This window comes from Arvicanthis niloticus, chromosome 9, assembly GCF_011762505.2.
Source record: "Arvicanthis niloticus isolate mArvNil1 chromosome 9, mArvNil1.pat.X, whole genome shotgun sequence".
Lineage (NCBI taxonomy): Eukaryota > Metazoa > Chordata > Mammalia > Rodentia > Muridae > Arvicanthis > Arvicanthis niloticus.
In genome coordinates, this window is record NC_047666.1 from 68,392,811 (window position 1) to 68,649,058 (window position 256,248).

Genomic DNA, 256,248 nt, shown 5'->3' on the forward strand with positions numbered 1-256,248 from the left:
AAAAGTGAAGGAGGATCAGCAAGTCAAATCCATCCTCTTCTGTTGAGTGAGTTGGAAACTAGTTTGGCCTATGGAATCCTGATCACACAAAGGCAAAAACAAACAAACCAAATGTGAGCTCCAAACAGTAAGTAAATAAACACTGTTCTTTTTTAATTCACAAAGTGTATGCTTCATTAGAACATCTCTAAGAAAATAACAAACTATTAGAAAAATAACAGAAATATAAGAATATAACAAAGGCATGAATATATTAAAGGACAAATGTACCCAAGTTAACAGATACAAACATCTAAATTGCATTAAGTCTAGTAAATAAAATCCTAATGAGTAAATGCCTTCCCACAAAGCCATCTTCAAGCCACAATATTAGTTGATGACTAAAATTTAAGAAAGTAATTAGAAATTCTTCCAAAAACCTAAACATTCAAAAATATAAAAATGTCTCTAAAAACTTCCATATAATAACTATATACAAGTGTTTTTCCCATGTCATCAACACAAAAGGCTTCCATATGACAGTACACACTGTTAATCAAAGCATTTGGGAAGCAGAGGCAAGCAGACATTTATGACCTTGATATTAGTCTGGTTACCACAGTGAATTCAATACCAGCCAAGGCTATAAAGGAAGACCTTGTCTCAAGAAAATAAACAAACAAGCAAGAAAATAAATTATAAATAAATAAAATGTTTCAAAGAGAATTATATGGATCATAATCCATAATTATAGCATGTGAGTGAGTTTATAGGCAGTCTCAGCTACATAGTGGGTTCCAGGGCAGTTAAAGGACCAGTGTAAGATCTTGTCTCACAAAACAATTAAGAACAATTGAAATGTGGGAAGGAGAAGGAGTGAAAATATAGGCCTATGTGATTCAAATATAAATATAAACATCATTTACATATATTTACCCAAAGCAATAGGCAGAGGGAAGTAATGTCACAATCACTTGCAGTGATGTCATGTAGATGGCCCGGTGACTTTACAGCATTTTTGGTTGTTTGCTTAGAGAGTGTAAAGACTGATCCTATAGACTCATTCATAGATAGGAGCCGCTTATGAGGCTGCAAAGGAAGTCCTGCAAAAGAAGCTTCTGCCTTTCTGTGGCTTCTCAAGGAGAAGTCACTGTCTTCAATGATGTGGCCTTTCAGTGATGTGGTCACACAGTGATGTGACACCAGAATAACTTTGATGTCAGAGTTATTCTGACACCAGTGGACCCTCTACACCATGGATCTGTGAGTGACCAAGGTTAAATCCAGTGGGTCACAAACAAAAACAAAATCACAAAAAAGACACGAAAGAGGGATGAGGACTTTACAGGCAATGGGTTGATGGGGTAGGCAGAGATCAGAGGTGGTAGAATAAGTATGACCAGAATATATTAAATACATATAGGAAACTGCCAAAACAAAATCAATTTCATATAAACACATACTATGAGTATAGAAATCTATATAAAATGAATAATAAATATAAAAAGAATAAACTATACAGCCACTTGTAGAAGTTTATTTAACACTCAAACAGCAGTGAATGCAAGCTTCTATGGAGATAGATATAAATATTGAAAAGTTAGGTTGAAACAATTTCAATTTTTCTAAACAATAGTATCCTGTTCCCCACTCTAGAACATAACTTGTCAATACCTAGGTTTTGATCAGATTCATAATAACAGACATGAAAACTCTTCTCTATAGTAGGCCTCATGGCAATAAAAAATTCTATTTTACTTCCTTAAATGTCATATTATTATTGCACGAAGGGGCACATCTTGACTGGGATGATGAATTTTAGCCTTCGTGGTATATAGCTGTATAATAATGTTGGTAGATGTCTTCTTTTATCTCTTTTTACACAAAAAGCCACAAGAAAGCATCGAGGTGTGTTCCAAATTGATTTCTCTATATGCTGTAACCAGGTGTTCAGCAATAGACTCTTAAAAATTGTTGTGTTATCAAAACAAAAGGCAAAAGCAATATCTTATATTGCTTTGAGGACTGCTGGAATCTTTTTGATAAACATTGGTCCTGGGACTTTTCTTTGATGGCTTGAGGCTTCTGGAACTGTCATTATCAACCATCAAAAAGTACCTCTGTTTACCTACAAATGTCAATACTGAGACTGCACAAGTTTCATTTTACCAGTGCTCAGTCTTGTGCAGGGAAAAGTTTCATGGAATATTAGCCCCTGCTTGGAAACTATTGGGTATTAGTTAGTCTTCCTATGTGGTTGCCCTCCTCCTTAGCTTCTTCTAGCTTTTTTTAATTCAACAACAGGGGCCCCCAGCTTTTGTCCATTGGTAGAGTGTAAGTATCTGACACTTTCAGCTGCTTGAGTTTCTCAGAGGGCAGCCACTCCAGGGTCCTGTCTCTAAATGCACAACAGCATCAGTAATGGTGTCAGGCCTTGGAGCCTGCCATTGAGATATATTCCAGTTTGGGCCTATGACTGGACCTCTTTTCTCTCAGGCTATTTTCCATTTTTGTCCCTGCAGTTCCTTCAGACACAAACAATTCTGGGTCAGAGTGTTTGGCTGTGAGATGGCAACCCCATCATTCAATGGGATGTCCTGTCTTTCTACTAGAGATAGACTCTACCAGTTCCCCAGTATAGGGCATTTCATCCAAAGTCCCTCCCTTTGACTCCTGAGAGTCTCTCATCTCCAAGGTCTTTGTTACATTCTAGAGATCCCCCCCTTCTACCTCCTGAGTTTGCCTGTTTCCTTTCTTTTTGCTGTCCCTCAGGGCTTCAGTATTTCTCCCTCCTCCCCCGGCCCAGGCCCTGGCCCTGGCCCCAGTAACTGATCATGTTCCCATTTTCCTCTCCATGCTCCCTCTTCCCATCCAGGTCCCTCCCTCCCTCTAACCCCCATGATTGCTTTCTTCTCCATCACAACTGAGATTGAGGAATCCTCATTTGGTCTCTTCAGCTTGTTAACCTTCTTAAGTTCTGAGGATTTTTTCCTGGGTATTCTGTACTTTTTGGCTATTATCCACTTATTAGTATATACTGTTCATGTTTTTTTGCATCTGAATGACATCACTCAGGATGATATTTTCTAATTCCATCATTTCCTTGTAAAACTCAGGATGTCCTTTTCTGTTAGTCAAAACTGCAATGAGAACTCTGCCAGTCTCCAAACTGTCACCAGTATATTGCACTTAAATCGTAACCAGACTTTCTCCTACACAGAGCACATTCCAAGAAGTTATAAAATAATTAACCAAAGGTCATAAAAATGGAATTAGTGATTTATCATAGGTGCTAGTACAGAAGATAAAATATTGACTGGGTTTATCTATACAAAACTTCACTAATAGTTATGGCTTTAAACTTACAATGAACCTGTGAAGCTGTGACAGGTGATGGATGTTTAGCCAGATAATTACTCCTAATGGATATGCATGTAAATGCTCTCTGTTGTAAATTGTAAACATATATTTCAATTTATGATTTGATTTGTGTATGAAGTTTTGATGAACTTTTTGACATGTGATTATATATTCTGAAAGATGTTTAAGCGCTGAAGACCAAGAGAACAATTAGAACTGAGAAAAAACCAAGCTGAGAGAGCAACTGAGCTAAGCAGATGTTTTTAGACAAAACACTTTTTAGACAGAACTGAACTCAAGAAGAATATAGAAGTATAGGTATAGCATTGAGAGACATGGCATTGAGAATAAGAGCATTATTGTGATAATAGAGCAAGAGAAGAGCTCAAGAGTAGAAGGAGAATGCAGAGTGGAATATCTTAGATACTATAGGTAACATAAAAAAAAAAAACAAAGAAAGCAATGTGCAGAACGGAGAGGGAAAGAAAATAGGAAGAAGCTGCAGAGAGCAGAAGAAGCAGGCAGGCTTCTCCTTACCATGGGACAGAACAGGTCCTTTCTTAATAATGAGGCAGGCTTAGCCTTATTAAAAGGAACAAAACCTTTTTCTTATAAACTTGGGTTTAATTCATTTAGCATTAAAAGGGTAGAAGTTTTTTTCTTTTTTATGCAATAAAAATTGGAACTCATTTTTCATCCAGAATGAGTAATTTCTTTTTTCACAAGCACTTGGTCTTTTTTTTTTTCCATATGAGTATGCTACAAAGAATGTGTTTGTTTAAGTACATAATTGTGAGAATGTATGCATGTGTGTGTTTAAGTATGTAATTGTGAGAATGTATGAAAGCTGGGACCAACTGTTTTGAATGAAGTTGCATAAATGCCCATGTGTGAATCTATATATGGACTTATGTTTATGCATAATTGCCTATGTAAAAGCTTTTCCTTCTGTAAGTGTTATTCTCTTTTTCTGGTTTAATAGAAATTTATTGCTCCAAACTTCCCCCTAGCCCAACAAGCAAGAGGCATCTGGAGAAAAGAGAAAAGTCTCTCACAATTAATCCTTTACTTAATTTCCTGCTGTTTGAGGATGAGGTGCTATGTGCCAGAGACTGCAGTTTCTGGTCTCATAGGAACACAGAAAACAGGTCAGCAATAGTAGCATAGTAACTTAGACTTAGATAAGTAAACTTTTTATTATTGTAAGGCAACCCTAAATATCTCATAAGATAAAGTCTTATGCCATTATCTCATAAGACAAAGATTTACCTTCTGCTTACCTTGTTCCCACTCCACTGCTTCAAAAAGAACTGACGAGAAAGAAGACCCTGGCTAGGCTGGCTTCCAGCATAAATCTACAGAACTCAGATGCCAAATGGGAAATCTTCAATAGAAGATCACTTTTATTGAGCCCTAGATATAAGTCTGGAAAAACAGACTATTTAGATTTACCAGAGGGGAGAAAGAAAGACAAATGGGCAAATGGCCCATGAATCTTAGAACAGGTAAAATACAGTAGCAATGGGTATACAAATTACCTAGCTATGAGATATGATGATGAATACAGTCAATAAAACATTGTGATAAACACTATAAGAAGTGTCTAAGCTACTGCATCTTCACATTGGAGAAAAAACTTGTAGAAGCCACAGGAACCTTCAGACCACCAAGCTTCCTTACTGAAGACTCAGGAATGGGCCTAGTTACAAGGTGACCACCAGGGAACAGTTCTGTAGCATAGTCAAGGTCTATGAGGATCTCATAACATGGATGAAGATATGCTATAAGATTCTGGTGCCTCACACCAAATGCTATGGGGTGCCCATATCTGACTCTATATGATGCTCTAAACTATGGACAATTTTAGTATCTATGTGTCCAGTCATTGTGGCAAGCACTGGGAACCCTATCCATTGTAAGGTTTAAGCAGGAGAAAATAGAGTAGCTTCTTTGAAATGATACTTCATATAGAAACTTATATACTTTTCTAATTTTATATAGAAAAACCATAACAATAATAATTATTTGTATGATATGAATATATCAATATACTTGATAAGGTATAATCTGTTCCTTGACCACCCCTATGACTGCCTAATTGAGAATATTTTTGGAGTAGAGAGAAATTTACTGTCTTTTTTATTTAAAATGTAGCTGTCCATTCTGACAGGACCATATTTAGAATAGAAGTGAACCAGATTTGCCATGTTCTAGGCACTGAATGAAAAAAAAAAAAGATTCTTTAGAAAGTTACCACTGGCTGGGCGGTGGTGGCGCACGCCTTTAATCCCAGCACTTGGGAGGCAGAGGCAGGCAGATTTCTGAGTTCGAGGCCAGCCTGGTCTACAGAGTGAGTTCCAGGACAGCCAGGGCTACACAGAGAAACCCTGTCTCGAAAAACCAAAAAAAAAAAAAAAAAAAAGAAAGAAAGAAAAAAAGAAAGTTACCACTGTGGATGCTGTGCCTCAGATAGAGTCTGCACCAGGAAAAAAAAACTCAGTGAGTGCAATTAAGAAAATTGCACCATGAGCAAAGTCCAGCAAATACAGTACATTCAACCAGTAAGGGTTCAGACACCAGAATTACTAAATGACACATTTAAAGTAAGTATATGTGGTATCATTAATAAAAAATAAAAAAGGACAAGGCAGGCACACATGACTGTTGTCCAAGTTTTTGAGAAATGGAGACATGAGAATAAGAATTTCAAGGCTAGCTTTGCTGACATGAATCCCTTTCTCAAAACAACAACAAAAAAAATGAAACTTTAAAATATTTTTAAAGATATAAAGGACAACTCAGAATATAACTATGAACACTAATTTAAGACAAACACAGAGTTATTTGGGAGAAAAATCAGTATCTATTGTCTCTAAACCCATAAATAAGCCTGAGGAATGAAAAATGTATGATATGAAAACAGAGGGGCTGATTCTGAGCATTAAAATGTCAAATGGAGATGAGAAATGAAAGATAAGGTACAAGAGAGAAGAAAGATAAATAAAAATAAAATAAAAGATGTATGAATAAAACAAAATAAAAGATGTATGAAAAGGCCTTATGGCAACTTTCTAGCTAGTAAGGTCATAGCTGAAAACACAAAATGCACTCCATGTTTCTTGGGTACAGTGAGTTTTTTGTTTGTTTGCTATATGTTTTCCATATTTTTGTTTTGTTTTGTTGTTTCATTATTTGATTTCACATTTTGTGTTATTTGGGTTCATCAAGAAAGAAAAAGAACATGGAATTTTTGTGGGTAAGAAAGTTGGGGAGGATCTGGGAAAATATGGGGTTGGAAAACCTGATCACAATATGTTCTATGAAAAAATTATAACCAGAACATCAAAGAAGAGATAGTTGTAGGGTGGTGCATGACTTTTATCCTTGCACTCAGGGTTAGTGGCAGGCATATTTCTGAAATTGAGGTCAACACTCTGCAGAGAGTAGGTTCCAACACTGAGGACTACACTGTATTCAAAATCTAAGAATAAAATATATAAATATATAAAATCCAAATATTACTGTTAAGATCGAATTATTAAAAAACATGAGTTATTAAACAAAAATCAAAGTGCAAGGCAGAATCCACAGAGGTCTCCAACACAGCACAGGCTATTGCCTCTAATAACTTGCTTATTCAGCATAACTACATGGTAACACCCTATTGCTGAAGACACAACACACTGTTACACCAGGACATAGAGATTTAAGCTCAAATCAATCAGGAAATCATTTGTCCTTTGACTATCTTTCAAACAGTCATTAGGTACAGTGAAGTCTGCTAGGAGGAGAAAAGGTATTAAGGACTTTATTGCTACCATGTCTAGCTACATACATACTAAGGAAGGTTTGCCCAGTGGTACCATTGCTAGAGGATAACTAATTGATTTCTACACTGATTTGAAACATTTACCACAATGGGGAATGATATGTTTAAACTCTAATCAAATCAACAGCCCATGACTGGAAGAGATCATGGACTTTAAGACAGAATTTTCTATAATCCTGTTACAGTAGTCTGGCAGAAAAATTACACTATTAGTAATTTATGTGTATTACCTAGACCTACTTAGGGTTTCATTGCTAAAAAGACCTCATGATCAAGTACTTCTTATATAGGACAACATTAGGGAACTTCCTTACAGGTTCATAGGTTCAGTCCCTTATCAAGACATCCAGGCAGATGGGGCCCTAGAAACCTAGGGAAAGGTAATACATCTTGATCCATAGGTAGACAGGAGAATATTGACTTTCAGATGGCTAGGAGAAGGGACTCAAAGTCTACCTTCACTGGACTATATTTTCTTGTCCAGTTAATTAGTGTTCTACAGGCTCTTAGATGTTTATAGGTATCTCTTCTTTAGGTTGGGAAATTTTTTTTTTCTAGGATTTTGTTGAAAATAATTTTCTGGGCTTTGAAGCTGGGACTCTTAACCTTCGTGTATTCTATTATTCTTAGGTTAATACTTTCCATGGTACTCCAGATTTTCTAGGATTTTTTAGAATTAACTTTTTTTAACTGATGCATCATCTTTCATCTATTATATTTTCTAAACCTTATAGTCTTTCTTCAATCTACTGAACATTTTGATGATGCTGGTATCTGCTGTTCTTATTCTCATCCCTCAGTTTTCTATCTCCAGGATTCCCTAATTTATATTTTGTTTATTGCTTCTACTTCAATCTCTCTTTTTTATTGGATATTTTATTTATTTACATTTTAGATGGAAATCTTTTTCCCCATTTCCCCTCCCTAGAAAACTCCTACCTCATCCCCACTCCTCCTTTTTGCTTTTATATCCATTTTAATCATATGCAAGTATTAAGGTCGGTTCTGGGTTGAGGAACTATCAATACAATAGATGCAAATAGTCAAGGAACAAGCAAGGCAATAAGAAAAATTCCATGATCACTGTTTCTAAGGACTTACCAGAATGACCAAGATATCTGAGCCAAATTCCCTGACCTAGCCCAAACTCATTTTCATGTCTGAAGCCTACATTCTTGTTCTAGCTTAAAATTTAGACTCCTGCTGGAAATGACTTCCTTATTCCAGCCTAATGTCAGATTCCCGCCAAGCAGCCCATTTCTTTGTCCTTGGCCCATGTCAGATTTTTGCCAAGCAGCTTCTATCTCTCTTTATTGCTTCTGTTCCATCTGGAAAAAAATATTTCTGGTGAGGCAAGCTTCTAATGGGTATCCTTGGGATGTATGGTTCTGGACCTAGATGTCTGTAGAGTTCAGGATCTGTAGATCTCTTCAGCCACCACAGAACTGATTAAGGTGGTCAGAGAGGTGGGTAGAGAATGGAGGTCCTACTGTTATAGCAGGGTGTCTGAGGCAGCTCAGCTTGCTTCAGAGGACTGAACAATCAGAGAACATGCATGTATGAAGAGCAAAATTCTAGCTCTTAACTGTGCTTTCAATTAAAATGATTTAATTTACTCATAATAAAATACTCAGTGCTGTTTATTAGGGTTCTTTATTTAGTTTTATGGAAGTTTAAGCAAATAGAAAAGATTCCTCCAGGCTTTGGAGCAAAGCCTGTCCATGCACCAGAGATCTGTCTTGTCTCCACCAGGAAAGATGATGTCCTCTGCTCTGTCAAGTCAGAATCCAGAGAATATTCCAAAAATCATCCAGATTGTCTCTCTGTTTGCACAGCAGACTAAGTCCTAATGATCAAAATATTTGTTTGTATGAAGTCATGAATTATTACAGGAAACAAATGAGAACCAGAATATTTCATTTTTTACCTTTAACAATCTTTGGAGCATCAATCAGGGAATTTATCCAGTCTCTTCCCACAAATACAACAGTGTATAAATTAACACAGTTAGTATTCTCTAGTCTTGTTTTAGATAAGAATACACATCTTCCATCATTTAATTTGAACTTCTTTATGTTCAAGTCACTGAAGAACAAAAACAACAATGGGCAACTGGTGATTTTAAACATTTCCCTGAAATGAGATGATTTTAAAAACTCTGTTCACCAAAGTAAACAAAATATGAAAATAATAATCATGCATTCATCACGAAAATACATTCTTTACTCTAAGCCTATTAAAAATAATGGAATCTTTGTCACAACAAAACCTCATTTTTTTTCATACTAGAAAATTATGGACAGCAGAAAAATGGATTTTCAAAATTTCCAAGGAATTATTTTATGCAGAACATGCCCTTCCACTTATATCTTGTCGATAAAAACGCTAGGATAAAAGTAAAAACAGATGTGTGTGACTCAAGACACTGTCTCATATGCTTGTGTTTCAAGGAGAAATAGAAGATTTGAAATACAATCACAGATGAAGACATGTAACTAAGGTTTTGGATTGTTCTCTCCTTTTAACTACACCACATCCTAGCTAATGGGCCTTCACAGAAATATGGTAATCTGCAGGATTGTATATTACAGGCCTTAAATACACTTCTTTAGAAAAGAAAGTTAAGTGCTACAAAATAAAAATAAATAAATAAACTTAGAAACAAAACCAAATTAGCACATAGGTTGAAATAGAAGGATTGTGTGTTCTAGGCAAGCCTGGGCTATGTAATAAAAACAGAAGTCAAATCTTCTTAATTATAGTGTAAACCAGCACAAATAAGATTTCTACTCAGGCTGAGATATTAGCAAGGGTTGGATCAAACCTCAGGTTCTCACAGGAACACTGTAGCCAGTTTTATCTCCAAAAAGGAAATATGACTAAGGAATGACTTGTAATAAAGATCCTCAATATTAAATCCATCCAGGCCTAATGGGATACAATAGTAGTACAAGGATTTAGGAAGTGAAGGTCTGAGGATTCAAAGTTTAAGGCTAAAACTACACAGGGAATTTGAGGCTACTTTCACTTAATAAGACTCTGGCAAAGAAAGAATGTGATTGAAATATACCCTAACTACATGGAACTGAGACTTCAAAGAAATAAGTCATATCAAAATATGTTACTGTCTTTGATCTTAGAGTTTAAGATGAGAAAAAATAGAATATTCATATTTAATGTATTTAGGAATATAAAAGAAACAAGGAAGATAAATTAAACCAAGCGGTTTTTGAATACTGAAATAGTTAGGAATGGATATGCATATTAGACAGCCATAAGATATTCTCATAGTTACAGTTAAAACGTCATGTGTATATCTTAGATGTGGGCAAAATGTAAAAAGAACCCAGCAGACAGCTGTTAACAAAATAATTGGTAAACAAGAAATAAAATGTCAGTTCACATAGTTACTTGCACATGAATTGATGCAGCAACTTTTATAATTGTCAAAAATTCATATTGTCAAAATTTAAAAACATACACGTTCATATGTGAATGAAGAAACATTTTGGCATATTTGTGCATGCAAAAGTGCTTTGTCAGAAGAGTGAAACAGCGAGCTAATAAAAAGATCTCGAAGTTACTTAAAACAACATAGTGACAACAATAATTGGAAAGATGAAGGGAAATACAGAGCCAATCACAAATCTGTACATAGCACATGGCAGTCTGCACTAGGCTATAGTCATTTATAGTACAAGAAAGCATATGTCTGCCTTTTTCAGGGCCAGTTGTGCATAAAGGAACATTAAAGGGTAACAAAAATGATGTTTTAGTTTAATGGATTCTATTGGTGTGATAAAAAACCATGGCCAAAGCAATGTTGGAAAGGACAGGATTTGTTTTGCTTAAACTTTCCACAACACCATCCTTAATTGAAGGTAGCCAGGGCAAGAGCCAGTTTAGACAGAAGCTGGAAAGCACAATCTGAGGCAGATGTCAGAAAAGAGTGAAGCTTACTGTCTTGCTCCCCAAACATGCTCAGCCTTTCTTAGCATAACCAACACCAACATCTCAGGGGTGATACCCACAATAGGCTGTGCATCTTTTACATCAGTCACTATTTAAGGAAATGATCTACAGATGTCCTTACAGTCATAATTTATTGAGATACTTTCTTAATTAAGATTCCATCTTCCCAGATGACTGTAGCTTCTGTCAGTTGACATAAAACTATTTTATATGATGGTATTTGAATTGGTATATGTATTTGTTAAGAATCATTTATCTCATAAAAGAGAGTACATAGAGTTTATAGACGCAGACCCCATTTTCAAGACTTAATTTTTTTAAAATAACAAATACTATCTAACCAAATCGAAACCACTAACAAGCAGAAACCTACAACTGCATTCTACTTTTTTCATATTGTTATTCATTATTTGGTAATTTCATCAGATAAGCTGTACACACACTCACTTCCCATTCCTCCCATAAGTCGCCACTCTTATGACTATCCACACAAACATTAAAAAAGATGATGGAAAGAATAAAATATCAAAACAAACAAATAAAAAAGACAAAAAACAGGACCAATTTATGTTGTCCACATAATAACTGAAGCATTGCCAAATTCCCTCTGACCAGCTCCTTAAAGAAAAATGAGTCCTTCTACACCTACACCCCTGCCAGAATTCACCAGTTATAGAGAGCTACATTAATTAATCTTTATCACAATTTTTAAGAGTTCTCTTTGGTTGCTTTCTATTTATTAAAAGAAGGCATTATAACAGATTGGCAAGCTTCTGTGCCTTCCCATAGGGAAAAAAAAACTTGTGGTGGCACAAAATCAATCTAGATACTGGAATCATTATTCAAACTAGAAGTCTGGCCTTAGTAACAATACCATCATCAGGGAATGGTTCTATAGTATAGACAAGGTCCACAAAGATCTGTTATTCCTGGATATAGGCATCTTCTCTCTCTGATATCTCACTCTAAATATTACCACTTGCCCATCTCTTACTCTATATGATGCTAGAGGATATAAAGAAATTCATTAACTCTGTGGCCAATCCTAATGTAAAATATCATATATTCCAGTAGCTTAGAAGAGGGAGTCAGGAAAACTCAAGCTAGTCTGCGTGAAATGATAATTCATAAACAAAAACGAAATTAATAATAGTACAAATAATCTGTGATTAGAACAGTATTAGTACATCTTGTAAGGATGTCTGTCCTATAGCCACTTCTGTGACAGTCTGCTTAAGAATGTCCTTTAAGATAAGAGAGAAAGATATTTTCATGAAGGTTTGGACCATAGCTGTCCACTCTAACAGGGCCACATTCAGAATAGAAGTGAGCTAGACCCGCCATGTTCCCAGGCGCTGAATGAAAGATTCCTGAGAAAGTTATCACTGTGGGGACCATGCCTCAGATAGTTTCTATAGCTGCTGAAGGAGAAACCTTGTTGATGCCAAAAGAAAATGACATCATTAAAAAAAGACAACAGAAACAGTACATTAAACCCACAGAAGTACACACAATACTATTACCAACTAGCATATGCAAAATGAGTATAACTGACATCTTTCAAGAGATATCAGACTGTCTAGACATACTTACCCATAGTCCCAACACCTGATGTAAATAGAAATGAGGATCATGAGTTCAATGACAGCCTGGATGAGATGAATCCCTATCTCAAACTATCAACAAATAATAAAATTTAAACTTATTTTTAAATTATATAAAAAGTAAGTTATTGAAAGACAAACACAGAATTATTGGGTAATTTCTTCAAATTTGTATTTCTAAAGCAACCAACATCATAAAAATGATAAGTACATGGTGCAAAAGCAGACAAGTGATTCTGAGGATTCAAGGACAGTGTGGATGAGTAGTGTAGAATAAGAGACAAGAATGAATAAAGGATGAGTTATCCAAAACTAAAGATGTATAAAAGGCCTTATAGAAACCCACTGGTCAGTAAATTTATAATTTACCAACACAAAACACATTCCATATTTTCTTTGTGGTTTGGAGGTTTTTAATGTATGGTTTTGTTTGTGTGTTTGTTTGAGATGGATGTTTAGTGTCTTATTGGGTTTTATAGTTTTTTTGCTTGCTTGATTTTACTTTCCCTGTTTTGTTGTCATTGGGTTTTTTTGGAGAGAGAAATGACATGACATTGAGTGTGTAGGAAAGTGTGGAACAACAAGTATTCAGTGGGGAGACAACCTGATCAAAATATATTTTATGAAAACACATTAATTAAAACATAAAAATTTAACTTTAGAAAAAAGTTACAATTACAGAAGATATGATTTTTTTTTAAAAGAAAACCAAATTTAAAGGCAAGGGATATCTCCAGAGGAATTACTGATCAGGGAGATGACAGAGGTCTCTCACGTAGCACAAGATAGTGCTCCTGCCCTTGTGTTAACTACATGGTGAAGCTCTATTGCTGAAGATGCTCGATACTCTGACACCAACACATAAAGAAGTCAATCTCAAACCAAGATGAAAATGTCTTAGCCTGGGTTGGTTTTCAAAGACTTAGTAGGTGTTTTGCAGGTTGCAGGGTAGAAAAGATATGAGTAGTTCTATCCTGTACTGGAGCCTGCAGGCTACAATGCTGACCTGCTGGGCAGAATATGTTATAGGATAAATAAGTGATTTCTTATTGGAAGAGGGGTGTTTACCATAGGAGGCAATCATGTTTGGTGTTGTAATCCAAATCAAAAGCCCAAGATTGGGGAAGTCACAGGCCCCATGTTGGAACTTGCTACAATTGCTCTGCTATGTGGTCAGTGGTTAAAATGTATTCTTAATATTCATAGTTATACACTAGGCCAATGGTGCTTTCAACCTTCATCAGAACCTTCTTTATACAGTGGGCCATAGTCCATGCAGAGAAGCAGAACTGGTCAAAGAGCTTATGAGAAGTGTTTATGTTCTGAGCCCTTAAGGAGAATCTACATCAACTTCTTCCTCTTCATTCCACCAGCAAGCCTCACAGAACAGCAGGGCAAAGAGGACATAGAAAAATGTAAGAACCAGAGAAGGGGAAAAGCTCTATGAAGTGCAGCCTTCTAGAACAGATGAAATTTCTGGAACACATATTTCTTATTAAGAAATCACTATTTTTAGGTGAAAGCTGCTGGAGAAGGTAGATTCAATTCTATATTGAGGGTGTGGCCACTGCTGGGTTTTCTTGTTCCAGTAGATGGCCTAAAACTATGTACATATGGACAGTTAGTTTCAAATCAATGAGTTAGTGGGGCATAGATTTAGTGGGACTAGGGGATGATACTCAAGAAAAGTATGTATTATTAATAATTCTACAAGATTATGAATAAACAAAAAACTTCAGATTTATATAACAAAATACCTTGAAATGGATGATGGCCATACATATGTATGTGTATATAAACATGTCCTTATATTTGTAAATAACCAATAATTGTATAAGCTAACAACAGTACAAAATGTCACATAAATGTCTGAGAGACTCTCACTCATTGTATCTGTCATGATAATTCAGTCACTTAACACTATCACAAGTTGTTGATTTCCTAGTGCCCTCCACATCTTAGAAGACACAATCCTGAGATGTATTAAGCATCTCAAATATTGAGAGTGGCAGTATTAAGCCACTTTGGGTCAGTTCCTTGACCATACATCTTCTCTCTGTAAAACTTACTCAGACACTGGCTTATGCACATGTCCTTACCAGTAAGCTCCATAGAAAATGAGGAAAGCCATGTGAAATGAAAGGAAAACCTTTGCACACAATCGTCCCAATTCCCACACCAGTGTTAGAATAGGAAGGGTTTGGTAACTCACAGTTTAGATGGGACTTTATTAATCCATGACCATTCTTTTTTTTCCTTATCATATGACAATCCAATCCAGTAATTGTCAGGAGTAACCTGGGTCTGAAGGAAATTCTGTAAAGGAAACAACAAACATTATACTAAAATTTCTGTTTGCTGAGAGAAAAAGTAGGAACAGTTCCCAGCATTCCTGTGTTGATCTCTGCTGTCATGTCCTCCCTCAAGTCAGACCAAACAAGTTCATTTTCCAAAGTAAAACATTTAAATCAAAACTGTGTCAGTTCAATAAGCTATTTAAAATAAAAACTTCAAATGTCTTGAGATGTTTGGAATTATGACATGATGTATGACTATGCGTCTTAGATCAAGTCTCACTATATTACCAAGGCTGTCCTTAAACTCACAATCTTCCTATTTAAGGCAGGAAATTTTTACAGTAAGCATTTTCTTTGACTAATGTATCAATTTCTTCTATTGCATCTTCTATGCCTAAGCTAAATAGAAAATTCTCAGTATAGGAATCTTGAATGGCCAAGAAGCACATAAATGAATGTTCAATGTCTTTAGCCATCAGGGAAGTGCAAATCAGAACAACTCTGAGATCCCACCTTACATCAATAAAAATGTCTAAGATTAAAAACTCAAATGATAGCACATGCTCCAAGGATGTGGGGCAAGGGGAACACTACTCCATTAATAGTGGGAGTGTAACTTGTACCACCACTTTGGAAATGAATTTGGAGTTTTCTCAGAATACTGGCAATAGTTCTACCAAAAAAGCAGCTATACCACTCCTGGAAATATACCCAAAAATGCTCTATTATGCCACAAAGAAACTTCCTCAACTATATTAACAGCAGTTTTATTCATAATTTTCAGAAAATAGAAAATTCTTAGATGCCCCTCAATTGAATAGATAAGAAGTGTGGTACTTCTACACAATGGAATACTATTCAGCTGTGAAAGACCGAAGATATCATGAATTTTGCCAGCAAATTGATGGAACTTGAGAATATTATCCTGAATGAGGTATCCAAGACCCAAAAGAAAATTCTTGCTATGTATTCACTTATAGGTGGACATTAGCTATAAAATACAGGATGCCCATGCTACACTCCACAGACTTAAGGAGAGTAGACAGGAAGAAGGGCACAAGCATGGATGCTTGAGTAACACTTGGAACTGGGAATGGAATGGTCATAGAAGGCAGAAGAAGAGAGAAAACTCAGTGGGACAGGAGATCAGGAAGGGAGTGGGGTATCAGATTCAGGTATGGGGAATGGTGTAGGGATGGCTTGACAGCCATGCAAATGAATAAAAATCTGCACCTGATGGGGAGGTTGGTAAGGGACATCTGCTGGAAGATGTGGAGACTAGTGATAGGGGAGGCACACAGCAATCAATAAGGGTGCTATTAGGTGTGCCACTATGTTGCCTGGGGAGACTCCCTTCTGTGGCCAAGAAAGAACCCCAGGGGAGCAATAGCAATATCAACAAACCCACAAAACAATGTTTGACCCAAAACTCATCCTGTCTGTAAGAAATGCAGAGATTAAGACTGCTGCAAAGGCTGAGAAAACAGCCAATGGATAACCAGCTCAAATTGAGACCCATCCCATAAAAAAGCATCAATCCTTGACCTTATTAATGATACTCAGTTATGCTTGCAGACAGGAATACAGCATGGCTGTCCTCTGTGAGGCTCCACTCAACAAATGGCTCATACATACCCAGACACCCACAACCAGACAATGGATGGAGCTTGGGGACTCTTATGTAAGAATGGGAGGACAGATTGTAGGCACTGAAGGGGGTAGGAACTCCACAGGAAGACCAAGAAAATGAACTAACCTGGACTCTCGGGGATCTCGGAGATAAAGCCACAAAACAAAGAACATACATAGGGCTGGACATTGGCTTCCCAGCATACATGCATCTTTGTCATTATGTGATATATGAACAACTGGAGCAGGCAAAAGCTGTTGCCTGTACATGAGTTATGTTATAACTAAGCTGCCCTGTCTGGCCTCAGTAGAAGTAAATAAACCCAGCCTCATGGAGAACTGATGTGACAAGGGATGAGGATATTTGAGAGGCCCACTCTCTAACAGAGCAGATGGTAGGGGATGGGAGTGGATTATGGGAGAAGGTGAGCAGAAGAGGGGCAGTGAACAGCATGTAAAACTAATAGTTAAAATACTACTACTGCTGCTGCTGCTAACAATAATAAAAAATTTAAAATTGGTTATAGTTACTCTATCAAATGGAAAATTACACTATTATTTGACATTGATCATCCTTATATGTAGTTATTTAAATTGATGTATAAATATCATACCATATTATAATTATAAATAAATTCTTCAAGGTAGTCCTGCAATCATGTCTACAGAAAAATATAGTCTTCATCCTTGAATAAGACATTTCATTTATAATAATTAAAACTGAAAATGTCAGAATTCTAGAAACTTGGTTTTCATTTAAATAATCATTTCTAAAGATGAGTATCTTTTCACAGACCCTAAGAATTCTATGCAGTGCATATTATAGACAGCTTCAGTGAAAATCATGATGGGGCTAACTGGTCAAACCATTTAATTCCACATTTCTCATATCATCTCATTTGGCAGACAGGCCCACAGCTCAACTACTTTCCCTGTTGTCATCTGATTACTCATCTCAGGTAGCCTCACTTCCGGGTTCCAAAGAGCAAACCCTAGACAGCAGGAGATAATTTGGTATTCTATGGAGATCAATAACCTGCAGCCACAGGATGTGCTATATCAAAGGGTTAAACTTCATCAGGGAAAGACAGGCTTTCTCAGGGACTCTCCTGTAGATACCTGAGAGAGGGAGGACACTGAAAGATACAAGTCTCTCTGTAGTAATGAGTCTCCTCTTAGCAGACCTGTGTCCCACAGTTTCCTTAAAATTCCTGGAAAACCATATACAAATGAAAAAAAAAAAAAAAACCTGGATTTGCTATCTCTTTATTCAGGGTTAGAGACAGAGTCTAAGTCAATAAAGGGGCAATTTGTCCACAGTACCAGTTCATCCTCATCATCTATTGTCAGAAGAGATAAGCTGGAATTCTGGCAGGAATCTTTACATGCAGTCCATGTTTTTGTGTCCATGATGAAATGATAACATTTTATACCATAGCAGAACCAGTGTGTTTTAACACTTTTGCCTACAACAGAGAAGGTAAATCGTTAAATTTACTATTGACTTGTATTCTGTTATAAGAACACAATATAAATCAAGGCTGTGTTGGTGGGGGGAGGGGCGGATCTCACAGGTCTCAGAGAAAGAGATTGCATAATTCCCAGAGACCCCTAAAACACCCATGACACCCATGAGCCATGCAACATTGTTAATAACACTAGAGAAATAGAAACATTTCCTGTGTGAATCATGGATGAATCAATAGAGGAAATGTAGCACATACACACAAAAGAATACTATTTGTCCTTTAAAGGAAAATGAATCATCAGGGCTTGATGACTTATGCTTATAACCTGAAAACTCCAAAGAGAGAGACAGGAAGATAACTCCCAGTTTGGGGTCATCCTAAGCTAAGTAATGACTTCCAGGCCAGCCTTGGCTACACTTTGATAAATAAAGTGTGTCAGCTAATGATGACTACTCACAATAAATAGTAAGAAATGTTGCTTGTGACACTTGATATTTTCAGCTATCCAGTCTTATACCTGTGTCACAGACAGAGTAGCAATGTGTGTGCACCATGGAGAACCTCCTTTGTCTGATCCAGGGAGGATCTCTTTATTACGAACAGACCAAATTTCTCAAAACAAGTCAGATGGAAAAAAAAAAAAAAAAAAAAAAAAAAAAAAAAAAAAAAAAAAAAAAAAACGAATCAAGCACCCAAAACCACACTCATACATCACTGTTTTTATAACTGCATTTATATAAATGTTCTAAGTATTTTAACAAAAATAGTAGATAAATGATAAATACATTCTTACTAAAAACTTCCATGTTTAGTCAAAAAAAACGAAACAAAACAAAAAACACAACAAGTAGGACAGACAGAATTTCCTGTAGCCCCAAACAAATTCTCAGGAATACTGATTTGTAATTCCATCCCCAGGGAGCAGTAGGAGTGCCAAAAAGACACTGACTTCTGGAAACTCTAGGATTGTGCTAACCCAAACAGGGATTTCTGGGTTTCCAGGTCCCTGCAGGAAATAAGGAACCCCTAATGATTGACCCAGAGATCACCATCATCTTAAGCTGCTGCTTGGACTTCAAAGCTTCCATAAAAGAAAGAGTAGATGATAATGCAGTTCTGTGTTCATGGTCCTCCCCTGCTCCTTACCTGTGTGCTGAGACTAACCTGAAACACTCTTGGTTTCACTGTACCATCTGTTCTGTGCCCTGTTGAGGGATTCCAGAAGATCATTTCCTGGACCACAATCTATAGACTTATTTCTCAGCAGTTCTTCCTTTAATTCGATGTCACATTTCATGGTATTGCAGTTATAATGGCGGTTTAGAGTTTCCTGCAGCTCATGTTTTTCATGACGATACTGAAAAACTAAATTAGTCACAGATATAATATCAAAAATGCTTATAAGAAGTATATATTGAACTTTAAGAGTAGAGAAAAGGCTTCATGTTGACAGGTAACACATATCATTATCTTCATTGGTACTTAACTTTATAAATTAATACTTCAATTATCTCACTATGGAAACAGATACATAAGTTTTCTCTATGGGTAAGTTGATTGTAAAATAAATAATGTAGCTGAATAAAATTATGGTGGAAATGACTTACAGGTACTTTATTTTTACAGCATGAATTTACAAATAAATACCTAAGTAAAATATTCAGTCAATACATAATATAACATAGATATTTGAAATAAATTAAACTTTAAGAAATAAGAAAATATTTATTAGCATATGGAATAAGAAAGCTCCACATATGTAGTTATGTTTTTGCACATCTAGGAAAGAATCCAATAATGCTTAAACTTTAATGTCTGTACAGATGAAGTCTTTTTACTTAACCATGAACTCGATATACATTGAAGAACAATGAATAGAAGGTCATCAATTTTTGCACAACTCTTTATCACACAATGTGTACATGATATCTAAAATCACCTTTGCTCTGAAGGCAAACTATCACCAAGTCCACAGAAAGACCACGACCAAGAATGAGACAGAAAAGAGAAGCTCCCACAGCCCGAGAAGACAGAATAGGTATGTATGACAACAAGACACTCTACAGCATGTCAGAAAAAAATTATTAAAGTCTAGAAATTCTGTCTCAACCCCTGATGATAGGCAGGACAATGGAAAGAGTGTGCCACTGCATAGTTCATGTCTAAAGCTATTCTATAGGCAGTTGGTCAAAGAAGATGTATCTCAATTACTCACTGTTTGTCACAAACACTGCAAAAATTACCAGCCGAAGGGAACAAAGGATTCCGAGAGCTATCACAATGAGGTACCAGGACACTGAACACTCTTAAATCAACAAAACAAAGCACAAAGATCATCACCATGGAAAGAGCACATTTCAATACTAATAACAATTTTATGTAGCATAGAAACAAGGAGAAATTTTGCAAAACTGATGATAGAAACTTATGGAAAATGTGATGTAGATTTCTATGAAAATGCACACACTGTAATATTCTTATATGTGTGAACTTTCACAAAATTTCACAAAATTTTGAACTTATTTCGGTCCTGGCCTTGTATTGTAAATCCCTCTGACTCAGCCTACAAGGAAATGCATGACAGGTACGTGCCCTCACCAAGTTCTACAGAAACTGAAGTGCATTCTACAGAAATCACTGGGGGCATAGGTAAAATCCAAGTACAATATATCAAACTGGAGCATGCAGTCCAACAAGAGAGATAACTGAGGCTGGAGAGGAAGAAAAGTGCGATGGATGTTCATGAAAACTGGTAGGGAACCAAAACTGCTCTGGACTTGGTCTGTACAGATTCCCATTCTTAAAAGGACCTATAAGTCAACTATCTCTTCTTCCCTGTGATTTTGATTTTAATCTATATAATTGTAAACATTTTTTTGTATAAGGCATTTGGAATCTGAAACCCATGCCTCTGATTACCACTAAATCAAAGAAGAAAAAAATCTAAGCTTGGAGCACAGCTGAGACAGTATGTACAGAGTAACTATAAAAAGAGAATAAAAAGTGAGGTCAGGCAGTGGTGGCATATGCCTTTAATCCCAGCACTTGGGAGGCAGAGGCAGGCAGCTTTCTGAGTTCAAGGTCAGCCTGGTCTACAGAGTGAGTTACAGGACTGCCAGGGCTACTCAGAGAAACCCTGTCTCAAAAAACCAAAAAAAAAAGTGAGATTTCATTTTTTCATTAATAAACATTATTCTTTGACATTTTCTGGAACTTACAAAGGGGATTTACTTATTCCCACTCCCACTAAACTTTCAATCCCTCGTCCTTCCTCTGCATTTATATTCTCAGGAGGTGACATCCTCTTCTGATGAACAATTGTTGTTGCCTTCTTTATTTAGATTTGGGTCATATATATGAAAATTTAAACACTTTCTTCAAGAGTGAAAGTATTCTTTCTACTGAATAAATTTCTTTTCCATAAGATCTGGGTCTCTAGAATATTTTATATATTTTTAAGACCCTAGTTTGTTTGTCAGTTTTAAATTTTTCAGAATTCTTCTGGAGTAGACAAAATCATAAAAAATCTCGTAATGGTTTCATTTCTTCAAGAATTTTTTTCTTACAGATTCCCATTGTTCTAATCTCCCTATATGATTTCTTTTGTTACCAGATAGCAACTAAAAAGTAGAAGTAGTGCTATATTTTTTCTTTATATTTTTATTTCAAATTTGATTGCTTTATTTATTAAACCAATTTTGAACAATTTTGTACATGACTACTCTCCAATGAATGCATTTTTCTTCTTTCTCATCCCCGTTCATAAACGAGCCCAGAAGAAATGGAACATGATAATTTTACTAAAAGCAAGTAGGACATTTTTACATTGTTAAAAGATTAAAATGCATTAAACAATGTGATGTTTTTATACATGTAAAAGACGTACCTCTGTGACCAGCTTCTCTGGGACCTTGAGTCTCCTCAGACCTCACTTGGTTCTGCAACCCTGACCTCTTATGTAATTCCACAGTTGAGAAAGTGACCTGCTGCTCACTCATCCTGAGAGTATGTAGGGTATGTTCTGTGTTAAAATATGTCATCGAGTGATTTATAAAGAAAAAAGTAAAATGCCTACCTATAGGAAGGAACCTATATCTGATGATACAGGGGGTTAGGAAAGGGTAGGGTCTGACTAACTCACTTAATGATCCAAACGCCCTGACATGGACTGACATGTATTTCCATTACAGGTAAGAACACTTCCCTTATTTGTGTTAAAGTTGTTTATATTTCCAATGGTCAAAGCAATTATTTTTAGTAAATATGGAAAAATTTAAATATATACTAATAATTCATTATAATATACAACCGGTTTGTTCAAAATACTCAGCACATAAAAATGTTAAGTAAAATTGGTACCACTAAATATCATTGAAAAACTTTTAAACAATCTATTCAAATAAGAAAGAGTCAAAACTTTAGGAATAAAAAAATTTTTTAATTTATTTACACATTTTGATAAACACATGAATATTAAACGCCCTTTCAGTTTTTTATGTATACACGAATCTCAGTGTTTCCAAGACACTGCCTTCAAAAGTCTATTTAAAGGTTAGTACTGCAGGTAATCCAAGACACATAAATATCTCTCGTGTTGAAGCCCCAGTGAGCTGAGATGTCCAACCTCTCCACCCAGCCATAGTCTACACATTCTTCTCAGTGCCTGGACCTAAGAAGTGATTCAACCAGAAAAGATACTACTGAGTGCGATAAAACAGACCCAGAAAGACAGATGCTGAATATTCTCTCTTATCTGAGACTCCTGGCTCAAAGTGTTCACAAATAATATGTAATCTTTAGTAACTGCAGCAACCAGGAGAGTAGAAATGGGACATTGCCGGGTGGGGTGTAAAGCAACACAGATAGGCATAATGTATGCAACATGAATCTTAATCAGAAATTATTCCATATACACAGTCATATCACAGGTAATATACTCATGCATGATATTGGAAGGGGAGGTTATAGAAAATTAAATTTTGTCACTATGCAGTATACATGAGCTAATGCACATGAAAGTTTCAATCTGATAATAGATATCAATGTATTACTAAATAGTATGCATTTGTAACTGATCTTGCCCTTACTTTAATAACTAAGATGAGAGCCAGCAGATAATAAAGACAACAAACAGTACATTGATAACATTTTTATCTAGTTTTTTAATTTATGAAATTTTCTGAGGGGAAAAAAGTTGAAAAAATTCTTTTGTCTTATTTCTTAAAAAATGAATCCTTCCATTATGGAATACTTTTTATAATTTTTATTAATTATTATTGTTCTTGGGGTGGAGCTGGCTGAGGAAAGATACATTTGTCCAGTAGACAACTATACAAAGTGAGTTTGTTTACTCCACCTTCATGTGGGTTTCAGGGATCAAACTCAGGTTTGTGCAGCAAGTAGTTTAACACACTGTCCCATCTTACTTCGCTTCTATTATGACATCTTTCAGGGGGATAATATATAAACATTTAACCAAGTTAAAGAGTAATGAACTCTGTAGCTGCCTCTACATTAATGTCTTAGGACACAACACAAGACCCAGCATACTTTGGAAGACAATAACCAGTGCAGAATGACAGTTTTCACGTGCTGCCAGAGTTAACCTGATCTAACACAACCAACAGGGCTTCCCCATTAATTCTGCTCTCATATCACACCATATGAAGTTCTCTAGAGTATATTTAATCATTTGATAAAAAATAAAAATAAAAGCGCTATTGTTACCTGTGTCTCTGCTCAGAAGTGACTGTCTCAGAGAGAATTGATCCCTCAACTGCAGGAAAAGTTGGCCTTTTCTGGCCTGTGTCCCCTAAGAGGCTCCAAGAGGAAAGGCAGAACTGAATTTACTCTGAGTGATACACAACCTCATAATTTTCTGCCCCTCCTCTTGACCAAAGTGAAAAGAGGAAATTGCTTAATGAAAGATGAGTCTGAGAGCAAAGGAGAGAAACAACATATGGTTTCAGATGCTGCAAAAGAAATGTCCTTAATTGATATTTGAAGACTGATAAGATGAACATTCCTGCAGAGAGAGCAAAACCAGTATCCTTAGCAAATCAACTAGGAATAAGAAAGACAGAAACTGCTGTGTTCCTAGTTTTGAAATAACACTGTTGGAAATTTTGTCTTATCTTATTATTTTTAAGTTACTCCTTGATTTTGAATTATGCTAATAGCAGCTTAAAATATGTTTTAGGAAAGCCTTTAAAGCAATCACATTTCCACTGGCAAAGTCTTTATACTCTTCTAGCTTTTAAATCAAAGATAATATTTCCTGTAAACACTACTGTCATTCCAGATAAAGAAGTTTTACTACAATGTTTTCATGGTGCTGGAATGTTTAATCTCAGAAAAGGTGCATGCTCAACAAATACTGTTCCCCCGATCTACAGACTCATAACTCGATTTTCTTTTGCTCTGATGTTTTGTTTTTAGTTTATTTGTTGTTATTGTTTTGAGATACTTTTTGTACCTTACTATGTAGCAAGGACTAACCACACACTAACCGTCATCAGGCCTCACTCTTTTCAATCTTAAAATTAAAACTGTACACCACGACACCAATTTAAAACATAATTCTGATAGATATTTTCTGATTAATAATAAGCAGTTCTTTGTAAATGTTGATCTCAAGGTTTTTAACATATATATTTATTAATCACTTCTATATAGCACAAATTAATTAGATAATCCTCTGCTGCTGAAAATTCACTTGTTTTATTATATTTTGTTGTTGTTTGTTTAGAAATTACATGGATTATGCTTTAGAACATACTAAGAAAGACATTTTATGCATGAAGTTATGGGATTCAAGGAAATATACTTTTAAGAAACTCTAATATAGTTCATCACGTGACATCTAGTTCATTTACAGCCTATCAGTTGGCATGAAAATATTCAGAATTGATTTTTTTTTTTTTAGAGATGAGATGAAGTGATTTTTCTTGTACGAGTTTTGCTCATGTGTTTGTGATGAGAATTCCTTGAAAGAAGCCATTTCAGCAAAGACTGATTTAAACTACAGAGAAGTAGAGATGCTGTAATATTACCAGTCCAGCCTTCAGTCTCCAGAAGCTTCTCCAAGACAGAAATCAGGCTAGATAATCTATCTGATCATTTTCAAGTGTGCAGGTGTTTGGAAGGACAGGACAGGAAAGGTACTTGAGCAAAAGTGAAAAACTGACACATCAGCAGCCCTGAGCCATTGCTGCCTAGAAAACCCATATTCCTCCCTCATCTTAGGTTTATGCTACACTGACCACTGAATATTAATGGTGCTGAGACATTTTTGCATCCTTCTCTCTGATGAGAGGGTGTTAACCTTAACATGGAGGCTCACCATATGCACAGGGCATACATCTCTGTGCTTTCTGGATATTGTTTACCTCTTCTAACATCATGCAAAGGCTGTGGGAAAGAACCCAAGATCTTTATTATTATTATTATTATTATTACTATCATTATTATTGTTGTTGTTGTTATTGTTATTGTGACCATAGCATTCGCAGGAGATGAGGAGCATATCAGCACATATGATGAAGGGGGAAAATAGTTAACAGAAACTGAACAGAGAGTGGGTGTTTATTTGTTTGTTTGTTTGTTTGTTTGTTTGTATGGTCAGAGATAGGGGTATGCCCATAACTGTAAAGCCAAAATGCTGCAGCTTCTTCAAAGCTCTGTACAATTGAGCTTTGAATTTATAGAAAAAATGTAAACAGTTAAAGAGCACAATTAGCGTTGAAAGATACAGTGACTGCAAATGGAATGGAACTGATTGACTCTCTAGTCTCCAGGTTTGTTTCTTTGACAAAAGTGCAGCATAAAACAGGAAGTACCAAACTCACATGACCATGTGGTAAAACAGTAAAGTGAAAAACTTCAAGAAATTTTTGTTTTCTTAATTTTTGTCTTTAAATTCATTTTTGTGAAAAACTAAACAACACACACACATATTCATTTTCCTGACATCTTTCCTGTAAAAGCCTTTATTTGAGAACCCACAAGTGCCAACTCATTTATGTTGAGACAGACACAGTCATGTTCAAATCTTCCAGTCACATCCTCGGACTGCAGAGCCATCATTACACAGCTGACGGACACCTGGACTAGTCACCAGCCCACAGGAAAGGATGGGCTGATCACTTGCTTTACTGGGAGGACAAACTGGCCAGTGTTCTACCTCTGAGTGCTGTTGTGTTTAAAGGTGGATCTTTCACAACCATGATATATGGTAAATGTCACAGGTCTTAAGAAAAAAACAAACAGCTCTATTTTGAGATTTCCTGTGCTTGTATCCACCCTGGGCACTTATAATCACAGTTATTGTTACACTCTGCCTTATCTCACTGTTCACATAGTCCTTGATGGGCTCAAGAAGGGGGAGAGGAAATGAGAAAGATCTTCAGTTATGTAGTAACCATGGTAAAAGGAGCCCACAAGGGTGTTTCTGCATATACATGGGCTCTTAAATACCCAGGAATACCATTCACTTTTGAGAAGACAGTTAGACACCAGTCCATGATGAAGACCTCTGCCTCTTCAGTCCCTGTACTCTCTGTGTCATATTTCATAGCAGGGAATCTAATTGTACTCCACTGTGTCCTCTGTGGAGTCTTCAGATTCAGCTTATCTTTCTTAAAGCACTCTTTTGTTTCAGTGAATTTCTTTTTCCTAGTGCATGGTCTGATGTAGTTCAGGATGGCCCAGAATGACAATGTAGCTGAGCCATTACTTAAACATTTGATCATAACCTCTCTAACTTGAGATTTCTGGTATTACAAGATGATCTACCATATCCAGTCCATGTATATTTCTTTGACTGTGTATTTCTTTTGATTGTGTACTTATTTTTCTTATTTTGATGAGGAGTTTTATACTAGCTCATTATCCAATAAGCCTGCAGATTCCACTATTAAAACAGGCAAATATATCTGTTGTTCAACTTTAGCCTTTTGTAACAAACAATTTTCACTCATTTTAAATAAAGATATAGGAGTCCAATAACACAGTTTTCAAATAATCTCAGCTATCATTCATAGTCCTGAACATAATATGGAATAGACATATTCCCTATAACTACTATTCCATAGAAGCCAATTTTGATTCAATAACTCAACTTGAACATATCAGTGATTTTTTAGTATAAGGATATATGTTATGATTTGTTTTCATTTCAATTCACCACAACTTAAAAAATCACCTGATGCTAGAGCCAGCATTTCCAGACTTCCAACATGGCCTAAGAACCAGATAAAGAATCAGAATAAGAATTAAAGGCCATTCTGCTCACTAAGAATGCTGAAGGTTTTCCATACCACACTGGGACTACTGAGAGACCCAGCCATGTGAAACAAACAACCACTGGCTTTTGTCAGCTCCCTGACTGAGAGACAAACTGTGGAAATATTCCAAATGTTGAGACACAAGCCAGAAGGACCAAGGAAATAAGTCGGTCTTCCACTCTGCATTGATTTAGCTGTTGTTAAGTGTATAACTAGTATGAATAGAAATGGCCTACATAGGCCTCTTCTGGTATCCTCAATACAGTGAGTCATATCTAAGGTCACAGCCATTGATTCTTGGGTGCCTCCTTATCTCAGGTCTCTGTCTCTTCCTCATCACTGAACCAAATAAACTTAGGATGGAATGGTTTCTTTCATCTCACATGTTACTACTGAATGTTAAAGAAATATGGAATGAGAATTTAGGTGAAGGCTCAAAGCAGAAACCACAGAGGAACTCTTTCTGGCCTGTTCCAGAGATCAGGTTTAGCTATTTTCCTCTCTTAGTTTTCTTTTTTTTTTTACAATAATTTATTTATTAATCACAACTTTCTCCTCTACTCACACTGCCACCCTTAGAGGGCCCTCCTTCCCTTAACACCTACATTTTACTTGAGAAGGAGAAACCATTATGGGTAAAAACTTGCCCTGGCACCTCTAATTACAGAATGCACATCCTCTGCCACTAAGGCCAGACAAGGCAGTCCAGGTAGGAAAAAAAAATCCACAGGTAAGCAACAAAAATAGCAACAGCTCCACTCTACTTCTTAGGGCACCCATATGAAGACCAAGCTGCACAAGTGTTAAAAATGTGAGTGGGTCCTGGGTCTAACCCTGCATGTTCTTTGGTTGGTGGTTCAGTCTCTATGAGGCCCCATGTGTCCAGGTTAGTTGAATATGTAGGTCTTATTGTGGAGTCCTTGATACCCCAACCCCAGACTTCCTCATTTCTATCTGCTACTCTTCTAAAGACTCCCCGAGCTTTACCTAATAATTGACTATGGGGACTCTACATCTGTTTCCATCAGCTGCTGGATGAAGACTCTCAGGAAACAGGTATGCTATGCCCCAGTCTGAAAAAATAGAAAAGTAGCATTGATAGTGTCAGCGGTTGGCTCTTTCCCATGGGATGTGTCTCAATTTGGGGCAATCATTGGTTGGATTTTCCCACAATCTGTGCTTCACCTTTATTTTTGCCCAGCTTGTAGGCATGACAAACTTTGGATAGAAGGTTATGTGGGTAAGTTGGTGTCCATTTCCCTCAACTGCAAGTCCCACCTAGTTTCAGAAGGTGTCTATTTCAGTCTCCTTATCCCTATGTGGTAGGAGTCTCAACTAGGGTCAACCCCATATACACACAGGAGCTTTCCCAATCCCAGGTCTCAGGCTATTCCCAGGGATGCCACTCAATGGATTTACTTTTTCTCTCTCAGTCCTTTTATGCACAGCCCCTCTTAGCATACCAGGTTCCCATCCTCATTCCCGCTTCATGCAATTCTCAAGTAGTTTACTCCATTCATCCACCCCTGATGTATATTTTATTTCTTTTTGGAGTGAGATATAAGTATCTTCACTTGAGTCCTTCTTGTGACTTTGTTTCTTTGAATCTGTGGATGGTACCAAAGATAACCTGTATTTTATGGCTAGTATCCAGTAAACCAATATGTAGATGTACCACTTATTCTTTATCCATTTTTCAGCTAAAGGACATTTAAGTTGTTTCACATTTTGGCTATTATGAATAAAACCGATATGAACATAGTTCAGCAGATATCCTTGTGATGTGGTAGAGCATCTTTCAAGAATATGTCCAGGAATGGTACATCTGTGTCTTGTAGTAGAACTATTCCCAATTTCCTGAGAAATTGTCTAATTGATTTCCAGAGAGGTTGTGCAAATTGGCACTCCCACAACCTGGAAGAATGATCTTCATGCCCTTCATCCTTGCTAACATGTGATGTCTCTTACATTTTTGACCTCATACATTTCTGTGGGTGTAAGATGGTTTTATGTTGATCCACTTGAACTTGAGTTTTTGTGCAGGGTAATAAACATGGATCAATATTCTGTCTTCTATGTGTAGCCATCCTATTAGACCAACACCACTTTTTATTGAATTTTCTATCCCTCTTTCATTCTATGGTTTTGTCTTCTTTGTCAAAAATCAAGTGTCTGAAATTGTGTGGATTTACTTCTGTGTCTTTGATTTGATTGTATTGATTAGCCAATCTGTTTCTATACAAAATACTATGTAGATTTTATTTCTATTGCTCTGAAGTGCAGCTTTAAGTCGGGCTTAGTAATACCTCCATAAGTTCTTTTATTGTACAGGATTATTTTAGCTGTCCTGTACTTTATGGGGTTTTTTCTTATTGTTGTTGTTGTTTTGCCATATGAAGTTGAGAATTACTCTTTTAATGTCTATAAATAATTGTGTTGAAATTTTAATGAGAATTACGTTGAATTTTTACATTGATTTGAGTAAAATAGCCATTTTCTCTAGATTAATAATATTCATCTATGGGTGGCATACATTCCAACTTTTAAAAGTTAAAAGTTGTTAAAAAATATTTCCAATATTTTAACATTCCACGTTCTTTTAAGAAATTCAAAGTCCTTGGTATTGGCTGCTGCTTGATAAGAACTATATAACAGACCTTCTTAACTGAGAAAAGAAAGTGTATTACCTAAAAAAACTTATTTCTAAATGAAACCAAAATCCAGTTATGTCAATCCATATTCTGTAGTGGTGTGTCACTTTTGAAACTCACCCATGAGCTTCTGGACCCAAAGGAACCGTGTACTCACACTTCTCTGCACTTCAATTGATAGTGCAAACAGTGCTACACAGTGAGACTAGGTCTCCAAAAGCACAATATACAAATTGGGAAAAGCAAGTATATTTAAGCTGAATAAACAATCCAGAAAAAGCTGTAACACAGGCAACATATAGATGAGTATAACCCAAGAGTTTTCTCTGAACAATTTATTATTATTACTATTACTATTATTATTATTATTATTGTTACGTATTATTAGAGAGTAGTCAACAAAAGTTTTTGTCAAAAACCTTGCTTCCTATGAGTGTATTTGAGATTCCCTGCTCTCTATCCACAAGGAAAGCTAGAGGGAAAGATCTCATGAGAGTGTTCTGTGGGTGATCATAGCTTCTATGGTTTAAGTAATGACAATGGTCAAGTCCAAACCAGAGCTAATACCTATATATCCATCTTCACAGTAGAGCTTGGATGCATATCTTTAATCATTACACTCAAAAAGTGAAGGAGGATCAGCAAGTCAAATCCATCCTCTTCTGTTGAGTGAGTTGGAAACTAGTTTGGCCTATGGAATCCTGATCACACAAAGGCAAAAACAAACAAACCAAATGTGAGCTCCAAACAGTAAGTAAATAAACACTGTTCTTTTTTAATTCACAAAGTGTATGCTTCATTAGAACATCTCTAAGAAAATAACAAACCATTAGAAAAATAACAGAAATATAAGAATATAACAAAGGCATGAATATATTAAAGGACAAATGTACCCAAGTTAACAGATACAAACATCTAAATTGCATTAAGTCTAGTAAATAAAATCCTAATGAGTAAATGCCTTCCCACAAAGCCATCTTCAAGCCACAATATTAGTTGATGACTAAAATTTAAGAAAGTAAATTAGAAATTCTTCCAAAAACTAAACATTCAAAAATATAAAAATGTCTCCTAAAACTTCCATATAATAACTATATACAAGTGTTTTTCCCATGTCATCAACACAAAAGGCTTCCATATGACAGTACACACTGTTAATCAAAGCATTTGGGAAGCAGAGGCAAGCAGACATTTATGACCTTGATATTAGTCTGGTTACCACAGTGAATTCAATACCAGCCAAGGCTATAAAGGAAGACCTTGTCTCAAGAAAATAAACAAACAAGCAAGAAAATAAATTAATAAATAAATAAAATGTTTCAAAGAGAATTATATGGATCATATCCATAATTATAGCATGTGAGTGAGTTTATAGGCAGTCTCAGCTACATAGTGGGTTCCAGGGCAGTTAAAGGACCAGTGTAAGATCTTGTCTCACAAAACAATTAAGAACAATTGAAATGTGGGAAGGAGAAGGAGTGAAAATATAGGCCAATGTGATTCAAATATAAATATAAACATCATTTACATATATTTACCCAAAGCAATAGGCAGAGGGAAGTAATGTCACAATCACTTGCAGTGATGTCATGTAGATGGCCCGGTGACTTTACAGCATTTTTGGTTGTTTGCTTAGAGAGTGTAAAGACTGATCCTATAGACTCATTCATAGATAGGAGCCGCTTATGAGGCTGCAAAGGAAGTCCTGCAAAAGAAGCTTCTGCCTTTCTGTGGCTTCTCAAGGAGAAGTCACTGTCTTCAATGATGTGGCCTTTCAGTGATGTGGTCACACAGTGATGTGACACCAGAATAACTTTGATGTCAGAGTTATTCTGACACCAGTGGACCCTCTACACCATGGATCTGTGAGTGACCAAGGTTAAATCCAGTGGGTCACAAAACAAAAACAAAATCACAAAAAAGACACGAAAGAGGGATGAGGACTTTACAGGCAATGGGTTGATGGGGTAGGCAGAGATCAGAGGTGGTAGAATAAGTATGACCAGAATATATTAAATACATATAGGAAACTGCCAAAACAAAATCAATTTCATATAAACACATACTATGAGTATAGAAATCTATATAAAATGAATAATAAATATAAAAAGAATAAACTATACAGCCACTTGTAGAAGTTTATTTAACACTCAAACAGCAGTGAATGCAAGCGTCTATGGATATACATATAAATATTGAAAAGTTAGGTTGATACAATTTCAATTTTTCTAAACAATAGTATCCTGTTCCCCACTCTAGAACATAACTTGTCAATACCTAGGTTTTGATCAGATTCATAATAACAGACATGAAAACTCTTCATTATAATAGGCCTCATGGCAATAAAAAATTCTATTTTACTTCCTTAAATGTCATATTATTATTGCACAAGGGGGCACATCTTGACTGGGATGATGAATTTTAGCCTTCATGGTATATAGCTGTATAATAATGTTGGTAGATGTCTTCTTTTATCTCTTTTTACACAAAAAGCCACAAGAAAGCATCGAGGTGTGTTCCAAATTGATTTCTCTATATGCTGTAACCAGGTGTTCAGCAATAGACTCTTAAAAATTGTTGTGTTATCAAAACAAAAGGCAAAAGCAATATCTTATATTGCTTTGAGGACTGCTGGAATCTTTTTGATAAACATTGGTCCTGGGACTTTTCTTTGATGGCTTGAGGCTTCTGGAACTGTCATTATCAATCATCAAAAAGTACCTCTGTTTACCTACAAATGTCAATACTGAGACTGCACAAGTTTCATTTTACCAGTGCTCAGTCTTGTGCAGGGAAAAGTTTCATGGAATATTAGCCCCTGCTTGGAAACTATTGGGTATTAGTTAGTCTTCCTATGTGGTTGCCCTCCTCCTTAGCTTCTTCTAGCTTTTTTTAATTCAACAACAGGGGCCCCCAGCTTTTGTCCATTGGTAGAGTGTAAGTATCTGACACTTTCAGCTGCTTGAGTTTCTCAGAGGGCAGCCACTCCAGGGTCCTGTCTCTAAATGCACAACAGCATCAGTAATGGTGTCAGGCCTTGGAGCCTGCCATTGAGATATATTCCAGTTTGGGCCTATGACTGGACCTCTTTTCTCTCAGGCTATTTTCCATTTTTGTCCCTGCAGTTCCTTCAGACACAAACAATTCTGGGTCAGAGTGTTTGGCTGTGAGATGGCAACCCCATCATTCAATGGGATGTCCTGTCTTTCTACTAGAGATAGACTCTACCAGTTCCCCAGTATAGGGCATTTCATCCAAAGTCCCTCCCTTTGACTCCTGAGAGTCTCTCATCTCCAAGGTCTTTGTTACATTCTAGAGATCCCCCCCCTTCTACCTCCTGAGTTTGCCTGTTTCCTTTCTTTTTGCTGTCCCTCAGGGCTTCAGTATTTCTCCCTCCTCCCCCGGCCCAGGCCCTGGCCCTGGCCCCAGTAACTGATCATGTTCCCATTTTCCTCTCCATGCTCCCTCTTCCCATCCAGGTCCCTCCCTCCCTCTAACCCCCATGATTGCTTTCTTCTCCATCACAACTGAGATTGAGGAATCCTCATTTGGTCTCTTCAGCTTGTTAACCTTCTTAAGTTCTGAGGATTTTTTCCTGGGTATTCTGTACTTTTTGGCTATTATCCACTTATTAGTATATACTGTTCATGTTTTTTTGCATCTGAATGACATCACTCAGGATGATATTTTCTAATTCCATCATTTCCTTGTAAAACTCAGGATGTCCTTTTCTGTTAGTCAAAACTGCAATGAGAACTCTGCCAGTCTCCAAACTGTCACCAGTATATTGCACTTAAATAGTAACCAGACTTTCTCCTACACAGAGCACATTCCAAGAAGTTATAAAATAATTAACCAAAGGTCATAAAAATGGAATTAGTGATTTATCATAGGTGCTAGTACAGAAGATAAAATATTGACTGGGTTTATCTATACAAAACTTCACTAATAGTTATGGCTTTAAACTTACAATGAACCTGTGAAGCTGTGACAGGTGATGGATGTTTAGCCAGATAATTACTCCTAATGGATATGCATGTAAATGCTCTCTGTTGTAAATTGTAAACATATATTTCAATTTATGATTTGATTTGTGTATGAAGTTTTGATGAACTTTTTGACATGTGATTATATATTCTGAAAGATGTTTAAGTACTGAGGACCAAGAGAACAATCAGAACTGAGAAAAAAAAACCAAGCTGAGAGAGGAACTGAGCTAAGCAGATGTTTTTTGACAAAACACTTTTTAGACAGAACTGAACTCAAGAAGAACATAGAAGTATAGGTATAGCATTGAGAGACATGGCATTGAGAATAAGAGCATTATTGTGATAATAGAGCAAGAGAAGAGCTCAAGAGTAGAAGGAGAATGCAGAGTGGAATATCTTAGATACTATAGGTAACATAAAAAAAACAAAACAAAGAAAGCAATGTGCAGAACGGAGAGGGAAAGAAAATAGGAAGAAGCTGCAGAGAGCAGAAGAAGCAGGCAGGCTTCTCCTTACCATGGGACAGAACAGGTCCTTTCTTAATAATGAGGCAGGCTTAGCCTTATTAAAAGGAACAAAACCTTTTTTCTTATAAACTTGGGTTTAATTCATTTAGCATTAAAAGGGTAGAAGTTTTTTTCTTTTTTATGCAATAAAAATTGGAACTCATTTTTCATCCAGAATGAGTAATTTCTTTTTTCACAAGCACTTGGTCGTTTTTTTTTTTTTTCCATATGAGTATGCTACAAAGAATGTGTTTGTTTAAGTACATAATTGTGAGAATGTATGCATGTGTGTGTTTAAGTATGTAATTGTGAGAATGTATGAAAGCTGGGACCAACTGTTTTGAATGAAGTTGCATAAATGCCCATGTGTGAATCTATATATGGACTTATGTTTATGCATAATTGCCTATGTAAAAGCTTTTCCTTCTGTAAGTGTTATTCTCTTTTTCTGGTTTAATAGAAATTTATTGCTCCAAACTTCCCCCTAGCCCAACAAGCAAGAGGCATCTGGAGAAAAGAGAAAAGTCTCTCACAATTAATCCTTTACTTAATTTCCTGCTGTTTGAGGATGAGGTGCTATGTGCCAGAGACTGCAGTTTCTGGTCTCAGAGGAACACAGAAAACAGGTCAGCAATAGTAGCATAGTAACTTAGACTTAGATAAGTAAACTTTTTATTATTGTAAGGCAACCCTAAATATCTCATAAGATAAAGTCTTATGCCATTATCTCATAAGACAAAGATTTACCTTCTGCTTACCTTGTTCCCACTCCACTGCTTCAAAAAGAACTGACGAGAAAGAAGACCCTGGCTAGGCTGGCTTCCAGCATAAATCTACAGAACTCAGATGCCAAATGGGAAATCTTCAATAGAAGATCACTTTTATTGAGCCCTAGATATAAGTCTGGAAAAACAGACTATTTAGATTTACCAGAGGGGAGAAAGAAAGACAAATGGGCAAATGGCCCATGAATCTTAGAACAGGTAAAATACAGTAGCAATGGGTATACAAATTACCTAGCTATGAGATATGATGATGAATACAGTCAATAAAACATTGTGATAAACACTATAAGAAGTGTCTAAGCTACTGCATCTTCACATTGGAGAAAAAACTTGTAGAAGCCACAGGAACCTTCAGACCACCAAGCTTCCTTACTGAAGACTCAGGAATGGGCCTAGTTACAAGGTGACCACCAGGGAACAGTTCTGTAGCATAGTCAAGGTCTATGAGGATCTCATAACATGGATGAAGATATGCTATAAGATTCTGGTGCCTCACACCAAATGCTATGGGGTGCCCATATCTGACTCTATATGATGCTCTAAACTATGGACAATTTTAGTATCTATGTGTCCAGTCATTGTGGCAAGCACTGGGAACCCTATCCATTGTAAGGTTTAAGCAGGAGAAAATAGAGTAGCTTCTTTGAAATGATACTTCATATAGAAACTTATATACTTTTCTAATTTTATATAGAAAAACCATAACAATAATAATTATTTGTATGATATGAATATATCAATATACTTGATAAGGTATAATCTGTTCCTTGACCACCCCTATGACTGCCTAATTGAGAATATTTTTGGAGTAGAGAGAAATTTACTGTCTTTTTTATTTAAAATGTAGCTGTCCGTTCTGACAGGACCATATTTAGAATAGAAGTGAACCAGATTTGCCATGTTCTAGGCACTGAATGAAAAAAAAAAAAGATTCTTTAGAAAGTTACCACTGGCTGGGCAGTGGTGGTGCACGTCTTTAATCCCAGCACTTGGGAGGCAGAGGCAGGCAGATTTCTGAGTTCGAGGCCAGCCTGGTCTACAGAGTGAGTTCCAGGACAGCCAGGGCTACACAGAGAAACCCTGTCTCGAAAAACCAAAAAAAAAAAAAAGAAAGAAAAAAAGAAAGTTACCACTGTGGATGCTGTGCCTCAGATAGAGTCTGCACCAGGAAAAAAACCTCAGTGAGTGCAATTAAGAAAATTGCACCATGAGCAAAGTCCAGCAAATACAGTACATTCAACCAGTAAGGGTTCAGACACCAGAATTACTAAATGACACATTTAAAGTAAGTATATGTGGTATCATTAATAAAAAATAAAAAAGGACAAGGCAGGCACACATGACTGTTGTCCAAGTTTTTGAGAAATGGAGACATGAGAATAAGAATTTCAAGGCTAGCTTTGCTGACATGAATCCCTTTCTCAAAACAACAACAAAAAAAATGAAACTTTAAAATATTTTTAAAGATATAAAGGACAACTCAGAATATAACTATGAACACTAATTTAAGACAAACACAGAGTTATTTGGGAGAAAAATCAGTATCTATTGTCTCTAAACCCATAAATAAGCCTGAGGAATGAAAAATGTATGATATGAAAACAGAGGGGCTGATTCTGAGCATTAAAATGTCAAATGGAGATGAGAAATGAAAGATAAGGTACAAGAGAGAAGAAAAGATAAATAAAAATAAAATAAAAGATGTATGAAATAAAACAAAATAAAAGATGTATGAAAAGGCCTTATGGCAACTTTCTAGCTAGTAAGGTCATAGCTGAAAACACAAAATGCACTCCATGTTTCTTGGGTACAGTGAGTTTTTTGTTTGTTTGCTATATGTTTTCCATATTTTTGTTTTGTTTTGTTGTTTCATTATTTGATTTCACATTTTGTGTTATTTGGGTTCTCAAGAAAGAAAAAGAACATGGAATTTTTTTGGGTAAGAAAGTTGGGGAGGATCTGGGAAAATATGGGGTTGGAAAACCTGATCACAATATGTTCTATGAAAAAATTATAACCAGAACATCAAAGAAGAGATAGTTGTGGGGTGGTGCATGACTTTTATCCTTGCACTCAGGGTTAGTGGCAGGCATATTTCTGAAATTGAGGTCAACACTCTGCAGAGAGTAGGTTCCAACACTGAGGACTACACTGTATTCAAAATCTAAAAATAAAATATATAAATATATAAAATCCAAATATTACTGTTAAGACGAATTATTAAAAAACATGAGTTATTAAACAAAAATCAAAGTGCAAGGCAGAATCCACAGAGGTCTCCAACACAGCACAGGCTATTGCCTCTATAATTGCTTATTCAGCATAACTACATGGTAACACCCTATTGCTGAAGACACAACACACTGTTACACCAGGACATAGAGATTTAAGCTCAAATCAATCAGGAATCATTTGTCCTTTGACTATCTTTCAAACAGTCATTAGGTACAGTGAAGTCTGCTAGGAGGAGAAAAGGTATTAAGGACTTTATTGCTACCATGTCTAGCTACATACATACTAAGGAGGTTTGCCCAGTGGTACCATTGCTAGAGGATAACTAATTGATTTCTCACTGGATTTGAAACATTTACCACATGGGGGATGATATGTTTAAACTCTAATCAAATCAACAGCCCATGACTGGAGAGATCATGGACTTTAAGACAGAATTTTCTATAATCCTGTTACAGTGTCTGGCAGAAAATTACACTATTAGTAATTTATGTGTATTACCTAGACCTACTTAGGGTTTCATTGCTAAAAAGACCTCATGATCAAGTACTTCTTATATAGGACAACATTAGGGACTTCCTTACAGGTTCATAGGTTCAGTCCCTTATCAAGACATCCAGGCAGATGGGGCCCTAGAAACCTAGGGAAAGGTAATACATCTTGATCCATAGGTAGACAGGAGAATATTGACTTTCAGATGGCTAGGAGAAGGGACTCAAAGTCTACCTTCACTGGACTATATTTTCTTGTCCAGTTAATTAGTGTTCTACAGGCTCTTAGATGTTTATAGGTATCTCTTCTTTAGGTTGGAAAATTTTTTTCTAGGATTTTGTTGAAAACATTTTTCTGGGCTTTGAATCTGGGATTCTTAACCTTCGTGTATTCCATTATTCTTAGGTTAATACTTTCCATGGTACTCCAGATTTTCTAGTTTTCTTTCAGGATTTTTTAGAATTAACTTTTTTTTAACTGATGTATCTCTTTCATCTATTATATTTTCTAAACCTTATAGTCTTTCTTCAATCTACTGAACATTTTTGATGATGCTGGTATCTGCTGTTCTTATTCTCATCCCTCAGTTTTCTATCTCCAGGATTCCCTAATTTATATTTTGTTTATTGCTTCTATTTCAATCTCTCTTTTTTTATTGGATATTTTATTTATTTACATTTTAGATGGAAACTTTTTCCCCATTTCCCCTCCCTAGAAAACTCCTACCTCATCCCCACTCCTCCTTTTTGCTTTTATACCATTTTAATCATATGCAAGTATTAAGGTCGGTTCTGGGTTGAGGAACTATCAATACAATAGATGCAAATAGTCAAGGAACAAGCAAGGCAATAAGAAAAATTCCATGATCACTGTTTCTAAGGACTTACCAGAATGACCAAAATATCTGAGCCAAATTCCCTGACCTAGCCCAAACTCATTTTCATGTCTGAAGCCTACATTCTTGTTCTAGCTTAAAATTTAGACTCCTGCTGGAAATGACTTCCTTGTTCCAGCCTAATGTCAGATTCCCGCCAAGCAGCCCATTTCTTTGTCCTTGGCCCATGTCAGATTTTTGCCAAGCAGCTTCTATCTCTCTTTATTGCTTCTGTTCCATCTGGAAAAAAATATTTCTGGTGAGGCAAGCTTCTAATGGGTATCCTTGGGATGTATGGTTCTGGACCTAGATGTCTGTAGAGTTCAGGATCTGTAGATCTCTTCAGCCACCACAGAACTGATTAAGGTGGTCAGAGAGGTGGGTAGAGAATGGAGGTCCTACTGTTATAGCAGGGTGTCTGAGGCAGCTCAGCTTGCTTCAGAGGACTGAACAATCAGAGAACATGCATGTATGAAGAGCAAAATTCTAGCTCTTAACTGTGCTTTCAATTAAAATGATTTAATTTACTCATAATAAAATACTCAGGCTGTTTATTAGGGTTCTTTATTTAGTTTTATGGAAGTTTAAGCAAATAGAAAAGATTCCTCCAGGCTTTGGAGCAAAGCCTGTCCATGCACCAGAGATCTGTCTTGTCTCCACCAGGAAAGATGATGTCCTCTGCTCTTTCAAGTCAGAATCCAGAGAACATTCCAAAAATCATCCAGATTGTCTCTCTGTTTGCAAAGCAGACTAAGTCCTATGATCAAAATATTTGTTTGTATGAAGTCATGAATTATTACAGGAAACAAATGAGAACCAGAATATTTCATTTTTTACCTTTAACAATCTTTGGAGCATCAATCAGGGAATTTATCCAGTCTCTTCCCACAAATACAACTGTTTAAATTAACACAGTTAGTATTCTCTAGTCTTGTTTTAGATAAGAATACACATCTTCCATCATTTAATTTGAACTTCTTTATGTTCAAGTCACTAAAGAACAAAAACAACAATGGGCAACTGGTGATTTTAAACATTTCCTGAAATGAGATGATTTTAAAAACTCTGTTCACCAAAGTAAACAAAATATGAAAATAATAATCATGCATTCATCACGAAAATACATTCTTTACTCTAAGCCTATTAAAAATAATGGAATCTTTGTCACAACAAAACCTCATTTTTTTTCATACTAGAAAATTGTGGAAAGCAGAAAAATGGATTTTCAAAATTTCCAAGGAATTATTTTATGCAGAACATGCCCTTCCACTTATATCTTGTCGATAAAAACGCTAGGATAAAAGTAAAAACAGATGTGTGTGACTCAAGACACTGTCTCATATGCTTGTGTTTCAAGGAGAAATAGAAGATTTGAAATACAATCACAGATGAAGACATGTAACTAAGGTTTTGGATTGTTCTCTCCTTTTAACTACACCACGTCCTAGCTAATGGGCCTTCACAGAAATATGGTAATCTGCAGGATTGTATATTACAGGCCTTAAATACACTTCTTTAGAAAAGAAAGTTAAGTGCTACAAAATAAAAATAAATAAATAAACTAGAAAAAAACCAAATTAGCACATAGGTTGAAATAGAAGGATTGTGTGTTCTAGGCAAGCCTGGGCTATGTAACAAAAACAGAAGTCAAATCTTCTTAATTATAGTGTAAACCAGCACAAATAAGATTTCTACTCAGGCTGAGATATTAGCAAGGGTTGGATCAAACCTCAGGTTCTCACAGGAACACTGTAGCCAGTTTTATCTCCAAAAAGGAAATATGACTAAGGAATGACTTGTAATAAAGATCCTCAATATTAAATCCATCCAGGCCTAATGGGATACAATAGTAGTACAAGGATTTAGGAAGTGAAGGTCTGAGGATTCAAAGTTTAAGGCTAAAACTACACAGGGAATTTGAGGCTACTTTCAGTTAATAAGACTCTGGCAAAGAAAGAATGTGATTGAAATATACCCTAACTACATGGAACTGAGACTTCAAAGAAATAAGTCATATCAAAATATGTTACTGTCTTTGATCTTAGAGTTTAAGATGAGAAAAAATAGAATATTCATATTTAATGTATTTAGGAATATAAAAGAAACAAGGAAGATAAATTAAACCAAGCGGTTTTTTGAATATGAAATAGTTAGGAATGGATATGCATATTAGACAGCCATAAGATATTCTCATAGTTACAGTTAAAACGTCATGTGTATATCTTAGATGTGGGCAAAATGTAAAAAGAACCCAGCAGACAGCTGTTAACAAAATAATTGGTAAACAAGAAATAAAATGTCAGTTCACATAGTTACTTGCACATGAATTGATGCAGCAACTTTTATAATTGTCAAAAATTCATATTGTCAAAATTTAAAAACATACACGTTCATATGTGAATGAAGAAACATTTTGGCATATTTGTGCATGCAAAAGTGCTTTGTCAGAAGAGTGAAACAGCGAGCTAATAAAAAGATCTCAAGTTACTTAAAACAACATAGTGACAACAATAATTGGAAAGATGAAGGGAAATACAGAGCCAATCACAAATCTGTACATAGCACATGGCAGTCTGCACTAGGCCATAGTCATTTATAGTACAAGAAAGCATATGTCTGCCTTTTCAGGGCCAGTTGTGCATAAAAGAACATTAAAGGGTAACAAAAATGATGTTTTAGTTTAATGGATTCTATTGGTGTGATAAAAAACCATGGCCAAAGCAATTTGGAAAGGACAGGATTTGTTTTGCTTAAACTTTCACAACACCATCCTTAATTGAAGGTAGCCAGGGCAAGAGCCAATTTAGACAGAAGCTGGAAAGCACAATCTGAGGCAGATGTCAGAAAAGAGTGAAGCTTACTGTCTTGCTCCCCAAACATGCTCAGCCTTTCTTAGCATACCCAACACCAACATCTCAGGGGTGATACCCACAATAGGCTGTGCACTTTTACATCAGTCACTATTTAAGGAAATGATCTACAGATGTCCTTACAGTCATAATTTATTGAGATACTTTCTTAATTAAGATTCCATCTTCCCAGATGACTGTAGCTTCTGTCAGTTGACATAAAACTATTTTATATGATGGTATTTGAATTGGTATATGTATTTGTTAAGAATCATTTATCTCATAAAAGAGAGTACATAGAGTTTATAGACGCAGACCCCATTTTCAAGACTTAATTTTTTTAAAATAACAAATACTATCTAACCAAATCGAAACCACTAACAAGCAGAAACCTACAACTGCATTCTACTTTTTTCATATTGTTATTCATTATTTGGTAATTTCATCAGATAAGCTGTACACACACTCACTTCCCATTCCTCCCATAAGTCGCCACTCTTATGACTATCCACACAAACATAAAAAAGATGATGGAAAGAATAAAATATCAAAACAAACAAATAAAAAAGACAAAAAACAGGACCAATTTATGTTGTCCACATAATAACTGAAGCATTGCCAAATTCCCTCTGACCAGCTCCTTAAAGAAAAATGAGTCATTCTACACCTACACCCCTGCCAGAATTCACCAGTTATATAGAGCTACATTAATTAATCTTTATCACAATTTTTAAGAGTTCTCTTTGGTTGCTTTCTATTTATTAAAAGAAGGCATTATAACAGATTGGCAAGCTTCTGTGCCTTCCCATAGGAAAAAAAAACTTGTGGTGGCACAAAATCAATCTAGATACTGGAATCATTATTCAAACTAGAAGTCTGGCCTTAGTAACAATACCATCATCAGGGAATGGTTCTATAGTATAGACAAGGTCCACAAAGATCTGTTATTCTACATACAGGCATCTTCTCTCTCTGATATCTCACTCTAAATATTACCACTTGCCCATCTCTTACTCTATATGATGCTAGAGGATATAAAGAAATTCATTAACTCTGTGGCCAATCCTAATGTAAAATACCAGATATTCCAGTGCTTAGAAGAGGGAGTCAGGAAAACTCAAGCTAGTCTGCGTGAAATGATAATTCATAAACAAAAACGAAATTAATAATAGTACAAATAATCTGTGATAAGACCGTATTAGTACATCTTGTAAGGATGTCTGTCCTATAGCCACTTCTGTGACAGTCTGCTTAAGAATGTCCTTTAAGATAAGAGAGAAAGATATTTTCATGAAGGTTTGGACCATAGCTGTCCACTCTAACAGGGCCACATTCAGAATAGAAGTGAGCTAGACCCGCCATGTTCCCAGGCGCTGAATGAAAGATTCCTGAGAAAGTTATCACTGTGGGGACCATGCCTCAGATAGTTTCTATAGTTGCTGAAGGAGAAACCTTGTTGATGCCAAAAGAAAATGACATCATTAAAAAAAAGACAACAGAAACAGTACATTAAACCCACAAAAGTACACACAATACTATTACCAACTAGCATATGCAAAATGAGTATAACTAACATCTTTCAAGAGATATCAGACTGTCTAGACATACTTACCTATAGTCCCAACACCTGATGGAAATAGAAATGAGGATCATGAGTTCAATGACAGCCTGGATGAGATGAATCCCTATCTCAAACTATCAACAAATAATAAAATTTAAACTTATTTTTAAATTATATAAAAAGTAAGTTATTGAAAGACAAATACAGAATTATTGGGTAATTTCTTCAAATTTGTATTTCTAAAGCAACCAACATCATAAAAATGATAAGTACATGGTGCAAAAGCAGACAAGTGATTCTGAGGATTCAAGGACAATGTGGATGAGTAGTGTAGAATAAGAGACAGGAACGAATAAAGGATGAGTTATCCAAAACTAAAGATGTATAAAAGGCCTTATAGAAACCCAATAGTTAGTAAATTTATAATTTAACAACACAAAACACAGTCCATATTTTCTTTGTGGTTTGGAGGTTTTTAATGTATGGTTTTGTTTGTGTGTTTGTTTGCTTGTTTTTTGAGATGGATGTTTTGTGTCTTATTGGGTTTTATAGTTTTTTTGCTTGCTTGATTTTACTTTCCCTGTTTTGTTGTCATTGGGTTTTTTTGGAGAGAGAAATGACATGACATTGAGTGTGTAGGAAAGTGTGGAACAACAAGTATTCAGTGAGGAGGCAACCTGATCAAAATATATTTTATGAAAACACATTAATTAAAACATAAAAATTTAACTTTAGAAAAAAGTTACAATTACAGAAGATATGATTTTTTAAAAAGAAAACCAAATTTCAAGGCAAGGGATACCTCCAGAGAAATTACTGATCAGGGAGATGACAGAGGTCTCTCACATAGCACAAGATAATGCTCCTGCACCTGCGTTAACTACATGGTGAGGCTCAATTGCTGAAGATGCTCGATACTCTGACACCAACACATAAAGAAGTCAATCTCAAACCAAGATGAAAATATCTTAGCCTGGGTTGGTTTTCAAAGACTTAGTAGGTGTTTTGCAGGTTGCAGGGTAGAAAAGATATGAGTAGTCCTATCTTCTACTGGAGCCTACAGGCTACAATGCTGACCTGCTGGGCAAGATATGTTATAGGATAAATAAGTGATTTCTTATTGGAAGAGGGGTGTTTACCATAGGAGACAATCATGTTTGGTGTTGTAATCCAAATCAAAAGCCCAAGTTTGGGGAAGTCACAGGCCCCATGTTGGAACTTGCTACAATTGCTCTGCTATGTGGTCAGTGGTTAAAATGTATTCTTAATATTCATAGTTATAGACTAGGCCAATGGTGCTTTCAACCTTCATCAGAACCTTCTTTATACAGTGGTCCGTAGTCCATGCAGAGAAGCAGAACTGGTCAAAGAGCTTATGAGAAGTGTTTATGTTCTGAGCCCTTAAGGAGAATCTACATCAACTTCTTCCCCTTCATTCCACCAGCAAGCCTCACAGAACAGCAGGGCAAAGAGGACATAGAAAAATGTAAGAACCAGAGAAGGGGAAAAGCTCTATGAAGTGCAGGCTTCTAGAAGAGATGAAATTTCTGAAACAAATATTTCTTATTAAGAAATCACTATTTTTAGGTGAAAGCTGCTGGAAAAGGTGGATTCAATTCTATATTGAGGGTGTGGCCACTGCTGGGTTTTCTTGTTCCAGTAGATGGCCTAAAACTATGTACATATGGACAGTTAGTTTCAAATCAATGAGTTAGTGGGGCATAGATTTAGTGGGACTAGGGGATGATACTCAAGAAAAGTATGTATTATTAATAATTCTACAAGATTATGAATAAACAAAAAACTTCAGATTTATATAACAAAATACCTTGAAATGGATGATGGCCATACATATGTATGTTATATAAACATGTCCTTATATTTGTAAATAACCAATAATTATATAAGCTAACAACAGTATAAAATATCACAAAAAATGTATGAGAACTCTCACTCATTGTATCTGTCATGATAATTCAGTCACTTAACACTATCACAAGTTGTTGATATCCTAGTGCCCTCCACATCTTAGAAGACACAATCCTGAGATGTATTAAGCATCTCAAATATTGAGAGTGGCAGTATTAAGCCACTTTGGGTCAGTTCCTTGACCATACATCTTCCCTCTGTAAAACTTACTCAGACACTGGCTTATGCGCTTGTCCTTACCAGTAAGCTCCATAGAAAATGAGGAAAGCCATGTGAAATGAGAGAAACACCTTTGCACACAATCGTCCCAATTCCCACACCAGTGTTAGAATAGGAAGGGTTTGGTAACTCACAGTTTGGATGGGACTTTATTAATCCATGACCATTCTTTTTTTTCCTTATCATATGACAATCCAACCCAGTAATTGTCAGGAGTAACCTGAGGCTGAAGGAAATTCTGTAAAGGAAACAACAAACATTATACTAAAATTTCTGTTTGCTGAGAGAAAAAGTAGGAACAGTTCCCAGCATTCCTATGTTGATCTCTGCTGTCTTGTCCTCCCACAAGTCAGACCAAACATGTTCATTTTCCAAAGTAAAACATTTAAATCAAAACTGTGTCAGTTCAATAAGCTATTTAAAATAAAAACTTCAGATGTCTTGAGATGTTTGGAATTATGACATGATGTATGACTATGCATCTTAGATCAAGTCTCACTATATTACCAAGGCTGTCCTTAAACTCACAATCTTCCTATTTAAGGCAGGAAATTTTTACAGTAAGCATTTTCTTTGACTAATGTATCAATTTCTTCTATTGCATCTTCTATGCCTAAGCTAAATTGAAAATTCTCAGTATAGGAATCTTGAATGGCCAAGAAGCACATAAATGAATGTTCAATGTCTTTAGCCATCAGGGAAGTGCAAATCAGAACAACTCTGAGATCCCACCTTACATCAATAAAAATGTCTAAGATTAAAAACTCAAATGATAGCACAGGCTCCAAGAATGTGGGGCAAGGGGAACACTACTCCATTAATAGTGGGAGTGTAACTTGTACCACCACTTTGGAAATAAATTTGGAGTATTCTCAGAATACTGGCAATAGTTCTACCAAAATAACCAGCTATACCACTCCTGAAAATATACCCAAAAGATGCTCTATTATGCCACAAAGAAACTTCCTCAACTATATTAACAGCAGTTTTATTCATAATTTCCAGAAAATAGAAAATTCTTAGATGCCCCTCAATTGAATAGATAAGAAGTGTGGTACTTGTACACAATGGAATACTATTCAGCTGTGAAAGACCGAAGACATCATGAATTTTGCCAGCAAATTGATGGAACTTGAGAATATTATCCTGAATGAGGTATCCAAGACCCAAAAGAAAATTCTTGCTATGTATTCACTTATAGGTGGACATTAGCTATAAAATACAGGATGCCCATGCTACACTCCACAGACTTAAGGAGAGTAGACAGGAAGAAGGGCACAAGCATGGATGCTTGAGTAACACTTGGAACTGGGAATGGAATGGTCATAGAAGGCAGAAGAAGAGAGAAAACTCAGTGGGACAGGAGATCAGGAAGGGAGTGGGGTATCAGATTCAGGTATGGGGAATGGTGTAGGGATGGCTTGACAGCCATGCAAATGAATAAAAATCTGCACCTGATGGGGAGGTTGGTAAGGGACATCTGCTGGAAGATGTGGAGACTAGTGATAGGGGAGGCACACAGCAATCAATAAGGGTGCTATTAGGTGTGCCACTATGTAGCCTGGGGAGACTCCCGCCTGTGGCCAAGAAAGAACCTCAGGGGAGCAATAGCAACACCAACAAACCCACAAAACAATGTTTGACCCAAAACTCATCCTGTCTGTAAGAAATGCAGAGATTAAGACTGCTGCAAAGGCTGAGAAAACAGCCAATGGATAACCAGCTCAAATTGAGACCCATCCCATAAAAAAGCATCAATCCTTGACCTTATTAATGAGACTCAGTTATGCTTGCAGACAGGAATATAGCATGGCTGTCCTCTGTGAGGCTCCACTCAGCAAATGGCTCATACATACCCAGACACCCACAACCAGACAATGGATGGAGCTTGGGGACTCTTATGGAAGAATGAGAGGACAGAATGTAGGCACTGAAGGGGGTAGGAACTCCATAGGAAGACAAAGAAAATGAACTAACCTGGACTCTCGGGGCTCTTGGAGACAAAGCCACCAAACAAAGAACATACATAGGGCTGGACCTTGGTTTCCCAGCATACATGCATCTTTGTCATCATGTTATATATGAACAACTGGAGCAGGCAAAAGCTGTTGCCTGCACATGAGTTATGTTATAACTAAGCTGCCCTGTCTGGCCTCAGTAGAAGTAAATAAACCCAGCCTCATGGAGAACTGATATGACAAGTGATGAGGATAGTTGAGGGGCCTACTCTCTAACAGAGCAGATGGTAGGGGATGGGAGTGGATTACGGGAGAAGGTGAGCAGGAGAGAGGCAGTGAACAGGATGTAAAACTAATAGTTAAAATACTACTATTGCTGCTGCTGCTAACAATAATTTAAAATTTTTAAAATTGGTTATAGTTACTCTATCAAATGGAAAATTACACTATTATTTGACATTGATCATCCTTATATGTAGTTATTTAAATTGATGTATAAATATCATACCATATTATAATTATAAATAAAGTCTTCAAGGTAGACCTGCAATCATGTCTACAGAAAAATATAGTTTTCATCCTTGAATAAGACATTTCATTTGTAATAATCAAAACTGAAAATGTCAGAATTCTAGAAACTTTGTTTTCATTTAAATAATCATTTCTAAAGATGAGTATCTTTTCACAGACCCTAAGAATTCTATGCAGTGCATATTATAGACAATTTCAGTGAAAATCATGATGGGGCTAACTGGTCAAACCATTTAATTCCACATTTCCCATATCATCTCATTTGGCAGACAGGCCCACAGCTCAACTACTTTCCCTGTTGTCATCTGATTACTCATCTCAGGTAGCCTCACTTCCTTCCGGGTTCCAAAGAGCAAACCCTAGACAACAGGAGATAATTTGATATTCTATGGAGATCAATAACCTGCAGCCACAGGATGTGCTATATCAAAGGGTTAAACTTCATCAGGGAAAGACAGGCTTTCTCAGGGACTCTCCTGTAGATTCCTGAGAGAGGGAGGACACTGAAGGATACAAGTCTCTCTGTAGTAATGAGTCTCCTCTTAGTAGACCTGTGTCCCACAGTTTCCTTAAAATTCCTGGAAACCCACATACAAATGAAAAAAAAAAGAAAACCTGGATTTGTATCTCTTTATTCAGGGTTAGAGACAGAGTCTAAGTCAATAAAGGGGCAATTTGTCCACAGTACCAGTTCATCCTCATCATCTATTGTCAGAAGAGATAAGCTGAAATGCTGGCAGGAATCTTGACATTCAGTCCATGTTTTTCTGTCCATGATGAAATGATAACATTTTATACCATAGCAGAACCAGTGTGTTTTAACACTTTTGCCTACAACAGAGAAGGTAAATCGTTAAATTTACTATTTACTGCTATTCTGTTATAAGAACACAATATAAATAAAGGTTGTGTTAGCTTGGGGTGGTGGATCTCACAGGTCTAAGAAAATGAGATTGCATAATTCCCAGAGACCCCTAAAACACCCATGACACACATGAACCATGCAACATTGTTAATAACACTAGAGAAATAGAAACATTTCCTGTGTGAATCATGGATGAATCAATAGAGGAAATGTAGCACATATACACAAAAGAATACTATTTGTCCTTTAAAGGAAAATGAATCAGCAGGGCTTGATGACTTATGCTTATAACCTGAAAACTCCAAAGAGAGAGACAGGAAGATAACTACCAGTTTGGGGTCATCCTAAGCTAAGTAATGACTTCCAGGCCAGCCTTGGCTACACTTTGACAAATAAAATGTGTCAGCTAATGATGACTACTCACAATAAATAGTAAGAAATGTTGCTTGTGACACTTGATATTTTCAGCTATCCAGTCTTATGCCTGTGTCACAGAGTAGCAATGTGTGTGCACCATGGAGAACCTCCTTTGTCTGATCCAGGGAGGATCTCTTTATTACGAACAGACCAAATCTCTCAAAACAAGTCAGATGGAAAAAAAACACAAATCAAGCACCCAAAACCACACTCATACATCACTGTTTTTATAACTGCATTTATATAAATGTTCTAAGTATTTTAACAAAAATAGTAGATAAATGATAAATACATTCTTACTAAAAACTTCCATGTTTAGCCAAACAAAAACAAAAACAAAAACCAAGTTGGACAGACAGAATTTCCTGTAGACCCAATCAAATTCTCAGGAATACTGATTTGTAATTCCATCCCCAGGGAGCAGTAGGAGTCCCAAAAAGACACTGACTTCTGGAAACTCTAGGATTGTGCTAACCCAAACAGGGATTTCTGGGTTTCCAGGTCCCTGCAGGAAATAAGGAACCCCTAATGATTGACCCAGAGATCACCATCATCCTAAGCTGCTGCTTGGACTTGAAAGCTTCCATAAAAGAAACAGTAGAAGATGATGCAGTTCTGTGTTCATGGTCCTCCCCTGCTCCTTACCTGTGTGCTGAGAGGAACCTGAAACACTCTTGGTTTCATTGTACCATCTGTTCTGTGCCCTGTTGAGGGATTCCAGAAGATCATTTCCTGGACCACAATCTATAGACTTATTTCTCTGCAGTTCTTTCTTTAAGTCGATGTCACATTGCATGGTGCAGCAGTTATAATGGCGGTTTAGAGTTTCCTGCAGCTCATGTTTTTCATGACGATACTGAAAAACTAAATTAGTCAGATATAATATCAAAAATGCTTATAAGAAGTATATATTGAACTTTAAGAGTAGAGAAAAGGCTTCATGTTGACAGGTAACACATATCATTATCTTCATTGGTACTTAACTTTATAAATTAGTACTTTATCTCACTATAGAAACAAATACATCAATTTTTCTCTATGGGTAAGTTGATTGTAAACTATATAAGGCAGCTGAATAAAATTGTGATGGAGGTTACATACAGGTGCTTCATTTTCTACAGCACAAATCTATAAATAAATACTAAGTAAAATATTCAGCCAATACTTAGCACACCATGAAAATCTGAACTGAAAATTAAACTATAAGAAATGGGACAATTGTTATTGGAGCATATGAAATACAAAATATCCACATTATAGCTATGTTTTAGCACAAGTTGTATGTGATTTTCTCTCTAAATATGAAAGAATTCAACAAACTTTAGCCTTTAATGTCTCTGTTTAAATATAGTTTTGTTACTTAACCATGACCCCAGTATACATTAAAGAAAAAGGAAAAGAATGTCATAAGTTCTTTTAACAGCTGTTTCTTACAAAATTTTATATAAGTTTAACAATCACCTGAACTCAGAAGGTAAACTATACCACCAAGTCCTCAAACAGAACATGAATGACCAAGAATAAGAAAGAGCAGTGCAGCTCCCAACTGCCCCAGGGCTAACAGACTAGGTATGAAGAGAACAGAATGCTGCAGTTATGTCAGGAAAACTTATTAAAGTCCAGAGATTCTGACTCATCCCATGATTATAGGCAGGGTAATGGACAGAGTGTATAACTGTACAGTTCTTGTCTAAAGCTATTCTTACAAAGAAGGTTAAGTAAGATGTATTTCAATTACTCACTGTTTGCCACCAACACCACAACAGTTACCAGCAGAATGCAACAGAGGAGTTCAAGAACTACCACAATGAGCTGCCAGGGGACTGAACTCCCTTAAATCAACAAAAAAGCAAGAAAATCATTACCATGATAAGAGCACATCTCAATGCTAATTATAATTTAGTATAGCACATAAAACAAGGGGAAATTATGCTCAAGTCAATGAAGATACAGACTGATAATGTGCTGATAAAATTGTATTTTTCTACCTAAAACACAGCCACTGCTGTGTGAAGTTTCACAAAATTTTGAACTAACTTCTGCTTTAGCTTTATATTGTAAACCTTCACGACTCAGACCAGAAGTATCTGGATGATAGGCATGTGCCCTCACCCAGTTCTACATTCTAGAGAAGGCATTAGAGGCACAGATACAACCCAAGTACAAGACACCACACTGAAGCATGTAGTCCACCAAGACAGATAACTGAGGATGGAGAGGAAGATAAAAGGGAAAGATGTTGTTGAAAACTGTTAGGGAACCACAGCTGCTCTTGACCTGATCTGTAGACATCTCTATCCTTGAAAGGGCCCATAATTCAACTCTCTCCTTTTCCCTGTAAGTTTTATTTTGCTCTAAATAAGACTAAACATTGTGTTTTATCTAAGGCATTTGGAGTCTGAAACTCCATGCTTCTGATTATCATTATATCAACTAAGAAAACTATCTCATCTTGGAGTAGAGCCGAGACAGTGTGTATAGAGAAACTTTTATAAAAAATAAAAAGTGATGTTTCTGCTTTTTCATTAATAAATGAAATAATTCTTTAAGATTTTCAGGAATTCACACTAGGTTTAGTCATTCCCACACATACTAATCCTCTTATTCCCTCTTCATTTCATCTGCAGTTTTATTTCATGTTGGAGACATCCTCTTATGAACAACAGTTGTCGCCTGTTGCATGAGATGTGGGGCATATTTGACAATTAAAACAATTTCCTTGAGAATGAAAGTATTGGTCCTAATGCACAAGCTTCATTTCCTTGGAATTCCGTTTCTCTAGAAATTTGGTCCTTTTTCATACTCTAGTTTGTTAGTTTTAAAGTTTTCAGAAGTTTTCTTGACTAAACTAAATAAAAAACGAACCCCCCCAAAAAAACCCTCTTAATTGTTTCTCACTTCTTCATTTTCAAGAAACATTTTTCTACCAGATTCCCACTGTTCTACTTTCTTCATTGGACTTATCTTGTAACTGATTATCAATTAAATAGAAGTAGTGTTTTAATTCTTTCATTTTTTTTAATTTTAAAACTTGGTTGCTTTATTTTTTAAACATAACAATTTTTGAACAATTTTGTATGTGATTACTCTCCAACAAAAACTCTTTTTTCCCTCCTACCCTGTGCATAACCAAGCACAGATGAAATGGAATATTATAGATTTCAATAGACACCAGTAAGATATTTTTAAATTGTTAAACTTTTAAAATGCATAATAACATGTGATTTCAGATACTTAAAACACTTACCTCGGTGGCCAGCTTCTCTGGGCCCTTGAGTATCCCTAGGCCTCACTTTTTTCTCTGACACTGAAGACTTATGAAATCTCACACTTGTGTAGGTGACCTCCTGTGCACTCATCTTGGGAGTGATGTATGAAGTATCTTTTCAGTTAAAATGGGGCCTTGAGTGATTTCTTTAAAAAAAACAAGTTGATATGTTCACTTATAGGAGGTACATAGATATGATGATACAGAAGGTTGAGAAAGGGTGGGGTCTGACTAAATCATTTAATGATTCAAAAATACTCACATGGACTGATGCCAATTTTCATTACAGGTGAGAACACTTTGCACTTTGGTATTAACCTTGTTTATATTTCTAATGGTCCCAGCAATTATTGTTAAAAAAAAAAACATTGAAAGAATCAAAAATTTACTAATAAGTCATTATAAAATTGACACAGCCCATTTGTTCAAAATACACAGCACTTAAAAGGTTACGTAAAATTGGGAGCCCTGAAAATCATTGAAAAACTTTTAAACAATCTATCCAAATAACAAGGATTCAAAACTTTAGGAATAAATAAAAAGGTTGCTTTAAAATTATTTATACATTTTGATAAACACATGAATAGTAACTGTTCTTTCAGTCTTTTTATTTATACATGTCTTTCAGAGTTTCCCAGACACTATGTTCAAAAAAAATCTGAAAGTTGATACTGCAGGTGATCCATGTCACATAAACATCTCTTGGGTTGAAGCCACATTCGGCTGAGATGTACAATCCCTAGCAGGCAATAGTCTACATATTCCTCTCTATGCTTGAACCTGGTAAATGGATTCAACCAGATAAGATCCTACTGAGTAGGATAAACCAGACCCAGAAAGACAATACTGAATATTCTCTCTCATCTGAGGCTCCTGGCTCAAAGTCTTCAGAAAGGGTCTGTAACCTTTAATAACAACAGTAACAAGAAAAGTAGAAAGAGGCGATTGCTGCGTGGTTGTGGGAGCAACAGAGAGGCATAGAGTATACAATATGAAGTGTTAATTTCAAATCATTCCATATACACAACCACATCACATATCATATACTTGTACATGGTGTTGCAAGAGGAGGTTTTATGAAAATAAATTAAGTCACTATGCAGCAGCATACATGAGCTAATGCCCATGAGGGATACAATCTGATAATAGATATCAATGTATTAGTAAATAGTATTTGTAACTGATCTTACCCTTACCTTAATAATTGAAATGTAAGCCAGACGAAAATAAAGACAAGCTGCACATCTTACAGCATATTCTCTTGTTTTTAATTTATGAAGTTTTCCAAAGCGATTTAACTTTTCCCTATTTCTTGGCAAAAAAAGAATCCTGACATTAAATAATTCTGTTTCAAAATTGTTATTTATTATTATTGTTCTTAAGGTAGAGCTGGCTGAGCTGGGGTGCATGTGTCCAGAAGATAAATTCACAAAGTGTTTTCTTTCACTCCACCATCATGTGAGTTCCAGGGATCAAACTCAGATATTAATCAGGTTTGTGTAGCAAATACCTTTACAAACTGATCCATAATACCTGGATTCTATTGAGACATTTGTCAGATGGAGAATATGTAAATATTTGATGCAGTTAAAGAATAATGAACATCATAGTACTCTGAACCTTAATTTTTTAGCATACAACACAACTCACAGCAAACTGTGAAAGAAAATAACCAGGAAATAAAGACAGGTTTCACATACTGCCAGACTAACTCAATCTAATCAATCTAACACAACCAACAGGGCTTTCCCATTAATCCCGCTTTCATGTTACAACATGTAAAATTCTCTAGAAATTATTTGATCGTTTGATAGAAAAAAATAAAAGCAGCTATTGTTACCTGTGTCGCTACCCTGATGCGATTCTGTTGGAGGGAATTGATCTCCCAATTGGAAAAAAAAAGTTGGCTTTTTCTGACCTGTATCCCCTAAGAGGCTCCAAGATGAAACTAACTTTTCTCTGAGTGATACACAACCTCATGATTTTCTGCCCCTCCTCTTGACCAAATCGAAAAGAGGAAATTGCTGAAACAATGAAAGCTGACTCTGAGAGCAAAGAAAAGAAACAACATTTTGTGCCAGATGCTGTAAAAGTAATGTCCATAATTGATATTTGAAGACAGAGAAAATGAGCACTTCTGCAAAGAGAGCAAATCCAGTGTCCTTAGCAAAACCACTAGGATAAAGAGGGACTGACGCTGCTCTGCTCCTAGTTTTCAAACAGGCTGTTGGAAATGTTGTCTTAAGTTACTACATTTAAAGTTGCTTCTTGATTTTGAATCATGTTAATTGCAGCTTAAAGTATGTATTAGAAATGCCTTTAAAGCACTCACATTTCCAACGGTAAAGTCTTCCTTTACACTCTTCTAGATTTTAATTATAGATAATATTTACTGTGAACACTGATAAACCACATGGAGTAGTTTAACTGCTGATATGTTCATGGTGCTGGGGAATCAAATGGAAGAAAATAAGCATGCTCAGTGTATACATTTCCCCTGAGTTATGATTTGGTCTGATGTTTGGTTTTTTTGGTTTGTTTGTTATTGTTGTTTCGAGGTAGTTGTTGTATCTTACTATACAGCACATGCTGACCTCACACTCGGAAACCTCTGTGCTTACTCTTTTTACTCTTAAAATTACAGCTGTACACCACTACACAAATTTATACCACGTTTCCAATAGATATTTTCTAATAAATAATAAGCAGTTCTTTATTTTATAAATTTTGATCTCAAGATTTTTAAAGCCATATGTAATTACTAATCACTAATATATTGCATAAATTACATGGATAATCCTCTGCTGCTAACATCCTAATTGTTTTATAAAATTTTGTGGTTGGTACTTTAAGAACTATATGGGATATACTTTAGAACATACAAAGAAACTCATTCTATACCTGAAGTCATGGGATTCGAGGAGATATACATTTAAGGAATTCTAATATTGATCATTACTTGACATATAGTTAATTTATAGTCTATCAGTTGGTATGTACCTATTTACAATTGATTTTTTAGAGATGAGATGAGGTGATTTTTCCTTCTATGAGTTTTGCCTATTGGTTTGTGATGAGAAGCTGTCTCAACAAGGACTCGTTTAAATTACAGTGACATGGGTTCATTGCAATGTTTTGGGTCTAGACTTTAGCTTCCAGAAGCTTCTCTAAGACAGAAAACAGGCTATATTTTCTATGTGAACATTTCTAAGAGTGCAGGTGTTTGGAAGGTCAGGACAAGGAGAGTACGTGAGCTAAAGTGAGAAAGTAACTCATCTACAGCCCTGAGACATTGCTGCTCTAGAAAACCCACAATCTTCCCTCAAATCTGGGATGATTATGCCATACTGCCCACGAAAATATTAAGGGTTATTAGAATTTCGTACATCCTTATCTCTACTAGGAGAGTGTCATCCTTATCGTGGAGGCTAACCACAAACACAGGAAACACTTCTTTGTGTTCTCTGCATATTGTTGTCTCTTCTAACTTCATAGAAAGACTGTGAGCAAGAACTCCAGAGTTGTTTGGTCATTACTATGGCCATAACATTAGTGGGAGATGAGGGGCCTAACAGGCACTTGGTGAAGGAGAAGGAGGAGAAGGTAGTTGACAGAAACTGAACACCCTGAAGAAAGGGTGGTTTTTGGTTTTTGTTTGTTTGTCTATATGGACAGAGATATGAGCATGCCCGTAACTGAAATCCAAAGAGCAGCAGCTTCCTCTAAGCTCTGTAAAACTGAGTTATGAATTTATTGAAGAATGTAAACAGTTAAGGATCACAATTAGCATTGGAAGATACAGTGACTACAGATGGAATGGGACAGACTAACACTCCAATTTTTGTTTCTTTGACCAAAGTGCAGCATAAAACAGGAAGTACTGAACTTCACATGACCAGGTAATAAAACAGAGATGTGAAAAAAATGAAGAAAGTTTTGTTTTCTTTAGTTTTGTCTTCTCAATTCATTTTTGTGAAAAAAAAAAAACATGCAAACACACAGACAAATATATGCACACATATATAACACATATATATTTTTTCCTGGCCGTTTTGCTGTGAATGACTTCAGCTGTGAAACCACAACTGCCTACTCCTTTATGTTGAGGTAGACATAATCCTTGTCCCATATTCAAACTTTTCAATGAGAACCTCAGACCTCAGGGTCATCATTGTACAGCTGCAAGCTGCTCTTCCTATCCCAGGCTGAGGTGAGTGGCACCTGGAGTAGTCACCAGCCCACAACAAAGGATGGGCTAGTGTCTTGCTTCCCTGGGAGAACTAATTTATGCTGGCCAGTGTCCCATCTCTTGGTATTGTCTTTTAAGGTGGAACTTTTATCACCAGGAAATATGGTAAACTTCATAGGTCTCAAGAAAACCCCAGACAGCTCTATTTTGAGATTTTCTGTTTTCGTGTCCACACTGTGCACTTATACTCACAGCTCTTTAACACTCTCCGTTATCTGCCTGCTCTCATAGTCCTTGATGGGCTCAAGCACTGAGAGAGAGAAAATGAGGAATACGATTCAGAAATGAAGTAAGCATGAAAAAAGGAGCTTATAAAACATTTATTTTCATGTGGATGTCTGGGCTCTTCAATACCCAGGGATACAATTCATTCAGGAGAAGACATTTAGGCAACAACCCATAAGACCTGTTAACATCTCATCACACTCTCTGACCTGGAACTCCGAAATCTCTCCACCGACTCACAAAATACCCATGGCAGGTTCCACACTTCCAAATTCCCAAGGCCTTTTGGGGTGCACTTCTCACAAACACACACTTTGCACCATACATTTCTCTCTGGAACCCAGTTGAGCCATGGCGTGAAGGAAAACACCACACATCTTGGTTCAGAATTAACAGGTAACACAATCATTGAGCACAGCAACTTGCATCCTAATTTGTAAGCCATTCTCAGTTAAATCCTCCACTAGGGGATCCCAAGGGATCTGCCACCTGAACTGGTGGTCTCCTCTACCTACATCTTTACATCCGCCTATCTCCCATCCAAAACCCAGTACCCTTCTCCTGCCTCCTCAAATGGCAAAGGGGAAATCATCAAAAGAATACACTGGTATTCAGCCCTAGATGTAAGTCAGGGGAAACAGACTATTTAGATTTACCATAGGAGAGGAAAACAAGATAAATGGCCAAGTGTCCAATGAATCATAGATAGACACGTAAAATGCAGTAGGAATGAGTGTACACATTAGCCAGCCATGAAATATAATGAATATAGTCAATAAAGCATTGTGATAAACATGGGCACAGAGGAAAAGGATCTGGCAGACACTAACTATTCACAGATACACAGGAAGCACACAGTCTGAATCATGACCTCTTGACCTTACCTTACATAGTGAAGCCCACCTATACTTCTACCCAAGAAACACAAGTCAGGCTTACAGCTGCTTACAAGGTTCAGGTACAGAAGTTATTGCACCCTCTCATTTGAGAAAATGCTTGAGGAAGCCACAGAAATCTTTAGACCACCAGGCTTTCTTACTGAAGACTCAGGTCTGGCTCTAGTTACAAAACAACTACCCGGGAACAATTATGTAGCATAGTCAAGGTCTATGAAGATCTCTTAACCTGAATGAAGGTATGCTCTCAGCTTCTGATACTTCACTCCAAATGTTATATGCTGCCTATATCTGACTCTGTATGGTGTTGTAGACTATAAATAATTTTTAACTGTGTCTAGTCATTGTGGCAAGCACTGGCAACTCTAGCTATTGAAAGGTATAAGCAGGAGAAACAGGGATAGCCTTTTTACAATAACACTTCAGACAAAAACTTTGTATGATTTTAGAAAAATAAGCTAATAATAAGAACAACAATTTGTATGATATGAACATATTAATACATCTGATAAGGTATAATCTATTCCTTGACCACACTGTGACAGAATCCTTGAAAATACTATTTGAGAGGAGAGAAAGTTATTTTCATTCTGATTTGCAATCTAGCTGTCTACTCTGACAGGGCCAAATTTAGAGTAGAAGTGAGCCAGACATGTCATGTTCTAGGCACTGAATGGAAGAAAAATTCTCGAGAAAGTCACCACTGTGGATGCTGTGCCTCAGATAGATTAAGTACCAGTGGAAAGAAACTCAGTGAGTGCCACTAAGAAAATGGCACCATGAGCTAAATCCAGCAGATACAGTACATTCAACCAGAAAGGCTTTAGACACTAAAATTACCAAATGACACATTTAAAATAAGTATGTTTGGTAGCTCTTAAGAATAAAAGGACAAGGCAGGCACACATACCTATTGTCCCAGTTGTTGAGAGATGGAGACATGAGAATGAGAAGTTCAAGGCTAGACTGGCTTGTGGGGAGGAAATCTCGCGGGGGGTGGGGGGAGGGAGTCCAGCAGCGGGCTTCCCACACCACAGCGGATGGTCCCACATTCACGCAGCTGTGGGTGAGCGGGCCAGTGGCTGCATTGGCAAAGTTCCAGGGTTCCAAAAGCTGGGAATCTGGCGGTGAGACCAGGCGACACGTGGAGTCCGGTTTTCCAAAGCTTTATTGTTCATGGCATGTTGAGTGGGTATAGATGGTATGCATTTGGTCACCGCCAAAAGCCAGGGGAGCCTAATTTTTATATGGAGGGAAAAAGGGGGAGGGAATAACTTAATTAGCTATGCCCCTGGCCTTTTGATAATTCATTAATATTTAAATCTCTGGAGGTGGAGACTTGTTAATCACGCCCTCTACCTGTGTCCCATGTGACTGAAGGTGGCAGGTTAAATGGAGTTACCTCATCCAAGGCCCAACACTGGCTGACATAAATCTCTATCTCAAAACATCAACAAAAACTAAAAGTTTAAAATATCTTTAAAGATATAAAAGACAACTCAGAATATAACTATGAACACTAATTTAAGACAAACACAGAGGTATTTGGAAGAAAATCAGTATTTATTTTTTCTAAAACCATAAACCTGAGGAATGAAAAATGTGTGTTATGAAAGCAGAGCATTAAAGGATCAAATGGAGATGAGAAATTAAAGATAAGGGACACGAGAGAAGAAAAGATGGATTAACCAAAATAAAAGATCTATGGAAAAGCCTTATGGAAATACTAGTTAGTAAGGTCATAGCTGACAACACAAAACAGACTCCATGTTTCTTTGATACATTGTTTTATTGTTTGTCTGTTTGTTTGCTGTATATTTTCCCTATTTTTGTTTTGTTTGTTTACTTGTTTGATCTTCACACTTTGTGTTACTTGGGTCAATCAAGAGAGATAGAACATGAAACTCGGTGGGTAAGAAAGTTAGGGAGGATCTGGGAGGATATGGAGTTTGAAAACATGATCACAATCTGTTCTATGAAAAAAAAATTATACCCAGAACATCAAATAAGAGCTGGTTGTGGGATGGTGCAACATTTTTTTAATTCTTGCACTCAGGGTTAGTGGCAGGCATATTTCTAAAATTGAGGTCAACCTGGTCTACAGAGTAAGATCCAGCACACTCAGGACTACACAGAGAAACACTGTATTCAAAAATCTAAAAGTATAAAATTAGAATATGACTGTTAAGAAGAACTAAGCAACAGAAACATGACTTATTAAATAAAACTCAAAGTGCAAGGCACAATCCACAGAGGTCTCCACTACAGACAGCACAGGCTATTGCCTCTACACTTGCTTATTCAGCAATACTACTTGGCAACACCCTATTGCTGAAGACACAACACAGTGTAACACCAGGACATAGAGATTTAATCTCAATCAATCAGTAATCATTTGTCCTTTAACTAGATTTCCAAAGGTCAGAAGGTACAATGCATCTTGATGGGAGAAAATATATCTAGGACTTTATTCCTATGATGCCTAGCTACATACATACTAAGGAAGATATGCCCAGTGATATCATTGCTAGAGGATAACTATTTGATTTCTTACTGGATTTGAAACATTTACCACATGAGGGGTGACATGTTTAAATTCTAATCAAATCAAAAGCCCATGACTGGAGAGATCGTGGACCCTAGAGCAGAATCTTCTATAATCTTTCTGTTAGCGTCAGGCAGAAAGTTGCATTATTAATAATTTATGTTTGTTACCTAGACATAGTTTCCATTTCAATGCTGAGAAGATACCATGATGAAGTACATCTTATATGGAACCACATTTAATTGGGACTGCCTTACAGGTTCAGAGGTTCAATCCCTTATCAAGGTAGAAGCATAGCAGCAACCAGGCAGATGGGGGGCTAGAAGACTAGGCAAAAGTTCTACATCTTGATCCATAGACAGAAAGGGGAATATTGGCTTTCAGATAGCTAGGAGAAGGGTCTCAAAGTCCTCCCCTACAGGGACAAACTTTGTGCCACAAAGCCACAACTATTCCAACAAGGCCATAATTTTTAATAGTGCCATTCCCTAGGCCAGGGACGTTCAAACCACTATATTTGACTCCCTAGCCTCCATGGGCTAGTTCAATACATGAGTCTATGGTGGATATATCTAAACACTGCATAATACAAAGTGCATTTGGTCCAACTTCAAAAGTTCCTATAGTCTATAGCAGTCTCAGCAATGTTAAAAGTCCAAAGTTCAAAGTCCTTTCTAAAATTCAATCACTTAAATGTAATCTCCAATAAAATCAAAATCAAAGAGCAGATCACAAACCTACAACAACACAGAACATATAATAGCATTCCAAAATTCCACATAGAGAAATACTAGACTACAGCAAGACAGAAAAACAGCTAGACAACTCCAAACTCTGCATCTCCATGTCAGATATCAAAGCAGACTTCAGATTTCCTACTACATTTTCATTTTTGTTGACTGCAACAAACTTCTTTCTCCTCGGCTGGTGTCACCCATTGTTTTCAGCTTTCCTCATATCACAGCATATTCTTCACTATCTGGAATCCAAGAACGATCATCTGGTTTACTCCAAGTGCTTGCATAAGTTTTCAAGCTCTGCCATTTGTAGCATTCTAGGTTGTGGTTGACTCCACTTCACTGGTTGCTGCTATTCTTGGTGGTCATCTTATGATAATGGCATCTCCAAAGTCCTGGGATCTTCAACTGCAACTAGGCTTCACAAATAGCCTCTCATATGCTCTCTTTTGGAGTTAAACCTCAATGTCTTTGTATGACCCTCTCAGTTCTGGGCCATCAACTGCAACTGTGATTGAACCATTACCAACTATCTTCTATGGTCTCTCACAGTGCCAAGTCGCAGCTTCCTTTCATGACCTCTTCATATCTTCAAAACCAGTTCCACCTGTGTGATTCTTACTGAGAGGCCAAATCTTTTAAGTTCAGACTCCATTTAAAGAACCTGACCAAAGTTTGAACTAAGGTAAACTAACAGGCTGGTACCTAGCATTAGTTTCCAAGTTGCCCCCAAACAAAACCCAAGTCTAGCTTCAAACTCTAGGCTAATTCCCAACAAGACCAGTGTCTCCAAGTTACACCTTCAACAAGACCAGTGTCTCCAGGTTATTCCCCCTACAAACCTGCACCACCAGGTTACAAGCCCACCCCCTGCCTAACGACCAACATGTATCAAGGACACACATGCCACTATGTTTGTAACAGACTTTTTTATAATAGCCAGAAGCTGGAAACAACCCAGATGTCCCTCAACAGAAGAATGGACACAGAAAATGTGATACAATTACACAATGGAGTACTACTCAGCCATTTAAAAAATGACTTCATGAAATTTGCAAGCAAATGGATGGAACTAGAAAATATCATCCTGAGTGAGATATACTAGTCACAAAAGAACACATATGGTATGTATTCACTGATAAGCGAATATTAGGAAAAAGTTTTGGAATACCAATAATACAACTAACAGACCATATAAAGCTCAAGAAAAAGGAAAATCAAAGTGTGGATGCTTCGGTTCTACTTAGAAGGGGGAACAAAATAATCACAGGAATAAGAGGGTGGGAGGGACTTGAGAAGAAGAGAGGAGGAGGAGGAGAGGACAAAAGGGGGCAGGATCAGGTGTGATAAAAGACAATGGAGATGTACAATGTGTCAGGAAATTGAACAGAGGTGTGTAGTAATGGGGAGTAGGGAATTGGGGGTAGCCAACAGAAAGTCCCAGACATCAGGAAAGCAAGACGCTCCCAGACCCAATAGGGATGACATTAGCTGAAATACCTTACAAAGGGGGGAGAGAGCCAGTAAAGACCATATCCAGAGGTTAGGCACAGTTCAGTTGAGGGAGGGGGCCACCCATGTTTCTCAAAATTTTAACCCAGAATTGCTCCTATCTAAAGGAAATACAAGGACAAATACTGGAGCAGAGACTGAAAAAAGGCCATCCAGAGACTGTCCTATCTGGGGATCCATTCCATATGCAGCCACCAAACCCAGTCACTATTGCCAATGCCAAGAAGTGCTTGCTCACAGGAGCCTGATATAGATGTCTCTTGAGAGGATCTACCAGGGCCTTAGCTATCTATTAGCTTAGCTAGATGTCGACGCTTGCAGCCAATCATTGGACTGAGCACAGGGACTCCAATGGAGGATTTAGGTGAAGGACTTAAGGAGCTGAAAGGGTTTGCAACCCCTTAGGAAGAAGAACATTATCAACCAAACAGACTGCTCAGAGCTTCCAGGGACTAAACCACCAACCAACGAGTATACATGGAGGGATCCTTTGCTCTAGCTGCATATGTAGCAGAGGATGGCCTTATCTGGCATCAATGGGAGAAGAGGCCCTTGGTCATGTGAAGGCTCAATGCCCCAGCATAGAGGAATGCTATGAATGTGAGGCTAGAGAGATTGGGGGCTTCAGGGAGTACCCTCATAAAAGCAGGGGTAAGGGGGTGAGATAGAGGAGTTTTGGAGGAGAAACCCGGTAAGGGAATGATGTTTGAAATGTAAATAAACAAAATAACCATTAAAAATGTATAAAAAAGAATATGTACTCAACCCTATGAGACCATCTTCATAAATTTCTTTCCAAACATAACCACCAAGACTCAGAGAATAGCACATAAGCTGCAGTTGAAAGAACGATGCAGAAAAGCTCTGTGAGATACTGACATGTGGACATGACATACATATCTCACTTACAGACTCATAGCAATTGAGATGACCTATATGCAACTTACACAACATCAAGAAATTGTCCATTTCCTTAAGACTTTCCAATTTTGTTGAGTACATGCTTTTGGAGTAAGACCTAATGATTTTCTGAATTTCTTCACTGTCTCTTACTATGTCTCTGCTTTTGTTTCTGATTTTGTTTATTTAGATTCTATTTCTCTGTCTTTTGCTTAGGTTGGCTAAGGTTTTGTCTATTTTGTTGATTTTCTCAAATAATCAACTCTTGGTTTTGTTGATTCTTTATATTATTTTCTTTTTCTTACTCATTTCAGCTGTGATTTTTATTATTTCTTGACTTCTGCTCCTCTTTGGTGTGCTTTCTTCTTTATTTTCTAGGGCTTTTAGTTGTACTTTTAAGTACTTTTTAAGTACTTTTAAGTCCTTTTTTGCTGTTTAGAGAACATTCTAACTTCTTTCTGGGGGCTCCTAGTGCTATGAAATTTCCTCTAGCACTGCTGTCATGGTGTCCCATAATTGGCATAGTTTGTGGCTTCATTTTCATTGAGTTTTAGAAAGTCTAGTTTCCTTCTTCTTTTCTTTTCTGACACAGAGATCATTGGGAGAGAGTTGTTTAATTCCCACCAGTGTGTAGGATTTCCAGTGTTTCCACTGTTCAAGTTCAGCTTGAATTCACGGTGGCCTAATGAGACACATAGGGCGATTTCGATCTTTCTGTACCTGTTGAAGCTTGCTTTGACACTGACTATATGGTCAGTTTTGGAGAAGGATACATGAGGTACTGAGAAGAAGACATTTTGTTTTGTGTTTGGATTCAGTATTCTATAGATGTCTGTTAGGTACATTTCATTCATAATGCCTGTTAGTTATATTTTTTTTCTCTGTTTAGTTTTCTCTGCATGGCCTGTCAATTAGTCAAAGTCAAGTGTTGAAGTCTCCGAGTATTAATGTGTGGCATTTGTTGTGGTATTTAAACATTAGCAATTTTTTTTCAAATATGAGTGCCCTCATATTTGGGTATAGTTGTTTATAACTGAGATATCATCTTGGTAGAATTTTCCTTGAATGAGTATGATGTTTCATTCTCTGTCTCTTTAATTAATCGTGGCTGAAAGTCTATTTTATTAGATATTAGAATGACTACTAAAGTTTGATTTTTGGGTCTATTTGCTTAGAACACTTTTTCCAGCCCTTTACTCTGAGGCAATGTTTATGTTTATTTCTGAAGTGTGTTGCTTGTATGCAGCACAATGATGGATAATATTTTTGTATCCATTCTGTTAGCTTGTGTCTTTTTATTGAGGAATTGAGTCAGTTGTTTATTGAGAGATATTAATGACTAGTGATTGTTATTTCTTGTTATTTTGATGTTTGTGTGTGTGTGTGTGTGTGTGTGTGTGTGTGTGTGTGTGTGTTATGTCCTTCCCTTGTTTTTGCTCATATGGAGTTATTCATTTTCTACTTTTTTTGGTTGTAGTTATCCTCATTGGATTGGAGTTTTCTTTCTAGTATTTTCTGTAGGGCTGGATTTGTGAATTTGGATTTGTCTTGTTTCCTCCATCTATGATGATTGAGAGTATTGCTGGGAATTATATAGTCAAGATTGAGACCTGTGGATTTCTAGAGGTTGCAACATATCTGTCTAGGCCCTTCTAGCTTTTAGAGTCTTTGTTAAGAAGTCCAGTGTGATCCTAATAGTTCTGCCTTTATATGCTACTTGGCCTTTTCCCTTGCTTCTTTCAATATTTTCCTTGTTCTGTAGATTTTCTGTTTTAATTGTTATATCCCAGAAGGATTACATTTTTGTCCAGTTAATTGGTGTTCTATAGGCTCTTTTACGTTTATAGGTATCTCTTTAGGTTGGAGATTGGTTTTTTTTTTTATTTTGTTGAAAATATTTTCTGAGATTTGGACCTGGGACTCTTACCCTTCATGTATTCTATTATTCTTATGTTAGTTCTTTCCAAGGTATTCCAGATTTCCTAGATAATTTGTGTCAGTGAATTTTAGAGTTAACTTTTTCTTTGACTGGTGTATCTTTTTCTTTTATTATGTTTTCTACACCTGATATTCTCTCTTCCATCTCATCTCTTGCATATTTTTGATGATACTTGTATCTGTTGTTCTTGTTCTCTCCCTCAGTTTTCCATCTGCTGGAATGTTGAGAACCGCACTAGCCCCAGGTTCGGGCGGCCAAAAATTGTCGCGGCCAGAGCAAAATGTTGAGGCCCAGGCTGCCCCACATTTGGGGCAGCCACTCTATCCCGGCCAAAGCTGCCGCTCCACTCCACGGGTCAGGGTTCAGCAAGAGAGACAGTGTGGACAGACTCGAAGAATGGAGACCAGACAGACTGTTTTTCAACCCCGTTTATTCTTCAGTCTCTCTTCCTCTAAGTGTGTCAAGTTGTTGGGGGCCGACTTTTAGCAGAAAGAGGCTATCAGCTTTGCAGCCATCTGGAGCCATATACCCTGATATGAGATTTAAATTACAATAGCCTACAACAGCTGAGAACACTCTGATAATCTTGGTTTAGATACCTTGAGATTAAAGGTGTGTGAGATTAAAGGTGTGTGACTTAAGAAGTATAGAGATCAGGGTTAGAGACAAGACCTAAAGGCATGATTAAAGGTGTAACTTAGAGGCATGGCTTAGAAGTGAGACATATAAAAGGCAGAGACAGAACAGATCAGAATTCAGACATTTGAAAGACACAGCAGAGAGAAGACATTTGGGAGACACAGCAGAGAGAAGACATTTGGGAGACACAGCTGAGAGAAGACATTAGGGAGACACAGCAGAGAGAAAACATTAGGGAGACTATAGAGGGAAATCAGACAAGAGACACTTAGAGGAAGAGAGACTGAAGAATAAATGGGATTGAATTACACTCTGTCTGGTCTCCATTCTTCGCATCTGTCCTCAACCCTCGCTCTTGCTGAACCCCGACCTGAAGACCGGAGCGGCAGCTTGGGCCACGATACAGTGGCCGCCCAAACGTGGGTCGGGCCGGGCCTCAACGTTTTGCCTGGGCTGCAACATTTATTTTGGCCACCCCAACTTGGGGCTAGTGCGGTCCCCAACAAAGTCCTAAGTGCCTAGTCCCTAGTTCCTAGTCCCTAGTGCCTCCAAGTTCCAAGTTACTTCTTCCAAGTTCTGTTCCAAGTGCCTGCTTCTCTGTCTTCTCTCTGCTGTGTCTGATTCTCTCTCTCAAGTCTGTCTGATTCTCTGATCTTCTTTGATTTTCTGATCTCTTCTGTCTGGTTCTCTGATCTGTCTTCTGTCTGCCTCTCACCTTTATATGCCTCACTTCTAAGCCATGCCTTTGGTCACACCTTTAATCATGCTCTTAGGTCTTGTCTCTAAATCTGATCTCTACACTTCCAAGTAACACTATTAAATTACACACCTCTAATCTCACACACCTTTAATCTCACACACCCAAGGTATCTAAACCAAGATTAGCGGAGTGTGCTCAGTTGTTGTAGGCTATTGTAATCCAAGTCTCATGTCAGGGTATATGGCTCAAGATGGCTGCAAAGCTGATAGCCGCTTTCTGCTAAAAGTCAGCCCCCAACACTGGAATCCCTAATTTATGTTTTCTTTATTGCTTCTATTTATAACTCACTTTATTGCTTCTGTTACATCTGGAAAGAATATTCCTGGTGAGGCAGGCTTCTGATGGGTATCCTTGGGTTGTATGATTCTGCATCTAGGGGTCTGTACAGATCAGGATCTCCAGATCTCTTCAGCAGCCACAGATATGATAAAGGTGTTCTAGCTCTTAAGTGTGCTTTCAATTAAGATAGTTTATTCCACTCATAATGAAATACTCAGGCTGTTTATTAGGGTTCTTTGTTTAGTTCTATTGGAGTTTAAGCAAACAGAACAGATTCTTTCAGGCTTTGAGGCAAAGACTATCCATGCACCAGAGAAGATCTGTCTTGTCTGCACCAGGAAAGAAGATGTCCTCTGTTCTGTCATGTCAGATTCCAGAGAACATTCCCCAAATCATCCAGATTGTCTCTCTCTTTGCACTGCAGACTAAGTCCTATGATCAAAATATTTGTTTGTATGAAGTCATGAATTGTTACAGGAAACAAATGAGAACCAGAATATTCTATTTTTTTACCTTTGACAATCTTTGGAGTATCAAACAGGGAATTTATGCAGTCTCTTCCCACAAATACAGCTGTATGATTTATCACAGTTAGTATTCTCTACTCTTATTTTAGATAAGAATGTACATCCTCCATCATTTAAGTTGAACTTCTTTATTTTCAAGTCACTGAAGAACAAAAAACAACAATGGGCAACTACTCAATTTTGAACATTCACTGAAATAAGTCATAATTTTAAAAATTCTGTTTTCCAAAATAGTCAGAACATATAAGTATTAATCATCACTAAAGTTCACAAGTTCATCACGAAAATATGTTCTTTACTCTAAGCCCATTAAAAAATAATGGTCTCTTTGTTACAACAAAATCCCCATCTTTTTCACACTTGCAATTTGTGGTCAGCAGGGAAAACTGATTTTCAATATTTCTAAGGAATTATTTTATGCTGAACATGCTCTCCCACTTACATATTGTCGATAAAAATCCTAGGATAAAAGTAAAACAGATGTGTGTGACACATGATACAATCTCATATGCTTTTGTTTCAAGGAGAAAAAGAAGATTTGAAATGCAATCTCAGATGAAGGCATGTAACTAATATTTTAGATTGTTCTCTCCTTTTTCCTATACCACACCCTAGTTAATGAGCCTTCACAGAAACATGGAAATCTGCAGGATTTTATATTACAGGCCATTGATACCCTACTTTTTAAAAGATAAATGCTGTAAAATAAAAAAAATAACATAAATTAGAATACAGAACACATTAGCACATAGTTTGAATCATAAGTATTGTGAGTTCTGGGACAGCGTTATCTACATAGTAAAAGCAGAAGTCAAAAGATAATTTATTTAATAATTAAGATACTCTTGTGTAAACAGGAATAAATCAGATTTCTACTAAGGCTGAGATATTAACAGGGTTTGGATCAAACCTCAGATTATCAGAGAAGCACTGCAGCCAATTTTATCACAATAGAGAAGTCTGACTAAAGAATGAATTCATAATGGAGATCCTCAATATTAAATCCATCCAGGCCTATTGGGACATATATGTAGTCCCAGAATTTAGGAGGAGAAGGCTTGAGGAGTCAAGGTTCATGGCTAACAATTCACAGGGAGTTTGAGGCTGGTCTCATTTAATGAGACTTTGTCAAAAAGGACAAAGAATGAAATCCACCCTAACTGCATGGGACTGAGACGTCAAAGGAATCAGTCTTTAGCAAAATATGTCACTATATTTGAACGTTGGGTTGATGAGAAATGGAATATTCATATTTAACATATTTAGGGGTGTAAATGAAACAAGGAAGATAAATTAAACCAAGACTTTTCTACACTAGAACAGTTAGGAATGGATATGTACATTAGAGATAGAGCCATAAAACATTTTCAACGGTACAGTTAAAACAACATGTATGTGTTTTGAATGTAGGCAAGAGGTAGAAAGAACCCAGGAGACCACAGTTAACAAAAGACAATTATTAAAAAGAAATTAAATATATGTTCACACAGTGACTTGCCCATGAATTGATGTGACAACTTTAATAATTGTCAAAAATTCATAATTGTCAAAATTTATAAAAACATATTATCATATGTGAATGGGGAAATATTTTGGAATATTTTTGCGATACAAAAGTGTTACTTAAGAAGAAGAATGAAACACTGGTCTAAGAAAAAAATCTTGAGTTACTTAAAACATCATAGTGACAACAATAACAGGGAAAGATGAAGGGAAATACAGAACTAATCATAAATCTGTACATAGTACATGGCAGTCTGCACTAGGCCATATTAATTTATAGTACAAGAAAATTCATGTCTGCTTATTCAGGGCCAGGTGTGGAGCGAGGTACATAAAAGAACTTTAAAAAATAACAAAATCCTGTTTGAGTTTAAAGGTTTCTATTGCTCTAATAAAACCATGGCCAAAGCAACTTGGATTTATTTTGCTTAAACTTCGACATCACCATCCATAAGTGAAAGAAGACAGGGCAAGAGCCAATCTGAGCAGAACCTGGAAAGCACAATCTGACGCAGATGTCAGGAAGGAACACAGCTTACTGTCTTGCTCCTGAAAAAATATCCTACGTACTTTCTTACCATATTCAACACCACCATCCCAGGGGTGATACTGACAATTATCTGGGCTCTTCTACATCAGTCACTAATTAAGGAAATGCCCCATAGGCATCCTTACAGTCATATTTTATTGAGGTGCTTTCCCAATTAAGATTCCATCCTCCCAAATAACTGTAGCTTCTGTCAGTTGACATAAAACTAGTTTGTACTTGATGCTTGAAATGGTGTATTTTTTGTTAAGATTCATTTACCTCACAACATAGAATAAGTACATATTTTTCAAACAGACCCAAAATTCAAACTTGATTTTTAAAAATGTAACTGTCAAACAAATAAACAAACAAACAATGAGTCAACTTATTTCAGAATTAAAGGACATGCCAAGTGAATGCACTGCATGATCCTGAACATTATCCAGAAAACTGACAATTATGAATATGTTTTATGGATTATAACATATTACTAGATGGATGCATACTTAGTTTTTTTAGCTTTACCATTTTAGTGTGATGATATAAAGGAAATTGCTCAACCATAGAAAATATTTATGAACAGCATAATATGTCACATTACCATTATTATTATTATGGTTCATGAGACAGAGTCTCAATCTGTAGCATAGAATAACTTCAACCATATGATGAAGCTATCACATAGAGCTTGCCTTGTTGAATATCACTGTATCTGTGGGATTTCAACTTATTATTAAATAAATCAAAGAGAGATAGAGAGTTAAACAAGAAATGTAGTGATTACAGAAGTGCATTTCATTTCCTTGAACTAGTCCAAAAAATATTCATCAACTCTAAATTTACATTTTACAAAAGATAAATGCATTCTAAATGATAAATTCTTTTATATGAAAAAAGTGACAAATACTAGCCAACCAAACAGAAACAACAACAAACATACAGAATCTACAACTGCATTCTACTTCCTTTTTTCATATTTTTATTCAGTTTTTGATAATTTCACTGAATAAACTACAAACACACTTACTACCTATTTCTCCCATATGTCCTTACTCTTGTGACTACACACATACACACACACACACAAACACACACAAAGATGGTGGAAAGGATAAAAATGTCCAACAAATAAACAAAAACAAACAAGACCAATTTGTGTAGTCAATATAGTCACTGGAGCATTGTCAAATTCCCTGTGGCCAGCCCCTTAAAGAACACTTAGTCCTTCCGCACCTGCACCTTTGCCAGAAGCCACCAATTATAGAGAGCTACACTGAAGAATACTTATCACAAGTTTTAAGTGTTTTCTTTTGTTGCTTTCTGTTTGTTAGAGGGGCATGGGATAGGGGTTTGCTAGGGAGGGGAAATGGGGAAAGGCGATGGCATCTGAAATGTAAATAAATTATCCAATAAAAAAAGAAAGAAAGAAAAAGACATCATAACAGATTGGCAAGCTTCTGTGCCTTCTCATAGGAGAAAATGCTGGTAGTAGCCAAGAAACAATGTGGCCCTTAGAATCCTGTACTCAAACTGCAGGTCTGGCCTTAGTAACATCATCATAATGGAACATTCCTGTAGCATAAACAAAATCCACAAAGATCTCTTATGCTGGATACAGGCATCTTCTCTCTCTCTCTCTGGCACCTCACACTAAATGTTACCACATGCCCATCTCTGACACTGTATGCTTCTATAGGCTATAAAGAAATTTGCCAACTCTGTGGCCAATAATAATGTCAAATACTAGAAATTCCAGTGCTTAGAAGAAGGAGACAGAAAGACTCAGGCTACTCTGTGTAAAATGATGCTTGTATGAAAAAACTAAATAACAGTACTAATAATCGCTGTGATTAGAACAAATTAGTATATCTTGTAAGGATGTCTCTGTCCTGTGGCCACTCCTGTGACAGCCTGCTTAAGAATGTCCTTCAAGGAAAGAGAAGAAGATATTTTCAGGAAGATATTTTGGAACCTAGGTGTACACATAGACTGGGCCACAATTAGAATAGAAGTGAGCTAGACCTGCCATGTTCCCAGGCAGTGAATGAAAGACTCCTGAGAAAGTTATCACTGTGTGTTCCATGCCTCAGATATTTTCAGTAGCTGCTTAAGAAGAAATCCAGTAAATGCCACAAAGAAAATGACATCATGAACAGAAGTCAACAGAAACATTAAATTAACACACAAGAGTACAGACAATAGGATTACCAACTAACACTTGTAAAATAAGTATAACAGACATCTTTCAAGAGATAATACACAGGCCAGGCATGCCTACCTGTATTCCCCACACCTGACTGATGGAGGCATGAGGATCATGAGTTCAAAGAGAGCCTGGTTGAGATGAATCCCTGTCTCAAAATATCACCAAAATAATAAAAATTCAATTCTTAAGAAAATTATATAAAAAGCAACTTAAAATGTCACTACCTCACAAATTTATTTAAGACCAAAGAATTATAATGGATATTTCTTAAATTTTGTATTACTAAAGAAAAATCAACAATGAAAAAAAATGATAAATATGCAATTTGTAGGCAGAGCAGGATTCTGAGGATTCAAAGGCTGACAGATGAGTACTAGAAAATAGGGGACATGAGAGAATAAAAGATGGGTTAATCAGAACTAAGGATGTATAAAAAGCCTTATGGAAACCTACTAGTTAGTAAGCTTATAGTTGACCAACAGAAAACAGACTCCAAATTTCCTTGGTGGTTTGGAGTTTTGTGTGTGTGTGTGGATTGGTGGTGTGTTTGCTTGTTTGTTTTGGGGGTGGCCTTTTTTGTCTCATTGAGTTTTGCTTTGTTTGCTTACTTGCTTGATTTTATTGTAGGGAGCCGCAGCGAGCGGTGACAACATTCGCCATTACAAGATGGTGCTGGCATCCAGTGCTCCCACAAGTAAACAACTAAACTGCACAGGTGCAAGAGGCGAAAGCACGCCAAGTCACTGCCCATCCCGGGGTGTAATATGGGGTGATTAGTGAACAGCCAATCAGAAGTGAACAAAGCCACTCTAGGGTGCATATAAGCAGTGCCTTTTCTGGGCTTGAGGTCTTCAGCTTCAGCAGATACAAGAATAAAGCCTTGCTGTAGTAACTACCCAAACACTGCCTCCTGTGTCTCTCTTGCAGGCGAGGGGATTCGGAAGGGGCGAGGAACATCTGGTGCCGAAACGCTGGAACTACAAGGTGCCGCGGAGACCCCCAGCGACTCGGGGCAGGTTAAAAGACTACAGGATTGAGGAATGTCTCTGAGAGGTATGTTTGGGGTGGAAGCCTTGGTTGCGAGCGGATTTTCACCCATTGCCGCCGCTGCACTAGTTGTCCTCTTGCTTGTGTTGCTTTTGCTTTTAGCTTATTTGTGTTGTGAAGATCCAGCTTGCAGCACAGCTATTAATGCAAGTCAAGAGGTTTTAGAAGAGGTCCACTCCAGTGTATCAGAAACAGAGCATGTTATCCAGCATCAGGCCAAGGAGCCTGTGGAAAAAGATAAGGCCAAGGAGCCTGGGAAAGGGAAGCACGCAAGAAGGCCTGGACAAAAGAAGCAGACCCAGGAGTCTGGTAAAAAGGGAGAGTACTCAAAAGAAACAGAAGCCACTGCAGGGCCTGTTAAGAATAAGGCCCCTACACCGGCTCGTGAAGAGAGAGTGGAGGTCAAAAGGACCCCCTTTACCCCATTAAGGAGCTTGCCGCCATAGACCTTAGCAGCTCCGAAGAAGATCTAATGAAAGGAGAGGAAGAAAGCCTAGAGGGAGAGGCAGCCACCTATGAACAAAACAGATATGGACCAAAAAATAACCATCCTGAGATAAGACTAAGAAAGACCTTGAGTCCCTCGGCCCCGCCCTTGCCTCCGACCTACGCCCAAGGCAGCATCTCTAATTCATTTCTCAGCCCAGGAGATCGGAGACAGCTACAGCTGGCATTTCCGGTCTTTGAAGGGGCAGAGGGAGCCCGTGTTTATGCCCCAGTAGAGTATAGGCAGGTCAAAGAATTAGCTGAGGCAGTACGTGCATATGGAATTGGGGCTAATTTTACCGTATCCCAAGTGGAGAGATTAAGTGCAGCTGCTCTCACGCCAGAAGACTGGCAGGACACAGTGAAGGCGGTACTTACCAATATGGGCCAATATTTGGAATGGAAAGCACTCTGGCATGAGCAGTTACAAGCACAAGCCAGAGCTAATGCAAGCATTGAGGGTCAACAATTATGGACTTTTGACATGCTGGCTGGAGTTGGCGTACACGAGAATGGCCAGACCACTCATCCCTGGCAGGACTAAGCACAGATAGCATCAGCTGTAATAAAGGCATGGAAGTCTCTCCCTAGGAAGGAAGGCAGTAACCTTTATTTGTCCAAGATAATTCAGACATCTAATGAGTCTTTTTCTGATTTTGTGGCCCGAATGACCGAGGCAGCGGGTAGGTTTTTTCGTGACCCGGAACAGGTGATGCCATTGATAGAACAAATGGACTTTGAAAATGCTACAGTGGAATGCCACACAGTCATAGCCCCTTGTAGCAACAGAGGGTTACAAGACTGGTTGAGAACCTGTCGCGCCCTGGGGGGCCCCCTTACTAATGCAGGACTCACGGCAGCTAATTTAGAGATGGCTGCTGTCCTTCTACAAGGTCAGCGACGCAATAGACCCTTGCCACGGCCTGCAATTAAGTGCTTTCCCTGTGGGTAATGATAAGGTTACATCCAAACAATACCATGAAACCTCACCTCAAATTGTGGAATGCCTAATGGTGTCAGAGGTTCTGGAAATCTTTCCAGGTCCCTTAAATATTGTTTCAGATTCCTTCTATGTGGTTAATGCAGTAAAAGCATTAGAAGTTGCTGGGTTAATTAAGACATCTAGCAGACTTGTAGAAGTTTTTCAAAAGATTCAGCTTACCCTGGCTAAGCGAAGATTCCCTGTCTTTATAACTCAAATTAGGGCTCACTCAGGCTTACTGGGACCTATGTCCCGTGGAAATGACCTGGCAGATCAAGCCACAAAGTTGATTGTAATTGCCCTTTCGCCAAAATTGGATTTGGCTAAAGCCTTTCATAAAAGGTTTCATGTGACAGCTGAGACACTACGATGTCGATTTAACATCACTAGAAAGGAGGCTAGAGATATTGTGACTCAATGCAAAAACTGCTGTCAATTCCTACCTGTTCCCCATACTGGAATTAACCCTCGGGGAATTAGGCCATTACAGATCTGGCAAATGGATGTTACCCACATCCTATCCTTTGGCAAATTACAATATTTGCCAAATTACAATATTTGCATGTCTCCATTGATACCTGTTCTGGAGTTATGTTCGCCTCTCCATTGACTGAAGAAAAGGTGGCCCATGTTATTCAACATTGTCTCGAGGCTTGAGTGCCTGGGGAAAGCCTAAAATCCTTAAAACTGACAATGGACCAGCCTACACTTCTCAAAAGTTTGGACAATTTTGTTGCCAAATGGAGGTGACACACCTGACGGGTCTTCCTTACAACCCTCAGGGACAGGGCATCATTGAGCGTGCTCATTGTACCCTTAAAACTTATTTGATAAAACAAAAAGGAGAAGTTGAGTAAGCTCTGCCCATGGTGCTATGGGTTATTGTCTCTCTGGCACTTTTTAGTCTTAATTTTTTGAATTTGGACAGTCAGGGCAACATGGCGGCTGATCACCATTGCCTGGAACCAACTAGGCCAAAAGAAATGATAAAATGGAAAGATGTTTTGACTGGTCAATGGAAAGGCCCAGATCCTATTTTAATAAGATCCAGGGGAGTGGTTTGTGTTTTTCCACAGGAAGAAGACAACCCGTTTTGGTTGCCGGAATGCCTGATGCGACGCCTCACAGTTGTGGACAAGGATTCCTCAGCGGGTTCCCCTACAAATGCTTTTGATCGCTACATGGATTCTCCAAGCTTGGGTTCCTAGTATATATAGTGAATTTAGATGGGCTATCCTATCTGCTTTTCCAAAACCTATGCCCTTGCCTTCTTAAAAGGCACCACTTCTGCTAAACAGAATTTCTCCTATACCTTTAACTATACCGAGCGAATTAATGCCTCACTCCAGTTTGTGTGTATCCTCCATTTCTTTTCATCTTATCCAACCACTCCTTTAATACTTGTACCAATGTAACTTGCTTTATGTCCCAGTGCTGGTCTGCTCTTGTCTATAAGCAAGCCCTAATAGCCAGAATACCACAATGGATCCCTATCACCATTCAGACATCTGGGACCTTGACTTTATTTCGACAGAAGAGAGATTTTGATATAACGGCAGCCATTGTCACAGCTATTATGCTCAGAGCAGACGGTGCTACCGTTGGAGCTATTGCCATGTTTCACCAAGTACAAACCACTGAATTTGTCAATATTTGGCAGAAAGAGTTAGCCAGGCAATGGCTACCCACTCTTCCTCCACAGCAGAATTGAAAGGAGGTATTATGATACTCAATCAGAGATTAGATTTGGTTGAGGAAAGACTGGATATCTTATTTCAGCTGACATAAATTGGCTGTGAAAGGAAATTCGGAGCTTTGTGTATTACCAAAATTCAATACGAAAACTTTACAAAAGCAGCCAATCTCTCACGTAAATTGTCCTTATATCTTTCAGGAAATTGGTCTGAAAATTTTGGTAATCTTCTTGAACAACTTCACAGAGAAATTATTCTTGTCAATTCCACCCGCCTGGATCCCTCCATCGTTAAAGGACTTTCTTCTTGAATTTCTTCTGCCTTTTCTTTCTTTAAGGAAAGGGTGGGGATAGGCCTCTTTGGTGCAGCCCTATGTTGTGGATTAGTGTTCATGTTATGGTTGGTCTACAAGCTCAGAGCCCAACAAAAACGTGATAAGGTCACTATCGCCCAAGCAGTTGTAGCCTTGGAACAAGGATCTTCCCCTGAAATTTGGCTATCTATGCTAAGAAAGTAACTGATGACTGAGACCCTCAGTCGATGCACCCCAAGGGTTCAGCCCATTGCACTGGGTCGATGAGAGGTCGAAGTCTAGCCAGCCCTTGCCTGAATAACTGTGGTACCTGAATATTTAGAGGTGTTTGCGAGTGGGTACTCGACAGGGAATATTCCACGAGTGTGGATAGATTTCCCGAAAGTATGCCTGATTGCACAAAGGTTTGATGCCAAGAAACCTCCTCCCCTGGTGGCGCCCCAGGGTGGAGGCTCCCTTTCCCTGACAAAAGGCATCGAGATGGGTATGGGAAGTATTACTCATTGCACAACAGCAAGAGAAGAAACCCATTACAATATCTCATTTTGCACAGGGTATCAGGCCTCTGCTTTCCCTCACTGAGTTGGTGCTGCGCTTGATAGGCAAAAGGCTGTTCCATCTTTATAAAATAGAAAGGGGGAGATGTAGGGAGCAGCGACGAGCGGTGACAACATTCGCCATTACAAGATGGCGCTGGCATCCGGTGCTCCCACAAGTAAACAACTAAACTGGGCAGGTGCAAGAGGCGAAAGCACGCCAAGTCACTGCCTATCCCGGGTCGTAATATGGGATGATGAGTGAACAGCCAATCAGAAGTGAACACGCCACTCTAGGGTGCATATAAGCAGTGCCTTTTCTGGGCTTGGGGTCTTCCGCTTCAGCTGATACAAGAATAAAGCCTCTTTGTAGTAACTACCCAAACACTGCCTCCTGTGTCTCTCTTGTGTGCGAGGGAATTCGGAAGGGGCACGGAACATTTTATTTTCCCTATTTTGTTGTTGTTGTTTTGGGGAGGGAGAAATAACATGATGTTGAGTGTGTGGGAAGGGAGGGAGGCACAAGGAATATCAGCAAGGCAGGAACCTGATCAAAATATATTCTATGAGAAAAGTTAATTAAACATAAAAATTTAACTTTAGAAAAGAGTTACAATTACAGGAGATATGAGCTTTTAAAAGAAAACCAAACTACATGACAAAGGATACCTCTGGAGGAATTACTTACTGGTCAGGGAGATGACAGAGGTCTCCCACATAGAACAGGCTATTGCTCCTGCTCTTGGTTACCATAACTACATGATAAGCTGATAAGCCTTATTGCTGATGGTACTCCACACTTTGACATAGAGAAGTCAATCTCAAACCAATATGGAAGTATCTTCCCTAGGGCTGGCATTCAAAAGGTTAGTGGGTGTTTATGCAGGTTGCAGCAGAGAAAAGGTATGAGTAGTCCTATCCTGCAGTAGATGCTGCATGCTACAATGCTGAGCTGCAGGCAAGATATTTTATAGCATAAACAGATGCTTTGTAATTGGAACTGAGGATTTTACCAGGCCAGCAAATAAGGTTAAATTGTGTAATCCAAATCAAGTGTCCAAGATTGGGGAGGTCAGAAGCCTTAATCTGGAACTTGATATAATTGCTCTGCTAAGTGGTCAGGGGTTAAAATGCATTGTTACCACTTATAATTATAGCCTAAACCTGGGCTGTTCTCAGCTTCCATCAGAGAAGTTTCTTTATATAGTGGACCATAGTCCATGCAGAGAGGCAGAATTGGTCCATGTGTTTAGGAGAAGAACTTGCATGCTCAGCCCTAATGGTGACATCTACATCAACGTCTCCCCTGAAATACCACTGGAAAGACTCAGGAAACAGCAGGGAAAGATGACATATCAAGGATGTAAGAACCAGAGAAGGGAAGGAGCTGTGAAATGCAGCATTCAGGACAAGATAAAATCTCTGCAAAGATTACTTCTTCTGAAGAAATCACTATTCTTAGGTGACAGTTGCTGGAGGATTCAGTTCTTTATTGAGAGCGTGGCCACTGCTGGGTTTCCTTGTCCCAGTAGATGGCCTACAACTATGCACATATGGACAGTTATTTACAAAGACATGAGTTAATGAGACACATGTTACAGCTTTTAGTGGGACTAAGGGATGATATGTTCATACATTTTTTATAGATGTGAGATACTCAAAAATACATATATTAAATACATGTTATTAATAAAGAGAATCAGTTAACAGTTTTCTACCAAATTATAAGTAAACAAAAAATCTTGGATTTACACAACAAAACACCTTGAAATAGACAGTAGTCATACATATGTGAAATGGGCGGTATTAGAATGGAAGCATCTGGCTAGCTCTTGCTTAGCAGCCATGTTCCTGTACTAATGCTGGTTACCAGCAGGCCACCTGTCCACAGCTGGGTGTACTTATCTCAGCAGGCTCTCCTGCAGGCTGGAGCTCTGGAGATGGTTCTGATGGGCTACTCTCTCTAGTTTGCCCCAGTAGCAACCAGTCACTGAGCTTCCTGCTCTGGTTCTCATGTCCCTGCAGCTGCTAGTTCCTTCACAGCCATAACCATCATAACTTTAAAGCTTAAGATAAACCAAACAGATTTATATATTTGGAAATTAACAAGATTCCGACATAATTAGAATTGTAATCCAATAGCTAACCTTTGGATATAAATTGCTACTCAGGATTGTTTTCCATCCATTTGTCTTCCTCCATCATTGCTAGCCCCTTCCCTCTCCTCTCTTCATCTCTCCTCCTCTTCCTTCTCCTTCCCACTCTTCACTCCACTCACTCTTAGCTTCTGAACAATTACCAAGCTTTATTGCAAATATAATGTAGCAGGAAATTATCCTGCAACACATATGTATGTGTACATAAATATATTCTTATATTTATAAATAACCAACAAGTATATAAGGTAGCAACAATAAAAAGTATCTAGTGAATATCTGAGAGACTCAGGCTCAATGTATTTGTCATGATAATTCAGTCACTTAACACCATCTTAAGTTGTTGACTTTCCAGTGCCCTTTACATCTTAGAAGACACAATCCTGAGATGTATACAGTATTAAAACATCTTTGGTCAGTTCCTGAACCATACATCTTCCTTCTGTAACACTTGCTCAGACACTCCCTTATGCACTTGTCCTTAATAGTGAGCTCCATAGAAAATGAAGAAAGCCATGTGAAATGAGAGGAAAACCTTTGCACACAATCCTCCCAATTCCCACACCAGTGTGAGAGTCTGAAGGGTTCTGGAAACTCACAGTTTAGATGGGCCTTTGTCAATCCATGACCATTCCTGTTTTTCCTTATCATATGACAATCCCATCCAGTAATTGTCTGGAGTCACCTGTTGCTGAAGGAACTTCTGTAAAGGAAACAACAGACCTTAAGATGAATTTCTGTCTGACTAGAGAAAGACAAGAAGGAAAATTTCCCAGCATTCCTATTCCATTCTCTGTGGTCTTGTCTTCCCAACTGCTCAGTCCTACAATGTTCATTTTCCAAAGTGACGTCCTACTAGTAGCACATTTAAATCAAAACTGATGTCATTTAAATAATTCATTTAAGATTAAATTTTCAGGTGCCTTGTGATACTGAGATCATGTCATGATTTGTGACTGTGTTTCTTAGACCAACTCTCACTGTGCAACCCAGCCTGTCCTTGAACTCACAATCTTACTACTCAAGGAAGGAGGCTTTTTTTTAGCATTTTATTTTACTGATGTATTAATTTCTTCTATTGCATCATCGATGCCTGAGCAAAACAGAGAATTCTCAACAGAGGAATCTCAAATGTTCAACAAGTACATTAATAAATGTTCAAAGTATTTAAACACCAGTGAAATGCAAATCAGAACAACTCTGGATCTCATCTTACAGGAATAGGAATGGCTAAGATTAAAAAGTCAAGTGTTCTGCTGGCAAGAATGTGGAGCAGGAGGAACACTACCCCACTGCTGGTGGGAGGGCACACTTGTACAACCACTTTGGAAATCAGTTTGGTGACTTTTTAGAAAATTGGCAATGTGTCTGCCACAAGAATCAGCTATACCACTATTGGGCATATATCTAAAAGATGCTCTGCCATTCCACAAAGACACTTGCACAACTATGTTCATAGCAGTTTTATTTGTAATAGCCAGAAACTGGAAACATCTTAGAAGTTGCTCCAGTGAAGAATGGATAAAGAAAATGTGGTATATCTTCACAATGGAATACTATTCGACTGTGAGAAACAAAGACATCATGAATTTTGCAGGCAAGTGGATCTCTTGGAAGAGGTGGAAACTAGTAATGGGGGAGACAAACAACAATCAATAGGGGAATCCTTAGCTGTGCCACTATGTAGCCTAAGGAGGCTGACTCCTATGGCCAGTAAAGAACCCCAGAGGAGCAATAGCAACATCAAAAAACCAACAAAACTTTTGACCCAAAATCCATTCTGTCTATAGGAAATGCAGGGACTGGAGATGGAGCAAAGACTGAGGGAGCAGACAACCAATACGCTGCTCCAATCGACAAATATCCCATAGAAAAACATCAATCCCTGACCCTATTATTGATATTCATTAATGCTTGCAGACAGCAGTCTAGCATGGCTGTCTTCTGTGAGGCTCTGCCGAGCAGCTGACTCATACATACACAGACACCCACAGTCAAGCAATGAATGGAGCTTGGGGACTCTCATGTCGTTGTATTAATGAGTCTCCTCTTAACAAACCTGTATCCCACAGTTTCCTTCACATTACAGGAAAACCATATACAAATGAAAAAAATAAATAGCTGGATTCAGCATCTTGTTATTCAGGGTTAGAGGCAGAGTCTAAGAGAATAAAGGGGCAAGTGTCTACATTACCAATTCATCCTCATCATCTATCGTCAGAAGAGATAAGCTCAAATGATGGCAGGTCTGGTTACATCCACTCCATGCTTTTTTGTCCATGATAAAATAATAACATTTTATACCATAGCAGAACCAGTGCATTTTAACACGTTTGCCTACAACAGAGAAGGTAAATGGTTAAATTTATTATTTACTGGTATTCTATTATCAGAATATAATATTAATTTAATTAAGGCTACTGTGAAAGAGAGAGAAACAGAAAGAGAGAACGGGAGAGGGAGAGGAAAAGGAAGGGAGAGGGAGAGGTAAAATCTCACAGGTCTCAGAAAAAGAGATCCTATAATGCCCAGAGATCACAGCAAACCCATGAGCTATGCAACATTTTTAATAACACTGGAGATATAGAAACATTTCCTGTGTGAATCATGGATGAATCTGTAGAGAAAATGTAGCACATACACACACAAAAGAATACTTTTTGTCCTTTAAACAGACATGAATCAGCTGGTCATGATGACTTATGCCTATAACCTGAGAACTCCAAAGAGAGACATGAAGTACATCACCAGTTTGGGGTCATCCTAGGCTAATTAATGACTTCCAGGACAGCTTTGGCTACACTTTAAGTTGCAAGTCACCCAGGGCTACACGTGATATCATGTCTCACATGAAACCCAAAAAGAGATCCTGACCTATGTGCCAAACATGGATGAAATTGAGAAGATTGTGCAAAGTGAAACAAACCAGGCCTAGGACCATATTTTATGATTTCATCCAGATTAGGTTTCTAAATCAGCCCAGTTCTATGAAGCAGAGGCTTGTGAAATACCAGGGGCTGGAGGTCAGGCAATGAGCACTTGCTACTCAGAGGAAGTTAAACTGCTGACCTAATTCTAGATCTGCAGTAATGCATTGTGCTCACACTGGTCCACACACTACTGTCCATTTAGCATTGTGCCTTGGTCTGTGTTACATGCTCTACATTAAGAGAAATCAGAGAGGTATGAGGGAGGTTTGATGTTGATAAACTGTTCTCCTGAATATGTTGATGCCTTAAATGTTATCCCCATATGCCAAATAATTCAAGTTGAATACATTAAAATATGTGCAGTTGGTGTATCAAGATCACCTCAGTATGAATAGTTTGTTTAGTGAGGGTCTGGGAATGGCCATTCTCTATTAACAAATTTTACCTCCAACTTTATTTTTTTGTGTGAAAAGATATCAATGTGTTGCCCGGGCTGGCCTGGAATTTGTTTGGATGTCCATATTGTACTGCAAGTTATCATCCTCCTCCCTCAGCTTCATAATCATAGGGATTGCATCATTAGGCTACCCTTTACAATTAATTAAGTTATTTTAAAGTAATGACATAAAACCTTTATCATGGGTCTGGAATACTTCAAAGATTTCTTTGGAGCTTTTTTTTTTCCTGTCACAAATTTGATAATGTAGCAGTTTTAAAGCTAATAGTCCTTACATAATGAGAATCATCACATCATAATATCACAGTGTGGTGAGATTATATATAGGAGGTCTTTGTAAGCTCTAAATTTTGAAAAAAAATATTTAAGGATGATTGATACACTGTATCAGTCAAAGACGATCAGTCAAAATGAAGGATAAGAAAGGTTCTTTGGGACACTTGATATTTTCCTCTTTCCAGCGTCATTCACTATGTCACTAACAGAGTTGCAATATGTGTTCATCATATTGAAACTGCCTTGTCTGCTCCAGGGAGAATCCTTTTGTCAAAAACATGCCAACTCTCTCAAAAAAGGGTATTGAAACACACACACACACACACACACACAAACACACACAATTGTTTTTATAACTGCATCCATGTAAATGTTCTATGTCCATTTTAGCATAAATAGTTAATAAATACACTCTTACTAAAAACTTCCATGTTCTGCTAAGCAACAAAGTTGGAGACACAGATTTTCTGATAGACCAAAACAATTGAAACTCTCAGGGGTACTAATTTGTAATTCAATCCCCAGGGATCAGTAGGAGTGTCAAACAGACAGTAACTTCTAGAAACTATAAGATTCTCCCAATTCAAAGAGAATTTTCTGGGATTCCAGAAACTCCCTAAAGGATTAACACAGAGATCACCAGAATCTTACTCTGCTGGTTTGACTTCAAAGCTTCTAAGGAAACAATAGATAATAATGCAATTCTGTGTTCATGATCCTCCCCTGTTCTGTACCTTTATACTCTGAGAAACCCGAAACAGTCTTGATTCTACTCTATCCTCTGTTCTGTTCTCTCTTGAGGAATTCCAGAATATTATTGTATACACTACACTCTACAGACATATTTCTTGTCATTTCTTCCTTTAAGTCAATGTCATTTTGCATAGTGCTGTAGTTATGGTGGCAGTTTAGGGCTTCCTTCAGTTCATGTTTTCCTTGACTATACCGAAAATCTAAATTAGTAACAGATAATATATCAAAAATATTCATAAGGAATAAATATTGAACTTTAATATCACAGAAAATTCTTTATGTTGACAGCCAACATATATCATTATTTCTTTGGAACCTTAGCATTTGTAAAATAGCACTTCAATTAACTCACTATAGAAATAGATACATCACTTTTTCTCTATAGGTAAGATGACTGTAAAGTAAATAATATGGTTGAATAAAATTATGGTGGAAGTAACTTCCAATTACTTTATTTTTAGAGCATAAATTTACAAATAAATACTTAACTAAAATATTCAGTGAATAAATAACACCATGACAATTTGAACTAAAAATAAAAAGATCAAGAAATGGCACAATTCTTATTAGAGCACATGGAATGCAAAACATCCACATACATAGCTATATTTTAGTACAACCAGGAAGTGATTATCTCTGTAAATATAAAGGAACCCAATAAAGTTTAACCGTTAATGATTCTGTACAGATGAAGATGTTTTACTTAACCCTGACTTCAATGTACATTGAAGAAAAATGAAAAGGTCATAGATTCTTTGCACAACTATTTCTCAAAACATGTTTACATAAAATTAACAATCACCTGAACTTAGTAGGTAGACTATCTCCAAGTCCTCAGAAGAAACATGATCAAGAATGAGAAAGAACGTGGCAACTCCCAATAACCCCAGAGCTAAAAGATTAGGTATGTAAGAGAACAGGACACTGCAGTGTGTCAGAAAAAAAAATTTTAAAGTCGAGAGATACTGAAAAACTAAATTAGTCACAGATATAATATCAAAAATTCATATATGAAGTACATATTGGATTTGGGAGTAGGAAAATGCTTCATGATGACAGCTAACCCATATCATTATCTTCATTGGTACTTAACTTTATAAATTAGTACTTCAATTATCTTACTATGGAAACAGATACATAAGTTTTCTCTATGGGTAAGTTGATTGTAAAATAAATAATGTAGCTGAATAAAATTATGGTGGAAATTACTTACAGGTACTTTATTTTTACAGCATGAATTTACAAATAAATACCTAAGTAAAATATTCTGTCAATACTTAATATACCATAGATATTTGAAATAAATTAAACTTTAAGAAACAAGAAAATATTTATTAGCATATGGAATAAGAAAGCTCCACATATGTAGTTATGTTTTAGCACATGTAGGAAATGATTTTCTCGTAAATGTGAAAGAATCCAATAATGCTTAAACTTTAATGTCTCTACAGATGAAGTCTTTTTACTTAACCATGAACTCAATATACATTGAAGAACAATGAATAGAAGGTCATCAATTTTTACACAGCTCTTTACCACACAATGTTTACATGATATCTAAAATCACCTTAGCTCTGAAGGCAAACTATCACCAAGTCCACAGAAAGAACACGACCAAGAATGAGACAGAAAAATGAAGCTCCCACAGCCTGAGAAGACAGAATAGGTATGTAAGACAACAAGACACTACAGCATGTCAGAAAAAAAATTATTAAAGTCTAGAAATTCTGTCTCATCCCTTGATGATAGGCAGGACAATGGAAAGAGTGTGCCACTGCATAGTTCATGTCTAAAGCTATTCTATAGGCAGTTGGTCAAAGAAGATGTATCTAAATTACTCACTGTTTGTCACAAACACTGCAAAAATTACCAGCCGAAGAGAAGAAAGGATTCCAAACGCTATCACAATGAGGTACCAGGACACTGAACACTCTTAAATCAACAAAACAAAGCACAAAGATCCTCACCATGGAAAGAGCACATCTCAATACTAATAACAATTTTATGTAGCATAGAAACAAGGAGAAATTTTGCAAAACTGATGATAGAAACTTATGGAAAACGTGATGTAGATTTCTATGAAAATGCACACACTATAATATTCTTATATGTGTGAACTTTCACAAAATTTCACAAAATTTTGAACTTATTTCAGTCTTGGCCCTTTATTGTAAATCCTCCTGACTCAGCCTAGAAGGAGCTGCATGACAGGTACGTGCCCTCACCAAGTTCTACAGAAACTGAAGTGCATTCTACAGAAATCACTGGAGGCACAGGTAAACTCCAAGTACAATATATCAAACTGGAGCATGCAGTCCAACAAGAGAGATAACTGAGGCTGGAGAGGAAGAAAAGTGCGATGGATGTTCATGAGAACTGGTAGGGAACCAAAACTGCTCTGGACTTGGTCTGTACGGATTCCCATTCTTAAAAGGACCTATAAGTCAACTATCTCTTCTTCCCTGTGATTTTGATTTTGCTCTATATAATTGTAAACATTCTTAAGGCATTTGGAATCTGAAACCCATGCTTCTGATTTGCACTAAATCAAAGAAGAAAAAGATCTAAGCTTGGAGCACAGCTGAGACAGTATATACAGAGCAAGTATAAAAAGAGAATAAAAAGTAAGGTCCGGCAGTGGTGGCATATGCCTTTAATCCCAGCACTTGGGAGGCAGAGGCAGGCAGCTTTCTGAGTTCAAGGTCAGCCTGGTCTACAGAGTGAGTTACAGGACTGCTAGGGCTACTCAGAGAAACCCTGTCTCAAAAAACCAAAAAAAAAAAAAAAAAGTGAGATTTCATTTTTTCATTAATAAACGTTATTCTTTGACATTTTCTAGAACTCACAAAGGGGATTTACTTATTCTCACTCCCACTAAACTTTCAACCCCTCTTCCTTCCTCTGCAACTATACTCTCAGGAGGTGACATGCTCTTTTGATGAACAATTGTTGTTGCCTTGTTTATTTAGATTTGGGTCATGTATATGAAAATTAAACACTTTCTTCAAGAGTGAAACTATTCTTTCTACTGAATAAACTTCTTTTCCGTAAGATCTGGGTCTCTAGAATATTTTATGTATTTTTCAGACCCTAGTTTGTTTGTCACTTTTAAATTTTTCAGAATTCTTCTGGAGTAGACAAAATCATAAAAAATCTCATAATGGTCTCATTTCTTCAAGAATTTTTTTCTTACAGATCCCCATTGTTCTAATCTCCCTATATGATTTCTTTTGTTACCAGATAGCAACTAAAAAGTAGAAGTAGTGCTATATATTTTCTTTATAATTTTAATTTCAAAATTTGATTGCTTTATTTATTAAACCAATTTTGAACAATTTTGTACATGACTACTCTCCAATGAATGCATTTTTCTTTTCTCTCATCCTCGTGCATAAATGAGCCCAGAAGAAATGGAACATGATAATTTTACTAAAAGCAAGTAGGACATTTTTACATTGTTAAAAGGTCAAAATGCATTAAACAATGTGATTTTTTCAGACATGTAAAAGACGTACCTCTGTGACCAGCTTCTCTGGGACCTTGAGTCTCCTCAGACCTCATTTAGTTCTGCAACCCTGACCTCTTACGTAATTCCACAGTTGAGAAAGTGACCTGCTGCTCACTCATCCTGAGAGTATGTAGGGTATATTCTGTGTTAAAATATGTCATCGAGTGATTCATAAAGAAAAAAGTAAAATGCCTACCTATAGGAAGGTACCTATATCTGATGATACAGAGTGTTAGGAAAGGGTAGGGTCTAACTAACTCACTTAATGATCCAAACGCCCTGGCATGGACTGACATGGATTTCCATTACAAGTAAGAACACTTCTCTTATTTGTGTTAAAGTTGTTTATATTTCCAATGGTCAAAGCAAATATTTTTAGTAAATATGGAAAAATTTAAATATATACTAATAATTCATTATAATATCATACAACCTGTTTGTTCAAAAATCTCAGCACATAAAAGTGTTAAGTAAAATTGGTACCACTAAATATCATTGAAAAACTTTTAAACAATCTATTCAAATAACAAAGAGTCAAAGCTTTAGGAATAAAAAAGTGTTTTAATTTATTTAAACATTTTGATAAACACATGAATATTAAATGCCCTTTCAATTTTTTATGTATGCATGAATCTCAGTGTTTCCAAGACACTGCCTTCAAAAGTCTATTTAAAGGTTAGTACTACAGGTAATCCAAGACACATAAATATCTCTCGTGTTGAAGCCCCAGTGAGATGAGATGTCCAACCTCTCCACCCAGCCATAGTCTACACATTCTTCTCAGTGCCTGGACCTAAGAAGTGATTCAACCAGAAAAGATACTACTGAGTGCAATAAAACAAACCCAGAAAGACAGATGCTGAATATTCTCTCTTATCTGAGGCTCCTGGCTCAAAGTGTTCACAAATAATATGTAATCTTTAGTAACTGCAGCAACCAGGAAAATAGAAATGGGACATTGCCGGGTGGGGTGTAAAGCAACACAGATAGGCATAATATATGCAACATGAATCTTAATCAGAAATTATTCCATATACACAGTCATATCACATGTAATATACTCATGCATGATATTGGAAGGGGAGGTTATAGAAAATTAAATTTTGTCACTATGCAGTATACATGAGCTAATTCACATGAAGGTTTCAATCTGATAATCGATATCAATGCATTACTAAATAGTATGCATTTGTAACTGATCTTGCCCTTACTTTAATAACTAAGATGAGAGTCAGCAGATAATAAAGACTTCAAACAGTACATTGATAACATTTTTAACTAGTTTTTTAATTTATGAAATTTTCTGAGGTGAAAAAAGATGAAAAAATTCTTTTGCCTTATTTCTTAAAAAATGAATCCTTCCATTATGGAATACTTTTTATAATTTTTATTAATTATTATTGCTCTTGGGGTGGAGCTGGCTGAGGAAAGATGCATTTGTCCAACAGACAACTATACAAAGTGAGTTTGTTTACTCCACCTTCATGTGGGTTCCAGGGATCAAACTCAGGTTTGTGCAGCAAGTAGTTTAACACACTGTCCCATCTTACTTGGCTTCTATTATGACATCTTTCAGGGGGATAATATATAAACATTTAACCAAGTTAAAGAGTAATGAACTCTGTAGCTGCCTCTACATTAATGTGTTAGGACACAACACAAGACCTAGCATACTTTGGAAGAAAATAACCAGTGCAGAATGACAATTTTCACATGCTGCCAGAGTTAACCTGATCTAACACAACCAACAGGGCTTCCCCATTAATTCTGCTCTCATCTCACACCATATGAAGTTCTCTAGAGTATATTTAATCATTTGATAAAAAATAAAAATAAAAGCAGCTATTGTTACCTGTGTCTCTGCTCAGAAGTGACTGTCTCAGAGAGAATTGATCCCCCAACTGCAGGAAAAGTTGGCCTTTTCTGCTCTGTGTCCCCTAAGAGGCTTCAAGAGGAAAGGCAGAACTGAATTTACTCTGAGTGATACTCAACCTCATAATTTTCTGCCCCTCCTCTTGACCAAAGTGAAAAGAGGAAATTGCTTAATGAAAGATGAGTCTGAGAGCAAAGGAGAGAAGCAACATATGGTTTCAGATGCTGCAAAAGAAATGTCCTTAATTGATATTTGAAGACTGATAAGATGAACATTCCTGCAGAGAGAGCAAAACCAGTATCCTTAGCAAATCAACTAGGAATAAGAATGACAGAAACTGCTGTGTTCCTAGTTTTGAAATAACACTGTTGGAAATTTTGTCTTATCTTATTATTTTAAGTTACTCCTTGATTTTGAATTATGCTAATAGCAGCTTAAAATATGCTTTAGGAAAGCCTTTACAGCAATCACATTTCCACTAGCAAAGTCTTTATACTCTTCTAGCTTTTAAATCAAAGATAATATTTCCTGTAAACACTACTGTCATTCCAGATAAAGAAGTTTTACTGCAATGTTTTCATGGTGCTGGGAAGTTTAATCTCAGAAAAGGTGCATGCTCAAAAAATACTGTTCCCCTGATCTACAGACTCATAACTCGATTTTCTTTTGCTCTGATGTTTTGTTTTTAGTTTATTTGTTGTTGTTGTTTGGAGATACTTTTTGTACCTTACTATGTAGCAAGGACTAACCACACACTCACTGTCATCAGGCCTCACTCTTTTCAATCTTAGAATTAAAACTGTACACCACAACACCAACTTACAACATGGTTCTGATAGATATTTTCTAACTAATAATAAGCAGTTCTTTGTAAATATTGATCTCAAGGTTTTTAACATATATATTTATTAATCACTTCTATATAGCACAAATTAATTAGATAATCCTCTGCTGCTGAAAATTCACTAGTTTTATTATATTTTGTTGTTGTTAGTTTAGAAATTACGTGGATTATGCTTTAGAACATACTAAGAAAGATATTTTATGCATGAAGTTATGGGATTTAAGGAAATATACTTTTAAGAAACTCTAATATAGTTCATCACATGACATCTAGTTCATTTACAGCCTATCAGTTGGCATGAAAATATTCAGAATTGATTTTTTTTTAGAGTTGAGATGAGGTGATTTTTCTTCTATGAGTTTTGCTCATGGGTTTGTGATGAGAATTCCTTGAAAGAAGCCGTTTCAGCAAAGACTGATTTAAACTACAGACAAGTAGAGATGCTGTAATATTACCAGTCTGGCCTTCAGCCTCCAGAACCTTCTCCAAGACAGAAATCAGGCTAGATAATCTATCTGATCATTTTCAAGTGTGCAGGTGTTTGGAAGGACAGGACAGGGAAAGTACTTTAGCAAAAGTGAAAAACTGACACATCAGCAGCCCTGAGCCATTGCTGCCTAGAAAACCCATATTCCTCCCTCATCTTAGGTTTATGCTACACTGACCACTGAATGTTAATGGTGCTGAGACATTTTTGCATTCTTATCTCCGATGAGAGGCTGTTAACCTTAACATGGAGGCTAACCACATGCACAGGGCACACATCTCTGTGCTTTCTGGATACTGTTTGCCTCTCTAACATCATTCAAAGGCTGTGGGAAAGAACCCAAGATCTTTATTATTATTATTATTATTATTATTATTATTATTATTATTATTATTATTATTTTACCATGGCATTAGCAGGAGATGAGGAGCATATCAGCACATATGATGAAGGGGAATAGTAGTTAACAGAAACTGAACAGAGAGTGGGTGTTTGTTTGTTTGTTTGTTTGTTTGTATGGTCAGAGATAGGGGTATGCCCATAACTGTAAAGCCAAAATGCTGCAGCTTCTTCTAAGCTCTGTACAATTGAGCTCTGAATTTATAGAAAAATGTAAACAGTTAAAGAGCACAATTACCGTTGAAAGATACAGTGACTGCAGATAGAATGGAACTGATTGACTCTCTAGTCTCCAGGTTTGTTTCTTTGACCAAAGTACAGCATAAAAAAGTAAGTACCAAACTCACATGACCATGTGGTAAAATAGTAAAGTGAAAAACTTCAAGAAATTTTTGTTTTCTTAATTTTTGTCTTTAAATTCATTTTTGTGAAAAACTATACAACACACACACATATTCATTTTCCTGACATCTTTTCTGTAAAAGCCTTTATTTGAGAACCCACAAGTGCCAACTCATTTATGTTGAGACAGACACAATCATGTTCAAATCTTCCAGTCACTTCCTCGGACTGCAGAGCCATCATTGCACAGCTGACGGACACCTGGACTAGTCACCAGCCCACAGGAAAGGATGGGCTGATCACTTGCTTTACTGGGAGGACAAACTGGCCAGTGTTCTACCTCTGAGTGCTTGTGTTTAAAGGTGGATTTTTCACAACCATGATATATGGTAAATGTCACAGGTCTTAAGAAAAAACGAAACAGCTCTACTTTGAGATTTCCTGTGCTTGTATCCACCCTGGGCATTTATAATCACAGTTATTGTTACACTCTGCCTTATCTCACTATCCACATAGTTCTTGATGGGCTCAAGAAGGGGGAGAGGAAATGAGAAAGATGATTCAGTTATGTAGTAACCATGGTAAAAGGAGCCCACGAGTGTGTTTCTGCATATACCTGGGCTCTTAAATACCCAGGGATATCATTCACTTTTGAGAAGACAGTTAGACACCAGTCCATAATGAAGACCTCTGTCTCTTCAGTCCCTGCACCCTCTGTGTCATATTTCATAGCAGGGAATCTAATTGAACTCCACTGGGTCCTCTGTGGAGTCTGCAGGTTCAGCTTATCTTTCTAAAAGCACTCTTTTGCTTCAGTGAATTTCTTTTTCCTGGTGCATGGTCTGATGTAGTTCAGGATGGCCCAGAATGACTATGTAGCTGAGCCATGACTTAAACATTTGATCATACCTTCTCTAACTTGAGACTTCTGGTATTACAAGATGATCGACAATATCCAGTCCATGTATATTTCTTTGACTGTGTATTTCTTTTAATTGTGTACTTATTTTTCTTATTTTGATGAGGAGTTTTATACTAGCTCATTATCCAATAAGCCTGCAGATTCCACTATTAAAACAGGCAAATATCTGTTGTTCAACTTTAGCCTTTTGTAGCAAACAATTTTCACTCATTTTAAATAAAGATATAGGAGTCCAATAACACAATTTTCAAATAATATCAACTATCATTCATAGTCCTGAACATAATATGGAATAGACATATTCCCTATAACTACTATTCCATAGAAGCCAATTTTGATTCAATAACTCAACTTGAACATGTCAGTGATTTTTTAGTTTAAGGATATATGTTATGATTTGTTTTCATTTCAATTCACCACAACTTAAAAAAATCACCTGATGCTAGAGCCAGCATTTCAAGACTTCCAACACGGCCTAAGAATCAGATAAAGAATCAGAATAAGAATTAAAGGTCATTCTGCTCACTAAGAATGCTGAAGGTTTTCCATACCACACTGGGACTACTGAGAGACCCAGCCATGTGAAACAAAAAACCACTGGCTTTTGTCAGCTCCCTGACTGAGAGACAAACTGTGGAAATATTCCAAATGTTGAGACACAAGCCAGAAGGACCAAGGAAATCAGTCGGTCTTCCACTCTGCATTGATTTAGCTATTGCTAAATGTATAACTAGTTTGAATAGAAATGGCCTTCATAGGCCTCTTCTGGTATTCTCAATACAGTGAGTCATATCTAAGGTCACAGCCATTGATTCTTGGGTGCCTCCTTATCTCAAGTCGCTGTCTCTTCCTGATCACGCAACCAAATAAACTTAGGATGGAATGGTTTCTTTCATCTCACATGTTACTACTGAATGTTAAAGGAATATGGAATGAGAATTTAGGTGAAGGCTCAAAGCAGAAACCACAGAGGAACTCTTTCTGGCCTGTTCCAGAGCTCAGGTTTAGCTGTTTTCCTTTCTTAGTTTTCTTTCTTTTTTTTTTTTTACAATAATTTATTAATTAATCAAACTTTCTCCTCTACTCACAGTGCCACCCTTAGAGGGCCCTCCTTCCCTTAACACCTACACTTTTCTTGAGAAGGAGAAACCTTTATGGGTAAAAACTTGCCCTAGCACCTCTAATTACAGAATGCACATCCTCTGCCACTAAGGCCAGACAAGGCAGTCCAGGTTGGAAAAAAAATCCACAGGTAAGCAACAAAAATAGCAACAGCCTCCTCTCTAATTCTGAGAGCACCCATATGAAGATTAAGCTGCACATGTGTTAAAAATGTGCGTGGGTCCTGGGTCTAACCCTGCATGTTCTTTGGTTGGTGGTTCAGTCTCTGTGAGGCCCCATGTGTCCAGGTTAGTTGAATATGAAGGTCTTATTGTGGAGTCCTTAATACCCCAACCCCAGACTCCCTCATTTCTATCTGCCACTCTTCTAAAGACTCCCTGAGCTTTACCTAATAATTGACTATGGGGACTCTACATCTGTTTCCATCAGCTGCTGGATGAAGACTCTCAGGAAACAGGTATGCTACGCCCCAGTCTGCAAAAATAGAAAAGTAGCATTGACAGTGTCAGTGGTTGGCTCTTTCCCATGAGATGTGTCTCAATTTGGGGCAGTCATTGGTTGGATATTCCCACAATCTGTGCTTCACCTTTATTTTTGCCCAGCTTGTAGGCATGACAAACTTTGGATAGAAGGTTATGTGGGTAAGTTGGTGTCCATTTCCCTCAACTGCAAGTCCCACCTAGTTTCAGAAGGTGTCCGTTTCAGTCTCCTTATCCCTAGCTGGTAGGAGTCTCAACTAGGGTCAACCCCATATACACACAGGAGCTTGCCCAATCCCAGGTCTCAGGCTATTCCCAGGGATGCCACTCAATGGATTTACTTTCTCTCTCTCAGTCCTTTTATGCACAGCCCCTCTTAACATACCTGGTCCACATCCTCATTCCCACTTCATGCACTTCTCAAGTAGTTTACTCCATTCATCCACCTCTGATGTATATTTTATTTCTTTTTGGAGTGAGATATAAGTATCTTCACTTGAGTCCTTCTTTGTTTCTTTGTGACTTTGTTTCTTTGAATCTGTGGATTGTACTAAAGATAACCCGTATTTTATGGCTAGTATCCAGTAAACCAATGTGTAGATGTACCACATATTCTTTATCCATTCTTCAGCTAAGGGACATCTAAGTTGTTTCACATTTTGGCTATTATGAATAAAGTTGATATGAACATAGTTCAGCAGATGTCCTTGTGATGTGGTAGAACATCTTTCAAGAATATGTCCAGCAATGGTACATCTGTGTCTTGTAGTAGAACTATTCCCAATTTCCTGAGAAATTGTCTAATTGATTTCCAGAGAGGTTGTGCAAATTGGCACTCCCACAACCTGGAAGAATGATCCTCATGCCCTTCATCCTTGCTAACATGTGGTGTCTCTTATATTTTTGACCTTATACATTTCTATGGGTGTAAGATGGTTTTATGTTGATTCACTTGAACTTGAGTTTTTGTACAGGGTAATAAACATGGATCAATATTCTGTCTTCTACATGTAGCCATCCTATTAAACCAACACCACTTTTTATTGAATTTTCTATCCCTCTTTCATTCTATGGTTTTGTCTTCTTTGTCAAAAATCAACTGTCTGAAATTGTGTGGATTTACTTCTGTGTCTTTGATTTGATTCCATTGATTAGCCAATCTGTTTCTATATGAAATACTATCAAGATTTTATTTCTATTGCTCTGAAGTGCAGCTTTAAGTCGGGCTTGGTAATACCTCCAGAAGTTCTTTTATTGTACAGGATTATTTTAGCTGTCCTGTACTTTATGGGGTTTATCTTGTTGTTGTTTTGCCATATGAAGTTGAGAATTACTTTTTTAATGTCTATAAATAATTGTGTTGAAATTTTAATGAGAATTACATTGAATTTTTACATTGATTTGAGTAAAATAGCCATTTTCACTAGGTTAATAATATTCATCTATGGGTGGCATACATTCCAACTTTTAATAGTTAAAAGTTGTTAAAAACTATTTCCAATATTTTAACATTCCACATTGTTTTAAGAAATTCAAAGTCCTTGATATTGGCTGCTGCTTGATAAGAACTATATAACAGACCTTCTTAACTGAGAAAAGAAAGTGCATTACCTAAAAAACTTATTTCTAAATGAAACCAAAATCCAGTTATGTCAATCTATATTCTGCAGTAGTGTGTCACTTTTGAAACTCACCCATGAGCTTCTGGACCCAAAGGAACTGTGTACTCACACTTCTCTGCACTTCAATTAATAATGCAAACAGTGCTACACAGTGAGACTAGGTCTCCAAAAGCACAATATACAAATTGGCAAAAGCAAGTATATTTAAGCTGAATAAACAATCCAGAAAAAGCTGTAACACAGGCAACATATAGATGAGTATAACCCAAGAGTTTTCTCTGAAAAATTTATTATTATTATTACCATTATTATTATTATTATTATTATTATTATTAATACTTATTATTAGAGAGTGGTCAACAAAAGTTTTTGGCAAAACCCTTGCTTCCTATGAGTGTATTTGAGATTCCCTACTCTCTACCCACAAGGAAAGCTAGAGGGAAAGATCTCATGACAATGTCCTGTGGTTGATCATAGCTTCTATGTTTAATTAATGACAATGGTCAAGTCCAAACTAAAGCTAATACCTATATATCAATCTTCACAGTGGAGCTTGGATGCATATCTTTAATCATTACACTCAAAAAGTGAAGGAGGATCAGCAAGTCAAATCCATCCTCTTCTGTTGAGTGAGTTGGAAACTAGTTTGGCCTATGGAATCCTGATCACGCAAAGGCAAAAACAAACAAACCAAATGTGAGATCCAAACAGTAAGTAAATAAACACTGTCCTTTTTTAATTCACAAAATGTATGCTTCATTAGAACATCTCTAAGAAACTAACAAACCATTAGAAAAATAACAGAAATATAAGAATATAGCAGAGGCATGCATATATTAAAGGATAAATGTACCCAAGTTAACAGATACAAACATCTAAATTGCATTAAGTCTAGTAAATAAAATCCTAATGAGTAAAAGCCTTCCCCCAAAGCCATCTTCAAGCCACATTATTAGTTTATGACTAAAATTTAAGAAAGTAAAATGGAAATTCTTCCAAAAACTAAATGTTCAAAAATATAAAAATGTCTTCTAAAACTTCCATATAATAATTATGTACCAGTATTTTTCCCATGCCATCAACACAAAAGGCTTGGATATGACAGCACATAATGTTAATCAAAGCATTTGGGAAGCAGAGGCAGGCAGACATTTGTGACCTTGATATCAGTCTGGTTAACATAGTGAATTCAAGGCCAGCCAAGGAAGGCTTTGCCTCAAGAAAATAAACAAACAAACAAGAAAATAAATTAATAAATATCTAACATGTTTTCAAAGAGAATTATATGAATCATATCCATAATTATAACATGTGAGTGAGTTTATAGGTAGTCTCAGCTACATAGTGAGTTCCAGGGCAGTTAAAGGACCAGTGTAAGATCTTGTCTCACAAAACAATTAAGAACAATTGAAATGTGGGAAGGAGAAGGAGAAGAAGGAGTGAAAATATAGGCCAATGTGATTCAAATATAAATATAAACATCATTTACATATATTTACCCAAAGCAGTAGACAGAGGGAAGAAATGTCACAATCACTTGCAGGGATGTCATGTAGATGGCCCCAGTGACTTTACAGCATTTTTGGTTGTTTGCTTAGAGAGTGTAAAGACTGATCCTATAGACTCATTCATAAATAGGAGCTGCTTATGAGCCTGCAAAGGAAGTCCTGCAAAAGAAGCTTCTGCCTTTCTGTGGCTTCTCAAGGAGAAGTCATTGTCTTCAGTGATGTGGCCTTTCAGTGATGTGGTCACACAGTGATGTGACACCAGAATAACTCTGATGTCAGAGTTATTCTGACACCAGTGGACCCTCTACACCATGGATCTGTGAGTGACCAAGGTTAAATCCAGTGAGTCACAAAACAAAAACCTGACCATCCAAGGTTAGCCTTCATATGCCTCATAATTAAAGAAGACCTAACTCCTTACAAGTGTCCACTGATTATTTGTGTGACATGACCTGTGCATGCACATGCACATTACATAATCATGGTAAAAACAAAACTAGAAATTGTCTCTGATAATAATTCAATGAATTATGATTTTGGTACCACTAACGTTGAGCAACCAGAGCCCTGAGATGCCTCATAATTAAAGGAGAGACCTAACTCTTTTCACCTGTCCACTAATTGCTCTTGTCCTGTGACCTCGCATGTACATGTACACTAATCCACACAAAAATACATATATAGTACAAAACAAAAGTAGAAATTGTCTCTGATAACAACTCAACACTTTATCATTTGAAACTACCAACTTTGTTAAGCAAGCAGAATTTTTTTTCCTCATTGCTGAAATAATGAGATAATTTTATACTGCAGTTGTTTTTCTATGATGCTTTGTGCAAAGACAACAGAATAATAAGAAGAAATAAATATATGAGGTACCCAGTACACATTCTCACATGCCTTGTTTTTATAAAGAAAAAGGAGATGTGTAATAAAATTACAAATGATGGTTTGTGAATACAATTTGATTGCTTCCCTGGGACTTTCGCACCTAGAGGAAACAGGTATTCATTGAAACATGGTGATTGACTGATTTCCTTGTATTCAATATAAGAAAATGTCTCCTGTTTGGTGTGTTAGGTGCCACAACTCTCTTCCTGTGAAATATAATCTTAAGATTTGAATAGAATAAAAAATTAAGATGATACATAGGTATAAACTCAGCATTTGGAAGTGAATACAGGTCATAAGGTTTAGGGATTTTGAATGAATAGGATTACAAACCAGGTCAGACTGGGATTTTGAATAAAGACCTGATCAAAAATTAAATAACAATTAAAACTTCATTCTATATTTTTGAAAGGTAATTGTGTTGATTCCTATATATACTAGCATTTGGTAGAGGTTAGACTCCCAAAGGATTAGCAGAATGTGGCAGCCTGTCTTTCTTCTAATAAACCTCACTAATACTTAGTTATGGCTTTAAACTTACAATGAACCAGTGAAGGTGTGACAGGTGATGGATGTTTAGCCAGATAATTTCTCCTAATGGATATGCATGTAAACACTCTCTGATGTAAACATCTATTTCAATTTATGAAATGGTTTGCGTGTGAACTTTTGATGAAGGTTTCAACATATGACCATGTATTCTGGAAGATGTTTATGTGCTGAGGACAAAAAGAACAATCAGAACTGAGCTAAGAAGAACCGAGCTGAGAGAAACTGAGCTGAGCAGACTATCTTAGACAAAACACTTTAGATGGAACTGAACTCAAGAACATAGAAGTATAACTCTAGCATTGAGAGACAAGTCATTGAGAATAAGAGCATTATTGTGATATTAGAGCAAGAGAAGAGCTCAAGAGTAGAAGGAGAATGCAGAGTGGAATATCTTAGAAACTATAGGTAACATAAAAAACAAAGAGAGCAATGTGCAGAATGCAGAGAGAAAGAGAAAAAAGAAGAAGCTGCAGAGAGCAGAAGAAGCAGACAGGCTTCTCCTTACCATGGGACAGAACAGGTCCTTTCTTAATAATATGGCTGGCTTAGTCTTATTAAAAGGAACGAAACCTTTTTCTTACAAACTTGTGTTTAATTCATTTAGCCTTAAAAGGGTAGAAGTTTTTTCTTTTTCTATGCAATAAAAATTGGAGCTCATTTTTCATCCAGAATGAGTGGCTTCTTCTTACACAAGCATTTGGTCTTTTTTTCCCATATGAGTATGTTACTAAGGATGTGTTTGTTTAAGTACATAATTGTGAGAATGTATGCATGTGTGTGTTTAAGTATGTAATTGTGAGAATGTATGCAAGATGGGACCAACTGTTTTGAATGAAGTTGCATAAATGCCCATGTGTGAATCTATATATGGACTTATGTTTATGCATATTTGCCTACGTAAAAGTTTATCCTACTGCAAGTATTATTCTCTTCTCCTGGTATAATAGAAATTTATTGCTCCAAACTTCCCCCTAGCCCAACAAGCAAATGGCATCTGGAGAAAAGAGAAAAGTCTCTCACAATTAATCCTTTACTTAATTTCGTGCTGTTTGAGGATGAGGTGCTATGTGCCAGAGACTGCAGTTTCTGGTCTCAGAGAAACACAGAAGGCAGGTCAGCGATAGTAACATAGTAACTTAGACTTAGATAAGTAAACTCTTTATTATTGTAAAGCAACCCGAAATATCTCATAAGATAAAGTTTTACCCCATTATCTCATAAGACAAAGACTTACCTTCTGCTTACCCTGTTCCCACTCCACTGCTTCAAAAAGAACTAACAAGAAAGAAGACCCTGCCTAGGCTGGCTTCCAGCATAAAATCTACAGAACTCATATGTCAAATGGGAAATCTTCAATAGAAGATCACTTTTATTGAGCCCTAGATATAAGCCTGGGAAAACAGACTATTTAGATTTACCGTGGAGGAGAAAGAAAAACAAATGGTCAAGTGACCCATGAATCTTAGAACAGGTAAAATACAGTAGCAATGGGTATACAAATTACCTAGCTATGAGATATGATAAGTACAGTCAATAAACCATTGTGATAAACACTGTAACATGTGTCCAAGCTACTGCAGCTTCCCATTGCAGAAAAAACTTGTGGAAGCCACAGGAAACTTCAGACCACCAGGCTTGTTACTGAAGACTCAGGAATGGACCTAGTTACAAGGCCACCACCAGGGAACAGTTCTGTAGCACAGTCAAGGTCTATGAGGATCTCTTAACATGGATGAAAATATGCTATAAGATTCTGGTGCCTCACTCCAAATGCTATTGGGTGCCTATATCTGACTCTATATGATGTTCTAAACAATCAACAATTTTGGTATCTCTGTGTCCAGTCATTGTGGCAAGCACTGGGAACCCTATCCATTGTAAGGTTTAAGCAGGAGAAAATAGAGTAGCTTCTTTGAAATGATATTTCATATAGAAACTTATATACTTTTCTAATTTTATATGGAAAAACCATAACAATATAATAATTTGTATGATATGAACATATCAATATACTTGGTAAGGTATAATCTTTTCTTTAACCACCCCTGTGACAGCCTAATTGAGAGTATCTTTGGAGAAGAGAGAAATTTACTGTCCTTTTGATTTAAAATGTAGCTGTCCATTCTGACAGGACCATATTTAGGATAGAAGTGAACCAGACCTACCATGTTCTAGGCACTGAATGGCAGAAAGATTCTTTAGAAAGTTACCACTGTGCCTCAGATAGAGTCTGCACCAGGAAAAAGAAACTCGATGAGTGCCACTAAGAAAATGGCACCATGAGCAAAATCCAGCAGATATAGTACATTCAACCAGTAAGGTTTCAGACACTAGAATTACTAAATGACACATTTAAAATAAGTATACTTGGTATCATTAATTTTAAAAAGGATAAGGCAGGCACACATGTCTGATGTCCCAGTTGGTGAGAGATGAAGACATGAGAATAAGAATTTCAAGGCTAGCTTGGCTGACATGAATCCCTATCTCAAAACAACAACAACAAAAATAAAAGTTTAAAATATTTTTTAAAGATATAAACAACAACTCAGAATATAACTATGAACACTAATTTAAGACAAACACAGAGTTTTTTGGAAGAAAAATCAGTATTTATTGTCTCTAAAGCCATAAATAAGCCTGAGGAATAAAAAATGTATGATATGAAAGCAGAGGGGTTGATTAAGAGCATTAAAAGGTCAAATGGAGATGAGAAATGAAAGTTAAGAGACAAGAGAGAAGAAAAGTTGGATCAACCAAAATAAAAGATCATTGAAAAGGCCTTATGGCAACTCTCTAGCTAGTAAGGTCATAGCTGAAAATACAAAACAGACTCCATGTTTCTTTGTTACATTGGGTTTTTGTTTGTTTGCTATATGTTTTCCCTATTTTTGTTTTGTTTTGTTGTTTACTTATTTGATTTTCACATTTTGTGTTATTTGGGTTCATCAAGAGAGAGAAAGAACATGGAATTTGGTGGGTAAGATAGTTGGGAAATGATCTGGGAGGATATGGGGTTGGAAAACCTGATCAAAATATATTGTATGAAAAAATTATAACCAGAACATCAAAGTAGAGATGGTGTGGGGTGGTGCATGGCTTTTATCCTTGAACTCAGGGTTACTGGCAGGCATATTTCTGAAACTGAGATCAACTCTCTGCAGAGAAGTTCCAGCACACTCAGGAATACACTGTATTCAAAATCTAAAAATAAAACATATAAAAATATAAAATCCAAATATGACTGTTAAGAAGAATTTTTTAAAAAGAAACACAAGTTATTAAATGAAAATCAAAGTGTAGGGCACAATCCACAGAAGTCTCCAATACAGCACAGGCTACTGCCTCTATAACTGCTTATTCAGCATAACTACATGGTAACACCCTATTGCTGAAGACACAACACACTGTTACACCAGGACATAGAGTTTTAACCTCAAATCAATCAGGAATCATTTGTCCTTTTACTAGCTTTCAAACAGTCATTAGGTACAGTGAAGTCTGCTAAGAGGAGAAAAAGTATTAAGGACTTTATTGCTACCATGTCTAGCTACATACATACTAAGGAAGTTTGCCCAGTGGTACCATTGCTAGAGGATAACTAATTGATTTCTCACTGGATTGGAAACATTTACCACATGGGGGATGATATGTTTAAATTCTAATCAAATCAACAGCCCATGACTGGAGAGATCATGGACTCTAAGGCAGAATTTTCTATAACCCCTCTGTTACACTGTCTGGCAGAAAATTACACTATTAATAATTTATGTTGAAGACCCCCTCTCAGGGGAGACCCTCACTCAAGTCTCAGGAACTCATGGCCACCCAAAAACTCACAAGAAACCGAATCAGGATGCAAACAGCAGAGGCTTTATTTGGGAGAGTTAGCCAGCTAACAGTCAATTCCTTTGCCCATGCAGGAGCTGAATTGACAAAGACCGGCTGGCTGAGGGGCTTTTTAAAAGGGGAAAACCACAAGCCAGGGGAGTAAGGAGTTGGTGAGGGGTTGCTAAGGAAACATAACATAAGAGGTCTCTAATCAAAATGAATATTAATACAGAAATGTTTGTAACATCAATTCTGTGGACTTCTGACGTTTTGAAAACCAACTATCCATGTAAGGTAATCTGGACTGTTGTCTGTTAACTCCTCTCAACTATTTCTAAATAAAATATACAAAATACCCTAAGAATAAACTCAAAGCCACGAATTTGCTATAGGCCCTGAACTCACAGGCTAACCATCACAAATCTGTTAAAAAAGTTAAAGAAGGACTGGGTCTAAGCCTTGTATTCCTAAGTGTGTTATACAGGCACAATGCCTATGAGAGTAACAATATTCATCTCACTTTTATATCAATAAGAAGCTTGTACCAATGAAAACCTTGAATTTGAAATCAAAGTAAATTTTATACCATGTAAGAAATTATAACTTCATCTTGATAATAATTATACAGATTTCTACCAATAGGTTATGGCTATGAAATAAATCCTGGCTAATCCTCCCCGTTCCAACAAAACCACTACTTTTCCCTAGAAAGACAGCCCAATATTAACCACCTTAGTCCCCAAGCCCAGGGAATATGGGTGCAGACTCTTCATTAACTTCTTCAAGCTGATTATTGGTGTTGAGATATTAGAAGAGGGGTAGGGGGAAGAGTAAATTGATAAGCCGCTGATGCTGTGTCTTCACTGCATTCAGATGGAATTCCAGGACAGCAGAGGTTTGAGCAGGTCTGCTCACCTTGCTTGATGAGTAGATACACCAAGGCTGTGTTTTCTGCAATATATAATTCTCAAAATAAATTTTCGTATCAAGATAATTTTTTAAAGAGGGCTGACATTTTATTAAAGATGTTGCTTCTAACATCATTTTTTCCTTTTTTATTGGATATTATATTTACATTTCAAATTTTATCCCCTTACCCCATTCCCCCTACCACCCAGGAACCCCTTAAATCATCCCCCTCCTCCTGCTTCTATGAGGTTGTGCCCCACCTACCTCACACTCCCACCTCCCCACCCTCAGATTCCCTATGACTCAGTGTTCAGCCTTCATGGGACCAAAGATCTCCTCTCCCACCTATGCCCAACAAGGTCATCCTCCCCTACATATAAAGCTGGAGTCATGGGTCCCTCCCTATGTGATCCTAGGCTGGTGGTTTAGACCCTGGGGAGCTCTGGTTGGTTGGTATTATTGCTCTCCTCATGGGGCCACCAACCCTTTCAGCTCTTTCAGTCTTCTCTCTAACTTCTCCATTGGGAACCCTTGATCAGATCAATTGTTAGCTGTGAGTATCTGCCTGTGTGTATGTCAGACTCTGGGGGACCTCTAAGGAGACAGCTATAACAGGCTGCTGTCAGCATGCACTTCCTGTCATACATATCAGCATCTATTTTTGGTGACTGCACATGCGATGAATACCCAGATGGAATGGTCTCCAGATAACCTCTCCTTCAGTTTCTGTCCCACACTTTGTCTCCATATTTGCTCCCTTGGGTATTTTGTTACTCCTTCTAAGTAAGATCTAGGCATCCACACTTGTTCTTCCTTTTCCATAAGCTTCAAGTGGCCTGTTAGTTGAATATTTGTTGTTTCAAACTTTTGGGCTAATATCTGCTTATCAGTGAGTAAATACCATGTGTGTTCTTTTGTAATTGGGATACCTCACTCAGGATAATATTTTCTAGTTCCATCATTTACCTTAGAATTTCTCGAATTCATTATTTTTAATATCTGAATAATATTCCATTGTGTAAATGTACCACATTTTTGTATCCATTCCTCTGTTGAAGGACATCTGGGTTCTTTCCAGCTTCTGGCTATTATAAACAAGGCTGCTATGAACATAGTGGAAAATATGTCTTTGTTATATGTTGGAGCATTTTCTGGGTATATGCTCAGGAGAGGTATAGCTGGGTCCTTGGGTAGTGCTATGTCCAATTTTCTGAGGAACCACCAGACTGATTTCCAGAGTGGTTGTACCAGCTTGCAACCCCACTAACAATGGAGGAGTATTCCTCTTTCTCCACATCCTCGCCAGCATCTACTATCACCTGAGTTTTTGATCTTAGCCATTCTGACTGCTGTTAGGTGGTATCTCAGGGTTGTTTTGATTTGCATTTCCCTGATGACTAAAGATGTTGAGCATTTCTTAAGGTGCTTCTCGGCAATTCGATTGTCCTCTGTTGAGAATTGTTTGTTTAGCTCTGTGCCCCATTTTTAATGGGGTTATTTGTTTGTCTGGAGTCTAATTTCTTGAGTTCTTTGTGTATATTCAATATTAGCCCACTATCAGACGTAAGATTGGTAATGATCATTTCCCAATCAGTTGGTTGCCATTTTGTCTTATTGACAGTGTCCTTTGCCTTGCAGAATCTTTGCAATTTTATGAGGTCCCATTTGTCAATTCTGATCTTAGTGCATCAGCCATTGGTGTTCTGTTGAGGGACTTTTCCCCTGTGCCTAGGTATTCGAGGGTCTTCCCCACCTTCTCTTTTATTAGTTTCAGTGTATCTGGTTTTATGTGAAGGTCCTTTATCCACTTGGACTTGAGCATTGTACAAGGGGATAAGAATGGATTAATTTGCATTCTTCTATGTGCTGACCTCCAGTTGAGCCAGCACCATTTGTTGAAAATGCTGACCTTTTTTCTACTGGATTGTTTTAGCTCCTTTGTCAAAGATAAAATGACCATAGGTGTGTGGGTTCATTTCTGGATCTTCAGTTCTATTCCACTGATTTGCATGCCTGTCTCTTTACCAATACCATGCACTTTTTATCACTACTGCTCTGTAGTACAGTTTGAGGTCAGGGATAGTAATTCCCCAAGAAGTTCTTTTATTATTGAGAATAGTTCTCACTATCCTGGGTTTTTTGTTATTCCAAATGAATTTGCAAAATGCTATTTCTATCTCTATAAAGAAATGATTTGGAATTTTGATGGGGATTGCATTGAATATGTAGATTGCTTTTGGCAAGATGGTCATTTGTACTAAATTAATCCTGCCAATCCAGGAGCATGGGAGATCTTTCCATCTTCTGAGATCTTCAATTTTTTTCTTCAGAGACTTGAAGTTCTTGTCATACACATCTTTCACTTGCTTGGTTAGATTCACTCCAAGATATTGTATATTATTTGTGGCTATTGTGAAGGGTGTCGTTTCCCTAATTTCATTCTCAGCATGTTTATCTTTTGTGTAGAGGAAGGTTACTGATTTGTTTGAGTTGATTTTATATCCAGCCACTGTGCTAAAATTGCTTATCAGTGTTAGGAGTTCTCTGGTGGAAATTTTAGGGTCACATAAGTATAATATTATATCATCTGCAAATAGTAAAATTTGACTTCTTCCTTTTCTATTTATATCCCTTTGACTTCCTTTTGTTGTCTAATTGCTCTAGCTAGGACTTCCAGCACTATATTAAATAGGTGAGGGTGGGCAGCCTCGTCTAGTTCCTGATCTTAGTGGGATTGCTTCAAGTTTCTCTCCATTTAGTTTGATGTTGGCTACTGGCTTGCTTTATAGTGCTTTTACAATGTTTAGGTATGGGCTTGAATTCCTGATCTTTCCAAGACTTTTAACATGAAGGGATGTTGAGTTTTGTCAAATGCTTTCTCAGCATCTAGTGAGATGACCATGTGGTTTTTTCTTTGAGTTTATTTATGTAGTGGATTACATTGATGGATTTCCCAATATTGAACCATCCCTGCATGCCTGGGATAAAGCCTACTTGATCTTGATGGATAATTGTTTTGATGTGTTGTTGGATTCGGTTTGCAAGAATTTTATTGAGTATTTTTGCATCAATATTCATAAGAGAGATTGGTCTGTAGTTCTCTTTCTTTGTTGTGTCTTTCTGTGTTTTAGGTATGAGCCTAATGGTTGCTTCATAGAACAAATTGGGTAGTGTTCCTTCTGTTTCTATTCAATGGAATAGCTTGAAGAGAATTGGTATTAGGTCTTCCTTGAAGGTCTGATAGAATTCTGCACTAAAGCCATCTGGTCCCGGACTTTTTATGGTGGGGAGATTTTAATGATTTCTTCTATTTCTTTAGGGTTTATAGGAATGTTTAGATGGTTTATCTGCTCCTGATTTAATTTGAGTATCTGGTACCTGTCTAGAAAATTGTCCATTTCATCAGATTTTCCAATTTTGTTGGGTATAGGCCTTTGTAGTAGGATCTGATGATTTTTTTTAATTTCCTCCATTTCTGTTATGTCTCCCTTTTCAGTTCTGATTTTATTAATTTGGATACTGTCTCTGTGCCCTTTCTTTAGTCTGGCTAAGAGTTTGTCTCTCTTGTTGATTTTCTCAAAGAACCAGCTCCTGGTTTTGTTGATATTTTGTATAGTTCTTTCTGTTTAAACTTGGTTGATTTCAGCCCTGAGTTTGATTCTTACCTGCCGTCTATTCCTCTTGGGTATATTAGCTTCTTTTTGTTCTAAGGCTTTCAGGTGTGATGTCAAGTTGTTAGTGAATGCTCTTCCAGTTTCTTTTTGTGGGCATTTAGAGCTGTGGATTTTCCTCTTAGTACTGCTTTCATGAAGTCCCACAAGTTTTGATATGATGTGTCCTCATTTTCATTAAGTTCTATAAAGTCTTTAATTTCTTTCCTTATTTCTTGACCAAGTCATCATTGAGTAGAACATTGTTGAGTTTCCATGTGTATGTGGGCTTTCCATTGTTTTGTCCATATTAAAGAGGAGTCTAGCTTTTAATTGTGCTTTCAATTAAAATGATTTAATCTACCCATAATGAAATACGCAGGCTGTCTATTAAGGTTCTTTATTTAGTTCTATGGAAGTTTAAGCAAACAGAAAAGAGTCCTCTAGGCTTTGGGGCAAAGCCTGTCCATGTACCAGAGGATATCTGTCTTGTCTCCACCAGGAAAGAAGATGTCCTCTGCTCTGTCATCAGATTCCAGAGAACATTCCCCAAATCACCCAGATTGTCTCTGTGTTTGCACAGCAGACTAAGTCCTATGATCAAATATTTGTTTGTATGAAAGTCATGAATTATTACAGGAAACAAATGAGAACCAGAATATTTCATTTTTTACCTTTAATGCTCATTGGAGCATCAATCAGGGAATTTATCCAATCTCTTCTCACAAATACAACTGTATGAATTACCACAGTTAGTATTCTCTAGTCTTGTTTTAGATAAGAACACACAGTTTCCATCATTTAATTTAAACTTCTTTATGTTCAAGTCACTGAAAAACAAAAACAACAATGGGCAACTGGTGATTTTGAATATTCCCTGAAATAAGATGACTTTAAAAATTCTGTTCACCAAAGTAAATAAAATATGAAAATATTAATCGTATGTTCATCACTAAAATACATTCTTTACTCTAAGCCTATTAAAAAATAATGGAATCTTTGACACAACAAAACCACCATTTTTTTCCATACTAGAAAATTGTGGACAGCAGGAAAATGAATTTTCAAATTTTCCAAGGAATTATTTTATCCTCAACATGCTCTTCCACTTACAACTTGTCAATAAAAATGCTAGGATAAAACTAAAAACAGATGTGTGTGACTCAAGACATGGTCTCAAATGCTTGTGTTCAAGGAGAAATGGAAGATTTAAAATACAATCACAGATGAAGACATATAACTAACGTTTTGGATTGTTCTCTCCTTTTAACTACACCACATCCTAGCTAATGGGCCTTCACAGAAATATGGTAATCTGCAGGATTGTATATTACAGGCCATAAATACTCTTCTTTAGAAAAGAAAGTTAAGTGTTACAAAATAAATAAATAAGGAAATTAGAACACAAAACAAATTAGCACATAGGTTGAAACAGAAGAATTGTGCGTTCTAGGCTAGCCTGGGCTATGTAACAAAAACAGAAGTCAAAGTTTCTTAATTATTGTATAAACCAGCACAAATCAGATTTCTACTCAGGCTAAGATATTAGCAAGGTTTGAATCAAACCTCAGGTTCTCAGAGAAACACTGTAGTCAGTTTTATCTCCAATAGGTAAATATGACTAAAGAATGCACTCATAATAAAAATCCTCACTATTAAATCCATCCAGGCCTAATGGGATACAATAGTAGTACAAGGATTTGGGAAGTGAAGGTCTGAGGATTCAAAGTTTAAGGCTAAAACTACACAGGGAATTTGAGGCTAGTTTCAGTTAATAAGACTCTAGCAAAGAAAGAATGTGATTGAACCATACCCTAACTACATGGAACTGAGATTTCAAAGAAATAAGTCTTATCCAAATATGTTACTGTCTTTGATCTTAGAGTTTAAGATGAGAAAAAATAGAATATTCATATTTAACGTATTTAGGAATGTAAAAGAACCAAGGAAGATAAATTAAACCAAGCAGTTTTTTGAATATGAAATAGGAATAGATATGCATATTAGACAGCCATAAGATATTCTCATAGTTACAGTTAAAATGTCATGTGTATATCTTAAATGTGGGCAAAATGTAAAAAGAACCCAGCAGACAGCTGTTAACAAAATAATTAGTAAACAAGAAATAAAATGTATGTTCACATAGTTACTTGCACATGAATTGATGCAGCAACTTTTATAATTGTCAAAAATTCATATTGTCTAAATTTAAAAACATACACGTTCATATGTAAATGAAGAAACATTTTGGATTATTTGTGCATGCAAAAGTGCTTTGTCAGAAGAGTGAAACAGTGAGCTAAGAAAAAGATCTCGAGTTACTTATAACATCTTAGTGACAACAATAATTGGGAAAGATGAAGGGAAATACAGAGCCAATCAGAAATCTGTACATAGCACATGGCAGTCTGCACTAGGCCATAGTCATTTATAGTACAAGAAAGCATATGTCTGCTTTTTTGAGGGCCAGTTGTGCATAAAGGAACTTTAAAGGGTAACAAAACTGATGTTTTAGTTTAATGGTTTCTATTGGTGTGATAAAACACCATGGCCAAAGCATGTTGGAAAGGACAGGATTTGTTTTGCTTAAACTTCCACAACACCATCCTTAATTGAAGTAAGTCAGGGCAAGAGCCAATTTGGAAAGAAGCTGGAAAGCACAATCTGATGCATATGTCAGGAAAGAGTGCAGCTTACTATCTTGCTCCCCAAACATGCTCAGCCTTTCTTAGCATACCCAACACCAACATCTCAGGAGTGATACCCACAATAGGCTGTGCTCTTTTACATTAGTCACTATTTAAGGAAATGATCTACAGATGTCCTTACAGTCATAATTTATTGAGATACTTTCTCAATTAAGATTCCATCCTCCCAGATGACTGTAGCTTCTGTCAGTTGACACAAAACTATTTAATACGATGGTATTTGAAATGGTATATGTATTTGTTAAGATTCATTTATCTCATGAAAGAGAGTACATAGAGTTTATACAAGCAGACCCCATTTTCAAGACTTAATTTTTAAAAATATAACTGTCAAACAAATAAAAAAACTAGCCGAACAATTTCAGAATTAAAGAACATTACAAGTGAATGCACTGCATGATCTGAACATGATCCAGACAACTGACAATTATGAATATGGGTTATGGATTTAAACATATTACCAGATTCATACTTAGGTTTTTTTTTTTAGCTTTACTATTTTAGTGTGATGATATAAAAGAAATTGCTCAACTATAGAAAATATTTATGTACAGCATAGTATGATCACATTACTGTTATTAATATTATGCTTCATGAAACAGAGTCACAATCTGTAGGACAGAATAACTTAAACCATAGGCTGAAGCTATCATATGGAGCTAGCCTTGGTGAATATCACTGTGTTTATGGGATTTCAACGTATCACCAAATAAATCAAAGAGAGATAGAGAATAAAATAAGACATGTATAGATTGCAGAATGGGATTTGAATTTCTTGAACAAGTTCAATAAATATTCATCAACTCTAAATTTATATTTTACAACAAATAAATGCATTCTAAATGATAAATTCTTCTATATGCAAAAAATAACAATTACTAGCCAACCAAATAGAGACCACTAACAAGGAGAAACCTACAACTGCATTCTACTTTTTTCATATTGTTATTCATTATTTGGTAATTTCATCAGATAAGCTGTACACACACTCACTTCCCATTCCTCCCATAAGTCCCCACTCTTATAACTATCCACACAAACATAAAAAAGATGATGAAAAGAATAAAAATCAAAACAAACAAACAAAGACAAAAACAGGACCAATTTATGTTGTTCACATAACTGGAGCATTGCCAAATTCCCTCTGACCAGCTTCTTAAAGAAAAATAAGTCCTTCTACACCTATACCCATGCCAGAATCCACCAGTTATAGAGAGCTACATTAATGAATCTTTATCACAATTTTTAAGAATTCTCTTTGGTTGCTTTCTGTTTATTAAAAGAAGGCATTGTAACAAATCAGCAAGCTTCTGTGCCTTCCCATAGGGTAAAAAAACTTGTGGTGGCACAAAATCAATCTGAGCACTGGAATCATTATTTAAACTCCAAGTCTGGCCTTAGTAACAACACCATCATCTGGGAATGGTTCTATAGTATAGACAAGGTCCACAAAGATGTGTTATCCTAGATACAGGCATCTTCTCTCTCTCTCTCTTTGGAATCTCACTCTAAATATTACCACTTGCCCATCTCTTACTCTATATGATGCTAGAGGATATAAAGAAATTTATTAACTCTGTGGCCAATCCTAGTGTAAAATACCAGATATTCCAGTGCTTAGAAGAGGGAGTCAGGAAAACTCAAGCTAGTCTGCATGAAATGATAATTCATAAACAAAAACAAAATTAATAATAGTACAAATAATCTGTGATAAGACCGTATTAGTACATCTTGTAAGGATCTCTGTCCTATAGCCACTTCTGCGACAGTCTGCTTAAGAATGTCCTTTAAGATAAGAGAGAAAGATATTTTCATGAAGATTTGGAACATAGCTGTACACTCTAACAGGGCTACATTCAGAACAGAAGTGAGTTAGACCTGCCATGTTCCCAGGCACTGAATGAAAGATTCCTGAGAAAGTTATCACTATGGGGACCATGCCTCAGATAGTTTCTATAGCTGCTGAAGGAGAAACCTTGTTAATGCCAAAAGAAAATGACATCATTAAAAAAAGACAACAGAAACAGTACATTAAACCCACAAAAGTACACACAATAGGATTACCAACTAGCATATGCAAAATAAGTATAACTGACATCTTTCAAGAGATATCAGACTGTCTAGACATACTTACCTATAGTCCCAACACCTGATGGAAATAGAAATGAGGATCATGAGTTCAATGACAGCCTGGATGAGATGAATCCCTATCTCAAACTATCAACAAATAATAAAATTTAAACTTATTTTTAAATTATATAAAAAGAAAGTTATTGAAAGACAAACAGAATTATTGGGTAATTTCTTCAAATTTGTATTTATAAAAACAACCAACGTCATGAAAATGATAAATACAGGGTGCAAAAGCAGACAAGTGATTCTGAGGATTCAAGGACAGTGTGGATGAGTAGTGTAGAAAAAAAGACAGGAACGAATAAAGGATGAGTTATCCAAAACTAAAGATGTATAAAAGACCTTATAGAAACCCACTAGTTAGTAAATTTATAATTTACCAACACAAAACACATTCCATATTTTCTTTGTGGTTTGGAGTTTTTTATGTGTGGTTTTGTTTGTATGTTTGTTTGCTTGTTTGTTTGAGGGGGGTGTTCCTGTATTATTGGGTTTCTATAGTTTTCTTGCTTGATTGATTTTATTTTCCTTTTTTTGTTGTCATTATTTTTTTTGAGAAAGAGAGAGAAATGACATGACATTGAGTGTGTAGGAAAGTGTGGAACAAGAAGTATTCAGTGGGGAAGGAACTTGATCAAAATATATTTTATGAAAACACATTAATTAAAACATAAAAATTTAACTTTAGAAAAAAGTTACAATTACAGAAGATATGATTTTTTAAAAGAAAGCCAAATTTCAAGGCAAGGGATACCTCCAGAGGAATTACTGATCAGGGAGAAGACAGAGGTCTCTCACATAGCACAAGATAGTGCTCCTGCCCTTGTGTTAACTACATGGTGAGGCTCTATTGCTGAAGATACTCGATACTCTGACATTAACACATGAAGAAATCAATCTCAAACCAAGATGAAAATATCTTAGCCTGGGTTATTTTTCAAAGACTTAGTAGGTGTTGTGCAGGTTGCAGGGTAGAAAAGATATGAGTAGTCCTATCTTGTACTGGAGCCTGTAGGCTACAATGCTGACCTGCTGGGCAGAATATGTTATAGGATAAATAAATGATTTCTTATTGGAAGAGGAGTGTTTACCATAGGAGGCAATTATGTTTGGTGTTGTAATCCAAATCAAAAGCTCAAGATTGGGGAAGTCACAGGCCCCATGTTGGAACTTGCTACAATTGCTCTGCTATGTGGTCAGTGGTTAAAATGTGTTCTTAATATTCATTGTTATAGCCTAGGCCAATGGTGCTTTCAACCTTCATCAGAACCTTCTTTATACAGTGGGCCATAGTCCATCATATAGAATCAGAATTGGTCAAAGAGCTTATGAGAAATGTTTATGTTCTGAGCCCTTAAGGGGATTCTAAATCAACTTCTTCCTCTTCATTCCACCAGCAAGCCTCACAGAACAGCAGGGCAAAGAGGACATAGAAAAAATGTAAGAATCAGAGAAGGGGAAAAGCTCTATGAAGTGCAGCCTTCTAGAACAGATGAAATTTCTGGAACACATATTTCTTATTAAGAAATCACTATTTTTAGGCAAAAGCTGCTAGAAAAGGGAGACTCAATTCTTTATTGAGGGTGTGGCCACTGTTGGGTTTTCTTGTTCCAGTAGATGGCCTAAAACTATATACATATGGAGAGTTAGTTTCAAATCAATGAGTTAGTAGGGCATAGATTTAGTGGGACTAGGGGGTGATACTCAAGAAAAGTATGTATTATTAATAATGCTACAAGATTATGAATAAACAAAAAACTTCAGATTTATATAACACAATACCTTGAAATGGATGATGGCCATACATATGCATGTGTATATAAACATGTCCTTATATTTGTAAATAACCAATAATTGTATAAGCTAACAACAGTACAAAATGTCACATAAATGTCTGAGAGACTCTCACTCATTGTATCTGTCATGATCATTCAGTCACTAAACACTATCACAAGTTGTTGATTTCCTAGTGCCCTCCACATCTTAGAAGACTCAATCCTGAGATGTATTAAGCATCTCAAATATTGAGAGTGGCAGTATTAAGCCACTTTGGGTCAGTTCCTCGACCATACATTTTCCCTCTGTAAAACTTACTCAGACACTGCCTTATGCACTTGTCCTTACCAGTAAGCTCCATAGAAAATGAGGAAAGCCATGTAAAATGAGAGAAAAACCTTTGCACACAATCCTCCCAATTCCCATACCAGTGTTAGAATAGGAAGGGTTTGGTAACTCACAGTTTGGATGGGACTTTATTAATCCATGACCATTCCTCTTTTGTCGTAACATATGACAATCCAATCCAGTAATTGTCAGCAGTAACCTGAGGCTGAAGGAACTTCTGTAAAGGAAACAGCAGACCTTATACTAAAATTTCTGTCTGTTTGCTGAGAGAAAAAGTAGGAACAGTTCCCAGCATTCCTGTGTTGATCTCTGCTGTCATATCCTCCCACGAGTCAGACCCAACATGTTCATTTTCTAAAGTAACACATTTAAATCAAAACTTTGTCAGTTCAATAAGCTATTTAAAATAAAACTTCAGATGTCCTGAGATGTTTGGAATTATGACATGATTATGACTATGCATCTTAGATCAAGTCTCACTATATTACCAAGGCTGTCCTTAAACTCACAATCTTTCTATTTAAGGCAGGAATTTTTTACAGTTAGCATTTTCTTTGACTAATGTATCAATTTCTTCTATTGCATCTTCTTTGCCTAAACTAAATAGAAAATTCTCAGTATAGGAATCTTGAATGGCCAAGAAGCACATAAATGAATGTTCAATGTCTTTAGCCATCAGGGAAGTGCAAATCAGAACAACTCTGAGATCCCACCTTACATCAATAAAAATGTCTAAGATTAAAAACTCAAATAATAGCACATGTTCCAAGGATGTGGGGCAAGGGGAACACTACTCCATTAATAGTGGGAGTGTAACTTGTACCACCACTTTGGAAATGAATTTGGAGTTTTCTCAGAATACTGGCAATAGTTCTACCAAAATAACCAGCTATACCACTCCTGGAAATATACCCAAAAGATGCTCTATTATGCCACAAAGAAACTTCCTCAACTGATTAACAGCAATTTTATTCATAATTTCCAGAAAATAGAAAATTCTTAGATGCCCCTCAATTGAATAGATAAGAAGTGTGATACTTCTAAACAATGGAATACTATTCAGTTGTGAAAGACTGAAGACATCATGAATTTTGCCAGCAAATTGATGGAACTTGAGAATATTATCCTCAATGAGGTATCCAAGACCCAAAAGAAAATTCTTGGTTTGTATTCACTTATATGTGGACATTAGCTATAAAATACAGGATGCCCATGCTACACTCCACAGACTTAAGGAGAGTAGACAGGAAGAAGGGCACAAGCATGAATGCTTGAGTCACACTTGGAACTGGGAATGGAATGGTCATAGTAGGCAGAAGAAGAGAGGAAACTCAGTGGGACAGGAGACCAGGAGGGGAGTGGGGTATCAGATTCAGGTATGGGGAATGGTGTAGGGATGGCTTGACAGCCATGCAAATGAATAAAAATCTGCACCTGATGGGGAGGTTGGTAAGGGACATCTGCTGGAAGATGTGGAGACTAGTGATAGGGGAGGCACACAGCAATCAATAAGGGTGCTATTAGGTTTGCCTCTATGTAGCCTGGGGAGACTCCCTCCTGTGGCCAAGAAAGAACCCCAGGGGAGCAATAGCAATATCAACAAACCCACAAAACAATGTTTGACCCAAAACTCATCCTGTCTGTAAGAAATGCAGAGATTAAGATTGCAGCAAAGGCTGAGAAAACAGTCAACAGATAACCAGCTCAAATTGAGACCCATCCCATAAAAAAGCATCAATCCTTGACCTTATTAATGAGACTCAGTTATGCTTGCAGACAGGAATATAGCATGGTTGTCCTCTGTGAGTCTCCACTCAGCAAATGGCTCATACATACCCAGACACCCACAACCAGACAATGGATGGAGCTTGGGGACTCTTATGGAAGAATGGGAGGACAGATTGTAGGCACTGAAGGGGATAGGAACTCCACAGGAAGACCAAGAAAATGAACTAACCTGGACTCTCGGGGCTCTCAGAGACAAAGCCACCAAACAAAGAACATACATAGGGCTGGACCTTGGCTTCCCAGCATATATGCATCTTTGTCATTATGTGATATATGAACAACTGGAGCAGGCAAAAGCTGTTGTCTGTACATGTGTTATGTTATAACTAAGCTGCCCTGTCTGGCCTCAGTAGAAGTACATAAACCCAGGCTCATGGAGAACTGATGTGACAAGGGATGAGGATATTTGAGAGGCCCACTCTCTAACAGAGCAGATGGTAGGGGATGGGAGTGGATTATGGGAGAAGGTGAGCAGGAGAGAGGCAGTGAACAGGATGTAAAACTAATAGTTAAAATACTACTATTGCTGCTGCTGCTAACAATAATAAAAAAAAATTAAAATTGGTTATAGTTACTCTATCAAATGGAAAATTACACTATTATTTGACATTGATCATCCTTATATGTAGTTATTTAAATTGATGTATAAATATCATACCATATTATAATTATAAATAAAGTCTTCAAGGTAGACCTGCAATCATGTCTACAGAAAAATATAGTCTTCATCCTTGAATAAGACATTTCATTTATAATAATTAAAACTAAAAATGTCAGAATTCTAGAAACTTTGTTTTCATTTAAATAATCATTTCTAAAGATGAGTATCTTTTCACAGACCCTAAGAATTCTATGCAGTGCATATTATAGACAGTTTCAGTGAAAATCATGATGGGGCTAACTGGTCAAACCATTTAATTCCACATTTCTCATATCATCTCATTTGGCAGACAGGCCCACAGCTCAACTACTTTCCGTGTTGTCATCTGATTACTCATCTCAGGTAGCCTCACTTCCGGGTTCCAAAGAGCAAACTATAGTCAACAGGAGATAATTTGGTATTCTATGGAGATCAATAACCTGCAGCCACAGGATGTGCTATATCAAAGGGTTAAACTTCATCAGGCAAAGACAGGCTTTCTCAGGGACTCTCCTGTTGATACCTGAGAGAGGGAGGACACTGAAAGATACAAGTCTCTCTGTAGTAATGAGTTGCCTCTTAGCATATCTGTGTCCCACAGTTTCCTCTAAATTCCTGGAAAACCGTATACAAATGAAAAAAAAAAAAAAAACAACCTGGATTTGCTATCTCTTCATTCAGGGTTAGAGACAGAGTCTAAGTCAACAAAGGGGCAATTTGTCCACAGTACCAGTTCATCCTCATCATCTATTGTCAGAAGAGATAAGCTGAAATGCTGGCAGGAATCTTTACATTCAGTCCATGTTTTTCTGTCCATGATGAAATGATAACATTTTATACCATAGCAGAACCAGTGTGTTTTAACACTTTTGCCTACAACAGAGAAGGTAAATCGTTAAATTTACTATTTACTGCTATTCTGTTATAAGAACACAATATAAATCAAGGTTGTGTTAGCTGGGGGGGGGGTGGATCTCACAGGTCTCAGAAAATGAGATTGCATAATTCCCAGAGACCCCTAAAACACCCATGACACCCATGAACCATGCAACATTGTTAATAACACTAGAGAAATAGAAACATTTCCTGTGTGAATCATGGATGAATCAATAGAGGAAATGTAGCACATACACACAAAAGAATACTATTTGTCCTTTAAAGGAAAATGAATCAGCAGGGCGTGATGACTTATGCTTATAACCTGAAAATAAACTCCAAAGAGAGAGACAGGAAGATAACTACCAGTTTGGGGTCATCCTAAGCTAAGTAATGACTTCCAGGCCAGCCTTGGCTACACTTTGATAAATAAAGTGTGTCAGGTAATGATGACTACTCACAATAAATAGTAAGAAAGGTTGCTTGTGACACTTGATATTTTCAGCTATCCAGTCTTATGCCTGTGTCACAGACAGAGTAGCAATGTGTGTGCACCATGGAGAACCTCCTTTGTCTGATCCAGGGATGATCTCTTTATTACGAACAGACCAAATCTCTCAAAGCAAGTCAGATGGAAAAAAAAAAACACAAATCAAGCACCCAAAACCACACTCATACATCACTGTTTTTATAACTGCATTTATATAAATGTTCTAAGTATTTTAACAAAAATAGTAGATAAATGATAAATACATTCTTACTAAAACTTCCATGTTTAGTCAAACAAAAACAAAAACCAAGTTGGACAGACAGAATTTCCTGTAGACCCAAACAAATTCTCAGGAATACTGATTTGTAATTCCATCCCCAGGGAGCAGTAGGAGTGCCAAAAGACACTGACTTCTGGAAACTCTAGGATTGTCCTAACCCAAACAGGGATTTCTGGGTTTTCAGGTCCCTGCAGGAAATAAGGAACGCCTAATGATTGAGCCAGAGATCACCAGCATCTTAAGCTGCTGCTTGGACTTCAAATCTTCCATAAAAGAAACAGTAGAAGATGATGCAGTTCTGTGTTCATGGCCCTCCCCTGCTTCTTACCTGTGTGCTGAGACTAACCTGAAACACTCTTGGTTTCACTGTACCATCTGTTCTGTGCCCTGTTGAGGGATTCCAGAAGATCATTTCCTGGAGCACACTCTATAGACTTATTTCTCAGCAGTTCTTTCATTAAGTCGATGTCATATTGCATGGTGCTGCAGTTATAATGGTGGTTTAGAGTTTCCTGCAGCTCATGTTTTTCATGACGATACTGAAAAACTAAATTAGTCACAGATACAATATCAAAAATGCTTATAAGAAGTATATATTGAACTTTAAGAGTAGAGAAAAGGCTTCATGTTGACAGGTAACACATAACATTATCTTCATTGGTACTTAACTTTATAAATTAGTACTTCAATTATCTCACTATGGAAACAGATATATAAGTTTTCTCTATGGGTAAGCTGATTGTAAAATAAATAATGTAGCTGAATAAAATTATGGTGGAAATGACTTACAGGTACTTTATTTTTACAGCATGAATTTACAAATAAATACCTAAGTAAAATATTCTGTCAATACTTAATATACCATAGATATTTGAAATAAATTAAACTTTAACAAATAAGAAAATATTTTTTAGCATATGGAATAAGAAAGCTCCACATATGTAGTTATGTTTTAGCACATGTAGGAAGTGATTTTCTCGTAAATGTGAAAAAATCCAATAATGCTTAAACTTTAATGTCTCTACAGATGAAGTTTTTTACTTAACCATGAACTCAATATACATTGAAGAACAATGAATAGAAGGTCATCAATTTTTGCACAGCTCTTTATCACACAATGTTCACATGATATCTAAAATCACCTTAGCTCTGAAGGCAAACTATCACCAAGTCCACAGAAAGACCACAACCAAGAATGAGACAGAAAAGAGAAGCTCCCACAGCCCGAGAAGACAGAATAGGTATGTAAGACAACAAGACACTACAGCATGTCAGAAAAAAATTATTAAAGTCTAGAAATTCGGTCTCATCCCCTGATGATAGGCAGGACAATGGAAAGTGTGTGCCACTGCATAGTTCATGTCTAAAGCTATTCTATAGGCAGTTGGTCAAAGAAGATGTATCTCAATTACTCACTGTTTGTCACAAACACTGCAAAAATTACCAGCCGAAGGGAACAAAGGATTCCGAGAGCTATCACAATGAGGTACCAGGACACTGAACACTCTTAAATCAACAAAACAAAGCACAAAGATCATCACCATGGAAAGAGCACATCTCAATACTAATAACAATTTTATGTAGCATAGAAACAAGGAGAAATTTTGCAAAACTGATGATAGAAACTTATGGAAAATGTGATGTAGATTTCTATGAAATGCACACACTGTAATATTCTTATATGTGTGAACTTTCACAAAATTTCACAAAATTTTGAACTTATTTCGGTCTTGGCCCTGTATTGTATATCCTCCTGACTCAGCCTAGAAGGAGCTGCATGACAGGTACGTGCCCTCACAAAGTTCTTCATAAACTGAAGTGCATTCTACAGAAATCACTGGAGGCATAGGTAAAATCCAAGTACAATATATCAAACTGGAGCACACAGTCCAACAAGAGAGATAACTGAGGCTGGAGAGGAAGAAAAGTGCGATGGATGTTCATGAAAACTGGTAGGGAACCAAAACTGCTCTGGACTTGGTCTGTACAGATTCCCATCCTTAAACGGACCTATAAGAAGTCAACTATCTCTTCTTCCCTGTGATTTTGATTTTGCTCTATATAATTGTAAACATTTTTTTGTATAAGTCATTTGGAATCTGAAACCCATGCCTCTGATTACCACTAAATCAAGAAGAAAAAGATCTAAGCTTGGAGCACAGCTGAGACAGTATGTACAGAGTAACTATAAAAAGAGAATAAAAAGTGAGGTCGGGCAGTGGTGGCATATGCCTTTAATCCCAGCACTTGGGAGGCAGAGGCAGACAGCTTTCTGAGTTCAAGGTCAGCCTGGTCTACAGAGTGAGTTACAGGACTGCCAGGGCTACTCAGAGAAACCCTGTCTCAAAAAACCAAAAAAAAAAAAAAAATAAGATTTCATTTTTTCATTAATAAACATTATTCTTTGACATTTTTTGGAACTCACAAAGGGGATTTACTTATTCCCACTCCCACTAAACTTTCAAACCCTCTTCCTTCCTCTGCAACTATACTCTCAGGAGGTGACATCCTCTTTTGATGAACAATTGTTGTTTCCTTGTTTATTTAGATTTGGGTCATATATATGAAAATTTAAACACTTTCTTCAAGAGTGAAACTATTCTTTCTACTGAATAAACTTTTTTTCCATAAAATCTGGGTCTCTAGAATATTTTATGTATTTTTCAGACCCTAGTTTGTTTGTCACTTTTAAATTTTTCAGAATTCTTTTGGAGTAGACAAAATCATTAAAAATCTCATAATGGTCTCATTTCTTCAAGAATTTTTTTCTTACAGATCCCCATTGTTCTAATCTCCCTATATGATTTCTTTTGTTACCAGATAGCAACTAAAAAGTAGAAGTAGTGCTATATTTTTTCTTTATATTTTTTCTTTCAAAATTTGATTGCTTTATTTATTAAACCAATTTTTAACAATTTTGTACATGACTACTCTCCAATGAATGCATTTTTCTTCTCTCTCATCCTCGTGCATAAACTAGTCCAGAAGAAATGGAACATGATAATTTTACTAAAAGCAAGTAGGACATTTTTACATTGTTAAAAGGTCAAAATGCATTAAACAATGTGATGTTTTTAGACATGTAAAAGACGTACCTCTGTGACCAGCTTCTCTGGGACCTTGAGTCTCCTCAGACCTCATTTGGTTCTGCAACCCTGACCTCTTATGTAATTCCACAGTTGAGAAAGTGACCTGCTGCTCACTCATCCTGAGAGTATGTAGGGTATGTTCTGTGTTAAAATATGTCATCGAGTGATTCATAAAGAAAAAATAAAATGCCTACCTATAGGAAGGTACCTATATCTGATGATACAGGGGGTTAGGAAAGGGTAGGGTCTGACTAACTCAATGATACAAACGCCCTGGCATGGACTGACATGGATTTCCATTACAGGTAAGAACACTTCTCTTATTTGTGTTAAAGTTGTTTATATTTCCAATGGTCAAAGCAATTATTTTTAGTAAATATGGAAAATTTTAAATCTATACTAATAATTCATTATAATATCATACAACCTGTTTGTTCAAAATACTCAGCACATAAAAGTGTTAAGTAAAATTGGTACCGCTAAATATCATTGAAAAACTTTTAAACAATCTATTAAAATAACAAAGAGTCAAAGCTTTAGGAATAAAAAAAATGTTTTAATTTATTTACACATTTTGATAAACACATGAATATTAAATGCCCTTTCAGCTTTTATGTATACATGAATCTCAGTGTTTCCAAGACACTGCCTTCAAAAGTCTATTTAAAGGTTAGTACTGCAGGTAATCCAAGACACATAAATATCTCTCGTGTTGAAGCCCCAGTGAGCTGAGATGTCCAACCTCTCCACCCAGCCATAGTCTACACATTCTTCTCAGTGCCTGGACCTAAGAAGTGATTCAACCAGAAAAGATACTACTGAGTGCCATAAAACAGACCCAGAAAGACAGATGCTGAATATTCTCTCTTATCTGAGACTCCTGGCTCAAAGTGTTCACAAATAATATGTAATCTTTAGTAAATGCAGCAACCAGGAAAGTAGAAATGGGACATTGCCGGGTGGGGTGTAAAGCAACACAGATAGGCATAATGTATGCAACATGAATCTTAAACAGAAATTATTCCATATACACAGTCATATCACATGTAATATACTCATGCATGATATTGGAAGGGGAGGTTATAGAAAATTAAATTTTGTCACTATGCAGTATACATGAGCTAATGCACATGAAGGTTTCAATCTGATAATCGATATCAATGTATTACTAAATAGTATGTACTTGTAACTGATCTTGCCCTTACTTTAATAACTAAGATGAGAGCCAGCAGATAATAAAGACAACAAACAGTACATTGATAACATTTTTATCTAATTTTTTAATTTATGAAATTTTCAGAGGTGAAAAAAGTTGAAAAAATTCTTTTGTCTTATTTCTTAAAAAATGAATCCTTCCATTATGGAATACTTTTTATAATTTTTATTAATTATTATTGCTCTTGGGGTGGAGCTGGCTGAGGAAAGATACATTTGTCCAGTAGACAACTATACAAAGTGAGTTTGTTTACTCCACTTTCATGTGGGTTCCAGGGATCAAACTCAGGTTTGTGCAGCAAGTAGTTTAACACACTGTCCCATCGTACTTGGCTTCTATTATGGCATCTTTCAGGGGGATAATATATAAACATTTAACCAAGTTAAAGAGTAATGAACTCTGTAGCTACCTCTACATTAATGTCTTAGGACACAACACAAGACCCAGCATACTTTGGAAGAAAATAACCAGTGCAAAATGACAGTTTCCACATGCTGCCAGAGTTAACCTGATCTAACACAACCAACAGGGCTTCCACATTAATTCTGCTCTCATATCACACCATATGAAGTTCTCTAGAGTATATTTAATCATTTGATAAAAAATAAAAATAAAAGCAGCTATTGTTACCTGTGTCTCTGCTCAGAAGTGACTGTCTCAGAGAGAATTGATCCCCCAACTGCAGGAAAAGTTGGCCTTTTCTGGTCTGTGTCCCCTAAGAGGCTCCAAGAGGAAAGGCAGAACTGAATTTACTCTGAGTGATACTCAACCTCATAATTTTCTGCCCCTCCTCTTGACCAAAGTGAAAAGAGGAAATTGCTTAATGAAAGATGAGTCTGAGAGCAAAGGAGAGAAACAACATATGGTTTCAGATGCTGCAAAAGAAATGTCCTTAATTGATATTTGAAGACTGATAAGATGAACATTCCTGCAGAGAGAGCAAAACCAGTATCCTTAGCAAATCAACTAGGAATAAGAAAGACAGAAACTGCTGTGTTCCTAGTTTTGAAAAAACACTGTTGGAAATTTTGTCTTATCTTATTATTTTTAAGTTACTCCTTGATTTTGAATTATGCTAATAGCAGCTTAAAATATGCTTTAGGAAAGCCTTTAAAGCAATCACATTTCCACTGGCAAAGTCTTTATACTCTTCTAGCTTTTAAATCAAAGATAATATTTCCTGTAAACACTACTGTCATTCCAGATAAAGAAGTTTTACTGCAATGTTTTCATGGTGCTGGAATGTTTAATCTCAGAAAAGGTGCATGCTCAAAAAATACTCTTCCCCTGATCTACAGACTCATAACTCGATTTTCTTTTGCTCTGATGTTTTGTTTTTAGTTTATTTGTTGTTGTTGTTTTGAGATACTTTTTGTACCTTACTATGTAGCAAGGACTAACCACACACTCACCGTCATCAGGCCTCACTCTTTTCAATCTTAGAATTAAAACTGTACACCACGACACCAATTTACAACATAATTCTGATAGATATTTTCTGATTAATAATAAGCAGTTCTTTGTAAATGTTGATCTCAAGGTTTTTAACCTATATATTTATTAATCACTTCTATATAGCACAAATTAATTAGATAATCCTCTGCTGCTGAAAATTCACTTGTTTTATTACATTTTGTTGTTGTTAGTTTAGAAATTACATGGATTATGCTTTAGAACATACTAAGAAAGACATTTTATGCATGAAGTTATGGGATTCAAGGAAATATACTTTTAAGAAACTCTAATATAGTTCATCACATGACATCTAGTTCATTTACAGCCTATCAGTTGGCATGAAAATATTCAGAATTTATTTATTTTTTTTTTTTTTTAGAGATGAGATGAGGTGATTTTCTTGTACGAGTTTTGCTCATGGGTTTGTGATGAAAATTCCTTGAAAGAAGCCGTTTCAGCAAAGACTGATTTAAACTACAGAGAAGTAGAGATGCTGTAATATTACCAGTCCGGCCTTCAGCGTCCAGAAGCTTCTCCAAGACAGAAATCAGGCTAGATAATCTATCTGATCATTTTCAAGTGTGCAGCTGTTTGGAAGGACAGGACAGGGAAGGTACTTGAGCAAAAGTGAAAAACTGACACATCAGCAGCCCTAAGCCATTGCTGCCTAGAAAACCCAGACTCCTCCCTCATCTTAGGTTTATGCTACCCTGACCACTGAATATTAATTGTGCTGAGACATTTTTGCATCCTTATCTCTGATGAGAGGGTGTTAACCTTAACATGGAGGCTAACCATATGCACAGGGCACACATCTCTGTGCTTTCTGGATACTGTTTGCCTCCTCTAACATCATGCAAAGGCTGTGGGAAAGAACCCAAGATCTTTATAATAATAATAATAATAATAGTAGTAATTATTATTATTATTATTACCATGGCATTAGCAGGAGATGAGGAGCATATCAGCACATATGATGAAGGGGAATAGTAGTTAACAGAAACTGAACAGAGAGTGGGTGTTTATTTGTTTGTTTGTTTGTTTGTTTGTATGGTCAGAGATAGGGGTAAGTCCATAACTGTAAAGCCAAAATGCTGCACCTTCTTCTAAGCTCTGTACAATTGAGCTCTGAATTTATAGAAAAATGTAAACAGTTAAAGATCACAATTAGCGTTGAAAGATACAGTGACTGCAGATGGAATGGAACTGATTGACTCTCTAGTCTCCAGGTTTGTTTCTTTGACCAAAGTGCAGCATAAAACAGGAAGTACCAAACTCACATGACCATGTGGTAAAATAGTAAAGTGAAAAACTTCAAGAAATTTTTGTTTTCTTAATTTTTGTCTTTAAATTCATGTATGTGAAAAACTAAACAACACACACACATATTCATTTTCCTGACATCTTTCCTGTAAAAGCCTTTATTTGAGAACCCACAAGTGCCAACTCATTTATGTTGAGACAGACACAATCATGTTCAAATCTTCCAGTCACATCCTTGGACTACAGAGCCATCATTGCACAGGTGACGGACACCTGGACTAGTCACCAGCCCACAGGAAAGCATGGGCTGATCACTTGTTTTACTGGCAGGACAAACTGGCCAGTGTTCTACCTCTGAGTGCGGTTGTGTTTAAAGGTGGATCTTTCACAACCATGATATATGGTAAATGTCACAGGTCTTAAGAAAAAAACCAAACAGCTCTATTTTGAGATTTCCTGTGCTTGTATCCACCCTGGGCACTTATAATCACAGTTAATGTTACACTCTGCCTTATCTCACTATCCACATAGTCCTTGATGGGCTCAAGAAGGGGGAGAGGAAATGAGAAAGATGTTCAGTTATGTAATAACCATGGTAAAAGGAGCCCACAAGGGTGTTTCTGCATATACCTGGGCTCTTAAATACCCAGGAATACCATTCACTTTTGAGAAGACAGTTAGAAAACAGTCCATGATGAAGACCTCTGTCTCTTCAGTCCCTGCACCCTCTGTGTCATATTTCATAACAGGGAATCTAATTGAACTCCACTGTGTCCTCTGTGGAGTCTTCAGGTTCAGCTTATCTTTCTTAAAGCACTCTTTTGTTTCAGTGAATTTCTTTTTCCTAGTGCATGGTTTGATGTAGTTCAGGATTGCCCAGAATGACTATGTAGCTGAGCCATTATAACACTTGATCATACCCTCTCTAACTTGAGACTACTGGGATTACAAGATGATCTACCACATCCAGTCCATGCATATTTTTTGACTGTATATTTCTTTTGATTGTGTACTTATTTTTCTTATTTTATGAGGAGTTTTATACTAGCTCATTATCCAATAAGCCTGCAGATTCCACTATTAAAACAGGCAAATATATCTGTTGTTCAACTTTAGCCTTTTGTAGCAAACAATTTTCACTCATTTTAAATAAAGATATAAGAGTCCAATAACACAGTTTTAAAATAATCTCAGCTATCATTCATAGTCCTGAACATAATATGGAATAGACATATTCCCTATAACTACTATTCCATAGAAGCCAATTTTGATTCAATAACTCAACTTGAATCACATATCAGTGATTTTTTAGTTTAAGGATATATGTTATGATTTGTTTTCATTTCAATTCACCACAACTGAAAAAATCACCTGATGCTAGAGCCAGCATTTCCAGACTTCCAACATGGCCTAAGAACCAGATAAAGAATCAGAATGAGAATTAAAGGCCATTCTGCTCACTAAGAATGCTGAAGGTTTTCCATACCACACTGGGACTACTGAGAGACCCAGCCATGTGAAACAAACAACCACTGGCTTTTGTCAGCTCCCTGACTCAGAGACAAACTGTGGAAATATTCCAAATGTTGAGACACAAGCCAGAAGGACCAAGGAAATAAGTCGGTCTTCCACTCTGCATTGATTTAGCTGTTGTTAAATGTATAACTAGTATGAATAGAAATGGCATTCATAGGCCTCTTCTGGTATCCTCAATACAGTGAGTCATACCTAAGGTCACACACATTGATTCTTGGGTGCCTCCTTATCTCAGGTCTCTGTCTCTTCCTCATCACTCAACCAAACAAACTTAGAACAGAATGGTTTCTTTCATCTCACATGTTACTACTGAACGTTAAAGGAATATGGAATGAGAATTTAGGTGAAGGCTCAAAGCAGAAACCACAGAGGAACTCTTTCTGGCCTGTTCCAGAGCTCAGGTTTAGCTATTTTCCTTTCTTAGTTTTCTTTTGTTTTTTTACAATAATTTATTTATTAATCACAACTTTCTCCTCTACTCACAGTGCCACACTTAGAGGGCCCTCCTTCCCTTAACACCTACCCTTTTCTTGAGAAGGAGAAACCTTTATGGGTAAAAACTTGCCATAGCACCTCTAATTACAGAATGCACATCCAATCCCACTAAGGCCAGACAAGGCAGTCCAGGTTGGAAAAAAAATCCACAGGTAAACAACAAAAATAGCAACAGCCTCCACTCTAATTCTTAGGGCACCCATATGAAGATTAAGCTGCACATGTGTTAAAAATGTGCGTGGGTCCTGGGTCTAACCCTACATGTTCTTTGGTTGGTGGTTCAGTCTCTGTGAGGCCCCATGTGTCCAGGTTAGTTGAATATGAAGGTCTTATTGTGGAGTCCTTAGTACCCCAACCCCAGACTCCCTCATTTCTATCTGCCACTCTTCTAAAGACTCCCTGAGCTTTACCTAATAATTGACTATGGGGACTCTACATCTGTTTCCATCAGCTGCTGGATGAAGACTCTCAGGAAACAGGTATGCTACGCCCCAGTCTGCAAAAATAGAAAAGTAGCATTGATAGTGTCAGCGGTTGGCTCTTTCCCATGAGATGTGTCTCAATTTGGGGCAGTCATTGGTTGGATATTCCCACAATCTGTGCTTCACCTTTATTTTTGCCCAGCTTGTAGGCATGACAAACTTTGGATAGAAGATTATGTGGGTAAGTTGGTGTCCATTTCCCTCAACTGCAAGTCCCACCTAGTTACAGAAGGTGTCCATTTCAGTCTCCTTATCCCTAGCTGGTAGGAGTCTCAACTAGGGTCAACCCCATATACACACAGGAGCTTGCCCAATCCCAGGTCTCAGGCTATTCCCAGGGATGCTACTCAATGGATTTACTTTCTCTCTCTCAGTCCTTTTATGTACAGCCCCTCTTAACATACCAGGTCCACATCCTCATTCCCGCTTCATGCACTTCTCAAGTAGTTTACTCCATTCATCCACCTCTGATGTATATTTTATTTCTTTTTGGAGTGAGATATAAGTATCTTCACTTGAGTCCTTCTTGTGACTTTGTTTCTTTGAATCTGTGGATTGTACCAAAGATAACCCATATTTTATGGCTACTATCCAGTAAACCAATGTGTAGATGTACCATATATTCTTTATCCATTCTTCAGCTAAGGGACATCTAAGTTGTTTCTCATTTTGGCTATTATGAATAAAGCCGATATGAACATAGTTCAGCAGATGTCCTTGTGATGTGGTAGAGCATCTTTCAAGAATATGTCCAGGAATGGTACATCTGTGTTTTGTAGTAGAACTATTCCCAATTTCCTGAGAAATTGTCTAATTGATTTCCAGAGAGGTTGTGCAAATTGGCACTCCCACAATCTGGAAGAGTGATCCTCATGCCCTTCATCCTTGCTAACATGTGGTGTCTCTTACATTTTTTACCTTATACATTTCTATGGGTGTACGATGGTTTTATGTTGATTCACTTGAACTTGAGTTTTTGTACAGGGTAATAAACATGGATCAATATTCTGTCTTCTACATGTAGCCATCCTATTAAACCAAAACCACTTTTTATTGAATTTTCTATCCCTCTTTCATTCTATGGCTTTGTCTTCTTTGTCAAAAATCAAGTGTCTGAAATTGTATGGATTTACTTCTGTGTCTTTGATTTGATTCTACTGATTAGCCAATCTGTTTCTATACAAAATACTATGTAGATTTTATTTCTATTGCTCTGAAGTGCAGCTTTAAGTTGGGCTTGGTAATACCTCCAGAAGTTCTTTTATTGTACAGGATTATTTTAGCTGTCCTGTACTTTATGGGGTTTTTTCTTGTTGTTGTTGTTGTTGTTTTGCCATATGAAGTTGAGAATTACCCTTTTAATGTCTATAAATAATAATAATTCACAAAATGTATGCTTCATTAGAACACCTCTAAGAAACTAACAAACCATTAGAAAAATAACAGAAATATAAGAATATAACAAAGGCATGCATATATTAAAGGACAAATGTACCCAAGTTAACAGATACAAACATCTAAATTGCATTAATTCTAGTAAATAAAATCCTAATGAGTAAATGCCTATCCACAAAGCCATCTTCAAGCCACATTATTAGTTGATGACTAAAATTTAAGAAAGTAAAATAGAAATTTTTCCAAAAACTAAACGTTCAAAAATATAAAAATGTTTTCTAAAACTTCCATATAATAATTATGTGCCAGTGTTTTTCCCATGCCATCAACACAAAAGGCTTGGATATGACAGCACATAATGTTAATCAAAGCATTTGGGAAGCAGAGGCAGGCAGACATTTATGACCTTGATATCAGTCTGGTTAACATAGTGAATTCAAGGCCAGCCAAGGCTATAATGGAAGACCTTGCCTCAAGAAAATAAACAAACAAACAAGAAAATAAATTAATTAATAAATAAAATGTTTCAAAGAGAATTATATGGATCATATCCATAATTATAGCATGTGAGTGAGTTTATAGGTATTCTCAGCTACATAGTGAGTTCCAGGGCAGTTAAAAAAGGACCAGTGTAAGCTCTTGTCTCACAAAACAATTAAGAACAATTGAAATGTGGGAAGGAGAAGGAGTGAAAATACAGGCCAATGTGATTCAAATATAAATATAAACATCATTTACATATATTTACCAAAGCAATAGACAGAGGGAAGTAATGTCACAATCACTTGCAGTGATGTCATGTAGATGGCCCCAGTGAATTTACAGCATTTTTGGTTGTTTGCTTAGAGAGTGTAAAGACTGATCCTATAGACTCATTCATAGATAGGAGCCGCTTATGAGGCTGCAAAGGAAGTCCTGCAAAAAAAGCTTCTGCCTTCTGTGGCTTCTCAAGGAGAAGTCACTGTCTTCAGTGATGTGGCCTTTCAGTGATGTGGTCACACAGTGATGTGACACCAGAATAACTCTGATGTCAGAGTTATTCTGACACCAGTGGACCCTCTACACCATGGATCTGTGAATGACCAAGGTTAAATCCAGTGAGTCACAAAACAAAAACCTGACCATCCAAGGTTAGCCTTCATATGCCTCATAATTAAAGAAGACCTAACTCCTTACAAGTGTCCACTGATTATTTGTCTGACATGACCTGTGCATGCACATGCACATTACATAATCATGGTAAAAACAAAACTAGAAATTGTCTCTGATAATAATTCAATGCATTATGATTTTGGTACCACTAACGTTGAGCAACCAGAGCCCTGAGATGCCTCATAATTAAAGGAGAGACCTAACTCTTTTCACCTGTCCACTAATTGCTCTTGTCCTGTGACCTGTGCATATACATGTACATTAATCCACACAAAAATACATATATAGTAAAAACAAAAGTAGACATTGTCTCTGATAACAACTCAACACTTTATCATTTGAAACTACCAACTTTGTTAAGCAAGCAGAATTATTTTTCCTCATTGTTGAAATAATGAGGTAATTTTATACTGCAGTTGTTTTTCTATGATGCTTTGTGCAAAGACAACAGAATAAGAAGAAGAAATAAATATATGAGGCACCCAGTACATATTCTCATATGCCTTGTTTTTATAAAGAAAAAGGAGATGTGTAATTAAATTACAAATGATGGTTTGTGAATACAATTTGCTTTCCTGTGACTTTCGCACCTAGAGGAAACAGGTATTCATTAAAACATGGTGACTGACTGATTTCTCTGTATTCAATATAAGAAAATGTCTGCTGTTGGTGTATTAGGTGCCACAACTCTCTTCCTGTGAAAAATAATCTTAAGATTTTAATAGAATAAAAAAATTAAGATGATACATAGGTATAAACTCAGCATTTGGAAGTGAATACAGGTCATAAGGTTTAGGGATTCTGAATGAATAGGATTACAAACCAGGTCAGACTGGGATTTTGAATAAAGACCTGATCAAAAAATAAATAACAATTAAAACTTCATTCTATATTTTTGAAAGGTAATTGTGTTGATTCCTATATATACTACCGTTTGGTAGAGGTTAGACTCCCAAAGGATTAGCAGAATGTGGCAGCCTCTCTTTCTTCTAATAAACCTCACTAATACTTAGTTATGGCTTTAAACTTACAATGAACCAGTGAAGGTGTGACAGGTGATGGATATTTAGCCAGATAATTTCTCCTAATGGATATGCATGTAAACACTCTCTGATGTAAACATCTATTTCAATTTATGATATGATTTGCGTGTGAACTTTTGATGAAGGTTTCAACATATGACCATGTATTCTGGAAGATGTTTATGTGCTGAGGACAAAAAGAACAATCAGAACTGAGCTAAGAAGAACCGAGCTGAGAGAAACTGAGCTGAGCAGACGATCTTAGACAAAACACTTTTTAGATGGAAATGAACTCAAGAACATAGAAGTATAAGTCTAGCATTGAGAGACAAGGCATTGAGAATAAGAGCATTATTGTGATATTAGAGCAAGAGCAGAGCTCAAGAGTAGAAGGAGAATGCAGAGTGGAATATCTTAGAAACTATAGGTAACATAAAAAACAAAGAGAGCAATGTGCAGAATGGAGAGAGAAAGAGAAAAAAGAAGAAGCTGCAGAGAGCAGAAGAAGCAGACAAGCTTCTCCTTACCATGGGACAGAACAGGTCCTTTCTTAATAATATGGCTGGCTTAGTCTTATTAAAAGGAACGAAACCTTTTTCTTACAAACTTGTGTTTAATTCATTTAGCCTTAAAAGGGTAGAAGTTTTTTCTTTTTCTATGCAATAAAAATTGGAGCTCATTTTTCATCCAGAATGAGTGGCTTCTTCTTACACAAGCATTTTGTCTTTTTTTTCCCATATGAGTATGTTACTAAGGATGTGTTTGTTTAAGTACATAATTGTGAGAATGTATGCATGTGTGTGTTTAAGTATGTAATTGTGAGAATGTATGCAAGATAGGACCAACTGTTTTGAATGAAGTTGCATAAATGCCCATGTGTGAGTCTATATATGGACTTATGTTTATGCATATTTGCCTACGTAAAAGTTTATCCTACTGCAAGTATTATTCTCTTCTCCTGGTTTAATAGAAATTTATTGCTCCAAACTTCCCCATAGCCCAACAAGCAAGAGGCATCTGGAGAAAAGAGAAAAGTCTATCACAATTAATCCTTTACTTAATTTCCTGCTGTTTGAGGATGAGGTTCTATGTGCCAGAGACTGCTGTTTCTGGTCTCAGAGAAACACAGAAGGCAGGTCAGCGATAGTAACATAGTAACTTAGACTTAGATAAGTAAACTCTTTATTATTGTAAAGCAACCCGAAATATCTCATAAGATAAAGTTTTACCCCATTATCTCATAAGACAAAGACTTACCTTCTGCTTACCCTGTTCCCACTCCACTGCTTCAAAAAGAACTAACAAGAAAGAAGACCCTGCCTAGGCTGGCTTCTAGCATAAAATCTACAGAACTCAGATGTCAAATGGGAAATCTTCAATAGAAGATCACTTTTATTGAGCCCTAGATATGAGCCTAGGAAAACAGACTATTTAGATTTACCATGGAGGAGAAAGAAATACAAATGGTCAAGTGACCCATGAATCTTAGAACAGGTAAAATACAGTAGCAATGGGTATACAAATTACCTAGCTATGAGATATGATGATGAGTACAGTCAATAAAACATTGTGATAAACACTGTAACATGTGTCCAAACTACTGCATCTTCCCATTGGAGAAAAAACTGTGGAAGCCACAGGAAGCTTCAGACCATCAGGCTTGTTACTGAAGACTCAGGAATGGACCTAGTTACAAGGCCACCACCAGGGAACAGTTCTGTAGCACTGTCAAGGTCTATGAGGATCTCTTAACATGGATGAAAATATGCTATAAGATTCTGGTGCCTCACTCCAAATGCTATTGGGTGCCTATATCTGACTCTATATGATGTTCTAAACAATCAACAATTTTGGTATCTCTGTGTCCAGTCATTGTGGCAAGCACTGGGAACCCTATCCATTGTAAGGTTTAAGCAGGAGAAAATAGAGTAGCTTCTTTGAAATGGTATTTCATATAGAAACTTATATACTTTTCTAATTTTATATGGAAAAACAATAACAATATAATAATTTGTATGATATGAACATATCAATATACTTGGTAAGGTATAATCTTTTCCTTGACCACCCCTGTGACAGCCTAATTGAGAGTATCTTTGGAGAAGAGAGAAATTTACTGTCCTTTTGATTTAAAATGTAGCTGTCCATTCTGACAGGACCATATTTAGGATAGAAGTGAACCAGACCTACCATGTTCTAGGCACTGAATGGCAGAAAGATTCTTTAGAAAGTTACCACTGTGCCTCAGATAGAGTCTGCACCAGGAAAAAGAAACTCGGTGAGTGCCACTAAGAAAATGGCACCATGAGCAAAATCCAGCAGATATAGTACATTCAACCAGTAAGATTTCAGACACTAGAATTACTAAATGACACATTTAAAATAAGTATACTTGGTATCATTAATTTTAAAAAGGACAAGGCAGGCACACATGTCTGTTGTCCCAGGTGGTGAGAGATGAAGACATGAGAATAAGAATTTCAAGGCTAGCTTGGCTGACATGAATCCCTATCTCAAAACAACAACAACAAAAATAAAAGTTTAAAATATATTTTAAAGATATAAACAACAACTCAGAATATAACTATGAACACTAATTTAAGACAAACACAGAGTTTTTTGGAAGAAAAATCAGTATTTATTGTCTCTAAAGCCATAAATAAGCCTGAGGAATAAAAAATGTATGATATGAAAGCAGAGGGGTTGATTATGAGCATTAAAAGGTCAAATGGAGATGAGAAATGAAACATAAGAGACAACAGAGAAGAAAAGATGGATTAACCAAAATAAAAGAACATTGAAAAGGCCTTATGGCAACTCTCTAGCTAGTAAGGTCATAGCTGAAAACACAAAACAGACTCCATGTTTCTTTGTTACATTGGGTTTTTGTTTGTTTGCTGTATGTTTTCCCTATTTTTGTTTTGTTTTGTTGTTTACTTATTTGATTTTCACATTTTGTGTTATTTGGGTTCATCATGAGAGAGAAAGAACATGGAATTTGGTGGGTAAGAAAGTTGGGAAATGATCTGGGAGGATATAGAGTTGGAAAACCTGATCACAATTTATTGTATGAAAAAATTATAACCAGAACATCAAAGTAGAGATGGTGTAGGGTGGTGAATGGCTTTTATCCTTGAACTCAGGGTTAGTGGCAGGCATATTTCTGAAACTGAGGTCAACTCTCTGCAGAGAGAAAGTTCCAGCACACTCAGGAATACACTGTATTCAAAATCTAAAAATAAAACATATAAAAATATAAAATACAAATATGACTGTTAAGAAGAATTTTTAAAAAAGAAACACAAGTTATTAAATGAAAATCAAAGTGTAGGGCATAATCCACAGAAGTCTCCAATACAGCACAGGCTACTGCTTCTATAACTGCTTATTCAGCATAACTACAGGGTAACACCCTATTGCTGAAGACACAACACACTGTTACACCAGGACATAGAGTTTTAATCTCAAATCAATGAGGAATCATTTGTCCTTTTACTAGCTTTCAAACAGTCATTAGGTACAGTGAAGTCTGCTAAGAGGAGAAAAAATATTAAGGACTTTATTGCTACCATGTCTAGCTACATACATACTAAGGAAGTTTGCCCAGTTGTACCATTGGTAGAGGATAACTAATTGATTTCTTACTGGATTTGAAACATTTGCCACATGGGGGTTGATATGTTTAAATTCTAATCAAATCAACAGCCCATGACTGGAGAGATCATGGACTCTAAGGCAGAATTTTCTATAACCCCTCTGTTACACTGTCTGGCAGAAAATTACACTCTTAATAATTTATGTTGAAGACCCCCTCTCAGGGGAGACCCTCACTCAAGTCTCAGGAACTCACGGCCACCCAAAAACTCACAAGACACTGAATCGGGATGCAAACAGCAGAGGCTTTATTTGGGAGAGTTATCCAGCTAACGGTCAATACCTTTGCCCATGCAGGAGCTGAATTGACAAAGACTGGCTGGCTGAGGGGCTTTTTAAAAGGGGAAAACCACAAGCCAGGGGAGTGAGGGGTGGGTAAGGGGTTGCTAAGGAAACATAACATAAAAATAGGGGAAAATTCCAGAGGAACCCAAGCTGAGTGAGTCAGGGCCATGTGGAAAACGCTTTGTATACTCATTCTTCTCAAAAATGTGGTCTTGCCATGTCACTGTGGCCTTGCCCTGTTATTGTGGCCTTGCCCTGTCACTTGCTCAACTATTTCTCAGTTGCTCTGGACACAGCCCTGCCCTGTCATCATGGTCACTAGTTTCTCAGCACCACTTAGATGACTTGCATTCCTCTCTTCCCTTTGTGGTTAGCTGGTTCCTGAAACTGGCCAGTCTATATTTTTAGCTTGCTTCAGAGAAAATTTTCCATGTCCTTTAAAGTGTGGCCTAAAGAAAAGCCTATATACATTTTATAAAATGATTTTTATAATTTTCACTCTACAATGTTTATTACCTAGATGTAGTTAGGATTTCATTGCTAAGAAGTCCTCATGAACAAATACCTCTTATATAGGACCACATTTAATTGGATCTTCCTTACAGGTTCATAGGTTCAGTCCTTTATCAAGGCAGGAGCAGGGAAGCATCCAGGCAGATGGGGCCCTAGAAAACTAGCCAAAGGTGATATGTCTTAATTCATAGGTAGACTGGAGAATATTGACTTCCAGATGGCTAAGAGTAGGGACTCAAAGTCTACCCACACAGGATTATATTTTCTTGTCCAGTTAATTAGTGTTCTACAGGCTCTTAGATGCTTATAGGTATCTCTTCTTTAGGTTGGGAATTTTTTTTCTAGGATTTTGTTGAAAATATTTTTCTGGGCTTTGAAGCTGGGACTCTTAACCTTCATGTATTCTATTATTCTTAGGTTAATACTTTCCATGGTACTCCAGATTTTCTAATTTTCTTTCAGGATTTTTTAGAATTAACTTTTTCTTTAACTGATGTATCACTTTCATCTATTGTATTTTCTTTCCTCCATCTACTGAACATTTTTTTTTGTTTTTTGTTTTTATTTATTTATTTATCTTTATTTACATTTTATTTACATTTCAGATGCCATCCCCTTTCCCCATTTCCCTTCCCTAGAAAACCCCTATCCCATGCCCCCTTTTCCTTTTTGCTTTTATACATTTTTTAAAACGTTAATCAAAGGCTTTATAAGTTTGATAATGCTTGATCAGAAGTGTAACCCAATACCCCAGCTAGATATATGAACTATCTTTGACTGGTGGAGACCTGTAAACATCTGCCTCCATCCCCCTCTCCCTTTTTCTTTCTCATCACCTAGCTTCTTCTCTCCTTCATCTCCTCTCCTTACTCCATCTCTTCCTCTCGATATCCCTTCCCCCTTAGGTCCTCCTACATATCACACTTCCTGTTAAAATAAAACTTGTTTCTCAAAATACCATTAGAGCATACTTATTCCTAATTGTACCAGTGAGGTACAAGATAGTCCTAATACCCAGTCCATCATTTTGTTGACTAACCAGAACCTCTGTTATCTCTCCTAACTAAAACACTTAGTTTTGAACATGGCTTTTTTCTTGGCTTTAGAATGAATGTCAGCTGAAAACCATTTACTCAGATCTTTTCTCTCAAAGTAAATAACCAAGATTGGCTATGAGGCTATAGGTCTTCAACCCCATTAGAAATCCAGAATGACTGAGTTAACTGAAATTATGGGAAGCACTAAGCATAGCTTCTAAGACTTAGCCAATTTATAGAGACCTCTGAACACCTGGAAAGCCCCTGTACTATCGAACGTTGGAGAATCAAATCTTCAGCCTTCTGGCCCAGAATCATCTGACAGACCTTAGTGATGCAGAATTATTAAGGGCTGATTACTCTGTCTAGGCAGATAAAATCAGTCAACTATTCTGCAAGTGTGTCCTTTTCTGGACAATAATTTGTCTGCAGAGGGAAAGAGGCAATTCTTGCATAGTGGCTGTCACCACACAACTGGAGTATCTCCAAGGATGCTCAATTTCTTCTTAGAATCAATGACAGGAAGCTGTCAGGAGCAGACACGTCTCTAATCAAAATGAACATTAATACAGAAATGTTTGTAATGTCAATTCTATGGATTTCTGATATTTTGAAAATCAACTATACATGTAAGGTTCCCTGGACTGTTGTCTGTTAACTCCTCTCAGTTATTTTTAAATAAAATACAGAAAACACCCTAACATTAAACTCAAAGCCATGAATATGCTATACTCCCTTAACTCATAGGCTAACATCCCAAATCAGTTAAAAAAGTTAAAGAAGGACGGGGTCTATCTGCTGTTCTTATTTTCATCCCTTAGTTTTCTATATCCAGGATTCCCTAATTTATGTTTTTTTAGACCACCAGGCTTGTTACTGAAGACTCAGGAATGGACCTAGTTACAAGGCCACCACCAGGGAATTTATATTTCAGATGCCATCCCCTTTCCCCATTTCCCCTCGCTAGAAAACCCCTATCCCATGCCCCTTTTCCTTTTTGCTTTTATACATTTTTTAAAATGTTAATCAAAGGCTTTATAAGTTTGGTAATGCTCAATCAGAAGTATAACACAATACCCAACCTAGACATATCAACTATCTTTGACTGATGGAGACACATGAACATCTGCCTCCATGTCACCCCTCTCTTTACCTCTCTCATCACGTAGATTCTTTTCTCCTCCTTCTCACCCTCTCCTTACTCCTTCTCTTCCTCTCCATACTCCTCCCACCTTAGCTCCTCCTACATATCACACTTCCTGTTAAAATAAAACTATTCTCTCAAAATACAATTAGAGCATATTTATACCAATTTGTACCAGTGAGGTACAAGATAGTCCAAAGTACCCAGTCCATCATTTTGTTGACTAACCAGAACCTCTGTTATCTCCTCTAACTAAAAGGTTCTGAACCTGGTGTTTTTCTTGGCTTTAGAATGAATGTCAGCTGAAAACCATCCACTCAAATCTTTTCTCTCAAAGTAAATAGCCAGGACTGGCTATGAGACTATAAGTTTTGAACCCCATCAGAAATCGAGAATGACTGAGTTAACTGAAATTATGGGAAGCACTAAGCATAGCTTCTAAAACTTAGCCAATTTATACAGACTGCTGAACACCTGGACAGTCTCTACACTACAGAATGTTGGAGCATCAAATCTTCAGCCTTCTGGCCCAGGATCATGACAGACCTTAGTGATGCAGAATTATTAAGGGCTGATTACTCTGTCTAGGCAGATAAAATCAGTCGACTATTCTGCAAGTGTGTCCTTTTCTGAACAGTAATTTGTCTGCAGAGGGAAAGAGGCAATTCTTGCATAGTGGCTGTCTCACCACAACTATAGTAACTTCAAAGATGCTCAATGTCTTCTTAGAATTCACGACAGAAAGCTTTCAGGAGCAGACAGGTCTCTAATCAAAATGAATATTAATACAGAAATGTTTGTAACATCAATTCTGTGGACTTCTGACGTTTTGAAAACCAACTATCCATGTAAGGTAATCTGGACTGTTGTCTGTTAACTCCTCTCAACTATTTCTAAATAAAATATACAAAATACCCTAAGAATAAACTCAAAGCCACGAATTTGCTATAGGCCCTGAACTCACAGGCTAACCATCACAAATCTGTTTAAAAAGTTAAAGAAGGACTTGGTCTAAGCCTTGTATTCCTAAATGTGTTATACAGGCACAATGCCTATGAGAGTAACAATATTCATCTCACTTTTATATCAATAAGAAGCTTGTACCAATGAAAACCTTGAATTTGAAATCAAAGTAAATTTTATAACTTCATCTTGATAATAATTATACAGATTTCTACCAATAGGTTATGGCTATGAAATAAATCCTAGCTAATCCTCCCTGTTCCAACAAAACCACTACTTTACCCTAGAAAGACAGCCCAATATTAACCACCTTAGTCCCCAAGCCCAGGGAATATGGGTGCAGACTCTTCATTAACTTCTTCAAGCTGATTATTGGTGTTGAGATGTTAGAAGAGGGGTAGGGGGAAGAGTAAATTGATAAGCCTCTGATGCTGTGTCTTCACTGCATCCAGCTGGAATTCCAGGACAGCAGAGGTTTGAACAGGTCTGCTCAGCTTGCTTGATGAGTAGATACACCAAGGCTGTGTATTCTGCAATATATAATTCTCAAAATAAAATTTAGTATCAAGATAATTTTTTAAAGAGGGCTGACATTTTATTAAAGATGTTGCTTCTAACAACTTTTTTTCCTTTTTTATTGGATATTATAATTACTTTTCAAATTTTATCCCCTTACCCCATTCCCCCTACCACCCAGGAACCCCTTAAATCATCCCCCTCCTCCTGCTTCTATGAGGGTGTGCCCCACCTACCTCCCACTCCCACCTCCCCACCCTCAGATTCCCTATGACTCAGTGTTCAGCCTTCATGGGACCAAAGATCTCCTCTCCCACCTATGCCCAACAAGGTCATCCTCCCCTACATATAAAGCTGGAGTCATGGGTCCCTCCCTATGTGATCCTAGGCTGGTGGTTTAGACCCTGGGGAGCTCTGGTTGGTTGGTATTGTTGCTCTCCTCATGGGGCCACCAACCCTTTCAGCTCTTTCAGTCTTCTCTCTAATTTCTCCATTGGGAACCCTTGATCAGATCAATTGTTAGCTGTGAGTATCTGCCTCTGGGTATGGCAGACTCTGGGGGACCTCTAAGGAGACAGCTATATCAGGCTGCTGTCAGCATGCACTTCCTGTCATACATATCAGCATCTATTTTTGGTGACTGCACATGGGATGAATACCCAAATGGAATGGTCTCCAGACAACCTCTCCTTCAGTTTCTGTCCCACACTTTGTCTCCTTATTTGCTCCCTTGGGTATTTTGTTACTCCTTCTAAGTAAGATCTAGGCATCCACACTTGTTCTTCCTTTTTCATAAGCTTCAAGTGGCCTGTTAGTTGAATCTTTGTTGTTTCAAACTTTTGGGCTAATATCTGCTTATCAGTGAGTAAATACCATGTGTGTTCTTTTGTAATTGGGATACCTCACTCAGGATAATATTTTCTAGTTCCATCATTTACCTAAGAATTTCTCGAATTCATTATTTTTAATATCTGAATAATATTCCATTGTGTGAATGTACCAAATTTTTTGTATCCATTCCTCTGTTGAAGGACATCTGGGTTCTTTTCAGGTTCTGGCTATTATAAACAAGGCTGCTATGAACATAGTGGAAAATATGTCTTTGTTATATGTTGGAGCATTTTCTGGGTATATGCTCAGGAGAGGTATAGCTGGGTCCTTGGGTAGTGCTATGTCCAATTTTCTGAGGAACCACCAGACTGATTTCCAGAGTGGTTGTACCAGCTTGCAACCCCACGAACAATGGAGGAGTATTCCTCTTTCTCCACATCCTCGCCAGCATCTACTATCACCTGAGTTTTTGATCTTAGCCATTCTGACTGGTGTGAGGTGGTATCTCAGGGTTGTTTTGATTTGCATTTCCCTAATGACTAAAGATGTTGAGCATTTCTTAAGGTGCTTCTCGGCAATTCGATTGTCCTCTGTTGAGAATTCTTTGTTTAGCTCTGTGCCCCATTTTTAATGGGGTTATTTGTTTGTCTGGAGTCTAATTTCTTGAGTTCTTTGTGTATATTCAATATTAGCCCTCTATCAGATGTAGGATTGGTAATGATCTTTTCCCAATCTGTTGGTTGCCGTTTTGTCTTATTGACAGTGTCCTTGGCCTTACAGAATCTTTGCAGTTTTATGAGGTCCCATTTGTCAATTCTGATCTTAGTGCATCAGCCATTGGTGTTCTGTTGAGGAATTCCTAGGTATTCGAGGGTCTTCCCCACCTTCTCTTTTATTAGTTTCAGTGTATCTGGTTTTATGTGAAGGTCCTTTATCCACTTGGACTTGAGCTTTGTACAAGGGGACAAGAATGGATTAATTTGCATTCTTCTATGGGCTGACCTCCAGTTGAGCCAGCACCATTTGTTGAAAATGCTGACCTTTTTTCTACTGGATGGTTTTAGCTACTTTGTCAAAGATAAAATGACCATAGGTGTGTGGGTTCATTTCTGGATCTTCAGTTCTATTCCGCTGATTTGCATGCCTGTCTCTGTACCAATACCATGCAGTTTTTATCACTACTGCTCTGTAGTACAGTTTGAGGTCAGGGATAGTAATTCCCCAAGAAGTTCTTTTATTATTGAGAATAGTTCTCACTATCCTGGGTTTTTTGTTATTCCAAATGAATTTGCAAAATGCTGTTTCTATCTCTATAAAGAATTGATTTGGAATTTTGATGGAGATTGCATTGAATATGTAGATTGCTTTTGGCAAGATGGTCATTTGTACTAAGTTAATCCTGCCAATCCAGGAGCATGGGAGATCTTTCCATCTTCTGAGATCTTCAATTTCTTTCTTCAGAGACTTGAAGTTCTTGTCATACAAATCTTTCACTTGCTTGGTTAGATTCACTCCACGATATTGTATATTATTTTTGGCTATTGTAAAGGGTGTCATTTCCCTAATTTCATTCTCAGCATGTTTATCTTTTGTGTAGAGGAAGGTTACTGATTTGTTTGAGTTGATTTTATATCCAGCCACTGTGCTAAAGTTGCTTATCAGTTTTTGGAGTTCTCTGGTGGAAATTTTAGGGTCACTTAACTATACTATTATATCATCTGCAAATAGTAAAATTTTGAATTCTTCCTTTTCTATTTATATCCCTTTGACTTCCTTTTGTTGTCTAATTGCTCTAGCTAGGACTTCCAGTACTATATTAAATAGGTGAGGGTGGGCAGCCTTGTCTAGTTCCTGATCTTAGTGGGATTGCTTCAAGTTTCTCTCCATTTAGTTTGATGTTGGCTACTGCCTTGCTTTATAGTGCTTTTACAATGTTTAGGTATGGACCTTGAATTCCTGATCTTTCCAAGACTTTTAACATGAAAGGATGTTGAATTTTGTCAAATGCTTTCTCAGCATCTAGTGAGATTACCATGTGGTTTTTTTTCTTTGAATTTATTTATGTAGTGGATTACATTGATGGATTTCCAAATATTGAACAATCCCTGCATGCCTGGGATAAAGCCTACTTGATCAGAATGAATAATTGTTTTGATGTGTTGTTGGATTTGGTTTGCGAGAATTTTATTGAGTATTTTTGCATCAATATTCATAAGAGAGATTGGTCTGTAGTTCTCTTTCTTTGTTGTGTCTTTCTGTGTTTTAGGTATGAGCCTAATGGTAGCTTCATAGAACAAACTGGGTAGTGTTCCTTCTGTTTCTATTCAATGGAATAGCTTGAAGAGAATTGGTATTAGGTCTTCCTTGAAGGTCTGATAGAATTCTTCACTAAAGCCATCTGGTCCCAGACTTTTTGTGGTAGGGAGACTTTAATGATTTCTTCTATTTCTTTAGGGTTTATAGGACTCTTTAGATGGTTTATCTGCTCCTGATTTAATTTGGGTATCTGGTACCTGTCTAGAAAATTGTCCATTTCATCAGATTTTCCAATTTGGTTGGGTATAGGCCTTTGTAGTAGGATCTGATGATTTTTTTAATCTCCTCAATTTCTGTTGTTATGTCTCCCTTTTCAGTTCTGATTTTATTAATTTGGATACTGTCTCTGTGCCCTTTGTTTAGTCTGGCTAAGAGTTTGTCTCTCTTGTTCATTTTCTCAAAGAACCAGCTCCTGGTTTTGTATAGTTCTTTCTGTTTAAACTTGGTTGATTTCAGCCCTGAGTTTGATTCTTACCTGCCGTCTACTCCTCTTGGGTATATTAGCTTCTTTTTGTTCTAAGGCTTTCAGGTGTGCTGTCAAGTTGTTAGTGAATGCTCTTTCCATTTTCTGTTTGTGGGCATTTAGAGCTGTGAATTTTCCTCTTAGTACTGCTTTCATGAAGTCCCACAAGTTTTGATATGATGTGTCCTCATTTTCATTAAGTTCTATAAAGTCTTTAATTTCTTTCCTTATTTCTTGGCCAAGTCATCATTGAGTAGAGCATTGTTGAGTTTCCATGTGTATGTGGGCTTTCCGTTGTTTTTGTCCATATTAAAGAGGAGTCTAGTTCTTAATTGTGCTTTCAATTAAAATGATTTAATCTACTCATAATGAACTACTCAGGCTGTTTATTAGGGTTCTTTATTTAGTTCTATGGAAGTTTAAGCAAACAGAAAAGAGTCCTCCAGGCTTTTGGGCAAAACCTGTCCATGTACCAAAGAAGATCTGTCTTGTCTCCACCAGGAAAGAAGATGTCCTCTGCTCTGTCATCAGATTCCACAGAACATTCCCCAAATCACCCAGATTGTCTCTGTGTTTGCACAGCAGACTAAGTCCTGTGATGAAATATTTGTTTTTATGAAAGTCATGAATTATTACAGGAAACAAATGAGAACCAGAATATTTCATTTTTTACCTTTAATGCTCATTGGAGCATCAATCAGGGAATTTATCCAATCTCTTCCCACAAATACAACTGTATGAATTACCACAGTTAGTATTCTCTAGTCTTGTTTTAGATAAAAACACACAGTTTCCATCATTTAATTTAAACTTCTTTATGTTCAAGTCACTGAAAAACAAAAACAACAATGGGCAACTGGTGATTTTGAACATTCCCTGAAAGAAGATGACTTTAAAAATTCTGTTCACCAAAGTAAACAAAATATGAAAATATTAATCGTATGTTCATCACTAAAATACATTCTTTACTCTAAGCCTATTAAAAAATAATGGAATCTTTGCCACAACAAAACCACCATTTTTTTCCATACTAGAAAATTGTGGACAGCAGGAAAATGGATTTTCAAAATTTCCAAGGAATTATTTTATGCTCAACATGCTCTTCCACTTACATCTTGCCAATAAAAATGCTAGGATAAAAGTAAAAACAGCTGTGTGTGACTCAAGACATGGTCTCAAATGCTTGTGTTCAAGGAGAAATGGAAGATTTAAAATACAATCACAGATGAAGACATATAACTAACGTTTTGGATTGTTCTCTCCTTTTAACTACACCACATCCTAGCTAATGGGCCTTCACAGAAATATGGTAATCTGCAGGATTGTATATTACAGGCCATAAATACTCTTCTTTAGAACAGAAAGTTAAGTGTTACAAAATAAATAAATAAGGAAATTAGAACACAAAACAAATTAGCACATAGGTTGAAACAGAAGAATTGTGCGTTCTAGGCCAGCCTGGTCTATGTAACAAAAACAGAAGTCAAAGTTTCTTAATTATTGTATAAACCAGCACAAATAAGATTTCTACTCAGGCTAAGATATTAGCAAGGGTTGGATCAAACCTCAGGTTCTCAGAGAAACACTCTAGTCAGTTTTATCTCCAATAGGTAAATAGGACTAAAGAATGCACTCATAATAAAAATCCTCAATATTAAATCCATCCAAGCCTAATGGGATACAATAGTAGTACAAGGATTTGGGAAGTGAAGGTCTGAGGACTCAAAGTTTAAGGCTAAAACTACACAGGGAATTTGAGGCTAATTTCAGTTAATAAGACTCTGGAAAAGAAAGAATGTGATTGAACTATACCCTAACTACATGGAACTGAGACTTAAAAGAAATAAGTCTTATCAAAACATGTTACTGTCTTTGATCTTAGAGTTTAAGATGAGAAAAAATAGAATATTCATATTTAACGTATTTAGGAATGTAAAAGAACCAAGGAAGATAAATTAAACCAAGCGGTTTTTTGAATATGAAATAGTTAGGAATAGATATGCATATTAGACAGCCATAAGACATTCTCATAGCTACAGTTAAAATGTCATGTGTATATCTTAAATGTGGGCAAAATGTAAAAAGAACCCAGCAGACAGCTGTTAAAAAAATAATTAGTAAACAAAAAATAAAATGTATGTTCCCATATTTACTTGCACATGAATTGATGTAGCAACTTTTATAATTGTCAAAAATTCATATTGTCAAAATTTAAAAACATACACGTTCATATGTAAATGATGAAACATTTTGGAATATTTGTGCATGCAAAAGTGCTTTGTCAGAAGAGTGAAACAGTGAGCTAAGAAAAAGATCTCGAGTTACTTAAAACATCTTAGTGACAACAATTATTGGGAAAGATAAAGGGAAATACAGAGCCAATCACAAATCTGTACTTAGCACATGGCAGTCTGCACTAGGCCACAGTCATTTATAGTACAAGAAAGCATATGTCTGCTTTTTTGAGGGCCAGTTGTGCATAAAGGAACTTTAAAGGGTAACAAAACTGATGTTTTAGTTTAATGGTTTCTATTGGTGTGATAAAATACCATGGCCAAAGCATGTTGGAAAGGACTGGATTTGTTTTGCTTAAACTTCCACAACACCATCCTTAATTGAAGTAAGTCAGGGCAAGAGCCAATTTGGAAAGAAGCTGGAAAGCACAATCTGATGCATATGTCAGGAAAGAGTGCAGCTTACTGTCTTGCTCCCCAAACATGCTCAGCCTTTCTTAGCATACCCAACACCAACATCTCAGGGGTGATACCCACAATAGGCTGTGCTCTTTTACACAGTCACTATTTAAGGAAATGATCTACAGATGTCCTTACAGTCATAATTTATTGAGATACTTTCTTAATTAAGATTCCATCTTCCCAGATGACTGTAGCTTCTGTCAGTTGACACAAAACTATTTTATATGATGGTATTTGAAATGGCATATATATTTGTTAAGAATCATTTATCTCATAAAAGAGAGTACATAGGGTTTATACAAGCAGACCCCATTTTCAAGACTTAATTTTTAAAAATATAACTGTCAAACAAATAAAAAACTACCCGAACAATTTCAGAATTAAAGAACATTACAAGTGAATGCACTGCATGATCTGAACATGATCCAGAAAACTGACAATTATGAATATGGGTTATGGATTTAAACATATTACCTGATTCATACTTAGGTTTTTTTTGAGCTTTACTATTTTAGTGTGATGATATAAAAGAAATTGCTCAACTATAGAAAATATTTATGTACAGCATAGTATGATCACATTACTGTTATTAATATTATGCTTCATGAAACAGAGTCACAATCTGTAGGACAGAATAACTTAAACCATAGGCTGAAGCTATCATATGGAGCTAGCTTTGGTGAATATCACTGTGTTTATGGGATTTCAGCTTATCACCAAATAAATCAAAGAGAGATAGAGAGTAAAATAAGACATGTATAGATTGCAGAATGGCATTTGAATTTCTTGAACAAGTTCAATAAATATTCATCAACTCTAAATCTATATTTTACAACAAATAAATGCATTCTAAATGATAAATTCTTCTATATGCAAAAAATAACAATTACTAGCCAACCAAATAGAGACCACTAACAAGCAGAAACCTACAACTGCATTCTACTTTTTTCATATTGTTATTCATTATTTGGTAATTTCATCAGATAAGCTGTACACACACTCACTTCCCATTCCTCCCATAAGTCCCCACTCTTATGACTATCCACACAAACATAAAAAAGATGATGAAAAGAATAAAAATCAAAACAAACAAACAAACAAAGACAAAAACAGGACCAATTAATGTTGTTCACATAACTGGAGCATTGCCAAATTCCCTCTGACCAGCTCCTTAAAGAAAAATAAGTCCTTCTACACCTATACCCCTGCCAGAATCCACCAGTTATAGAGAGCTACATTAATGAATCTTTATCACAATTTTTAAGAGTTCTCTTTGGTTGCTTTCTATTTATTAAAAGAAGGCATTGTAACAGATCAGCAAGCTTCTGTGCCTTCCCATAGGGTAAAAAAAACTTGTGGTGGCACAAAATCAATCTGAGCACTGGAATCATTATTCAAACTCCAAGTCTGGCCTTAGTAACAACACCATCATCAGGGAATGGTTCTATAGTATAGACAAGGTCCACAAAGATGTGTTATCCTAGATACAGGCATCTTCTCTCTCTCTCTCTCTTTGGAATCTCACTCTAAATATTACCACTTGCCCATCTCTTACTCTATATGATGCTAGAGGATATAAAGAAATTTATTAACTCTGTAGCCAATCATAGTGTAAAATACCAGATATTCCAGTGCATAGAAGAGGGAGTCAGGAAAACTCAAGCTAGTCTGCGTGAAATGATAATTCATAAACAAAAACAAAATTAATAATAGTACAAATAATCTGTGATAAGACCGTATTAGCACATCTTGTAAGGATGTTTGTCCTATAGAAACTTCTGCGACAGTCTGCTTAAGAATGTCCTTTAAGATAAGAGAGAAAGATATTTTCATGAAGGTTTGGAACATAGCTGTACACTATAACAGGGCTACATTCAGAACAGAAGTGAGTTAGACCTGCCATGTTCCCAGGCACTGAATGAAAGATTCCTGAGAAAGTTATCACTGTGGGGACCATGCCTCAGATAGTTTCTATAGCTGCTGAAGGAGAAACCTTGTTAATGCCAAAAGAAAATGACATCATTAAAAAAAAGACAACAGAAACAGTACATTAAACCCACAAAAGTACACACAATAGGATTACCAACTAGCATATGCAAAATAAGTATAACTGACATCTTTCAAGAGATATCAGACTGTCTAGACATAATTATCTATAGTCCCAACACCTGATGGAAATAGAAATGAGGATCATGAGTTCAATGACAGCCTGGATGAGATGAATCCCTATCTCAAACTATCAACAAATAATAAAATTTAAACTTATTTTTAAATTATATAAAAAGAAAGTTATTGAAAGACAAACAGAATTATTGGGTAATTTCTTCAAATTTGTATTTATAAAAACAACCAATGTCATGAAAATGATAAATACAGGGTGCAAAAGCAGACAAGTGATTCTGAGGATTCAAGGACAGTGTGGATGAGTAGTGTAGAATAAGAGACAGGAACGAATAAAGGATGAGTTATCCAAAACTAAAGATGTATAAAAGGCCTTATAAAAACCACTAGTTAGTAAATTTATAATTTACAAACACAAAACACATTTCATATTTTCTTTGTGGTTTGGAGTTTTTTATGTGTGGTTTTGTTTGTATGTTTGTTTGATTGTTTGTTTGAGGGGGGTGTTTGTGTATTATTGGGTTTCTATAGTTTTCCTGCTTGATTGATTTTATTTTCCTTTTTTTGTTGTCATTTTTTTTTGAGAAAGAGAGAGAAATGACATGACATTGAGTGTGTAGAAAAGTGTGGAACAACAAGTATTCAGTGGAGAAGGAACTTGATCAAAATATATTTTATGAAAACACATTAATTAAAACATAAAAATTTAACTTTAGAAAGGAGTTACAATTACAGAAGACATGATTTTTTTAAAAGAAAACCAAATTTCAAGGCAAGGGATACCTCCAGAGGAATTACTGATCAGGGAGATGACAGAGGTCTCTCACATAGCACAAGATAGTGCTCCTGCCCTTGTGTTAACTACATGGTGAGGCTCTATTGCTGAAGATGCTCGATACTCTGACACCAACACATAAAGAAGTCAATCTCAAACCAAGATGAAAATATCTTAGCCTGGGTTGGTTTTCAAAGACTTAGTAGGTGTTGTGCAGGTTGCAGGGTAGAAAAGATATGAGTAGTTCTATCTTGTACTGGAGCCTGCAGGCTACAATGCTGACCTGCTGGGCAGGATATGTTATAGGATAAATAAATGATTTCTTATTGGAAGAGGGGTGTTTACCATAGGAGGCAATCATGTTTGGTGTTGTAATCCAAATCAAAAGCCCAAGATTGGGGAAGTCACAGGCCCCATGTTGGAACTTGCTACAATTGCTCTGCTGTGTGGTCAGTGGTTAAAATGAGTTCTTAATATTCATAGTTATACCCTAGGCCAATGATGCTTTCAACCTTCATCAGAACCTTCTTTATACAGTGGGCCATAGTCCATCATATACAATCAGAATTGGTCAAAGAGCTTATGAGAAATGTTTATGGTCTGAGCCCTTAATGAGATTCTACATCAACTTCTTCCTCTTCATTCCACCAGCAAGCCTCACAGAACAGCAGGGCAAAGAGGACATAGAAAAAAATGTAAGAACCAGAGAAGGGGAAAAGCTCTATGAAGTGCAGCCTTCTAGAAGAGATGAAATTTCTGGAACACATATTTCTTATTAAGAAATCACTATTTTTAGGCAAAAGCTGCTAGACAAGGAAGATTCAATTCTTTATTGAGGGTGTGGTCACTGCTGGGTTTTCTTGTTCCAGTAAATAGCCTAAAACTATATACATATGGAAAGTTAGTTTCAAATCAATGAGTTAGTGGGGCATAGATTTCGTGGGACTAGGGGATGATACTCAAGAAAAGTATGTATTATTAATAATTCTACAAGATTATGAATAAACAAAAAACTTCAGATTTATATAACAAAATACCTTGAAATGGATGATGGGCATACATATGTATGTTTATATAAACATGTCCTTATATTTGTAAATAACCAATAATTGTATAAGCTAACAACAGTACAAAATGTCACATAAATGTCTGAGAGACTCTCACTCATTGTATCTATCATGATAATTCAGTCACTTAACACTATCACAAGTTGTTGATTTCCTAGTGCCCTCCACATCTTAGAAGACACAATCCTGAGATGTATTAAGCATCTCAAATATTGAGAGTGGCAGTATTAAGCCACTTTGGGTCAGTTCCTCGACCATACATTTTCCCTCTGTAAAACTTACTCAGATACTGCCTTATGCACTTGTCCTTACCAGTAAGCTCCATAGAAAATGAGGAAAGCCATGTAAAATGAGAGAAAAACCTTTGCACACAATCCTCCCAATTCCCACACCAGTGTTAGAATAGGAAGGGTTTGGTAACTCACAGTTTGGATGGGACTTTATTAATCCATGACCATTCCTCTTTTTTCTTATCATATGACAATCCAATCCAGTAATTGTCAGGAGTAACCTGAGGCTGAAGGAACTTCTGTAAAGGAAACAGCAGACCTTATACTAAAATTTCTGTCTGTTTGCTGAGAGAAAAAGTAGGAACAGTTCCCAGCATTCCTGTGTCGATCTCTGCTGTCATGTCCTCCCACAAGTCAGACCCAACATGTTCATTTTCCAAAGTAACACATCTAAATCAAAACTGTGTCAGTTCAATAAGCTATTTAAAATAAAAACTTCAGATGTCCTGAGATGTTTGGAATTATGACATGATGTATGACTATGCATCTTAGATCAAGTCTCACTATATTAACAAGGCTGTCCTTAAACTCACAATCTTTCTATTTAAGGAAGAATTTTTTACAGTTAGCATTTTCTTTGACTAATGTATCAATTTCTTCTATTGCATCTTTTATGCCTAAGCTAAATAGAAAATTCTCAGTATAGGAATCTTGAATGGCCAAGAAGCACATAAATGAATGTTCAATGCCTTTAGCCATCAGGGAAGTGCAAATCAGAACAACTCTGAGATCCCACCTTACATCAATAATAATGTCTAACATTAAAAACTCAAATGATAGCACATGCTCCAAGGATGTGGGGCAAGGGGAACACTACTCCATTAATAGTGGGAGTGTAACTTGTACCACCACTTTGGAAATGAATTTGGAGTTTTCTCAGAATACTGGCAATAGTTCTACCAAAATAACGAGCTATACCACTCCTGGAAATATACACAAAAGATGCGCTATTATGCCACAAAGAAACTTCCTCAACTGATTAACAGCAGTTTTATTCATAATTTCCAGAAAATAGAAAATTCTTAGATGCCCCTCAATTGAATAGATAAGAAGTGTGGTACTTCTACACAATGGAATACTATTCAGTTGTGAAAGACCGAAGACATCATGAATTTTGCCAGCAAATTGATGGAACTTGAGAATATTATCCTGAATGAGGTATCCAAGACCCAAAAGAAAATTCTTGCTATGTATTCACTTATAGGTGGACATTAGCTATAAAATACAGGATGCCCATGCTACACTCCACAGACTTAAGGAGAGTAGACAGGAAGAAGGGCACAAGCATGAATGCTTGAGTAACACTTGGAACTGGGAATGGAATGGTCATAGAAGGCAGAAGAAGAGAGGAAACTCAGTGGGACAGGAGACCAGGAGGGGAGTGGGGTATCAGATTCAGGTATGGGGAATGGTGTAGGGATGGCTTGACAGCCATGCAAATGAATAAAAATCTGCACCTGATGGGGAGCTTTGTAAGGGACATCTGCTGGAAGATGTGGAGACTAGTGATAGGAGAGGCACACAGCAATCAATAAGGGTGCTATTAGGTGTGCCACTATGTAGGCTGGGAAGACTCCCTCCTGTGGCCAAGAAAGAACCCCAGGGGAGCAATAGCAACACCAACAAACCCACAAAACAATGTTTGACCCAAAACTTATCCTGTCTGTAAGAAATGCAGAGATTAAGACTGCAGCAAAGGCTGAGAAAACAGCCAACAGATAACCAGCTCAAATTGAGACACATCCCATAAAAAAGCATCAATCCTTGACCTTATTAATGATACTCAGTTATGCTTGCAGACAGGAATACAGCATGGCTGTCCTCTGTGAAGCTCCACTCAGCAAATGGTTCGTACATACCCAGACACCCACAACCAGACAATGGATGGAGCTTGGGGACTCTTATGGAAGAATGGGAGGACAGATTGTAGGCACTGAAGGGGATAGGAACTCCACAGGAAGACCAAGAAAATGAACTAACCTGGACTCTCGGGGCTCTCGGAGACAAAGCCACCAAACAAAGAACATACATAGGGCTGGACCTTGGTTTCCCAGCATACATGCATCTTTGTCATTATGTGATATATGAACAACTGGAGTAGGCAAAAGCTGTTGCCTGTACATGAGTTATGTTGTAACTAAGCTGCTCTGTCTGGCCTCAGTAGAAGTAAATAAACCCAGGCTCATGGAGAACTGATGTGACAAGGGATGAGAATATTTGAGAGGCCCACTCTCTAACAGAGCAGATGGTAGGGGATGGGAGTGGATTACAGGAGAAGGTGAGCAGGAGAGAGGCAGTGAACAGGATGTAAAACTAATAGTTAAAATACTACTACTGCTGCTGCTGCTAACAATAATAAAAAAAATTTAAAATTGGTTATAGTTACTCTATCAAATGGAAAATTACACTATTATTTGACATTGATCATCCTTATATGTAGTTATTTAAATTGATGTATAAATATCATACCATATTATAATTATAAATAAAGTTTTCAAGGTAGACCTGCAATCATGTCTACAGAAAAATATAGTCATCATCCTTGAATAAGACATTTCATTTATAATAATTAAAACTAAAAATGTCAGAATTCTAGAAACTTTGTTTTCATTTAAATAATCATTTCTAAAGATGAGTATCTTTTCACAGACCCTAAGAATTCTATGCAATGCATATTATAGACAGTTTCAGTGAAAATCATGATGGGGCTAACTGGTCAAACCATTTAATTCCACATTTCTCATATCATCACATTTGGCAGACAGGCCCGCAGCTCAACTACTTTCCCTGTTGTCATCTGATTACTCATCTCAGGTAGCCTCACTTCTGGATTCCAAAGAGCAAACCCTAGACAGCAGGAGATAATTTGGTATTCTATGGAGATCAATAACCTGCAGCACAGGATGTGCTCTATCAAAGGGTTAAACTTCATCAGGCAAAGACAGGCTTTCTCAGGGACTCTCCTGTAGATACCTGAGAGAGGGAGGACACTGAAAGATACAAGTCTCTCTGTAGTAATGAGTCTCCTCTTAGCAGACCTGTGTCCCACAGTTTCCTTAAAATTCCTGGAAAACCATATACAAATGAAAAAAAAAAAAAAAACCTGGATTTGTATCTCTTTATTCAGGGTTAGAGACAGAGTCTAAGTCAATAAAGGGTCAATTTGTCCACAGTACCAGTTCATCCTCATCATCTATTGTCAGAAGAGATAAGCTGGAATGCTGGCAGGAATCTTGACATTCAGCCCATGTTTTTGTGTCCATGATGAAATGATAACATTTTATACCATAGCAGAACCAGTGTGTTTTAACACTTTTGCCTACAACAGAGAAGGTAAATCGTTAAATTGACTATTTACTGGTATTCTGTTATAAGAACACAATATAAATCAAGGCTGTGTTGGCGGGGGGGGGGGTGTAGGGGAGATCTCACAGGTCTCAGAAAATGAGATTGCATAATTCCCAGAGACCCCTAAAACACCCATGACACCCATGAGCCATGTAACATTGTTAATAACACTAGAGAAATAAAAACAGGTCCTGTGTGAATCATGGATGAATCAATAGAGGAAATGTAGCACATACACACAAAAGAATACTATTTGTCCTTCAAAGAAAAATGAATCAGAAGGGCTTGATGACTTATGCTTATAACCTGAAAACTCCAAAGAGAGAGACAGGAAGATAACTACCAGTTTGGGGTCATTCTAAGCTAAGTAATGACTTCCAGGCCAGCCTTGGCTACACTTTGATAAATAAAGTGTGTCAGCTAATGATGACTACTCACAATAAATAGTAAGAAAGGTTGCTTGTGACACTTGATATTTTCAGCTATCCAGTCTTATACCTGTGTCACAGACAGAGTAGCAATGTGTGTGCACCATGGAGAACCTCCTTTGTCTGATCCAGGGAGGATCTCTTTATTACGAACAGACCAAATCTCTCAAAACAAGTCCGATGGAAAAAAGCACACAAATCAATCACCCAAAACCACACTCATACATCACTGTTTTTATAACTGCATTTATATAAATGTTCTAAGTATTTTAACAAAAATAGTAGATAAATGATAAATACATTCTTACTAAAAACTTTCATGTTTAGTCAAAACAAACAAACAAACAAACAAAAAAAAAAAGTAAGTTGGACAGACAGAATTTCCTGTAGCCCCAAACAAATTCTCAGGAAAACTGATCTGTAATTCCATCCGCAGGGAGCAGTAGGAGTGCCAAAAAGACACTGACTTCTGGGAACTCTAGGATTGTCCTAACCCAAACAGGGATTTCTGGGTTTCCAGGTCCCTGCAGGAAATAAGGAACCCATTGTGATTGACCCAGAGATCACCAGCATCTTAAGCTGCTGCTTGGACTTCAAATCTTCCATAAAAGAAACAGTAGAAGTTGATGCAGTTCTGTGTTCATGGTCATCCCCTGCTCCTTACCTGTGTGCTGAGAGTAACCTGAAACACTCTTGGTTTCACTGTGCCATCTGTTCTGTGCCTTGTTGAGGGATTCCAGAAGATCATTTCCTGGACCACAATCTATAGACTTATTTCTCAGCAGTTCTTCCTTTATGTCAATGTCACATTGCACAGTGCAGCAGTTATAATAGTGGTTTAGAGTTTCCAGCAGCTCATGTTTTTCATGATGATACTGAAAAACTAAATTAGTCATAGATATAATATCAAAAATGCTTATAAGTATATATTGAACTTTAAGAGTAGGGAAAAGGCTTCATGTTGACAGGTAACACATATCATTATCTTCATTGGTACTTAACTTTATAAATTAGTACTTTATCTCACTATAGAAACAAATACATCAATTTTTCTCTATGGGTAAGTTGATTATAAACTATATAAGGCAGCTGAATAAAATTGTGATGGAGGTTACGTACAGGTGCTTCATTTTCTACAGCACAAATCTATAAATAAATACTAAGTAAAATATTCAGCCAATACTTAGCACACCATGAAAATCTGAACTGAAAATAAAACTATAAGAAATGGGACAATTGTTATTGGAGCATATGGAATACAAAATATCCACATATATAGCTATGTTTTAGCACAGTTTGTATGCGATTTTCTCTGTAAATATGAAAGAATCCAATAAAGTTTAACCTTTGATGTTTCTGTAAAAATAAAATTTTGTTACTAAACCATGACCCCAGTATACATTAAAGAAAAAGGAAAAGAATGTCATAAATTCTTTGAACAGTTGTTTCCCCCAAATTTTTACATAAGCTTAACAATCACCTGAGTTTAGAAGGTAAACTACCACCAAGTCTTCAAACGGAACATGAATGACCAAAAATAAGAAGGAGCAGAGCAGCTCCCAACTGCCCCAAAGCTAACAGACTAGGTATGAAAGAGAACAGAACGCTGCAGTATGTCAGGAAAATTATTAAAGTTCAGAGATTCTGACTCATCCTGTGACTATAGGCAGGATAATGGACAGAGTGTATAACTGCACAGTTCTTGTGTAAAGCTATTCTTACAAAGAAGGTTAAGTAAGATGTATTTCAATTACTCACTGTTTGCTACCAACACTGCAACAGTTACCAGCAGAAGGGAACAGAGGAGTCCAAGAGCTATCACAATTCGCAGCTGGGGAACTGAACTCCCTTAAATCAACAAAAAAAAAGCAAGAAAATCATCACCATAATAAGAGCACATTACAATGCTAATTATAATTTAGTATAGCACAAAAAACAAGGGGAAATTATGCTCAAGTCAATGATAGAAACAGACTGATAATGTGCTGATAAAATTGTATTTTCCTACCTAAAACACAGCCACTAATGTGTGAAATTTCACAAAATTTTGAACTAATTTTTGCTTTAGCTTTATATTGTAAACCTTCCTGACTCAGACCAGAAGAATCTGGATGATAGGCATGTGCCCTCACCGAGTTCTACATTCTAGAGAAGGCATTAGAGGCACAGATACAACCCAAGTACAAGACACCACACTGGAGCATGTAGTCCACCAAGACAGATAACTGAGGATAGAGAGGAAGGAAAAAGGGAAAGATGTTGTTGAAAACTGCTAGGGAACCACAGCTGCTTTGGACCTGATCTGTAGACATCTCTATCCTTGAAAGGGCCCATAAGTCAACTCTCTCCTTTTCCCTGTAAGTTTTATTTTGCTCTAAATAAGACTAAACATTTTGTTTTATCTAAGGCATTTGGAGTCTGAAACTCCATGCTTCTGATTATCATTATATCAACTAAGAAAACTATCTCATCTTGGAGTAGAGCCGAGACAGTGTGTATAGAGAAACTTTTTTTAAAAAGTGATGTTTCTGCTTTTTCATTAATAAATGAAATAATTCTTTAAGATTTTCAGGAATTCACACTAGGTTTAGTCATTCCCACACATACTAATCCTCTTATTCCCTCTTCATTTCATATGCAGTTTTATTTCATGTTGGAGACATCCTCTTATGAACAACAGTTGTCGCCTGTTGCATGAGATGCGGGGCATATTTGACAATTAAAACACTTTCCTTGAGAATGAAAGTATTGGTCTTAATGCACAAGCTTCATTTCCTTGGAATTTTGTTTCTCTAGAAATTTGGTCCTTTTTCATACTCTAGTTTGTTAGTTTTAAAGTTTTCAGAAGTTTTCTTGACTAAACTAAATAAAAAACAACCCCCCCCAAAAAAACTCCTAATTGTTTCTCACTTCTTCATTTTCAAGAAACATTTTTCTACCAGATTCCCACTGTTCTACTTTCTTCATTGGACTTATCTTGTAACTGATTATCAACTAAATAGAAGTAGTGTTTTAATTCTTTCATTTTTTTAATTTTAAAACTTGGTTGCTTTATTTTTTAAACATAACAATTTCTGAACAATTTTGAACAATTTTGTATGTGATTACTCTCCAACAAAAACTCTTTTTTCCCTCCTACCCTGTGCATAACCAAGCACAGATGAAATGGAATATTATAGATTTCAATAGACACCAATAAGATATTTTTAAATTGTTAAACTTTTAAAATGCATAAAAACGTGATTTTAGATACTTAAAACACTTACCTCGGCAGCCAGCTTCTCTGGGCCCTTGAGTATCCCTAGGCCTCACTTGGTTCTCTGACACTGAAGACTTATGAAATCTCACACTTGTGTAGGTGACCTCCTGTGCACTCATCTTGGGAGTGATGTATGAAGTATCTTTTCAGTTAAAACGGGGCCTTGAGTGATTTCTTTAAAAAAAAACAAGTTGATATGTTCACTTATAGGAGGTACATAGATATGATGATACAGAAGGTTGAGGAAGGGTGGGGTCTGACTAAATCATTTAATGATCCAAAAATACTCACATGGACTGATGCAAATTTTCAATACAGGTGAGAACACTTTGCACTTTGGTGTTAACCTTGTTTATATTTCTAATGGTCCCAGCAATTATTGTTAAAAAACATTGAAAGAATAAAAAATTTACTAATAAGTCATTATAAAATTGACACAGCCCATTTGTTCAAAATACACAGCACTTAAAAGGTTATGTAAAATTGGGAGCCCTGAAAATCACTGAAAAACTTTTAAACAATCTATCCAAATAACAAGGATTAAAGGTTTAGGAATAAATAAAAAGGTTGCTTTAAAATTATTTATACATTTTGATAAACACATGAATAGTAATTGTTCTTTCAGTCTTTTTATTTATACATGTCTTTCAGAGTTTCCCAGACACTATGTTCAAAAAAAATCTGAAAGTTGATACTACAGGTGATCCAAGTCCCATAAACATCTCCTGGGTTGAAGCCACATTCAGCTGAGATGTACAATCCCTACCAGGCAATAGTCTACATATTCCTCTCTATGCTTGAACTTGGTAAATGGATTCAACCAGAAAAGCTCCTACTGAGTAGGATAAACCAGACCCAGAAAGACAATACTGAATATTCTCTCTCATCTGAGGCTCCTGGCTCAAAGTCTTCAGAAATGGTCTGTAACCTTTAATAACTACAGTAACAAGAAAAGTAGAAAGAGGCGATTGCTGCGTGGTTGTGGGAGCAACAGAGAGGCATAGAGTATACAATATGAAGTGTTAATTTCAAATCATTCCATATACACAACCACATCACATATCATATACTTGTACATGGTGTTGCAAGAGGAGGTTTTATGAAAATAAATTAAGTCACTATGCAGCAGCATACATGAGCTAATGCCCATGAGGGATACAATCTGATAATAAATATCAATGTATTAGTAAATAGTATTTGTAACTGATCTTACCCTTACCTTAATAATTGAAATGTAAGCCAGACGAAAATAAAGACAAGCTGCACATCTTACAGCATATTCTCTTGTTTTTAATTTATGAAGTTTTCCGAAGCGATTTAACTTTTCCCTATTTCTTGGCAAAAAAAGAATCCTGACATTAAATAATTCTGTTTCAAAATTGTTATTTATTATTATTGTTCTTAAGGTAGAGCTGGCTGAGCTGAGGTGCATGTTTCCAGAAGATAAATTCACAAAGTGTTTTCTTTCACTCCACCATCATGTGAGTTCCAGGGATCAAACTCAGATATTAATCAGGTTTGTGTAACAAATACCTTTACAAACTGATCCATAATACCTGGATTCTATTGAGACATTTGTCAGATGGAGAATATGTAAATATTTGATGCAGTTAAAGAATAATGAACATCATAGTACCCTGGACCTTAATTTTTTAGCATACAACACAACTCACAGCAAACTGTGAAAGAAAATAACCAGGACATAAAGACAGGTTTCACATGCTGCCAGACTAAATCAATCTAATCAATCTAACACAACCAATAGGGCTTCCCCATTAATCCCGCTTTCATGTTACACCATGTAAAATTCTCTAGAAATTATTTGATCATTTGATAGAAAAAAATAAAAGCAGCTATTGTTACCTGTGTCGCTACCCTGATGCGATTCTGTTGGAGGGAATTGATCTCCCAATTGGAAAAAAAAGTTGGCTTTTTCTGATCTGTATCCCCTAAGAGGCTCCAAGATGAAACTAACTTTTCTCTGAGTGATACACAACCTCATGATTTTCTGCCCCTCCTCTTGACCAAATCGAAAAGAGGAAATTGCTGAAACAATGAAAGCTGACTCTGAGAGCAAAGAAAAGAAACAACATTTTGTGCCAGATGCTGTAAAAGTAATGTCCATAATTGATATTTGAAGACAGAGAAAATGAGCACTTCTGCAAAGAGAGCAAATCCAGTGTCCTTAGCAAAACCACTAGGATAAAGAGGGACTGACACTGCTCTGCTCCTAGTTTTCAAACAGGCTGTTGGAAATGTTGTCTTAAGTTACTACATTTAAAGTTGCTTCTTGATTTTGAATCATGTTAATTGCAGCTTAAAGTATGTATTAGAAATGCCTTTAAAGCACTCACATTTCCAACGGTAAAGTCTTCCTTTACACTCTTCTAGATTTTAATTATAGATAATATTTACTGTGAACATTGATGTCATTCCAAATGGAGTAGTTTAACTGCTGATATGTTCATGGTGCTGGGGAATCAAATGGAAGAAAAATAAGCATGCTCAGTGTATACATTTCCCCTGAGTTACGATTTGGTCTGATGTTTGGGTTTTTTGGTTTGTTTGTTATTGTTGTTTTGAGGTAGTTGTTGTATCTTACTATACAGCACATGCTGACCTCACACTCGGAAACCTCTGTGCATACTCTTTTTACTCTTAAAATTACAGCTGTACACCACTACACAAATTTATACCACGTTTCCAATAGATATTTTCTAATAAATAATAAGCAGTTCTTTATTTTATAAATTTTGGTCTCAAGATTTTTAAAGCCATATGCAATTACAAATCACTAATATATTGCATAAATTACATGGATAATCCTCTGCTGCTAACATCCTAATTGTTTTATAAAATTTTGTTGTTGGTACTTTAAGAACTATATGGGATATACTTTAGAACATACAAAGAAACTCATCCTATACCTGAAGTCATGGGATTCGAGGAGATATACATTTAAGGAATTCTAATATTGATCATTACTTGACATCTAGTTAATTTATAGTCTATCAGTTGGTATGAACCTATTTACAATTGATTTTTTAGAGATGAGATGAGGTGATTTTTCCTTCTATGAGTTTTGCCTATTGGTTTGTGATGAGAAGCTATCTCAACAAGGACTAGTTTAAATTACAGTGACATGGGTTCATTGCAATGTTTTGGGTCTAGACTTTAGCTTCCAGAAGCTTGTCTAAGACAGAAAACAGGCTAGATTTTCTATGTGATCATTTCTAAGAGTGCAGGTGTTTGGAAGGTCAGGACAAGGAGAGTACGTGAGCTAAAGTGAGAAAGTAACACATCTACAGCCCTGAGACATTGCTGCTCTAGAAAACCCACAATCTTCCCTCAAATCTGGGATGATTATGCCATACTGCCCACGAAAATATTAAGGGTTATTAGAATTTCGTACATCCTTATCTCTACTAAGAGAGTGTCATCCTTATCGTGGAGGCTAACCACAAACACAGGAAACACTTCTTTGTGTTCTCTGCATATTGTTGTCTCTTCTAATTTCATAGAAAGACTGTGAGCAAGAACTCCAGAGTTGTTTTGTCATTACTGTGGCCATAACATTAGTGGGAGATGAGGGGCCTAACAGCCACTTGGTGAAGGAGAAGGAGGAGAAAGGTAGTTGACAGAAACTGAACACCCTGAAGAAAGGGTGGTTTTGGTTTTTGTGTGTTTGTCTATATGGACAGAGATAGGAGCATGCCCATAACTGTAAAGCCAAAGAGCAGCAGCTTCCTCTAAGCTCTGTACAACTGAGTTATGAATTTATTGAAGAATGTAAACAGTTAAGGAGCACAATTAGCATTGGAAGATACAGTGACTACAGATGGAATGGGACAGACTAACACTCCAATTTTTGTTTCTTTGACCAAAGTGCAGCATAAAACAGGAAGTACTGAACTTCAGATTTCCAGGTAATAAAACAGAGATGTGAAAAAAATGAAGAAAGTTTTGTTTTCTTTAGTTTTGTCTTCTAAATTCATTTTTGTGAAAAAAAAAACATGCAAACACACAGACAAATATATGCACACATATATAACACATATATATTTTTTCCTGGCTGTTTTGCTGTGAATGACTTCAGCTGTGAAACCACAACTGCCCACTCCTTTATGTTGAGGTAGACATAATCCTTGTCCCACATTCAAACTTTTCAATGAGAACCTCAGACCTCAGGGTCATCATTGCACAGCTGCAAGCTGCTCTTCCTATCCCAGGCTGAGGTGAGTGGCACCTCAAGTAGTCACCAGCCCACAACAAAGGATGGGCTAGTGTCTTGCTTCCCTGGGAGAACTTATTTATGCTGGCCAGTGTCCCACCTCTTGGTATTGTCTTTTAAGGTGGAACTTTTATCACCAGGAAATATGGTAAACTTCATAGGTCTCAAGAAAACCCCAGACAGCTCTATTTTGAGATTTCCTGTTTTCATGTCCACGCTGTGCACTTATACTCACAGCTCTTTAACACTCTCCATTATCTGCCTGCCCTCATAGTCCTTGATGGGCTCAAGCACTGAGAGAGAGCAAATGAGGAATACGATTCAGAAATGAAGTAAGCATGAAAAAAAGGAGCCCATAAAACATTTATTTTGATGTGTTTAACTGGGATCTTCAATACCCAGGGATACAATTCATTCAGGAGACGACATTTAGGCAACGATCCATAAGACCTGTTAACATCTCATCACACTCTCTGACCTGGAACTCCGAAATCTCTCCACCAACTCACAAAATACCCATGGCAGGTTCCACACTTCCAAATTCCCAAGGCCTTTTGGGGTACACTTCTCACAAACACACACTTTGCACCATACATTTCTCTCTGGAACCCAGTTGAGCCATGGCGTGAAGGAAAACACCACACAAACTTGGTTCAGAATTAACAGGTAACACAATCATTGAGCACAGCAACTTGCATCCTAATTTGTAAGCCATTCTCAGTTAAATCCTCCACTAGGGGATCCCAAGGGATCTGCCACCTGAACTGGTGGTCTCCTCTACCTACATCTTTACATCCGCCTATCTCCCATCCAAAACCCTGTATCCTTCTTCTGCCTCCTAAGATGGCAAAGGGGAAATCATCAAAAAATACACTGGTATTCAGCCCTAGATATAAGTCGGGGAAACAGACTATTTAGATTTACCATAGGAGAGGAAAACAAGATAAATGGCCAAGTGTCCAATGAATCATACATAGACATGTAAAATGCAGTAGGAATGAGTGTACACATTAGCCAGCCATGAAATATAATGAATATAGTCAATAAAGCATTGTGATAAACATGGGCACAGAGGAAAAGGATCTAGCAGACACTAACTATTCACAGATACACAGGAAGCACATAGTCTGAATCATGACCTCTTGACCTTACCTTACATAGTGAAGCCCACCTATACTTCTACCCAAGAAACACAAGTCAGGCTTACAGCTGATTACAAGGTTCAGGTACAGAAGTTATTGCACCCTCTCATTTGAGAAAATGCTTGAGGAAGCCACAGAAATCTTCAGACCACCAGGCTTTCTTACTGAAGACTCAGGTCTGGCTCTAGTTACAAAACAACCACCCGGGAACAATTATGTAGCATAGTCAAGGTCTATGAAGATCTCTTAACCTGAATGAAGGTATGCTCTCAGCTTCTGATACTTCACTCCAAATGTTATATGCTGTCTATATCTGACTCTGTATGGTGTTGTAGACTATAAATAATTTTTAACTGTGTCTAGTCATTGTGGCAAGCACTGGCAACTCTAGCTATTGTAAGGTATAAGCAGGAGAAACAGGGATAGCCTTTTTACAATAACACTTCAGAAAAAAACTTTGTATGATTTTAGAAAAATAAGTTAATAATAAGAACAATTTGTATGATATGAACATATTAATACATCTGATAAGGTATAATCTATTCCTTGACCACACCGTGACAGAATTCTTGAAAATACTATTTGAGAGGAGAGAAAGTTATTTTCATTCTGATTTGCAATCTAGCTGTCTACTCTGACAGGGCCAAATTTAGAGTAGAAATGAGCCAGACATGTCATGTTCTAGGCACTGAATGGAAGAAAAATTCTCGAGAAAGTCACCACTGTGGACGCTGTGCCTCAGATAGATTAAGTACCAGTGGAAAGAAACTCAGTGAGTGCCCCTAAGAAAATGACACCATGTATCTGCTAAATCCAGCAGATATAGTACATTCAACCAGAAAGGCTTTAGACACTAAAATTACCAAATGACACATTTAAAATAAGTATGTTTGGTAGCTCTTAAGAATAAAAGGACAAGGCAGGCACACATACCTATTGTCCCAGTTGTTGAGAGATGGAGACATGAGAATGAGAAGTTCAAGGCTAGACTGGCTTGTGGGGAGGAAATCTGGGGGTGGGAGGGGGAGGAGGGAGTCCGGCGGCTGGGTCTCGGCTGCGAGCTTTCCACACCGCAGCAGATGGTCCCACATTCACGCACCTGTGGGTGAGTGGGCCAGTGGCTGCATTGGCAAAGTTCCAGGATTCCAAAAGCTGGGAATCTGGCAGTGAGACCAGGTGACACGTGGAGTCCGGTTTTCCAAAGCTTTATTGTTCATAGCATGTTGAGTGGGTATAGATGGTACACATTTGGTCACAGCCAAAAGCCAGGGGAGCCTAATTTTATAGGGAGGGGGAAAAAGGGAGGGAATAACTTAATTAGCCACGCCCCTGGCCTTTCGATAATTCATTAATATTTAAATCTCTGGAGGTGGAGATTGTTAATCACGCCCTCTACCTGTGTCCTATGTGACTGAAGGTGGCAGGTTAAATGGAGTTACCTCATCCAAGGCCCAACACTGGCTGACATAAATCCCTATCTCAAAACATCAACAAACACTAAAAGTTTAAAATATCTTTAAAGATATAAAAGACAACTCAGAATATAACTATGAACAGTAATTTAAGACAAACACAGAGGTATTTGGAAGAAAATCAGTATTTATTTTTTCTAAAACCATAAACCTGAGGAATGAAAAATGTGTGTTATGAAAGCAGAGCATTAAAGAATCAAAAGGAGATGAGAAATTGAAGATAAGGGACACGAGAGAAGAAAAGATGGATTAACCAAAATAAAAGATCTATGGAAAAGCCTTATGGAAATACTAGTTAGTAAGGTCATAGCTGACAACACAAAACAGACTCCATGTTTTTTTGATACATTGGTTTTTTGTCTGTTTGTTTGCTGTATATTTTCCCTATTTTTGTTTTGTATGTTTACTTGTTTGATCTTCACACTTTGTGTTACTTGGGTCAATCAAGAGAGATAGAACATGAAACTCGGTGGGTAAGAAAGTTAGGGAGGATCTGGGAGGATATGGGGTTTGAAAACATGATCACAATATGTTCTATGAAAAAAATTATACCCAGAACATCAAAGTAGAGCTGGTTGTAAGACGGTGCAACATTTTTTTAATTCTTGCACTCAGGGTTAGTGGCAGGCATATTTCTAAAATTGAGGTCAACCTGGTCTACAGAGTAAGATCCAGAACACTCAGGACTACACAGAGAAACACTGTATTCAAAAATCTAAAAATATAAAATTAGAATATGACTGTTAAGAAGAACTAAGCAACAGAAACATGACTTATTAAATAAAACTCAAAGTTCAAGGCACAATCCACAGAGGTCTCCACTACAGACAGCACAGGCTATTGCCTCTACACTTGCTTATTCAGCAATACTACTTGGCAACACCCTATTGCTGAAGACACAACACAGTGTAACACCAGGACATAGAGATTTAATCTCAATCAGTCAGTAATCATTTGTCCTTTAACTAGATTTCCAAAGGTCAGAAGGTACAGTGCATTTTGATGGGAGAAAATATATCTAGGACTTTATTCCTACGATGCCTAGCTACATACATACTAAGGAAGATATGCCCAGTGATATCATTTCTAGAGGATAACTATTTGATTTCTTACTGGATTTGAAACATTTACCACATGAGGGGTGACATGTTTAAATTCTAATCAAATCAAAAGCCCATGACTGGAGAGATCATGGACCCTAGAGCAGAATCTTCTATGATCCTTCTGTTAGTGTCAGGCAGAAAGTTGCATTATTAATAATTTATGTTTGTTACCTAGACATAGTTTCAGTTTCAGTGCTGAGAAGATACCATGATCAAGTACACCTTATATGGAACCACATTTAACTGGGACTGGCTTACAGGTTCAGAGGTTCAATTCCTTATCAAGGTAGAAGCATAGCAGCAACCAGGCAGATGGGGGGCTAGAAGACTAGGCAAAAGTTCTACATCTTGATCCATAGACAGAAGGGGGAATATTGACTTTCAGATAGCTAGGAGAAGGGTCTCAAAGTCCTCCCCTACAGTGACAAACTTTCTCCCACAAAGCCGCAACTATTCCAACAAGGCCATAATTTTTAATAGTGCCATTCCCTAGGCCAAGGACATTCAAACCACTATATTCGACTCCCTAGCCTCCATGGGCTAGTTCAATACATGAGTCTATGGTGGATATATCTAAACACTGCATAATGCAAAATGCATTTGGTCCAACTTCAAAAGTTCCTATAGTCTATAGCAGTCTCAGCAATGTTAAAAGTCCAAAGTTCAAAGTCCTTTCTAAAATTCAATCACTTAAATGTAATCTCCTATAAAATCAAAATCAAAGAGCAGATCACAAACCTACAACAACACAGAACATATAATTGCATTCCAAAATTCCACATGGAGAAATTCTAGACTACAGCAAGACAGAAAATCAGCTAGACAACTCCAAACTCTGCATCTCCATGTCAGATATCAAAGCAGACTTCAGATTTCCTACTACATTTTCATTTTTGTTGACTGCAACAAACTTCTTTCTCCTTGGCTGGTGTCACCCATTGTTTTCAGCTTTCCTCATATCACAGCGTATTCTTCAATATCTGGAATCCAAGAACGATTATCTGGTTTACTCCAAGTGCTTGCATAAGTTTTCAAGCTCTGCCATTTGTAGCATTCTAGGTTGTGGTTGACTCCACTTCACTGGTTGCTGCTATTCTTGGTGGTCATCTTATGATAATGGCATCTCCAAAATCCTTGGATCTTCAACTGCAACTAGGCTTCACAAATAGCTTCTCATAAGCTCTCTTTTGAAACTAAATCTCAATGTCTTCGTATGACCCTCTCAGTTCTGAGCCATCAACTGCAACTGTGATTGAACCATTACCAACTATCTTTTATGGTCTCTCTCAGTGCCAAGCCGCAGCTTCCTTTCATGACCTCTTCATACCTTCCACCTGGTACCTAGCATTACTTTCTAAGTTGCCCCCAAACAAAACACAAGTCCAGCTTCAGTCTCTAGGCTAATTCCCAACAAGACCAGTGTCTCCAAGTTACACCTTCAACAAGACCAGTGTCTCCAGGTTATTCCCCCCTACAAACCTGCAGCACCAGGTTACAAGCCCACCCCCTACCTAACGACCAACATGTATCAAGGACACACACGTGCCACTATGTTTGTAACAGACTTTTTAAATAATAGCCAGAAGCTAGAAACAACCCAGATGTCCCTCAACAGAAGGATGGACACAGAAAATGTGATACAATTACACAAAGGAGTACTACTCACCCATTAAAAAATGACTTCATGAAATTTGCAAGCAAATGGATGGAACTAGAAAATATCATCCTGAGTAAGATATACTAGTCACAAAAGAACACACATGGTATGTATTCACTGATAAGTAAATATTAGGAAAAAGTTTTGGAATACCCATAATACAACTAATAGACCATATAAAGCTCAAGAAAAAGGAAGACCAAAGTGTGGATGCTTCAGTTCTACTTAGAAGAGGGAACAAAATAATCACAGGAGTAAGAGGGTGGGAGGTACTTGAGAAGAAGAGAGGAGGGGGAGAGGACAAAAGGGGGCAGGATCAGGTGTGATAAGAGACAGTGGAGATGTACAACTGTGGGGAAGAAAAACCTTGTGGGGGGGGGGAGATCCGGTCTGGCAGCATCCCATGGCGGTCAGGCAGTGGGTCTGGCAGGCTTCCCGCTCCACCAACGGAGGGTCCCACATTCACATAGCCATCTCAGGCTGGCAGAGGCGGCCGTGGTTCGAGGTTCCAAAACCTGGGAATCTGGCGGTGAGACCAGGCAACATGTGGAGTCCGGTTTTCCAAAGCTTTTATTGTTCATGGCATGACAAGTGGGTGTAGATAATGAGCGCTCCCCCAAAAGCTAGGCTCACCTGGCCTTTTATAGGGAGGGGGAAGAGGGGAGGGAATAACTTAATTAGCTACTCCCTGGCCTTCAGATAACTCATTAATATGTAAATCTCTGGAGGTGGAGACTTGTTAATCACGCCCTCTACCTGTGTCCTACATGATTGATGGGCACAGGTTAAATGGAGTTACCTCATCCAAGGCCCAGCATACAACGTGTCAGGAAATTGAACAGAGGAGTGTAGCAATGGGGAGTAGGGAATTGGGGGTAGCCAACAGAAAGTCCCAGATGTCAGGAAAGCAAGATGCTCCCAGACCCAATGGAGATGACATTAGTTGAAATACCCTACAAAGGGGAGAGAGAACCAGTAGAGACCATATCCAGAGGTTAGGCACAGTTTAGTTGAGGGAGGGGGCCACCCATGCTTCTCAAAATTTTAACCCAGAATTGCTCCTATCTAAAGGAAATACAAGGACAAATACTGGAACAAAGACTGAAGAAAAGGCCATCCAGAGACTGTCCCATCTGGGGATCCATTCCATATGCAGCCACCAAACCCAGTCACTATTGCCAATGCCAAGAAGTGCTTGCTCACAGGAGCCTGATATGGATGTCTCTTGAGAGGATCTACCAAGGCCTTAGCTATACAGATGTCGATGCTTGCAGTCAATCATTGGACTGAGCACAGGGACTCCAATGGAGGATTTAGGTGAAGGACTTAAGGAGCTGAAAGGGTTTACAACCCCTTAGGAAGAACAACAATATCAACCAAACAGATTGCTCAGAGCTTCCAGGGACTAAACCACCAACCAACGAGTATACGTGGAGGGATCCTTGGCTCTAGCTGCATATGTAGCAGAGGATGGCCTTATCTGGCATCAATGGGAGAAGAGGCCCTTGGTCATGTGAAGGCTCGATGCCCCAGCATAGAGGAATGCTATGAATGTGAGGCTAGAGAGATTGGGGGCTTCAGGGAGCACCCTCATAGAAGCAGGGGTAAGGGGGTGAGATAGAGGAGTTTTGGAGGAGAAACCAGGAAAGAGGATGATGTTTGAAATATAAATAAATAAAATAACCATTAAAAAATGTATAAAAAAGAATATGTACTCAGCCCTATGAGACCATCTTCATAAATCTCTTTCCAAACATAACCACCAAGACTCAGAGAATAGCACATAAGCTGCAGTTGAAAGAATGATGCAGAAAAGCTCTGTGAGATACTGACATGTGGACATGACATAGATATCTCACTTACAAACTCATAGCAATTGGGATGACCTATATGCAACTTACATAACATCAAGAAATTGTCCATTTCCTTAAGACTTTCCAATTTTGTTGAGTACATGCTTTTGGAGTAAGACCTAATGATTTTCTGAATTTCTTCACTGTCTCTTACTATGTCTCTGCTTTCGTTTCTGATTTTGTTAATTTAGATTCTATTTCTCTGTCTTTTGTTTAGGTTGGCTAAGTTTGTCTATTTTGTTGATTTTCTCAAATAATCAATTCTTAGTTTTGTTGATTCTTTATATTATTTTCTTTTTCTTATTGATTTCAGCTGTGGTTTTTACTATTTCTTGACTTCTACTCCTCTTTGGTGTGCTTTCTTCTTTATTTTCTAGGGCTTTCAGGTGTACTTTTAAGTCCTTTTTTGCTGCTAAGAGAACATTCTAACTTCTTTGTGGAGGCTCTTAGTGCTATGAACTTTCCTCTAGCACTGCTATCATGGTGTCCCATAATTGGCATGGTTTGTGGCTTCAATTTCATTGAGTTTTAGAAAGTCTAATTTCCTTCTTCTTTCTTTTCTGACACAGAGATCATTGGGAGAGAGTTGTTCAATTTCCACCAGTGTATAGGGTTTCTGGTGTTTCCACTGTTGAAGTTCAGCTTTAATTCATGGTGGCCTAATTAGACACATAGGGCTATTTCAATCTTTCTGTACCTGTTGAAGCTTGCTTTGACACTGACTATATGGTCAGTTTTGGAGAAGGATACATGAGGTGCTGAGAAGAAGGCATTTTGTTTTGTGTTTGGATTCAATATTCTATAGGTGTCTGTTAGGTACATTTCATTCATAATGCTGGTTAGTTTCATTTTTTCTCTGTTTAGTTTTTTCTGCATGGCCTGTCAATTAGTCAGACTCAAGTGTTGAAGTCTCTGAGTATTAATGTGTGGCATTTGTTGTGGTATTTAAACATTAGCAAATTTTTTTTCAAATGTGAGTAACTATATTTGGGTATAGTTGTTTATAACTGAGATATCATCTTGGTAGAATTTTCCTTGAATGAGTATGATGTGTCATTCTCTGTCTCTTTTGATTAATCATGGCTGAAAGTCTATTTTATTAGATATTAGAATGACTACTAAAGTTTGATACTTGGGTCTATTTGCTTAGAATACTTTTTCCAGCCCTTTACTCCTAGGCAATGTTTATGTTTATTTCTGAAGTGTGTTGCTTGTATGCAGCAGAATGATGGATAACATTTTTGTATCTATTCTGTTAGTTTGTGTCTTTTTATTGAGGAATTGAGTCAGTTATTTATTGAGAGATATTAATGACTAGTGATTGTTATTTCTTGTTATTTTGGTGTGTGTGTGTGTGTGTGTGTGTGTGTGTGTGTGTGTGTGTGTGTTGTGCCCTTCCCTTGTTTTTGTTCACATAGAGTTATTCATTTTCTACTTTTTTTGGTTGTAGTTATCCTCATTGGGTTGGAGTTTTCTTTCTAGTATTTTCTGTAGGGCTGGATTTGTGAATTTGAATTTGTCTTGTTTCCTTCATCTATGATGATTGAGAGTATTGCTGGGTATTATGTAGTCAAGATTGGAACCTGTGGATTTCTAGAGGTTGCAACATATCTGTCTAGGCCCTTCTAGCTTTTAGAGTCTTTGTTAAGAAGTCCAGTGTGGCTGGGCAGTGGTGGCGCACATCTTTAATCCCAGCACTTGGGAGGCAGAGGCAGGCGGATTTCTGAGTTCGAGGCCAGCCTGGTCTACAGAGTGAGTTCCAGGACAGCCAGGACTACACAGAGAAACCCTGTCTCAAAAAACAAAAAAAAAAACAAAAAAAAAAAAAGAAGAAGAAGAAGAAGAAGAATTCCAGTGTGATCCTAATAGTTCTGCCTTTGTATGCTACTTGAACTTTTCCCTTGCTTCTTTCAATATTTTCCTTGTTCTGTAGATTTTATGCTTTAATTGTTATATACCAGAAGGATTACATTTTTGTCCAGTTAATTGGTGTTCTATAGGCTCTTGTGTGTTTATAGGTATCTCTTTAGGTTGGAGATTGTTTTTTTTTATTATTTTGTTGAAAATATTTTCTGAGATTTGGACCTGGGACTCTTACCCTTCATGTATTCTATTATTCTTATGTTAGTTCTTTCCAAGGTATTCCAGATTTCCTAGATAATTTGTGTCAGTGAATTTTAGAGTTAACTTTTTCTTTGACTGATGTATCTTTTTCTTTTATTGTGTTTTCTACACCTGATATTCTCTCTTCCATCCTGCATATTTTTGATGATACTTGTATCTGTTGTTCTTGTTCTCTCCCTCAGTTTTCCATCTGCAGGAATCCCTAATTTATGTTTTCTTTATTGCTTCTATTTATAACTCACTTTATTGTTTCTGTTACATCTGGAAAGAATATTCCTGGTGAGTCAGGCTTCTGATGGGTATCCTTAGGTTATATGTTTCTGCATCTAGAGGTCTGTACAGATCAGAATCTCCAGATCTCTTCACCAGCCACAGATATGATAAAGGTATTCTAGCTCTTCAGTGTGCTTTCAATTAAGATAATTTATTCTACTCATAATGAAATACTCAGGCTGTTTATTAGGGTTCTTTGTTTAGTTCTATTGGAGTTTAAGCAAGCAGAACAGATTCTTTTAGGCTTTGAGGCAAAGACTGTCCATGCACCAGAGAAGATCTGTCTTGTCTCCACCAGGAAAGATGTCCTCTGCTCTGTCAAGTCAGAATCCAGAGAACATTCCCCAAATCATCCAGATTGTCTCTCTCTTTGCACTGCAGACTAAGTCCTTTGATCAAAATATTTGTTTGTCTGAAGTCATGAATTGTTACAGGAAACAAATGAGAACCAGAATATTTCATCTTTTACCTTTAACAATCTTTGGAGCATCAAACAGGGAATTTATGCAGTCTCTTCCCACAAATACAGCTGTATGATTTATCACAGTTAGTATTCTCTACTCTTGTTTTAGATAAGAATGTACATCCTCCATCATTTAAGTTGAACTTCTTTATGTTCAAGTCACTGAAGAACAAAAACAACAATGGACAGCTAGTCAATTTTGAACATTCACTGAAATAAGTCATGATTTTAAAAATTCTGTTTTCCAAAATAGACAGAACATATAAGTATTAATCATCACTAAAGTTCACACGTTCATCACGAAAATATGTTCTTTACTCTAAGCCCATTAAAAAATAATGGTCTCTTTGTTACAACAAAATCCCCATCTTTTTTCACACTTGCAATTTGTGGTCAGCAGGGAAAACTGATTTTCAGTATTTCCAAGGAATTATTTTATGCTGAACATGCTCTCCCACTTACATCTTGTCGTTAAAAATGCTAGGATAAAAGTAAAACAGATGTGTGTGACACATGATACAGTCTCATATGCTTTTGTTTCAAGGAGAAAAAGAAGATTTGAAATGCAATCTCAGATGAAGGCATGTAACTAATGTTTTAGATTGTTCTCTCCTTTTTCCTACACCACACCCTAGATAATGAGCCTTCACAGAAACATGGAAATCTGCAGGATTTTATATTACAGGCCATTAATACCCTACTTTTTAAAAGATAAGTGCTTTAAAATTAAAAAAAACATAAATTAGAATCCAGAACACATTAGCACATAGTCTGAATCAAAAGGATTGTGAGTTCTGGGACAGCCCTATCTACATAGCAAAAGCAGAAGTCAAAGATAATTTATTTAATAATTAAGATCCTCTTGTGTAAACAGGAATAAATCAGATTTCTACTAAGGCTGAGATATTAACAGGCTTTGGATCAAAACTCAGATTACCATTTTAGTGTGATGATATAAAGGAAACTGCTCAACCATAGAAAATATTTATGGACAGCATAGTATGTCACATTACCATTATTATTACTATGGTTCATGAGACAGAGTCTCAATCTGTAGCACAGAATAACTTCAACCATATGGTGAAGCTATCACATAGAGCTAGCCTTGTTGAATATCACTGTATCTGTGGGATTTCAACTTATCATCAAATAAATCAAAGAGAGATAGAGAGTTAAACAAGAAATGTAAAGATTACAGAAGTGCATTTCATTTCCTTGAACTATTCCAAAAAATATTCATCAACTCTAAATTTACATTTTACAAAAGATAATTGCATTCTAAATGATAAATTCTTTTATATGAAAAAAGTGACAAATACTAGCCAACCAAACAGAAACAACAACAAATGTACCGAATCCACAACTGCATTCTACTTCCTTTTTTCATATTTTTATTCAGTTTTTGATAATTTCACTGAATAAACTACAAACACACTACATATTTCTCTCATATGTCTCTACTCTTGTGACTATACACATACACACACACACAAGATGGTGGAAAGGATAAAAATGTCAAACAAATAAACAAAAACAAACAAGACCAATTTGTGTAGTCAATATAGTCACTGGAGCATTGTCAAATTCTCTGTGGCCAAGTGTGCCCTTAAAGAACACTTAGTCCTTCCACACCTGCACCTTTGACAGAAGCCACCAATTATAGAGAGCTACACTGAAGAATCCTTATCACAATCTTTAAGTGTTTTCTTTTGTTGCTTTCTGTATGTTAGAGGGGGCATGGGATAGCGGTTTGCTAGGGAGGGGAAATGGGGAAAGGGGATGGCATCTGAAATGTAAATAAATTATCCAATTTAAAAAAAAAAAAAGAAAGAAAAAGACATCATAACAGATTGGCAAGCTTCTGTGCCTTCTCATAGGAGAAAATGCTGGTAGTGGACAAGAAACAATCTGGCCATTGGAATTCCTTACTCAAACTGCAGGTCTGGCCTTAGTAACATCATCATAATGGAACATTTCTGTAGCATAAACAAAATCCACAAAGATCTCTTATCCTGGAAACAGGCATCTTCTTTCTCTCTGGCACCTCACTCTAAATGTTACCACATGCCCATCTCTGACACTGTATGCTTCTATAGGCTATAAAGAAATTTGTTAACTCTGTGGCCAATCATAATGTCAAATACTAGAAATCTCAGTGCTTAGAAGAAGGAGACAGGAAGACTCAGACTAGTCTGTGTAAAATGATGCTTGTATGAAAAAACTAAATAACAGTACTAATAATCGCTGTGATTAGAACAAATTAGTATATCTTGTAAGGATGTCTCTGTCCTGTGGCCACTCCTGTGACAGCCTGCTTAAGAATGTCCTTCAAGGAAAGAGAGGAAGATATTTTCAGGAAGATATTTTGGAACCTAGATGTTCCCATAGACTGGGCCACAAGTATAAGTGAGCTAGACCTGCCATGTTCCCAGGCACTGAATGAAAGATTCCTGAGAAAGTTATCACTGTGTGTTCCATGCCTCAGATATTTTCAGTAGCTGCTTAAGAAGAAATCCAGTGAATGACACAAAGAAAATGACATCATGAACAGAAGTCAACAGAAACATTAAATTAACACACAAGAGTACAGACAATAGGATTACCAACTAGCACTTGTAAAATAAGTATAACAGACATCTTTCAAGAGGTAATACACAGGCCAGGCATGCCTACCTGTAGTCCCCACACCTGACTGATGGAGGCATGAGGATCATGAGTTCAAAGACAGCCTGGTTGAGATGAATAACTATCTCAAAATATCAACAAAAGTATAAAAATTCAATTTTTAAGAAAATTTTATAAAATAAATAAATAACCAACAAGTATATAAGGTATATAAGGTATCAACAATAAAAAGTATCTAGTGAATATCTGAGAGACTCAGGCTCAATGTATTTGACATGATAATTCAGTCACTTAACACCATCTTAAGTTGTTGACTTTCCAGTGCCCTTTACATCTTAGAAGACACAATCCTGAGATGTATACAGTATTAAAACATCTTTGGTCAGTTCCTCAACCATACATCTTTCTTCTGTAACACTTGCTCAGACACTGCCTTATGCACTTGTCCTTACCAGTGAGCTCCATAGAAAATGAGGAAAGCCATGTGAAATGAGAGGAAAACCTTTGCACACAATCCTCCCAATTCCCACACCAGTGTTAGAGTCTGAAGGGTTCTGGAAACTCACAGTTTAGATGGGCCTTTGTCAATCCATGACCATTCCTGTTTTTCCTTATCATATGACAATCCTATCCAGTAACTATCTGGAGTAACCTGTTGCTGAAGGAACTTCTGTAAAGAAAACAACAGACCTTAAGATGAATTTCTGTCTGACTAGAGAAAGACAAGAAGGAAAATTTCCCAGCATTCCTATTCCATTCTCTGTGGTCTTGTCTTCCCAACTGCTCAGTCCTACCATGTTCATTTTTCAAAGTGACGTCCTACTAGTAGCACATTTATATCGAAACTGATATCATTTAAATAATTCATTTAAGATTAAATTTTCAGGTGTCTTGTGATACTGAGATCATGTCATGATTTGTGACTGTGTTTCTTAGACCAAGTCTCACTGTGCAACCCAGCCTGTCCTTGAACTAACAATCTTACTACTTAAGGAAGGAGGCTTTTTTTTAGCATTTTATTTTACTGATGTATTAATTTCTCCTATTGCATCATCGATGCCTGAGCAAAACAGAGAATTCTCAACAGAGGAATCTCAAATGTTCAACAAGTACATTAATACATGTTCAAAGTACTTAACCACCAGGGAAATGCAAATCGGAACAACTCTGGATCCCATCTTACAGGAATAGGAATAGCTAAGATTAAAAAGTCAAGTGTCCTGCTGGCAAGAATGTGGAGCAGGAGGAACACTACCCCACTGCTGGTGGGAGGGCACACTTGCACAACCACTTTGGAAATCAGTTTGGTGACTTTTTAGAAAATTGGCAATGTGTCTTTCACAAGAATCAGCTATACCACTATTGGGCATATATCTAAAAGATGCTCTGCCATTCCACAAAGACATTTGCACAACTATGTTCATAGCAGTTTTATTTGTAATAGCCAGAAACTGGAAACATCTTAGAAGTTGCTCCAGTGAAGAATGGATAAAGAAAATGTGGTATATCTTCACAATGGAATACTATTCAACTGTGAGAAACAAAGACATCATGGATTTTGCAGGCAAATGGATCTCTTGGAAGAGGTGGAAACTAGTAATGGGGGAGACAAACAACAATCAATAGGGGCGTCCTTAGCTGTGCCACTATGTAGCCTAAGGAGGCTGACTCCTAGGGCCAGGAAAGAACCCCAGAGGAGCAATAGCAGAATCAACAAACTGACAAAACTTTTGACCCAAAATCCATTCTGTCTATAGGAAATGCAGGGACTGGAGATGGAGCAAAGACTGAGGGAGCAGCCAACCAATAAGCTGCTCCAATCGACAACTATCCCATAGAAAAACATCAATCCCTGAACCTATTATTGATACTCATTAATGCTTGCAGACAGCAGTCTAGCATGGCTGTCTTCTGTGAGGCTCTGCCGAGCAGCTGACTCATACATACACAGACACCCACAGTCAAGCAATGAATGGAGCTTGGGGACTCTCATGTCATTGTAATAATGAGTCTCCTCTTAACAGACCTGTGTCCCACAGTTTCCTTCACATTACAGGAAAACCATATACAAATGAAAAAAAAAATAGCTTGATTCAGCACCTTGTTATTCAGGGTTAGAGGCAGAGTCTAAGAGAATAAAGGGGCAAGTGTCTACATTACCAATTCATCCTCATCATCTATCGTCAGAAGAGATAAGCTCAAATGATGGCACGTCTGGTTACATCCACTCCATACTTTTTTGTCCATGATAAAATAATAACATTTTATACCATAGCAGAACCACTGCATTTTAACACGTTTGCCTACAACAGAGAAGGTAAATGGTTAAATTTATTATTTACTGGTATTCTACTATCAGAATATAATATTAATTTAATTAAGGTTACTGTGAAAGAGAGAGAAACAGAAAGAGAGAATGGGAGAGGGAGAGGAAAAGGAAGGGAGAGGGAGAGGTAAAATCTCACAGGTCTCAGAAAAAGAGATCCTATAATGCCCAGAGATCACAGCAAACCCATGAGCTATGCAACATTTTTAATAACACTGGAGATATAGAAACATTTCCTGTGTGAATCATGGATGAATCTGTAGAGAAAATGTAGCACATACACACACAAAAGAATACTTTTTGTCCTTTAAACAGACATGAATCAGCTGGTCATGATAACTTATGCCTATAACCTGAGAACTCCAAAGAGAGACATGAAGTACATCACCAGTTTGGGGTCATCCTACGCTAATTAATGACTTCCAGGACAGCTTTGGCTACAATTTAAGTTGCAAGTCACCCAGGGCTACACAGTGATATCATGTCTCACATGAAACCCCAAAAGAGATCCTGACCTATGTGCTAAACATGGATGAAATTGGGGAGATTGTGCAAAGTGAAACAAACCAGGCCTAGGACTATATTTTATGATTTCATCCAGATTATGTTTCTAAATCAGCCCAGTTCTATGAAGCAGAGGCTTGTGAAATACCAGGGGCTGGAGGTCAGGCAATGAGCACTTGCTACTCAGAGGAAGTTAAACTGCTGACCTAATTCTAGATCTGCAGTAATGCATTGTTCTCACACTGGTCCACACACTACTGTGCATTTAGCATTGTGCCTTGGTCTGTGTTACATGCTCTACCTTAAGAGAAATCAGAGAGGCATGAGGGAGCTTTGATGTTGATAAACTGTTCTCCTGATTATGTTGATGCCTTAAATGCTATCCCCATATGCCAAATAATTCAAGTTGAATACATTAAAATATGTGCAGTTGGTGTATCAAGATCACCTCAATATGAATAGTTTGTTTAGTGAGGGTCTGGGAATGGCCATGCTCTATTAACAAATTTTACCTCCAACTTTCATTTTTTGTGTGAAGAGGTATCAATGTGTTGCCCGGGCTGGCCTGGAATTTGTTTGGATGTCCATATTGTACAGCAAGTTATCATCCTCCTCCCTCAGATTCATAATCATAGGGATTACATCATTAGGCTACCCTTTACAAATAATTAAGTTATTTTAAAGTAATGACATAAAACCTTTATCATGGGTCTGGAATACTTCAAAGATTTCTATGGAGCTTTTTTTTTTCCTGTCACAAATTTGATAATGTAGCAGTTTTAAAGCTAATAGTCCTTACATAATGAGAATCATCACATCATAATATCACAGTGTGGTGAGATTATATACAGGAGGTCTTTGTAAGCTCTAAATTCCGAAAAAAAATATTTAAGGATGACTGATACACTGTATCAGTCAAAGATGATCAGTCAAAATGAAGGATAAGAAAGGTTCTTTGGGACACTTGATATTTTCCTCTTTCCAGCGTCATTCACTATGTCACTAACAGAGTTGCAATATGTGTTCATCATATTGAAACTGCCTTGTCTGCTCCAGGGAGAATCCTTTTGTCAAAAACAGGCCAACTCTCTCAAAAAAGGGAAATGAAACACACACACACAATTGTTTTTATAACTGCATCCATGTAAATGTTCTATGTCCATTTTAGCATAAATAGTTAATAAATACACTCTTACTAAAAACTTCCATGTTCTGGTCAGCAACAAAGTTGGAGACAGAGATTTTCTGATAGACCAAAACAATTGAAACTCTCAGGGGTACTAATTTGTAATTCAATCCCCAGGGATCAGTAGGAGTGTCAAACAGACAGTAACTTCTAGAAACTATAAGATTCTCCTAATTCAAAGAGAATTTTCTGGGATTCCAGAAACTCCCTAAAGGATTAACACAGAGATCACCAGAATCTTACTCTGCTGGTTGGACTTCAAAGCTTCTAAGGAAACAATAGATAATAATGCAATTCTGTGTTCATGATCCTCCCCTGTTCTGTACCTTTATACTCTGGGAAACCCGAAACATTCTTGATTCCACTGTATCCTCTGTTCTGTTCTCTCTTGAGGAATTCCAGGATATCATTGTATGCACTACACTTTACAGACATATTTCTCGTCATTTCTTCCTTTAAGTCAATGTCATTTTGCATAGTGCTGTAGTTATGGTGGCAATTTAGGGCTTCCTTCAGTTCATGTTTTCCTTGACTATACTGAAAATCTAAATTAGAAACAGATAATGTATCAAAAATATTCATAAAGAATAAATATTGAACTTTAATATTACAGAAAAATCTTTATGTTGACAGCCAACACATATCATTATTTTATTGGAAACTTAGCATTTGTAAAATAGCACTTCAATTAACTCACTATAGAAATAGATACATCGCTTTTTCTCTATAGGTAAGATGACTGTAAAGTAAATAATATGGTTGAATAAGATTATGGTGGAAGTAACTTCCAATTACTTTATTTTTAGAGCATAAATTTACAAATAAATACTTAACTAAAATATTCAGTGAATAAATAACACCATGACAATTTGAACTAAAAATAAAAAGGTCAAGAAATGGCACAATTCTTATTAGAGCACATGGAATGCAAAACATCCACATACATAGCTATGTTTTAGTACAGCCAGGAAGTGATTATCTCTGTAAATATAAAGGAACCCAATAAAGTTTAACCGTTAATGATTCTGTACAGATGAAGATGTTTTACTTAACCATGACTTCAATGTACATTGAAGAAAAATGAAAAGGTCATAGATTCTTTGCACAACTATTTCTCAAAACATGTTTACATAAAATTAACAATCACCTGAACTTAGTAGGTAGACTATCTCCAAGTCCTCAGAAGAAACATGATCAAGAATGAGAAAGAACGTGGCAACTCCCAATAGCCCCAGAGCTAAAAGATTAGGTATGTAAGAGAACAGGACACTGCAGTGTGTCAGAAAAAAAATATTAAAGTCAAGAGATTCTGGCTCATTCTCTGACTGCAGGCAGGACAATGGACAAAGTGTATAACTGCATAGTTTGTTCCCATTTAAACTATTCTTTAGGAAGAAGTTCAAAGATGTATCTCAATTACTCACTGTTTATCACCAACAGTGCAACAGTTACCAGCAGAAGGGAACAGAGGATTCCAAGAACTATCACAATGAGCTGCCAGGGGACTGAACACTCTTAAATCAAAACAAAACAAAACAAAACAAAACAAGAAAATCATCACCATAAAAAGAGCACATCTCAATACTAAGTAAATTTTGTATAGCATGAAAACACAAGGAAATTCTGCACATTTCGATGATACAAGTGGACTGAAAATGTACTCTCAAAAGTGGAGATTTCTACCTAAAATTCACTCACTGTTGAAATGCTATATGGGTGAGGCTTCAGAAAATTGAACGAGCACCATATGTTGAAAATGCCGTCTTTTTTCCACTGAATGATTTTAGCAAATTTGTCAAAGATCAAGTGGCCATAGGTTTGTGGGCTCATTTTCGGGTCTTCCATTCTATTCTACTGATTTTCTTGGCTATATCTGTACGAATACCATACAGTTTTTGTCACTATTGCTTTGTAGTACAGCTTGAGGTCAGGGATGGTGTTTTCCTCAAATCTTTTATTATTTAGAATAGCTTCACCATCCTAGGTTTTTGGTTATTCCAGATGAATTTGCAAATTGCTCTTTCTAACTCTGTGAATAACTGAGTTGGAATTTTCATGGGGATTGCATAGAATCTGTAGATTGCTTTCAGCAAGATGGCCATTTTTACTATATTAATCCTGCCAATAGACGAGCATGGGAGATCTTTCCATCTTCTGAGATCTTCAATTTCTTTCTTCAGATACTTGAAGTTCTTGTCATACAGATCTTTCACTTGCTTCGTTAGATTCACACCAAGGTATTTTATATTATTTGTGGCTATTGTGAAGGGTATCATTTCTCTAATTTCATTCTCAACCTGTTTATCTGTTTACCTCTGTTTGAGTAGAGAAAGGCTACTGATTTGTTTGAATTAACTCTATATCCAGCCACTTTGCTGAAGTTGTTTATCAGGTTTAGGAGTTCCCTGGTGTAAGTTTTGGGGTCACCTAAGTATACCACCATATCATCTGCAAATAGTGATATTTTGACTCCTTCCTTTCCAATTTGTATACCATTGACCTCCTTTTGTTGTCTAATTGCTCTGGCTAAGACTGCAAATACTATATTGAATAGGTAGGGAGAGAGTGGGCAGCCTTGTCTGGTCCCTGATTTTAGTGGGATTGCTTCAAGTTTCTCTCCATTTAGTTTGATGTTGGCTACTGGTTTGCTATATATTACTTTTAATATGTTTAGGTATGGACCTTGAATTCCTGATCTTTCTAGGACTCATACCATGAAGAGGTGTTGAATTTTGTGAAATGCTTTCTCAGCATCTAGTGATATGATCATGTGGTTTTTTTCTTTGAGTTTGTTTATATAATGGATTACATTGATGGATTTCTGGATATTGAACCATCCCTGCATTCCTGGGATAAAGCCTACTTGATCATGAAGGTTGATTGTTTTGATATGCTCTTGGATTTGATTTGGGAGATTGTGAACTTGTTTAAGCCTTGGCCTTGTATTGTGAATGTCTCCAACTCACACTAGAACCAGCTGGATGACAGGCATGTACCTTCACCCAGTTCTCCAGGAACAAAAGTGCATTTTACAGAAGACACTGGAAGCATAGATGTAATCCAAGAAAAAAATACCAAACTGGAGTTTGCAGTCCACCAAGAAAGAATTGAGGTTGGAGAGGAAGGAAAGAGTTGTGGATGTTCTTGATAACTGGTAGGGAACTACAGTTGCTCTGGACCTGATCTGTAGACACCCTCATCCTTGAAAGGTCCTATAAGTCCACTATCTCTTTTCCTTGTAATTGTGATTTTTGTTGTACATAAAACTAAACATTTCAGTGTATTTAAGGCATTTGGAATCTGAAACTCATGTCTCTGATTACCACTACATCAAGGAAGAAAAATATCTCAGCTTGGAACATAGCTGAGACAGTGTATACAGAGTAACTAAAATGAGAACAAGTGAGATATTCTGTTTTCATTAATAAACAAAATTATTATTTGCCATTTTCAGGAACTCACAATGGGATTTAGACATTTCCACCCCCACTAACTCATTATCTTTTCTTCTTTCATTTGCAACTTTATTCTCAGAAGAAGACTGCCACTTCTGATGGACAACTGTTTTAGTCTTGTTGCATTAGATGGTGGGGATATTTATGAAAACTAAAAATTTTCTTCTAGAGTGAAAGTATTGTTTCTAATACATGGGCTTCATTTCCCTAGTATTTTGTTTCTCTAGAATATTTGGTGCTTTTCAAACCCTGATTTGTCTCTTGGTTTTATAGTTTTCAGATATTTTCTTGACTAGACTAAATAATAAAAATCCTCCTGATGGTTTCCCACTTCTTCATTCACAGAATATTTTTTCTTACAGTTTCCCATTATTCTACTTTTTCTATCTGGTCTTCTGTTGTGAGCTAACAACTAAAAAGTAGAAGTAGGGTTATAATTCTTTCTTTTTTAATTTTAAAACTTGATGGCTTTAGTTTTTAAACTTAGTTTTGAACTATTTTATATTTTATTACCCTCCAACTAATACTATTTTCTTTCCTCCCACACTTGTGCATAGCCAGCTGAAATGAAACATTATCGTTTTCAATAAAAGCCAGTAGGGTATTTTTTAAATTGTTAAAAGTCTAAAATGCATTAAAACCATGTGAATTTAGACACTTAAAACGCTTACCTCTGTGGCCAGCTTCTCTGGGACCCTGAGTCTCCTCAATCTTCACTTGGTTCTGCGACCCTGAAGATTTATGAAATCTCACAGTTGAGTAAGTGACCTCCTGCTCACTCATCTTGGAAATATATAAAGTATGTTCCTTGTTAAAATATGTCCTTGAGTAATTTATAAAGAAAAAGTTAATATGTCTACCTTTAGGAAGACACCTGGATCTGGTGATACTGAGGGCTGGGAAAGGATGGGGTCTGGCTAATTCACTTGATGATCCAAACACCCTGACATGTTCTGACCCCAATTTTCATTACAGGTGAGAACACTTTGCAGATTAACATTGTATTTCTAATGGTCACAGCAATTATTTTTAGGAAATATAAAAGGAATTAAAAATTTACTACTAAGTCATAATAATTTTGACACAGCCTCTTTTATTAAAATATTCAGCACATAAAAATGTTAGGTAAAATTGGTACCATTGAAAATCATTGAAAAACTTTTGAACAATCTATGCAAATAACAAAGAGTCAAAACTTTAGGAATAAATTAAAATATTGCTTTAATATTATGTATACATTTTGATAAACATGAATATTAAATGTTCTTTCAGTCTTTTAATTTATATGTGACTCTCAGTGTTTCCCAGATAATACCTTCAGAAAAATATTTTAAATACCGCAGGTAAATACCGCAGGTGATCGAAGACACACACACACACACACACACACACAAATTTTATATATATGTATATATACATATATATATAATTTGGTACCACTGAAAATCATTGAAAAACTTTTGAACAATCTATACAAATAACAAAGAGTCAAAGCTTTAGGAATAAATTAAAATTTTATTACCCTCCAACTAATTTTATATATATATTTGAAGCCCCAATCAGCTGAGTGTCCAACCACTCCACCCAGCCATAGTCTACACATTCTTCTCCATGCTTGTACCTGGTAAACAGATTCTACTAGAAAATATCCTCCTGAGTGGGATAAACCAGACTGAAAAATACAAATGCTGAATATTCTCTCTCATCTGAGACTCCTGGCTCAAAGTCCTCAGAAGTGATTTGCAGTCTTTAGTAACTGTAGCAACCAGGCAAGAAGAAAGGGGACATTGCCAGATGGGGTGTGGGAGCAACAGAGAGAGGCATAAAGTATAGAATATGAGGTTTTAGTCTCAAATCATTCTGTGTACATAATCATGTCACATATACTTGCACATGATATTGCAAGAAGAGGCTATATGAAAATAAATCTTGTCACTGTGCAGCACACATGAGAAAATGCCCATAAATGATGCAATCTGATAATAGATATCAATGTATTAGTAAGTAGTATTTGTAACTGACATTACCTTTACATTAATAACTGAGATGTGAACTAACAGATAATAAAGACAACAAGCTGCACATTGATAGCATTCTTATCTAGTTTTTTAGTTTATAAAGTTTTCTGAAGTGATTCATCTTTTGCATTATTTCTTGAGAAAAAAATGAATTCTTTGATTACAGGATTCTGTTTCAAAATTGTTGTTTATTATTATTGCTCTTGGGATGGGTGTGCCCAAGACAGGGTGCACGTGTCAAGAAGACAATTTTAAAAAGTGGGTTCTCCCACTCTACTTTTGTGTGGATTCCAGTGATCAAACTCAGGTATTCAATCAGGCTTGTGTACCAAGCACCTTTAAAAACTGACCCATCTTCCCTGACTCCTATTGTGACATTTGTCAGATGGATAATATATAAACTTTTGATGAAGTTAAAGATTAATGAACACAATAGATCCCTCCACCTTAATTTCTTAGCATACAACACATGTCACAGTGTACTCCTAAAGGAAATGACTATTGGAGAATAACAGTTTTCACATGTTGCCAGAGTTAACCTGATCTCACACAACCAGCAGCATTTCCACATCAATCTTTCTCTCACGACACACCACATAAAATTCTTTCGAATATACTTGATCATTTGATAGAAAAATAATAAGAAAAGCTTTTACCTGTGTCTCTACTGCGAAGTGATTCTGGTGGAGGGAAATGACACCAATTGAGGAAAAAGTTGGACTTTCCTGGACTGTGTGTCCTAAGAAGCTCTAAGAGGCAAGGCAGAACTAAATTTCCTCTGAGTGATATTTTACCTCATGATTTTCTGCCCCTCCTTTTGACCAAAGTGAAAAGAGGAAATTGCTTAATGAAAGCTACCTATGAGAGCAAAGGAAAGAAGCACCATGTTATGCCAGATTCTGCAAAACAAACATCCATAATTGATATGTGAAGACTGGGGAAAGACTGCAGAGAGAGCAAAACCTGTGTCATTAGCAAACCCACGAGAAAAAAAGAGGGTCTGAAGCAACTCTGTTCCTAGTTTTGAAATGTGTTGTTGGAAATTTTGTCTTATGTTACTATTTTTTAAAGTTACTTCTTGATTTTGAATTATGCTAATAGCAGCTTAAATATGTATTAGGTATGCCTTTAAAACACTCACATTTCCACTGGCAAAGTTGTCCTTTACACTCTTCTAGCTTTTTAATCATAGATAATATTTACTGTGAACATTGATATCAATATATATGGAATGGTTTAATTGCTGAGGTGTTCATGGTGCTGGGAAATCGAATCTAAGACAATGAGCATGTTCAGTATACACTCTTCCCCTGAGCTACATAGAGACTCAGGCCTCGGTTGTTTGGTTCTGGCGTTTTGTTTTTGGTTTATTTGTTGTTGCTTTGAGATAGTTGTTGTGTCTTACTAAGTAGCATGGGCTGACCTCACACTCACTGTCCTTTCCTCACACTTCTCTGACTTAGAATTACAGCTGTACTCTACACCGCTTTACACCATGTTTCTGGCAGATATTTTTCTAATAAATAATAGACAGTTCTTCATTTTTGTAAATATTGATCTCTAGATTTTTAAAGCCATATATGATTATTAATCACTTATACACTGCAAAAATTAAAAAGATAATCCTCTTCTGCTGAGCATTCTAGTTTTTTATAGTATTTAGTTGTTAGTTTAAAAACTACGTGGTGTATACTTTAGAACATACTAAGAAAGACATTTTATGCACGGAACTCATGCATTCAAGGACACTTACATTTGAGAAATTCAGATATAGATTATCACATGACATCTAATTCATTTACAGGCTATCAGTTGACATGAAAATATTCACAATTGATTTTTTAGAGATGAGATTAGATGAGGTGATTTTTCTTCTATGAGTGTTGCCCATGGGTCTGTGATGAACATTTCTGGAAAGAAGCTGTTTCAGCAAACACTGATTTAAACTACAGAGAAGTAGGGATGCTGTAATATTATGGGTCTAGCCTATAGACTCCAGAAGCTTCTCTAAGACAGAAACCAAGCTAGACATTCTATCTGATCATTTTTAAGAGTGCCGGTGTTTTGAAGGACAGGACAGGGATTGGTATTTGAGCAAAAGTGAGAAACAGGTACATCTACAGCCCTGAGACATTGCTGCTCTAGACAATCCAAATTCCTCCCTCATCTGGGGAGTTTATGTCACACTGACCACAGAAATATTCATGGTGCTGAGACATTTTTGCATCTTTATATCTGCTGAGAGGGTGTGATCCTTACCATGGAGGTTCGCCACATGCACAGGGCACACGTCCTTGTGATTTCGGCATATTGTTTGCCTCCTCTAACATCATGCAAAAACGGTGGGAAAGAACCAAAGAGCTGTTTGTTCATTACTATGACCATATCCTTAGTGGGAATTGGGGGGCATATCAGTACACTTGATGAAGGGGGAGGGTAGTTAACAGAAGCTGAACACAGCATGAGTGTTTGTTTGTTTGTATGATCAGAGACAGGAGCATGACCACAACTGTAAAGCCAAAGAGCAGCAGCTTCCTCTAAGCTCTGTAAAATTGAGCCTGAATTTATAGAAATATGTAAATTATTATGGGACACAGTTAGTATTGAAAGACATAGTGACTGCAGAAGGAATGGAATTGAATGACTCTCCAATTTTGTTTCTTTGATGATGAAGGTGCAGCATAAAACAGGAAGTTCCAAACACACATGACAAGGTAATAAAACAGAGAAGTGAGAAACATGAAGAAAGTTTTGTTTTCTTGAATTTTGCCTTCTAAAATTATTTTTGTGGAAAAACAAGCAACAATAAAAATACATAAACACACATAAACACACACAAATATAAATATTTTTCCACTCCTTTATGTTGAGACAGACACAATCCTAGTCCCACATTTAAATCTTCCAGTCAGACACTCAGACCGCAGTGACATCATTACACAGCTGCAAGCTGCTCTTCCTGTACCAGCATGAGGTGAGGGACACTTAGAATGGTCACCAGCCTGAGGAAAGAATGGCTGACTCACTTGGTTCACAGGGGGAAGTGGCTGTTCTGAGCAGGTGCCCCACCTCTAGGTGCTTGTGTCTTTTAAAGTGGAAATTTATAACCATGGTATATGGTAAACTTCACATGTTTTAAGAAAACCCCAAACAGCTCTATTTTGAAATTTCCTGTGCTTGTATCCACCCTGGGCATTTGTAATCACAGCTATTATAACACTCTGTGTTATCTGACTACACACAGAGTCTTGGATGAGTTCAAGCACCGAGAGGGAGGAAATGAGGAAGATGATTTAGGGATGTAATACATGATAAAGGGGGCCACCAGAGCATTTCCGGCATGTATCTGGGCTCTTCAATACCCATGAACATAATTCAGTTTTGGAAAACACAGTTAGGCAATAATCCAGGACTTAGACCTCTGCTTCTTCAGTCCCTGTTTTCTCACTGTGTCACACTTCAGAGAAGGGACTCTAATCCAGCTCCACTGCATCCTCTGTGGAGTCTGCAGGCTCGGCTCATCCTCCTTAATGCACTCATTCTCCTAAATTTATTTATTTTTCCTGTTGTATGGTCTGATATCGTTTCAGAATGACTATGTAGCTGAGACAGCCCTGAAACACTTGATCTTACACCCTGAAACTTGTGAGTTCTGGGATGACAGGGTGATCTACCATATCCAGTCCTTGTATCTTTCTTTTACAGCTTATTGTATATTCATTTTTCTTGTTTCGATGAGAAGTTTTATCCTAGCAAATTATTCAATAAGCCAACCGTTCTCTCTCCTATATTAACTAAAGATATAGTAGTCAAATAACACAATTTTCAAATAATCTCAGCTATCTTTCATAGTCCTGACAATAATATGGAATAGCCATATGCTCTATAACTACTCTTCCATAAAACCCAGTTCTGATTCTCAGAACACACGTTTAACATTTCAGTGACTATTTAGTCTAAGAACATGTTTGGTATGGTCGGTTTTCATTTCAAGTCATCACAAATTAGAATCAGCTGATGTTAGAGCCAACATTTTTGACTTCCACATGGGCTAGGAAACAACTGCTCTCTAGGAATCCTAAAGGTTTTCCATGCCACACTGGGACTACTGAGGGACCCAGCCATGTGGACCAAGTAACCACTGGGTTGTCAGCTCCCTGGCTGAGAGACCAACATTGTGGAACTACTCCAACTATCGTGACAGCAGCCATGAGGACTACGCAAATAAGTGGGTCTTCCATTTTCCATTGAGATTCAGCTGTTGTAAACTGAGTAGCATACGCAGATGATAATCCCTTATATACATTGTCTTGGGGTTACTGGTTTGAATACAAATGGCTCCCATAGGCTTCTTCAGGTGTTGGGTTATATGGGGTCTCACATCCACTCTGCAACTAGGCTCAGACCACTTGAGGAGGCAGGAAGTTTGTGCTTACCCCATGCTGGCCCTGGGCAGGTGTCCGGCTTTGTGAAGATGTGGGACACTGCTCCAGGGGTGAGGAAGCACAATCTGAGTTCCAGGGTACAGCTGGAGCTGGCTCAGGGTACCCCAGGCCTACCACGTGATAGGGGGTGGGTGCTGTCTGATTCTCAGGCTCTTGGACACCCGGGGGCCACTGGGAGCTGCAGAAGAGCTGAGAACAGAGTGGGGGCCCGCAGGTTGGTGGATCCAGCCCACAGCCGAAGTAGAGAGTAGGAGAGCACTCCAGTTGGGTCCCGTGGGGAAGAGTCTTTGGCTTGCTTGGCAGGCAGCTGGCTTGGCTTGGTAGTCATGGCTGGGAGTGCTGAGAGGCCTTCTGTGGGAGATTAGATGCGGTTTTTTAGGCGAAGGCCTGCTCCATTGCTCCGTATGGTGGATCCCCTTAAAAGGAAGCAGACCATAGTTTTAAGGCTTTTATTGTCATGGCAAAGAGTGAATGAGTAAAAACCTTACTTCCGTTTCTCAGGGCAGGCTTGAGGTTAAATACCTTTTGCAGGGAGGAGTGTCTGGGAAAGAAAGATTAATTGGTTTGGGATGTTGCCCTTAGTGAGTGATAGCCACAAATCTATAAAGGACTGCGGCCTCCTGTCAGGAGCCTGGAGTCTGGAAGCATGACAAAATGCCTGCTGTCCCTCAGGGTCACCAGTGTTTCCAACTTTAGCTCAACCATAAACCAAGCTGCCTTTCATGGTCCTACATTCTGGTAATCCTCATGTAGTGAGACATAGCTAAAGTCATATCCATTGATCTTGGATACCTTCCTTATCCCAGGTCTCTGTCTTTTCTTGGACACTAAACCAAAAACTTAGGAGGAAATGGTTTCTTTTGTTTCACCTATTACTACTGAATGTTAAAGGAATATGGAACAAGAATTTAGGTAAAGGATCAAAGCAGAAACCACAGAGACTCTCTTTCGGGGAACTCCAGAGCTCAGGTTCAGCTGTTTTTCTTTCCTAATTTTCTTTTTTTTTTACAATAATGTATTCATTTAATCACCAATATCTCCTCACCTTTCCTCACACGACCACCCTCACAAGCCCCTGCCTCCATTAATCCTTACCCTTTTCTTCAGAGAAGAACCCTTCATGGGTAAGAACTTGCTATGGTCCCCCTAATTACAGCAGGCACATCCTCTACCACTAAGGTCAGACAAGGCAGTCCAGGTTGGAGAAGAGGATACAAATGTAAGCAACAGAATAGCAGCAGCCTCCACTCCAGTGGAGGACCTATATGAAAACCAAGATGCACATCTGCTGAAAATATGTGGGGGTCCTAGGTCAAACCACTGCATGCTCATTTGTTGGTGGTTCATAGTCTGTGAAGCCACATGTGTACAGGTTAGTTGACTATGTAGGCCTTCTTGTGGCATCTTGATCCTTAGTCTCCCCCAGTCCTCTCTGCTACTCTTCCACAAGACTCCCTGAAACTTGTGTAATATTTGACTGTGGAGACTCTACATCTGTTTCCAGGATACAAGTATGCTAGACCCCACCCCAGTCTGCAAGCAGAGGAGAGTATCATTGATGGTGCCAGAGGTTGGATCTTATCCATGGGATTGGTCTCAATTTGGGGCAATCATTGGCTGGCCATTCTCACAATCTCTGTTCCATCTTTATTCCTGCCCAGCTTGTAGGCAAGACAAACTTTGGGTCAAAGGTTTTGTTGGGTAAGCTGGTGTTCATTTACATCAAGTGCAAGTCCCACCTGGCTAAAAATGGTGGCCATTTCAGTTTTCATATTCCCAGCTGGTAGGAGTCTCAACCAGGGTCAACCCCATAGACACCCATTAGCTTCACCCATTGTATGTCTCAGACTGTTCCCAGGGATGCAACCCAACTGATTTCCTTGCTCTCCCAGCCCTTTTCTGCACCATCCCCCTCAGCACACCAGGTCTCCATCCCCATTCTCCTCATCATCCAGTTCCTACCTAGTCCACTCCATTCATCCACCTCTGATGTATATTTTATTCCCTCATCTGAATGAGATACAGGTATCTTCACTTGAGTCTTCCTAGTGACTTGGTTTCTTTGAATCTGGGGATTGTAGCATGGGTATCCTGTATTTTATAGCTAATGTCCACCTGTGAGTACATACTTTTTTTTTTTTTTTTTTTGGAACTCGAGTACCTCAGTTGGGATGATATTTTCTAGGTCCATTTATTTACCTAAAAGTTTTATGATGTTTTTGCTTTTAATAGCAGAATAGTATTCCATTGTGTAGATTTACAGCATTTTCTTCATCTATTCTTAAGTTAAGGGGCATCTAAGTTGTTTCACATTTCTGTCTATTACGAATAAAACTGCTATGAACATAGTACTTGTGATGTGGTAGACGGTCTTTTAAGTATATGCCCAGAGGTGGTATAGCTCAGTCTTGTAGTTGAACTATTCCCAATTTCCTGAGAAATTGCCAAACTGATTTCCAGAGTGATTGTACAAATGGCACTCCTACCACCACAGGAGGAGGGATGGTCATGCTGATCATCCTTGCCAGGATGTGCTGTCCCTTACATTTTTGAGCTTAGCCATTCTGATGGGTGTAAGGTGGACTCTCAGTGATGTGATTTGCATTTCTCAATGACTAAGGATGTCCAACATTTCTTTTAGTGTTTCTCAGCCACTCTAGTTTCCTCGGTTTTCAATTCTCTGTTTATCTCTGCACTTCATTTTTCTTTTTTTTTTTTTAATCTTTTTTTTTTAAAGATTTATTTTATATGAGTACACTGTAGCTGTTTTCAGACATACCAGAAGAGGGCATCAGATCCCATTACAGATGGTTGTGAGCCACCATGTGGTTGCTGGGAATTGAACTCAGGACCTCTGGAAGAACAGCCAGTGCTCTTAACCACTGAGCCATCTCCCCAGCCCTGCACTTCATTTTTCAATTGAGATATTTGGATTGTGGGTGTCTAACTTTTTGACTTCTTATATATTTCGTATATTAGATCTTTGTCTGATGATGGGGTAGTGATCTTTTTCAGTCTGTAGGCTGTCATTTTGTCCTACTGACAGTGTCCTTTGCCTTAAAGAAGCTTTTCAGTTTTCTGAGGTCCCAATAATTAAATGTTGACCTTAGTGGCTGACCTATGGGTGTTCTGTTCATGAAATTATCTCCTGTAACAAAGAATTCAAGGCTTTTCCCACCTTTCTGGTCTTTTAGATTTCTTGTGTCTGATCTTATGTTGATCCACTTGAACATGAGCTTTTTGAAGGGTAATAAACATGGATCTATTTCCTTTCTTCTACATGCAGACATCCAGTTTGCCGTGCATGATTTTTGTTAAAGCTGCTCTCCCTCTTCATTGTATGGTTTTGTCTTCTTTTTCAAAAATCAAGTGTCTGAAGGTGTATGTTTACTTCTGTGTCTTTGATTCGATTCCATTGATCATGAGCCTATCTGTTAGTATCAAAATAAGATGGAGATTTTCTTTCTATTGCTCTGTAGTGCAGCTTGAAGTCAGGCTTGGTGATACCTCCAGACATTCTTTTTTGTACAGGATTAGTTTAGCTATCCTGTACTTTATGGGATTTTTGTTTTCCATATGAAGTTAAAAATTGCTCTTTCTTATTTTTATTTTTATTGGTTATTTTATTTATTTAAATTTCAAATGCTATCCCCCTTCCCAGTTTCTGCTCCAGAAATCCCCTATCCCATCTCTCTGCCCCTCCCTCTATGAAGGTGCTCCCATACCTGCCCACCTACTCCTGCCTCAGGGCTCTAGCATTTCCCCACCCTGGGTCATAGAGCCTTCACAGGACCAAGGGGCTCCTCTCGAAGCAGTGCCTGATAAGATGATTCTCTGCTAAATATACAGCTGGAGACATGGCACCCTGTGTATACACTTTAGTAGGTGGTTTAGCTCCCACTGGGAGCTCTGGGGGTTATGGTTGGTTAATATTGTTGTTCTTTCTATGGGGTTGCAAAACCCCTCAGCTCCTTCAGCCCTTGCCTTAATTTCTCCTTTGGGATCCCCATGCTCAGTTCAATGTTTGGCTGTGTACATCAGCATCTGTATTAGTCGGGTACTGGCAGAGCCTCTCAGGAGACAGTTATAGCAGGTTCCTCTTAGCAAGCCCTTCTTGGCATCCACAATAGTGTCCAGATTTAATGACTGCATATGGGATAGATCCCTAGGTGGGGCAGTTTATGGCCTTTCCTTCAATTTCTGCTTCACTCTTTGTCCCTATGTTTCCTTTTGACAGGAGCAAATCTGAATTATTATTTTTGAGATGGGTTGGTGGCATTTTCTGTCAACCAGGGTCCATGCCTATCCAATGTATATGGTCTCTACAGGTTCTCTCTCCCTTTTGTTGGGTCTTATGGCTAATGTCATCCATGTTGTGTCCTGGGAACCACTTGGGTCCCTGGAATTTGGAACTTTCTAGTGGCTACACCCAATTCCCCCTTGCCCCACTACTACACACTTACTTTCAAATTTCTGACCCTCTGTACTTCTCCCTCATCTCCTCCCATATCTGAACCATCCCCCCTTTTCCCTCTCCCTCCTCTCTCCCCAAAAGATTCCTCTCTCCATCTACTTCCCAAGAATATTTTCTTCCCCCTTCTGAGTAGGATTGTAGCATCCACATTTTGATGTTGTCTTCTTTCTTTTCAGATTTCATATGGTTTGTGAGTTGAGTCTTGGGTATTCCAAGCTTCTTTTTGGCTAATATCCACTTATCTATGAGCACATACCATATGTGTTCTTCTGTGACCGAATTACCTCACTCGGAATGGTATTTTCAAGTTCCATCTATTTGTCTGTGAATTTCATGAAGTCATTGTTACTCTTTTGTTGAGAACCGCACTATCAGTGTTGGAACCCGCACTGCCAAAAGCCTTGAGGACTAACTTGTTAGCCCGCACTACCCCAACCAGCACCGGTCTTTGGGTCAGGGTTCAGTAAGAGAGAGAATGAGGACAGACTCGAGAAATGGAGACCAGGCAGAGTATGATTCAATCCCGTTTATTCTTCAGTCTCTCTTCCTAGTCCAAGTCCCAAGTCTTGAGTTCCTAGTCCCTAGTTCCTAGTCCCTAGTGCCTCCAAGTTCTTTCTCCAAGTTACTTCTTCCAAGTGCTAAGTGCCTAATATCTAATGATCTTCCAAGTGCCTAATAATAATCTGTTCTGTCTGCCTCTCACCTTTTATATGTCTCACTTCTAAGCCGCGTCTCAAAGTCACACCCTTAAGTCATGCCCTTAGGTCTTGTCTCTAAATCTGATCTCTAAGTCACACCCTTAAGTCACACACCTTTAAGTCTCACACACCCAAGGGAAAATCCTGGGTATCTAAAACAAGATGTTATCAGAGTGTTCTCAGCTGATGTAGGCTATTGTAATCAAGTCTCTTGTCAGGGTATATGGCTCAAGAGGGCTGCAAGGATGATAGCTGCCTTCTTCGGCTCCCCACACTCTTTCAAGGTCTTTAAAGAATTGTGTTGGAATTTTGATGGGAATTGCATTGAATTTGTAGATTGATTTTGGTAAGATAGCCATTTTCACATTGTTAATCCTATATATCCATGGGTGGCACACATTATAATTTCTAAAAGTTAAAAATCTTTAGAAATATATTTCCAATAATTTAAGTAGTTTTCAGAAATTCAAAGTTCATGATATTGTCTGCTGTTTGATTAAAAACTATGTTACACATCTTCTTAATTGAGGAACAAAAGTGCATGACCAACCGAGAAAACTTATTTCTAAGTAAAACCCAAATACAGTTATGTCAATCCATGTTCTGTAGTAGTGTCTGAATTCTGAAACTCACCCATGAGCATCTGGACACAAAGGAACTGTGCACTCACACTTCTCTGCATAGCAAGTAATAGGCCCAAACAGTGCTACACAGTGAGACACTGTCTCCAAAAGCACAACAAACAAATTGGGAAAATTAAGTACATTAATGCTAAACGAGCAAACCATAAAAAGCTGTACCACTGACAACATATAGATAAGTATTAGAGTTTTCTCTAAACCCTGATTTTTACTTTTAATCATCACCAGCAGCAGCAGCATATTATATCTATATATACATATATATAGATATATATATGCGCACACACACACATATATATATATATATATATATATATATATATATATATATATATATTGGAGAGTGGTTTACACAAAGTTTCTTCAAGACCTATAATTCCTATGAGGGTTCTTGAGCCTCCCTACTCTCTCTCCACAAGTAAATCGGAGCTAACAGCTGCACATCTGTCTTACAGGTGGAGCGTGAATGCACACCTGTAATCATGGTACTCAGAAAGTGACTGGAGGAGGATCAGCAAGTCAAATCCATTCTTTTCTGTAGAGTGAGTTTGAAATTAAGTTGGTTTATGGAATCCTGATTCTACAAAAGCAAAAACAAACAAACAAACCAAATGTAAGCTCCACACAATAAATGAATAAAGACATTTTATTTAATCCACAAAGTGTATGCTCTTCATGGGAACACCCCTCAGAAACTAACACACAGTAAGACAAATAGCAAAAATGTAACAATTTAACAATAGGTACAAAAGGAAAGGAAAAATTTACACAAATTAACAGATAGAAATACATAAATTGCATTAAGACTATTAAAGAAAATCATAATCAATAAATACCTTTCTCCAAAACTATCTTCAAGCCCCATCATTACTTGATGACTAAAATTTAATAAAATAGTAAGTCTTCCAAAATTTATACTTTCAAAACTACAAGAATGTCTTCTAAAAATTCTAAATAAGCATTAAAGACCAGTGTTTTCTCCATGTCATAAACATAAAAGGGTTGGGTATGACCGCACATACTGTTAATTAGAGCACTAGGGAGGCAGAGGCAAGCAGACTTCTGTGAGCTTGATATTAATCTGGTTAACATGGTGAATTCAAGGACAGCCAAGTTTACAAAGGAAGTTCTTGCCTCAAAAAAACAAACAAATAAGCAACAAGCAAATAAATAAATATGGATCATATCCATAATTATAACATGTAAAAGAATTTGTGAGCAGCCTAGGCTACATTGTTGAGGCCCAAGCTCGAGTCCCTGTTCAGGCACCAAAATAATGTTGAGGTCCACAATAGCCCCATGTTGGGGCGGCCAAAATAAATGTTGCAGCCCAGGCAAAATGTTGAGGTCCGGGCCGACCCACATTTGGGCGGCCACTGTATCCCGGCCCAAGCTGCTGCTCCAGTCTGCGGGTCGGGGTTCAGCAAGAGCGAGGGTGAGGGCAGACTCAAAGAATGGAGACCAGACAGGGTGTGATTCAATCCCGTTTATTCTTCAGCCTCTTTTCCTCTAAGTGTCTCCTGTCTGATTCTCCCTCTATAGTCTCCTAATGTCTACTGTCTGCCTCTGCCTTTTATATGTCTTACTTCTAAGCCACGCCTCTAAGTTACACCTTTAATCATGCCCTTAGGTCTTGTCTCTAACTCTGATCTCTATACTTCTAAGTCATACTCTTAAGTCACACACCTTTAATCTCACACACCTTTAATCTCACACACCTTTAATCTCACACACCTTTAATCTCACGGTGTCTAAACCAAGATTATCGGAGTGTGCTCAGCTGTTGTAGGCTATTGTAATCCAAATCTCATGTCAGGGTTTATGGCTCAAGATGGCTGCAAAGCTGATAGCCGCTTTCTTCTAAAAGTCGACCCCCAACACTACATAGTGAGTTTCAGGTCAGTTACTAGACAAGTGTAAGACTCTGTCACACAAACCAATTTAAAACCACTTAAATGAGAGTAAGAGAAGGGGAAGGAAAGATGATTCAGGTAAATATGATTAAAATATAAATGCAAACATCATTTAGAATTATAACCCTGAGCAGAGGGAAGAAATGTCACAACAGACTTGTAGAGATAGAAAGTAGATGGCACCATTGACGTTATAGCATAATTGATTGTTTGCTTAGTGTGTGTATAAGACTGATCCATAGACTCTCATTCATAGAAGGGAGCTTCTCATAAGGCTGCTAGGGAAGTCTTGCAAAAGAAGCTACTCTCTCTCTGTAGGTTCTGGAAGAGGGGATGGCACTATTTTCAGTGATATGGCCTCTCCTTGGTTACTCTGACACCAGTGCATCCTCCACACCATGCACCTGTGAGTGACCAAGGTTAAATCCAGTGGGTCACAAAACAAAAACAAAACTACAAAAAAAGACATGAAAGAGGGATGAGGATTTCATAGGCATTGGGTTTATGGGGTAGGCAGGGATCAGAGGCTAGGAAAATAAGTGTGACCAGAATATATTAAATACATGTAAGAAGCTGTCAAAGACCAAATATATTTATATAAATACATACTTCATGTAGTCAAAGCTATATAAAATGCATAATAAATATAACAAAGAACAAATATGATATCTCCACATGTAGAAGTTTATTTAACACTGAAACAACAGTGAATGCATTTTCTATGGAGACTACATATTATATGTGTCTCTCTGTGTGTGTGTGTGTGTGGTATGTTGATGCAGTTTCAATTTATCTAAACAATAATATCCAGTTCACCACTTGAGAACATGACTTTCAATCCATTGGTTTTGACCAAATTCACAATACCAGACATGATACCTTTTTTCAATAATGGACACCATGACAATCAGAAATTCTTTTTACTTTCATAAATGTCATATTATTATTGTACACAGAGGCACATATTGACTGGGAGGCTGGTATTCTATTCTTTATGAATCATAGTTGCATGAGAATGTTGGTATATTTCTCCCTCCTTAGCCTATATGGAGAGCAACAATACCAACAAACTAGAGCTCTCCAGGGTCTAAACCACCAGCCCGGGAGCACATAGGGAAGGTTCCATGACTCCAGCTGTATATGTAGGGAAGGATGGCCTTGTCATGCATAGGTGGGAGAGGAGATCCTTGGTCCTATGAATGCTGGACACTGGGGGGGGGCTGGAATACAAGGGTGGGGAGGTGGAAGTATGGAGTAGGTGGGGGCATATTCTCTTAGAAGCAGGAGGAGGGGAGATGGGATGGGGCTTCTTGGGTGGTGGTGGGGGAATGAGGTAAGGGGATAAAATCTAAAAATTTAAATATAATATCCAATAAAAAAGGAAAGCTTCTAGGTGTATTCCAAATTGGGTTCTCTATATGCTGTAACCAAAGTGTTCAGGAAAAGAGTCATAAAATTGTTGTGATGACAAACCAAAAGCAAAAGCACTATCTTATGTTGCTTTGGGGACCTCTGGGATCTTTCTAAACAACATCATGCCAAAGGACTTTTCTTTGATGGCTTTGGGTTTCTGGAACTGTCATTATCAATCATCAAATGATATCTTTGTTCAGCTACAGCTGTCAGTACTGAGAGTGCACAACTTTCATTCTGTCAACACTCAGTCTTGAGTAGGGCAACGTTTCATGGAATATTAGCCCCTACTTTGAAAACTCTTAGCTATTGATAAATGCAAGAAGGAGGGGTCATTATTGCTTTTATTTGACTCCCTACCAGAAAACACAGCAGCCTCTATGAATAATCGTTTCTTACCTACATTCTGCATGGATGCAAGCATTGACCAACTTGGGCAGTGAGCAAATGAAGAAAAGACAGACACATGGTTTGATACAGAAAAGCAATGATCAGGTGGTCTGGGCTTTCTGAAACAACACCATTTGTATACAAACCACATTTAAGGCCAGACATGATTCCCTACAGTAGAAGGCCAACACAAAATAAATTCAATGGCACGTTTGGAATTTCTTTGTCTCACTATGTCTCAAATGTCGAGACTTTATTTTTTTCTTTCCTCCTTTTTGGTCCTTTAGTTATGTATTATGGTTTCTAGTTTTGTGGATATGGTGTTTCTGTGTGTGCAAATGTGTATTTTCCTGTGTTCATTTGTGTTTCTTAAGCAATTTCTTTGCTTTGTCCAATTAGGATTTTTTTTTACTTTATGTAATTTTATGTGATTATTATTATTATTATTATTATTATTATTATTATTATCATTATTTATTTTAAATGTCAGTCTGTATCCTAAAGAGAGAGAATAGGAAAGGATATTGATTTGAGAGGTTAAGAGAAGGGGGAAGAAATTGAGAAGTGTGAATGGGACACCATAATAATGAAAGTATAGTATTAGTAAATATATTTTCAATGCAAATATATTTAATATAAATTAAAGCTTCTTTGAAAAGTAAAATTGGTTTTAAGTCCCCGGCACATTGTTGAGCACACAGCATCTATTCAGTAAATTTCTGTTATAATATTTAAAAGAGAGGAAGGAATATGCTATTTTTACAGAGGATCTGAATTTATTTTCCAGCACCTATTTGATTCATAGCCTCTTAAAACTACAACTTCAGAAGATCAAGTGCCCTATTCTGGCCTCTGCAGGTACTCATACATACAAGGCACATAGCCCCACAGACATACATCATCGAATTTGTAAATAAAAATTAAAATAAAGTATTATTTTATCTAAATGTGTAAATGAACACTACATAATTTCTGAAAAAAACAGACAAAATCTCTGCAATTTGTCATAATCAAAGACTTATTTTGAAAGCATGAAAAACTGTTAATTCTGTCTTGAATAGAATGTGAAATTATCTATTATTAGATGATGTATTTCAAAAATATGCCTAACTATACAGTAGGAACTTGTTATTGCATATGCTCAAAGGTTTTGAGTCAAAATTATATGTGTATGAGTCTATATTTTTTCTTAAAATTAGAAGGCAGAAAATCCTAATAAGTGATGAACACATGTGAACAGATATTTGACAAAGGAAAACATCTGAGTGGACAAAAAGTAGAGGAAAATAAGGTTGGTTTCATTAGATCTCAGAGAATTAAGAACTCCTCAATCTATCCAGATTATTAAAATTCAAAGTATTGATATCATTAAATGTTGGTAAAAATGAGAAGTAACTTGGTACAAATTTGTTATGAAACAAAAATTTACTTTACACTGGAAAACAAATAAGATAGCTCTGAATATTTATCAAAATAGATATAGATAGATAGATGATAGATAGATAGATGATAGATAGATAGATAGATAGATAGATAGACAATAGATAGATGTTTGATAGATAGATAAAAATTAGATGTGTAAAATATATTTAACACAGTGACACATAAAAATTGACATGACAACTTTATTCAAAATTGTTAAAACTTAGAAGCACATGTGAACAGATGTAAATGGAGGAATATTATGGTTATTTGTGTAACAGGAAAGTGCTGAGTAACAAAAAGATTGAGCCACTGTTTGTGCAAAAGTATGAGTTGGCTGAAGTCAGTAATAATAATACAAAGAAAATGGAGTCAAATACAAATCTATACAGCATGAACTAGGCTATATGAATTTGTACTACAAGACAGCATATGTCTACCTGCCTGGGAACAGGCTGACAGGACATGGGGGAAAAAATCACTTTGTGAACTAAAAAGGATCTCTGTTAGGGTGTGATGTCTGGATTTCTCTCGTGATGAAACACCATGGTGAAATTAACATGGAGAGGAAAGGGATTATTTTGTTTATATTTCCACATTACAGTCCATCACTAAAGGAAATCAGGACAGAAATTCAAACCTGACAAGAACCAGGAGGAAGAAGCTAATGCAATTGTCAATGAAGGGTGCTGATAATTGGTTTACTCCTCATGGCTTGCTCAGCCTTTATTAGAGTATTATTTTATTTTTTATTAGAGTACACAAGACCACAAGCCCAAAGGTGGCACCCACAATCAGACTAGCCTTTGCACACATATCACTAGCTAAGAAAATATCTACAGGCTTACCTACAGCCAGATCTTACTAAGGTACATCCAGAATTAAGGTTCCCTCTTCTGATAGGATTCTATTTTGTGTCAAATAGACATGAAATTATTGAGCATAATAGTGGTTGAAAAGGTGTGCATATTTGATACAATTCTTAATTTACTGAAGATACATATTTTTACATACACACTTCAATTTCAAAACCTGAATTTTTTTAAATGTCAGAATCAAAGCCACAAAAAACACAAGTCAATAACCATTTCAAAACTAAAAGTCACAAGGACATTACAAGTGAATGTACAGCATGATACTGACCATGAGGACATAGTAACATCATCCAGAAAACTGACAGATATAAATGAGTATCATGAAATACAACATACTAATAGATCAATAATAAATTTCTTGAGTTTTATCATTTTAGTATTATGCTGTGAAAGATACTGCATCTCCCTAGAAAACTGTTTGTAAACAATTTATATTATTATTCCTATTATCATTATTAGGCTTTATAGAGAAAGTCTCCTTCTATAGCAAATGTTTTTCAAATTTACTATGTAGCTTAGGTTGCCCTCAAATATATTATGTTTTCAATACCACTAACTTTTCTCAGCAAGCACGATTGTTTTTCAGCATTGTTGAAATTATAAGAGATAATTTGATACTGATGTTTTTCTATGATACTTTGTGCTGTGATGAAAGATTAAAAAGAAGAAATAAATCAATAAGCCTGAGGAATGATAAATGTGTGATATGAAAACAGAGGGGTTGATTCTGAGGATTGAAGGATCAAATGGAGATGAGAAATGGAAAAAATAAGGGACAAAAGAGAATAAAAGATCAGAACAAAAGATCTATGAAAAAGCTTTTACTAGTTAGTAAGGTCATAGTTGACAACACAAAACAGACTGTATTTCTTCGGTAGATTGCTTTTTTGTCTGTTTGTTTACTGTATGTTTTGTTCTTTTTTGGCATGTTTGCTTACTTGTTTGCTTTTCACATTTGGTGTTGCTTTTGTTGATCAAGAGAGAGAAAGAAGGTGAAACTGGGTAGATAGGTGTTGAAGAAATTATTTTAAACAGCCACTGGTGAAGCTGACTAGCTAAGCTGCAGCAGCTCTGCCTAGCGCAGCCGCCATGTTCCATGGTTGGAGGCCATGTGCACACTGCAGCTAAAAATGGCCAGCCAGAAACACCAGCCCTGCCACTCATGAGGTGCCAGCGTGGGAGATGGCTCTGCCAATCTTCTACACTGTCTCTACAAGGCTGGGTTGTGCCCAGACCATCCTGCCATCCACACTGGCCTGGTAGGAAATGAGACTCTAAAGCTTAAAGATTACTCAAAGACTTTATATGTTTGGTAAAGCTCAATAACAATATGCCCATGCAATCAGAGGCATTTTTTCAATTAGGTAACCTAAATATAAGTTATTACCCAGGACTGATCTCCATACCTGCATGGCTCTTCAAAACCAGCTGCAGCATGAGTTTCAGACTTGGCCCTCTCAAACACAGCTTCTTTGTGCTCTCAGAAAATCTTTCTAAGATTTCATCACAGTGATGCTGGCCTCTTCTTAATCACTTTTCTTAGGTCCACATAAACAGCATCAATTGTTCCAGTAGGTCCTTTTATTGTTTACTCTAAAGCCAGATCCTTATGGCTGAAGCTGCCCAGTTCAACTACTTGCTGGGCTGGAACATGCCCCACCCCTTTATTCTATGAAATCCTCTGTATTTTCCAACTCTATCATTGTCTGAGCTTGGCTGTCCTGAAACTTGCTCTGTAGATTGACCTTGGACTCAGAGACCTGCATGACTCTACCCTGTAATGCTGAGATTAAAGGCATGTACCACAGTGCCTAGACATAAACTTTTCTAAACCTACAATTTGCCCTGTCCCTGGCTGGCACTGAACTTTAAGATCTGCTTGCCTGTGTCTTCTGAGATTAAAGGTGTACAACCATGTACAACCATGCCTGGACCTTAGCTTTCCATGGCCCCTGTTCTTCAAGATTTGGATAAAAAGTATGTATTTTCCAGCCTCAAGATCTAGACCACAAGTGTGTCCTCAGTTACTAGATTGTGGCTGATTCCAGATTAAAACTCTAAACTATTTCTTGTTCGATGGCAAACATAACAACAACCTTAGCTGGGTGGAATCTGGCCATGAGATCACCACTCCCTTAATCTCTTTATCTCCTTGAACCAGGATTCAACTCCATTTCATTTCCTTTTGCCCCTTTATTATTACTTGAACAGTATTATTTTGGGAGTTTTATTCTGTTTTTCCTCTTAAGCCTGCTGTGCTTGATTAGAATTCGCTTCACAAAACTAAACCAGAGTACAAAGTCTCTTCTGGGCTTTTTTTTTGTGTGGCTTCCTTCATCAAAGCATTTAATATAAATCTCTTTAACTTAACCCCAGTGAGACTCTAGAGACAAGGGCATAAAGCAACTACATTCTTCACCACAATAACAAAAAAAAAAAAAGAAAAAGAAAAAGAAAGACAGAAAGAAAGGAAGGAAGGAAGGAAGGAAGGAAGGAAGGAAGGAAGGAAGGACGGAAGGAAGGAGAAAAAAGAAAGAAAGAAAGAAAGAAAGAAAGAAAGAAAGAAAGAAAGAAAGAAAGAAAGAAAGAGAGGAAAATCTCTGGGCCACATACTAAAACTCTTCTCCACTGATACATCTTAGGTCAAGTCTGCATGGTTCAAATCAGTCTCAGAAAAAAAGTCTTCCTATATTACTACTAGGATAGCCAAGTAAGCCCCACTAAAAGCATTCCACTACTTCCCAAATCCACATTCTCACAAAGAAAAACCTGTCTATGACAGTCACAACAATAACCTACTTTTGATACCAACTTCTGTCTTAGGATTATACTGTTGGGAAAAGACATCATGACAAAGTCATCTCTTATAAGGGACAACATTTAATTGGGACAGGCTTATAGGTTCAGAGTTTCAGTCTATTATCAACGTAGGAGCATGGCAACATCCAGTCAGATGTGGGGCTAGAGGGGGTGCTGAAAGATCTACATCTTGATGCAAAGGAACATTGGAGAAATATGACTTCCACATGGCTAGGGGAAAGGCCATTCTTACATTGACATACTTATTCCAACCAGGGCACACCTTCTTCAACACGGCCACACATCCAAATATGCCACTCCCTGGGCCAAACATATTCAAACTACAATACTGGACTACACTCAATGTTGGTCAAGAAGCATCTCCTTGCAGTGAGTCAGTACCAAGCAGCAGGATGGGTCATAGTCCCAGTGGAAACAAAATATGTACTCAGCCCTATGGGGCCATTGTCAAACCTCTTTTTAAACACAACCACTCAGGTAATAGCAGGAAAGATGAAGTAGAAAGAATGTAAGAGCCAGCTGTTGCAGAAAAGCTCTGTGAGATGCTGAAATGTGGACATGACATAACTAGCCCACTCATGAACTCACAGGAGCTGTGATTACCTATATGCAACTACACAAGATCAAGACAGATAAATTTCTGCACAGATGGAGAGGTCCCTCTGCCCTCTAACAATAAATGGTGATATTTTAAATAAATAGTGATATATTAAACAATAGTGATAATAAATCACTATTGTTAGGTGAAAGGTGCTCCAAAAAAGAGATTAATTCCATTTTGAGGGTGTGGCCACTGGTAGTTTTCCTTGTTCCAGTAGGTACCCTACATTCATGTGCCGATGAACATCACTAATTAAGAAAACATGGTTTAGAGGAGAACATGTCAGTGCACATGCAGGAGAAGCTTGAGGAGGCAAGAAAGTGATGGATATGATCATATTTCATTCTGTATAAATATGAGATTTTCAAGAAAAAGAGATTATTAATAAAGAAAATCAATGAAGCTTGCTACCATGTCAGAAATGAACATGAACTGTAGAGTTTATATATTACAACACCTTGAAATGAAAAGTAGACACAAACATGTACATTACATGAATTTATTTTTTTGTTTCCAAGTAGCAAAATGTTATCCTACTGTGCCATACCTCAGTGCTGGAGGTGCCTGGAGTACAGCAAGCCCTCAGCTCAGGAGAGTCTTTAGTGGTGGTCCACAGTCTGTGTTTTCCTTTGCCAGATCAGAAAGGGAAACCAAGTGATCTGTGGTAAATGTCATGGTCCCTGGTCTCCACTTACCTTCATGCCATCCACATGCCAGGCAAGAAGAAAAAGGCAGAGCACGGGAGGGGCAGAATGGTCTGATTCTGAGTGAGCACCAAAAGTAGAGAAGAGCTGTAGGAGAAGTGCTTTTATTTTTCAGGTGATTTAGGCTCTCCTCATTAAGATGAAGGCCTTCAAGGGGGCTACCCTTAATGAAGAGATGATCCTTGCTTGTTCATACTGGGTTATTTGATGGTGCATATGAATGCATATACTTTATTTGTGGTGAACCAGGAATTAGATAACTTTTGTGGGAAGGAATGTCCAGGAAGGAAATTCACTGGCTGAATGATAGGAGGTTATCTCCATACTTCATTACCTTGAAAAACTAAAACCATCTGGCCCTGTGCTTTATTAGTTGGGGATATTTAATGACTGCTGCTTTTATTTCTTGAAGGGTTTAATGACGTTGAAATACTTTACCTGATCTTCATTTAACTCTGGTAAGTGTTGCCTCACTTGGTCCTTTTGGCTGGATCAGACACCTAGCTGGTCTCCTCCTGTAAAGACACCATATCCTGAGACATCCTAAAGGAACCACTGCACTCAGAGCAGCAGGTAAGAACCCTCTCCCACTACCCTATTCCCCAGAGCTATAACTGGGAGCTGGGGGCACTCAGATAACATCTGAAAGGTAAATAAATAAATAAAGTATCCAATAAAGAATAGATAATGGAACTGGCAATTGCAGTCGAGCATTAGAGACATTTTTGTCAACAATTTATTACAGGGACACCTTATAATCCTCAAGGACAAGATATTATGGAATGGGCCTGTGGAATTTTAAAACAATATCTTTATAAAATAAAAAATGGGGAAGAATATCCTTATATACTACAAATACATTTAAATCATGCTCTTTTTATTTTAAATTTTAAAAATAACTTTGGATGCCAAGAAACTTTCTGCTCTAAGGCACCCTTCAACTAGGCATGCTTATGCCTAGGTGAAAAGGAAAGATCCACTAACTGGCATATGGCATGTTAAGTTAGCAAAAGATAAAGTTGGGACAGGTTCTAAATTTCAAACAAGTGTTAGTGCCTGTGATAAGCCTCTTTTAATTGCCAAGTTAAAATTATTTTTGTCTCTTCTACAGTATTTACTGTTAGTTGCATTGATTGTATACTTTCTAATTGTGTTAGTGTGTTAAAACCTGGCATGTCTGTTATGGGAGTCCAAAAAACAGCTTTTGTCTTACTGCCCTGAATATTACAAAAGCTTGGTCTTCTGAGAAGAGCTTGCAAGTTCTGGAAGAAGTGAGTTAGGCTTTAAGTAGAAGCAAGAGGGTAGTGGGCTTGATCATTGCTGGTATAACACTTCAATTACATTAATTGTTAGCAACTCTGCTTTTGCAATTGCTTTGACACAAGAAGTTAAGACAATTACTTTTTTTTTACTCATTTAGGACAAGTGTTACTAATGTGTTGAGTATACAAGAAGATTTAGATAGGTGTTTGGAACAACAGATTGATGCTCTTTATCCTATTCAAATTATTGGAAGGAGGTTCAAAGTTTAAGAGTAAGGATCCATCTCCAGTGTCATGCCAAATAACAATGGAGTTGTGCTACTTCTAAAATTTACAGTGATAGTCATTATAATTTGAAAAAGGTTTAAAGGCACTTGTAGGGTATTTGGCATAATTCTAACACCTCTCCGGATGTTTTAACTTTGTATAGTGAGATTATGAATATAATGAATGATGCACTGCTGAGTTTTGATGCTGCAGATTATGCTAATAAAATTATACATGGCTTGAGGTCAGTATTTCCATTTTGGTCAAGCTTCAAGAATGGTATATATAGGTTGATCGTGCTAGCTCTTTTTGTCCAGGGAATAATTTTATCACTGACCATCGTGTTGAAGATTGTCTTTAACATCATCAACATATTGTCAGCCAAAATACATGACTTAAAACTGAAAATGGATCCCCAGACAGAGTTATTATTTTAATAGGCTGGCTAGCCAAGGACGGGTAAGATTCTGCACAGAGATTTACCAATTTATGACAGAAATGCATTGCTTTTGGTAATGCATATTTCATGATGGATAAGGAAGGCATTCTTGTCAGAACAACCTAAGACAGGCTCAGTCTTGTTTATGCAATAAAAAAGTGGGAGATGTGGAGAGCTTTAGGGCCTACTTGGCAGGAATCTTACATTGGTGAAAGACAAGAAAATGGGCTGCTTGGAAGGAATCTGACATTGGCCCACAACAACAAAATGGGCTGAAGGCAGGAATCAGACATTAGCCCAGAACAAGCAAGAAATTTCAGGCAGGAATCTAAATCTTGGGCTAGAATATAGAAATAATTTCAGGCAGTATTCTGAATCTTAGGCTAGAAAAAAGAAGTAATTACAGGCAGAAATCTAAATCTTAAGCTAGAACAAAGAAGTAGGCTTCAGACATAAAAATGTCTTTGGTCTAGGGCATGGAAATAGGCTTAGATATTTTGTTCATCTTGAGAAGCCCTTAGAAATAGTAATCAGAGGCCTCTGTTTACTGCCTTGCCTGTTCTTTGACTATTGGTGTTTATTATCTTGCTTGTTACTTGACTATTTGTATCTGTTGTATTGTTAGTTCCTCAACCTAGAACTGACCTTAATACTTGCATGAAATTAAAATGGTATAAAAAAAACCCAATGACTTCATAAAATTTGTAATGAAATGGATGGAACAAGGAAATATCATCCTGAATGAGGTCACCCAGACACAAAAGAACACACAAGGTAAGTACTCACTGATAAGTGGATATGAGCCCCAAAACTCACAATGCTTATGATTCAGTCCACAGACCATATGGAGTTTAGGAGGAAAGAAGACCAGTGTGTGGATGCTTCAGTCTCACCCTGAGGGGAGAACAGGATAATCATGAAAGATGGAGGGATAGGAGAGGGGGCAGTATCAGGTACTGGAGTGGATGGGAGAGAAGTACAGAGCATCAAGAAATCCAATAAAATATGTAGGGGGTGAGGTACTGGGGATAGCAAAGGTATGTTCCCAGACACCAGGCAAAAGAGACCCAGAGAAGGTGACTTTAACCAAAAGGCTCAGAGAAGGGGGAGATAGAACCTGTAGAGACCTCTTCCTACAGGTCGAGTGATGGGGGGTAGCCACCCATCTCAAAGTTTTTAACCCAGAAATGTTCCTGTTCAAAGGAAGAATGGGGACAAAACATGGAGCAGAGCCTCAAGAAGGGCCATTTGGGGACTGGCTCACCTGGTGATACATCCTGTCAGCAGACACCAAATCCTACACTGTTGCTGTGGTCAAGAGGCACTTGGTGACAGGAAACTGGTTTGGCTGCTCTCTGGGAGGTCCAGCCAGCAACTGACCAAGGCAGATATGAATGCTTGGAGCAAACCAGCAGACTGAGTTCAGGGAACCTGGTGGGGGAGCTGGCAGAAGGACTGGAGAATCAGAGGAAGATTGCAACTCCATAGGAAGACCAACATTAACAACATCAGATGTCCAGTGTTCCATAAGACTAGATCACCAACCAAAAAGTGTACAGGGAGGGACCCAAGCTTCCAATATATATGTAGCAGAGGATGACCTTGCCTGACAGCAATAGGAGGGAATGCACTTAGTCCTGTGGGGGCTTGATGCCTCAGTGTAGGGGGATGTGGGAGCTGTAGGGTGGAAAACTGTGAGTGGGTGGGGAGTACTTTTATCAACCAATGTAAAGGGTAGAGGGAAGAGGGGGGAATGTAGGATGGGGGGTTGTAGAGGGGTAATGGGAAGTGGGATATCATTTGAAATGTAAATGAATGAAATGATTAATTTAAAAAACAAAAGAATGAACATGGAGACAAAATGGTTTTTTAGTTACCAATTACTAAGAGTAATTTGTTACATAGGTGGCTTATATTTTTTATTGTATAAAAATATCAGTTTCCATTCAAGCATAATGTTGTTAAAATATTAATGTTTGGGAAGTTTTATATGGAAAATAAACAAAAAATAGATTTAAAAATCAGAAATGAAAAAGGAGACATAACAATAAAAACTGAAGAAATTTAAAAAATCATCAGATCCTATTACAAATGCCTATGCTCAAAACTGGAAAGTCTAGATGAAATGAATAAAGTTCTAGACAAATACCATATGCTAAAGTTAAATCAAAAGCAGGTAAACTATCTAAACAGGCCAATATCTCCTTAGGAAATAGAAGTAATTAATATCCTCCAAACCAAAAAAAGCCAAGGCTAGATGGCTTTAGTGCAGAATTCTATCAGAACTTCCAGGAAGAGCTAATGACAACACTACTCCTCAAACTATTCCACAAAATCGAAATAGAAGGAAGACTACCTAATTCATTCTATGAAGCCACAATTACTCTGATATCTAAACCACACAAGGACCCAACAAAGAAGTAGAATTTCAGTCCAATTTCACTTATAAATATCAATGGAAAAATACTCAATAAAATTCTAGCAAGATCACATCAAGATCATGATTCACCATGATCAAGAAGGCTTCACCCCAGAGATGCAAGAGTGGTACAATATATGAAAATCCATTAACATAATCCACTATGTAAAATGAATCAAAGAAAAAAATCACATGGTCATCTCATTTGATGCTAAAAAAAATCCCTTGAAAAAATACATCTTGATGTTATAAGTATTGGAAAGATCAGGAATTCAAGGTTCATAACTAAATATAATACAAGATATATACAGCAAACCAACTGCCAATATCAAATTAAAAGGAAAGATACTTGAAGCAATCCCACTAAAATCAGAGACAAGACAAGGATGCCCACGCTCCCTAATCCTATTCAATATAGTACTTGAAGTTCTAGCTAGAGCTATAAGATAACAAAAGGAGATTCAGAGAATAGAAATTGGCATAGAAGAAGTAAAGTTGTGGAGCTGGTACCCTTAACAGACCTTGGGAGGTAGCTCCACACTCAGTTCTAAAATACACAGAGGAAGCTTGACTCCCATGTGCTCTACTATGCCCAGGATCATAGGAACACAGATCTCTGGAGCTTGGTCACACCAAGATTTCATGATCCCAGAGGCAGCTTGACTCCCAGGAGCTGGGACATAACCAAAATCTCATGATCACAGGATCCCAGAGTCGCAGTATAACAGAGACAGCTGGACTCTAATTTGATCTGACACAACCAGGATCACAGGACAAACAGGCTCCAGTCAAAGACAGCAAGGGCAGGTAGCACTAGAGATAAACAGGTAACAAGAGGAAAGCACAAGAACATAAGCAACAGAAGTCAAGATTACTTGCCATTATCAGAACCCAGTTCTTCTGTCATAACAATTCTTGGATACCCCATCATACTGGAAAAGCAAGACTCTGATTTAAAGTCACATCTCATGATGATGAGAGAGGACTTAAAGAAGGACATAATAACTCCCTTAAAGAACTACAGGAAAACACAGGTAAACAGCAGAAGCCCTTAAAGTGAAAACACAAAAATCCCTTAAAGAATTACAGGAAATCACAATGAAACAGGTGAAGGAATTGAATAAAACCATCTAGGATCTAAAAATAGAAATAGAAACAATAAAGAAATGACAAAAAAAGACAACCCTGGAAATATAAGACTTAGGAAAGAGATCAGGTGTCATAGATGCAAGCATAATCAACAGATTACAAGAAATAGAAGAAAGAATCTCAGGTGCAGAAGATACCATAGAAAACATTGACACAATAGTTAACAAAAATTCAAAATAAAAAAAGCTCCTAACCCCAAACATCCAGGAAATCCAGGACACAATGAGAAGAACAAACCTAAAGATAATAGGTAAAGAAGAGAACAAAGATTCCCAACTTAAAGGGCCAGTAAATATTTTTAACAAAATTATAAAAGAAAAATTCCCTAACCTAAAGGAAAAGATACCCATGACCATAATAGAAGCCTACAGAACTCCAAATAGACTGGACCAGAAAAGAAATTTCTCCCATCACAAAAGTCAAAACAATAAATGCACAAAACAAAGAAAGAATATTAAAAGCAGTAAAGGGAAAAGGTCAAGTAATATATAAAAGCAGTTCTATCAGAATTACACCAGACTTCTCATCAGAGACTATAAAAGCTAGAAGAACCTGGACAGAGATGTCATATAGACTCTAAGAGAACACAAATGACAGCCAAAGCAATTATACCCAGCAAAACTCACCAAAAAAGTAGACAGACAAACCAAGGTATTACATGACAAAACCAAATGTACATAATATCTTTCCACTAATCTAGCACTACAAAGGATAATAGATAGAAAACTCCAACACAAGGAGGCAAATTACACCCTAAAAAAGCGAGAAAATAATCTTCTTTAACAAACTCAAAAGAAGATAGCCAAATAAACATAATTTTCTTCCTCTAACAACAAAAAAAAAAAAAAAATAAGAAGCAACAATCACTTTTCCTTAATATCTCTTAATATAAATGGACTCAATTCTTCACTAAAAAAATATAGACTAACAGACTGTATACATAAACAGTACCCAGAATTTCACTGCATATAGGGAACACACCTCAAAGACACACAATACCTCAAAATAAAAGGCTGTAATAAAATGTTCCAAGAAAATGATACCAAGAAACAAGCTAGATTGTCCATTTTATCATTGAATAAAATTAACTTTCAACCAAAAGTTTTCAAAAAACATAAGGAAAAACACTTCATAGGCATCAAAGGAAAAAAATCTACCAAGATGAACACTTAATACCGAACATCTATACTCCAAATGCAGGGAAAACATTCATAAAAGAAACTTTACTGAAGCTCAAAGGACATGTTGCCCTTCATACAATAATAGTGGGCAAATTCAACACTTCACTCTCAGAAATGGACAGATCATGGAAACAGAATCTAAACAGAGATACAGTGAAACTAACAGAAGTTATGAACCAAGTGGATTTAACATATATCTATAGAACATTTCATCCTAAAACAAAAGAATATACCTTCTTCTCAGCACCTCATGGTACCTTCTCCAAAATAGACCAAAATGACAGCCAAAGCAATTATAACCAGCAAAACTCACCAAAAAAAGTAGACAGACAAACCAAGGTATTACATGACAAAACCAAATTTACATAATAAATTTAATATATTTATTAAATTAAATATATATATTTAATTGGTCAAAAAACCAATATAATTGGTCAGGAAACAGGCCTCAACAGATACAAAAAGTTTGATATAATCCCGTGAATTCTATCAGATCACCATGAATTAAGATTGGTCTTCAATAACAAAAAAACCATGAGAAAGCCAATGTACATGTGTAAACTGAACAACACTCTACTCAATGATAACTTGGTAAGGGAAGAAATAAAGAAAGAAATTAAAGACTTATTCGAATTTAATGAAAATGAAGGCACATCATACAAAAATATATGGGACACAATGAAAAGTGCTAAGAGTAAAACTCATAGACTTGTGTGCCTACAAAAAGAAGCAGGAGAGAGCATACATTAGCAGCTTGAAAACATACCTGAAAGCTCTAGAACAAAAAGCAGCAAACACACCCAAGAGTAGACTACAGGAAATATCAAACTCAGAGCTGAAATCAACCAAGCAGAAACAAAAAAGAACTAGACAAAGAATAAAAAAAAAAAAATCAGAAGCTGGTTCTTTGAGAAGATCAACAAGATAGATAAACCCTTAGCCACACTAACCATCAAGGTGTGGGTGCTTCAGCCCTTTTTAGAAGGGGGAACAAAATGGTTAAGGGAGGAAATACAGAGACACAGTGTGGAACAGAGACTAAAGGAAAGATCATCCAGAGACTGCACAACATGGGGATCCATCCCATGTAAAGTCACCAAATGCAGACAGTACTGTGGATGCCAAGAAGTACATGATGACAGATGCCTGGTATAGTTGTCTTCTGAGAGGCTCTGCCAGAACTTGACAAATATAGAGGTGTATGCTCACAGCCAACCATTGGATTGAGCAACAGAATCCCTAATGGAGGAGTTAGAGAAAGGACTGAAGGAGCTGAAGCAGTTTGCAATTCCACAGGAAAAAGAACAATATCAACCAACAAGACCCCCCCCCAGAGCACCCAGAGAATAAACCACCAACCAAGGAGTACACATGGAGGGACCCATGGCTCCAGTTCAATATGTAGCAGAGGATGGACTTGTTGGGCATCAATGGGAGAAGATGCCCTTGATCCTGTGAAGGCTCAATACCTCAGTGTAGGTGAATATGAAGGCAGGGAGGTGAGAGTGGATGGGTAGATGGAGGAACACAGTCACAGAAGCCAGGGGAGAAGAAACTAATTAGGGAGAATGTTGGAGCAGGGGAAACCAGAAATGGCGATAACTTTTGAAATGTAAATAAAGAAAATATCTTTAAAAAAATGTCAAGGTTATCACTATTTGCAACCCTAAATCTTACATAAGCAACCCTAAAAGTTCTACCAGAGAACTTCTTGGACTGATAACTTCAACAATGTATCTGGATATAAAATTAATTCAAATAAATTAATAGCCTTCATTTATACAAATGATAAGCAAGCTGAGAAAAAATAGGGAAATAACACCCTTCACAATACTCACAAATATAGATTGTCTTTGGGTAACTCTAACCAAACAAGTGAATGATCTGTATGATAAGAACTTCAAGTCTCTGAAGAGGAAATTGAAGAAGACATCAGAAAATTGAAAGATCTCCATGTTCATGGATTAGTATAATTAATATAGTAAAAATGGTCATCCTACCAAAAATAATCTACAGATTCAATGCAATCCCTATCTAAATTCTAACACAATTCTTCAAAGACATGGAAATAGCAATTCTCAATTTCATCTTGAAGAACAAAAGACCCAGAATAGGAAAACAATTCTTAACAATAAAAGAACTTCTGTGGGAATCACTATCCCTGACCTCAAACTATACTATAAACCAATAGTGATAAAAATAAAAAAAAAAAAGTCATGGTGTTGGTACAGAGACAGACAGACAGGTTGGTCAATGTAAGAGAATTGAAGAGCCAGAAATTAAATCACACACTATGGACACTTGATTAATGACAAAGAAGCCAAAATATACAATGAAAAAAAAAAGCATCTTCCTTAGATGGTTCTGGTCTAGCTGGCAGTTGGTATGAGTAAAAATGAAAATAGATCCATATTTGTCATCTTACACAAGCTCAACAAGAACCATTATTAAAGGAAATATTAGTGTCTTCCTATAGACTCTCCCTGGGTATACAAACCACATTTATAGCCAGACTCCATGTCCTACAGTAGAAGGCCAGCACAAAGTGAATTCAATGACACTTCTGGAAAATCTTTGTCTCACAAAATCTGAAATGTTGATATTAATTTTTTTCTTTCTTCCTTATAGAATCTTTGGTATTAAGGCCTCTAGTTTTGTGTATATGGGGCTTCTGTGGGTGCAAATGTGTATATCTCTGTATCTATTTGTGTTTCTTAAGCTTTTACTTTGTTTTCTTTTTCTTCTGTTTCTTTGTTCTGTCCAATTTGAATTTTTTACATTATGTAATTTTATATTATGGTTATAATTGGATATAAGAGTTTGTCGCCCTAAGAGAACAAGAAAGGAAACTAGTTTGAAAGGGAGAGAAGTGGGAAAGAACTGAGAAGTGTGGATGGGAAACCATAATATGAATGCATAGTATTATAAAATTTATTTTCAATGCAAATATATTTAAAATAAAATAAAACTTCTTGGAAAAGTAAATTTGGTTTTAAGTGTCCAGCATATTTATAAGCACACAGAATCTATTCAATGAATTACTGTTATAATATTTAAAAGAGAAGGAGTATGCTGCTCTTACAGAGGAAACAGGCTTATTTCCCAGCACAGAGCTGGTTCACAACCTCCTAAAACTACAACTTCAGGAGTTCCAGTGCCCTATTCTGGCCTCTGCAGGTACACGTACACACAAGACATATGACCAGACAAACACCAACAAGTTTGTAAATTAAAAATTAAAATAAATATTATTTGATCTAAATGTACATGTTAAAAGTTCACAATTTCTGGATGAATTAACAGGTAAAGTATCTGCAATTCAATGTAATCAAAGACATGTTGAAAGCATGAAAAACTGCCAAGTCAATCTTCAATGGAAAGTTAAATTATATGTTATTAAATGATATATTCCAGAAAATGCTGAACTGGAGAGTAGGGATATTTTCTGGCATATTTTCAATGGTTTTGAATCCAAATTATATGTGTGTATGTGTGTGTCTCTCTGTGTGTATGAATATATGTTTGTATGTATGTATGTATGTATGTATGTATATTTTCTTACAATTTGAAGACAGAAAAACCCTATTAGAAATGAGTTTATATGAACAGATATTTGAGAAAGGAAAACACCTGAATGGCCTATAAGTACATGTAAAGATTGTTTGTATCATTAGATCTCAAAGAAATAAGAACTCTTCAATTTGTCCAGATGGTAAAAATTCAAAGAATTGATATCATCAAAGGTTGGTGAAAATGAGGGGTAATGTGGTAAAAGTTTGTTATGAAACAAAATATCAATTAACACTGGAAAACATATATTATAACTCTGAATGTTTACCAAAATAGATTAGATACATGATAGATAGATAGATAGATAGATAGATAGATAGATAGATAGATGATAGATAGATTAGTGATGGATAGATAAAATAAAACTATGAATTATATTTCACACAGTGAAACACAAAAATTGACATGAACCTTTATTTAAAATTGTTAAAACTTAGAAACACATGATACATTCACATGTGAATGGAGGAATACCATGGTGATTTGTGTAACAGAAAGTTCTGGATAACAAAAAAAAATTAACCACTGGTTTGCGAAAAAAGTATAAGTTATCTGAAAATCAGTAGTAAAAAGATATACAGAGAAAATGGAATCAAATACAAAAACTTGCATAGTATACTACACTCTGAACTAGGCCATAATAATTTAGACTACAAGACAGCATATGTATCCCTGCCTAGGGCCTGCTAGGGAGGAGAGGGAGCAGAAAGGTACTTTGGAAAATAAAACAGTTTCATGTTAGGGCTTGATGGCTCTCTTAGTCTGTGTTTTTCTTGTGATGAAAGACCATGGTGAAAGTAACTTGGAAAGGAGAGGGATTGTTGTGTTTACATTTCCACATTACAGTCTATCACTGAAGGAAATCAAGACAGAAACTCAAACCTGACAGGAACCATGAGGCAGAAGCTGCTGCAGACGTCTAGAAAGTGTGCTGATCATTGGTCTACTCCCCAGCACTCAGCCTTCTTTATTAGAGTATCCTTGACCACAAGCCCAATGGTGGCACCCACAATCTGACTGGCCCTCACACATCAATTGCTAGTTAAGAAAATAACTACAGGCTTACCTACTACAGCCAGATCTCATTAAGGTACTTTCTGAATTGAGATTCTGTCCTAAGATATGATTCTATTTTGTGTCAAATGAACATAAAACTACTTAGCACAATGGCAGTTGTAGAGGCTGTAGGTTGAAATGGCTTATTTGATACAAATTTTACTTCTAATGACTCACTGTAGATACTCCAGCTTCATAATTAAAACAAAAAAAGAAACTGCAAGTCAAGCATTTTGAAATTGAAGGCCACAAGGACATTATGAGTAAGTGCACAGCATGATACTGACACTTAGGACATACTAACATTGTCCAGAAAACTAACACACATGAATGTGAATCATGGAATAGAGCATACTAATTAATCCATAATAAATTTGTTGAGTTTTATCATTGTAGTATTATGCTTTGAAAGAAATTGCTTCTCCCTAGAAAAATGTTTATAAACAATTGATATTATTATTACTAAACTGTCATTGTTAGGATTCATGAGACAAAGTCTCATTCTATAGAAAATGATGTTCAAATTTACATGTAGCTTATGATGCCCTCCAATTCATGTATGTAGAATGTTTGTAAGTCTGAGCCACTATATCTCACTGGCTTCAATAAATGTTACTGTATCTATGGGCTTACGTCTTCCCATCAAATAAAGCAGAGAGAGACAGAGAGAAAATAAGAACAGACGTGGACTATGAAAGATTCTGTGAGTTTCATAAAGTAGTCATGGCAATGAGTTTTAAAGTCTGAAATTATATTTTTACAGCAAACAAAACTTTTTAAAATTCTTTTATTTATTTACAGTCCAGTCATTGTCCCCCCTCAGTCCTACCTCCCACAGTTCCTCATCCCAAATGCTTTTTAAAAATACCAAATTTTTCTACATCCAAAAATACCAAATAGTAACTAAGCAACACTTAAAAAGCCACAACAGCAAATTAGACATTAATTGTGCGATCAAAGCCATAGGATACAGAAATATCCTAATGACTATGTGATATGTACATTATGTATGGTGTTTTCTATGTGGTTCTCTGTGTCAGTCAGGAGACAATGTGAGTGACTTGTTAGGGTCTTGGAGCAAAGGGTGTCCATTCTCCATATACAAGCTGTTCCATGAGCCAGAAAAGAATATGACTTCTTCTCCATTAAGCCAGAGTTCAGAAGAACATTTCTTCCCTTTACAGCTCATCTCTCTGTTCACACAGCAGACTGAGACCTGTGATTGAAACTTTCAGTTGGTACCTAGTCACAAATCATCACATGAAACAAACACAGAAGATAACCTTCCATTTTTACCTTTCCTTCACACTGCATACTGATTCAGGGACTTTGTCCATTCTCTTTTCACAGATACAGGGATGTCTTCTACCACAGTCATCATTATGTATACCTGTCATACTGAAAAATGCACAGTCTCCTGTTTTCCTCTCTGATTTCATTGCCACCAAGTCACTATAAAACAAAAAGTATAATAGGCAGTTGTTAAAATTTGAAGGTTATATTGTTGAAGGCCAAGATGTTTGAAACTAACTTTATTGACAAAAATGTATAGAATATGGAATTAACTAAATATGTATCACTAAAATATATTTATTTTTCCTAAACTCCTAAAATATGGTCTTAGACCAGTGACTTCTGTAGGTTGAGACTGTTGACACCAAACCTGACTGTGTGAGTTGAGCCTTCAGATGATGTCCAATTAAAGAAGACAACTAACTTCTTTAAGCTGTCCACTCATGAGCTGTGATCTGTGCATGTGCATGCACATAAATCCACACAAAAATACAAAAACAGTAAAAAATAAACATAGAAATTATCTCCGATTGTGTCAGTGCATTTTCCTGTCCATACCATTAATTTTGTTCACCAAGAAGAATTATTTTTCAGCATTACTCAAATAATAAGGGATAATTTTTTACTGAACTTGTTTGTTGTGGGTAAGGCTGCTGGGAATGCTGAGGGTTCCTTCAGGGGGAAGTTAGGCAGAGCTCCTGTGGCTCCATGGTTCCTCATGGTACGGGCTCCAATGACATGAGAAAATCCATGGGTTTTTACAGGCTTTAATGTCATGGCAGATGGTGGATGGATCTGGATGCACACCCCTCAAACCCAGGGCAGACCTGAGTTAGATAGGGAAGGAGAGAGGGGAAGGGGCTGGGGGAGAATGTTCAATTGGCTCCACCCTCTGGCCTTCAGGTACCTCATTAATATGTAAATCTCTCTAGGGCCTGAGGTCTGTTTCTCATGACTGTTGACCATAGACCTTTCCTTGGGAGTGCTTGTGGAGGGCTGAAGCTAAATGAAAAGAACCAGGGCCCAGGAGCAGAGCCAAACTCCTGCTGTCCAATAATGGTCAGGGGTTCCAAGCTCATGCTCAACTAAGCACCCCACTGCTTTTCACAGCCCACCACCCCACAGTTTGTGTATGGTATTTTGTGCTATGATGACAGATTGAAAGGAAGAAATAAATGTATGTGGCACCCAGTACAAAGTCTCATATGCCTGGCTTTTAAAGAGAAAAAGGAGATAATTGATTCAGTGACAAACAATTGTTTGTGTATACAATTTGGTTGTTTTCCTTTTGTCTTCCCAACCTCAGAGCTAACAGGTCATCACTGAAACATGGTGACTGACTGACTTCCCTGCATTCAATACAAGTGCAATCTCTGCTGTTTGGTGTATTCGGTGCCCCAACTACCTTACTGTGAAAAATAATTTTAAAAGTTAACTAGAAAATAGAACAAAAAAGAGGTGATACATACATATGCACTCATCATTTGGGAGTAAAAGCGGGTGATAAGGTTGTGGGTGTCTGAATGCCTAGGATTACAAACCAGTTCAAAATGGGCTTTTGAACAAGAACCTGATCAAATATTAACAAAAATTAAAACTTTATTCAATATATTTGTGAAAGGGAATGATGATGCTTCCTATACAGTTTAGAGTTCAATTGAGGTGAGATTTCTAAAGGATTAGCCGAGTGAGGCAGCCAGTCTTTCTCCTAATAGGCATGGCAAGATGAATAGGGCATCTATAGAAATGATCCTTCAAAACCTAAATAATTAACATGGAAAGATGCAGGGGTGCACAACTGTAGCTTCAGCATTTGGGAGGCAGAGGCAGGGGAATCAGGATTTCAAGGCTGGCTTGATCAAGTGAGTTTGAACCAAGCTGGCAATATGTATCAAAGAAGATGAAGCCAGGATGAAATCTACAGAACTTAGAAGAAAAAGAGAAAACCTTCAAGAGAAGACAACTTTTTTTTTTTTTTTTTTTTTTTTTTTGGTTTTTAGATACAGGGTTTCTCTGTGTAGCCCTGGCTATCCTGGAACTCACTCTGTAGACCAGGCTGGCCTCGAACTCAGAAATCCGCCTGCCTCTGCCTCCCAAGTGCTGGGATTAAAGGCGTGCGCCACCACCGCCCGGCAAAGACAACATTTATTAAGCCATAGATATAGTTTGGGAAAACAGACTATTCAGATTTACCATAGGAAACAACAGAAAGACAAATGACCAAGTAGCCTATGAATCATATACATAACAAGTAAAATGCAGAATGCAGTAGGAATAAATGTACACATTAGCCAGCCATGATATGTGATAAGTGCAGTCAATAGAGGATTGCGACGAACATGGGCAAAGAGGAAAAGGATCTGGCAGATACTAGCTATTCACAGATACACAAGAAGCACAAAGTCTGAATCATGACCTCTTGATTTTATCTCTCATAGTGATGCCTACTTACACCTCTACCCAAGAAACACAAGTTAGGCTCACAGCTGCTCACTGGGTTCATTAGAAGCTGACATTGTAAAAAGTATCCAAATTTATGCATCTTTCCATTGGAGAAAATGGTTGCAGAAGCCACAAAAAATTCTGAAAAACAGGCTTCCTTACTGAAGACTCAGGTCTGGCCCTAGTAACATCACCACCACTGGGGAACAGTTCTGTAGCATAGTCAAGGTCTATAAAGATCTTTTAACCTGTATGACGGTGTAATCTAGTCTTCTAGTGCCTCACTCCAAATGTTATCAGCTATGTGAAGACCCAGCTATACCACTACTGGGGATATACCCAAAAGATGCTCCAACATATAACAAAGACATATGTTCTACTGTCTTCATAGGAGCCTTATTTATAATAGCCAAAGCTGGTACCCAGATGTACCTCAATGTAAGAATAGATACAGAAAATCTAGTATACTTTCACAATGGAATGGAACTTAACTATTAAATACAGTGACTTTACTAATTTGTAAGCAAATGGATGGAACTAGAAAATTTCATCCTGATTGATGTAATCCAGCCTAAAAGGATATACATGTTATGTAATCATTGACAAGTAGATATTAGCCCAAGAATTCAAGATACCCAGGATACAACTCATAGACCATATGAAGCTTAAATCAAGGAAAGCCAAAGTGTGGAGGCATCAAACCTACTTGGAAGGGGGAACAAAATAATTAAGAGAGACTAAGGATGAGAGGAACCTAGGTGGGTGATGGGAGGGAGAATGAGAAAGGACCAGGTATGGGAAGAGACAGAAGAGTTTTCCAGAGAGCCAAGAGAATGAACAGACATATGTGGCAGTCGGGGTGAGGAACACGGGGAACAACTAGGAAGTTCCAAAGACCAGGAATGACATAGGATTCCAGGACCCAATGGGGATGGCATTAGCTGAAATACCCAACAGCAGAGAGATAGTGTTAGTATTCTGTCTAAACTCCACCTCCACAGTTACCTGGCAACAGCCAGGTATGCTCCTCCCCACAGTTACCTGGCAATTGCCAGGTAGGCCTGGCCCACTATAAAAGTGGCTGTTTGCCCCCTCCTCACTCTCTTAATCTCTTAATCTCTTACCCTCTCTCTCTCTTACTCTCTTGCTTCTCTGTCCCTCCTCCCTCTTTCTCTCTCTACACATGGTCATGGCCTGCTTCTAATTCTCTACTCCTCTGCCTCTCTCTCTCTCTCTCTCTCTCTCTCTCTCTCTCTCTCTCTCTCTCTCTCTCTCCTTCTGCCTCTACTATCCTCCTGGTTCCCCTCCCCATGCCCTCAATAAACTCTATTCTATACTATACTGGTGTGTGGCTGGTCCCTCACGGGAAGAGATGCCTCTACATGGGCCCACTGAGACATCCCCTTCCCCATACCTCTCTCCACACCCACAGAACATACTGTCTTTATCTCTTTATCTTTTTGTAAACACTTCAGATAGAACCGGAAGACACCACTTCTAGTAGATAGATATAACCCCAGTTAAGGGAAAGGGCCACCCCCATATCAAAATTTTTAACCCAAAATTCGGTGACAAAAATAGAGAAGAAACTAAAGCAAAGGACGTTCAGAGACCTTCCCACTTTGTGATCTATCCCATCACTGAACACCAAACCCCCACAACATCGCTGATGCCAAGATGTGCTGAGAGACAGAGAGAGAGAGAGAGAGAGAGAGAGAGAGAGAGAGAGAGAGAGAAGATGTATATGAAAGGAACATCAAATTGGTTGTAAATGAAAGTTGGGGAGGATCTTGAAATTATGGGGTTGAAAAACCTGAACAAAATATATTCTATGAAAAAATGTAACTAAATAATCAAAACAGAGCTGGGTGTGGTGGTGATGCACACCTTTAGTTCTAGCATTTTGGGGGAGAGGCAGGTAGATCTCTGAGTTGCTAATGCCTCTACACTTGATTATTCACCATAACTACATGGTAACACCCTATTCCTGAAGATATAACACACTGTGACATCAGGACATAGAGCTTTAGTGTAAAATCAATCAGGAAACATTTTTGGCTACATTTCAAAGGGTCAAATGTACATTGCAGGCTGCTGGGAGAACAAAAGATATCAAAGGCTTTACTTCTACAATGCCTAGCTACATACATGCTAAACAAGATATGCTCATTGGTACCATTGTTAGTGAATAACTAATTGCTTTGTTGCTGCGTGTGAATCATTTAGCACATGAGCGAAGTCATGTTTTAAATTCTAATCAAATTGAAAGACCATGATTGGAGAGATCATGAAACCTAGGGCAGAATCTTCTGTTACATAGTCATGTTGCAAAATTGTATTATAAATTATTTATGTTTATTGCATAGAGCTTGGTGTCTTAGTTAGAGTTTCATTGCTGTGAACAGACACCATGATCAAGGTTCTGCTTATAAGAGACAACATTTAATTGGGACTGGCTTTCAGTTAAGAAGTTCAGGCAATTTTCAAGGAAGAAGCATGGCAGCATCCAGGCATATGGGGGACTGGAGAAGAAGATGAAAATTTTACATCTTGATTCAGAGGCAAACAAGAGAAGATTGGCTTTAACATAGATAGGAGAAGGGTCTGAAAATTTGCCCCCACAGTGACACATTTTCTCTAACAAAACCAAAATTATCCCAAAATGGCCATACTTCTTTAAAGTACCACTCCCTGAGCCAATTATATTCAAACTATCTTATTTCACTCCCTGACTTCCATGGGTTTGTTCACATCAGTCTAAGGGAGACATACCTAAACATAACTTAATGCAAAATGCATTTAGTCCAAGTTCAAAAGTCCCTATAGCCTATAGTAGTCTCTACAATGTTAAAAGTTCAATGTTCAAAGTCTTTTCTGAGACTGAATCCCTTAAAGATAATCCCCAATAAAACAAAATCAAGTAGCAGATCACATACCTCCTACATCACAGGATATGTAATACCATTCAAAACTCCAAACTGAGGAAATACTGGACTAAATCATTACATGAAACCATCTAGACAGCTCCAAACTCTGCATCTACATGTCTGATATCAATATATTCTTCAGATATCTTACTCCTTTTTCATCTTTGTTGACTACAACAAACTTTCCCCTGGGCTGGTTCCACTCCCTGTTAGCAGTTTTCCTCAGCAGATATCCTATGGATCTTGCATCTCTAACATCTTGATATCTCCAAGGTACAACATGTCTTCAACATCACAGCTTTCTGTTCCAATGCCTGGGATCCACACATGATCTTCTGGACTTCTTAAAATGTCTTGGGTCACTTCTCCAGCTCTGCCATCTGTAGCACTCTAGGCTCTGGTTGACTCCACTCCAAGTCTACTGCTCTTCCTGCTGATGATCCCATAGTACTGGCACTACTAACACACTGGGATTTCTCATTGCAACTAGGCTTCACCAAAAGCTTCTCATCATAGTCTCCTTCTGTGGAGCCAAGTCTCATATTCTTTGCACTACCAAAACCATCAAGTGCAACTGAGGCTGCACTCTCATCAATGGCCCTCCCTGGCCTCTCACTGTGCCAAGCCTCAGCTCCTCTCCTTGATTCCTTCATGTTTTCAAACCCAGAAATACTTGGGTGATTCTTACACATTTGCAAGTTCAGCTGAAGCATGAGGTACAACCTTGGCTATCTCTAGAACACAGCTTCTCTGTGCTCTCAGAAAACACTTCCCAGCAGATTTTACCTCAATGATGCTGGTCTCTTCTTAATCACCTCTAATATCTTAGGTTGAGCTAATTAGCATCTTTTTACACTTTACAGCCATAACCTTATAATTGAAGCTGCCCAGTTCTACTACTTGCTGGGGTTGGAACATGCCCTACCCCCTTACTTACAAGCTTTCTCTTTTCCAACTCCCTCACTGACTAATATTAGCTGTCCTGAAACTTGCTCTGAAGATTGACCTTGAACTCAGAAATCTGCATGGCTCTGCCCTCTGAATGCTGAGATTAAAAGCATGTACCACCATGCCTGGATTTAAGCTTTGCTACACCTAGAACTTGCTCTGTCCTTGGCTGGTATTGAACTCCAACATCTGCTTGCCTTTGTGTCCTGGGATTAAAGATGTGTACCACCATGTCTGGCCTAAGCTTTTCATAGCGAATGTTTCTGAACATCTGGATCAAAAGTGCTCCAGGAATGTCATGGCACTAAGTGCCTTCATAAGTAATTTAAAATTTTCTCTTACCAACAATTTAAAATCACACATGAAAACTCTAGAAAAAAAGAAGCAAGCACACCAAAAAGGAATAAATGCAAGAAATAATAAAAAACACAACACAGAGATGTCAATCTCAAGATCTCAAGATCACACACCTACAACACCACAGGATATATGGCTTTCAAAGTCTTAGTAGACGTTTGGCTGGTTGCAGGGGAGAAAAGATATGAGTAGTTCTATCTGGCACTTGAAGGTGCATACTACAATACTGATTTTCTAGGCAATGTATGTTTTAGTATAAATATATGCTTTCTTATTGGAACTGAGGCTTTTGTTATGTGGGAATAATGTTTGGTGTTATAATCCAAATCCAAATCCAAGAATGGGAATGTTACACTCCCTAGATTGGAACTTGGCTACAATCATTCTGCTAAGTGGTCAGGGGTTAAAATGCATTCTTTTTGGGTTGGTTTTTTTTTTTTTTTTTTTTTTTTTTTTTTTTTTTTTTTTTTTTTTTTTTCTGGTTTTTCGAGACAGGGTTTCTCTGTGTAGTCCTGGCTGTCCTAGAACTCATTCTGTAGATCAGGCTGGCCTCAAACCCAGAAATCTGCTTGCCTCCACCTCCAAAGTGTTGGGATTAAAGGCGCAAACCACCACTGCCCGGTTTAAAATGCATTCATAACATTTATAGTTATAGCCTAGACCTATGCTGCTCTCAACCTCAATCAGAGAAGCTTCTTTATAAAGTGGGCCATAGTCCTCGCAGAGAGGCAGAATTGGTCAATATGCTTAGAAGTGCTTATATGATCATCCCTAATGGTGATATCTACATCAATGTCTACACATCCATACCACCAGCAAGACTCAAGGAAGAGCATGGAAGAGGACATAGAAAGAATGTAAAAACCAGAGAAGGGAAAGAGCTCTGTGAAATGTAGGCTCGGGACAAGATGAAATTTCTGCAAAGATTATTTCTTCTTAAGAAATAAACTATTTTAGGTGACAGCTCCTGGAAAAGGAAGATTCAATTCTTTATTAAGGGTGTGGCCACTGCTAGGTTTCCTAGTTCCAGTGGATAACCTACAACCACGCACATATGGACAGTTAGTTACAAAGACATGAGTTAGTGGAATATATATTACAGCTTTTAGTAGTACTAAGGAATGATATGTTTACATATTATTTTATGTATATGAAATAGTCAAGAAAAAATATATATTATTAATAAAGATAATCAGTGAACAGTTTTCTACCAGATAATGAATAAACAAAAATTGAGATTAACACAACAATACACCTTGAAATAGATGGTAGACATACACATGTATGTGTTTATAAACATGTTCTCATATTTATAAATAGCCAACAATTATATAAGCTAACAATAGTAAAAAAAAAAGTCACATAAATGTCTGAGAGACTCACTCATTGTATCTGTCATGATAATTTAATCACTTCACACCATCACAAGTTGTAGACTTCCTAGTGCCCTTCACAACTTAGAAGACACAGCCCTGAGATGTATGGAATATTAAGCCACTTTTGGTCAGTCCCTCAACCATACATCTTCTCTTTGTAACACTTGCTCAGAGACTGCCTTATGTAACTTGTCCTTACCAGAGAGCTCCATAGAAAATGAGGAAAGCCATGTGAAATGAGAGAAAAGCCTTTGAACACAATCCTCCCAATTCCTACACCAGTATTAGAGTCTGAAGGGTTCTGGAAACTCTCACAGTTTAGATGTGTCATTTTCAATCCATGCCCATTCCTTTATTTTAGGATCATATTTCAGTCCAATCCAGTAACTGTCTTGAATAATCTGGCACTTGAGTAGCCTCTGTAAGGGAAACAACACACCTTATGTTGAAATTTTTATCTGTTTGATTAGAGAAAACAAGCAGGAAAAGTTCCCAACATTCCTGTGTCATTCCCTGCTGTCCTGTCCTCCCACTGCTCTGTCCCACCATGTTCATTTACTAGATTGACTTTATACTAGTAGCACATTTATATCAAAACTATGTCAGTTCACTAAATTATTTAAAATAAAAACGGCAGATGTCCTGAGATACTGGGATTATGACACGATTTGTGACTGTGTTCTTAGAACAAGTCTCACTATGTAACCAAGGCTGCCCTTGAACTCACAATCTTCCTGCTTATGACAGGAATTTCTTAGATTTAGCATTTTCTTTGACTAATGATTCAATTTCTCCTCTTGCATTTTGTATGCCTGAGCTAAACAGAGAATTCTCAACAGAGGAATCTCAAATGGCCAAGATGCACATAAATAAACGTTGAAAGTACTTAGCCATCTGGTAAATGCAAATCAAAACAACTCTGAGATACTATCTTATATGAATAGGAATGGCTAAGATTAAAAACTCACATAATAGCATATGCTGGCAAGGATTTGCAGTAAGCTGACCATTCATCTATTGATGGTGGAAGTGGAAACTTGTACCTTGGAAATCAGTTTGGTGATTACTCAGAAAAATTGGCAATAATTCTACCTCAATAACCAGCTATACCACTTCTGTGCATAAAGCCAAAAGATGCTCTACATTCCTACAAGGTGACTTGGTCAATTATGTTCACAGCAGCTGTATTTTTAATAGCCAGAACCTGGAAACAACTTAGATGTCCCTCAGATGAAGAATGAATAAAGTTTGTGGTACATCAACACAATGGAATACTATTCACCTATGAAAAACAAAGACATCATGAATTTTGAAGGCAAATGAATAAAAGTTGAGAAGATTGTCCTGAGTGATGTAACCAAGTCCCAAAAGAACACGCATGGCATGGATTACTTATAAGTAGACATTAGCCATAAAATACAGGATGCCTATGCTACACTCCACAGACTTAAGGAGGCTGGACAGGAAGAAGGGCACAAGCATGGATGCTTGAGTTTCACTTCGAAGTGGGAATGGAATGGTTATAGAAAGCAAATGGATGAAGAAACTGAGTAGGAGAAGGGATGCAGAGGAGAGTGAGGGTTCATGTTCAGGTGTAGGAAGGGGTGGACAGATATTCTGATTGCCATGAGAATAAATGGATATCTGCAACTTATGAGGAAGGTGGCAGGGGACATCTCCAGGATGAGATGGAGAACAGTGATGGGGAGGTACACATGAATCAATAGGGGTGTCATTAGCTGTGACTCACAGCATTGAGGTATGGAGCCTGAGGAGGCAGCCTCCTTTGGCCATGAAAGTAACCTGTGGAAGCAGTAGGGACACCAAACTACCCACAAAGCCTTCCACCAAAAATTTATCCTGTCTATAAGAAATGCAAAGGTTGGAGATGGAGCAAAAAAAAATGAGAAAGGAGCCAACAAACAACTGCCTCTACTTGAGACCAATCCTATGCAAAGCACAAGTCCCAGATCCGATTAACCATACTCTGTTATGCTTGCAGACGGGCGTCTTGCATGGTTGTCCTCTCTGAAGCTCCAAATAGCAGCTGACACATAAAGATACAGACACCCATACCAAACAATGAACAGAGCTTGGGACTCATGGATGAATAGGATGAAGGATTGTGGGCCCTGCAAGGGATAGGAACTCCACAGGAAGATCTATCAGAATCAACTAACCTAGATACTTGGGGCTCTCAGAGACTAAAACACCAAACAAATATCATGTATGGGGCTGGACCTAGGCTTCCCTGTGCATGTGAAGTTTGGTCTTCATGTGGGTCCTGAACAACTAGAACAGGCACTATCACAAAATGTGTTGCCTGCACAGGGGTTATGTTCTTCTAACTGGGCTGCCTTGACTGGCTCCAGTAAGAGAGGATGCAACTAGCCTCATGGAGAATTGATGTGCCAGAGTGAGGAGATACCTAAAGAGCCCCCACTCTCCTAGAGAATATGTGGATGGACATGAGATATGGATTATGGAAGGGAGTGACCAAGAGAAAGGCAGTGATCTGGACGTAAAATAAATAAGTAAAATAAAAATAACAATAGTAATAATAGTAATAAATGTTAAAGACATGTTTATATTATCAAATAGAATATTATACAATTATTTGACATTAAAAATCATTTTATGATGTTGTTTAAACATGTATTAAATTGATGTATAAATATGGTACCATCTTGTAATTAACAAAAGTTTCAAGGTAGACCTGCCAACATTTCTCTCAAAAAGTATAATTTCATATTTGAAGAAACTTTATTAATAATAATTTAAACAAGAAATGTCAGAATCTTTGAAATTTGTTTTCTTTTAACTACCATTTCTAAACATAGAATTCTTTTAAACTAAACATTAGAATACTATGTAGTATAGATTATTGGCAGGTTCTGTGAAAATCACCATGGGGTAACTGTGAAATCCATTTAATTCCATGGATCTCATATGATCAACTAATTTCCCTGTTGTCATCTGATTACTCATCTCAGGTAGTGTCACTTCCAGATTCCAAAGAGTAAACCCTAAAGAGAGGGAGTTTATTTGGTAATCTATGGAGATAAATAACTGGCAACCACAGGATGTGCTGTACCAAAGGGTTAAACTTCATCAGGGAAAGACATGCTTTCTGAGGGACTATCTTGTAGACTCCTAAGAAATGGAGGAGACTGAAGGACAGAAGTGTCTTTGTATTTATGAGTCTCCTCTTAACAGACCTGTGTCCTACAGTTTAGTTCATGTTACAGGAAAAGCATATTCAAATGAAAAAAAAAAAAAAAAAACACCTGGATTTAGTAGCTCATTATTCAGGATTAAAGACAGAGACTAAGACAATAAAAGGGAAAAATTAGTGTCTACAGTACCAGTTCGTCCTCATCATCAATCTTCAGAAGGGATAGGGTGAAATTATGGCAGGTCTGCTTACATCCATTCCATTTTCTATCATTGTTGATGAAATAATAACATTTTATACCATAGCAGAACCAGTGTATTTCACCTTTTCCTACAGCAGAGAAGATAAATAAATGGTTAACTTTATTTTCTAGTATTCTGTTACCAGAACAATGTATTTATTAAGGTTGTACAACAAAATGTAAAATCTGACAGGTCTCAAAAATTGAGATTTTTTTTAATGCCCAGAGACCCCTGCACACCCTTGATCTATGCAACATTTTTAGTAACAGTAGCAATACAGTAAACATTTTATGTGTCAATTATGGATGAATCAGGAGAACATACACACAGAAGAATACTATTTATCTTTTAAAGTGAGATGAATCAGCACAGCATGATGACTTATGCCTATAAACTGAGCACTCCAAAGAGAGAGACAGTTGGGTCATCACTGTTTAAGGCCAAGTCTAGGCTATGTGGTGAATTCCAATCCAGTCTTGGGTATACAGTGAGTTCTAAGTCACCCTGGGCTGGAGAGCGACATCATGTCTCGCACTGAAACCCTACCAGAGATGCTGATGTATGTGATGAACAAGGATGAACTTGAGGATGTTGTGCAAACTGAAACACACCACACCTAGGACCACACTTGTGATTCTAGGAAGATAAGGTTTCTAAAGCAGCCCAGCTCTATGAAGCAGAGGCTTGTGAGATACCAGAGGCTGGAGAAAAGGCAATGAGCACTTGCTACTCACAGGCAGCTAAACTGATGGCAGAATTCTAGACCTGCAGTAATGTATTGTACCCACACTGGTCCATTCACTACTGTGCACTTAACAGTGTGCCACAGTCTGAATTACATACTCTTACTTTAAGAGAAGTAAGAGACATAAGAGATGTGTTTCAATATTGATAGTCTGTTCTCCTAATAATGTTGATGCCTTCAGTGTGGCCATATGCCCAAATGTGTCAAGTTGAATAGTTTGTATAGCAACATCACCTCAATATGAATATTTTCTTTAATGAGGTGCTATGAATGCCCCTGCTTTATTGACAAATTTATCTCCAACCTTCATTTTTCTGTGAAGAGTTATCAATGAGTTATTTTCTGTGAAGAGTTATCAAAGAGTTATCCAGGACAGATCAAGCTGTCCTGGAATTTGCTGGGATGTCCATACATTCCTGAAATTTATTATCCTCCACCCTCAATCTCATAATCTTAAAAACCGCATCATTATGATACCCTTTATAGACCATCAACTTACTTTATTATTTATTTATTATTTATTTATTTATTTTTGCAAGACACAGGTGTTTATTAAATCCAGGTCCAGCCTGGCCTACAGCTAAGAATGAAGGGCAAGGCAAAGTTTATAAAACTGCTTTAATGGAAAGTCTCTCCTGCCCCAATACAACATTTGGGATGGGGCAGATGTGACCAGGGCTGGCCCCAGGCAATACTGAGCTTGTAGCTGTTACCAAAATATACATCTGTCACCATAAAAAACTGCACTGCCTCAGCCCCATAGTTATAAAATCATAAATATTTACATCCTTCCAAGACCTTCACAGAACCATGGTGCAGTGAACCCCTCACACAAAAACAGTCTAGGATAAATGTGGACATCTGGGAGGGACATTAAGGCCTAGAGGTCTGACCCTCAACTGGACATAGTCAGAGATGGGAAGAAAGCAAAACTTTGGTCCAAAATGAGAAGGTAGAAAACCACAGGTCTCCGAGCTTTTTCTCCAGCCCTGGCCTGGGCCCACCTGCAATTTGGTCACTGAAAGGAAGAAGCACAGGGGACACAGAAGCTTAGAGTACACACATACAATTGTATCACTGCTATAAAATGTTACTTAAAACTATATCTCTTGCATATAAGTGGAAAAAATTGGAGTATTTGGTCAAGTGGAAATATTGCTAGGCACAGGTATCTGAGCACATGGAATAGAACACAAAAGTCACATGAGCCTCGGCAGCTCAGGACGGCCTGATCCCTCTGGGCTGAGTGATCCCAGCTCTTGCATAGCACTGGGGCGCCTACAGATAGGCCACCTGGATCACCTGCAGGTCTAGAGACAACTGGTTGTCTTAGAGTGTGAGTGTGTGGGCGTGAGCCACCCTGGTTAGTAAGGCACAGAAAGCAGGTGTGTTTGGGACACTGCTGTGGCCTCATGCCTGAGCCCCTCAAGGCATGGTTCAGGGACTTCCTGGGCCTCTGTGGCCAAACCAAAGTAGACTAGATTTATTTTTTTAAAAAAACAAGTAAACTTATCTCTCTTTAAAAAAAATAAAATCTCTGATCTGTAAAGTCACTTCAGCTGCTTTTAAACGTGGCCTGGCTGCTGTCTGCCACCTGCACAAACGCACTCTACTTCTGATTGAACATTATCTTCACCCATTGTACATCATCATAGACGCTGAGGAGAATAAAGAGGCTTCAGGTGTGACTCTCTCAAAGTTCAGGTTGCTGACCAAAAACACAGAATTCCCAGCACCTGCCAGTTCTGCAGTAGTAAAGGGTCATGGGTGTCAGGGCTCCATGGACATTAGGGACAGAGAGGCCTGTGGCCTGAGGGATGGCAAAGGTGGGAGGGAACCTGGCTCCTGCATATGGAGAAGCTGACATTATGCTGGATTCACCAAAGGCTGCTGTCGTGGTCAGGTTCAGTAAAGGCTGGCTGTCTCCAGAAAGTAGGTTAGGTCAAGTTTAATCTCTGCTCTTGTCATTGTTGTATTTGACTTGAGACTGGTGAGCTTGGAGAAGTCAATGTGCCACATGCAGGAGGCACTGTAGGTATTCTGGCCATCCAGGAACAGCTTGGCTTGCTGGATGCTCACAGGGTCAGCATACTGCAGCAGTGCCTGGAACTGGTTTTTCTTGGTGAATGCGATGATCTTCAGGACTCTGCCAAACTTGAAGAAGATCTGAGGCAGCATGTCCAGAGACACTGAATGGAAAACGTATTCCACAATGATTCTGAGCACTGGGCTCTGGTCTGCCATTCCCATCCCTGCATCCACCGGCAGTGGAAGCTGCCAAGATCAGGTTTCCAGACTGGACAGAGTTCACAGCCTGCAGGGCTGCCTAGGCTCGTGCCTGGTTGGGTGAGCTGTCGGTTTTGAGCTCCTTGTGGTTGGAGAACTGGATGTAGGTGGGCTGTCTACAAAGCACTGGCACCACAGATGTGTAGTAGTTAACAATAGTCTCCTCTGGCTTCGTTTCAATGAAGGCCTGGTCCTTCCTCTTCAGCACAGGGAGGTTGGTAACCTTCCCAAAGGACAGCCCCAAGAAGATGACCTCCCTCTCAGTGACATCATTGGGTAACTTGCGGACATGAATGACTCTGTAAGGAGCTCCTGTGCTCCTGTTGTCACCTTTGAACTTCTTGCTATCATTTCCATTGGCTGCTGAGGCTGACCTGCTCATGATGAAGGGGCCACTTCTGACACACATGGAGAACTTCTTGGATCCCCAGTTTGTACCAACAGCTATCTGGGATGATGCCGTTCATGGCACACAGAGGAGATCCACGGGGGATGGAGCAGAGGCACAGGAATCTAAGTTATTTTAAAGTAATGACATAAAACGAATTGTATGGGTCTGAAATACTTCAAAGGTTGTTTTGGAGCTTTTTTCCCTGTCACAAATTTTATAATGTAGCAGTTTTGAATATATTAATCCTGACATAATGAGAATCATCCTGTCCTACTGTATCACAGAGAGGTGAGGTTATATATGAGAGCTCTTTAATATCTCCAAATCCTGAAAAAATATTTAATGATGATTGATAAACTGTGTCAGTTAAAGACGACAAGTCACATTGAAGGGTAAGAAAGGCTCCATGTGACACTTGATCTTTTCATCTTTCCATCCTCATTCACTTTGTCACTGACAGAGTTGCAAAGTATGCACACCATGGTGAAGCTCCCTTGTCAGCTCCAGGGAGGTTCCTTTTTTACACACAGTTCAACTTTCTCAAAACATGTCAGATAGAAGACACACACACAGACACACACACACACACACACACACAATTCTTTTTATAACTGCATCCATGTAAATGCTCTAAGTCCACTTGAGCATAAATAGTTGATAAACTATTACACTGTTACTAAAAAGTTCCATGTTCTGTCAGCTACAAAGTTGGAGACTCAGATTTTCCAGTAGACCCAAACAATCAAAATTCTCAGGAGTACTGATTTGTAATTCTATCCTCAGGGAGCAGTAGGAGTGCCAAACAGAACCTGACTTCTAGAAACTCTAAGACTTCCCTAATCCAAACAAGGATTTCTGGGTTTCCAGGCCCTACATGGAATAAGAAACCCCCAAATAATTAACCCAGAGATCATCAGCATCGTAAGCTGCTGGTTGGACTTCAAAGCTTCCAGAGAAGAAACAATAGATAATAATGAAATTCGGTATTCATGGTCCTCCCCCACTTCATACCTGTGCACTGTGGGGAATTTAAAATGGCCTTGGTTTCAATGTACCATCTGTTCTCTTTCCTGTTGGGGCATTTCAGAAGATCATTGCCTCTCCTACACTCTACACACATATTTCTCAGCCGTTCTTCCATTGAGTCAGTGTCACATTGTATCGTGCTGCAATTATGGAGGCGGTTTAAAGGTTCCTGCAGTTCAGGTTTTTGTTGAATACACTGAAAAACTAAATTAGTCACAAATATAGTAAGAAAAATGCTTATAAAAAGTAAATATTGACTTTAAGATAAGAGAAAAAGCTTCATGCTGATGACCAATACATATCATTACTATAATTTGTACCTTAACATTCAAATTAGCACTTTAATTAACTCACTATAGAAAAAGATACATCAATTTTTCTCTAAGGTAAGTTGACTGTAAAATAAATAATACATCTAAATAAAATTATGGCAGAAGTAACTTCCAATCACTTCTTTTTTTACAGCAGAATTTTACAAATAATTACCTAAGTAATACATTCAGTGAATACTAAACACACCATAAAAATTTGAACCAAAAAAAAAAATGGTTTAAAAATGGCACAATTCTTATTGGAGCATACAGAATGCAATATATCCACATATATAGCTATGTTTTAGACCAGCCTGGAAGTTATTTCCTCTGTTAATATGGAGGAATCCAATAATGTTTAACCTTTAATGTCTCTGTACAAATGAAGCCTTTACTTAAGCATGACTTCAATATACATTGAAGAAATAGGAAAAGAAGATTATGGATTCTCTGCACAGCTGTTTCCTACAAAAATGTTTGCATTATTTTCACAATCACTTGAGTTCAGAAAGTAGACTATCACCAAGCCCTCAGAAAGAACATGAACAAAAATGTGACAGAACAGGACAACTCTCAACAGCCGAGAGCTAATCGATTAAGTATGAAAGAGAACAGAACTGCAGTTTGTCAGGAAAAAATATTGTAAGTCCAGAGATCCTGACTCATTCCCTGATTGTAGGCAGGAAAATGAACAGTATGTGTAACTGCATAGTTCATGTTGGAAGCTATTCTTTAGGCAGAAGATCTAAGATTTAGCTCAGTTACTCACTGTGTATTGCCAACACTGCAACAGTTACCAGCAGAAGAAAACAGAGGGTTCCAAGAGCTGTCACAATGAGCTGCCAGGGTACTGAACACTCTTAAATAAACAAAGAAAAAGCAAGAACCATGACAAGAGCACATCTCAAAGCTAACTACAATTTTTTTATAGCATGAAAACAATGGGAAATTTTACACAAGTCAATGATACAGACTGAAAATGCGCTCTCAAGTTTGCTGATTTCTACCTAAAATACACCCAGTGTAGAAATTCTACGTGTAAAGTTTCACAGAATTTTGAACTTATTTCAGGCTGAGCCTGGTATTGTGAATCCTCCTGAGTCAAACTAGAAAACTCTGGATAACAGGTATGTGGCCTCACCCAAGTCTACAGGAACAAAACTACATTCTGCAGAGGGCACTAGAGGCATAGATATAATCTAAGTCCAAAATGCCAAACTGCAGCCCACCAGGAAAGGTAACTTACTGAGAACTGTTAGGGAACCACAGCTGCTCTGGACCTGATCTGTAGACATCCCCATCCTTGAAAGAGCCTATAAGTCAACTAGCTCTTTTTCCTTATAAGTTTGATTTTGCTCTACATAATACTAAACATTTTGGTTTATCTAAGGCATTTGGAATCTGAAACTCCTGTCTTTGATTACTACTACATCAAAGAAGAAAAGGATCTCAGCTTGGAGCACACCTATGACAGTGTGTACAGAGTAAAAAATCGAGAATAAAAAGTGGTATTTCTGCTTTTTGTTAATAAATGAAATTATTCTTTGATGTTTTCAGGAACTCTCGATGAAGTTAATTCATTCCTACACCCACTAACCTGTCATCCCCCTTTCATTCATCTGCAACTTCATTTCCAGTAGGAAACTTCCTCTTCTGATCGACAACTGTTATTGCGTGTTGCATTAAATGTTGGGGATATTTAAAAAAATGTCTTCGAGAATGAAAATATTGTTTCTAATGCAAAAGTTTCTTTTCCTTAAGATTTTGTTTCTCTAGAACATTTGGTGGGCTTTTTTGTTTTGTTTTGTTTTTGCTTTGTTTTTTTTTGTTGTTGTTATTGTTTTGTTTTTTGAGACAGGGTTTCTCTGTGTAGCCCTGGCTGTCCTGGAACTCACTCTGTAGACCAGGCTGGCCTCAAACTCAGAAGTCCACCTGCCTCTGCCTCCCAAGTGCTGAGATTAAAGGCGTGTGCCATCACTGCCTGGCGGTTTCTCATTTCTTGATTCTCAAGAAATTTTTTTCTTACATATTACTAATGTTCTACTCTCCCCCTGACTTCTTTTGTAACTGGCTAACAACTAAAGGGTAGAAGTGGGGTTATGATTTTTTTCTTTTTTAAAATTTTAGTTTTGAGCCATTTTGTACATGATTACCCTCCAAGTAACACTCTTTTCTTCCCTCCCACACTTGTGCATAACCAAGCCCAGAGGAAATGGAACATTATAGTTTTCTACAGAAGCTAGTAAGATATTTCTAATTTTAAAAAGTTTAAAATGCATTTTAAAACGTAAATTTAAACACTTAAACCACTTACCTCTGTGCGCAGCTTTTTTGGGCCGTTGAGTCTCCTCAGGCCTTCCTTGGTTCTGCAACCCTGAAGACTTATGAAATCTCACAGTTGAGTAAGTGACCTCCTGCTCACTCATCTTGGGAGTATGTAAAGTATGTTCTCTGTTTAAATGGGCCTGGGGTGATTACTGTTTTAAAAAAAAAAAAAGAAAAAGAAAAGTTAAAATGTCCATCTTTAGGAAGGTAACTGGATATGATGATACAGAGGGTTGGGAATGGGTGGGGTCTGACTAACTCACTTAATGATCCAAACACCCTGACATGGACTGACCCAATTTCCATTACAGGTGAAAACTCATTGTCAATTTCTCTTAAAGTCATTTATATTTCTAATGGTCTCAGAAATATTGCTAAGAAACATGGAAATAATTAAAAATTTACTGTCTTCTAATATTGACACAGCCTCTTCAAAATATTCAGCATATAAATATATTAGGCAAAATTGGTACCACTAAAAGTCACTGAAAAACTTTTAAACAATATACTCAGATACCAAAATTCAAAACTTTAGGAATAAATAAAAATTGCTTTAAACTAGTTATACACTTTGATGAACATTAATTGTTCTTTCATTCTTTTTATTTATATATGAGTCTCAGAGCTTCCCAGACACTGCCTTCAATAGAATATTTGAAGGTTAGTACTACAGGTGATCCAAGACACATAAATATCTCTTGGGTCAAAGTGTCAATCAGCTGAGATGCCCGACCTATCTACTTAGCCACAGTCTACACATTCCTCTCCATTTGTGAACATTGTAAGTGGATTCAACCAAAAAGAGATCATACTGAGTGGGTTAAAACAGACCCAGAAAGACAAATGCTGAATATTGTCTCTCATCTGAGCCTCCTAGCTCAGTCTTCAGATATAATTTGTAACCTTTAGTAACTGCAGCAAACAGGAAAGTAGAAAGGGGTCATTGCCAGGTAGAGTATGAGAGCAGCAGAGAGAAGCATAGAGGATACAAGGTGAAGTGTTAATCTCAAATCATTCCATGTACATAATCATGCCACTTATAATACACTCATACATGATGTTGCAATGGGAGGTGATATGAAAATAAATTTTGTCACTATGCAACATACATGAGCTAATGCCATGAAAGACACAATCTGATAATAGAAATTAATGTATTGGTAAATAGTAAGTATTTGTAAGTAACATTACTGGTACATTAATAACTGAGATGAGAGCCAGCAGATAATATGGGCAACAAGCTACTCACTGATAACATTGTATCTAGTTTTTTAATTTATGAAGATTTCTGAAGTGACTCATCTTTTGCCTTATTTTTTGACATAAAAAGAATCCTTCAATTTCAGAATTTCTTTTCAAAGTTGTTGTTTCTTATTATTGGTCTTGGAATGGGTTTGCTCAAGCCAAGGTACATGTGTCCAGAAGACAATTTTACAAAGTTTCCTCTCCACCTTCACGTGAGTTCCAGGGATCAAACTTAAATATTCAGTCAGGGTTGGGTAGCAAGTACATTTACACACTGACCCATCTTACCTGGCTTATAATTTGATATCATGCAAATGAATAATATATAAACATTTGATCCAGTTAAAGAATTATGAACTCCATAGATCCTTCTACCTTAATTTCTTAGCACACAACACAAGTCACAGCATATTCTGAAATACTACTGCAGAATAACAGTTTTCACAAGCTGCCAGAGTTAAGCTGATCTAACACAACCAACAGGGCTTCTCCATCAATCCGGCTCTCATGTCACAGCATCTGAAATTCTCTAGAATAAACTTGATGATTTGATAGAAAAACAATAAAAGCATCTATCGTTACCTGTTTCTGTATCCTGAAGTGATTCTGGTGGAGGGAATTGATGCCACGGTTGGGGGGAAAGTTGGCGTTTATTTCCTCTGAGCGATACTCAACCTCGTGATTTTCTGCCCCTCCTCTTACCAAAGTGAAAAGAGGAAATTGCTTAATGGAAGATGAGTCTGAGAGCAAAGGAGAGAAACAACATATGGTTTCAGATGCTGCAAAAGAAATGTCCTTAATTGATATTTGAAGATGGAGAAGATGAGCACTCCTGCAGAGCAAAACCAGTGTCCTTAGCAAAACCACTAGGAAAAGGAGGAAGCAAAGCTGTTCTGCTCCTAGTTTTGTAATAGGCTGTTGCAAATTTTCTTTTATTTTACTGGTTTTTTAAAGTTACTTCATGATTTTGAATTATGCTTATTGCAGCAAAGTGTGTACTAGAAATGCCTTTAAAGGACTCACATTTCCACTGGTGAAGTCTTCCTTTACACTCTTCTAGCTTTTTAGTCGTAGATAATATTTGCTCTGAACATTGATGTCATTATTTATGAGGAATGGTTTTGCCTCTGATATTTTTATGGTGCTGAAAAAAAAATCTAAGACAATGAGCATACTCAGTAAATGTTCTTCCCCTGAGCTACAGACACAGGCCTGGGTTATGTTTGGTTCTTTTGGGGGAGGGGGTTGGTTTGTTTGTTTGTTCATTCTTGTTCTTGTTTGAGATAGTTGTAGTATCTTACTATGTGACATAGACGGACCTCACTCTCACAGGCATCAGGCCTCATTCTTTTCTGTTTCAGAATTATAGATGTACATCACTACACCAATATGCACTATTTCTTATAGATATTTTTCTAATAAATACTAAGTATTTCTTCATTTTATAAATATTGACCTTGAGATTTTTTCAAGCTATATATTAAGCACTTATAAACAACATCAATTAATTAGATAACCCCCTACTTCTGGACATTCTAGTTGTTTTATAGTATTTTGTTGTTATTAGTTTAAAAACTATATGGAATGTACTTTAGAACATACAAAGAAGGACATATTAGGCATGAAGCCATGGAATTCAAGGAGATATACATTTAAGGAACTCTGATATAGACAATCACATGACAGTTAATTTACAGTCTATCAGTTGGCATGGAAATATTCACAATTGATTTTTATAGAGATGAGGTGAGGTAATTTTTTTTATGGTTTTGCCCGTGTGTTTTTTATGAGAATTTCTGGAAAGAAATTGTTTGAGCAAAGGAGTGATTCCAACCACAGAGAAGTGAAGATATTGTCATGTTGTGGGGCTAGGGACTAACCATCTTACCAGAGGGTAGCTCTAGCCCTCTAAGTAACCTGTGTCAGAACTAACATCTTGTGACTAATAGATTAAAACTTCATGAAATCTATGAATATAGCCAACCACTAACTTCTTCCACCTGAAGGCTAAGAATGTCCTCTGATGACCTATAGAAAAGCTAACCGCATCTTGTTGCAACCACCTCTCTGGTGTACCCAAATGTATGCTGAAATTGCCTGGATTTATGACTTTCTAGGTTTTTTAAAACTACAAAACTTCATGAAACTGCTTCTACATGAGGCAAGGAGCCATAGCCTCAGAATGGTTCCAGAGTATATACTATCATTTATTTTTTAAGGGGAAAGATGGGTTTTTTGAATCAATAGACCTTCATTGAAAGCTCTTGTTGTGCACAGTACTAGTGATGCTGCTCATGCTGAAGACGTAAGACACTTCACTGGGATTGAGGGTACAGTTTAGGGTAGCGAATGTACAAAGGCTTGACCTCATACAGCACAATAATATTAATATTAATAATAATAATTAATAATAATAATGGCAATGATGGTAACAGAAACAATTATAATAATAACAGAATAAGGAGAGGAGGTAAAAGACTATTTGACTTCAATAGTCTCTTGCCAAAAACTCAGCCTTTTCAGAATATGTTCAAATCTCTCATTAAACTGTCCTTTCATTTGATTATAGATTTTTCCAACTGGCTGGCTTGGTTTTGATGAAAATAATTTAAATTGCTCTTCAAATTAAGTGACAGTGGTTAACTGACCACTGAGAAATGGTGGATGGCTTGAGACTACAAGAGGAACTGAAGCTGCACTGACAAGACCAATGCCTAACCGAGTACAGCAGAGGGGAACCTGCTGACTCTCTCCTCCATTACCAACTTCTAGCCAGCTTTGAATCATCACTGCTCAGAAGCTTCCTTATTTCTTTTTCACTCCCACCTCCAATGTTTTCTCCCACTTCTTAATCTACTCATGTCCTTACCAATAGACTGTGGTGCCTGTGTCTTAGATGACCTGGTTCTATCTCCTAAAATTGTTCCATTTTAGACTTAAAAAACAACAACTTTTATATTAATCATTTCTGTTCCATGTGTGTCTGTGTGTCTGTGTGTGTGTGTGTGTGTGTGTTGGGGGAGAGAGAGAGAGAGAGTTTGAGTGCATACATGCCATGTGGTGTATATGCTGATCAGAGAACTAATTTGGGGAGTTAGTTCTTTTCTTTTACAGAGGATTCCATGGATCAAATATGAAGAAGTCACCAGGCCAGTGTTTTTACACTCTGAGATATTTCAATAGTCCAATTTTTAGTTCTTTAACCCGAATACCTCTGGGTCACCACTCAAGTCTTCCATTATTATGCACCTGAAATCCTCTGAAAGAGTTGGCAGACATTAAATCATCTCAACTGTGTAAGAAAAGTTCCAACAATACTTTGTAGATGCTTTCATAACACCACCAGCTAATTTATTTTGTCTCTTCCCACTTGCCCTGGGAAAATTCCTGTATTTCTAGCATATACACACACACCACACATACCCACACCCACACACACACACACACACACACACACACAGTGGTCATACGAATTGGGTTGGAGGAGCAGCAGTATTAAATAAGCGGTTGCAGTGTCCCAGTGCAGGCAGATGCTTGTTATGTCTCAGTTTCTCACAGGAAAGACTCTGAAGAAGTCTGCTGACTTACTTAAGGACACTGTATAACTAATACTGGGCCTATGCTCCAAATACATCATTAAAGCATGCACAGAATATGAATACAGCGAGCACTTAGAAAGGCCTAGGTTTTAGGTTTCCACAAAGCAGGAATCTGGGAGCTGGGGTGTCATGAATGGAAACACCCACCCAAGCTCCTGTGACATCATGTAAGTCCCATCATTCACAAATTCTTTGACCACAAAAGTCAGAAGAGCAGTTTCTTTACAAGGTTTCTATGAAGGTTTAATAAGATACACAAGTACCTTTTTGTTTTGTTGTTTCTGAGATGGGGTTTCACTATTTACCCCTGGCTGACCTGGAACAAACCATATGAACCTAATTGGCCTCAAAAATCATAGAGATTGCCTGAGTCTGTTTCCCAAGTGCTGGTATTAAATAGATGAATCACCACACACAGCTTCAAATAAGGTTTTAATCATAACGTGGCAAAGGGATAGTAAGTTGCATTCAACATTAAACATTATTATTTTCAGAAAAATACTCCAATCTTTGTTTAGCTTAAAAATCTAACCAAAATATTGAATCATCAAGCCTGTGTTTTTACGAGGTCATCAAGAGTGTGTCACCTACTTCCAAGGTTTGGACTAACTGTAATCAGGAATATAGACAGAAGCTTGTAGATTTCAAGAGAACGTTTTTTTGGAGCCTTTATCTCCCAGAAGCTCCTCTAAGACACCAATCAGGCTAGATTTTCTACCTGATCATGGTAAAGAGCACAGGGGTTTGGATGGATAGGAAATGGGGGGTACTTGAGCAAAAGTGAGAAACTGACATGTCTATAACCCTGAGCCATTGCTGCTCTAGAGAACCCGCATTCTACTCTCAAATCTGGGAGGTTTATGTCACACTGCCCACAGAAGTATAAATGGCACTGAGATCTTGTATTTTTACATCTGCTGAGAGGGTGTCATCCTTAACATGGAGGCTAACCACATGCACAGGGAACACTTCTTTGTGTTCTCTGCCTATTGCTTGCCTCCTCTAACATCATGCAAAGACTGTGAGCAAGAAGTCCAGAGCTGTTTGTTCATTACTGTGACCATAGCATTACAGGATATGAGGTGCCTATCAGTACACTCGATGAAGGAGGAGGGTAGTTAATTGAAACTGAACAAAGAGTTGGTGTTTGTTTGGACAGATATAGGAGCATGCCCATAACTGTGAAGCCAAAGGGCAACAGCTTCCAAGATGCACTGTACAACTAAGGTCTAAATTTATGGAAGAATGTAAACTTTTAAGAAGCACAATTAGCATGGAAAGCTATGGTAACTGCAGATAGAATGGAATTGAGTAACACTCCAGTTTGGGTTGTTGTTGTTGTTGTTGTTGTTTTGTTTTGTTTTGTTTTGTTTTACCAAAGTGCAGTAGAAAACAGGAAGTACTGAACTGACATGACTAGGTAATAAAACAGTGAAGTTAAAAATGTGAAGAAATAAATTTTTTGAGTTTGGTCTTCTAAGTTGATTTTTGTGAAAAAGCAAACGACGACAAAAAATACATAAACATACACAAGTGTGTGTGTGTGTGTGTGTGTGTGTGTGTGTGTGTGTATTTTTCTGGCTACTTTGCTGTAAAAGCCTTTAGTTATCAAACCACAACTGCCTACACCTTTATGTTGATGCAGACACAATCTGAATCCCGAATTCAAAGCTTCCAATCAGACCCTCAGACCGCAGTGCCAGCATTGCACAGGTGTAAGCTGCTCTTCCTATCCCAGGCTGAAGTGAGGAACACCTGGACTAGTCACCGGCCCACAATAAAGAGCTTATCACTTGCTTCACTGGGAGGACTGGCTGATCCTGGCCAGTGTCTCACCTCTTAGTGCTTCTGTCTTTTAAGGTGGAACTTTCAGCACCATGAAATACAGTAAACTTTACATGTCTTAAGAAAACCCCAAACACATCTATTATGAGATTTCCTGTGCTTGTTTCCACCCTGGGCATTTATACCCACAGCTATCTTAACACTCTGCCTTATCTGCTTGCACACATAGATGTGCTCAAGCACTGGGAGCAAAAAAAAAAAAAACATGAAGATGATTTGGGAATATAGTATGCATGATAAAAGGGGCTACTGAGGGACCTAGCCTTGTGGACAGAACAAACACTGGATTGTCATCTCCCCCAGTGAGATACAAAGCCTATGGAACTACTCCAAATGTTGAGACATCAGCCAGGAGGACCAAGAAAATAAATGGGTCTTCCACTCTCCATTGTGATTCAGCTGTAGTTAACATTATCACACGTGCAGAAATAATAAATCCTTATATATGTTGTCTTAAGGATACTAGTTTGAATAAAAATGACCCTCATAGGCCTGTTCAGGTTCCATACCCCCAATTTTGTATGTCACAGCTAAGGTTAGACCCATTGTTTCTTGGGTGCCTCTCTCTTATCCCAGGTCCCTTGGTGAAGGCTCAAAGCAGAAACCACAGAGAAACTCTTTCTGACTTGCTCCATGGTTCAGGTTTAGCTATTTCTTTTCTTCTTCTCTTTGTTTTTTCAACACTTTAATTATTCACCACTCTTTCCACTCCTTCCATTCACATCCTCACAAGCCCCTACCTGCATTAACCCTTCCCCTTTTCCTCAGAGAAGGGGAAACCTTCCACAGTAATAAACCTGCCTTGGCACCTCCAATTATAGCTGGCACATCCTCTCCTTCTAAGCCTAGACAAGGCAGTCCTTGGGGAAGGAGATCTAAATGTAAGCAACAAAATAGCAACAGCCGCCATTCCAATTCTTAGGGGACCCATATGAAAAGCAAGCTGCACATCTGTTAAAAATGTTTAGGGTTCCTAGGTCCAGTCCTTGCATGCTCTTTTGTTGGTAGATTTGTCCAGGTCGGTTGTCTCTGTAGATCTTCCTGTGGTGTCCTTGAACTCACAGGCTTCCTCAATCCTATCCCAAGACTCCCTGAGCCTTGCCTAATATTTGACTGTGGGAACAGTACATATGTTTCAATCAGCTGCTCAATAAAGACACTCAGGAGACAGTTATGCTAGGGCCCAGTCTGCCTGCACAATAGAGTATCATTAATCGTGTCAGTGTTTGACTCTTTCCCAAGGACTGGGTATCATTTTGGGGCAGTCATTGGTTGCTCATTCCCACCATCTCTGCTCTATCTTTATTCAAGTGCACCTTGTAGGTTGGGAAAATGTTGGGTCAAATGTGTTGTGAATTGGTTGGTGTTCATGTCCCTCCACTGGATGTCCCACTTGGCTGCAGGAGGTAGCCAATTCAGTCTCTATATCCACAGCTGCTAGGAGTCTCAATGAGGGTCAACTCCATAAACACCCAAGAGCTTCCCCCATCCCATGTCTCAGGCTATTTCAAGGGATACTCCCAACTGATTTCCTTTCTCTCTTTCAGCCCTTTCTTGTTCCCACTCACTATGGGCGATCTCCATTCCCATGCTCATTCCTCTCCCATCTAGTAGGCATGTGGGTTTACTTCTATGTCTTTGATTTGCTTCCATTGATCAGCATGTCTGTTTCTACACTAATACTATGTATTTTTATCACTATTGCTCTGTAGGGCAGCTTAAAGTCAGGAATGCTGTTACCTCCAGAAGTTCTTTTATTGTACAGGATTATTTTATATATTCTGTACTTTATAGATATTTTGAGTTTCCATATGAAGTTGTGAATTTTTTTTGAGATCTGTAAAAGAAAAATTGTGTTGGGAGTTTGGTGGAAATTTCATTGAATCTGTATATTGCTTTTGGTAAGATAGCCAGTCTCACTGTTAATCCTACCTATTTATGGATGGCACACATTACATATTTTAAAAGTTAAAATCTTTCAAGCATACTTCTAATAATTTAAAATTGCAAGGTTTGCTTTTTAGAAATTGAAAGTACTTGATTATGGCTTCTGTTTAATAAAATGTATGTTTCAAAACTTGTTTTTGAAGGAAGGAAATGTATGACCTAGAAAAAATTATTTCTAAGTAAAACCCAAATTCAGTTATGTCAATCCATGTTCTATGGTAGTGTCTGAATTCTGAAACTCACTCATAAACTTCTGGATCCAAATGTCCTGTGCACTCACACTTTTCTGCCTAGCAAGTACCAAGCCAGCCAGTACTACACAGTAATATCCTGTCTCCAAAAACACAATAAACAAATGGGGAAAACTAAGTACATTTAAGCTGCATGAGTAGTCCAGAAAAAGTTGTTCCACTTGGAACATAGATAAGTACTACTCAGGAGTCTTCTCCAAAGCCTGATGTTATTTATTACTGGGAAAGGGTCTACAAAAGATTTCTTCAGGGCTCATAATTCCTATGTAAGGTCCTGAGCCTCCCTATTCTCCCTCCACAAGGAAATCTAGTGTGAAAGATGTCATGAGAGTTTTCTGTGGGTGATCACAGCTTCTCTGGTTCAAGTGATGGCAATAACCAAGTCCAAACCAGAACTAACAGATACACATATGTCTTCCAGGATGGAGCTTAGATGCACACCTGTAATTTTAGCACTCAGAAAGTTATTGAAGGAAAATCAGCAAGTCAAAGTCATCCTCTTTTGCAGACTGAGTTCAATACTAGGTTTGGCTATGGAATCCTGACCCCCACAACTGCAAAAACAAACAAATCAAATGTGAGCTCCATACTCTAAAAGAATATACACTGTTTTTCTTTAATCCTTTTCATTTGAACACCCCTAAAAAAACTAACACATAGTTAGAAAAATAGCAAAAATATAACAATTTAATAAGAGGTATAGTGGGCAAATTTGTCCAAATTAACAGAAAGAAATATCTAAATTGCACTAAGTCTATTAAATAAAATCCTTATCACTAAGTACGTGCCCTCAAAGCCATCTTTAGGCCACATCATTTCTTGATTACCAATCTTTAAGAAAATAAAATGTAAATTCTTTCAAAATCACTTTCAAACATACTAGAATGATTTCTAAAGATTCCAAATAAACATTAAAGACCAATATTTTTTCCATGTCATAAACACAAAAGAGTTGGGTAGGATGACACATACTATTAGTCAAAGCACTTGGGAGTCAGAAGCAGGCAGACTTCATTAAGTTTGATGTCAATCTTGTTAACATAGTGAATTCCAGGCCAACCAAGGCTATAGAGGAAGATCTTGCCTCAAACAATCAAAGAAACAAAGAAGAAACAAACAAATAAGCAAATACGTGGAAAAATAAATAAATAATTTAAAAAAACAGGTCTGACAAGAGTTCATGTCTAGCCTAGGCTACATAGTGAGTTCCAGACCAGGTAAAGAAACGTAAAACTGTCTCACAAAACCATTTAAAATGATTTAATTAGCCATTTAAGAAGGGGAAAGAGAGAAAATACAGGCCAATATGATTCAAATATAAATACAGACATCCTTAAAATATATTGCTCAAAGGCTTCAGACAGATGTAAAAAATGTTACAACACACTTGTAGCAATTGCATGAAGATGGCATGAAGATGCCACTCACGAAGTTACAGAATCTTTGATTGTTTGATTAGAGTGTACACAATATTGACCATATAGAGTCTCATTTTTAGATGGGAGCAGCTCATGAGGCTAGAAAATAAGTCCTGAAAAGGAGGCTACTGTCCCTCTGTGGCTTCTGGAGGAAAGGAAGTCACTGTCTTCAGTGTTGTGGCCTCTCATGAGTTACTCTGACTCCAGCAGATAGTCCACACAGTACACCAAGTGACCAAGATTACATCAAGTGACCAAGATTAAATCTAGTGGATCAAAAAAGGAAAACAAAACCAAAAATGAGATAAAATGAGGACTTCCCTGGCATAGGGTTGATGGCATACGCAAGCATCAGAGGCAGGGGGAATACGTGTGATCATAATGTATTAAATTCACACAGGAAACTGTCAAAGACTAAATTATTTTTGTATACACACATCTTACAAGCAGAAAAATCTATATAAAATGGATGTTAAATATAACAAGAACAAATGTGATATCTCCATATGTAGACGTTCATTTACTATTCAAAATACAGTGATTGCATTTGTTTGTGGATATAGACATAAATATTGAAAAGGTAGGTTGATGCAGTTAAAATGAATCTAAACAATAGTATCCAGTTTTTCTGTTGTTATAAGAAAATACCTAATGTTGGATAATATGAGAAGAGAGGAGTTCTATAAGCTTACATTCTCAGAGGATGAAGGTATATAAGTCTTAGCAGCCCCATCTGCTCATCAATTTGGAAGTTGACACTATGGTAAAAATACATGGAAATATATGTAAAAGTGCCCCGGTCCATGAGGATTTGAAGAGACACTAGGGAAGGGGGGCAAAAGAATAAAGGGACAAGAGACACAAAGAATGAGAGCTAGTCTGGAGTTCTGATCAAGTTCTGAAACTTTAATTTCAGGGGCAGGTTATAAAGACACAGCAAAATGGGAAGTTTGGGCTTGGGTCATTGGTTAGGGCTATCCCACTATTGAATCATCATCATGTGAGACCATCCCACTGTCATATCCTTATTGCTCTAGATCATCCCACTGTCATATCCTTATTGTCCTAAACCATCCCACTGTCATAACTTGCTCCCAAGGAATGCCAAACGTTCTTTAAGTTCCTGGGACCTGAGACCCGCAAACATTCTTTCTTAAGCTTGTATTGACTAGGTGACCCAGAACAGCAGGTAATTCCCTGGTTTTGGCTTGTGGCATAAAGGGAAGAAATAAAATGGCAGAGACAGAAGCCCAGAAGTGCAGAAATATCCTCTATTGTTTTCATAACAGCCCACTCTCAGGAGAACTCAATCACTCCTAAAGGGCAGCAAGAATTCCTCTAAAGATTAGAATTTACAAAGATCAGATGATTGAGGATGATGCTGTATCTCCAGTAAATTTAACCAGAGTGGCACTGTGCACCTGAGAAGCAAGACTTCAACTCGGGAATTTCTGATAAGCAAACCACATCCAACAATGACAGTGGGAAGAGAGAATCCCACACATTCACACTAGCTCATGCAGAAAAATTATAAAATTTAATTCCTGTTCTGAAGAAGACTCTGAGTGAGGGAGGGACTTTTTGCCCATCATCAGAAGAATCTGTAAATAGAGCTGCAATTGGCAACTCCACTCATGGAGAGAAACTAAAGGCTTTCTCTAAAATACTGGATACAAGGCAAGAAAGCCATGTGTCCTTCACTCCTTTAGCATTAGACTTGACACCATGCCCATGACAATGAAGCAAGAATAAGAAACAAAGGAGGAGGAAAAACAAAATTTTCTACTCAGATGATGTGATTGTGAGAACAGAGAAGAAGCATCCTAAAGAATCTGCTAAAGAAAACAAGAATATGGAAAATAATGAAAAAATTTAGCAAGGTAGAAAAATAAAAGCCTGGTTGGGGAAAAGAATTTTAATTTCAGACTTATAAATTAAGAGACAATTTCTCAAATTAAATAAAAAATATCAGAAAAATTATCAATATGTGTGAAACATATCTCAAAATACTTGAGAAATGAAGACTTTACCATGCGGTAAATGAAAACTCTAACACTTTGTGAGGATATTGATACTCCCACACTATGGATTCAGTGAAACCACATGAGGCATTCCTGAAAAAATATTGAAGGAGTCAGAAGGAGTGAGGTAACCAGCACACTGTCAATCACTCAATGTGGAGGATTAGTGCATTTCACTGTATGGGTACTAGAGGTGTAAACTGGGAACCATGACATTTTCATGTGGACACCTCCACTGAGACAGAACAGAGAATTTCCACATTAGCCCCTACACTGTAATTGTGACGTTAAATTCCACTCACATTGGAAATATTTATTTGAGGGAGACTGAAGAGATACCTAAGCAATTAAGGATATATAAACTGCATTTTCCATTCAATTTTATTGTGAACCAAATGTGTCTTCATTTGTTCATCTGTCGATGGACATGTAGTCTACTTCTTCCTGGCAGTTATTATAAACTGAGTAGCAATGAACCTGTCTGAGCAAGTGCCTGTGCTGTAGAATGGAGAGTCTTTGGGTAGAGTGGTACAGATGGATATTGAGATAGATTGATTCCCATCTTCCTGAGGAACTGTGAAGATGATTGCCATAGTGGCTGTACAAATTTGCACTTCCATCAAGAGTGGACAATTGTTTCATTTTCCCCACATCCTTACCACTATGAGCTGTCATATGTTTTTTTAATCTTTGGCATGCTGAATGCTATGGGTTAAAAAGCTCTAAGCTGTTTGGTTTGCATTTCCTGCTTTCATTGTTGTATTGAGGTTTTGTTTTTTTTGTTTTTTTGAGAAACAACTTAAAGTTTGTTGGGTTGAATGAGAAGAGGATATGGAAGGAGATAGGGGAGTGGAAGAATATGCTCAATATATTTAAAATTAAAATACTTAAAACAATAAAAAAATAAAATGGCATTAAAAACAAAATTGTTCAGTTTCCACTTGTATGTGGGCTTTCCATTGTTTTTGTTATTAAAGACCAGAATTAGTCCATGGTGATCAGATAGGATGCGTGTGATTATTTCAATCTTCTTGTATCTATTGAGGCCTGTTTTATGACCAATTATATTGTCTGTTTTGGAGAAGGTACCACGAGGTGCTGAAAAGAAGCTATATTCTTTTGTTTTAGGATGAAATGTTCTATAAATATCTGTTAACCCATTTGGCTCATAAATTCTGTCAGTTTCCCTGTGTCTTTGTTTAGTTTCTGTTTCCATGACCTGTCCATTGCTGAAAGTGGGGTGTGGAAGTCTCCCAGTATTATTGTGTGAGGTGCAATGTGTTCTTTGAGCTTTAGTAAAGTGTTTTTTTGGTTGTTTTTTTTTTTTTTTTTTTTTTTTTATTAATGTGGGTGCCCTTGCATTTGAAATCATAGATATTCAGAATTAAGAGTTCATCTTGGTAGATTTTTTTAACAAGTATGAACTGTTCTTCCATATCTTTTTTGATAACTTTGGTTGAAAGTTGATTTTATTTGATAATAGAATGGCTACTATAGCTTGTTTCTTGGGAATATTTGTTTAGTAAATTGTTTTACAGGCTTTTACTCTGAGGTAGTGTCTGTCTTTGTCACTGAGGTGTGTTTCCTGTATGCAGCAAAATGCTAGGTCCAGTCTGTTAGTTTATGTCTTTTTACTGGGAAATGAGTCCATTGATGTTAAGAGATATTAAGGAAAAATGATTGATGCTTCCTGTTATTTTTGTTACTAGAGGAGACCTAATACCAATTCTCTTTAAACTATTCTACAAAGTAGAAACAAAAGGAACAGTACTCAATTCATTTTATGAAGCCACAATTGTGCTTATACCTAAACCATATAAAGCCCTCCCCCCCCCAAAAAAATAACTTTAGACAAATCTCCCTTATGAATATCAATGCATGTTCACGGATTGCCAGGATTAACATAGTAAAAATGGCCATCTTGCCAAAAGCAATCTACAGATTCAATGCAATCCCCATCAAAATTCCAACTCAATTCTTCTTAGAGATAGGAAGAGCAATTTGCAAATTCATTTGGAATAACAAAAAACCCAAGATAGGGAAAACTATTCTCAATAATAAAAGAACTTCTGGGGGAATCACCATCCCTGACCTCAAGCTGTAGTACAGAGCAATAGTTATAAAAGCTGTGTTGCGTTGGTACAGAGACAGGCAGGTAAATTAATGTATTAAAATTCAAGACCCAGAAATGAACCCACACACCTATGGTCACTTGATCTTTGACAAAAAAGTCAAAACAATACAGTGAAAAAAAGACAGCATTTTCAGCAAATGGTGCTGGTTCAACTGGCATTCAGCACGAAGAACAATGCAAATTGATCCATTCTTATCTTCTTGTACAAAACTCATGTCAAAAAGGATCACAAACTTTCACATTTAAAAAAAGATACAATGAATCTAATAGAAGAGAAAGTGGGAAGAGCCTCAAATACTTAGGCACAGGGGAAAACTTCCTGAACAGATGGGACCTCATAAAATTCAAAAGCCTCTGTAAGGCAAAGGACACTTTGTTTTTTTTTTTAATTGTATATTTTATTTATTTACATTTCAGAAGTCATCCCCTTTCCCCATTTCCCCTCCCTAGAACCCTCCTATCCTATCCCCCCTCCTCATTTTTGCTTTTATACAATTTTAATTACATGTAAGTATTAAGGTCAGTTCTAGTTTGAGAGACTAGCAATATAATAGATGCAAATAGTCAAGAAACAAACAAGACAATAAACACAAATAGTCAAAGAACACACAAGGCAATAAACAAAATTGCTAGAACAAAGAAGTAATTTCAGACATGAATCTAAATTTTAGGCTAGAACAAGGAAGTAGGCTTCAGACATGAAAATGACTTTGGGCTAGGACAAGGAAGTTGGCTCAAATATTTTGGTCATCCTGATAAGCCCAAAGGACACTTTCCATAGAACAAAATGTCAACCCTCAGATTGGGAAAACAAATTTATCAACCCTACATCTGATAGAAGGCTAATATTCAAAATACAGAAAGAACTCAAGAAGTTAGATTCTAGAGAACCATATAACCCTAATTTTACAATGTTGCATGGAGCTAATCAAAGACTTCTCAACTGAGGAATATCAAATGGCTGAGAAGCACTTAAAGAAATGTTCAACATTCTTAGTCATCAGGGAATTTCAAATCAAAATGACTCTGAGATTTCACCTCACACCAGTCAGAATGGCTAAGAGAAAAACTCATGCCACAGCAGATTCTGGCAAGTATGTGGAGAAAGAGTAACATTTCTCCATTGCTGGTAGAACTGCAAGATGGTAAAACTACTTTGAAAATCAATCTTTCAGTTCCTTGAAAAAGTGGAAATAATTCTACCTAAAGATCCAGCTATACCACTACTGGGCATATACCCAAATATGCTCCAAAATATAACAAGGACACATGCTCCAGTATGTTCATTGCAGCATTATTTATAATAGCCAGAAGCTGGAAACAACCCAGATGTTCCTCAAAGGAAGAATGGATACAGAAATTGTGGTACATTTACACAATGGAGTACTATTCAGCCATTAAAAACAATAACTTCATGAAATTGGCAGGCAAATGGATGGAACTAGAAAATATAATCCTGAGTGAGGTAACCCAATCACAAAAGAACACACATAGTATTTACTCACTGATAAGTGAGGTTTTAGCCCAAAAACTCAGAATACACATGATACGTCCCACAAACTATATGCTGCTTAAAAAGAAGGAAGAACAAAGAGTAGATGCTTCAATCCTACATAGAATGAGGAAGAAAATAATCACAGGATTTAGAGGGAAAGAGGTGGGGAGAGAGGGAGGGAAGAAAGGAGGGAAAAATTGGGGGCAGGAACAGGTATTAGAAAGAACAGGAGAGAAATACTGAGGATCGGGAAATTGAATAGAGACACGTACCAGAGGGAGATAGGGAACTGGTATAGCCACTAGAAAGTCCCAGATTCCAGGGAAGTGAGAGGCTCAGAAATGTTCCTGTCCAAAGGAAAGACGGGGACAAAAAAATAGAGCAGAGACTAAAGGAAATGCCATCCAGATTGTACTCCACCTAGGGATCCATCCCATGGATTGTTTCTGAAGTTTCTGAAGAGACAGGAGAGAAGTCCAGAGGGCTAGAAGAATGAATAGAAATGTGTAGCAGGGTGGGGGGATCCATCCCATCAGCAGATACCAAACCCTGACACTACTGCTGATGCCAAAAAGTGCTGGCTGACAGGAGCCTGATAAGGCTGTCCTCTGAGAGGCTTTGCCAGCACCTGACTAAGGCAGATGTAGACATTCACCTTGTCAACCACTGTACTGAGCCAGAAGACCCCAGTGGAAGAGTTAGCTGAAGTTCTGAAGGAGCTGAAGATGATTGCAACCCCATAGATAGAACAACAATATAAACTAACAGGACCCTTCAGAGCTCTCAGGTGCTAAACCACCAACCAAAGAGTATACACGGGTGAGTCTGTGGCTCCCACTACATATGTAGCAGAGGAATATCTTATCTGGCATCAGTGGGAGTGGAGGAGATTGGTCCTTTGGCGTCTTGATACCTCAGAGAAGAGGAATGCTGGAAGGGTGAGTTGGCAGTGGGTAGGTGGATGGGAGGGGGTGCATCCTCTTAGAGGCAAAGGGGAGGAGAGGGTGTGAAGATTTCATGGAGGGAGACCACGAAGTGAGGTAACATTTGAAATGTAAACAAATAAAATAATTAATAAAAACAATAGAGTTTCTCTGTGTTGTCCTGTGTGTTGGAACTTGCTCTGTAGACCAGGCTGACCTCAAACTCAGAGCTCTACCAGTCTCTGCCACTGATTCCTGAGATTAAAGATGTGAACCACCACTATACTCAGCTCTATTCTGATCATTTAGTTACATTTTTTTCATAGAATATATTTTGTTCAGATTTTCCAACCCCATATCCTCCAAATTCTCCCCAACTTTCATGCCTACACAGGATAACTTATTGCTTTCTTATTGGATTTGCAGCATTTACCACATGAGGGATATCATGTTTCAAATTCTAATCAAATCAAAGGCCCATATTTGGAGAAACCATGAGCCCTATGGCAGAATCTTCTATAATCCCTCTGTTGCATGGTCATGTGGCAAAATTTATTTTTATTAATTTTTTATGTTTATTACCTAGACCTGGCTGTCTTCATTAAGTTCTCATTGCTGTAAAGAGATACAATGATCTAGGCACCTCTTACAGGGATAACATTTAATTGGGACTGGCTTATAGATTCAGATATTCAGGCCATGTTCAAGGCAGGCGCATCGCAGCATCCAGGCAGGTATGGGGCTGGAGAAGGAGCCAAAAGTTCTACATCTTGAACCAAATGCAGACAGGAGAATATTGGCTTCCATATGGCTAGGGGAACGGTTTCAAAACCCACTCCCACAGTGACACACTTCTTCCAACCAAAGAACACCTTCTCCAACAAGGCCACACCTCCTAACTGTGCCACTACCTGGGCCAAGTATACTCAAACCACCATAGAGGGATACACTCAATCTTGGTAAAGAAGCTTCTTCTTGCAGTGGGCAGTAGTCAGTACTGAGCAGCAGTCCCAGTGGAAAAAAACTATATGTTAGGCCCTATGGGGCCATTGTCATAAACCTCTTCCCCAAACACAACCACCAAGATTCAGAGAATAGCACAAAAGAGGAAGTAGAAAGAATGTACGAGCCAGCTGTTGCAGAAATACTATGTGAAATGCTGATATGTGGACATGACATAGCTTATCAGACTCATGAATTCACAGAAGCTGTGGTTACCTATATGCAACTACACAAGATCAAAACAGATAAATTCCTGCATAGATGGGGAGGTCCCTCTGCCCTTAATGAATCACTAATGTTAGGTGAAAGGTGCTCCAAAAAAGAGACTCATTCTTTTTTTAGGGTGTGGCCACTGGTAGTTTTCCTTGCACAAGTAGGTGCTCTACAACCATACATGAATAAAGATCATTAATTAATTAATTAACTAATTAAGAAAACATGGTTTAGAGAACATGTTAGGACACATGCAGGAGAAGTTTGAGGGGGCAAAGAGGTGATGGATGTAATCATATTTCATTCTGTATATGCATGAGATTTTCAAGACAGAGATATTATTAGTACAGAAAAATCAATGATGTTTCCTGCCATGTCAGAAATGAAGATAAGTTTAGAGTTTATACACTATAATACCTTGAAATGGAAAGTAGATATAGATATGTACATTATATGAACTTATTCTTAGGTATCTAAGTAGTAAACATGTTCTACTGTGCTGTGTCTCTCTGCTGGGGCTGCCTGGAGTGTTGCCACCACTCAGCTCAGGGAAGGGAGAACAGTCTTTCTTTTCCTGCTTTAATTGATAAATTTTAATTTTGTTATTATTATTATTTAATCTTTACACTCCAGTTGTTATCTCCCTCCATCTGCCCTCTGACTCTTCCTTATCTTATACATCCTTCCCCATCTCCAAGGGGATGTCCCCACCCCACTAGGCCTCTCCACTCTCTGAGGCCTTAAGTCTCTCAAGGGTTATGTGCATCTTCTCTCACTGAGGCCAGACCAGGCAGTCTTCTGCTGTATATGTTTCAGGAGCCTCATATCAGCTGGTGTATCAGAAAAATGGCAGTTCATAGTCTGTTTTTCTTTGTCAGACCAGAAAAGGAAAGAAAGAGCTCTGGGACAAATGTTCTGGTTTCTGGTCTTCACTTCTCTTCAGAACGTCGCCTGCCAGGCAGGTAAGAGAATAAGGCAGTGCCTAGGAGAGACAGAACTAGTCTGATTCTGAGTGAGCACCAAAGTAGAGAAGGGCTGGAGAAGGCCTTTTTCTTCAGAGATTTAGGCTATTCTCAGTAAGATAAAGACCTTCCCTGAGGATATTCTTAATGAAGAGATTATGCTTGTTTGTTCATACTGATTTATTTGATGGTGGATGTGAATGCTTATACTTTATTTGTGGTGAACCAGGAATTAACTAGTTTTTGTGGGAATGCAAAGGAAGTGAAGTTCACAGACCAAATAACAGGGGGTTATCTCCATGCATCATTACCATGAAGAACTAAACCCATCTGGGCCTGGGCTTTTATTAGTTGAGAGACATTTAATGCCTGCTTTTATTTCTTAAAGGCTTATAGTGCTATTTAAATAGTTTACCTGATCTTCATTTGACTCTGGTAAGTGCTATCTGTCTAGAAAAATAGTCCATTTTTAAAGATTTTTTTCAGTTTTGTGTAATATATGCTTCTGAAGTAAGACCTAATGATTCTTGGAACTTCTTTAATATTTCTTATTATATCTCTCTTTTCAGATCTGATTTTGTTTATTTAGATTGTGTCTCTCTGTCTTTTGGTTGGGTTGGCTAAGGGTATGTCTATCTTGTTGATTTCCTCTAAGAACCAACTCTTGCTTTAGTTGATTTGGGGGGGTTTTGTTGTTGTTGTTGTTGTTGTTTGTAACTCATTGATTTGAGCTCTGATGAAGCTGATACTTAAGGCCCTAAGGAAGAGGAATGCCTGAGGGAGGTGGAAACCCTCTTGGAGGCAAGGGGGAGGAGAAATAGGATGAAGAAATGTGGTAGGGAAAATGGGGCAATGACTAAAATATAAATAAATAAAATAATTTTTAAAAATCACTATACAACGAAAATATAATAGACTTATTTAAGTTTGAAGCTTATATTGATTTAGGCCAGGGTATTTAAAACAAGATTTATTGACCAAAATGTACAGAATATGAACTTAGTCAAAAGTGTATCAATAAAAAAATTGTAATTTTTTCTAAACTCATAAAAGAAATCTTGGGCCAGTAACATGGCTCACCAAACCTGAAAATCTGAGGTCAACTTCATACCCCACAAAGTAGGGGAGATATAAGTCCCTAGTTGCCCTTTAGATACACTCCTGCTGTGAAGTGGACATGCACATGTGTGTACATGACACAAAAATAAGTGAAATAAAAATGAAAAATAAAAATGGTCTTTTGATCAAACCATATCTCATATACCCTACTCTTTTAACATTACCAAGTTAATTTAATTTTCACTATTTCTATGGAGTAATTTTTTATTGAAGTTGGTTTTCTCTGATATGCTGCAAAAAAGAGACAGTTGAAAGGAAGAAATAAGTTATGTGGCACACAGGACAAAATCTCATTTGCCACCATTTTAAGGAGATAGGTGAGGATTGTAATATAGTCATAGAAGATCGCGACTGACCTTCCCTGCCTCTCTGAGGTCAGTGGCCTCTCTGGGATGTCTCAGGATATGGTTTCCACAAGGGTGCAGACGCAATGGGTGTCTGCTCCAGCCACCGGGATCTGGAGAAGGACTGAAGGGTTAGTACAACTATTTAGTTGCACAGTTCTTATATTATTTCTAAGTTGGAGATAAACTCAGTGGTTAATTACTCTGCCACTTGTCATCCAATTACTCATCTCAAGAAGTGTCAGTCTTGGGTTCCAAAGACCAAGCCCTAAGCACCTGCTTCTGGGGCTTTAGTTTGCACTATATGGAGACACATATCTGTCAGTCACACTTTATGCTGAAACAAATGGTTAAGCTTCATCAGGGAAAGACATGTTTCTCTGAAGCACTCTGTTGCAGCCTTCTGAGGAATGGAGGAGATTGTAAATGCTCAACAGACTTTTTAGTAACAAATCTCTTATTAACTGATGATGAATTCTGACATTAAATGGGAAGCAGGAACGAGTCAACTAGTAAACTCTTACTGCACAGTTTTTGCTTACATTACAGAAACACCACATACAACCCATGAGGACTTTCCTTTTTGAACATTTTCCTGGGCTCATATTGTGTTATCTATGGGTTAGAGAGAGAATCTAAGGATAAAGAAGCATGTCAGAGTCTATGTTACCAGTTCATCCTCATCATCTATCTTCAGAAGAAATAAGCTGCAGGCCTCGCAGATCTAAATACATCCACTCCACTGTTGGGTCCCCGATTGGTTGGTATTGTAGCTCTCCCCATGGGGCTACAAACCCTTTCAGCTCCTTAAGTATCCTCTATAACTCCTCCATTGGGACCCCCATGATCAGTTCAATGGTTAGCTGTGAGTATTCACCTCTGTATGTGCCAGACCTCTAAGGAGACAGCTATAATCAGGCTTCTGTCAGTATTTACTTCCTGACACCCACATCAGCATCTACCTTTGGTGACTGCACATGGGATGAATACCCAGGTGGAATAGTCTCCAGATGGTCCCTCCTTCAGTTTCTATCCCACACTCTGTCTCCATATTTGCTCCCATGAGTATTTTGTTACTCCCTCTAAGAAAGACCAAAGCACCCACACTTTGGTTTTCCTTTTTCATGAGCTTCAGGTGGTCTGCGATTTGTGTCTTGGGTATTGCAAGTTTTGGGCTAATATACAATTATCAATGAGTGCATACCATGTGTGCTCTTTTGTGATTGGGTTACCTCACTCAGTATGAAATTTTTTAGTTCCATCCATTTGCATAAAAATTTCTCTAATTCATTGTTTTTAAT

At 37.3% G+C, this 256,248-nt stretch overlaps 5 protein-coding genes and 3 pseudogenes across 10 annotated transcripts; all 8 read right to left on the reverse strand.

Annotated features, from left to right (window-relative positions):
- Nucleotides 1–9,060: 9,060 nt before the first annotated feature.
- Nucleotides 9,061–23,989, reverse strand: LOC117714898 (killer cell lectin-like receptor 5; annotated as a pseudogene). Its single transcript, XR_013112672.1, has 7 exons — nucleotides 23,867–23,989; nucleotides 22,026–22,160; nucleotides 20,355–20,444; nucleotides 19,304–19,504; nucleotides 17,994–18,136; nucleotides 14,957–15,060; nucleotides 9,061–9,253 (listed from the first exon to the last, which is right to left on the reverse strand). The product of XR_013112672.1 is annotated as a killer cell lectin-like receptor 5 (transcript).
- Nucleotides 23,990–39,500: 15,511 nt separating this feature from the next.
- On the reverse strand, nucleotides 39,501–54,513 carry LOC117714921 (killer cell lectin-like receptor 5). Of its 2 annotated transcripts, none has more exons than XM_034511683.2 (8): nucleotides 54,390–54,513; nucleotides 52,529–52,695; nucleotides 51,024–51,113; nucleotides 49,927–50,145; nucleotides 48,688–48,830; nucleotides 45,645–45,748; nucleotides 39,790–39,945; nucleotides 39,501–39,709 (listed from the first exon to the last, which is right to left on the reverse strand). In XM_034511683.2, the coding sequence occupies exons 2-7, from the start codon at nucleotides 52,638–52,640 to the stop codon at nucleotides 39,810–39,812; spliced, it is 804 nt and encodes a 267-aa protein (XP_034367574.1). In that variant the 5' UTR covers nucleotides 52,641–52,695; nucleotides 54,390–54,513; the 3' UTR covers nucleotides 39,501–39,709; nucleotides 39,790–39,809. The 2 variants fall into 2 exon arrangements, with proteins under 2 accessions (XP_034367574.1, XP_076796778.1); XM_076940663.1 differs by lacking the exon at nucleotides 54,390–54,513 and adding an exon at nucleotides 53,746–53,876.
- A 12,616-nt stretch (nucleotides 54,514–67,129) lies between these two features.
- LOC117715761 (killer cell lectin-like receptor 6) lies at nucleotides 67,130–87,252 on the reverse strand (annotated as a pseudogene). Its single transcript, XR_013112673.1, has 7 exons — nucleotides 87,141–87,252; nucleotides 85,468–85,557; nucleotides 83,607–83,825; nucleotides 81,404–81,546; nucleotides 79,809–79,912; nucleotides 67,744–67,899; nucleotides 67,130–67,662 (listed from the first exon to the last, which is right to left on the reverse strand). The product of XR_013112673.1 is annotated as a killer cell lectin-like receptor 6 (transcript).
- A 19,986-nt stretch (nucleotides 87,253–107,238) lies between these two features.
- Nucleotides 107,239–120,823, reverse strand: LOC117715121 (killer cell lectin-like receptor 5). Its single transcript, XM_076940664.1, has 6 exons — nucleotides 120,699–120,823; nucleotides 119,020–119,100; nucleotides 117,950–118,150; nucleotides 116,688–116,830; nucleotides 113,643–113,746; nucleotides 107,239–107,394 (listed from the first exon to the last, which is right to left on the reverse strand). The coding sequence occupies exons 1-6, from the start codon at nucleotides 120,808–120,810 to the stop codon at nucleotides 107,259–107,261; spliced, it is 777 nt and encodes a 258-aa protein (XP_076796779.1). The 5' UTR covers nucleotides 120,811–120,823; the 3' UTR covers nucleotides 107,239–107,258.
- Nucleotides 120,824–142,799: 21,976 nt separating this feature from the next.
- Nucleotides 142,800–158,389, reverse strand: LOC117714900 (killer cell lectin-like receptor 5). The gene is made up of 8 exons (XM_034511630.2): nucleotides 158,278–158,389; nucleotides 156,422–156,588; nucleotides 154,914–155,003; nucleotides 153,820–154,038; nucleotides 152,556–152,698; nucleotides 149,515–149,618; nucleotides 143,104–143,259; nucleotides 142,800–143,023 (listed from the first exon to the last, which is right to left on the reverse strand). Exons 2-7 carry the CDS (start codon nucleotides 156,531–156,533, stop codon nucleotides 143,124–143,126), a joined length of 804 nt encoding a protein of 267 aa, XP_034367521.1. The 5' UTR covers nucleotides 156,534–156,588; nucleotides 158,278–158,389; the 3' UTR covers nucleotides 142,800–143,023; nucleotides 143,104–143,123.
- Nucleotides 158,390–170,725: 12,336 nt separating this feature from the next.
- Nucleotides 170,726–181,611, reverse strand: LOC117715762 (killer cell lectin-like receptor 5). Of its 2 annotated transcripts, none has more exons than XM_076939855.1 (6): nucleotides 181,500–181,611; nucleotides 178,798–178,878; nucleotides 177,700–177,918; nucleotides 175,518–175,660; nucleotides 173,924–174,027; nucleotides 170,726–170,894 (listed from the first exon to the last, which is right to left on the reverse strand). In XM_076939855.1, the coding sequence occupies exons 1-6, from the start codon at nucleotides 181,609–181,611 to the stop codon at nucleotides 170,759–170,761; spliced, it is 795 nt and encodes a 264-aa protein (XP_076795970.1). In that variant the 3' UTR covers nucleotides 170,726–170,758. The 2 variants fall into 2 exon arrangements, with proteins under 2 accessions (XP_076795970.1, XP_034368507.1); XM_034512616.2 differs by having other exon boundaries at nucleotides 178,798–178,887.
- Nucleotides 181,612–214,887: 33,276 nt separating this feature from the next.
- Nucleotides 214,888–236,492, reverse strand: LOC117714886 (killer cell lectin-like receptor 5). Of its 2 annotated transcripts, XM_034511615.2 has the most exons (8): nucleotides 236,257–236,489; nucleotides 234,419–234,581; nucleotides 232,874–232,963; nucleotides 231,779–231,997; nucleotides 227,294–227,433; nucleotides 224,244–224,347; nucleotides 215,882–216,037; nucleotides 214,888–215,801 (listed from the first exon to the last, which is right to left on the reverse strand). In XM_034511615.2, exons 2-8 carry the CDS (start codon nucleotides 234,528–234,530, stop codon nucleotides 215,783–215,785), a joined length of 840 nt encoding a protein of 279 aa, XP_034367506.1. In that variant the 5' UTR covers nucleotides 234,531–234,581; nucleotides 236,257–236,489; the 3' UTR covers nucleotides 214,888–215,782. The 2 variants fall into 2 exon arrangements, 1 of the variants encoding a protein (XP_034367506.1); XR_013112674.1 differs by lacking the exon at nucleotides 214,888–215,801 and having other exon boundaries at nucleotides 215,954–216,037; nucleotides 224,128–224,347; nucleotides 236,257–236,492.
- LOC117714932 (polypyrimidine tract-binding protein 1 pseudogene) lies at nucleotides 229,646–230,843 on the reverse strand (annotated as a pseudogene).
- Nucleotides 236,493–256,248: the final 19,756 nt, after the last annotated feature.

Coding starts and splice junctions, on each gene's coding strand:
- LOC117714921 (XM_034511683.2), bottom strand. CDS start 52,640: ATGAGTGCACAGGAGGTCACCTACACAAGTGTGAGATTTCATAAGTCT. Junction 50,146..51,023: donor TGTGGTGTTGGTGGCAAACA/GTGAGTAATTGA, acceptor TGACTAATTTAG/TTTTTCAGTATCGTCATGAA. Junction 48,831..49,926: donor AGGTTCCTCTCAGCACACAG/GTAAGGAGCAGG, acceptor TCTCTGTTGTAG/GCAAAAGTGTTAAAACACAC.
- LOC117715121 (XM_076940664.1), bottom strand. CDS start 120,810: ATGAGTGAGCAGCAGGTCACTTTCTCAACTGTGGAATTACATAAGAGG. Junction 119,101..120,698: donor CAGAGAAGCTGGTCACAGAG/GTACGTCTTTTA, acceptor AAGAGTGTTCAG/TGTCCTGGTACCTCATTGTG. Junction 118,151..119,019: donor TGCAGTGTTTGTGACAAACA/GTGAGTAATTGA, acceptor TGACTAATTTAG/TTTTTCAGTATCGTCATGAA.
- LOC117714900 (XM_034511630.2), bottom strand. CDS start 156,533: ATGAGTGCACAGGAGGTCACCTACACAAGTGTGAGATTTCATAAGTCT. Junction 154,039..154,913: donor TGCAGTGTTGGTAGCAAACA/GTGAGTAATTGA, acceptor TGACTAATTTAG/TTTTTCAGTATCATCATGAA. Junction 149,619..152,555: donor TAGATGATGAGGATGAACTG/GTACTGTGGACA, acceptor TTTCCTTTACAG/AAGTTCCTTCAGCCTCAGGT.
- LOC117715762 (XM_034512616.2), bottom strand. CDS start 181,611: ATGAGTGAGCAGGAGGTCACTTACTCAACTGTGAGATTTCATAAATCT. Junction 178,888..181,499: donor CAGAGAAGCTGGCCACAGAG/GTAAGCGTTTTA, acceptor TTTTGATTTAAG/AGTGTTCAGTCCCCTGGCAG. Junction 170,895..173,923: donor GACAAAGGCCCATCTAAACT/GTGAGTTTCCAG, acceptor TTTGTTCTTCAG/TGACTTGAACATAAAGAAGT.
- LOC117714886 (XM_034511615.2), bottom strand. CDS start 234,530: ATGAGTGAGCAGGAGGTCACTTACTCAACTGTGAGATTTCATAAGTCT. Junction 232,964..234,418: donor CAAAAAAGCTGCGCACAGAG/GTAAGTGGTTTA, acceptor TGTTTATTTAAG/AGTGTTCAGTACCCTGGCAG. Junction 227,434..231,778: donor AAATTCCCCACAGTGCACAG/GTATGAAGTGGG, acceptor TCTCTGCTGTAG/GAAAAGGTGAAATACACTGG.